Source organism: Muntiacus reevesi, chromosome 19, assembly GCF_963930625.1.
Source record: "Muntiacus reevesi chromosome 19, mMunRee1.1, whole genome shotgun sequence".
Taxonomy (NCBI): Eukaryota; Metazoa; Chordata; class Mammalia; order Artiodactyla; family Cervidae; genus Muntiacus; species Muntiacus reevesi.
The window spans coordinates 35,965,369-36,253,726 of record NC_089267.1 but is presented as its reverse complement, the minus strand read 5'-3'; the positions used below and the strand labels follow the sequence as shown (position 1 = coordinate 36,253,726).

The window sequence follows — 288,358 nt, the reverse complement described above, 5'->3', positions numbered from 1 at the left end:
TCATGTGGATATGCTAACTGAATTGTACACTTAAAAATTATTAAAATGGTACATTTTATGTTACATCTGTTTTGCCACGATTAAAAACAGTGTCCATCCAGACTCCTCATCATGATACACACTGTGCCCCTCCCGCTCTGCACCTTTAGTGGTTCCCTCGTTCCTGTCTAACTCAGCAACAGCACCTCAGCCTGGGGCAAGAGCATCACCCGGGTCTCCCCACAGAAGCCACGCTCCTGTTTACTTCCCTGCCCTTGCCAAGCTGCTCCTGGCCCCACGTGCTCCCACCTCTGCTTGCAACCCACAAGCAGAAAGGTTTAAGCCCCCCTACTCTTCAGCAAGAAGCCTTCTCTGTCTACACCAGTGCTTTGGGCTCTGTCTTTTAGGAATTTCCCTAAGAGCTGGAGTCAGTGCTACAATCTTCATACTGACACACATTGTCTCGTAGCAGTGCCTGTATATGTAAGGACTCTGCAACAACATCTATTAATAGATTCTACTCTGGATCTAGAGTAAAAGACAGACGTGGAAATGCAGCAAATAGTCAAGAAACACTTTGTGACTTGCCTGGAAACAATGATCCTGCTGACTTTTTTGTCCACTCCAGCCTCTGTATTGCCTTTGAGATGGGTCCGGGTGAAATGAACTGCAACTTACAAAGTCAGGACTAAAGAAGGGACAGGTGAACATAATTAGGAAAATTAGGAACGAGTAATAGGAATCAGCCAGTCTGCGATCTGGTTCATGGGTAATGGCCTTAGATTAGAATTGTACCACTCCTTGGGTGGCAGTTCTAGAAATCTCAGCATCAAGAGAGGCTGTAATTGCTTCCAGTGTTATCTGCTTTGTTGTCTTGTCATTTTATTTCTTAGCTGTTTTATATTCTGGGCACAGAACCAGCTGGGGAGGATACCAACCCAGTGGTGTCATTGCTGGTGGCTCGCTGCTGGTACTGTCTGTTTAAACCTTGGCTTTTTATCCAGGTCCTTATTATTGTTCATGGTGGGTCGCTTGGAAGGATGTGGTTCCATTTGGTAAGATGCGGAGGAGAGGGCAAGTGTTTTAAAGGTCACCAATTAGGCAGTACTTTACAATTGGAAGCACCTTTGCTAATTTGCTTTTTTCCTTTGTTATACTTCGGCCTGTGTCAGGAAGAGCGACGCACTTGCAGGCTCCGGCCTCCCGACATACCTGCCCTGGGTGTGACCAAGCAGATCTCCCAGCCGCCCGGAGCCTGCAGGTTCCTCCACTACACGGAGAAGAGAGGCGGCCAGCCCTTCCCCCACCCGCCTTGGAGATGAGGTTGGAGCGTAATGAACAGCGACCTCTAGTGTGCGGTTCAGGGTTTGCGTTTGGCTAAGAGCACAGGATGAAAAGAGCGGAGATGGGAATTCTGAAATTCCCCGCAAACAAAGGCAAGATGGACCGTTTCCTCCCTGTTTTTCCCGGGTAGAGAAGCTCAGGACGGAGGATTTGTTTCACTTGCATCGCACACAACCATCAGGGCTGCAGATGCTACTCAAAGCGCTACCTTTTTATTTCTCCAGCAGATTTCCTCCAAATAGATCACCAGGAATTTTTTTTTTTAAGCCTTCTTGGTTGCTTTTAGAATTCAGTCAGGTTAGCATCAACCTAACGGTGGGGTGTGTATACCTGCTGGAGAGAGCGTTGAGCAGGGGAGGATCGGGGTGGGGGGATGCTCATACAGGGGGGTCAGGCGGGGTCTGCGGGGAAACTCAAGGTCTCCAGCTCGGTCTTCCTCGGTGGCAGCGGCTCTCCGAGGACGGCTGTCTCTCCATTTCTTCATCTAGCTATCGGCTGTGGAAGACTTCCTTCCCCTGACCTGGTCCTTCCAGTAACAGCCAGCGAGGCCGCCTGCCCTCTCTCTCTCCTTTTCTTGTCTCCAGCCCTTCCCACTCTTCTGAAGCCGGGGTTTGAGTGTCAGGGGTGATGTTTAGGCCAAGTTAGCTCACAGGCTGATGGTGTTCGCTGGCTCTGAAGAATGAGGTCAAAGGATGATCTCCAAACTCTGTCAGGAGCCAGGGGGAGAGTGTTCAGAGAAAGGCTAAAATCACAGTGCCTGGTCCATGACTTTGCTGTTTTGCGATGTGAATAGGGGTTTGGGGTTTGGGGAGGGAATATATTTCCCTGTAACTTCAACCCACTGAAGGCTGTTACATTCACAGGATGTTTTTACAATAAGAACTGGGTTTGCCCCCGGTCCCCCACCCCACTGCCTTTTAACAAAACTTCAAAGTAGAAATGCTGCATTTTTATTACTGCTTTTACTTTTTCAGTTATTTGTTTTTTACTGCGTTGGGTCTTAGTTGGTGTGTGTGGGATCTTTTGTTGTTGTGGGCAGGCTCCAGGGCATGTGGGCTCTGTAGTTGCGGCCTGAGGACTTAGTTGATCCAAGGAATCTGTGATCTTAGTTCCCCAACCAGGGATCAATCTGAGTCCCCTGCATTGGAAGGTGGATTCTCAACCACTGGACCACCAGGGGAGCTCCTTGACTGTTGATTTTAAAGCTGTGAGCACATCACGGTGCTGGAGCCTTCCTGGTTTCACGAGCGCCTCCTCCTCCCTGCAGTTTTAGATCACGGACCTAAGCAGGTGCTTCAAGTAGGAGCCATCCTACAGCTGACAAACCAGGTCCTGGACTCAGGCTGTCCCTGGCCCTGTGTGTTCCCTTAACGTCACACTTAGACGCCAGGATCGGGAGTGACAGATGAGGGTGAGCCCGTGAACGAGGTAACAGGAAGAGATAGGGAGTGGTGGGACTCACACATAATCAGGGCCGGGGAGCCTGTGAGAGGACTGGATCGGTTCAGCGAGTTTCCCCAGGTGGCCTGGCTAAGCCGGTGGCACAGCTTAGGAACAGGTTTGGGGCAAGAAGGTCAGGCCAAGGGGGAGGGACATAGCGAAGAAGAAAGGTGGCTAGAGCTCCCTGGCCTTGGAAACAAACGATCAGCACCTTGGCTCTATCTTGGGTGATGGGGAAAGCTGCTAGAATCCCAGCTCAAGAAGGGTAAGAAAAGTAACATAAAAATGATGGTTCAATAAAAGCAATATTACTCAGCCATAAGGAGGAATGAAATCGGGTCATTTGCAGAGGAGTGGATGGACCTGGAGTCTGTCATACAGAGTGAAGTAAGTCAGAAAGAGAAAAACAAATATTCTACATTAACACATGTTTGTGGAATCTAGAAAAATGGTACAGATGAGCCTAGTTTCAGGGCAAGAGTAGAGACGGAGACATAAAGAATGGATGTGTGGACATGGTGGGAAGAGGAGAGTGGGATGAATTGGGAAGTTAGGTTTGGCGTAAATACACCACCTTGTGTGAAACCATAGCTAGTGGAAAGTTGTTGTATAACACAGGGAGCTCAGCTCGGGGCTCTCTGATGCTCTAGATGGGTGGGAGGGAGGTCCATGGGGGGGGGGGCACATGTATATCATAGCTGATTCATTTGTTGTACGGCAGAAACTAACAACATTGTAAATGTTTTTTGTAAATGAGTATAAATAAAATTTTTACTCATTGTAAATGAGTATAAATAAATGTTTTTACTTATACTCCAATAAATAAAAAGAAAAAAACCAAAAATGACCCCAGTAGGGGAAGATCATTCTGGTTGAGGTGGCAAGGGTTGGTGGAGGAGGTTAGCAGATTTAGGGGGAAGAAGCCTGAGGTGGAAGATTGTCCCCATGGGAACTTATCAGTGTCTTTTCTCAGGCTGTGATGGTACAAAAAGAAAGGTAGAATGGCTAAATAGTAAGAGACAAAAGTGGCAGCAGGATTTGCTAATGAGCTGGATTAATGAAGATTAGGAATGAACCAAAGATTTCTCAGAAGTTCTCGGTCATGGAATAGGCAAATGGTAGCGTGGATGAAGGGAGCACTCGGGAAGGGCTGGCTTTTCCTGGAAGGAGACGGTGATCCAGGTAAGGGCTGCACCCTGCAAGCAGAGCCCCGCTTGAGAAAAGCCAAGTTCACTTTCAATTCTCACTGACCCCCTTCCACGCCCCTCTGCCTTTGCCTGACATGGTTGCCATTCATCCAAAATTGCGTGTTGACCCAGCAGATATTAATGGCCTTCTCTCCTTCCTCAAACCTGCAAATCACCTTCTTCATCTCATGCTCCTACCAGTTACCTGTAGGAGCAGGCGCGGGCGCAGGTAGTTTTGGTTCTCCCATGACTTATAACTCTTTGGAGGGGAGTGAACCGTATCTTACGTGTCCTTGATTTCTCATAGTATATGCTCTTCATGTCACTGAACACCTAGTATGTTCTTTACATGCACCTGTCAGTCAGGGCTCTTCAGAGAACACACACACACACAGACTTAATTTAAGAATGGGCTCGCATGATTGTGGGGTTCTGGAAAGTCCTAAATTTGTAGGGCAGGCAGCAGCTAGGAAACTCAGGCGGAAATAGATGTTACAGTCTTGACAGCATTTCTTCTTTGAGAAGCCTGTTCTTGCTCCTAAGGCCTTCAGCTGATCGAACGAGGCTCACTCATATTATTCAGCGTCATCTCTTTAAGGCCAACTATCGTAGATGTTCACCACATCAACCAATTGCCTTCACAGAAACACCTAGATTAGCATTTGATTAAATAACCAGGTACTAAATTGACATATGTTAGAACGAACCATCACGGAGCATTTGCTAATGGAAGCATGTTGAAGCATCCGGACACAGCTTGTTTCTTTGCGCTTTGCTTTATTGCCCTTCGGGCTTCCCTGATAGCTCAGCTGGTAAAGAGTCCGCCTGCAATGCAGCAAACCTGGGTTCGATCCCTGAAGAAGGGAAAGGCTACCCACTCAAGTATTCTGGCCTGGAGAATTCCATGGACTGTACAGTCCATGGTGTTGCAAAGAGTCAGACACGACTGAGTGACTTTCACTTCATTTACTGTGCTTCACGTATACTGTGTTTTTGCTTTTTTACAAGTTGGAGGTTTTGGGTAACCTGTGTCAAGCAACCCTATCGGTGCTATTTTTCCAACAGCACTTACTCACTTTATGTCTCTCTTTCACATTTTGGTAATTCTCACCATATTTCAAACTTTTTCATTATTATTATATTTGTGATAGTAATAATATAATTATACAATAATTATATATCTATAATCTGTGATCAGTGATCTTTGATTATAACTATATAATTTATTTATATTATATATGCTATAATAATATAATTGTATAATAATTATATAGATATGATCTGTGACCAGTGATCTTCGATTCTACTACTACAACTTAGCAATAAAATATTTTTAAATTAAGTATGTACATTTTTTTAGGCATAATGCTATTGCACACTTAAACGACCACAGTATAGTGTAAACTAACTTTTATATTCACTGGAAAACCAAGAAATTCATGTGACTCATTTTATTGAAATATTTGCTTGACTGTGATGGTCTGGAACAAAACCTGCAACATCTTTGAGGTCTGCTTATAATTCATTGTATAGGATTCCACAAAGTGGAATCTTCAGAGTGAGAAGGGAGAAAGATCACCTAGAGAACTTGATAAGATGCAGCAAATCTCGGGTGTGCAGAGTAGGAAGCTACGCCATGCTCCTGGCCAACTGGTTCTCATGAAATTTTATGAATCAGCGGGAACTCACAGATTCTGGCTATTTGAGGATTAAAAGGAAGAGGTGGGGAGATCACTCTTGGAAGGTGCTAGAAACACTTCAATGCAAAAGAGTGGAGTGGGCTTGGGGAGAAATGAGGAGAGAGAGAAGCAAGGGAAGAGAGAGAGAGAGAAGGAGGGTGGGGAGGGAAGGGAGAGAGAAGAGGGGGAGAGAGGAGGAGGAAGAAAGGAGAGACAGGGAGGGAAGAGACAGAGACCCAGAGTGTTAAAGTCCCGAGCTGTTGTTTGTTGTCTGTGGTTAAATGAAACTGAGATTAAATTTAAGTGGCTTCAAAATTAGGAAGAAATTTTGTCTTCTTCTTAAACTAATAGATAGAAACTAGTGAGAGATGCTGGAAATGTGGGAATAAAGTCAGTAGGAATCTAAGAAAGGCAAAACAGATGCTCTCGTGAGGAGAAGGAGCTTTTGACAGATTTTCAGATGACAAAAAGCCAGTTTTTATCTGGAAATTGTTTTTTTCCAAATAAATTTATGTAGATAAGACCTTGTGGGAGTTAAAGGAAAAAAAAACCCCCAAACAATTAGAAAAGCCAAACAAAACCGCTTACAGCAGAAATCCAGATATCTGCTGCAAAACAATTAGTATTAGCATTGCCGGAGCATTCCCGAAATAGATGAGCTTCATCATTAGCCTTCTGTGAATTCAAGCAAAGAGGCATCATTACCCAAATTATATGCCTGGAGACGGGGGCTTCTGCACCAAGATGAACTTGTGAAAAGAACATTTAAACTGAAGGCAATTTTGCCTATCTGTAATCTGCGCTATTCCCCTTGCTGTGGTTGAAGATATTTATGCTTGAGCAAATTTCTCACTCTCAATCTGATTTCTCCTTTTTCTTAATCCAACCATGAAGTCATAAAATCCCCTGTTTGGGACAATATGATTTGGTGTCATGGAAACAATTACAATATCATAAATTTATCTTGCCTGTGATATCAAAGAGAAAAAGCAATGATACTAATATTTTGCCCTTAAGTAGTGCCACTCATTCAGCAGTCACTGGCTGGTAAATATCATCGATTTGCAGATGGGGAAAACTGAAGCTGGGAGCTCTCAGGCTTGGGTCTAAAACTCCTGAATTTTAGACTGTGGCAAGAATGTCGAGCTCTTTATCATTCCCACCCACAGCAGTAGTTAAGGGGCCAGACTCTTGGTCTCCATGCCTCTTTTTGGATGAGGGTGGAAAACCGCCTCCTCTCCCAGTGCCTGTACTTTACCAACTGTTCCCAATTATGAGAATATTGGATGGGACCTAGTTTGATAAAATGTATAAACAAAAAGCCTTTGGCAGTTGCCACAGTAGTGAAAACATTTATATACGTAGGAATAAGAAAGAGGTTAGATGTTCAAGCTGGTTTTAGAAAAGGCAGAGGAACCAGAGATCAAATTGCCAATATCTGCTGGATCATCGAAAAAGCAAGAGAGTTCCAGAAAAACATCTATTTCTGCTTTATTGACTACGCCAAAGCCTTCAACTGTGTGGATCACAAGAAACTGTGGAAAATTCTGAAAGAGATGGGAATACCAGACCACCTGACCTGCCTCTTGAGAAACCTATATGCAGGTCAGGAAGCCCTCAGCAGTTAGAACTCGGCATGGAACAACAGACTGGTTCCAAATAGGAAAAGGAGTATGTCAAGGCTGTATATTGTCACCCTGCTTATTTAACTTATATGCAGAATACATCATGAGAAATGCTTGGCTGAAAGAAGCACAAGCTGGAATCAAGATGGCTGGGAGAAATATCAATAACCTCAAATATGCAGATAACACCACTCTTATGGCAGAAAGTGAAGAGGAACTAAAAAGCCTCTTGATGAAAGTGAAAGAGGAGAGTGAAAAGGTTGGCTTAAAGCTTAACATTCAGAAAACTAAGATCATGGCATCTGGTCCCATCACCTCATGGGAAATAGATGGGGAGACAGTGGAAACAGTGTCAGACTTTATTTTTGGGGGCTCCAAAATCACTGCAGATGGTGACTGCAGCCATGAAATTAAAAGATGCTTACTCCTTGGAAGGAAAGTTATGACCAACCTAGATAGCATATTAAAAAGCAGAGACATTACTTTGCTAACAAAGGTCCGTCTGGTCAAGGCTATGGTTTTTCCAGTGGTCATGTATGGATGTGAGAGTTGGACTGTGAAGAAAGCTGAGTGCCAAAAAATTGATGCTTTTGAACTATGGTGTTGGAGAAGACTCTTGAGAGTCCCTTGGACTGCAAAGGGATCCAACCAGTTCATCCTAAAGGAGATCAGTCCTGGGTGTTCATTGGAAGGACTGATGCTAAAGCTGAAACTCCAGTACTTTGGCCACCTCATGCAAAGAGTTGACTCATTGGAAAAGACCCTGACGCTGACTCATTGGAAAAGACCCTGATGCTGGGAGGGATTGGGCGCAGGAGGAGAAGGGGACGATAGAGGATGAGATGGCTGGATGGCATCACCGACTCGATGGGCATGAGTTTGAGTAAACTCTGGGAGTTGGTGATGGACAGGGAGGCCTGGCATGCTGTGATTCATGGGGTTGCAGAGAGTCGGAAACGATTGAGCGACTGAACTGAATTGAAGAAAGAGGATCTGAAAAGTACATTAAAAAATAAGCATTCATATCCAGCCCAGCCTTGGCCTGACACTCCCCCAGTCTTATCTATATGCTCATTCTCTTGGTTCCTTGCCATCTGTGGATTTACCTAGAAGCTAATGGCACTTGAACTTCAGGACTCCTCACATGTATAGACTCTTTTCAAGGCTCTGGGAAGGGGCCCTAGCATTGTGTTCACTGGATAGACTTTTTAAACAGATCTGCACTCTTACTTCCTCTTGTGTTGGGTGTTGTTGGCCCTTTGGGTTCCTGGTAAAAGGAGGTGAGCTAGGGATGCATTTGTATTAAGTGGTTTGCACTCCTTGTATGGTTAAGTTACGGGTAGCCATTTCCAAGCAGCAGTGGCTTCTGGGAATGGTCTTATTGTCCCATGTGTGGTGTGAAGTATTAATAAGTCTCAGGTACCCATTACTGGAAACAGGCATTCTTGGCCTTTTTTCTTCATGGAGCCAGGCACACGATGTGATAATTTATCCCTTATTTTGGAGAGGACGCCCTGGCATTCCTCAGATCCCTGGGGACCTAAAATTCTTACCGATGTTTCTGAATCTTCATAGGATTTGTTGCCCACCCTCTGGAGTGCATGTTGCTTAACCAGGCCTGCAACATTCTAGCCACTTCTTGTTCATCCAATCCAATTAGCATGATGTCAACTAGCACAACGAACCAGTGTGATATTCTGTGGGATGTCTAACCAGGCCAGGGTTTTATTTTGAACTATGCTATGCTTCCCTGGTTGTTCAGATGGTAAAGAATCTGCCTGCAATGAGGGAGACCCAGGTTCAGTCTCTGGGTCAGGAAGATCTCCTGGAGAAGGGAATGGATACCCACACCAGTATTCTTGCCTGGAGAATTCCATGGCGGGCTTCGGTCATGGGGTCGCAAAGAGTCGGACATGACTGAGCAACTAGCACATATATTGTGACAGCAGGTGGGAGAGTTGATCTAGCCCTCAGACCGGAGTCTGAATATACACTGCTTTCTGTTTCTGATCCTCTTTTTTGTATTTGCCAGTTCAGTGGCTACATTCCATGTACCCCAGGCCATGTTCATCTGGTTCAACAAATATCCCACATCTGGTACAGCAGCTGTGTTTGGGCTTGGTTGAGTGGTACAATCTACAGTCATCCTTTAGGACCTGTCTGGTTTTTGTAGAGACCAGACTGGTGAAGTAAATGGATATGCATCCTTTACATTTTTTCCTCCCATTCCCCTAAGAAACTATATTGCCTTTGATTTATTATTATTTGGAACTGGGTTTGGTAAGAAATGCCATTTCAAAGGTTTCCACTTGGATTTCCCCACAGTCCCAGGCAATAGTGTGGGTATATGTGCATCAAATTGTACATTTAGAGAGTTAGGAATAACCATTGAATGGGTCCTTGGATCCAGTAAGCCAGACCTATGCCAGGGTGCCTCCTGGAACTGATGTGTCCTCACTCAAACAGAAGGGCCATGTTGTTACTTTGAGTCTCCAGTTATCAATTAGGTTCAATAGACCTCAGAATATTTGGGCATTTTCCTTGCCTCAGTGTATGTGTGGCAAATAGTCACACTTTTCTTTGGGAAAGGATTGGAGGAATCATTACTGGGCACACTTGCCGTGATGTTTCAGGGTCCTTCCTCCTGGGGACCTGACCTCTCCTTCAATTATTAGGTCTTCAAAACTTGCTCATATCTGGAAATGGGGCAAGGGATCATGGCTTCTTATTGGTATGGTAGCCCTTAGCTTCCTGGTCATTCATCCTTGATTTATTTTTGTTTCAGATTGAATAGCATCCTTGCTGGGTACCCATTAATTTTGTCCTAGGGATATAGAGAAGTGTGGGGGTGCTTCTGAAGTCTCAGAGAGTTCAGAACAACATAAGAATTCAAGATTTTGAGGGCTCCTCCTTAAATATCCCTGTCTGGAGTATCACTTGTATTACATGGACTCCAAGGTCTATTTTACCCCTGAAACATCTTTCAAGAATGACATTTTAGGGACTTCCTTGGTGGTCCAGTGGTTAAGCACCTGCCTTGAAATGCAAGGGATGTGGGTTCGATCCCTGGTTGGGGAACTAAGATAACACATGCTGCAGACCAACTAAGTCTACATGCTGCAACTACTGACTTCACATCCTCTGGAGCCCATGCCCCATAACTAGAGAGTCCATGCACCACAGTGAAAGATCTCACATGCCGTGACTAAGACCTGATGCAACCAAATAATTATTTAATTAATTTAAAAAGAATGATGTTTTAGATCTAATTCCTTAGGCAGCAAGGCACAGGCTCTGGGAGCAGACCACAAAGGTTCTAACTGTGGCTCTGCATTTAACTAACTGTGGGACCTTGAGCGAGTCCCTTAATATCTCTAAGCCTCAGTTTCTTCATCTCTAAAATGGTAATAGCAAAATACTTCCCTCAGAGGAGGAAATGAGTTGATGTATGTAAATAAAGTATTGATCATGATGCCTAGTACATGTTAGGTAGCTTTGTGTAAATATTTGTTATCCTGGCTCCTGCATTCAACAAGCTCACGCTCATTTTCAGATCTGAACATCAACTTCTGCTGTCCCTGTGTGCTGCAAGCCATGTTTACCTTTAGCACAGTGCTCAGCACACTCATTATGGTGACTTGGGCGTTTCTGATTTTCCTGCCTCAGTTTGAGCTCCTCAAGGGCCCAATATGCCTTGTTTTCTCTCTGCTTCTGACAGAGTGCAGCTGTTTAATAAATAATCCTTTGAGTGAATAAGTGAGCCTGCAGTCCAGAAACTGACCTGCATTAGGCTGGGTCCTAAAGTGATTTTAGCACCCAGCTTTTTCTTAGCCATCTGCAGCTGCATTCTATCAGACCTGCATATCTGCATGCCTTGGTCACAGAGCACTTGCTGCCTGGCTTCTCTGGCCAGTGAACCATCCCCCAGGCACACGTGCATTGATCGTCACTGCAGTCATTCGTTTCCCCTATTTATAATACCTACGCTCTGGCCCCTTGTTTATTCTGGCGATTGAGAACCACCGGTTCCTACCATTTTCCTAGCTTGTAGGTTATCAATTAGCTTCTCAAAATCAGCACCTCAGGTTTTCACATCTCTGCTGTGACCTCCATGCTCCTAAGCTTTTGTTTTGCTCCCTGGGCAAATAATGCAGAATCTCTTGTTTCTGTTCTGGCTTCTTGTACTAAGACCCCTCACCTAGCTTCTGGCTTCTTGTAAAGCTAAAGCACTTTTGATATTTCCCATCTCCAAACCCAGGTATTTGATTGGTACTGCCTGACCTCCTAGAGCAGGGATGACACAGTCATGGCCACTCCCCATCCTGTGCCCAGGGCAGACAGGGCTAATCAGTCATAGCACTCTTTCCTTGTGTCCCCACAAGGCTGCAGGTCATGTTCAACTCCCAGCTGCCACTACCAATCAGAGTTGGCACATGAGTGCAATCTTGTTTGGCCTCCTTGAGCTAGATCATGGCCCTGGCCCACGTGGATCCAGTTTGCTAGTTTCACCTCTGCTTCTCTGGACTTGACCTTTCTCCTGTCCGTTTGACAGATGAAGCCCACCTCCCATTCTTCTTAGTCCTTGGTCCCTACCAGACAGCTGTGGGCTGTAGGACAGCTCAGTCTGGTAGGACTTTAGCTACCAAGACTCTACAGAATCTAGGAGAGTTATGACGCAGGGTCAGATGTGACTCTTAGCCCATGACTTCTCTACCCAAGTGTTTGAAGGAAGCCCAGAGACATCACAGATCTTTTCTGAAATGTCCCGGTTTCTTCTCTGTGCCCATTTATAGGGTATATTTGGGGACAGAGCCAGGTCAGAGTGATTGTGAGAGCTTTCCTGATGAGCACTTGAAATTGGTCTTCTTAGTAGGCTCTGTGAGTACCCAACTCTCCCATTCATCCCTGTGTCCTTCACCAAAAAACCCCTTACTCCATCCCTCTATCCCTGAGGACAATAGTGCTGAAGTGGGTCAGTGAGGTTACTGAACCCTGGTGCTGGGGGTGAGGCTGGTGGTGTGAAAAGCAACAAGTTTAAATACTTTGGCTTCCACATAGTCATTTGTTGAGTTTCCACTTTTCTCTTTGGCTGCTTGTTGTGGGGTGCCATCTCCAGCCCGGGAAAACTCAAGAAGAATCAGGGGCCTGGGGCAGGAGGTTACACCCAGGGCCCTGGCTTTAGGGTACGCTCTTTCTCTTTCCACTCTTTGCTGAGGTTAGTCTTTGCTCAGCCCTCTCACCATTGCAAGGTCAAGGTCAGCATGTTGCTGGGAGGAGAGCCCACAAGGCTGTCCCACGTGCCTTTGGTATCAGCTGCTTAGGATGCCTGGTCTCCAGCATCTCAAGTGGCCATCCCCGCTGCGGGGTGCCAAGGGAAGACAGATGCCTCACTGAAGAGGTCAGAAACTGACGGCCTGGTGGCATCTACAGCCCACATGATGTATTTTTTCCCCCATATAATATTTTTAAGAAAGAAAACCTAGTCGTCTACATTTTGAAATTGAGGATTTCCTGTGAAATTCCAGATTTCTGCTTTCTCCTGAGAAATAAGATGTACCATCCATGTTGGACCCACGTTATGATGGCACACTTTAGCGGAAGTCAAGTACTGGCTCCTCTTTCAGAGGGTGTCATGGGCTAAACTGTGTCCGCCTAAATCATGTGTTGACATCCTAACTTCCAGTACCTCACAGTGTGACTGTATATGGAAATTAGCATCTTTAAAGAGGTATTCTAAAATGAGGTCACTACGGTGGGCCCTAATCCAATATGACTGGTGCCTTGATAAGAAGAGATTGGGACACAGGCAGATACAGAGGAAAGAACGTGTGAGCGCCCAGCAAAAGACAGCCATCGACACAGCGAGAGGAGAGGCGGCAGAAGAAACTTAACCTGCCACCTCCTTGATCTTGGAATTCTAGCCCCCAGAACTAAGAGAAAAGAAATTTCTGCTGTTTAAGCCACCCGGTCTGGGGCGCTTTGTTATGGCAGGCCTAGCAGACTAATACAGACTAACATATAGCATGCTCTCCAGCAGGCCACGGTTCCCACCACTCCGCTTCCTGGTCCCCTTCAGCCATTTCCACCGTCTCTCTGACCCCTGGAGGCATACTGTTTGTGACCCAGTTCTTATCACAACAAAAAGAGTGCTCTTTCCTTTTGAGGGGAGGGCACCTCCATCTACTTCCCTCACATTCTTACAGACTGGCGGGTTGAGAGATTCTGAATCTGGGCCTAAAGTCTATACGTTGCATCTTGATGACCCTTCAAGATACTTCAAATTCATTTATATTCACAGTGGGTTTAGTCACTAAGTCGTGTCCGACCCTTATGACCTCATGGACTGTAGCCCAACAGGCTCCTCTGTCCATGAGATTTCCCAGGCAAGAATACTGGAGTGGGTAGCCATTCCCTTCTCCAGGGGATCCTCCCCACCCAGAGACTGAACCCTGCTCTCCTGCATTGCAGGCAGATTCTTCACCGACTGAGCCGCCAGGGAAGCCAATATTCAGAGTAACCTTGGGTAATCCAGCATTCATGCAGCCCCAGGAAATCCAAAAGAAAGCACCGAGGCGAAGTCTGAAGTGAGGGTCAAGCAGAAACAATACAAGGGGCATTAATCTGAGGAGACAGTAGCGTGCTTGTAAACTAGCGAAGAGGCAGCTGGACAGAGACTGCAGACACGGTGCAGAACAGACGTGCCCAGGGTCAGGGACCAGGGTGGGAGAGCAGGCCTGAGATGGAGAAGAGCCATGAGGTTTTTACAGAGTGCCTATGACTGTGTCCCTGGGGATGTACGGGAGCTTAAACCACCAGAGGAGGGCCATACTGTACTGCATGCTATTAAAAGAAAAAACCTCCTTTAGGCTTCTTGAACAACTTGTATAGGTTCTCAGCCTATACTGGGGAGGCATAAACCAAATTAAAGTGTAAGTTCATAGAGGACAGAGATCCCCACTTGCTCCAGGCCCTGGAGGCCTTACCGATTTACTCACACAAGAATTAGGGAACTGGCATTGCTGGTGACCGCATAAACCTCTCCACTCGACCGCTTTTTCCTAGAATGTGTTAATATTTTTATTTTGATACCTTCTGTCCTTCTGTGTGAGAGGATAAAGAATTGTTTCCTCCTGCTGAGGTTTCTGTGAAGGTAGATTTTGTTTATGCCAGTGGAGGAAAAGCAGAGCTTTGGAGTGATTGTTGTTCAGGCACTCAGGCGTGTTGCCTCTTTGTGACCCCATGGACTGCAGCACACTAGGCTTTCCTGCCCCTAACTATCTCCCAGAGTTTGCTCAGACTCATGTCCATTGAGCTGATGAGGCTATCCAGACATCTCATGCTCTCTTCTCCTCCTGCCCTCAATCTTTCCCAGTATCAGGGTTTTTTGCTGTGAGTCAGTTCTTCACATCAGGTGGCTGAAGTTTTAGAGCTTCAGCTTCAGCATCAGTCCTTCCAATGAATATTCAGGGTTGATTTCCTTTAGTATTGACTGGTTTGATCTCCTTGCAATCCAAGGGACTCTCCAGTGCCTTCTCCAACACCACAGTTCAAAAGCATCAATTCTTTGGCGCTCAGCTTTCTTTATAGTCCAACTCTCACATCCATACGTGACTACTGGAAAAAACCATAGCTTTGACTAGACAGACCTTTGTTGGCAAAGTAATGTCTCTGGTTTTTAATATGCTGTCTAAGTGGTTCATAGTTTTTTTTCCAAGGAATAAGTGTTTTTTAGTTTTATGGCTGCAGTCACAATTTGCAGTGATTTTGGAACCCAAGAAAATAAAGCCTGTCACTGTTTCTGCTTTTTCCCCATCTATTTGCTATAAAGTGATGGGACCTGATGCCATGATCTTAGTTTTTTGAATGCTGAGTTTTAAGCCAGCTTTTCTACTCTTCTGTTTCACCTTCATCAAGAGGCTCTTTAGTTCCTCTTTGCTTTCTGCCATTATAGTGGAATCATCTGCATCTGAGGTTAGTGATATTTCTCCTATCAATCTTGATTCCAGCTTGTGATTCATCTAGCCTGGCATTTTGCATGATGTATTCTGCATAGAATTTAAATAAGCAGGGTGACAATATACAGCCTTGATGTAATTTGAGTAACACGTTGACTAAGGGCCATCTTCTGCCCCAGGTGGAGCAGGCTGCACTAATGTTTGTCTTCATTGCCTATGTCATGCGTTTACTGGTACTCATGAAGCAAAGTCGACACCATGCCTTTATTATTTCAACTCTCCTCTGTATATGGAAGTTTGTGTTAGTTTCTGCTATGCAGCAAAGTGATTCAGTTATAGACATATATATATATGTGTTCTTTTCCATTGTGGTTTATGACAGAATATTGACTATAGTTCCCTGTGCTATAGAGTAGTTCCTTGTTGCTTATCTATGTTATATATTGTAGTTTGTATCTGCTCATCCCATATTCCTAATTTATCCCTCCTCTACCCCCTTTCCTCTTTGGTAACCATAGGTCTGTCCTCTAGGGTCAGTGAGTCTGTTTCTGTTTTGTAGATGAGTTCAGTTGTGTCATATTTTAGAGTCGACATGTAAGTGATCTCATATGGGATTTGTCTTTCTCTTTCTGACTTACTTCCCTTAAGAGAATAAATCAGGACTTCCCTGGTGATCCAGTAGCTAAGACTCCAGACTCCCAGTGCAGGGGGCTCAAGTTCCATCCCTGGTCAGGGAGCTAGCTAGATCCCACACACTGCAACTAAGAGTTCACTTGCTGCAACAAAAGAGTCTGCATGTGCAACCTAAAGATCTCGAATGCCGCAACTAAGATCCAGAGCAGTCAACTAAATAGATATTTTCTAAAAATAAATAATAAATAATCTTATCCTCTTTGTAAAGTAATTTTATGCACCTAAAGATTCATGACTCCCCTTCAGCTGTCTCCTTAAAAACCAAACATAGGCCATCTTTTTTGTATTTTCTCATAAGACTTGTTTTTCGAAACTTTTATCGTTCTCATTTTCCTCAGAAACTTCTTTAGTTGGTTTACATTGATATTGAAATTTGGAACTTGAAGAATACACTTAGTATCCCCACCGGGTTTGTCCTTAATGAAGGCCAAATCAAACATAATGAACTCATGCCTATTTGACCTTAAAGTTCCTGCAGCCCAGCCCAATACATCAGGCTCTGCTGTTGCCTCGGGGCCCTCCATGGACTTCCAAACCATTTATGACTCATGCTCAGCCAGATCAACAGTGCCAATCCTCTGCTTACTTGATATCTGTTCATGTGGAAACCACTTTGTTTTTCTTCGTTGAGTCTAATTTGATTGATCTGAGCCCAGTCCCTAATTTTGACAAGGCACATGTTTTATTATCGTCACTCATGCAGGAAACCATCACTTTTAGTGCTCAGATACTTCATCAACAATGTTTTGGTCTAACAAGAATCACATCCTCTGAAAATTCACATAATAAAATTCCAAATTACAGAATAAATGTACCAAATGTTTTATAATCCCCTGGCCACATCTATTTTAGGAAATGAAGCATTTACTTCATTCGATAGATATTAAAGTACACTATAAAACTCAAAAAAAAAGCACATCTTTTGAGTATATATTAAGTTGGCTAAAGAGGAATATTCACTAATTCATTTATACTTTCAGTAACTGTTGATGTTCCATTCTGTGCAAGTATATGGAGGATATAATGCAGAATGAGACATAACTGCTCTGGCCTTAGGGAGGAGGCTCCTTCTTTCAGTTGACCAAGAACATAATTTGATTGAGTCTGTATTTTCTCCCCTCCTTGGACATCCTTCAAATTCAGAATATTCAATAAAGCTTTATTCTGAGCTTAGTGAATTGACTGCTTTCAATAGTGACCCCCTCCTTCACCTTCTCCCCCAAATACACACCACCACCACATTTGCTTCTAATCTAACACATGGGAATTTTGATTTTGCAACTGGGAGCAAGTAAAGAAGATGAGGTAGAGGAGATCCTGTAACATCTGTCCCCATCCAGTCCAAGGAGCAGCTGACTGCTATGCGTGGGGGTGGAGGATTCTTGTCAGGAGCTGCCTGGAACCACTCAGACTGTGGACATAAACTCAAGTTACAAAGCCTGGCCCAGAGGTGGGGGAGAGGGCCATTCTCCCAGACACATCGGGAGCCTCCCCTAGTCTTTGAGCTCCAAAGATTGGACACGTCATGACCATTAGAAGGTAATACCCTAGATGTGAGCTTTAGGTTGTTGAGTGAAGTGTACCCATTTGGAGTACATGGGAGAGTCTGATTCCTGCTAACTTTGCTCCCCTCCTGAGAATTCCTAATAAAAGCAGGAAATGAGAGCATGACAGTTAGCTTGGGGACTTAATGGGTTGTTATTTGACATGTAAATTGAGGACTTCCCTGGTGGTCCAGTGGCTAAGACTCTACACTCCTAATGCAGGGGGCCCCAGGTTCAATCCTGAGTTGGGGACCTAGATTCTACATTCTGCAGTTGAAGATCCTGCATGCTGCAACTAAGAACTGGCACAGTCAAACAGAATAAATAAATAGAAATAAATATTTTTTTAAGTTGAAAATTTCTAGCTAGAGTGGACATTGAAGGTAGAGAGAAGAAGGAAAAAGGGAAGATGAATATTATTTTGTGTTTATGTAACATACAACACATTGGGTTGTGTGAAAAATACATTGGGTGTTTGAAAAATATTTTGTCTTACCTTATCCACACAAAAACCCTGTGATGCAGAGATCATCTTTATTTTCAGATAAGTAAAACGAGGCTAAGCGAGGTTAGGTAACTTGACCAAATCAGGATTTGACTCTAAAGTCTGTTTGACTCAAATACTATATTCTTCCCATGATATTAATACCACTGAACTGTTATTATGAATGAGATTTCCTTTCACACTCTTTTGTTGTCATGTCATATGACCTAACCACATAAACTTGGTCTGCTTTGGGAGTGAGGCCTCCTCCTCATTATTTTGAGATGATAATGTGAGTCACCATCACACTCCCTATACAGAGGACTTCCAAGGAAACAGTGAGAGAGAGTGATGCTTCAGTGCACTTCTCTTCTGTAACAGAAAATTATTGTTCCAAGTCTGGTTTGGGGTATAATCTTTCTGTGTGATAAAAGACCATAGCTTCCTCCTAGAAAAGAAATGCTTATGCGATTTTTTGCTGAATTTTAATGAGATGAAAATTGGGTCTAGAAAATTTGTTACTTACCCACCCAGCTGACTTCAGCTGGTTGTCAGAAAAGATTTCAGAGACCTTTAATCAGGCATTCTTTTTCTTTTGTATCTGACAATGTGATATGCACCATTCTCTTTGCCGATTGAGTATCTCTGATTTGGGGTACTAGGGCCTTTTTCCCTTGAGAACATGATTGTGGTAATATGTTGATACTCTCTCATAACTAAATTATCTGAAATTTTTTTCTTTAACATATAGATAATAGATATAAACATGATATCTACTAACAGCATTTGTTGAACTCCCACAATATGTTAGGCAAATTTTAAGTATGGAGTTGGTGAAAAATTCATTTGGGTTATGCCTGAATGAATTTTATGAAAAACATCTTACAAAAAACCTAAATGAACTTTTTGGTCAACCCAATTGGTTACATGTATTATCTCATTTTATTGTCAAATGACCTGATAAGGTAGGTACTATTAGCACCCTCATTTCACAGATGAGGAAGCTGAGACTTGGGGAAGTGATTTGTTCAGCATCTCACAGCTAGTTAAAGTGGTAGAGCTGGGGTATAAATCCAGACAATCCTATGTCAGTCCAGTGCTTCTTACTTTATCCCCATGATGCTTCAAGTCTCCTCTCCTTTGTTTTAAAATGTTTGATAGCTTTTGCCTTATGAAACTTTGAGTATCAGTGTACTTGTATTCTCTGCTGGATTTTGCCCTCACCTTTCAACTGCGAAAAAAAAAAGCCAAAATATTGCCCTTTGATTTCATTTTTTTATCTGGTTGAAATGTGTCGTAATCATTCTTTGTTTTTACCCTTTGAACTTTGGCTTTTCCTGGGGGAAACGGAGAGATTTCTAGCCAAGAAGTGACGTGATCTGACTTGTACATTTATTTTTTTTTCATTTAATCACTTATTTGTTTTTTTTTTCAGTTATATTCACAACAAAAGAATAATTTTCAATAGCAACTATAATAATCAGAGATATTGTTCTACAATTATGTACTCATATACAATCAGAACGTTTGAGTTCATACAGTAACATTTAAGTTGATGCCTGTTATTTTAAACATTTTAAAGCTATTATTGGGCTTTCCTGGTGGCTCAGTTGGTAAGGAATCTGCCTGCAATGTGGGAGACCTGGATTTGATCCCTGGGTTGGGAAGATCCCCTGGAGGAGATGCTGGCAAGAATACTGGCAACCCACTCCAGTATTCTTGCTTGTAGAAGCCCCATGGGCAGAGGAGCCTGGTGGGCTATGGTCCATGGGATAGCAAAGAGTTGGACACAACTGAGTGACTAAGCACAAAGCTATTACTACTTTTCCCTTCAGAAAATTACATTAAATAACTAAAAAATACTTATTGATGAATAGGCATATTCAGATGGCCTAGAATATTGGAAATTACTGGTGCATCATGTTTTTTCTTTAACTTAAAAAATTAATATATTCAAAAATAAAAATAAATAATATACAACAAAAAATAACATATTCCAAAAGTAACACATTCACCTATTTTTTTGCTTTGATCTTCCTTAATAAATAGCAAATATGTTTATTTGCTAACCATATATATGTATACTTACAAATATATGTATCGCTGAGTCACTTTGCTGTTTACCTGAAACTATCACAACATTGTTACATTGTTACTCTGCCATACCCCGATACAAAATAAAAAGTTCAAAAAAATATATAGATGGTATTTAGAATTAAGACTGGATGAGAAAGGATCAACGAAGTAAGTTACATAACAAATAACGTTAATATTGCCATGGTTGACTTGTGTTTTTAACGGCTGACTTTGTGGTCTATGGAAGAGATTGTAGGAGGGCAAGGGTGGAAGCAGGGAAACCACCCAGGAGATACAGTAATGGATATGCGAGCCAGTGGTGTCCAGGACACAAGGGGGAGAATAAGCCAGGGTCTACATGTATTTTGAAGGTAAAGTCGAAAGACTTGGGTAGATCAGCTCTGGGTAAGGAGTCACAGAGCCTGACTGGAGGCTGTCTATGCACAGAAAAGGAAAGACACCCCATCTTCTGAGCATGGAAGCCATACTCCTCCCTGTAGACCAGAAGTTTCCTCCTTGTGGGAGTCTTCTTAAACCCTGAGATAAAGGATATTAGGTTTTTCATCGTTCACGTTAGCCATGGTTTCCTTTATGAATGGTCCTGTCTACTGCTTGGAGCAGTTTATAAAAACACTTTTCTCATGCAACTATTTTTAGCAGCATACATTCTTGTAATATCCATGGTTTTGATTTGATTCTCTTGTTTAAATTCACCCCCTTTAAATTGCATTTCCCATATTGTATGAAACCTCTTTTGAGCTGTCTTCCCAGGGTATTGTCCCTCCTTCTGAGAACTGTTCACCCCGATCTCAGGCAATGGCCTTGTCTGCCATGTAATTCTTTATAGACAGCCTGTGTAATCTTTAGTTAATAAATTACTCCCTAATTTATCAATTGATGAACCTGGATTTTCTTACGTAGGTTTCGTCCATCAATGAGATAGACCTTCTTACTATTACCCATAAGAAGACTGCCTTCATGTTAATATAAATAATTATCTATATGTATACCCATATCTGTATATGTTTATGCATATTATACATATTTATGAACACTTACTTATTTAAACTGTCAAAATTTAAGGTTAGGGGTGCGAGCATGCTAAGTCATTTCAGTCGTGTTCAACTTTTTGCAGCCCTGTGGACTGTAGCCCGCTCGGCTTCTCTATCCTTGGGATTCTCCAGGCAAGAATACTGGAGTGAGTTACCATTTCCTCCTCCAAGGGATCTTCCCGACCCAAAGATCGAACCCGCATCTCTTACTGTTAGGGTTAGGGTTGTCATCTCATTGGCAGGCAAATTCTTTACCACTATTCCCACCTGGGAAGCCCAAGGTTATGGGTTCCACGAATAATTCTGTTAGCATCCCAAGTTAGTATCTCAGCTTTAGCAATAGAAATTCTTACTCAAGTCCCTGTGGGAGCTCTAGAGCTGAAAGTGAGACTGGAATCATACCAGAAGGATGAGATGCTGCCCAACCTGGGCCCTGTGATTGCTCAGGCACAGGGTCCTAATCTCCCCATGTTCTTTTTCTCCTAAATTTAAAATCATATTTGTTTCTATTACACAGTTATGTAGGCTATTTGAGCAGGAATCATCAGTCCATCTGGCTGAGTGTTTCACTGAAAGTGACAGAAACCCAGCTGAAACTGACTTCAGCACAAAAATAAATTAATTGGCTTATGTAAAAATGTGGAGGTTAGTCTGGCTTCCCTGGTGGCTCAGATGGTAAAGAATCTGCCTGCAATGCCGGAGACCTGGGTTTGATCCTTGGGTTGGGAAGATTCCCTGGAGAAGGGAAAGGCTACCCACTCAAGTATTCTTGCCTGGAGAATTCCATGGGCAGAGGAGCCTTGCGGGCTACAGTCCATGGGGTTGCAAAGAGTCAGACATGATTGAGCAACTTTCACTTCACTTCACAACTTGGCTTCAGGAATGGCTAGACCCAGGCACACTACACAGTTGGGAGGAATCTGAAGCTTTCTGTTTCTTGGCTCCATTTCCCTGTGCTCTTTATGTATATGTATAAATTATCTTTGGCTGCACTGGATCTTCATTGCTGCACAGAGTCTAATCTTTTGTTGCTTCTCATTGCAGTGGCTTCTGTTGCCGCAGAGCACAGATCCTAATGGGCATGGGATTCAGTAGTTGGGGCTCATGGGCTTAGTTGCTCCAAGGTATATGACATCTTTCCAGACCAGGGATGGACCCCGTGTCCCCTGCATTGGCAGGCGGACTCTTTATCACTGGACCACCAGAGAAGTCCTCCAGTGTTCTCAAGGCAGGATCTCCTGCCCACATGAACACCCGCAGCTCCAGGTTTATGTCTCAGAGGCTGGAAACTTCAGTGAAAGGAAAGCCAAGCCCAGCAACTGGGTGTCAGTGGGACTTGGGTTATATTCCCAACCCTGTTCCCATCATCGTGGATGGTGGGACATAATACCATTTGGCTGTATGACATGGAAGTTGAAAAGGCATAGTTCCCCAAAGAAAATCACTGGAAGCAGGGAGACAGATTCCAGACCTCCCCACCAGCAGGTGCCCTATCTTAGATTGAAGTTCTGTTTCTGCTCCCTTGGGCTATGTTCTTGGTGGATAAGCAGCTTCACCGAGGCGTGAGTTACCAGTGCCCATTGAATTCCCAACTCAAGAGAGAAAGCTCCTTTTGGAAAGTGAAACAATAAGGTTGTTTCTTCAGGAGCTTTAAAAAAATACTTCCTCCCCCACCCCGTACATGAATTTAATCTTTATACTTCCATCAAAAATAATTTCTAGTGTTCTTTCATCCACAAATAAGCCCTGGTGTTGTCTCTGTCTGCATGTATTATTTATCATTCAATTCATGGTCTCTCTGTCGATCAGCCTGTGGGTGTATGTGCCTGAATTTAAATGAAATTTATCTGTGTGGTCAAAGAAGTCCTTTAGGAAATTAAAAAAGAGGCAGGGAGTGGGGATGCAGCAGCTTGACCACGTGCTGCCCAGGGAGCAGGAAGCTGACTTTGCAGCAGCTGCCTCTACAGGGCGGGTGTGGCCCTTCTCAGCTCTAAGGTCACCAGGCAAGTGTATCTAGAAGCCTGGAAGGCAATTCATGGATCTACTGCAAAAGACTCGGTCAGCCCAATGAAGACCTTCGGGTGCCTGATAGCAGGGATACAGCAGAGATGGTTAGCTTGCAACTCACAACTGATGAGAACTCATTGCCCATTCTCCTGCTTTATAATTTCTAATTTCCCTCAAAAAGGACAACTGCAAGGAAAAGAAACTGAAAAGCAATTTATTTGTTCCCTTCTACTCTGAAGTGGTTATAGGTTTTCAGAATTTGCTGGTGGAAATTATAGATGCTATTTGCAAAATAATAGTAATAATACTGGTGTTTTCCTGCATGTAGCCAGCCGCTGGAAACAATAGTTGAAGGGTTTTTATATTCCCATGGCAACAGGATGTACTCCCAGAAATAAGGCTGAGGGGCCAACACCTTGGAGGCCTTTTACTTTCTCTGTGGACCCTGGCTTTGGTTTTGTCCATTCGGCCAGGAAACGTTCACAAGGCAACAACTAATAGTTTTGGTCCCTGGAGCTGCTGTCTAAAGGTGGAACAGCCCAGACTTTATCTTGATGAATTCCCAAGTGCAGATCTCTTCTTTTGATACAGTTTTAAAGAGGTTTTGTTAAAAGATGAGATGCTTTTGAAAAGAATCACAAGTTGGAAAATTTCCTTAGAGTTATTAAAAAGAAAATTTTAGGCGATATCTCCACAAAGGATGTTCTCTTTCCCCTACTCCTTTCCTTGCCCAAGTATCAAATGAGTGAATTAAGTAGGAGACATACATAGAAGCATCCAAACTGGAGAGACAAGGCTTGGGCTTGAATAAATACAGCCAGTGGGAATATACACTAATCACCGCCCCGTGGCACACACAGCAATTCGCAGGGGTCATTGTGGCCTAACAAACCCGGAGGAACGTCAAACAACAAGAATTCCTTTTGTGACTCTCGTTCAAGAAAACATTTCAACATCCTACAGGCCCTTAGACCATTGTGTATTGTGTGTGTTATTGGACAGGCTGTCCCCATAAACGCTGCCAGATCCTGAGCTGCGTGTGAATTACAACTGTAGGACTATTACTCCCTTCCTCCTCCCTGTTTCCTTTTCCCCTTCTGCCCCGCCCTTCTTTCTTTAGCACTTTTTATAGAATGTCTCCTTGGTCCCTAACTTCATGGTGACCTGTGTTCGTTTCTGGTGAGGAACACCCTCCGCTTAAATCTCACAGCACTCTAGAAACTCAGACCTTGACTTGAGATTTGAGAACCACTCCCTTCCAGCGGGCATGCGGAGTTGGTATTCTCCCAGGGGAAGTCTCCTCTAGGCTTGAGAATTGCTTACCCTCTGTTTCCCTTTTGGGGACAGAGTTCACATATAATCTTCTCTCTGCCTGACAACTTTTCCTTGATATAAGATGGGGGTCAACCTGGTGTGCCTTCGAGAAGCCCCCCATCCAATCCATAGAGCTTGGTGTGGTAGACGGTGCGGACCCTGGAGCCCCACTCCTAGGGTTTGAGCGGTGCTCTGCCGTTTCCGTGCTGTGTTGCTTTGGTAAATCACTTAGCTTCTCTGTGCCTTCCTTTGCTCCTCTTTCAAATGGGGACAACAGTACCGACATTGTTGTTATTCAGTTACTCAGTTGCGCCTGACTCTCTGCAACCCCATAGATTGCAGCACGCCAGGCCACCTTGTCCTTCATGATCCCCCTCCTATACATTGTAGGGTTGTGAAAATTAAATGAGTTAACCTATGTTCCAAGCTCCCTTCCTTAGAAGAGTGGTTACCAATGGGTAAACTACGCAATAAGTATAGCTATTATTATTCAAAGAGTGATGGTCCTGGGGCTAACATCTTCTGAAGCCAAGCATGGTACTGAGTTAGCACATCTGATCTGCACAAAGCCCTTTTGGGGCATGAAGTATTACCACCTTGGTCTCGTAGATGAGGAAACATTCCACCTGTCGCCAGTCAGTTATCCGTTAACAAGTAACAGAAACAGGTAACTAACCTGGTCCGTGTGATACTGAAGCACAGACACTGAATTACAATGTTGGGCTGTGTGTATATGACTTTGGCTTTTGTTTTGTGACATGGGGGAAGGTTTGGGTATGAAAAGCAACCTTTTCAGAGTGTAATTTTTGTCTGATTAGTCTCTCACTTGGATTTGAGAAACGAATTCCTATTGAATAATGACCAGATCCATGAAGATCATTTTATTAAAGTAGATCCTCTGCATGCATGTCTTTCTTGGCAGATACCTCTTAGATGCTCAATGGATTATACACGGCATGGGAAAGTATGGCCAATTTCAGAGGTGGGTCCAAAGCTGGTTAAAGGAAGATAAGCCACTGCTATTGACTGTGGCTTCCACTGCACCTAAAAGTGCTTCTCTTCTCTGAACATCACCAGTTTTAATTAGTTTAGTGGTCAACTCAGAGGAAGCGCAAAAAATCGAGTCCAGGACACAAATTCTAGTAAGAGCAAGAAGGGGAAGGACTGGGGCCTCCATAGATGAAGGGCCTGGGTCGCTGGGATTACTTGCAGGTTGTTGTCGATCAGTCACTAAGTTGTGTCCAGCTGTTTGCGACCCATGGACTGCAGCACATCAGTCTTCCCTGTTCTTCACTGTTTCCTGGAGTTTGCTCAAACTCCTGTTCATTGAGTTGGTGATGCCATCCAACCATCCCATCCTCTGTCACCCACTTGTCCTCCTGCCCTCAATCTCCTTGCTGCCCAAGGGACTATCAGGAGTCTTCTCCAACATCACAGTTAGAAAGCATCAATTCTTTGGTGCTCAGCCTTCTTTGTGGTCCAACTTTCACATCTACACATAACTACTGGAAAAGCCATAACTTTGACTATATGGACCTTTGTTGGCAAAGTGATGCTTCTGCTTTTTAATATGCTGTCTAGTTTTGTTATAGCTTTTCTTCCAAGGAGAAAGCATCTTTTAATTTCATGGCTGCAGTCACCATCTGCCATACTTTTGGAGTTGAAGAAAATAAAATCTGTCACTGTTTCCACTTTTTCCCCTTCTACATGCCATGAAGAGATGGAACCAGTTGCCATGATCTTTTTTTTTTTTTGAATGTTGAGTTTTAAGCCAGCCTTTTCACTCTCCTTTTTCACCTTCATCAACAGGTTATTCAGTTTCTCTTCAATTTTAGTGATATCATCTGCATATCTGAGGTTGTTGATATTTTCCTCAGCAATCTTGATTCCAGCTTGTGAGTCATCCAGCCCAGCATTTTGTATGATGCATTCTGCATGGGAGTTAAATAAGTAGGGTAGCAATATATAGCCTTGATGTATTCCTTTCCCAATTTTGAACCAGTTTGTTGTTCCCATGTCTGGTTCTAACTGTTGCTTCTTGACCTGCATATAGGTATCTTAGGAGATAGGTAAGGTGGTCTGGTATTCCCATTTTCTTAAGAATTTTTCACAGTTTGTTGTCATCCACACAGTCAAAGGCTTTCATGTAGTCAATGAAGCAGAAGTAGATGTTTTTCTGGAATTCCCTTGCTTTTTCTACTTGCAGGTAGCAGACACCTGAGGCTGTCTGGGGTTTCCTAAATGAAGAAGGTGTTGATCAAAAGAACTACTGCAGATCACTTTTATTTGACAACTTTTGCCTAGATCTGGCCTTGGGTAAGCCATTAAGTTTCTGGAAACCAGTAGTTCTTCCCTTCATATGCCAAAGTACATGCACAACTTACTCTCTGGGGGTATTTAAACACTGGCGTTGTGTTAAATTTCACCTTATTAAAATAACTGCCATAGGGGGGAAAAATCCTATTGGACACACAGGCTGTAGCACATGGAAGCTACATTCATTCTTTCCCTCTTTAACATGCACAGTCCACTGGGCTGATAACCAAACCCCAGTCTCCCACAATAAACTCAGAGGACTGCTCTGTCTAGAAATGAATATCTGTAATTACAAGGTTTCTTTTACATAAGGAGCACCCCATACCCCATATCTTCTAGGTCACTTGTGTCTCTGTCTCAATTCACAAAGGAAGAATTTCATTTTCTTTCTCCAGAGGAGACTTTTAAAGGATGTTGGGTATCGCCAAAGTATTTTCAGAAGTAGGGCAATGAAGCAGTTTGGTTTTTTCCTGAAGCCCTGGTTCCATCTTCCTTGGCGAGCTACAGGCATTTCACCTCTGTAGACGAGGATCTACCTGCTGTGGTTTTGCATGCACCTGCAGTTCCCATGGGAATGGCCTGAGGCCATGTGACTTCTCTGAACCTCATTTTCCTCCAGCTTTAACATGAGTTTAACAGGAGTAACTGCTTCACAAGACTCTTATGAGGATTAAGCAATAAAGCACACGAAGCATCTGGTGCTATGCCTGTCATAGAATAAGCACTCAATTAACAACGACTAGGATGATCCCTCCAGCCTTGTTGGAGTCTGGTCTTGTTTCCTTAGGTGTCATGGTTCTGAAAAGTACACTATGGTGTCTTCTAGAAACTCATGAGAGAATCGTATAATTTTCCTCAACTAGCTCCTTGCAAGCCTGTGCTAATTTACCCATGCCGTTCTCCGTCAGCATTAAAGGAACGCCTCACACCTTCTCAAATGTGGAATTAAAATCAAAGACTGTAGTCATTGCCCTCAGTTATATGAGGCATAAATAAACTTCTCTGAGAGATTTGGAAAGTTGCCTAGTTCAAGGCTAATTAGCTCTACATCTCCAGAGTGTGTGTACTATGGTGCATGGCTCCCACCAGCTTGGAAATTTTGTTATTTAAAGATCTTTCACTGCCTGGGAGGGGGTTCACAGCACATCTCTAAGAGTCAGGTCCTCCCTGCTTGTGTCTGGGGCTTGGGAGAGAGTGTGATCCCTCTGACCACAGAGACTAAGGGTTTCACCTTCAGGGACAAACCTTTCATGGGGAGTTCTCAGAATGCAGTCAGCCTTCGTGGTAAAGAAGGACTCACGAGGCAGACGTTGGACGAAACAGGTGAAATCTTCAGCATCCACCTGTTTTTTGGATCCTAAAATTTCAGCCAGAACATTTCCCATGGCCGTTCTCACAGTTATTCTGAAAGTGAAGACAGGTAAGGGGATTGTTTTGGGTATGCCTTCCAGGGCAAAGCATCTCGAAAAGTTGTCAGGGCTTGCTATTTCCTGTTCCTTTCTTTAGTGTCTCCTGAGACCTCTCCCATCAAACTTTTGACCCCTTCTCTGCATTCAAACGGCCCTTGCTGGGATTGACAGTGACCTCCATGTTGTTAAACCCAGTACTCTTAGATCTCATGTTACTGGACCCATCAGTGTATTTGATATAGTTGATTACTCTCTGCTGTTTCAGAAGCATCCTGTGGGTGCCTCTCAGAAGCCTCCCAGTTTTCTTCTGGCCTCTCCATCTGCTCCTTCTCGGTCTCCTTTGCTGACTTCTCCCAATATCCCACACTTGTGAACCCTGGAGGGGCCCAGGCCTGGGTTTTGGACATCCTCTTCTTCTACAGGCACTCCCTGGATGGTCCAGTCTCATGGCCGTAAATACTGATGACTTGTAGATTTGTGCCTCCAGCTTGTACCTCTTCCCTGAAATCCAGACTCATATACGGAATTTCTTATGCAACATCTCCACTTGGATGTCTGGTAGGCTGAGTCATGGCCCTCCAAAACACATCCACCTCATAGTCCCTGCCACCTATGTGCGCTACTTTAAATGGCAAAGGGCGGTTGATGATTATGTGATTATGTTAAAGATACTGAAACAGGGAGATGCTCCTGGTTTATCTGGGTGGGTCTGAGATGCGATCACCTGTAACCTTACAAGAGGAAGGGGCGGAGAGACCTAACACACAGGAGACGAGAAGGCCATGTGACCACGGAAGCAGAGGTTGAGGTGCTGCAGCCACAAGCCCAGGGACGCCAGCAGCCAACAGGAGCTGGGAGCTGCAAGGAACAGATTCTTTCCTGAAGCCCTGTGGCGGCCCTGCTGACACCTCCATCTCACCCACTGAAACAAATTTTGGACTTCTGGTCTGTAGAACTGTGAGGGGATACATTTGGTTATTTCAAGCCACCAAGTTTGCAGTAATTCATTAGGCAGTCATAGAAGGAAATCAAATACCATGCAACGGACTTCTCTGGTGGTTCAGTGGTTAAGACTCTGTGCTTCCATTGCAGGGAGCATGGGTTTGATCCCTGGTTGGGGAACTAAGATCCCACATGCCATGTGGTGTGGCCAAAAATAAATAAAAATAATTTTAAAATTGAATACCAGGCTTAATAGGTGTCTAGAACCCAACACTATGGATCCAGAATCACACTCTAGAGGTTGCCTGTAAGCCTGCTATGAAACTTCTATTCTTCCAACTGCTCAGATCAGAAACCCTAGGCTTAGTCATAACTCCGCTGTTTATTTCATATTTCACATCCCATTTAGTGAATCCTGCTTACTCTACCCTCAGAATATACCCAGCTGCTGCCCCTGCCATCCTGTCCAGGCCATTGCCACCTCTTGTCTGAATCATCACAGAGCCTCTAACACGTCTCCCTTCATCCTCTTGCCCCTGACGCAGTCGAGAAGAGACCAAACAGCAGCCAGAGATCCTCAATGTGGCGCCTTGGAGCACCGAGTACACGTCTGCTCCGTCATGAGAGCGGAAGCCAAAACTCTTATGGTGACGTCAAGGCCCTCTATGACTCAGTCCCTGTCACCTCCTTCTCTTCAGTTCCCTCACACACTTCTCACCTCCTCTCATTCTACTCCAGCCACAGGAGTCTGCCTTCTGTTCCCTGAACACTCATGCCCTGAGGCCTTTGCACTTGCTGTCCCTTCTGCCGGTATCTGATAGCTCACTCCCTCACCTCTTTCAGGGCTTTCAAATGCCACCTTCCTCACTGAGGCCTTCCTGGTCATTCTATTTAAAATTTCTCCCCTAATGGAAATCCTTCACCCCACTATGTCCCTGATTTCATTTTCTCTTTAGAATTTATGACAATCTGACATACATATTTATATTATATATTTTATATATTTATTGTGTTGATTGCCTTTTTCCCTCACCAGAATATGAAGTCTATGAAGAAATAGTTTTTTTAAACGTTCTATCTAGGGCTTCCCTGGTGGCCCAGTGGTTAAGAATCTGCCTGCCAATGCAGAGGACACAGGTTTGATCCCTGGTCCGGGAGGATCCCACATGCCACGGGCAACTTAGCCCATGTGCCACAACTGCCAAGGCTGGAGCACCCTAGAGCCTGTGCTCGGCAACAAGAGAAGTCTCTGCAATGAGAAGCCTGCGCATCACAACTAGACAGAGCCCACGTGCAGTGATGAAGACCCCGTGCTCCCAAAAACAAATAAATAAAAACACATTGCCATTAAAAAAAAAAGTTCTTTCCATTGCTGTATGTCCAGTGTCCAAAATAGCACCTAGTACATATTGAAAGTATTAGTCGCTCAGTCATGTCCGACTCTTTGCGACCCCATTGACTGTAGCCCACCAGGCTCCTCAGACCATGGAATCCTCCAGGCAAGAATGCTGGAATGGACTGCAGTTCCCTTCTCCAGGGGATCTTTCTGACACAGGAATTCAACTCAGGTCTTCTGCATTGAAGGCAGATTCTTTACTGTCTGAGCCACCAGGGAAACCCTAACACATATTAAGTGCTCAATAAATACTTGTTGAATGGTTGATAGATGAATGAATGATGAATTAATTCCCTGGCGCTCATTTTGGCCAAGAGAGTAGAGATATTCACACTCCTTTCCCAAAGAAACTGAACAACACTCACACATCGAAATTAAGCTTCAACAAAGGTCCATCCGGTCAAGACTACGGTTTTTCCAGTGCTCACGTATGGATGTGAGAGTTGGACTGTGAAGAAAACTGAGTGCCAAAAAATTAATGCTTTTGAACTATGGTGTTGGAGAAGACTCTTGAGAGTTCCTTGGACTGCAAGGAGATCCAACCAGTCCATCCTAAAGGAGATCAGTCCTGGGTGTTCATTGGAAGGACTGATGCTGAAGCTGAAACTCCAGTACTTTGGCCACCTCATGCGAAGAGTTGACTCATTGGAAAAGACCCTGATGCTGGGAGGGGTTGGGGGCAGGAGGAGAAGGGGATGACAGAGGATGAGATGGTTGGATGGCATCACCGACTTGATGGACATGGGTTTGAGTAAACTCCGGGAGTTGGTGATGAACAGGGAGGCCTGGCGTGCTGCGATTCATGGGGTCACAAAGAGTTGGACACGACTGAGTGACTGAACTGACTGACTGACTGAGTGATGTGAAGTATAAGAGATCCTTTGTTTAGGAAAGAATCCTTTGTTTAAATGAAAAGAGAATAATAATTCATTAATTTTTTTGTCCTCACCCACTCTCCCATTAGCTATTTCAATCCTTCATTCATAGATTCTTTTAAAGTTCTCCTAGTCTCTTGAGTTTCTGGGGTTTTGTAAATTATGAGAAAGTTAGAAATGTAGAGCAGAAACTGATGGAAATATAGGATCATTTTACTTTCAATGTTTCAGTATGAGAAACAGTAAAATAATATAAAACATTCTTCCCTGGAAGGTCACACCTGAACTCATGAGATCCTTAGCTGTCCTCTAGCACAGAGAAGGTACAAAGTTAGTGTCTAGTGAATGAAAGCACAGTCAGGCCTCTGTATTCTTGGATTCCATGCCCTGGAATTCAACCAACCACAGACTGAATTTTCTTGAGATAGAGACCATTACTAATCTTTTCTTTAAAAAAACAATGAAACTCAAGCACAAGGAAATTAATTTGTCAAAAGTCACTGTATTAATTTCCCCATGGCTACCGTATGTAAAAAAGCACTACAACCTGGGTGGCTTAAACAATAGGAATTATTTGTCACAGTTTTGGAAGCCAGCAGTCTGAATCAAGGTGCCGGCAGGGCCACGCCCCCTCTGCTGCAGGCCTCTCTCTAGCCTGTAGTTGTTCCTGGCCCTGTGCGTGTCTTCACATGGCCTTCTCCCTCTGTGTGTCTCTGTGTCCACATTTCTTCTTTTTATTAATATAAGGACACCAGTCGTATTGGACTAGAGGCCCACCCTTCTGTAACATGATCTCGTTTTAACTGATTGCATCTGCCGACAGCCCAGTTTCCAAATAAGGTCACATTCTGAAGTCCCTGGGGAAGTAGGACTTCAACATACAAATTCTGGGAGCATGTAACCACAGTTGCCCACCAGTTAGCAAGGGGCAGAGCCAGGACTTGAAGTCAGTTCTCTGCTGTGGACACCACGATGGTCTATGACCTGTGCCTGGACAGAGTGCCGGGAAAATGGTGGTGCTGCATGGAAGCAGCCTAGATGCCCATCAGCAGATGAATGGATAAGGAAGCTGTGGTACATATACACCATGGAATATTACTCAGCCGTTAAAAACAATTCATTTGAATCAGTTCTAATGAGATGGATGAAACTGGAGCCCATTATACAGAGTGAGGTGAGCCAGAAAGATAAAGAACATTACAGTATACTAACACATATATACGGAATTTAGAAAGATGGTAACGATGGCCCTATATGCAGGGCAGAAGAAGAGACGCAGAAGTACAGAACAGACTTTTGAACTCTGTGGGAGAAGGGGAGGGTGGGATGTTTCGAAAGAACAGCATGTATATTATCTGTGGTGAAACAGACCACCAGCCCAGGTGGGAGGCATGAGTCAAGTGCTCGGGCCTGTTGGGCTGGGAAGATCCAGAGGAATCGGGTGGAGAGGGAGGTGGGATGGGAGGCCGGGATGGGGAATTTGTGTAACTCTATGGCTGATTCACATCAATGTATGACAAAACCCACTGAAAAAAAAAAAAAAAATTAATTAATTAATTAATTTAAAAAAAAAAAAAGAAAAGAAAATGGTGGTGCTGCAGAGCGGGTGGGGACCGGATCCATGGTGCTTGGAGTCACTGCCGTTGCATGATGTTCAGGATGTTCATTTGCCCTCATCTTCTACGTCTATGGAAAAAAAAAAAGAACCATGGCCGATATCTCACAAGTTTTATAGTGAATTTTTGCATACTTTTGACTGTTCTATTGCCTTTCTGACAACTTTGATGGTTTTCCACTGGGATTTAGGATGTTACAGTGAGACATCATGGAGTAAAGGATGGGGGTGAGTGGACATGATTCCCCTATCCTGGGACTAGACTGAGAGCTAATGATTTATCTTTGCATTATTTAATCGGTAAATAATTATTGAGCCCTCCTATCGTGCCAGGCATCATGCTGGGCATGGAGGTAACCTGTGACTGCATCAGACTTCAGACCTGCCCTCTCAGAGACTGCAGTCTCGTAGGAGGTGGGCAGTTATGATAGAGGCTGTGGACTTGGGGGGAAGCACAGGTCCATGAATCAAAAACCATGCAAGGAAAATGGTGGTAAAGAACCAGCTTTTCATATCAGTGAACACCAAGTACAGTTCATGAAAAATCCTGAGGACATTTTCATATTTTAAAGGAAGCAATACCATGGATACACATGCACAGCATTTAGATTGCTTTCCTATTACCGAGCCATGTGGTGAATGGAAAGAGGGTGGAGTGAGGTAAAGTCAAAGTAGCTGGTTTTCTGCACCCCGTGATTGTGATTTTCTATGTCAAGCCTTTCATACTTCCACCCCTACCCAGCCCACATGATTGTTGGTGTCAAAGACCAAGCTGGAAAACCAGCCGCAGGACAGCTAACAGCAGACGACATCAGGAGTCTTATTTCTGCTCCAGGCAGGATGCATTTTTTTCTCTCTCTGAACACTGGAAATTGCTCTTTCCATCACATGCTTCCCTTCCACCATTTTACTCAAAAGCTCAGAGAACACGGGGCAGAGAACACACTCATGACAGCCCAGGGGGCAGAGAGAGGGCATAAGAGAGCCAGTCCCCCAGTGACAGGGAAAGATTCAGCTGGCAGGCAGAGTGGTGCCCAGTGTGTGGGAGGCACGGAGCTGCAACTCAGCCTGGAGAGAGGCCAAGTCAGGTAGCAACCAGCAGAGGAGGGGCGGCCCAGGAGAAGAGGAGCCTGAGCACATCGGCACTCAAGCCAGTTGGCAGCAAACACCTTCTCACTAGTTCCCGAAAGATAAAGAGGTGAAATTATGTCTTGGATCCCAACGCACACCATCATCTGAAGTTGTGTGTGCAGAGATGTCTAAGTGCACTCTGTGTAACATGCATCTAGCTCTCCGTCCAGGGTATTGGTCCAGCTTTTCCCAATAAATGCTTCTAGTATGTCCTTAAAATCCTTGATCCAAGAACCCTCTCGGGTGTCACTTTAGATGGTTGTCTGCATGGAGTGTTCAAATCTTTTCAGTGGCCAGAGGGGGAAAACTTAGAAAATCATACACCTTCCAGAATGGAGCTAAAACGCAGCTTATCTCAGTCTGTTGTACCTTACACCCTCATTACACAACAGGGACTGTGTCTTGATTTTTTACTTCCCATAGCACCAAGTACTATATGTGGCAGGCATTAAATAAATATACATATACATATATATATATGTGTGTGTGTGTGTGTGTGTGTGTGTGTGTGTGTGTGTGTGTATGAACATATGTTGAGCTAAACTCCATGTTCTGACAGTTTCAGTCAACCCTACACATTTCGGGCTGGGGTTTCCAGGCTCTCTATGCCATCCAACCCCACAAGGCTGTTAAGACCTGTGAGTTTTGACTGTCTAACCACATCCTGTTTTGCACAGGTACTTGCCACCAAGCACTTGTCAAAGCAGTTGACTCCACTAGTCTAAAGTGATAAAAGATTACTGATGATGGTGACTTTGGGTAGTTGCCTCCAAGAGTAGTAGACCCACTGCCATTACTGTTTGTTAATCAGATGTGAGCCAAGATGATCTTTCCTGTATGTAGAAGAGGGCAGGGTCTGTAGAAAAAAAAACTCTCAACATTCTGACTGGTCTTGAAACAGGATCTCTCATCTTGTGAGGCAAGATATCTGATGCACAGAGGAAATATGCCCAGCTGAAGGACACAGCTACAAGTTAAGCTGTCCAGTTTAATTCCTGATGAAAGGGTCAAAGGGCAGCCACTCTGCTTGCAGGAGCTTTTAGCATTATGTGTCTGGGTTGTGAATTCCCAAGTGGTGGGGTGACTACTGTCCTCCAGAAGGTACAGACAGAGGAATTTGGCTTCTGTTTTTCCTCTTCTTCCTCATTCCCTCCTCCATTCCACACAGCCCTAGCAACTCATTTTACAGAAGTGTGGGCTTATGAGGTTGATGACCTCTGGGATGTCTACCCGAGTAGCAAAGTCGGTGAAACCTGGACGGAGTAATGGGTTTTGGGTTTGAACTCAATGTGTATACCTAAAAGTCTCTATTGCTAACTTCCTTCTTTTTATTGGCCAAACAAAATGCAAATCAACTGATGCAGCTAAGAAATGTGGCATCCAGAGAAACCCCAGGCTTGTACCAGTGGTAAATGATGGTTCAGTCAAGTGGCACAAGGAAACACAAGAGCAGAGCACCTTCACGGAAGGGCCCAGCTTCTTACTGTTTGGGCCTCATATTGTGGGGAAGAAAAGGACTGTTGAAGAAATGTCTCGCTGTTCTTAATTGCTCTAAGAGCGGTTCAGGCAAATTTAAGGTAAAGAAATCTAAGGGAACTAGTGCAGGAATCATTCTACCCCTGTAGGCTGTAGGCTTCACTCACCACCTCCCTCTAGGACGAGGCCCCCTGCTGGTACTCATCGCGGATTCCTCGTACACTGAGACAATGAACTTGCCCTAATAGACTTTCTCATGTTCAAAGCATTAAGGTAGGGCTAGAATACAAAGCTGTATGGCAGTTGCCCCAAGACTGGTCTGAGGGTCAGATGAACAGGCTGTGATTTGTGTACAGACAGAAGGCAGGAGGAGTGATAAGAGGAAACCAGGAGCCCACAGTTCTATCTCGGGAGGATTCTGATGCGACCAGATCTGTTGACTGGCTTCTGGAGGCATCCTCTGTGGACCAGCACACTCCTCATCTGCAAGACTTTCTGCTTGAGATGCAGGATCCACCTAAAGTCACTCCTCACTATGCAGATTTCTACACATCCTGTCTTTGACACTAACAAGAAACAAGATGTATTAGGAAGGACGGGAGTCAGGAGGGCACAAGGAGTCATGGCACTTAAGACCTGGTGGTCGGAAGGTGTGAACTGTTGTGGAAACTGCTGCTGAGCAGGAATGCAGCAGAGGCGATGGTGAGCCTACTTCTCTGCGTTCTCCCTGTGGCTGGTCTCCTGGGGCCACGCTTGGGCAGGAGAGAATTCGACAACAGCAGTGTCTTCTTTTCTCTTCCACTCATCATCTCTCTGTTATTCAGCAATCTGGAGGGTGCGTTACGTGGCAAGCACTCTTCTCTTTTGGCTTCTTCCCTTTTCCCAAGGGATCATAGATTCAGGGAGTCAAAAGTTACTGTCTTCAGGCAACATGTAGCCCTCCATCCTTCTCTAATCTCAGAATAATTCTACATAGCTGTGCCTATCATATAAGTGTGTTAACACAATTTGACACTCAGGACCCCCTAAATTTAGAGGAAATGGCTGTGTCCTGGGTCTGGGACAAAATGCTCGATTTAAATCATGCAAACAAATAAATAAATCATGCACGCCTGTGTGTATTCAGCATTTCTGGACACCTACCTACTGTGTCACTAGGCTTTAATGAAAGCCTCGGACTTAACCTCCTCCCTCTTTAGGCTTTCTGTGATATGGCCCCATGCCACCTATCTGATCCTACTTCCCACTCATTTGTAGCCTCTTTGGCTGAGTACATACACCCACGAGGGTATACCACAAGCTCACTGCTGGCGTGCGGTGTTGCTGCTGGCCAGCGTGCCATCTGTGATACTGCCCATCCTCATCCCAGCACGCTTCACCGAGAGGAGCCCGCAGCTGGCCTCCAGTAAATACTCCACTCATCGGTTCTTCTGCGAAGCCACTGTCTTTGAACTCATCAGTGAGGGGTATCTGGAGTTGCCTGATGCAACTGAAAAGGGAAATTTTGAGAAACAAAGGAATCTAGGGCAGCTTCTGCTTTGAATTTGGGACTGAAGCTAATTTAAAAGGCTGCCAAAAATCTGGAACCACTTTGCTGGCTGTAAGTTGTTGGTGAAGGCATGCAGAGTGTTTCCTTTTTCCTGAGGTCAGTTTGTAACATTCTGGAAACAGTCCTTGGGTAATAAGTCCCTGTGCTCTAATGCCTTCATTGGGCCCCATGTCCCCTCAGCTAGGTTGTCCTCTCCCCCAGGCTGAAATCAACTTCACCCTCATTAGTTTCCTTTAAGACTTGCCTGTCCTTCCCACCATCCCTCGCTACACACACACAAACACACACACACACACACACATTTGGTTGGACCAGGATTGTTAATCTCCTCCTTTTTTCTGGCTCCTGGAATTCATTACCATCCTTTCCCCCTTCCTCAGATATAACCTGAAATCTCACCAACATCAAAATTGTTTTCATGTAAATGTTTCTTCAGCGACTCTGCATACAGTGCTGCGCTGGGCAAAGCAGCAGATAAATTCAGGGATTGAGCTCTATGCCGCTCGGTTATATTGATTTTCCACCAGCACCAGCTTGAATGGGATGTTTAGGATCTTTGGTCAGTTCATAAATAACTTCTTTTCGTTTCCCTTTACTTTTTCTTTGCATTGTTTCCTTTTCCTGTAAAATGAGAATAAGATCACTTATCTCATGGAGCTATTTAGAGGAGTAAATGAAGTCATCTACCCAAAGCACTTTGACAACTATAAAAACTCATGTACACGCTTGTTGTTATTTTCGATCACCAAGTGGAAAGCCTGGTACTTTAACACTTTTTGGTTGAAAGAAAGAATGAATGAATGAATTAAATAAAAACCATAGTCTGAACCACAGAATCAGGTTGGGAAGAGGCTACACTCACCCATGAAATACCACGAGAACAGTGTCTAACAATACCTCACTAACTGAGACGCCCTTTTTGAGTAGTGGCAATTATCTAGGACATAGTTGAAGACCAGTGTCCCCAGGCCAGCCAGAACAAATAGCCTTGAACACATGCAGCAAAGCACATGCCCTTTACTCATTAAGGAGGTCTTCAAACAGAGCCGATTTGTTCTCATGATTTTGTTTGTTCTTTGAACAAACGTGCTTCTCTGCGCTCCCAGCCTCACAGAAACATTTTGGAGCAAGTGAAAGATGGGAACATCTGGCTAAAGGAAACTTGTCATAGGCCCAGGAGGCATCACAGTGATCCACCCTCATGTCATAACTTGATGTTTTTAATGATGGCCATTTGTAATCAGGCAAAGCCTCAAGTAGATTTAGTACCTTCTGAAATCATTTAAGTTAAATAAACATTTTAGAAATATCAGAAAGAAATTTGCATGTTTAAGTTCAGAAAAGTGCAGGGAAAGTGCAGTATGGCTGTGTCCCCAGATGCGGAAGGACGCGGTCTGGGTTGCACGTGTGAGCGCAGAGAAGGGCAAGCCGAGGCTGGTCACAGCGGGCATCCCTTCCCAGAAGAGAGGATGTGAGGGGTAACAGCTTTCCTGGTACCAGGGGTCTTCATCTGTGCCCGGTATAGCTCTAAGTGCTTTCCCCATGTTAACACTAAATCCGTGAAACAGCTTTATGAGGTAGCCTTGATAGTATCTTCCTTTTATAGATGAGAAACAGAGAGGTTCGGTAACTTCCCCCAGGTCACACAGTCGAGGAGGTTACTCGGGCTTCAGACTCTAGGCTCCTATTGCTCCCCCAGATTTTAAAAGAGGAGAATAAAATTCACCGATAGGAAGAAAAGCCATAGGAGCAATGCATTGAGTGGGGGTGATGAAGGAAAAAGAAATTAAAATAGTACTTTGAAACTGTGGGATCATAAAAAAGCCTGCCCTGTAGCTTTTTGCTGTTGTTAAAGAAAAATTCGTGGGGCTTCCCTGGTGGTCCAGTGGTTAAGACTCCCAGCTTCCATTGCAGGAGGCACCAGTTCAATTCCTAAGAGAATCGAACTAAGGGAGAACTAAGAACATGCTGCCGAATCAGCAAAACAAAACAAAACAAAAAAATGCATGGAAAGAATGTGGTTTAGGGAGTTGTCTGAATGATGCATTAGAAGAGACCATCATTCAAAAACAGGGGTGATGATGATTTTATAAAACTCTTGTTTCAATTGTGTGTGTGTGTGTGTGTGTGTTGGGATGTGATAAACTATTTTTCTTACAAGAGTCACAGTCAAGAGACTCTGACAGCTCTTGCCATCTAGAGTTTGCGGCTCCACCGGGACTAGGCTGGCTGGAGCCGCCAGCGATCAGATCCGGGTTTGCAGTCTCACTGATGCACAGTTGCCTAATAACTCTTCCATACTGCCCAGTCATATTTCCAGAGGCAGAGTTCATCACTGACCGACTTGCCTGGGCAGCATCCAGAGTGTGGGGACGTGGATTCGTTCACAAGGGGTTCTTATCAGAGGCTGTGTCCTTAGGTCAATCGTGAAGTGCAGGAAAGACCAGACCGACAATTAACAAATGTGGATCAAGCGCCTACTATGTGAAGTGGCCTGTGTTAGGCGACTGGCGCTCTGACATTTTTGATTTAACAAATCTAAGTCTGGTGTAAATTTAAGAAACAGCAGAAGGAAAATTTTGTTTTGAAATGAGAGAAAGAAAACCGAGTCCTCCCCCATGCATAGCTCTGTAGCTCGACAAGCTTCAATATAAGGGCTGGCTTTCACTCTGTTTTCACTTCCAGTGGGTATGCTTTGAGTTGGCACACACAGTCAGTGTGTGAATGGCGTGGGAGTTGAGAAAGTTGCATTGCTGTTTCTCTTCTTAAAATTAACAGTGGAATCCTTATGAGAGCAGTGTAGGCCCGGGAATGTGCCTCACACGGTTCTCTAACTGCATAATTAGGGAGTTCTGCTTAAGAAAATAGTCCTCATTCTTGCTGAAATCGGTGCCCCCTCCTCCACGGCCTCCTTTGAGAAGCAGCTGACAGGCGCTCCGCAGCTTTTCCAAGTCCTAGAATCTTGCTGTCTATATAGAGTCCACCCCTCGCCATTAGGCCCTGTCGGGTGAGGTTTGCGGATGTTACAAACTGTCCTGAAGCCTTGTGTTGAGCTTCCCTGCTTTTCTGAATCCGCAGTGGCTGTCTCACCATCTATAGTATGTGTCTAAGTTCCCAGAAGAGGTCAGTCTGCAGTGGCCCAGGGCTGCCTTCATAGCCAAGAGCCTTCCACAAAAAGCGGTCAGCATGGGAGCTTGTTAGCGATGCAGACTGTCAGGGCCCATCTTAGCCCCACCAGATCAGAACCTGCACTTTTAAAAGATGCTCAGGTGATCTGCGCACACAGTGAAGTTAGAGAAGTACTGGGGTTGACACCTAGGAGCAGCTCAGAGGCAGTCTAGATTCCGATTAATATGTGGAGCCTCAACCAACTGCTGACCTAAAATAAATAGACTGCCAGTTATTTCCCCAACAAAAATTGGGTTTATTCCAAGGTCAGCAAAGAATTACAATTGGGGTTTTGCAACCGTGGTGAACTATATGCTAGTCCCCTCACAGCAAAGAGAGGAGAACTCTTCTGAAGATGGGGAGAGGGTGGGGTGGCCATCTGAGGAACTGAGAGTTCAAAGTGTAGTGGTTTTTCATTGGCTGAGTGACAGTTTCTCGTTGGCCAAGCTCTTGCCAGGCAAGAAGAGGAGGCTTTCTTCTTCCTTTTGAGCTCTGCTCTGGTGGGGGGGGGGGGGGGGGTGAGAGTTCCCTCTTCTGGCCTCTTGGCTGTTTTAACTGTGGGTTCTCTTTATTGATTTTTATACACCAACCAACTAACCAGCCAGTCATTGTCTACATTTCTTATAGAACATCAACCATGTTTACCATGATAACCAATACAGAGATCAAAGTAGTAAAGAAGTTCAGTCCTCGTGTTTCCCAAGTAAAAACTTTCATCACAATAATAGCAGGATCAAGGACAATAACTAGGTCCAGGTACGTAGTAGTAAGTGGGAGGCATTTGGTAAGTCTGTGGTGGTCCCGACGGAGGTCGGGGTGCAACTTCGGCTAATCGTGATTCCATCATAGTGAGTGGTCAGCGTGACAAGAGAGAAAAATGTTGGTTTCCGTTTTTGACAAAAAGCAAACTGTTGGGACAGGTGGGAGGGCGTGAAGGCAGGCGCTGTGTCCTGTAGTGGCTGCAAACCTTTTCCAGACAGCCATCAACCAGAGTCTGTAGTTATTCGACGGTTACAATACCACTCCTTAGGAATACACCAGTCACGTACAGTTTTCCCTTGGTATCCGTGAGGAGTTGGTTCCAGAACCTCTTATGGATACCAAAATCCGTAGATGCTCATGTCACTTTCCACCTCGTCCTTTCCTGGGTGTTGATCTCTGTTGAACATTGTGCACCCCAAACTCCCTCTCAGCATCTGCTTGCAAAGAACTTAGCCTGGGACAGTAAGATTCCCACATTAACAAACATTACAGGAAGACACTGACTAGTTCATCTGCATCCTGACCAGTCTGTACATTCAGGTGGGCTACCAATTAAAAATGTCATCTCATTGAAAAATTGGATTTTACCTTATGAGCAAATGTTTTGTTTGCATACCCTCAGCACTCCACCTCCCCGCCAGGAAATGGCAGGCCTCTCCAGTATTCTTGCCTGGAGAATCACATGGACAGAGGAGCCTGGTGGGCTGCAGTCCATGGGGTCACAAAGAGTTGGATATGACTGAAGTGACTTAGCAGCAGCAGCAGCGCCCCCATCACTGTTGTATTCAGGCCTGTCCACTCAGCGTCCTCCACACCGTTCTACTCCCTGTAGATCCCACTCCCCTCATTCCTGCTCTTAGGTTTTGTCTTATGCTGTTCCTGCCACTATAAATGCCCTTCCTTCTGCTCTCTTGCATGTCTGTGTAAATCCTACTCATTCAAGGTCTTCAAGGAAGGTATCACTTCCTCCACGAAGGCCTCCTTCCCTCAAGTAGCTCTCTCTTGTTATTCCTTTATTTTTTAAATTGAATTACATTTCATTGTATTTTAACAAAACAGCTCAATTAAGCACAGTCATTTTTCACTTGTTTCATGTGAAGCAGATACCAAATTCATACTTCCCAGTACCTGACATAGCCCGCAGCATTAGGTTAACACCCCCAAAACACTAGTCAATTGAATAAAAGACATGGGTGATGACATCAATATTGAAAATATTAGGAAATGCATCCAGGAAACTTTTCATTTTAAATCATACCCTGGAGCAGTGTGTTCCAAAGCCTGTTTCTTGAATTTGTTCTTTAAGATAGTTTTGGTGGTCAAATTCATTTGGAAAATTTGGTCTCTAGGGTCTTCCTACTGGAGATGGGCACACTGGCCTATCAAATAATAAAGGATCTGAGAAATCCGAGAGTAAACAAATCTGGTTGACTTTAACTCAAACTACTTTAATATGAAAAATGCATCCATTTTCCATTTTTCATAGCATCTGTTAGTATCCCCCATGGAGTTTGTGTAGAACACACTCTGGGAGCTGTACCCCAGCAGAGGGCAGAGTGGGTGTCCGCGCAGAGAGTGCAGGTAGGCCTGGAGGCAGAGACATCGCAAATGGGCCAATGACCGCCATTCCCAAGTTCAGATGGGGAACAGGCTACCCAGGCAGGGGGACTATGGTAGAAGCACCAGCAGGAGGCAGGGCTGCGGTTCATCCCAATGACTCCCAGACCAGGGCCCACTTTGGGCAGCCAGGCTCAGCTCTGACTGCCAACTGGCATCACCCAGGGGAGCTTGGAAACATCCAGACACCTGGGTCTCACCCTGCGAGATGCTGTTGCCGCTGGTCTGAGGTGAGTCCTAGGCACTGGGAGGTTTCAAGTTCCCCAGGTCATCCCAGTTGCAGCTCAAGTTGAGAGCCCCTGCTTTAGGGGAACAGGAATAGAAATGTTGAAAAGGATCGGTTCTTCTCATGCTGGGGTTCCTTTATTGAACTTGTACCAGAAGTTGCTCTGGGAGACTGTCAACCTCTGCTGCTTAAATAATGGCCGTGCTGCTCACTGTGGACCTGAGCCTCCTGCTTCGGGTAGGGGGTCTAAGGACCACCAGCAAAATTCCAGGTCCTAAACAGTGATCCCTGTAAGATCTGTATTTGGCCCAGAGGCACTGAGCCAGCACAGCAGCTCCACTCAACGTAATGTCACCCAGAGAGGTCGCCTGTGGGCGCTTCATTCACCTTGGGTTGGAAGGCACGTCTCTCCTGGTCCATAGTCACCAGCCTCAGGTCTGCTACCTTGGAGGCCTGACTGCCTGGCTCTTGAGGAACCTCCAGGGTCCCCAGATTAAATATTTCAAAGTCAATATTTTGAGTTAGCCAATCCTAAATTGGTGGAAACCTGTCTAGTTATATTCCCCTGATGTGATCAAAAAACAAAACAAAACCAGAAATGTAGTCAGATTTACAGATACGACAAAGGGTGTCCAAAATGGTTCCTTATGCTTTTGGTTAAATAAAGAATGGTGGAAAATCAGAAATCTAGGCTGTAAGAGATCAGCCAAGCCATCTAAATTAGTCTGAGTCAGAAAAGAAGAGTCTGTTGCCCCAGGAGCTTCAGGGGGCTGAGCTGGGTGGGCAAAGATGGGGAGCTTAGTGGAACCCTGCTCCCCCACCCCGTGACAGAGGCGAACCACTCGTGGCCCCATGAGTGACTGTCCCACAGCCTGAGCCCACATCCCCTGCTCCGTGCACTCGCTACCTTCACAGAAGGATTTAATTGTCAGTTCTCCTTGCAAAGCAAAACAAACAGACCCAAACAGCCTCATACTTCTGTAATGAGTTGATGTTCTGGATCATCTCTTCCTTCTCCATTACCAAGCTCACGGAAGGTCTGTCCTTCCAGGGCCAACACGAATGGCAGGCTCGTCATTCTACTCCTTCCCTCGTGAATTAGCTCCCTTGTTCATTTGTTCAACAAAGGTTTATTATCTAGTGTTTACTGTGAAGAGCAATAGGCTCTGGGTACATATGCTCATGTCTACCCAGAACTCACAGAAAGCATACATGTGGACAGACTGTTGTATGAAAAGTTTCTGGGATGTTAGGTGAAAACTATACAGCAGTTGAAACTATAAACTCTACTCCACCAAAAGAGAATACTAATTTGTTAACCTAAAGGATAAGATCATTATTAGAGGTGTTCTGGCACATACACTTTAAATAAAAGATGGCCATTTGATTTGTGTATACATTCAGTCTTTCTAGGCTTCCCTGGTGGCCCAGACAGTAAAGAAACTGCCTGCCAATGCAGGAGACGTGGATTTGATCTCTGGGTTGGGAAGATCCCCTGGAGAAGAGAATGGCAACCCACACCATTATTCTTGACTAGAGAATTCCAAGGACAGAGGAGCCTGGTGGGCTACAGTCCATCGGGTGGCAACGAGTTGGGCACAATTGAGTGACTTTCACTTCTTTCACTCATTCTGAAGACAACTTTTCCTCTCTCCAGAATATGACGTTAGCCCCCAAACAGATACTGGTAACTTTGGAAGCAGGGCACGGTGTCTGGTACCTCTTCCATCACAGGCTGGGCTGTGATACAATAATCAGGTCAACGTGGCCCAGTGGCAGTCCAAGCACTGTGGGTTTGTGCATGAGTTGACAGAAATGTGCCCACCTCGGGGGCTGGAGCAGGAATGTAGGTTGAAGGTGGTCCAGCAAGAGCCCAGGGAGGAAGCTGTGTTTATTTTTTGGTCACTTAATTACTCAAAGGGGTGAAAGGGAAAAGCAAGGTTCTTGGGTACAGACCAAAGACAGAGGAGTTCATTGGCAACATATTGGGTAGCTCACAGAAGGGACAGGAAGATTGCAGAACTGGACTTGGAAATTGGGGGGCTGGGCAGGGGGAGCCCATGATGCTCAGATCTCAGGAATAATCAGGGCAGCTCATTGGCATCAGCGCCAGCCACTCCGGATCAGAATCTGGATGTCAGCACCACCGTCACCATGACGGCCACAAGTCACGTCTGTGTCGCTCTTTCCAGAGTCCCAGTTTTGAGCATTCAATGATCCCGGCCCAGGTCACGGGTCCACACTGTATCTGCCAGGGGAGGGGAGGAAAGAGTCACTTGGCAACTCCCAGCTCCTGTAGTAGGAAATGGGGCCCTATCTCCTTGCAAGACGCACATGCTGGAAGGCTTATTCCCAAATAAACGGGTGTGGTTACCGGGCAGCCAAAAACATGGTGCAAGTCCATACCTTGAAAGCTGAGTCTATCCGAGCTCTCCCAGTCCTCACACCCTGCCTGTGGTAAGCATCTGAGGAAGGTTAGGTCCGCCCGTCCATCTGCACAGAGAAGATGACAGGTGGCATTCCAAAAGATGGCACCCAAGTAGGAACCCTGCCGGGTGCGCTTACTAGAAACCCAACCCGAATTCTCTGACTTGAAACAGAATATTATTTTAAGAGTACGAGGAGGCATGTGTTTCTCGGAGCCCAAGGGCTGGGCATTGTGAAGACTGTGGCAACGACACAGTCCAGTGACTCGAATGCTGTCAGGATCCTGACCGAAATATTATTATACTTATAATATTTGTGAAGCACTATGTCCTTACATTTATTTATTTTTTTATAACAACTCTGTGAGATCTGAACTAAAATCACTCCCATTTTACAGAAGAGGAAGCCTGGAGAAGTTAGGGCTTGTGGCCGATGTCACACAGCTCGTGGGTAAGAGAGCTGGTAAACCTAGAACCTGGGCACGAGACCCTCACCACACCGTGCCCTCCCGCCTCCTCGGTGCAGACCACTGTGCTCCGCACCTCAGCTCCACAGGCCCCGAGTTTCACACTCGTGTGCACTGGCCCAGGGAGACATTGCACTCTCCCGCGTCCGTGTCCCAGGTCCAGTCTTTCAGATGGACCACTGTGATCGGCCAGTTTAGGTGCCAGAGGGGGAGTCGCCCGGAGTGGCTGTGTCGTAACCAAACAGATGTCCTGGGCGAGGGCTGGGGGCTTCAGAGGCAGGGCAGTCATTCTCAGAAAATAAGGGTTGCTGGCAGACAAGCGCTTGTTAACTACACATTTCCACCTTGCCTCCTGGGTGACTCTGCGTGTTTGCCTCACTTTCCAGCAATTTAGAAATAAATTTAATTTTCAAAGGCAAGGACTAACTCATTCCATGTGTCTGGGAACATCTATTTCTCTCTCTTACAGAATTGCTTTCTTCTTTTATTATTAAATTTTTTTTTCAATTTTTCCATTTCATGCTACACTTGATTTTTCTTTTTTTTTTTGGTAATCCTTTTTGGAACTTTTATGAAAGTAGGTGATGTACATGTCATAGATTAAAAGCGAAAAAGACCACAGCATTGTGCTGTCCAGAAACAAACAACAAAACAGAGCCACGTATGACTATTTAAATTTAATTAACGTAATATTTAAAATTCAGTTTCTCAGTTATATTAAGCCATATTTTAAGTACCTAGTAGCAAGCACACGATTATAGCAAACTCTATGTTACAGAATCTTTCCATCAGAAAGATTTCCTAATGGAGTTCCTTAATGGAAGTGGTCCCTAACAGAGTGGTTCACTGACCCAGGCCAACCCTTCTGTTCCCAGGGGCTGTGAATTCTAGTTTGCTTTCTCATTACTATACTTCCTGCCAATTCCTTTCTGACTTGCTCCCATATTCGTTTTCTCAAAGCCAACACTAGAATCACATAAACGCGAGTTATTTTTTCTTTTCTATAGTAGAATCGGTGTGTAACTATAATAGACATATCCCGGACTGGAGGAACATTGATTGCTGATACTGAAATGTAATGCACTTGCTTAATTAGAGGTGGGATGGAAGTGATGTCTGAGCTGGAGCTGCTGGTTAACAAGATGAAATGTTTGCATCTGGAGATGCTTCCAGAGTGTCCTCCATGGCGGGGAAATTTCCATCCCTCCTCTTTTTATAACTGTTCAGGAAAGACAAGGTATTCTTGATGAAAGCTGCTTTGAATCATTAAAATTGTTTTTTTTCCTCATTAAAAAAGAACTCATTTCCATGCGGTGCCAATCCACAAACTGTTTCTACCACCCTTTGATGCTAAGGGTGGTGTGTGTGTGTGTGTGTCGGGGGGTCACACTTGCTCCTGTTTACAGTAAATTCTGCCCTGGAGGTGTGTCTTTGGAGGCAGCTGTTGAGGGAGAGGTTCCCCCTACGAGTGGTCAGAGCCCTTGGGAGAGTGGGGGCCGCTCACCACACCTTGTCTGCGGGCTGAGAAGGGGTCAGGAGATTCCCAGAGTGTACCTAGCCAGAGAGATAGGACCCCGGGTGCAGGACCTTCCAGGGGCTCTCACGCCCCAAGAGTGGCACACAGACAGCAGTCTTCAGACCCCGAGGAACCGCAAGCACTGGGACGATGTGGCCTGCGGGCTGCAGGAGCCTGCGACCCCGACACAGATCAGGACGGAGCAGGTGTCCAGTGATGGCCACGAGCCAGCTGCCCCTCAGCTGGTGCAAGGGGGACTTGGACTCGCATTTAACTTGATGTAAGGGATCCTAAAAATACGGGATATTTTTCATGCGTCTGAGTCTCAGGACTAAAATTCTTGCTTGCTGCAGTTGGATATACTAAGTTTGGGCATAAAATCTGAGGGGCTGTTAAGAACAGTGTCTGTGTGAGTGGCAGGGGACACAGATGGCCTTCCGGCATCCAGGACTGAAGAGTCGCTGTCCACACGGAAAATCTGACAGGAGACTCACTTTGGGGAGGCCTTTGTGGATGAGCCTCATTGCCTGAAGCCCCGTTGGGGGTGAAAGTGAGCCCCGTCTTGTTCTGCCGGGTCTTAAGTTAGGGTAGCATGTGATTTTGCAATTGACTCAATTATGCTGCGAGTGGATTTGGTGAAGTGGTAGATTAGGATATAGTCTTCACTGGTCTCTTGAAAAACAACAATTCCTTGTCTGAATTTAAGGAGAAGCTCTTTAAATGACTTCCGTGTAACTGATTGGCCAGATTAAGCAGCTCTCCATTTCCTTCGTGAAATGTAGTGACTGTAATGACTGAATGATTCGTATGTTGAAATCCAGCCTCCTTTGTGATGGTATTAGGGAGCCCAGAGGGCTCTCTCCCTGTCTTTTCCCCACATCAGCCTACAGAGAGAAGACTGCTGTTTTTCAACCAGGAAGTGGGCCTGCACCAGAATCTGACCATGTCCTGATCCCAGACTTTCAGTCTCTCGAGCTATGAGAAATAAATTTCTGTCGCGGGTAAGCCACCCAGTCTGTGGTGTTCTATTGCAGTAGCGTGAGCTAAGACGTTGGCTGATGCCCATAGCTCACGGAGGGCTGGTAGTAAGCAGAGGCTGCTGCTTAGGGTCCACAGGGCATTGCTTGCTTCTTTGCTAACCTGTTAATTTCAATTGATTGTTTTCCAAGGATTACACAGTTTGACCAGATACTATTAAAACTAGGGATACCTTGGTACACAAAGAAAGAGGGATGGGTTGGCAGTGAAGATTCAACTTAATGCTTTGGAAAGAGTCAGTGAAGGAAAGTTGATATAAAAAGCATTGTTGAATTACGTTTGATGATCATCAGTTACAGTATCTAGAAGGATTCTTGAGTCCAGATGCTCTGTACTGTCTTTACATTCTCATTTCACTGAGGAAACCCAGGGAAACAATACAGAGGATGGGCTTTGTGTGCGTGTGGTTTGCAAAGAAAGGAAATAACACGGCACTCTAATCAGTAACCCATATTTTAAGAAAAGGCATTGGCTAAATAAAAGGACTAATGAGTGAGTATACATTTAGAGTTCCCTTTTACAATAAAAGGTTGGCTGCATAAATTTATGCCCTTGATCCCTTTTGTCTGAATGGATTATCGCCCTCTACTGGTCATTAGTAAGCGATGCCAACCATGGATCACATGGCGGCCCCACCCACGGTTTAGTAGTTTCAGAGCATCTTTTCAGTTAGAACGTGCAGATTTCCAGTTACAATGCGGAATGAAAACGTCCTCACATCAGTATAACAATATAATGAAATTATTCTCCATCCAAACTATTTTCATCTATTTTCACCCGTTTCATTTATATTATAAAAGAACCTTTTATAATTGGCTGATGAACACCCTCGTCCCACCCCCACGTGATTTTAATGCCTTTTAATTATACTCGATAATATTTAAAAACATGTTAATTTAAAAGGCGGTGGCCTTCAAGAAGTACAGTTGCTATTCTTTGGAGCCGCTGTTCACAACAACGAGAAACAAAAATAATTCTTGACTATTGAAGAGACCCGGTATTCCTATGAATGGGAAAACAGCAACACAGAGCTCTCTCCTCCCACAGCAAGGGACTCGGCAGGGAGGGGAAAGCATCTTGAAGGGCCGTCCCGGATGCTGCGGGAGACCTGGCGAGATGGCGGCGGGCTCCTCCCACCTCTGCGGCAGCCTCGCAATCAATAATGCAGGGCTCTGCGGCAGCGCCGCGCCTTCCTTCTTGCCCGCGTCCCGCAGCGGGGCGGAGGCCGTACGTTGGTCCATTGCGCCATCTAGCGTCCATCAGTGTCCACTGCAGGTTGGACCTGGAAAATCAGAAACTGCAGTCTAAATCGTGCTTGGGACACCACCACTTAACCTTCAAAAAGCTAAGAAAAGGCAAAAAAAAAAAAAAAAAAAAAAAAAAAGACTGTCGTGTTTATTCATTTGCTTGTAAAATGAATAACTTGAGATTAGAAACTCCAGGTGCCAATCATGTAAAGTAAATAAAGATTTTAAGCACTTACCAGTCATTTTGTGCTTACTTAGAAAGAAAAAAGAAAGCAAAGTCGCTCAGCCGTGTCTGACTCCTCGCGACCCCGTGGACTGTAGCCTACTAGGCTCTTGCGTCCATGGGATTTTCCAGGCAAGAATACTAGAGTGGGTTGCCATACGAATACAGTCTCACCAGTCTCCACCCTCATGTGACTCAGTCCAGTAGGGAAAATCCATATAAACACATGTTCAGCTAAATTTGAGGTTCAGGTTAACAATGAATAAATTTTTAGTGTAAGTGTGTCTCATATATATTAAAATTTTACCTGGGCATCCTATCATTATTATTACCATTCTTTTTATTAGCTAAATCTCACAGCCCTCCATGGAAACACATGAATGCAATACAGGTTTTACAAGGCCATTAGTGGTACACGGAGGGCCTGAGGAGCTCAGAGGTGCTGGTTAGGAAGGCTTCTCAGGGGACGTTCTTGAACATAACCAAATGTGGTGAATGGCAAGGAGGGTTCTCCCAGTAGGACCTCACAAACAAAGGCAGGAGGCTGGAGGAACACATAGCATAGCAGTTCTGTGTTGCATAAGTGCAGGGGTGAGGACGGGAGAGGCCCAGGAGAAGGCTGCTGTATCACAGATGGCCATTCGCTGTGCTACCCAGGAGTTGGGTTTTATCCTGGGTGAAAGGGGAGGCGGTGGTGTTGTTTTCAGTCGCTAAGTCGTGTCTGACTCTTTGCCAGCCCATGAACTGCAGCATATCTGGCTCCTCTGTCCTCCACTCTCTCCTGGAATTTGCCCAAATTCATGTCCATTGGCTCAGCGATGATCTCTAACCATCTCATCCTCTGCCGCCTCCTTCTCCTTTTGCCTTCAATCTTTCCCTGCCTTTAATCTTTCCCAGCATCAGGGACTTTTCCAATGAATCAGTTCTTTGCATCAAGTGGTCAAAGTATTGGAGCGTCAGCTTCAACAACAGTCCTTCCAATGAAAATTCAGGGTTGATTTCCTTTAGGATTGACTAGTTTGATCTCCTTGCAGTGCAAGGGACTCTCAGGAGTCTTCTGTAGCACCACAATCTGAAGGCATCAATTCGAAAGAGGGGGTAGAAGAAGGGTTATTGAGTAGGAGGGTGACGTGGTCCAATCTGTGTTGAAGGAAGATAAATCTGCAGCAGCGTCTGGCAGGTTAAGAAGCCCAGAGGTGGGGAGGCGTGGTGGAGGCTGTCCAAGGTCAGCAGGCTGGTACGTGGCAGAACTTGGATTGTGAGCTACAGTCCACTGGCTCCAAGTCTGCTGATGGGCCTGCCCATCTAATTGGGTTATGATTCACACATGCGGTCATTTTCAGGCTCAGGAATGACACCATATTATGCATGTTTTCCTTCCTGAAAGATGAGGTCCACCCACATTGCAAACTACGGGAACTACCTCTCCTCTCCCTTCCAACTTTTCAGGTGGCCCCTCAGCGCCTGCGTCTGGTTACCTCGGTCCTCTTTCCCACACAGGGCTCCTTTTGCAACCCAATCTAACAGAGCCAAGTGACAAAGTGAATTAGATCCTCCGAGCCATTTGGCCTTGTTTTCCTTGGGCCACAGCCTGACTTTCTGATGCCCTGGGAACGAGGGCACCTGCCTCTTTGCAAGGAGCCTCTGCTGTGAGGCCCACGAGGATGCCAGGGCCAGTGATTTATGGCTGCTCCTTCTTGGACCCGGTTCACTAAAAGCTGGACGGGAGGCCAAGCAGAGCCTGGCAACCCTTCCAGCCTGCCCTCCGAGGTGGCGGCATTGAAGCACCTTAGCACACACACCGGAGTCCCTCAGAGCGTGCACAGGTGCTGGTGAACCAGGCTTGTCGGTTAGTGGAGGAAGAAGAGAGGGTAAACCTACCCTTCCAGGCATGTATCATGAAATTCATGTCAGAATCTTAGGGTCAGAGCTTTGCGGGGAAAAAAAATGGGATGCCTTCAACAGAAGATACACACATAGGAAAAATTTGGTGAGACTGGGGTAACTTTCGTTAGAAAAGGGCCCAGAAGGATACGGTGGATAAATTATGCAGGACTAGAGACATGCATAACTATTTCAGTAGTTTCAGGGTGATTTTGACGAGTCCTTTTAAATAACCAACAAGGTGTCCTTGGACATCTGCCATCTGAATGCCCTTCAGCACCATTGGGTCCACAGTAGCAACCGGACTGGAAGAATCTCTGATTAGAGACCTAGCTGCTGACCCAGGCGGAGCTGACAGAGAGTCGGAGGAGATGCTGTGGAGGCTCCTGGCACCGGTTTTGGTTTCAAGGCCTGTGAATTTTCAGGAGAGAGTACGCACTCCAGGAGAATGGCGATTTTGTGAGACTTAACAGTCATTTGTAGCAAGGATGAATGTGAAGTCACAGATCCAGGAGTGTAGGAATATCCGGTTCTTCGTTTTCCTCAAATTAAATTTTTAATTAATTCAATTAATTTTAATTAAAGTTAAAATTTAAATTAACGCTGGCTCCGAACCAACCTCCCCCATCTCCATCTGGAGATAAATGCATTATTCTAAGCCACCATCGGTGGGCTCCTCCCAATTATCCCACCGCCATCACGGCAGGCTCAACAACAATGCAGGAGGCCTAGCTGGTGCCTGGAGAGATGGCCAGGCCATTGGCTTTCTCCTTCTGAGGTTCCTGCCCACACCTTGATGGTCCATGTCTGAACGGGCAGTGAAGGCTCTTGCGTGGACACAGAGGTCCTTGGGGAACTTGTGCAGAATGGCCGAAGCATCGTGTTCTCACCTCCCCACCCCCCAACCCCCACTCAGGGGCTTCCCGAGCTTCCTCATCCCCTTGGCTGCCCCAGACTCCCTCCTCTTTCCGCTCCCAGCATCACCTCTTCTGTGAGATCCAGTTTCCCTAAGAGACAAAGCATTGTAGCAGCTTCCTTCTGCCTGGACAGGTACAAGGACAAGATTAGTCGCTTCAGTCGTGTCCGACTCTTGGGGACCCCATGGGCTATAGCCCGCCAGGCTCCTCTGTCCATGGGATTCTCCAGGCAATAATACTGGAGTGGGTTGCCATGCCCTCCTCCAGGGGATCTTCCCGACCCAGGGATCCAACCCAGGTACCATGCATTGCAGGTGGATTCTTTATCGTCTGAGTTACCAGGGAATCCTTCTGCTTAGAGGGAACTCTAAATGACCTCACTAACTTCTTAAAACTAGAGAGGGAAGTAGGAGGGGGAAAATCATTGAGAATCCAGTGCAGAGTAATGATCTCATGGAATCATCCTGTTACAGGTTGTTCTGTAACATAGAGGCCATGCAGAGCGTAGCAGAGCAGGGGGCTAAATGCTTGGGATCTCGGTCCTACCTCTTGCGAGTCACATGGCCTTGCCTCAGTTTCCTCACAGATGGTAATAACCTTACCTCCCAGCATCGCTGCTGGGAGGAGCAGCTGGGTCCACACAGGTGCAGCACTCGGCACAATGGGGATGGGGCACCTCGAGCACTTGATTATTATTTGCTGTGGTTATTACTATTGTTTGTTGTTGTTGTTTAGTCGCTAAGTCATGTCTGTGTCTGACTGTTTGCAACCCCTTGGATTGTCGCCCACCAGGCTCCTCTGTCCAAGGGATTTCCCAGGCAAGAATACTGGAGTGGGTTATCATTTCCTTCTCCAGGGGATCTACCCCACCCAGGGATCAATGCATTTCCTGCATCTCCTGCATTAGTGGGCACATTCTTTACCTCTGAGCCACCTGGGAAGCTCTAGTTTCCCTGATGCACGCGTTCAGGGCATGATCACACCAACGATGTTGGTCTCTTTTCTGGGACAGACAATGCTTCTCTCTCCGCCACCAGTAGGGGAGGGAGGGACTGTTGAGGGGGTGAGGAAAGGGGACTTCTCCCCTGCTCAGGGCACTGATGGAGGTGTGGGTGCTGATCTCTGCCTGCCTCAGTGGCACCGGGGAAGGGACTGTCCTCGCTGTGATGCCGTTCCTGTGTGTGTCTTGCCAGTGGAGAGAACCCCGCACCAGGAGACTTCCCCACTCTCCCTCTGGCTTCCTGCCTCAACCTTAGTTCCCCCTGCCACCGATTTCACTTAGCTCCTACCTGTTGTTCTCCCCTGTAGCTTTTTGTTCTTTATTATTAGCCTTTAGCCTTTATTCAATTTTTCCTCAGGGATACTTGCATGTTTATTTGTTCAGCATCTTCTCTCCTAGTAGATTATATAGCTCTAGGGAGCAGGGATTAAGTGTGTGTTGTGGACCAAGTACAATCACTTAACCTCAACTTTTTAATCTGCTAAATGAAGATGGTTTTAAATACTGCTTTTGCCTACCTCACTGAGCTGTGAAATTAAAAAAGATAATACATGTGAACTTCCTTGTAAATCATGAAACATGATGTAAATATTAGTTATGCTCAATGTACATGTCTATTTGACAGGACATCACAAAGTGAACACATGTGAAATGGACGCCTAGGCAGATTAGCATTTTGTTAAATGAGATGACAGAGGAATGTGCTCAGAGCAAGACACACGCCATGATGGCTCTTGGTGTCCAAAGTAGAAGATGGCAGAAAAGTTGTGTTCATTCAGTCCATCATCCACAGTGGGCTTGAAGTTGTTAGATAGAAGCACACCCGTGGCTGGAGATGTCTAAACACAAGCCGCAGTGAGTAGCCCAGAGCCCCTCCATCTTGTACAGTGGGGGAGAGGACTCACAAGTTCGTTCTCAACTAAGATTCTCCTTTCCTACCAAGAGCCAAGGATGGGAGTTTGACCCCTGCCCCTGCCCCGTGGCAGAGAGACTGCAGAGGGAGGGAAGTCATTTCCAGAAGAATGGCTACTGCTGCCAGCATTTACAGAGAACGTGTGGAAGGAGCACGAACCTCCTTAAGTGCAAACACTGAACAGATAGGTGCAGTATCACATTCAGAACAGGAGGGATGTTGTTCATGAATATGCTAATCCCGGGCTTAGATTCTTCTGCCTTCGATGAACCAGTGAGGAAATAAGAGATGATCCTTTCTCATGACCACTGTGGGGCATGAATCCCTGAGGCTGGGAACCCAAAGATCAGATGGTGTTAAACCAGAGACATGAAAATAATGGATCATTTTGGACTAACACAGACCCATCTTCCTTAATTAGGCTGTTTTCAGATGTTAGGGAGACCAAGCTTATACTGCTGCTCCCTGTATGACAGGCCAATCAATCAAGAGATGAATTCTTTGGGCAAGGAACATAACTTTATTTGGAAAGTCAGCAAGCCAAGAAGATGGTGGAACCGTGCCCCAAAGAACTATCTTCCCAGAGTTAGAATTCAGGCTTATTTTATAATAAAAGGGAAGGGAGGAAAGTCAAACATTTCCTGATCTGTCAGCCTCCAGAGGGGATGTGTTAATTTCTTCCTTCCTGCGGTTATTCACAGGAGGGTCTGGTTGCGGGTATTTCCTGTGAGCTAAACAAAGGTATTTTATTGATATAACTTTACTTTCATTACCTGGGAGGCAGGGTTCCCAGAGATGAGCCATGATGTTTAATTTTAGCTTATAGGCAACATCCCTTTGGTGATTAACTTGTAATAGAATACGAAGGTTTTTCCCTGTTACACAGATTTTACACTGTTTCTCAGGCAGGAAGGTGAGGAGTTGACATCATACCTAGGCTGGGTATTCCTTGTTTGGTGTGTGTGTGATTATGGTGTAATTGACTACTTAGTAAGCCATGTGGGGTATGTTTGCACATTTTATGGAGTCCCTGGCTCTCTGAGGACCCCAGAGTCCTTGTTGTTGGCAGGAAGCCCAGTTTTTTCCAGGTCTCCAACCTTCCGTCACTGTGTCTTTATACACAGAAAGAGAGGCGAGCAGTGAGCCCAGGAGAGGTGACAAGTAAATCGAAGACAGGTGACAGGTCACAGGGAATAGAAATTGGCCCTAGAATGGGGGCAGGAAGATGGGCCAGACACTGGATCCACAAGAAGACAAAACCCCATTGTAGGTGCACCCCAAGATGCACAGACAGAGACTAGAGTTGAAAGTTGGGTAAAAAAGCCACAAACCACTGGACATGGGAGGAGATGGGCTGGTGACCACACACGCTGGGGAGGTGGGAATTAGAAGGGAAGGGGTGTACAAATCTATAATGACTTTAAAAAAAAATCTTGATTTGTTAAATGAATTGATTGCCACTAGTGTAACTGTTTTGTCTTGGCCCTAAAAGATTGGGGTTAACTTCACTCTTGTCTGTCATGGGGCTGTGGCCGCAAAAAGCGGCTTCTCTTGGGCCCCAGATGGTAGGTGTCCACCTGGGTTCCATCTACAGCATTTCCAAACCTAATCCACCTGCTAGGAGAAACGTGCTGTCACAGAGGTAAGCACCGGGCACTGTGGTAAGAAGCTGCAGAGTGAGGGAAGGTGGGGCGAGCCTGTTACAGCTGGGCAGTGGCGGGCTGTGATGGGGTGGTCAGAGGCCAGACTTGTCTCCTGTGTTTTGAGGCCCGGGGAGAACAAGCAAGTAGCAAATAGATGGCCTGGGGCGGCAAACCCAGAGGACAGGCTGAGGGTTACGGCGGGTAACCCGTCTAATATCACCGTTTTGCTCAAGGCTGCTCCTGGAGCGGGAAGAACAACAGTTCCTTCAAGCAGAAGTCACCCTTGGTCTGCCCCTCTCCGTCCCGGGAGGAGCGCGCTCCAGGCCACCGCGAAGGTAAATATGAGAAGGGTCGCCTGAAAGTAAACAGGCTATTAAAAGGGATCTGGGAAAGCGAAAGCAGAGCCTGAGAGCTGGAGCACAAAGTCGGGAGCTGGGCGGTGGAGGCGTGGGTCCTTCCTCCAGGAGACAGAGCAGAGCTTTGTGCGCGGGCCTCGCAGCATCTCAGCATCTCCGGCCCGAGGCCGGCCCGGGGCCATGCGGGGGCCGCTGCTCTCCACGCTTCTCCTGGCCGCGCTGTGGCAGGTACGTCCCCCCGGGGGCTGCGGGGGCCCTCACTTCCTCAGGTCAGAAATCAAAAAGGAAGAGAAGATGGGGGACGTGGAGGGGTGCGCTCCTTGTGGAAATACCTCCAGACGAGTAGGGAGCCATGATCTTCTAATCAAGTCCTGTTTTAATTCATTAGCTTCGGGGGAGAGTGGAAAACGTCGCTCCCTTTCGGGGTAGGGCACTTAATCCTGCTTCGGATATGTTTGAACAGCTCCCAGGTTTTCATAAAATGTATTTTTTCCCTTCTTTTAACTGGAGTCTGCCGGGAGCTGGCTGCCCTGCGGGCGGGGTGGGTGGCCGTGCCGTCTGCCGGCGCCAGGCGGGCGGACTGCACAGAAGTCCTGGAAAAAGTGACCCTGACGGCTCTCTTCAGCTAAGCCTGTGCTGTTTGAGAACGCTTCGGAGCAAACACTTCATATTTTTAAAACATTCTATTTTTTTTTGTCTTTTCTTAACCCGTGTGTTTTCCACTTTTCATGAGACAGAATCAGTCCACAGGGTTTTTAAATATTTTGAGCAGCAGACCAAAGGGAAGTTTAATTCAATATGAGCGATTCTTTGCTTTAGCATTTTTTTTTTTTTTTAATTGAGACGATTGAATTGGGGTGGCTTATATTATGGATTTATCTACATGGTGGAGGTTTTTGCTAGCTCAGAGGACAGAGCTTTTGAAACCTGGTGTTTTAGAATACAGGGATGTGTGTGTGAGTTAATTTGAGGTAGTTAAGCAGCAGATGTATTTTAGAAAACGGGGCAGGGATGTGTTAGAATTGTTATATATGGAGAGATTTAAGATCTTAAAAGGGTCATGACAAGAATGTCAGTGGTACCATTATGTGGACGGATGGAGAGATGCTTTTCCCCAGTAGGAGTTAGATAGGGCTGTCTATTGCCTCGTCCACTGCCCTTCAGGAAAAAGTCTGCCACTTTTGTAGATTGAGAACTACAGTATATCCCTAAGCAGCAAGTCTTCCAACAGAGAGAGATGTGCTCAAAATAAAAAAACAAGAAGAGGTTATAGATAGAGCAACAAGAAAATATTATGCTTAATGGCAAAGTTAAGGGTCTGAAGTTTTGAAGGGGTTGATAGTACCTACCATGTATAGAAAATCTAATATGTGCCAAGAACTGTGCTTCACACTTTAGTGATTAGATAATAACTCAAAATAACCTTGCAAAGTGGATATTATTGATCCTGTTGTACAGAGGAGGATTGAAGCTCAGAGATCAAATAAATGAATGTTATCTAAGATAAGCGTAGTTCTGTGGTCAAAGCCCTCATTCTTTCTGTTGTATTGTTCTCATGATTCTTTTGTTGTCTTAATATTTTGATTTTGAAAACAATCAAAATATCTGAAGAAGCCTGTGATTATGAATGACTTTATGTTTTGCTTCTTGTGGTTTTTGGTTTCCTATTATGCACATGTTAACTTTTAAGAAATAAATGTTATTTTGAAAGCCTTTAAAAAATATCTGAAGAAAAAGAAAATTATATGTAACTCTTTATATTTATCCACACATTTACCATTTCCAGCATCCTTGATTTCTTCTTGCATTTCTAGCATACTATCTGTTGTAATCTTCTCTTCAGGTGGAAGAGCTTCCTTTACTATTTCTTGTGAGGCAGGCATGCTAGCAACAGTTACTCTCAGCTTTTGTTTATCTAGAAATGTCTTTAATTTCACCTTAATTTTTGAAAGATAGTTCCACTGGAGATAGAATCCCAGGTTGACAGTTTTTTTTCCCCCCTCTTGGCATTGTCTCAGGGTGTCTTGTTCTTATTTTCCTTCTCCTTTTTTAAAGACATAATATTTTGGTGGTGTTTTAGGGTCACACAAATTTGAGAGGAAGGTCTCAGAGATTTCCTCTTTACCACCTGCTGCTGCGCGTGCATAGCCTCCCCCCTCCACTCCCTGATTATCAGTGTCTCCTGAAACAGCAGTACATTTGCTACAACTAATGAACTACATTGTAGGAGTAGTTCTACATGAACCTGATGAACCTACATTGATGCATCATAACCACTCCTTGTCCATTACTTACATTAGCTTTCACCCTTGGTGTTGTACCTTCTATGAGTTTGGGCAAATGCATGCTAATGTGTATCCACTGCTATAGTATCATGCAGAGTATTTTCACTTGCCAAAAAATCCTTTGTGTTCTACCTGTGTATCCCTTCCCTCAACCCCTGACAACCACTGATCTTTTTACTGCCTTCATCATTTTGCCGTTTCCAGAATGGCACGTAGTTGGAATCATACAATATGTAGAATTTTCCAATTGACTTCTTTCACTTAGTGATATTCCTGTCTTTTTGAGACTTGATGGCTCATTTCCTTTTAGCACTGAAATAGTACTCCATTGTCTGGATGTGCCACAGTTTATCCAGTTGCCTACTGAAGGACATCTTGGCTTCCTTCTTTTGATGAGAAGTCAGGTCTCATATTTATTGCTTTTTTTCTTGTATGTAATGCTCTCCCTTTCTTAGACTGATTCCAGGATTTTCTCTTTATCCCTGGTTTTCACGAGTGTTACCTTCTCACCTTGGAGACTATACAGGAATGCTTCAAGACTAGAAAGATAGACATGTGTCCCCAGGTTGGAAGTTTGGGGAGTGGGCACTTCATTAGAGGAAGCAACATGAGGGAAAGCATGGAGGAGAAGCTAGCCTGGTCCCTCTTGTCAAGTGCATGGCATAGGAGGAGAGTGCATTGAGCCATGCAGCTCGAGAGGAAGGCGGGAGTCAGCACACACAGGGTTTAGATACCCTGCTCAGAAGTTTGGACTGTATACTCTTGACAGTAGGGAGCCACTGATGGGTTTTAAGCAAATGAGAAGTAATATCAGATACGTTTTTGTTTGTTTGTTGGTGGAGATGCTGGGGACCTATTTTTTAAAGAGATCCTTAAAAAGTGGGAGATTCATTGAAGTCATTCTTGAGACCAGTTAGGAACTTACTGCAGCAGTACTTGGTAGCAGTGAAAATGAGGGAAGAATGACTAGTTTTAGGGATATGAGGACGGTAAGAAGGATTAGTTGCTAAATGACCGTAGGAGGTGCGGGAGACGAAGATGACCTGGGTAACTACCAACTTCCTACCTCCAGAGTATGGAGACACTGTCTCAGGTGGGGGTGCCAATGATGCATTTGCAATGTGAGTTTCCCTGTAGGACATGCTAGTAGAGATGTCCAGTAGGCAGTCAGCTATGTGGGTCTGAGCTCGGTGGAGTAGTCCTGGATGGAAATTTAGCTTTGAAGCTGCATAGGGTTAAAAACGAAGGCAAGAGGGTGGGTGAGAGCGGGGACAGTGAGATCAGCAATCCATTAAGGTTATAAAGCACCCATGAGCCTAAATCTAAGTCAAATTTAGGGTTACAGGAGCCTGCGAAGGAGATGGACAAAATATGTCCAGAAGTAGGGATAGAATTGGTTTGGGGTTACAGGGAGGGGCTGGTGTCATGAAGGCCAAGGAAGAGTGGAGAATTGAGAGTCCCATGCCTTAGAGAGGGGGGTAGGGTGGGGACAGAGAGTTCAGGAGCATAGCCCAGCTGAGAGGCCACTGACCCTGGCAAGGGATCCCTGGTAACCGCGGCTGAACATGGGCAAGAATGAGAAGCAGGCACTCACTGTTTCTACCCTTGCTATTTCTACTCCTTTCACATTTTGAGTTTCCATTGCCCGCCTCATCCTCCAGAAGCCCAGCACTGTACCCTCCAAGTCTGTTCTCACATTGAACATTCAACTCAAATAGTAGCTGAAAGAGTTGCTCTGGGGAATACATATTTCATCAGTGGTAAGGAAAAAAAAAAAGGCTGAAGATTTAGTGGTGGAATTTCAAACAGATACTTTAAAATGTAGGGTTTTTGAGTTGGAAAGAGGTTTAGATCTCTGGATCAATCTAACTGCCTTCAGTTCTATCAGATAAAAATGGAGATTTACAGAGATTACTTGCCAGGCTCTGTGCTAAGTGCCTGTAGTACACCAGCAAGTGAACCTCAGGTGCCTGTGGTTGGGGAGCTTTATGGCAAGTGCTGAAGACAGGCACTTATTCACAGTTTCAGTGCACAGACAGGTCAAAGGGGGCATGGGGAAGTTACACAAAGCCTTCTGGAAAAGGTGGCAACTCAGGGAGGGAGTGGGGGTGGTGGTGAAGAAGTTTGTAGGAAGACTGAACAGCCTCGGATATGCAGGGAACTGCAGGCATTTTCATTTGCTGGAAGCTAAGGGCTGTAACGGAGAAGGCAATGGCAATCCACTCCAGTACTCTTGCCTGGAAAATCCCATGGACGGAGGACCCTGGTAGGCTGCAGTCCATGGGGTCTCGAAGAGTCGGACACGACTGAGCGACTTCACTTTCACTTTCATGCATTGGAGGAAATGGCAACCCACTCCAGTATTCTTGCCTGGAGAATCCCAGGGACGGCAGAGCCTGGTGCGCTGCCGTCTAAGGGGTCGCACAGAGTCGGACACAGCTGAAGTGACTTAGCAGCAGCAGCAGCAAGGGAATGTAGAGAACTCAAGAGAGGAGGAGGGCCCTGAATGCTGTGCTGAGGAGCTTGGACCTCCCTGCAGGTCCGTGACCTTTAGGCGTGAGGGAGGAAGGAGATGGAGCAGGTAAGGCTGGGGAACTCAGTGGATGGTGTCACACCATTCACTAAAATGAGGACCAGCTGACAGCAGTTTCTTGGGGAGAGAGAGAAGTGAGGTGCTTGTGGGACATCAAAGTGGGAGAAATCCTGCAGAAAGGATTGAGCTAGTTGTGAGCCCATGGGGAGAGTCTGGGCTGAAGAGAACCAGATGCAGAGATTCAGTGATCTGTTCAATATCCAATCTGATTTGTGGCAAGACCCGGCCTAGGGAAGGGAGGTAGGAAGGTTCTGGAAGCTGCCTGCCTGGTTTAAGTCCTTTTTCTTCTACTTACTTGAGGTGTGACCTGGAGTATCTTAAGCAGTCTGAGCCCCATACTCTTCCTTTGTAACACAGAGTGCATCCTTTCCTGTTGCTACTGAAACAAATGGCTACAATCTTAGTGGCTCAAACAGTGCACATTTATTCTTTTGCAGTTCTGGCATCTGTAGTCTAAAATCAGAGCTAAAATCAAAGCAGGGCTGTGTTCCATCTGGGGCATCTAGGGGGAATCTGTCCTTTGCCTTTTCTAGCTTTCATAAGCTGCCTGCATTCCTTGGCCCGTGACCTCCCTTCAGCAGCGGCCTCACGTTCCCTCTGGTTTTAGCATCACATCTCCTCTGATGCACCTGCCTCTCTCTTTCCCTTTTAAGGAAGAGCAGATTGGAGGGGAGAGTTGGGAGGATGTGTCTGGTCTTGTGACGTTTGCTATGCTTATCGCATGTCTAAGTGGAGATCTGTTAAGTAGGCAGTTTGAGCCTGAGCTCAGAAGAGAAGCCTGGGTGGAGATGGGAGATAGAATGAGGATTGTTACTTTGGAGCACTTCCCCACAGGGAGCTCCAGTGCTCAGAGATGAGAAGAAACCAGGAGAGGAGACTGAGGAGCCATCGGTGAGAAAGGAGGAGTAAGAAAGAGTCACATGTTGGAAGCTGAGTGCAGAAACGTTTAAGGAGAGACTCATCATGTCAATCGGACTTCCCAGGTGGTTCAGTGATAAAGAAAGCTACCATCAAAGCAGGCGATGCAGGAGATGCGGATTCGATCACTGGGTTGGGAAGATCCCCTGGAGAAGGAAATGGCAACCTGCTGCAGTAGTCTTGCCTGGGAAATTGCATGGACCCATGGACAGAGGAGCCTGGAGGGCCACAGTCCATGGGGTCACAAAGAGTCTGCCACAACTGAGCACGCATGCATGATCGTGTCAGATACTGATAGATATTATTATTACAACTTGCCACGCTGTATTCTAGTATTGGGTGAAATCTATTTCTAGAAGACCTCTGAAATCGGTTTGAGGAACCGTTTCTAATACCACCTTTTATTGTTTGATGAAGTTCTGCTGCAGGGCTCAGGGCGCTGGGCTGTCAGACACAGCAGTTGAAGGAAGTCCTGGAGAGGTGGCAGAAGTGCACCATCGTAAGCAGTTTTGTCACTGGCCCTGTCAGTGCCCCCGTCGGAAGCCCAGCTGCCCTCCTGGAGTGAGCCTGGTGAGGGATGGCTGCGGATGCTGTAAAATCTGTGCCAGGCAAGCTGGGGACACCTGCAACGAAGCTGACCTCTGTGACCCCCACAAAGGGCTGTACTGTGACTACTCAGCGGACAGGCCTAGGTACGAGACCGGAGTGTGCGCATGTAAGTGTTTCCTTCTGGACTGGCTGGAAAAGGCTGAGTCTAGACAGGACTATTTTCTGCAGTTTTTACTTTGGAATAATCATCTTCATTTGACTAAATCTGAGGTGGGTTGTTTTCATGCACAGTGAGACTGGTCTTGTCATATTGAACACATCTGAACTGAGCAGATGTTACACACACGTTCAGAAACCTGTTGTTTTTATTGCATTGAAATGATCTTGAAGTTCTTCTCAGGTAATTGCTTTTAGTGATAAAAATAGGAGAAATTATGTAAACAGTCTGACTTATTAAAGTGCCAAAAAGGACAGTTTTTGTTATACTATCAGATGCAATCTGAATTCAGCCTTTTGTGTAACTGAAAAATATTCTTTCTTAAAATGTAAGGATGTATCTCTAGTATTCAGACATACTGCTTTAATCTCAGCCTTCCGAACTGACCAAGTTACTGTACTTTTTACTGAGGCAGATTTGTAAGAGGGCTGCTGCTGCTAAGTCGCTTCAGTCGTGTCCGACTCTCTGTGACCCCACAGACGGCAGCCCATTAGGCTCCTCTGTCCCTGGGATTCTCCAGGCAAGAACACTGGAGTGGGTTGTCATGCTGTCCTCCAGAGGACCTTCCTGACCCAGGGATCAAACCCATGTTTCTTATGTCTCCTGCATTGGCAGGCGGTTTCTTAACCACTAATGCCACCTGGGGAGGGTGCTGAAGACCATCTAAACCTATGCCTTGACAATAATCCAGGATGCCAATTTTTTTAGGAATAAAAAGTAAAATTTCTAAGGGAAGGGGAAATATTCATGTCAACTGAGTGGTTAAGTTACTCTGTAAAACAGTCTAAGTGGGAAGACTAATTACTAGCAGAAGGTAGGCTGTGAGTGTGGCGTGAGAGCACATCTCTCAAGCTGGGGTGAATGTGTGAAATCATTCAAGTTCGGCAGCCTGATGGCTCTGTCTGTAGTTTGTTATATTGATTAGCTCTGGGTTCAGATTCTGAACTCTGTCTACTGAGTGACCTTGAACAAGTTGCTTAGCCTCTCTGTGACTCTGCTATATCATATGTATTTTCTATGTTATAGAGTTCTTTTTTTTTTCCATTTATTTTTATTAGTTGAAGGCTAATTACTTTACAATATTGTAGTGGGTTTTGTCATACATTGACATGAATCAGCCATGGATGTTATAGAGTTCTTAGGAAGGTCAAATGATGACACAAAACCCAAAATATCTGGTATCACAATCTCTGGTATGTAATAAAGTCTCAAAAATGTAATTTAATCTACAGTATGATGAGTATTGTAACAGAGCACAGCCATGAGAATGGGGGTGGGAATGATCTATAACTGGGGTCACAAACTGACTCCGGGACCAAATCTGGCCCACAGTCTGTTTCTGTAAATGATGTCTCATCAGAGAACAACCATGCCAGTTCAGTTACATATAACCTGTGGCTTTATAATAGCAGCATCTAGTAGTTGCAACAGAGACCAAATAGTCTAAAAAGGCTATATAACTTTGCAGCGAATGTGCTGATTCATCATATAGAACATTGGTTTTCAAACTTTTTTTTTGGTTCAAGGATCCCTTTAGTCTTATAAATTAATAAGGACCCAAAGAACTTTTGTTTATTAATTATTTCTTGGCCCTTAATGGATTAGAAATTTAAACATATTTACTAATTCATTTGAAGTGGAATGAAAATAACCTGACCATTGCAAATTAATAGAAATAATATATTATTTGTGAAAGAACTTACTTTAAAAACAAAGAAAAATTTAGAGAAGAGTGAAAGTGGGATTGTTTTACATTTTTGCAAATCTCACTAATGTCTAGCTTAACAGAAGATAGATTCTTACATCTGTTTCTGCATTCAGTATATTGCTATATGTTATTTTAGTTTGGAATATATATGAAGGGATTCCAGCCTCACACAGATATATCACTGCAAAAGGAAGGAATATTTTAACTTTTCAAATAATTATATATTTTTTAATATTATAACTTAAGTGGAGTTTCTAAAAGTTAGCTCTATCACTGCTAATCATGTGGACTCTGAAACCACGTTGATGAACTTATCAAACTCTGTGACATTAAAATACATTGGTTTAGTCAAAGATCCACTTGGAACAGGGCTTTTCCTCATGTATAATTTTAAACAATAGCATACACTGGTTATTTGGAAAATACCAGTTTGGAACAATGGGTTATGTAGATTTTTTTTCTTTTTAAAATCACATTATTTAGTACCAAACTCATCAGAAGAGCCTACATCTTGGGTAGCTATAAAGATCTCAGTGGTGGACACAAGTTTTCCAAAATTCTAATTTTTGCTCAAAAGCCTTAAATTCTATCATTGGCAACAAGTACTGTCAGTTGTTTTCCTTGAAGTGATAGGCTCACCTTGTTGATCTTTAAGAAAATATCTGCCAAATACCAAGTCTGAATAACCATGATTTATCTGTCAGTCACTTCTTCAGGGGAAATTAGCACTAAAACAGTGGCTAGTTAGGCCCCAAACTGAAACAATGACATAGTGCTTTTCCTCAAGATAACTATGGTACTTTGGTACAGTATTTACAGGAAAGCCCTATGCATACTTCCTGTTTTTTCACATGGAATATTAAAAAGGTGTTTTGATCATTAAGATTTAATAAAATCTGTGTTGTTAAAGACATTCTTAGTAAAACTAAGAACTCTTTTTTTTTTTTTTTAAAGTAACTTACGTACAAATGCATGGCAAGGAAAAATACGATGGCTAATATGTACTGTCTGATTCATCCTAAGGTGCCAGCAGCCACTTTAGCCACCACTCCTTTTGCACGTTCGGTGCAAATATCAACTCAGTGAAGAAAGTCGGTCACATCTTGGTACTCTGAAAAAGTTTTGACCTTCCAGTTCTGTGAAAGGGCCTCAGGTACTGCCAAGGGGCCCATGGACCACACTTTGTGAGAACTGCTGATCCAGGTCAAGAATACCCCTTAAAGGAAGTGAAAATTTTCTTCCAGTTCTCTTAAAAACAAAATCAGTTACCATGCAGTATTGTAAGCTGATTATGATTTCTTCATCTATTCACTTACCCCAACTTTCTAGGACCATATCCCAGCCTATTATTGGATATCTGGGGATATGTGTCTCACCAGCCATCAGCTCAGCTCTGAGGTTTACAGTCATCCCAGTGCTGTATTCATCCCAGCGCTATATTATGGGGGTTTCCAGATGGAACTAATGGTGAAGAACTGGCCTGCCAATGCAGGAGATGTAAGGGATGCATGTTTGATCCTGGGTTGGGAAGATCCCCTGGAAAAGGAAATGGCAACCCATTCCAGTATTCTTGCCTGGGAAATCCCATGGACAAGAGGAGCCTGGTGGGCTACAGTCCGTGGGGTCGCAGAATCGGACATGACTGAAGTGACTTAGCATGCGGCACGCCACAGCGTTATATTCATTGTGTGTGTGTGTTTTTTTTAACACTGCGGAACAGGGTCTGAATTTTGAAGGTGATCACTTGGGGCGGATTATCTCCAAATCTAATGAAAATGCCTCCTGTTCACTTTTTACAGATGTTCTGGAAAGGAGGTTCCAGATGGGACCAAGGAAATTGAGAACTAGATAAAGGAGAGAGCAGTTTGCGCTAGGGTTTACAGCTGCAGGTCTAGACTAGCAGTTACGGTTCTTTGGTGATTTTGTTCTTTTCTCCTTTCAGATCTCATGGCTGTGGGATGTGAGTTCAACAGGGTGCATTATCAAAACGGCCAGGTGTTTCAGCCCAGTCCCCTCTTCAGCTGCCTGTGCGTCAGCGGGGCCATCGGATGCACACCTCTGTTCATACCAAAGCTGGCCGACAGGCACTGCTCTGGGGCTAGAGGTGGAGAGAAGACGGATCAGTCAAAATGTGGCCTGGGGTCCTCACAGAGACAGCTCTCAACAAGCTACAAAACAATGCCAGGTACTCGTTACACAGAACTATTTCTCACATACGACTGGGCCTGTTTTCCTTCGTGTTCCTTATGTACCAAGGGACTCAGGACGCACTTACTGATCGGTGGTCGCTGTGAGATTTAGTTTGAGTGTGCTGTTGTACTCAGTCTTGGCCTCAGGCAGGTATGCTTTAAGTATCTGAAAAGGGAATTTGATAGTGTTTAGATTTTTTTCCTTTTTTTTTTTTGGGTCATGTGGCTTTGCAGGATCTCAGTTCCCCAACCAGGAATTGAACCCAGGCCATGGCACTGAGAGTACTGAATCTTAACCACTAGAGAACTCCCAAACTATTCCAGTTTTCTACTAGGTCAGGAAACTCTTCTAAATTACCACCTCTGCTTATTTCCATTTAACCTCTGAGGGCTTTCCAGATGGTGCTAGTGGTAAAGAACTCACCTGCCAGTGCAGGAGACGTTAAGAGACGTGGGTTCAACCCCCGGGTCAGGAAGATCCCCTGCTGGAAGGCATGGCAACTCACTCCAGTATTCTTGCCTGGAGAATCCCAGACAGAGGAGCCTGGCGGGCTATAGTCCATAGGGTCGCAGAGAGTCAGACATGACTGAAGTGACTTAGCATGCACATGCATAGGAAAACTGACCAAATATTGTCGACATGTACCCTAGCCTGGAAAAACTTTTATTTGTATTATTATGGGCAAGAAGTATGAACTATCCAGTTCCAATAATTTCCAAAGGCAACTTTTCCATATGGTAAAAGCAGAAATGAAAGGCTACTGATGAAAAATATTAGAGGGTTTGTGTTGAATTTGTAAATATTTCTAAAAATAGATGAAATTACCCTTTCCTTCACTCTGAAAGTGAAGCTTAACAATTACCAGCCTCTCTAAACAAATGTGCACACAGGCATCTTAAGTAGGTTACCCAGGTATGTGAGAAGTCAGAAGCTTATAATGAGATTCTGTATTACTCAGCTGGAGCATCTGGCCATTTATAGTTGGTGTCTCTGTATTCATGACCCTTGTATTTGATCTGCTCTGAGTTAGCACCTTATTTAGGTACTGGGTTTTTTGGGGGGGACAGGGTTTTCAAAATTGCCAGCAGCTGAAGCACAGGTGAAGGACTCAAAAGGGGGCAATACTCATGCCTGGTTATTATTCACATACGTGTTTCCATCCAGAAATCAAGACTGGCTTTTTCTTGAAATTTAAAGCTTAGTAAATGAAAGGTGCCATGGAAATATGGAGTATTTACATATGCTAAAGACTCCTAAATTCACTTGTGTTATTGGAACAGTTAATAAAAGCAACCATAATCAGAGAAATAAGTTTTAGATCTTTAAAACCTAATCCTTAAAGGTGGAACATCCTCTGAGATTCCAATTATGACCGTTAATTCAAAAAAATTTAACAGGCTATGGCAAATTGGCACTTAGCATATGTGGCTTTTCAGCTAACAGCATGATACTGCCGTCGCTGCTGCTAAGTCGCTTCAGTCGTGTCCGACTGTGTGTGACCCCATAGATTGCAGCCCACTAGGCTCCCCCATCCCTGGGATTCTCCAGGCAAGAACACTGGAGTGGGGTGCCATTTCCTTCTCCAATGCCTGAAAGGAAAAGTGAAAGTGAAGTCGCTCAGTTGTGTCCAACTTAGCGACCTCATGGACTGCAGCCCACCAGGCTCCTCCGTCCATGGGATTTTCCAGGCAAGAGTACTGGAGTGGGGTGCCACTGCCTTCTCCAACAGCATGATACTACTAATGCTCTAAAACATTTTAAAATTATAAGCCAAATTATTTTTTTCCAAATGGACAAGGTCAGTTGATTTTCTGCATTTAATCTGTGTGACTTAAGTTCTTAGGACCCATGTGTGAACCTCCCTGATGAGACCACCTTAGAGCACCAGCTGTCCCCAGGTAAAGGCCTTTGGATCAAAGACAAGTTGGTCTCATTTGTGAAGTCAGACTGGCTTCAGTGAGTTCACTTGGAACCTGGTGGAGGACATGGTTAGATGATCATTCTTAGTGGTTAGTGCTTTGCTACAAAAAATTAGACTCTCTCAAGTGCTCTGTTTATTAATACACAGACCTAGATTTGTTTCAGAGGAAGTATACGTTCAGTTTAACATCTCTTGCTTACCTTTAAAAGTGTACTTATGCCTAAACAAGTTCGGCTTTTAAAATGAAGCACAAGGACACACACGTACTTTAAGATTTATTTGTCTAGTAACTTAGTTAATTCCAGAGTCTGTGGTTGGAATCTAGCTTTTGCTTGGACAGCAGGAAGCATGCAATGACTTAATGCCTCTATGCTTTACTCAATGCTCATCAGACACTAAACTTTTACAATTTCTTCTAGTTTTCTTGCCCTTAAATGAATGCTAAGCAAATTTCCTGAACTGCAGCTCTTGGCTTAACTCTGAAGGGGATTATTGGTAATACGATAATCTAAACTACCTTTATTTATTGCAGATGTGCGCCAAGCTTTTAACCTGCTTCCTGCACTGATGTCTTTAAACTGTTGCCTGCCTTCCAGGTATCTCCATTTTTCTGCTTCCTCTCCCTCAGTTCTATGTGCAGTTGCAAGATCCTACTGTAATAAAACTGACAACAGTACAAAGTATCATTGTATTCAAAGATAGCACATATTTCCAAGTGAGATGTTTCCTATCAAGAAGGCATGGGGAACAGTCCTTTTTAAATTGACATTTTAAAGTAATGTAGCCAGAATTTTGCTGTGTTCAATTGCAGACTCAAATCTCTACCTTACTTCTGAAGCACCCACTTTAGGATGTATATTAACCTGAAGGAAATGCTTTCCATTCATTCTGAAGTGGCATGATGTCTAGACAATGGAAGGGTTAGGCCTGATACCACAGGGAATGTAACAATTAAACTGAATAAAAAAAAATAAACTGAATAAAATAGATGGAACATTTTTCATGACTTAGTGTATGATTATTTAGTGTAGAGAATCTTCTAAAAGACTAGATTTTTAAGTAGTGAAAAAAATAACTGGTCTCATTGATAGCTGAATTCTCAGATTTAACTTTTGTATTTTAGATTTCAACATAACCATGAAATTTAATAATAAGATCACATTGTCTGATTAATATCCTGAATTCCCTAATCCTACTCATGTCTGTTTCAACATCTGTTGAAAATAACATCAAGCATAAGCCAAGAACCAGAGAAAAGGTGGCTGTCCATCAAAGCATAAGCTTATTTAGTACTCAGGGGATGGACTAAGCAGAAAGAGATGGGTATATTACTCAGTTTCTCAAAGCTAATGCATTTTTATTCCTAAGGTACTGGACTATAATATTTGGTCAAAAGATAATTTGGGGAGTAGGCAAAATAGAATAATTAATTAGACCATAAGCTTACTTTATTCAGAGTTACATTATATAAAGTTCAGATCTGTAAACTATTAGCTTAAAAATCAGGACTAAAAATTATCTGCATGAGTACATACATATTTAAGTACATGTACTTCCCTTCATTTTAGCATATAGGAATCTCCCACTTATTTGGAAAAGAAAATGTCTTGTGCAAGCAACAAAGTGGACCCCTTGCTCCAGAACATGTGGGATGGGAATATCTAACAGGGTGACCAATGAAAACAGCAACTGTGAAATGAGAAAAGAGAAAAGATTATGTTACATTCAGCCTTGTGACCGTAATATATCAAAGACAGTAAAGGTAAAGTTTAATTATATTTAACTTCATTATAATTCAATTTTGAGACTCCTGAAAAGAGTATGTGTGTCTTGTGGAGGTGTTTGTTCATAAAACCACTTCATGAAACATAGAGTCAACCTATCTTGAAGGAAAGCAAATACTACCTGGTTGCACTTTGTGGGAAAAATTTTCATCAAGCAGAGAGAAAATGTTAACCTGTGGATTCTAGAATATTCTAACAATGTAATAGTTGGGTCTCAATCAGTCCGATTTGTTGTGGTACCCCACCATGTATATTGTTTAGGAGATCTTTTTCAGATTCTTTTTCCTATATTAATTTTCTGTAGTGGAATCAGAGCCATCAATAGAAGATTTTGGTTGCTACACTGTAATTATGAAACAAACATATGAACAGCAGAGCAGTTCTGATCTTAAGTTATGTATCACCAGCTTGGAGAGAGAACCACACCATTTCCAGAATGCTTTGCTTAGCTACTGCTTCCCAAAGGACTGTAATGTCATTAATATACGCTCTAAGGTTGCTTGGTATAACTAGAGCTGGTCCTACTTCTGGAACTAAGCAAGATGACTGTCTTGAGACTAATTTTTAGAAATGCTATAAAACCAGTCTTATCCCCAGGTTATTCCCTATCAGAAAGTTTCAAAGGGATTAAGATGTTTATTCATCTACCCATTTACTCAAAACTGCGTTAGCAAATTCTCTAAGTCTTGGCCCTTGATATTAAACAAAACAGAAAGCTTTTCATTTATTGTGGAACTAAGTCAAAGGTAGACACCAAAAAGCACTGGGGAGTGGGTCCTGTATGATGGAGGATGCACGGGGAGGATCTTCAAAGCCCTCTTGTGGGAGGGGATTTTAAAGGTCGAAAAGGGCTGGGCCTGACTAAATGCAACTATTAATGCCCTAAAAATAACTATATCTGTGTGTCTGTGTAATAGTCTATATTCTATGAAGTACCACTTTTCTGAACTATAATGTTATGTATCTTTTCAGATCCCCAAAGGAAAAACGTGTCAACCTACTTTCCAACCCGTCAAAGCTGAAAAATTTGTGTTTTCTGGATGCTCAAGCACTCAGAGTTATAGACCCACTTTCTGTGGAATATGCTTGGATAAGAGATGCTGTGTGCCTAATAAGTCTAAAATGATTACCATTCAATTTGATTGCCCAAATGAAGGGTCATTTAAATGGAAGATGCTGTGGATTACATCTTGTGTATGTCAGAGAAACTGCAGAGATCCAGGAGATATATTTTCTGAGCTCAAGATTCTATAAAATGAAGCACAATGGGAAGTTAAGGTTGATCATGTCATTACATCAAAATTTAAAATGGTTTTAAGAGGGTGGCAAATTTGCCTTATTAGTTTAAAACAGTAAGAATGCCTGGCTGTTCTGATAATTGTATTTAAGGCATTACAAGCTTTAAAAAAGGTTCTCCTAAAAATATATGTAAAATATGAAAACCTTAAAATTGGAGCTCTTAAAATGTATAATTATGTAATAGTTGGTTCCATCTACATATTCCATGAAATGAAAAATTATACAATTTACAAGAGAACATTTTATTCTATAAGATTTTCTAGATTAAATCTCAAACAGGAGTAAGATTAAGCTATAAATATATTTATTATTTCCATTGCTCTATCCTGAATATCAATTAAGATTTCTTTTGGAAGAAAAAATGGAACTTCTCTGACCACTGTTGACAGTTATTTAAATTTTTATACCAAACTGTAAAAAATTTGATTTCCAAGGTAAAGACCAAGAGCAATATACTTACTTTGAAAAGGAAATAAATTTAAAAAATAACACTAAAGAAAGCACACAACAGATTTTTTTTTGCTTGAAAATAAACTGTTCCTCAAAATTACTTCCTTAAATGGTAAGTCCATCAGTGAATTTGAAATATAAATTAATGCTGAAGACAAACTGGAGATTTATAGTAATTGGAACACTTTCACTAGACTATTACATTTACTGCAAAGTTTCAAAGAAAGTATCAAACTTAGTAATATTCTGTTTGCTATATAAATAGTGACAACCAAAACTGATAACAAGAAAGAGTTTTAAAATGTGGACATTACAAAATCAACTGGTTTAATTAAAAAACCATTTTATAACAACTTAATACAAATACAAGTTAATTGTAAACTGTGATTCTTTTGAGTGCAAACAAGTGGTTACCCAAAGAAGAAATAAAACCTCCTTAAATTGTAATAAAATCTATTCCTGAAGTTAGTGGTTATTACAAAAGAAATATTTATATTATGTTCTACTCCTGTATTTACTTTTAAAGAGTCAGGAGAATTTAAACAGACTATGAAAACAAATTATAAATAAGTATAAAAATATCTATACAAGATTTTTTTTATTGCAGACATGATTATCTCTGTATAAATGACTAAATATGAGACTATAAATAAAGTAAAATGTTGAGCTCTGTTCTCTCAATTTTAGAAAACAAGACTTTTTTGGAAGACAAATGTTTGATGTTAAGGCACTAGTACTTAGCTAATTTCACACAACGGTATCAACAAATTGTAATTAAGTGGAAACCATTCTAAAGACAGTCTTCCCAATATGAAAAACACAGTAGGCCTTCTGAATCACAAAAATTCTGAAACAGAAAGGTAAGGGGGCAAAAATGTGAAATTAAAAAGAAGTTTTATCTTTGGGGTTTCTTTTTCACATAGCTATGTTTAGTCTAGGTAAATCTTCCACAGGCATGCTTTTTGTGGCATCCAGATGGTTATATTCTTGTATAAGTGCTGATAAAGATGACACAGCTTCTGTGAAACAGCTTTCCTCCATCCCTTCAATTTGTAGATAGTGATGAAGATGAGCCTATAAATAAAAAAACCAATGCTGACCAGTTTTAGGAATTTAATACAGACAACTATCCTGTAATGTAAAATATTCTTATTAAAATGATAGTTCACTCAGCTTTACAAGAGAAATGAGAACCCAAATCCTATAAACCCATGAGATTTCTCATTTAGAGTGTGAGTAAGCCTCTCCTCTTCAGTTATAATCAATACACTGATACAGCAAACAGGATCACGCCTGATTTATATTAGTGTAATTCTTGATAGTACCCCTTCTGTGTGCTTAGTCGCTCAGTTGTGTATGAGCGACTCTTTGTGACTCCATGGACTGTAAATAGCCAAAATAAACACACAGCTGAAAGATGCTCTGATGGTTACCTTTTTCTTGTAGAGCCTTATGAATCTCTCTCTCAGGTCTATGAAGGTAGGCTTCACGCATGTGTTGTTTGCTAACGCTAATAATGAATGGGAATGGCCCAAGGGAGGTACTGAACACAAGCTGGTCTTCCAGCCTTCTTGATTCCAGGAGACAAACTGTAGTGAAGGTTTTAATCTGAGATGCAAAAGCTCAAAGGTAAGAATTAAAGTGCTAAAATGTCTGCCATATTATGGCCGCCCACATTAGTTAAACTAGGACATTACTAATGGTACCATTCATTCTAAGTGCTTAGATTATAATGTAGGTTATCTGATTTTTAATACTAGCAGTATCAAGGTATAGTCTGACAGTGAACTAAAGGATGTTAAATTGGCTGTAATGGTGATTCAAGAAGCTAGAAACATTCTTTAACATTAGAAATCTGGGGATGAAAAGAAATAAAGGTATTATAATTTTCCTTGCTTTGAAATTCAATAAAGGAACTTCCCTAAAAAACAGACTGTCAACAAATACTAAAAGAAACTAAGAAGCAGTGTAGTAGTGGTGGTAATAAACACAACAATAGTTAAATTTTCTGAACACTTCCAGAAAATAACATCTCATCATTTAATGTGCATAACATAGTTAACAACTTTGTACTATTATTCTTTTCTAAATTTGAGGAAAAATAAGGCTCAGAATGGCTAAGCAGCTTGCTCAAGGTCCCGCGTCAATTGAAGTTCACAATGCTACTTAACTACACGCTCCACCATTGCAAACAGTACAGGTAACACATTATCTTGAGAAGTATAAAATCGAACCTTTCGATGTTTCTGCGAAGATCAGAAATCTGTACATTCCCTCTAACCATGAGGGCACAGGCGAGGTAGAGATTATGTTTGGGGTCAGCTCGGATTAGCTGGTGGTCTTTACTAAAGGCGTCTGCAAACATCTGATCCAACCTACAACAGTGGAAGAGTCACTGTTTATACAAATATCACATCATCCTTCTCTCTGTAACTACGAGACGAAAAGACAGTCATCTATAGGTAAATAAACCACACACAATTATATTCTGAATCTCAGATATCATTTTCTCAAAGCAATCTGGGTAAATATGAGGAGAGGAAATCAAGCAATTTTGAAGGGGGTGATAAAGCTTCTGCAATATACTGGTGATTTCAGGTAGCTAGAAAATGTTGACTAAATCGTCAGTTAACTCTATGTAGTACTAATGTCTAAAACTTACGTCATTATTAGTTCAATATGCTTATCTACTTCATAATATCAGAACTATCAAAACTAATTAAAAACCTACTAAGACTACTGTCTATAAAATATATCACAAGTTAGGAATAATTAAGAGGAAACTACCAAAGGACAATACTAGCTTCTCTAAAAAAGACACAACTCTCTTACTACTATTCCTGAAAATGGATACTTTTAAGTGAATGAAGTCTTTTAACTTCTTTATTCTTTAAAGAGAGGAAGATAAAAGTGACTGATGAAGTTTATATAATAATACAGGCTCCTAGGCCTTTAATATGGCCCCAGTCTGATTCTTAAATCTAATTTAACTCAATACAAGTATGATTAAGTGCTTTGATAACTCTAGCCAGAACTCTGTGTGTTGAAACTGCAGACTGTCTAGGAAGAGCCACAGAAATTGCACTATGCTGCGATTTCATTCAGTAGATATTTACTAAATGCCAAGCACCATTCTAGGTGCAAGAGACCCAGCAGTGAACAACAAAAATCCCCTACTCTAGTGGAGCCTATATTCTACCCTCATTCTTCTATAGTAAGAAGGACAGAGGACTCTCTTAGTGGATGGTGAGCTTTGGGGGACTTAACGATTCCTCTACTGTGTTCAAAATTTTGGTATGTGCTTTTGGGCATTTAATCCAGAAAAGGTTAAGAACCACTAATCAACAGGCAGGCAACCTCATTCTTGATTTACCATTTGTCAAAAAACTTAACAATTACCTAGGAGCTATTTATTGTTCTTGGGATATTTATATTTATATTAGAAATAAGGAATTTAAAGGAGCATATACACATTCCAATATGTTTTTCTACTCTCATTGATAAAAATGGACTAGATGACATTTACTAATACAAAGCACAACCACAAATCATTCTCAGTTGCTGGAGACCACTTAAAGTTTTAAAACTATGCCTTTTAACAGTATAATTTTAAAACAATTTATTATTTGCTCAAGGATAAATATGTTTCTATGTAGATACGGCGGCCTTTGAAATATCTCTAGTATAGCAGAGGCAGTAAGGAGAATACAAAGCTAGAAAGAACACTGTGATTAGTTTCTTAAGAGTCGAACATTTTTAAAGTTCTCTACAGATTTTCCTAACATGTTTTAATTAAAAACAAACCTTCAACAAATTATAATTATATAAATAAAAATTTTAAATGTTGATATGGTATTTTAATCAAAATATACCAAGCAGGATTATGCTGAACTTAACTAGAAATTACATGTCTTTAGCTTTTAAGGATTAACTTTAAATGTCTGGATAATCACTACTGTACAATAAGTAGTTTGCACCACTTTACATTCTGTGTGTCCACGCTGAAGGTGTATCTTTCACCAGCATACTCATTTTTAATATGCTGGGCTGATAATAAAAGCAAACGTTTATGGTTGACTCCCATGTTCAATAGAACACATTGTGCAAGTTGCTTAAGCTCATCAGCATCTCACACAGAGAGACTGTGCCTACTAGTTGGCATAATTGGCTGTTACTTGTTCAAATAAAATTTAATCAATATGACTGTGACATTCCACAGTACAGAATTAGGTTGGCAAAATCTAAATTTAAACTCTTAAAAAAAGATCTGTAATCTAGTTTTCACTTTATCATTTACAAACTTTCTTCTAAAAGAGTTTGTTTTTTTTTTTTTGGCTGTGCAGTAGGCATGAGGGATCTTAGTTCTCCCAAAGGGGATGGAACCGAGGTTGCCTGCAGTGGAAGCTTGGAGCCCTAACCACTGGACTGCCAGGGATTTCTGACTTTCTTCTAACAGAGTCTGACAAGACCTTTTTCCTCTGTCAACTGTGAATGTCAGTGTGACCTTTTCAAGTTCATCATCACTGTATATACTAAAAGTATTTTTCAACTACATTTTTTGTTAAGTAAATTGATGTAACTTTTATGCTTAAATTATAAAATAAGGTATTCTAGAAATGATACATAACAACTATAATAGAGCAAATCAGGAAAGGAGTATGTCAAGGCTATATATTGTCACCCTGCTTATTTAACTTACATGCAGAGTACATCATGAGAAATGCTGGACTGGATGAAGGACAAGCTGGAATTAAGATTGCTGAGAGAAATGTCAATAATCTCATATATGCAGATGACACCACTCTCATGGCAGAAAGTGAAGAAGAACTAAAGAGCCTCTTGATGAAAATGAAAGAGGAGTGTGAAAGAGTTGGCTTAAAACTCAACATTCAGAAAACTAAGATCATGGCATCTGGTCCCATTACTTCATGGCAAATAGATGGGGAAACAATGAAAACAGTGAGAGACTTTAGACAGTACATTAAAAAGCAGAGACATTACTTTGCCAACAAAGGTCTGTCCAGTCAAAGCTATGGTTTTTCTGGTAGTCATGTATGGATGTTGAGAGTTGGACTATAAAGAAAGCTGAGCATCGCAGAACTGATGCTTTTGAACTGTGGTGTTGGAGAAGACTCTTGAGAATCCCTTGGACTGCAAGGAGAAACAACCAGTCCATTCTAAAGGGAATCAGTCCTAAATACTCATTGGAAGGACTGATGCTGAAGCTGAAACTCCAATCCTTTGGCCACCTGATGCAAAGAACTGACTCATTTGAAAAGACCCTGATCCTTGGAAATATTGAAGGCAGGAGAAGGGGACGACAGAGGATGAGATAGTTGGATGGCATCACAGACTCAATGGACATGAGTTTGAATCAACTCTGGGAGTTGGTGATGGACAGGGAGGCCTGGCGTGCTGAAGTCCATGGGGCTGCAAAGAGGTGGAGACGAATGAGTGACTGAACTGAACTGAATAGAGCAATATCTGTAAGCCTTCTGTGGTGCTAGACTGTGGTAAGAGCTTTAAAAGATACTCTTATTTAATATACCCAAAACACATATGAGGTGGGTACTTTGACTCTCATTTTTAAAGATGAGAAAACTAAAAGTCCATCTCTTGCCCAAGGTCCTGTAATGAGTAAGTGACAGAGTCAGCATTCATACTTAAGTATGTCAGACTTCATAGCCATTACATCTTTTTCAATAAAAATTATATCTTTAAAATTCAGTTATTAGATTTTATTTCAAACAATATTGAGATTTTTATAAAGACTTCTATTTTTTAAATTTTTATTTTTTATTTTAAACAATGACTATTGAAGCAGCATTCACTTAATAGAAAAAGGCTGTCATCAACTATTTTATATACTTTTCACAAAGAAGATGATATGAAGAAACAACTAGAGTTATTATACACTTATCTCTTAAAAATGTGTTTGTTTTTAAAGTAATCTGAATCCTCAAGTAATTGAAATATAGTTACTACATCTTACCTTCGAGGAGGAATGTTAACATCTGCCAGTGTATACAGAGGTGTTAGGCTTGAAACAAGATAATGCAGTTGAGGAAAAGGAACTAAATTCATGATAATTTCATTCAGGTCCATATTAAGGGATCCTTCAAACCTGGCAGAGCTAAAAAATTAACATTAAAACATGAAAAATATTTAAGTTAATGTAGCTTGATTTAGTCAGCAGGCACTTTCTTATTTTTGTACACTGTACTTCAGTAGAGAATATATGCTTTTTCTGTATTAGTGAAATTTAGTATCATGAACATAATGTATAAAGATAATTAAAATATAACACAACATCTACAGCAATTCTTGTTTCTGAATTATCTAAATTATAACCAGACACACGACCACAGTTGTTAATTATATACGTAAAATTTTTACTTAAAACAGACTTCAGATTGAATCAAATACATATAGTTCAATAGTTAGTTCTATAAATCTTACTATTAATAAATTCCCCCAGGGTTTGCTTATATGTGGTATAATTTGGAATAATGCCAAAGCAATCTTTTAGATCAAAGTAAAAGAAATATTTTGGACCAGCTAATAAAGTTACAGATCAGCTGATTTAAAAGGTTAATTTACAGAAAGGAAAAGAAAAAAAAGTTGGCTTTTGTCTAACCAAAGTGTTTCTCAAGTATATCTCCCACAAAACCTTTTATCATTTAATACCTATTAATATTTCATGGACTGGTTGGATCTCCTTGCAGTCCAAGGGACTCTCAAGAGTCTTCCCCAACACCACAGTTCAAAAGCATCAATTTTTCAGTGCTCAGCTTTCTTCACAGTCCAACTCTCACATCCACACATGACCACTGGAAAAACCATAGCCTTGACCAGACGGACCTTTGTTGGCAAAGTAATGTCTCTGCTTTTTAATATGCTATCTAGGTTGGTCATAACTTTCCTTCCAAGGAGTAAGCGTCTTTTAATTGGGAAAAGACCCTGATGCTGGGAGGGATTGGGGACAGGAGGAGAAGGGGACGGCAGAGGATGAGATGACTGGATGGCATCACAGACTCAATGGGCATGAGTCTGAGTAAACTCCAGGAGTTGGTGATGGACAGGGAGGCCTGGCGTGCTGCGATTCATGGGGTCGCAAAGAGTTGGACACGACTGAGCGATGGAACTGAACTGAATATTTCATGGAATGTGCTTGGGGAAAATGCTGCTCCGGAGTCAGTGAAAATAAAATTCTGATCTATCATTCAAAGATCTGAAAATACTAGACAAACTAAAATTTTTTAAATAAAATTTTTAAAAAAGTTTCTACAACTCAGACTAACTAAAAAATGCTACTGCGAAACATCATCAAAAGCACAGTGCAGTTTTTTCGAAACTTCCCACCCTCTCCTTCTCCCACAGAGTCCAAAAGTCTGTTCTGTACATCTGTGTCTCTTTTTCTGTTTTGCATATAGAGTTATCATTACCATCTTTCTAAATTCCATATACATGTGTTAGTATGCTGTAATGTTCTTTATCTTTCTGGCTTACTTCACTCTGTATAATGGGCCCCAGTTTCATCCATCTCATTAGAACTGATTCAAATGAATTCTTTTTAACGGCTGAGTAATATTCCATGGTGTATATGTACCACAGCTTCCTTATCCAACTAATAAAAATAACTGAAAAAAAAATACTAAAAAAAAAAAAAAGCACAGTGCAGTTTTTAAACTGCCCCGAGGCACACTGTGAACAGAATTACCTCGTTAAGTTGAGCAGCAAATTGGCCACAACGTTGTTCATTGCATCGAAAGGTTTCTCCTGCCGCTTTTTGAAAACTCCAGTACTTGAGGTAACCAGACTCTTTGGCTTTATAGCTGCACCCAACTTTCCAGAATTCACCATGAGGTCAATTTTGCTAATGATGTCAAATAAAGACTTTTAAGGGAAAAATATTGGGAAAGAAGCTAATTAAGAAGAGAAGACATAGATGACAATTCTTCTACAAAAAAAAATGAATTTAAATTTATTTTTTCTCTTAGATGGAAAGGCTGAAAAGAGGAGACTGTTTCACATAAACACACAAGCAAGACACAAGACTGAATGTATACACAATATGTCCATAAATTACAATCCCATTTCTTACTTGGTTGTCAATGGGCAAAACACAGTCTGCATGCTCATTAAGTTCCTTCATTGCCAAGATGCTATTGTAAGGTGAGGTTATGACATCATCCTCACCAGAAGGATAAATTGAAGTCACGAATCTATATACTTCTGGGAATTCATCCTCGAGTACCTTTAAAAGAAATGTGCCAAGTCCAGATCCTGTTCCTGAGGATTAAGATTTCAGAAAGAAAACAACATAAATGGTTCAGAATGTAATTGTAAAGAACCTGGATTTCTGTGGGGTATTTTTGGTAAAAATATTTATTAAAGACAATTTTCAACTCATATCTGTGATTATACATATATTAACTAATTAATTTCAGATAAATAAATGACAATACAGGTAGTGAGACTTGAAGTCATGAATTCAATCTCTGGGTCTGGCTATGATGATTAGAGACCTTTCTACTCTTCACACTTTTCTACATTTAAATTATATCTATAGAATGTCAAGAGAACCTATCCAAGAGTAAAAAATTCACCTAAAACAGTATTCAGACTACACTTGATGTTAAGCAACTTAAGAAAACCAAATTATCTTGACATCTTTGGTGTAGCACCTACATAATCTTAATGATGAACTGTATCATGGCACGAAACAACTTAAAACGCAGAGTTAAAATGGTTTAAAGTTAAGCATAACCAACTATAATTTACATAATTTAAAAACAGGAAAGCTTTTTACTATCTGTCTAAAAGCAGAAACTCTAGGAATTCCATCCAGGTTAACTCTCTGACACCCAGAGTTCTATTTACACAAATTCAGATATTTTTAAGAACTTAAAACTTAAAGAGAGAAAACTGGAATCCTTTATCCTGGTGGTTTTCAAAGTATGGCTTGTGAACCGTTAGTGGGTTATAAACCTAATTTATAAGATTATGACTAGTATTCTCTTTTCTTTAATGAAACAAAAGAAATAATAGTAAGTCACATATAGTATGGGTAAATAATCTTCTGTTTTAGTTTGTGCATGTTTGTGTGTGTGTGTGCTGGGCTGTGATATAAAACGTACTTCTTGCTATACTGATGAAAGAAAAGTTTAAAAGCCAATGCTCTAACCCCATGTGAATATTAAAAGGTTATGAAATTAAAAATATTAGATGAAAGTGACAGATTTTTTTGGGTTAAAAAGAGTCCTTAATAAGGACTTTCTAAGCATTATAAAAAACCAAAGCCATTACAGAAAAAGACAGATTTGATTCCATTAAAAATAAAATTTCTCTCCATATATATGAAAAAAAAAGCAAACTAAGAAAAAAATCTTCAAAACATATGATGGAGGACTAAATTTCTTTAATAAAGAGAGTTACAAATCAACAGTAAAAAACATGAATAATGCAATGGAAAAATGAGCTAAGGACAGAAATTGCAATAATTATAATTATTATAATAAACCAAATAATAAAATAAACCAAATTGCAAACAGATGTAAAGATGCTCAACCTTTCATCTAATTAAAAGTGCAAATTAACACATAATAATTTTGAATGTATTAATGTCTCATAATACACAGTGTTGGTGACAGTGTGGGGAAATAAACTCTTTTAAATTGCTGCTAATACAGACTGGTGCAGTATTGTGGGAAGGTTATTTAGTAGTATCAAACAAAACTTAAAAGGTACCAACAAACTTTGGTCCCACTTTCCTATCTAGGAATATTGCTTACAGCTATTGTGGCACAAACGAACAAAGATGCAGATACCAAATGTTCGCTGGGGATTTTTATGTGGTAACTAAAAACCATGAATAATTTGACATCCATCAATGAGGAACTGACTTTAAAAATTATTACATATTTACACAATTGGATATTGTGGGCTAATATTGAAAAATGTTCAGAAACAATTTAAGGTGAAAACATGATAGAGTAATATGTGTTGCATGATCTTGTTTATGTAAAAACACAAAAAATGTGCAAAGAAAATATCTGGAAGGAGAGACATTGGAAACTTGATTATCTGTGAGGAGAGAGATTAAGGATTAGATGTGGGAAAAAACTTCATTTTTAATCTTCAATATTGTTTCAAGTATATTTGTCATTTTCAGTGAACTATGAATAAAGTATAATCTACTGAGGTTCTGAGTAATAAAGGGATACAAAAAGGTACCATAAAGAACTATAAATCAAACTGGTATTTTTTGGAAAACTTACTCAAAATCTGCAGGTTAATTATGTCAGTACAAAGAAAACCAGTTTCTCAATTTAATGATTATGATGGCCTTCTAAAGGCTTGGTTACACTGCAATTTAATTTTCAAATACTATCATATTGAATAATAAAGTCAATTGTACATAACTTCCTGAATATAACAATCTTAATCTCAGCTTGGAGGAAAAAAGTGTGGCAAATTTTTCTTTTAAAATAGGCTAATTCTCTTTTGAAATTAGCAAATTATGATCAGTTTCTACTTCATGGAATAGAGGAGCAAAATACTTCACTTGCAAAGTACAAGTTTCCCTGGGAAAGAAAGCAATGCAGATCATTTATTCTAGGTTAAGGTGGTTAATTACCATGTAAGGAATGATTTAAAGGAATTGCCTAAGAGGATTTCTTTTACTTATTTCTCCTACTGAACACAAGAAAGGACTGAAGGTGGTTAAAGAAAGGGTACTGATATTCTTTTGCAAGCACATCTATGAATATGTACAAATACTTAGCTCTAGTTAGGATGCAGAACCACACAAGAAAACTCTTAGGAGAAAGGCAGCGTTCCCAAAAAGCTTATACTAAAATCTGCTGCTGCTGCTAAGTCGCTTCAGTCATGTCCGACTCTGTGTGACCCCATAGATTGCAGCCCACTAGGCTCCTCCGTCCCCGGGATTCTCCAGGCAAGAACACTGGAGTGGGTTGCCATTTCCTTCTCCAATGCATGAAAGTGAAAAGTGAAAGTGAAGTCGCTCAGTTGTGCCTGACTCTTAGTGACCCCATGGACTGCAGCCCACCAGGCTCCTCCGTCCATGGGATTTTGCAGGCAAGAGTACTGGAGTGGGGTGCCATTGCCTTCTCCATGCTGAAATCTACCTTCCACTAAAGACAGAAGAAGAGTTTTTTCAGATTCAGTTCTATTGGCTCTTTAAATGCGTTTAAGTTTGTAAAAAATGGTCAGAGTGACACAATTTGACAAAAGTTTAAGATAAAAAGCTGTTGTGTACATGCACTCATAAACACACTCTTAATTAACAGTTCTATCTTTTTAAAGTAAAGGCCTGAAAACAAGACTTATGTTGACAAAATGAATACCCACTTGCATTTTCACACTGTAATAGACAAATGATTGAATAATTTTACCTCCTCCCATGGAATGTATTACAAAAAAACACTGCAAACAATCACAGTGCTCTGCTGACTTTCTGAGTTTCTCTAAAATCTTCTCCTGATAAAGACTGCCAAACACTTTGTGACCCACTGCCCTAGAAAAAAGAATACAGATTAAAAAAAAAATTTTGCATTTATTATTTCAAGATTTTATTATTTCTGACTTAAAAGACTATAAACTTGAAAAGGTATTTTTACTGTTTTAAGTAAATTCTATTCCTGTTTAATATCAATAAATCATATTATATAATCTTAAAGATACTTGGTAGAAAATTGAGCAAATACACATACACACACACACACACACACACACACACACACACACACACACACACACATATATATTTATAAATATAATCCACAAGTAACCTGGTAAGATAGTTCACTATCAATGGATATTAAACTACAGTTTTTAAAATTTATCTTCTTTTAAGGTGTAAACACAACAAAATGAGCTTTTAGTTACATAGACTTTCTTCCCTCATCTTTAATCTCTGACTGTGGTGTATGTTATGTATTAAAAAGCAGATTGTGGTCAACTAGAAAGATATGAAAAATAAAAAATTCTAAATGGACCTTAGGCTTAAAATATGAGAAAAACATTGGTCACACCATGTTAGTACTAGATGAAATGCCACACATTTCATCTACTAATATTCATGAGGCTCTGCAAGCCTTTTTGGTTGCCCAGATTCTCAAGTATTATTATGGTGAACTGATATGTAAGAATAACTTTCATACAACATGTGGTCAGGTGTAACTCAAAAGTTACAGAATAAGTTATATATGCTGGGACACTGGTCTGGCTTGCATCTCAGTATCTGTATCACCATTTCCCATTAAATCTGACTGATGGGAAAACTTTGATAGAGTCTTTACTATTACCTATAGTAAGAGGTAAGAGAACAGTTTATACTTGCAACTTTTGTCACTACCTAGCATTTACAAAGAATCAAATTACAAGGAGAAATTTAGTAAATGAATTTTTCATGATTCATCTTTTTCTTTAAAAAAAAAAAAGAGAGAGAGAGAGAGAGACAGACAATTAGGATGCAGATAGCTTCCAAGCATTGTGAAACACTATCATCTATGAAGGAAAAGATGATGGCTGAAAGGCCTAGTGTTAGGTGTGGCAAATTACATCTTGCTTTCATGTCAGTAGGACCCAACAGAATGAAACAAAGATTCCTCATGGTTTTCAGATGACATTTAATTTTTACATTTGGCATAATCTCACCAATTATTCCCTGAGCCAGAAATATCAGTGATGAGCTGCTTACTATCAAATACATCTCTCAAACGTCCCTGAAGAATTTCATTTACTACCCCTTCCTCCATGTCAATCAAGACAGCCTGAGAAAGAGAAATGAAATGTAATCAGCATGTTTTTCTTTAGTCACTCTATAAATAAAAATAATTTTTGAGCTTATAGTTACATTGTTCTTTTTATAATTTAAACCAGATCAAATATTTGACTCTTTTATATAGAATCTGTTACAAAAATTAAAAAATTAATTTCACTCTGCTCCAAAAGTGGAATCCAATGAAAAGATGGATTCTGAAACTTTACCCAAAGAATAAGAAGGAAAAAAGGGAACTGAATGATTCTCTCTGGTTTTCTAACAATTCTTTTATGCATATGCCTAGTGTTAGCTGCTTAGTCGTGTCCGACTCTTTGTGACCCCATGAACTGTAGCCCATCAGGCTCCTCTGTCCATAAAATTTTCCAGGCCAGAATACTGGAGTGGGTTGCCATTTCCTTCTCCAGGGGAAAGTAAGAATAGCTATAGTAAAAGTCACTCAGCCATGTCTGATTTATGTGCCTATGTGACTATACATTTCTTGAGAACAAAGTCTCAGAAGTCTAGATGGTAACATTAACCAGAAAAAATTCTCAATGAATGTAGGGTGCATTAACATATTAGCTTGCTAGGTACAACCATGCTACTCTTGATGAAATCACAGCTGAAAACTGTCCAATTCAAATCAGTAAACTACTTATATGTGCAAAGCCAAGGTACTGGACAGATGTCAAAGACGACGACAGTATCCCTCCCTGCCAGTAATTCACAGTAAAAATTCACAAACTCATAAATGCCACAAGCTTTACTGAGATGGGAGACAACATCTATTACTAAAAAGAAAATGAGAACCTCCTGAAGTCAGTTTTGAAAGAATCACCATTTTCATAGTCACTTAGCCTTAAAGTCTAACAGTCTATAACTTTTTGAATCTTTCCTTTGTCATATCAGACCTTTGTTTCTCCCTTGGAAGTTAATGACAATTGGAAGGAATTATTCTGGATTCCTAACTTAGTCAGCCTAGGTCTGGAGTCACGGCCTCTAAGATTTGATGTTTATTATTTTATTCCAGAGCTACCTGGTGATAACTATCAGGCCTTTCAGCTTTCCCTAATTGTAATACAGGATTTACCAAATTCTGAGTGTTTGCCTGTTAACCTAAGATATTGGACACAATGGAGGAACCCAACTACCAAGTTATCTTTTAAAGTTTAGACTCTTCAGTGATCCACATGATACCAAGACTACTAAGGAGAAATGGAAGAAAACTTTCTAGGAAAAAAGTCAAAGGCTACAGAAGCATGCTGATTTACCGTCTCCCAACAGTGTTTCCTCCATTTCCCAACCCGCTCACTGGTATGGTGGTGGGAAGGAGCTCAAACTGGGAGTGGACTAGGAAAAGTCAACATTTCTTCACTCTGAGTAAGATCTGGTAGGGACTAACATACTCCCTAAGGCATGAACTATACCAAAGGTTAATCAATTATTCTAATTAGGTTAATCAATTATCCTAATAAGCACATGGTCTCCTAAACACAAGGAGATGGTACCCAGGTACCACAACACTACTGTTCTCTACTCTTTTAGCCACTCCTCCAGGTCCGATCCTTATCATCTCAATTATTTCCATATCATCTAAACTACCTTTATTTTTGTCATAATCAAATATTACTGATCAACAGCTGTAAAAAGCAGTTTGTTGTAGAGACACAAACACAGAAGAGAAGTGTTGTTAGAATTAGCTTGAGACTAAACACAAGCTATTGACTAGAAGTATTTTTGTTCAGGAGTTTTTACATGGTTATGGTATGTATTCACGACAATATGGTTGAATCCATGCTTTGTCCTGGGAGCAATATCTATGATGAAAAGAAAATTTTCACCATATTCAAATGAAAATTAACCTCCAGGAGAATGTATTTTGGACAAGGGAATGGCAAACCACTTCAGTATTCTTGCCTTGAGAACCCCATGAAGAGTATGAAAAGGCAAAAAGACACTGAAAGATGAGCTCCCCAGGTAGGCAGGTGCCCAACAGACTACTGGAGAAGAGTGGAGAAACAGCTGCAGAAAGAATGAAGAGGCTGAGCCAAAGTGAAATCAACACCCAGTAGTGGATATATCTGGTGATGGAAGTCACATAGGGGGCTGGAAAGCAAAAGTAGGAAGTCAAGAGATACTTGGAGTAACAGGCAAGTTTGGCCTTGGAGTACAAAAGGAAGCAGGGCAAAGGTTAACAGTTTTGCCAAGAGAACACAGTGTTTACTATGACTAGTAATCACCCTCTTCCACAACATAAGAGATGACTCTACTCATGGACATAACCAGATGGTCAATACTGAGAGCAGATTGATGATATTCTTTGCAGCCAAAGAGGGGGAAGCTCTATACAGTCAGTAAAATCAAGACTGGGGGCTGACTGTGGCTCAGATCATGAACTCCTTATTGCAAACATCAGACTTAACCTGAAAAGTAGGGAAAACCATTAGACCATTCAGGTATGACCTAAACCCCTTACAATTATACAGTGGAAGTGACAAATAGATTCAAGGGATTAGATCTGACAGAGTGCCTGAAGAACCATGGATGGAGGTTTGTAACACTGCACAGGAAGCAGTGATCAAAATCATCCCCAAGAAAAAGAAATGCAAAAACGCAAAATGGTTGTCTGGGGAGGTCTTACAAATAGTTGAGGAAAGAAGAAAAGTGAAAGGCAAGGGAGAAAACGAAAGATATATCCATCTGAATGCAAAGTTCGAAAGAATAGCAAGGAGAGATAAGAAAGCCTTCCTCAGTGATCAGTGCAAAGAAATAGAGGAAAACAATAGAATGGGAAAGACTAGAGATCTCTTCAAGAAAATCAGATACCAAGGGAACATTTCATGCAAAGATGGTCACAATAAAGCACAGAAATGGTATGGACCTACCAGAAGCAGAAGATATTAAGAAGAGGCAACAAAAATACACAGAACTATTCAAAAAAGATCCTAATTATCCAGATAACACGATAGTGTGATCACTCACCTACGGCCAGAGCCAGACATCCTGGAATGTGAAGTCAAGTGGGCCTTAGGAAACATCACTACGAACAAAGCTAGTAGATGGAATTCCAGCTAAGCTATTTCAACTCCTAAAAGATGATGCTCAATATACCAGCAAATTTGGAAAACTCAGCAGTGGCCACAGGACTGGAAAAGGTCAGTTTTCATTCCAATCCCAAAGAAAGGCAATGCCAAAGAATGTTCAAGTTACTGCACAACTGTACTCGTCTCACATGCTAGTAAAGTAATGTTCAAAATTCTCCAAGCCAGGCTTCAACAGTACATGAACTGTGAACTTTCAGATGTTCAAGCTGGATTTAGAAAAGGCAGAGGAACCAAAGATCAAATTGCCAACATCTGCTGGATCATCGAAAAAGCAAGAGAATTCCAGAAAAACATTTATTTCTGCTTCATTGGCTACACTAAAGCCTTTGAATGTGTGGATCACAATAAACTGTGGAAAATTCTGAAAGAGATGGGAATACCAGACCACCTTACCTGCCTCCTGAGAAACCTGTATGCAGGTCAAGAAGCAACAGTTAGAACCAGACATGGAACAATGGACTGGTTCCAAATCAGGAAAGGGGTACGTCAAGGCTGTATATTGTCACCCTACTTATTTAATTTATATGCAGAGTACATCATGCAAAATGCCAGGCTTGATGAAGCACAAGCTGGAATCAAGATTGCTGGGAGAAATATCAGTAACCTCAGATATGCAGATGACACCACCCTTATGACAGAAAGCACAGAGGAACTAAAGAGCCTGTTGATGAAGTTGAAAGAGGAGAGTTAAAAAGCTAGCTTAAAACTCAACATTCAAAAAACGAAGATCATGGCATCAGGTCCCATCACTTCATGGCAAATAGATGGGGAAACAATGGAAACAGTGACAGGCTTTATTTTCTTGGGCTTCAAAATCACTGCATATGGTGACTGTAGCCATGAAATTAAGACACCTGCTCCCTTGGAAGAAAAGCTATGGCCAACCTAGACAGCATATTAAAAAGCAGAGACATTACTTTGCCAACAAAGGCCATCTAGTCAAAGCTGTGGTTTTTCCAGTAGTCATGTATGGATGTGAGAGCTGGACCATAAAGAAAGCTGATTGCTGAAGAATTGATGGTTTTGAACTGTGGTGTTGGAGAATACTCTTGAGAGACCCTTGGACTGCAAGATCAAACCAGTCAATTGTAAAGGAAATCAGTCCTAAGTATTCATTGAAGGACTGATGCTGAAGCTGAAGCTCCACTACTTTGGCCACCTGATGTGAAGAAGGGACTCATTGGAAAAGATCCTGATGCTGGGGCAGACTGGAGGCACTAGAAGGGAACAGCAGGGGATGAGATGGTTGGATGGCATCACCAACTTGATGGACATGAGTTTGAGCAAGCTCCAGGAGTCAGTGATGGACAGGGAAGCCTGGCATGCTGCATGCAGTCCAAGGGGTCGCAAAGAGTCAGACATGACTGAGCAACTGAACTGACTGAGAATGTATTTCAGGCTTAGAGTTAGGGTGGCTTTTATTATTTATCTAGACATATATTTCGCCTAAAATATTAGGCAAAAAATGCTAAATATGCAGCGTTTTTACTTTAAGCACAAAATTTTTCCCCTGAAGTTTCATGGAGACACAAATATCTGCTTAATCATATTTATATTAAATGTGGCTTAGCAAATACTTTTTTAAAAGTTGAGAAGTTAAAGTAAAATTTTATTCTAATGATAGTTACAGATGTACAGTTATTTTAAAAACACATGCAATATAAGAATCCAAGTGTATACAACTTACACGTGCTTTTAAAGAACAAATTTTCCCTTTGGAAATACTGCCACCATCACCAACCACTCTGAAAGATAAAACATGAGAAAAGGTCATAAGATAGCCCATGGGTAATAATCCTATTAGATAATAAGGTTAACTTCCATCTGTAGAGTAAAGCTACTTATAGGTCAAGAGAGGCAGACACAAAAGGCAACAAAGAAGCCATTCTTAACCTGCATCCTCCTTACTCATCTCCCATCAGGCTGAAAGAGCAAGGAAATTATTTCCCTGTTTTTTTCTGCAGTTTGGGCTGGCCACGAAATCTAGTTCTGGGTAGTGAGGTAAAAAGGAGTTATTCTGGGAAGCTTCCTGATAAAAATGACCAGATGTAGCTGGTCCTTTTTCCTATTTTGAACATGAACATGGATGGGATTCCTGGCAGTGGAAACTGTCATTTTATAGTTACAAGCAAAAAAACACGAGGTCAAAAAACCAACACATGAAACAATATGACAGTATCTTGGTCTTTAGGGCAATTCTCCAGACAGAGATCATCCGATTTCCAGTTTTCTTTGAATGTGACATAACTGGATACATCTACTGTTTAAGCCACCATTAGTGAGGCTTCCTGTTGCAGCCAAACACACATCAACTAACTATCAGTTATATACTATTGAGTATCTAAGGCTGTTTCTAGTATATCATGTTGAAGATAAGTCACCAAATAGTTTACAAGACAGAATATACGAAGGAAAGCTGCGTTGAGTATAGATGATGCCAGAGGTCAGGTTTGATAAAATATAGTCCTCAGGCCAGCACTGACCAGCTACTTGTGAAAACAAGTTTTACTGGAATAAAGTCACATCATTTGTTTATGTTCTATCTATACCTGCATTCATGCTATCAGAGCAGACTAAACGAGATGTGGCATGGGCTTTATGGTCTGCAAAACCTAAAATATTTACCATCTGGTCCTTTATAGGAAAGGCTTGGCAACCCTTGGTATAGGTATATTCCTATCATGCTATTAAAAAGGTATGATAATTTCCTCAAATAGATAAAGAAGTATATAAAAAGATGTGGTCCTGTTCTTGAAAAAGAAATTTTGTACTACTTTGTGGAATAGATGCTGCATGTATTCATAGCGCATGGAAAGAAGAGCAAGATGCCAAGGCCCTTTTTTCAAACTTGATACTAGGGAAATAAGAATGCTCTCAGGTTAAACTATAAAACAAACCAAAGAGATGAGACTATAGTTATGTAAAATCACCTTATTAAGAGAGAATGGCTTTGAGGCTGAGTCTCAACTATACAACAATGAAAAGAATACTACAGAGGGAATGGGAGTACGAATTTAGTTAGAATACTACCTACAAGGAAGTACTGCAAAGGCGAAATTTGACTCTTAATAGTATTTAAGGGAGAAGATATTATAGTGTACAAACAAGAGGAAACCTAGTCTATGTGACAGATGTCTCCACATTAATAAAGATAAATAACACCAGTCATTAAGTTAAGTAATATATCTAACTTACTTTGGTCTGATTCCATGGTCATTAAGCAACCTTCTATTACTTAGATTTCCTGATAGATTTCTTACAGAACAGAATGTGCCTTTGAAAGATAATAAGTATCTAGTCTTGAGTTATAGTTCCTGTTGTCCATGACTACATTGACTTTCTGCTTTTTAATCTCCCATCTTAGTTTGGTTTTCTGCCTGTACTGGAGAGCACGGGACCCATTCTCAAGGTGTCAATGAAGTTTCTGAGTTTGCAAGCCTGAGGATCAAAATCTGAAATTCACCAAAAAGTGGGGCCTACCTAGCCTTTTCTGGGAGATAACTGCCTCAGATATACAACCAACTATTTCAAAGTAGAACTGAAATTTTTATTAGGTTAAAACTCACATAAACCATTTATTTTTCAGTTCAAGTCCAGCAGATTTAGTTTCATTAAGCATTTTGAGAATGCATGAACTTCATGACTTAATATTAAATGCTTAGAAAAAATACTCTGAACAAAATATTACTCTTTCAGGTAAAAGATATATACTTACATATTTGTGGTTGTTGTTTAGTCGCTAAGTCGTGTCCAACTCTTTTGCAATCCCATGGACTGTAGCCCACCAGGCTCCTTTGTCCATGGGATTTCCCAGACAAGAATACTGGAGTGGGTTGCCATTTCCAGGGAATCTTCCTGACCCAGGAATACAACCAGCGTCTCCTGCATTGAGTTCTTTACCACTGAGCTACCTGGGAAGCTCTGTATTTACATATACCCTTTATTAAATTAACAAAACTAATCTGACAACATCTGCTTTGTTTCTTTTTAGCACATTCTATTTGTAGAGCAAACACTCCTGGCCACAAGTAATATCACAGGAATGTAAACAGTACAGTTTTCTTTCAAAAGTTAGCCATTATTGAATGCATTAACAAGATACTCTCAGGGAAATTTTCAGCATTCCTTTTAGTGAAATTTTATCTCAAGGTCAAGTTGAATGTACATTAAAGGTTCTTTTTATTTCTTGATATAAAGGAATAGAAGGAAACGTAGTCCTGCTCTGCTGAATAATATGAGAATATTAATGACAAGAGAATACGTTTTCAATAATGAGAAAAACAAACAAAAAGATGGACAACTTCTTTACAGCTATCAACTGTCATTGTCCTTTCAAAAATTTTACCACAAACTGCTGACATAAAAATAATCATTATGCTATGTGATAAACTTTAACCCCATCTTACCTGGTATCCACATTTCTAAAGAAGCTGCTTATTGCCTCATCATAAATCCCTTTCTAAAAAGAAAAAATACATGTATTGGTGTTTGATTACATTTAGCCTCTTTTCCAAATTAAGTCTTTTTAATTTAAGGATTATTAATTTAATTATCCCACCATACTTTAAAGGCTGGCATACAGCTACAATAAAAAAAGCAAATAATCATAAAATGCTTGGATTCATTCTTCCAATCTAGAGAAGAGGAAATGTCGTGAGATCTATGGATTAAATTCAGCTGGTGGTACTGAAGAATGATGTCCTCACAGAATTGTAGAACAGGTGCATCAAATGAAAGCTTTCCTTGGATTCTTGGCAATCATTTAAAAAAACTAACTGGTTAAATTAAGGATTACAGTACCACACACGGTTACCTACTAATGCAGACTGGCCTGCTGCAGTCCATGGGGTCACAGAGTTGGACACGGCTTAGCAACTGAACAACTTTCACATATGCTATATCATTGCTCCTCACAAGAGCCCTGACAAAGAGGTCTCTGGCCAGTGTTCCTTAAGACTGTTGTGTGTCTAACGCCGACTTAAATTTGTCCTTAATGTTTGTCCATAAGTTTGAGTCACTTTGCTGTGCAGAATAAATAACCACGACATTGTAAATCAACCATGTTGTTCTTTTAGTTGCTAAGTCGGGTCCCACTCTTTTGCGACCTCATGGACTGTCGCCCGCCAGACTCGCCTGTCCACGGGATTCCTAGGGTCTCTTACATCTGCATTGGCAGGTGGGTTCTTTACCACTAGCGCCACCTGGGAACCACCAACAATACTGGAGTGTGTTGCCATTTCCTACTCCAAGTAATCTTCCTGACCCAGGAATTTAACCCCCGTCTCCTGCATTGACAGGCGGATTCCTCACCGCAGAGCCACCAAGGAAGCCCCCAAATCAACTGTACTTCAATAAAATTTAAAAACAAAAACAAAAACCAGTTTGCCCTCTACCAAGAAGACCTCATATAAAAATAGTGACCAGACAAGAGCTCACAGAGGGTGATTTTTGCTTATTTTTCGGAAGAGCCTCAGTGACGATCTGGGGTGCGGGTGGGGAGTTAGGGTTAGCAGTACCTTGTTGACGGCGGCGTGCTCTCTTAGCGCCAGATCCCAGAAGCAGCAGCCGATCTGGTTTCCGCACTGGCCCACTGTGCCCAGGAAGGAAAGAGAACAGACATTAGGCGGGAAAAAGGGCCACTCGCCTCGGCGGCGAATGGGTTCCCATCCTCCCAAGGAGGCTCACCCTGTACGACCACCGACTGGGTCATGCTTCGGCACGGCCAGCCCGCAGCACCCGAGCCCGCGCCAGCCTCCGTATTCCGCGCCCACCAACGGGCGCTCTCCAAGGAGGCGGGGCGGCCGTAAGTCACTCCGCTGCCGCAAGTCGCCGCCGTCGCTCCGCTCCTCTCTAGGTTCAGATTAAGATTTTCCGTCAGAAGGCCGCCCAAGTGCACTTGCGCCTCGCCGTTACCATAGCGACTGGGCCTCCGGACCGCGGATCCTCGCTGCCTTGTCAACATCTTTGAGCGTCGGCAGCTCCGGAGGCCGTGGTAACTGGCGGGTAACTAGACTTTGGAGTGGGATTTTAATATACGTGTCTTCAAAGCTGTCTCGATCTGTCAGAGGTTTAGTCTTCGTTCACAGTCTTAATGCTCGAGTCAGTGGCTCGAATTCCGTTTATTCCGATTACTTGAGACGCTGAGTTACTTTATCTATTCAACAAGCCCTTTGTTCTGATAGAAAACAGACTGTGGATGAGCACAAAGAAACCCCAGACCGACAGACGTGTCAGGGTACTGCCGAAACTAGGTGATTATACCCTCTGACTCAAATGGTGCTTTAGAGACCTAAGCTGTGTATGTTGAAGCCCCATGCTCCCAACATTAACTTCTAGGACTTCTGGGAGATTTAAAAGATATTAAAACATAGATCCAGGTCCAAGAAGCTTGCAGTCTAATTATAGATACACATGAAATACTAAAAAAAATTGTGACTGTGTTGTGTAGCGCTGAATATAAGCGTAATAGGATTCAGTGGGTGAGGATATAAACAAGTAAAGAGAAGGTGGAGAGCTGCTGTTCAGATGATCTCAACTTGCTTCTCCTAGGTTTGGTTAGGATTAGCATCCAAGGCCTCCACTTACTGACGTTCTGTCTTCCAACCTCTTCACCTAGCATTCAAGTTCACTAGCAAATCAGCTGCTTTCTAGGTTATCACAGAGTTTTCCAAAGATTTTTTCCAATGGGTTTGCCACAGAATAACTTAGATAACTATCCTTATCCTTAAAGTTTCCAGGAATGATTTTCTTGATACTTGCTGCTTGACTGCTATGCTGGTGACTTACATTTTATGTTTTTATTATGGTAGGACCTAAGTCTGTACAAGTCAGGATAAAACTAGTCACATGGGCTCCAAGTAATCATAAGGAGGGCAGGAATTACACTTTCTGGAAAACAGAAAGCCAAAAATACTTGATGAACAACATTTGGAAGTATACCACAAGCACTCGCAAACATGACACCAAAACACAGTATCTGTGGCAGGCAGGGGAAAAAAAAGGAAAATGACTTTGAATGGGAATGTAGACCTACTCCAAGGGATAAAGAACACGGAAAATAATATATATGTGGGTAGATACAAAATACTTCTCTTGAAAAATTTCTTAAAGAGATGATTGCTTAAAGATAGCAGCAGAAGTATATATAACAACAAAGTAATGCAGAATGTGAGAGGGGAAATAGAATATACTCCTGTAATTTTCTTGCATTAAAAGTGGTATAATGCTATTGAAGGCATGCTGAAATGTTAAGGTGTATACCTTAAACCTGAAAGTAATCCAAAGCAACATTCAAGGTTGTATAGCAATAAACCAATAAAGGAGATAAAATAGATTCATAAAATATATTCAGTTGTTTGTTTCAAAAGTACAGAATAAGAACAAAAGGGGAACAAGAAATAGATGGCACAAATAGAATGTAAATAGCAAGAAGGCAGATTTACGTCAGTCATATCTATCACATTGCAGATACATGCGTGCTCAGTCACAGTCTGTCTGACTCTGCAACCCCATGGGCTGTAGCCCACCAGGCTCCTCCATCCATGTAACTTTCTAGGCAAGAATACTGGAGTGGGTTGCCATTTCCTACTCCAAGATCATATTACATATAAATAATCAAAAGACTCTAATTAAAGTCAGAGATCATCGGGGTAGATTTTTAAAAGCAAGACTTAACTGTATACTGGTTATAAGAAAGCTACACTGGATATAAAGGTTAAAACTAAAACTATAGGAAAAGATAAATTATACTAATACTAATGAGTAGAAAGTAGCTATGTAAATTGTAGAGTAGATTTTAGAGCAAGGGATATTAAAACTAAAACTGTAGGAAAAGATACATTAATACTAATGAGTAGAAAGTAGCTATGTAAATTTTAGAGTAGATTTCAGAGCAGAGAATATTACTAGGGGTAAAGAAAGATAAGAATAAAAATTTATCCAGAGTACATAATACTACTAAAAATTTATGAGCCTAAAGAGTCTGAAAGTATGTGAAGCAAAAATTGGGAGAATAGAAAAGAGAAACATGTTCATAATTATAGTTGGATATTTCAGTATCCTTATTTCAATAATTGATAAACTATAAAAAATAAGAACATAGAAGACTTGAAAAATTGTCAATCATCTAATTACATGTATAGAACATGTCACCCAACAACAGCAGGATACACATTCTTTTCAAATGTACATGGAACATTTACCAGATAGTCCATATGCTGGCCATAAACAGGTCTCAGTAAATTTAAAGGAATTAAAATAATACAAAGAATGTTCTCTGATAACAATGGAATCAAGAAATCAGTAACAGATATTAATAACTAGAATATTCCCAGATATTTGAAAACAAACTATCACTGTTCTAAAGGGCTTCTCTGGTACTTCAGATGGTAAAGAATCTGCCTGCAATGCGGGAGACCCAGGTTTGATCCCTGGGTTGAGAAGATCTCAGGGAAGATCCCCTGGAGAAGGAAATGGCAACCCACTCCAGTATTCTTGCCTGAAGAATTCTATAGACAGAGAAGGCCGGTGGACTATGCTTCATGGGGTTACAAGGAGTCTGACAAGACTAAGTGTCTAACACTAACAAATAACCCGTAGGTGAAAGAAGAAACCAAAAAGAAAAAGTTTAACTGAAGGAAATGAAAATAAAAAATTTCAAAATTTGTGTAATGAAGCTAAAGCAGTGCTTTGATTGAGATTTATAGAATTAAATGCTTATGTTAATAAAATAGGTATCAAATCAATGATCTATGCTTCTATTTTAAGAAACTAGACAAACAAAATCAAACCCAAAGTGAACGGTAAAAAGGAAGTGCCAAAGATTGGAGTTGAACTCAAATAAATAGAAAGCAGAAAATTTAATAGAGAAAAATCGCTGAAACCTAAATATATTTTCCAGGAGATTAAAATTCTTTTGTGGACTCCCTTGCTCATAAGATAAAGTCTAAAATCTCTAACTGGGTTCATGTTCCTGCTTGATTTAACCACTACTTACTCTTTCTGACCTGGTTTCTTTTTTCTGTTTTTTAGATTTTCTGTTTTCCTTGCTGTTGGCACATGACCTTTGTACATGCTGTTTCCTCTGTTTGGCCCCTTCCCAGATGTTTCAGTGTCTTTGCTTCCCACTGTTTCCACCTAGTTAATGCCTGCTCATCCTCTATATTTTGTCTTAGTCTAGTGTACTCTCCCCTAACCTGTAAACTCCACTAGGACAGACACTGTATTTGATTTGCTCATTATTTTATCTTTAGTACTTAACACATGCGTGGCTCGTGGTGGATTATCAGCAAATACATATTTTTTGTATGAATGAGGTAATTCTACTAATGGATCTTTTTGCTTAGGATGTGACCAGTTTAAACATTACTCTTTCTCTGTATCTCATGAATCAATATCCTGAAGATTGAAAGATCACTTATTCTTGGGCTTATGAGAATTGAGAGAGAGTATTTAGAGGTTTCACCATTTTTTCGCTGTTGATAGTTTGCATCCATTTCTCTGTGAATATACTCTGATTTATGTACTCGTGCTGGATAGTTTCATCATTAAGACTACTTTTTGGTTTGTTTGTTGTATCATCCATATTAAAGAAGAAACTTGGCACAACTTGTGCCAAATAAACTAGTTTAAAATGATAAATTGGGGGAATTTAAGAACATTTCACTCGCAAATACCTTATTTTGCAGTTTAAAGGTAGTGTCAATATGTCAGTGATTGAAAAGTGAAATCAATGCCTCAACACTCTGATTTTAAGAATTATGCAAAAAGATAAGAGAACCTGTGCTGATTGAATTTTTGTATCCCAGGCATTAGCTTTTTATTCCTCAAAACAACGCCGTTATGTAGAATTAGTACCATTTTACAAGCTTAGTGATTTGCTCAAAGTCTCAGAGCTAACATGGTGTTCAAATTTAAACCTAATTCTGATGCCAAAAGCCACGAGTTCCACACTGCCACCTCCATAAATAATTCAAACTCTTAAAAAACATTTTGCCATCCTAAGGACCAAATGTTTGGTCCCAGCAATATATCAGCTAATAATGGCTAGCAATTAATCAGTTTATCTGACCATGACAGTTAAATGGTTTCTCTGAGCTAAAATTGTGATCAACTCTTCACAAATAGCACCCTAGTAAGACAGAGAAGGTAGAATTAAGGTTTTGTCTAACGTCAACTTAATTATGTAAAATGCCATTTTCCTACTATATAAAGCATATGAAAACAGAACAGTGGGAACTTAGCATAAAATGTAGGTAGTAAAAAAGACTTTCATTAAATGTGCAAAATGCTCACTAACATTTAATAGTTCAGTCATTGCTAAGAAAACTGAAAAAAATTGATTAGCTGAAAGGTAATTTTCTGGCTTAAGAGTTAAACTTAAGTATTACACTTAGTACGGTAAGCTGTTGATACAGAGATTGGGAGAGAGAGGTTGGTCCAGAAGATAAGTTTCAGCTTGATGCTGGCATTACAAATTGAGACATTTTATTCTCTAGCAGGTAGGAAACTGTATGAAAGAATGTCTGCTGTCATAATTTCTGGGTGTCACTGGGCTCTTTGATCATCATTCATTTGGTAAAGATCGTATGAACAGAGGAGAACCTTGGAGTTCAGGGAACAGGAGAGGACTGTGGAAGATGTGTTCTCCCTTTCTCAGTTATTATTCCTGTCATTTAGGAATTTCAAGGCTCCTTTGAGGAAACAAGAAATAAGAGGTAGCCCAGGCATTAAAGAGAGGTGGTAGAAAGTCCTGCACGGGAAGAACTAGAGAGAAATTTGTGAAAGTGCAGTTTGAGGCCTTTTCAGTGGGATGAGGAATAGGTAGATTGAATTAACCTGGGTTATTAATTAAGGGAAAGCCTGGGAGACAAAGATAATAAGAAAAATAGCATATGAAGTGAGAAGAATCTCATGTGATTTTGTGCAGATTAGATGGTTGATTTAAAATAGAGATGTAGCATTCATAGATTAAAATATTTAATATTACTAGAAAACAAGGCCATGACAGCAAGAATAAAACCTTCATATATACTTTAGAGACAATTTTTCGCTGAGTTTTAGCTTGTGCTGTAGCTGTGAATTGTGATATTTTATTTGTTAGCAGGTAGGAAACTATGTGAAAGAATCTTCTGATGTCACAATTTCTGGGTGTTACTGGAACATTTGATCATCATTCCTTTGGCAGTTCCAGCCTTCCCTGGAAGGTCAGTAGAAGCAATTGATTTATTCACCTCTACAGGAATCAGACTGGGCCTATTTCGGTAAGTCTATGTACCAAATTAGCTGAAACTTAATACTTCCATACAATAGTTAAACTAAGCCATAGATTTTTACTATGGTTTTACTAACTTGTCATTGAATGTGACATTTTTTTCCCTTAATAATTGATACACAGTCTATAAAAACTACTATAATATTCAAATTCCAAAGCTTTCATAATTTAGTTTTATTATTACCGTCATAAATACTTATTAGGCATAGAATACTGCACTAGGCATAAGAAACAGTTATGAGATATTTTTCACTTTTCCTGTCCTTTACTGAAGACATGTGAATTTATACAAGATAGAGCTACTATGCTCAGACAGTAAAGAGTCTGCCTGTAATACAGGAGATGCTGGTTCAGTCCCTCGGTCGGGAAGATCCTCTGGAGAAGGGAATAGCAACCCACTCTAGTACTGTTATCTGGAGCATCCCATAAACAGGGGAGCCTGGGAGGCTACAGTCCATGGGGTCGCAGTGGGTCGGAGATGACTGAGTGACTAACATTTCCACTTTCACTTTCCCAGGCACTGTTCTAGGTATTAAGGATTTAATCCATGGTGACAAAGACATAGAATGAGAGTGGGGGGGGGGACAATAATTAAGGAAAAACATTTACAGAATTTTAGAGCACTGCTTCTTAACAGGTGGAGATTTTTCTCCCCTTTTCTACCAAGAGACGTTTGGCAATGTCTGAAGACATTTTTGATGTCACAACTTTGGGGCTAGGGTGCTATTGGTGTGTAAGTAAATGGAGGCCTTGGATGCTACAGAACTTCCCACAAGGCACAGGACAGCCTCTTCCCTCCTCAACAAAAAATTATATGATCCTAAATGTCAGTAGTGTTGCAGTTGAGAAATCCTGAATCAGAGTGATGATAACTGTTACAAAGTAGTAATAGAGTGCTAAGAAAACATATAATGGAGGGTTATAAAAGGCACCTCTGAGGAAGTGAAATTTAAATTTAGACTTAATGAATGATTTGGCCCTGACAAGTAAAGAGTGGGAGCAGTGAGGTGGGGAAGAATTCCAAGCAGAGACAACAGTGGGCAGGCAGCAAGGAGCTTATTTTGTGTAGCTGTGTGTGTATCATACATATATCATATATACATTGCATTATATTTGTGTATGTATTTAATGATGCTCAGCAACTGCTGAGTAATAATTAACATCTATTGAGCGTATACTATGTCTTAGGTGCTGCATTTTACATGTATTACTTCGTTTAATCCTCATTAGTACCCTGGAGGTGGATACCATTACTAAGCTCAGTTTATTTTTGAAAACATACTTGGTTAAGTATCTTTCCTAAGATTACATAGTTGGGACGTGCCAGAACCAGGATTTGAATCCAGGTCAATCCAAGTCTCCCATGGCACTTTCTTAACTAATGCACTGTAAATGTGGAGGAGCAGGGTTACCGAATGATCACCAGGGATAGAAGGAATAGCTGTAGATATCACGTAGATGTGAAACGGCTGTGTATCAAAGGAAGAGAAGTGCTTAAATAGGCAGAGAGGCAGGGAGGTCAAGCCTGTTGTTGCCATAACCACTCAAAGTCAGATAGTTATTTTTTCATATAACAGAAACGGACTTCAGTTATGTTAACCATAGGGCACAGTTTAATTTTATCATCTAGTGGCGATTTTAATTTTGCTCAAGACTTAACAATTGTATGTAAGGGAGAGTTGTATACATAGAGTGTGTATGGTAGATCTTTAAAAATGTCATTTTTCAGAATGTTTTTATGTGCCTGTAGCAGAATTAATGTTAACAATTCCGAAGAGCTTTTTGAAAACAGTTCACCTCTCATCTCCCTTATTTTAACTTTCTAACCTAGGTTTTCAGTGAATTATGCCTTTTCGGTTTGGGACTCAGCCAAGGAGGTTTCCAGTGGAAGGAGGAGATTCTTCAGTTGGGCTGGAGCCTGGACTGAGCTCCAGTGCTGCCTGTAATGGGAAAGAGATGTCACCAACCAGGTAAAAAGTCTTAACCCTAATAACTGAGGAGACATATAATGGCTATCATCAATACGAGCTTTAGTTAACATTCAATTAGTAAGAAGGCAGCCCCGGAATATTACTGTTATTAAATTGGTATTTTTTATAAAGTCTTTTTTTTTTTGATGTCGACCATTTTTAAAAAAATCTTTATTGAATTTGTCACAATATTGCTTCTGATTTATGTTTCCATTTTTGACTGCCGGGCATGTGGGATCTTAGGTCCCTGACTAGGGATTGAGCCCACACCCCCTGCCTTGGAAGGTGAAGTGTTAACCACCAGACTGCCAGGGAAGTTCCATTAAATCAGTCTTAACACGGCCTAGGTTTTCTTAGCACAGAGTCTGTGTATTATACCTCTGTAAGTCTGAATGGTAGACCATTTTTTTGGGGTAAATATATATCTTGATTTTTTTGTTTATAGTTTCAAGATTATATAACATTCCATCAAATAAGCAAACCTCAGTGTTTTTTATGTGCAGGGCACACTGTTCTAGGCATAAGGCTATAAAAGATGAAAACTCAGACCTCAGATTTAGTGTCGCTTTGGCTTTTACTTGACATTTGGCAGAAGTTAAGTGATATAGAGGTGAAGATTCTATGAAACAAAATCATTTTTGCAAAATTGAAGAAAACTATAATAGGAGTTTTTCTGCTGTTTACCATAGCAAATAGCATATTGTTTGATTTCTCATGGCTTGGAAATTTTCAGAACACGAATTTAAACTTAATAAGGGAGGTACTTTAAACATCAGAGTTGTTCAGGTATAAAACAGATGACTGAGAAATAGTTATCACTAGTCTTTAGAAATGTTTAAACTTGGGTTATTGTTTGGTGGGGATGTTAGAAAGGAAATTCAAGTACTCAGTGTATTTTTGAACTAGATGTCATTTAAAGCTCTTTTAAACTTGAGATCCTATCAGCATTTGAATAGTACATGGAATCATATGTTCAGTTTTATATTTTTCCACAAGTAGTTTAGTTTTTAAATCACTCGACTGGAGTGATTTTAAGATGCATATACATATGAATTGCCACAGTATTATCACTTAGGTTTACAACTATGCACCTCCCCCTCCACTTTTCTTGGCTATTAAGTAATCACTGCATACCTTTCAGAATGAACATATGGAGGGTTATCTTTATATTTATAAATGTCCTTTGATTAAATGTATGGCACACCATTTAGCAACAATTTCTTTGCAATGTAAGTCTAAAACGTTTGCTCCGTTAGTGCTACTGTGTTATAATTATTTTCTGACATTGAGAGATTTCAAAATGACTTAGCTGAATATGCATTCAGACTTTGGTGCTCTGAAAAAAATTTCCTTTTTTATATCTGACTACATGTCATTTGTTGTTTTATTTAGACAACTCCGAAGATGCCCTGGAAGTCATTGCCTGACAATAACCGATGTTCCCATCACTGTCTATGCAACAATGCGAAAGCCACCTGCACAAAGCAGCAAGGACATGCATCCCAAATAGCACCATTAAGTCTCTTGTAGAGGTCTGACTAGGTCAAGGGTAGTGGGCCAGTATCATCTTATGATCTGGTAAACAAATAAAGGCGGTGGCACCTTTGGATGATGACAGTAGTTGAAATATTTACTTTTAGTTGGGAAAGACAGAAATGTAGCCTGTAAAACGTGTGCAGTGAAAAGTCATCAGTTATGTCTGATAGATAAGACAGAATAATATTTCACAGTTAGAAAGGTCCTTTGAGATCATCTTGCTCACAGTGGATCATTAATATCAATAATTCATGGTGAAGCTTAAGTCACCTTGATTATCAGACAGGAAGGGCTCCTCCTCAATGCTTAATGTGTTTTGGGCTGGTTTTCTTTGCTTATATTTGAATTGCTACTTAGCCAAACCCTTTCACTTGAATACCCTAAGCCAGTTTCTGTCTTTTGATAATGTTCTGCTCAGGAATGATTATACTGGGAGAGAAATGGAGCCCTGTGGGTTATGCATTTTGGAACAATACCCAAGACCAAAGGAGATTCTTAGTCTATGGTTAATCTGCAAAGCATATGCACTGCTATCATAAGGGAGGTCAGGTTTTTGGTTAACTTTATTATAATGAGGTCAAGGCTATGATTCTAACCCCAAGGAATAATGATGTCTCCTTGTCACCCTTGACCTCAAGTCCCAGCCAGTCATCTTGAAATTGTCTGTAGTTAGTATTGAGAAACTTCAGATGGATCTTTTTATTTGATTAGACTTAAGGTTCGGTTTTGAGGTCTAGGCCAGCCTTTTCTGTTTTCTTTTTCTTCTTGTAATGGTTCCAAGAAACTCAGCTTGCTTTCTTTTCCTCTTGATGGTTGCCACCCTTCATCCTATAAAATTTTCTTTTCTCCAGGAGACTGACTTTAGTGTCAGATAGTTTCCCCAGTTTCTTGTCTACTTTCCTACATTACATAAGGCTTATACATAAGTCTTCTTAAATGAAAGGTTTATTAGCTATAGTTACATGGACATAGATGCATCTGTGCTACATGAGGTGAAAAGAAAAACTTTTCATCAGGGATTTATAAATGGAGAAATTCTGAGAGCTTACATAGTAGTGAGAGGTGTCTGAATTCCAACCAGCCAGATTGGAAAGCCTTTGTGAACATGTGTGGCATTGAATAGAGACCTCAGAAAGGTCATATATCTTAGTAGGAGGTCTAAACTAGCACTAGACTAAAAACTGATATACATGAACATTAACAAAGCTTAAAAATAAGACTTGAATCAAGGTGATTCATGAGTAACTTAATTATCTGCCAAAAAAAATTTAAGACTCCTTAAAGGAAGAGAACAAAATCCATAAAGGAAATTGACCAAGGCTGAGGAGAGCATGATGGGAACGGAGAAAGAAGTCATGAAAAATTCCTCCGAGCTCATACAAGGCTGGGAGTAATTTGTGTTTCAGCCATAGTGGAAAGATCATTTAATGATATATCAGTTAGATACTGCCTCAGTGTGGGTGGGTCTGGAGTGGAGGATAGCTGTGAACTGAAGCCTGCTCTGAATCTGCCCTAACAAAGCTTAAACTGATTCCAAGTAACTAAACTGCATCCAAGGAGGGGAAATAACCTGCCCATCCCATGATTTGGCAGATTATCAGGCTTTCGCCTCTAAAACTCATCTACAACTCTACCCACACCATCCTGCCCCCAGTAGTATCCTCTGGGAATGGTGTCCTCTGGTGCTATGAAGTTTATAAATTGAGTGACCTTATCCATGGTAGCCAACATTTTCGTCTACTTTTCAAGACTTGAAAGGTTACTGAAGACTTGAGGGGATGCTTGTCGCTCTGACATGATAGGCCATTTTTTCCTTGGTATTCTATGCTAAATCGCTTCAGTCTTGTGTGACTCTTTGCAACCCTTTGGACAGTAGCCCGTCAGGCTCCTCTGTCCACAGGATTCTCCAGTCAGGAATACTGGAGTGGATTGCCATGCCCTCCTCTGGGAATTGTCTCTGTAAATTCAGGCAAATCAGAGATCCCTAGGGCTCAGGGGAACCCAAGTGGAGGAGTCAGTATCACTTTTTCCTTTTTGAAGATTGCCAAGTACTTTATAAGTGATTTCCTTGACAGGCAAGATGAGGGGGTAACTTTTATGGAAACTTTGCTTTCCTGAAATTTATTCAAAGAGTATTTATTGAGCACATACCTACATGTCAGGTATTGTTCTAGGTTTTTACAGCACATCAGTGGATAATAGACAAAATTCATGAAACTTGACACGCAGGACAGTACCGCTACTGTGCCTTTCCTTACACAGACTCTGTGTGTGTGTGTGTGTGTGTGTGTGTGTGGTATGTGGTGTGTTGGGGGCATTGTGGTTTTACTGCTTATACTGAAGTGATCTCTCTGAGCCAGTCCTAAAGAGAAGGGATTGGCTTCATGCCTCAGTGTGGTGAACCTGAACTGTGTATTTACTGCTTTATGGTCTTAGTTGAAGTCTGTATTCACTGAATAAGGTAAGCAAAGACCCTATTTAACACCCTGTACTGCCATGTTATATACAAGGAAATAGGGCCGAGGGAACAGAAATAGCTCAGTGTCTTCTGAGATGCCCCCTTACAAACCGTGAGTGCAGAACTGAGGTGGTTCTTAACAGACAAAAGGTGTGTGTGTGTGGGCTAAGTTGCTTCAGTCATGTCTGGCTCTTTGCGACCCTGTGGACTGTAGGTGGATATATGTTGTATGTTTATAGAATGAGAAGTGTGTGTCTGTAAATGTGTATGGTAAGGACTTAAACCCATACTTCTAGATGAGATCATTCGTGCTTCAGCTTTTATTGCTGTGTGCTTGATACTTTGTGCTTTGCAAGTCAGTTTCATGAGAAAATGTTCAGTTGTTGGGACTCGTCTTTTCACACCACTCGATAATGGGATGTTGCTTCACTGTAAAGCTTTTGGAGGGTGCCCTCTCCCAATCAGCTGTGGCCATGAGATAAGGACGGTAAGGTACAGGCCCGAATAGGGCTGCTCCTTCAAACGGGGGCTATGAGATGCCTCATTTTGAAGGTGCTTTGAACAGGCAGGGGTCATGAATGACAACCAGTCAAAATTGCTCTGAACATTCATCCGTGTTTCTCTATATGAAGTTCCAATATACTATGATTAACTAAAAGAAAGGACAACTTCTCCCTAGATGGAAGTTGAGAGAAGATAGGCTCCCATCTAAGAACTGAATCAAGCTTTTATAAATGGTAAACTCAAAATTAAGTTTCTGAATGTCATTGTGTGGTTGTTAACTGGGTCAGCAGGTAGGGGGTCAGTAGATTTCTTCTTTGCCGAGCATAAGTGTGAAATACTAACTGCAAAGAAGTGGCCTTGTAATTGTAGAGAAGATATTAAATAGAAGAATTTTTGTGGTTCTGGTCTACACACGTGTGAGTCTGTGTACACACCAGCTGGAGCTACTGGAGGTCCAGCCAGTCTGCAGCTTGGCTGGTGGAGTTGACTTTGGGCCACTGCTGAGAATGAAGGGACAGAAGGGCCCTCTAGGATGTCTCAGGAAAATTTTGGGAAAAGAAAATGGCAGGGTGTTTCAGAGCTACTGCCTTCTGCTTGGATTTAGTGTAGGAAATACCGTGAGGGCTTAGTGTGTTTGAAGCATTGGTTCAACCTATACTAGTTAAGGCCCTACTGGATTCAGAGTCTTTAGCCCAGAAACTGCATTAGCTCAGAACCCCTCAGCTCTCAGAAGGTTTTGTTTGGTCTGCCCAGCGTTTTTGTCATTGTAATTGCTGTTGTTTTTAGTTACAAACTGAAAAATCAGGCCATTTCAAGCCCCTCAAATTTCACATTTCCATCTTCTTTTGGAAACTCTGGCCCTTTAAGACTTGTGTTCTTTTATTGGCCGGGTACCTGCTGCCCTTCTACATGAGCCGTGGCAAGCGCCCTTTTGATTTTGTCAGACCCAACCAACTTCACTCTTAGGATATCTTTCTGGCTTGGTAGGTGGTTGAGTTTGTGACTCCGGCTTTGGGGACCAGCTGAGAGCTGGCCCGATGGCAGACAGTCCCCTGGAGGCAAGAAGGAAGGGGACCCTCACGCTGGCTCTGGAGGGAGGCAGCGGTCCTGTTTCCGATTCTGGCTCCTCAGTCTAGCTGTGACAGCTGGCACGTTATTTAACAGTTCTACATCTCAGGTTTCTCATCTGCACATGCTGCCTTGCAGGATGTGTGATGATCAAGTGAAGCCTACTTCAATTTACCTTATTGTGAGGCTGGCACTTAGTAAGTCCTCTATGAGTAGATATTCGCTATTTTCACTGATCATCATCATTATTATTAATGTATCAGAGACATGAGGGTAGTAGGGGAATGTAAATAATTACATATATATATGTAAGAGATTATTTTATTTCCTTAGTAATTCCTCAAAACATTTTATACTTCCTCCCCACACCCCCAGTTACTCCTCTTACATACCTTCAGTCCTGTTGATATAAGGGCCTATTTTCTCATTTTGTCTTCAACGAAGATTTTCTTTCTTTGTATAATTCTTTTATTTCAGTTTCTATATTTTAATAGCCTATCAGCTAGTAAAGCCAATTTTTCCTTTTCAAGATTTTATTAATATATATACCTTAAAATGATTATAACATTTTATAAATAAGACTATTTGTGTTGCAGGTATGTGGGGAAAAACTTTTAATAAAAGGACTTTTATACTTTTAAGTGGATGCATGATTTTGTCTTACTCTTTGCTATATAATGTCCTTCATGATTCCTACAAAATGCACTGTAACAATATCCTACAAGAACCTCTCCTCACAGAATTTTATTTTTCTTTTAAGGAAGTAAGGGGAAAAAAGTAAGCATTTATTCGATTGAGGCATTCTTTTTTTTTTTTCTTATCTGGAAACAAATTACCATTCTGATAATTTGTTAGAAATTTATTTATTAAACCTTGATAAGCCTAAAATATTCTTGCTATCCTGATAGACCAAAGTGGTAAAAGCAAATCTGATCATCTAATTTTAGGCAGTAAATCTTTTCAGGATAAAGGAAGTATACTAAAGACAGTTTGGTTTAAGTTGAATGTTATCATCCCTAAATGAAAGAGGAATCTGAGGATCTACCACACTTTAAAAATATGTGCCAGTGTTTATTTAGAATCCCTTCTATTTTATTAGAAACAGGAACAGGAATTTCACCAGCAGGAAGTTATAAAATACAGGTAAGTTTAATGCTCCTTTGACTGTTATCCATGGCAGACATTTTGGACCCAAGGTAAGAATCCAAGTAAGAAATAATAAACATCCAGTCCCTGATGACTCATTGAAGTCCTGCTCAACTAGATGAAAGCTTCTACTGAGAGGAAGAACCGCCACTCCTCCTGGCTGGCCTTGTATTCTTTCAGTGCTCTAAAGAACTTTGTGTTGGATAGCTCTGCTGTGTCAGGCTGCTGGACAGGAGTTGATGCTCACGGCACCGCTGACCAGGGCTGCCTTACTGAAGCTCACCGGGCGCCCGTCAATCACGAAGTGACGGATGCAGCCTGTGAAGGGCCTGCCAGGGGCCAAGCGTGGTGTCAGCAGAGACTCTGGAAAAAGAAACGAACACCAAGTTTGCAACCAAGGCATCCCAAGCCCAAATACTACTTTGTGGCAAAAATATACATCATAACCACTTATATTATCAAGATGATTTACATGTCAAAGATGGAATATAGTAAATTTTTTTAGGAACATTATCTGCTTTTGAAGTAATATGCACATGTAGTAATTTTAAAGTTTTGAGTATAATTCAGCTGTGTATTTATCACTGAAATTTACCACTAGAAGTAAAATCTCAGCAGTGAATTTTCAGGATTTGCTTATGCTTTTTAGAGTTAATTTCACCTGGGCCTCACTTATTTTGTATGATTTACTCAGACAGAGGAAAGAAAATTCAGCTTCCAAACTCTTCTTGGAATTGGTTAATGTTTCTGTTTAATTCATATCATTACCCTTCATCCTTAATCCTCCACATTTTTGCCAAGCTCATAAAATATAATGAGAAAATAATGAATTCAAATAAACTAAATTTTAATTTTCCTGAGCTCTCAGGGTTTAAGAACTATAAATAGGATAAAGATAACTAGCCTAGTCTTTGTGTGGGTACAGGTGCCCTGGGGTATGCCAGAGGAACTTTCTCCCCTTATCTTAATTAGAGATCTGGAAGAAGCCTTGTGCTTAATTAATTGTACAGACACAATTAAATGTGTTGAAATGATAGAAGCAATATAATTTAAAGCAATTTAGGGAGCTTAGGAATATATCATGAAATTAAAATCCATTTAGTCAAAGTTTATTATGTACAAAACAGCTATGTGAACAGTGGCAGAGAAGAAGATGGAAAACACTCAGAAATCAGTAACTTGGGAAAGAACATAAAAAAGGACAGCAAGTTAAATACCGTCAAGGGGCTGTAATAAGTTTTCTAAGCAATGTAGATTAAGAATATGCAGAAGCTTTGTTTATTGAAAATAAATCATGGAAATAGCATTTCATATTTAGAATGATAAGCATCAAGTTTTAGATTTGGAAGGGGCCTAAGAGATCAATTCCCCTTGTCTCTAGTGTGACTTTTTGAAATACTTTTGTCGTCCTTCAAGACTGTATGTACGTCATCAGAATAAACAGTGAACAGGAAGAATATAAGGGGTAAAACATCTCTTTCTTCTGTTCATTTTAGATACTAGTTTTAGAACATGGATTTTGAATCTACCCAGGCTTACCACTGTTTGGTTCATGGGGGACAAATTCTAGAGGAAACAGTTCATATAGAAATTATGGTTTGCATAATTCACTATACAATTTATTACAGAGGTGGCAAAGTGCCCCAGAACCCTAAGTAATTGATTAATAAAATCACATGATTTTAAGAGCAAACATTCCTCAGGTTGAAAGCTTAACTATATACAGAATAATGCAAGATTTTCAGCAGAGGAATGAATAGTTGTAACTCAAAAACTTCTAATTTTGATTTTTAAATGATCATACAATAAAGTTGAATTTTCTGATACAAAGTTCATGAATTTCAATGCATTAACTCTTTGTTGATAGAAATAGTGTGTTACCAGAGCTCTGCCTGGTATAAGAGAGCTGGTTGGGATTCTAAGATTTCAGTGCATACAGAGGTTTTATTTATGCCTAATTTCCTTTAGTTATTCTTTTTCATGCCCCAGTTTCTGATTGATTTTAGTGGAGCTAATCTTGAACAGCTCAAAAATTATGTAATTAATGATGTTCAGCTTAAATTATCTTTTTTTTGTCCTAGACTTGCTGCATGATCTGTAGATGGAATTAAAAGCTGCAGTGGTGCAGTGGGCTGGAGGGTAGGCCTCACTAGCCTTGCTGGTTCCTATGTGCTGGCTCATTAGCTCAAATTTGCTCTTCAGGATATGTCTCAGGCAGAATTTGGCTTCAGGTATAGCCTGCCCAGCCAGTCTGTGGAGCAAGTCTTGTAGTGAGAGATGATGGCAGTGTGTCATGCTGGAATGAGACTCAAAAATACAGAAATCAGAGAGAGAAATATGTCTGAATGATACAGTAAGCACTTTGGGTGCAAAGTAAAGAACAAATGCTGTAACTTCCGTGAGGGAGGGCCATGCTTGTTGGGTCCATCTCCTGGAGCCTAGCACAGTGCTTAATAGACACTCAGTATCCCAGGCGGAGCAAGAGGTAAAGAACCTGCCTGCAATGCAGGAGACATAAGAGATGCAGGTTTGATCCCTGGGTCAGGAAGATCTTCTGGAGAAGGGAATGGTAACCCACTCCAGTATTCTTGTCTGGAGAATCCTCATGGACAGAGGACCCTGGCGGGCTACAGTCTATTGGGTCGCAAAGAGTTGGACACGACTGAAGTGACAGCATGTACACGTTTGCTGTGTGATGAAGTCATGCTCTCTGGAAGCAAGGAGTATGCTATTTAGCTTCAACAATATTCTGCAGTGAGTGCCATAAAAGTGATATTCAGGGTGGGGTGGGGTGGGGCATGTGTGTAAGAAGTGTGAGCTGAATCCTCAAGGTCAATAGGAGTTAAGTTGGTGGAGAAGTGGGAGAAGCAAGAACATTTTCTAGAAATTGAGGCCTTGTGCTCTTGTGCGAAGGTCTGGAGCAAAGTTCACTACTGAACATTCAGAGAACTGCAAGCCCCAGAAGGTAGGGGGAGGCCCTAGGGGCAAAGGGGCAAAGAGGGGAGAGAGAATCAGGACCTTGCATGCTAGGCTGACTTTGATCCTGTAGGCCTCTGGGAACCTGCAATATTTTAAACTATGTTGTGATCTCCAGGAAGAAAGCAATGTGCAGAAATGGAAGGACTGACAGGATCCATCTTCTGCACTGTACCTGCATGAAGTGCAATGTGGTCTTTGCCAGTATTTCAGAACTGAAGCCTGGAGCAGGAGGAGAAGACTAAGGAATGGAGACAGGAGTGGATAATAGAAGTAAAGGAGAAAGATGGCTTTTGGAGGGTCTCCTGTTTCATCAGTGAGTTGTTACTGTCTATACTGGCATTTTAAAAAATCCACATTACAAAGCAGAGGACTGCTTAGTTGGTGCTATTTTGTGAGTACCTAAGACTGGATGCTTAATGTTTCTCACTCTGTTGGTTAAAGCATTATTTGCCTTTACATGGGTCAGTCTAAAATAGTATAGTTAGGATGCTAGGAAAAACTAAAAAGTTTTTCCTTTAAATCTTCACCAAATTCCAGTTGTAAAAGCTTGGTTTTTCCCTCATGCTACATTTATCATTCAGTTTTCCCAAGTGAATGAAGTGTGTGAAATAAACATTTTCAACAAAAGGTCATGGTCCCTGCTTTAGAGGCTTAAAGTAATTGTGGGGGGTCCATAAGTGCCCCATCACCATCTGGGACTATCCACCATTCTTGGCGGATGACAGCACTGATGTTACTGATGATGTTTACAGAACTGCAGCTGGGAACCTCTCTCAGGGAATGTCACTATGTAGGAACAACAGAACTTATGGTCTGCAGCTGTTTTCACGTTTCACACCAGTCCTGGACAGGAAGAACTGTGTATTCTCTCTTAGTGTGGAAGAGGAGCAATCGTCACCAAACTTTTAGTCTTCTAAGGTTCTCAGATCCTACAGCAGCCATAGCAAATGAGTTTTCTTTGTGTAAGAAAGAAAACAGAGTGTGTTTTGCTGTGTGTATGTGAGAGACGTGTGTAAAGAGAAGAGAAAAAATTAAGCAGATACAGCAGAGGGAGAGTAGTACCTACTGTTTAGAATGCTGCATGTAGTTCTACCTGGTATTTTGTTTTGATCCTTGGATGTGCTGTGTGCTTAGTAATTGTCAGTATACATTTTCCTATGAAAGGATGTGTGTGTGCTCAGTCGCTCAGTCATGTCCGACTCTTTGTGACCCCAGGGACTGTATCCTTCAGGCTCCTCTGTCCCTGGAATTTTCCAGGCAAGAATACTGGAGAAGGTTGCCAATTCCTACTCCAGGAGATCTTCCTGACCCAGGAATTGAACCCACATCTCTTGTATCTCCTGCATTGGCAGGCAAATTATTTACCACTGCACACCTGGAAAAGTCCCCTATGAAAGGATATTGTATATAAAATTCTTGGAGTTACTAGGTGAATTATAAAAACACATAGCTCAACTCTTAATACTGTAATAACATTTATGAGATTTTAAGTGTTCTTTTGGATTTGGAAACTCGTCACTTTAAATAACTCTTACCTGGAACACCTCCAACAAACACAGGCTCCCTGTGATCAACTGGTTTTGGATTTAGGGGTCCAACCACGTGGTTCACTTCAGAGTCTACATCCAACTGAACCACATTTGAATCTCTAATAACTGAAACACAGGGAAAAGAGTGGTCATAAGTGATATTGAGGTGATTAATTTTCACATGAAAGGGAATAATTTATTACAGCAATAGCTTTTATTTATTCCAGAATAAACCATACACTTCCCTCTAATCACTGAAAACATCAATGTCTAACCAATCACTAAAATTTTCCTTTGAAAGGCAGAATATTTAGAATACTCTTTCTGATACTTTTTCTTTGCTTTATAAATAATTCATTATTTAAACAATTCCATAAGACTATTCTGGCAGCATTAATATCTTTAAATCACATGTGGATTCAATATACGCATTTTAGTACATTAACATTTGATTCTCTTTTCTTGACTACTTTTAGACTGTCAGTTATTACATATTCTGTCATATAAGTTATATAGACTAAGTTCTTTCAAGTCAGCATGTCAGAGGTGGGTGTATAGGCTCACTTTATCAGGGAAACCCAGGACACACGGCTTTCCTCACCTGTAATTCTGTGCCATCTGCCATCACAGAGACCCTGCTTGGGTGTCACTGAGGTGGAAAAGTCTCTGATGCCGTTGTTGACTTTCACTATGACCTGCAAAAGACAGGGCACATTGTGGAATTTCATTTCATTTCTCCTCACTGAGATAAGATGAGGTTTCTTACATTTACCACAGGGAAGCAAAACTTTGAACATCCAGATATTAGCTTTGCAATTTGAACACAAGGGGTCACTCTTCAGTAGATTAGCGAAAATGTGTTCCTCAGAAAGAGAACAAAATAGAGACACCAGAGAGAAGAGGGGGCAGAGGAACAGTAAGACAGCAATGAATTCCTTTAAAGGTGGAATGTGATGTACAAGGCAGGCAGAGGTACTGATGAAGAGCATGGACTAGAGCCGACTGCCTGGGCTCATACTCAAGCGCGCCTGCTTCCCTCACTCTGTGCCACGTTTTCTCAAGTGATAACTGTAATACTTACTTCACAGAGTTACTGGGACTAAATAAGTTAATCCATATAAAGCATTTAGTAACTGACACACAGTAAGCACCATATAAGGATCTGTTTTCATTGTTATATGGTTTCATAGAATATACTGGAACTCAAATGAAAATCAATTATGTTACATTAGGGACATTGATGAAAATATGCTTCATATTTATTTGAATACTCTCATGAATGTTCTTTAGTATTATTATTTAAGGATGAAAGTGGTGTTTAATTATAACAATTTTTTTTTTTATTTTTAGCAGCTGAAAAGAATGTATGTATGGTATGCATACATATTACAGACAGATGAAAGTTTGCTGCTTCCATTTGTTGTAAAAAATTCCTCTTCTGATTCTTTTATTAAAACCTTTTAATTATTGATTTTTTGGCTTTGTCACAATTTCATGGCTCTTTGCTCTAATCAAATCAATTCCCAACATATGAATCTGAATCCAAAAATTGCCTGCATTTAAACTTTATGTTATAGCTTCCCTGTAGTTTGTTTTTCCCCTCAGTTAGGAAAGATCGATGAAATATTCTGTGAAATAAAACTGCTTCAGATCTAGAATACAAGGTCAGAGAAGACAGACTTGTTAAAACTATTTTTAACACACTACCTGCCCATTTTTCATGTGAACATTTAGGTATTCCCCATTGACACTGTGGCCGTGAACTAGGGTTCCGGAACTGCTTCTGGGACGGACTTCAAATGCAATCTCAAACTTCAATCCAATATTGAAAGACTCATCTGTGGAGAGAAATACTATTAGTTCTCAAGAACAGCAACCTTAATTTTGTAACCATGGCATGATTTTGTAATTGCATATTTTTGCATCTCTTTTGGAAAATTTGATGCATTTTTCAGTAGATAAGTAGAAAGTGTCATTTTCCATGTCAAACACACTGGAAAGCCCTGAGTGGGTCTGAGATAACTAGTATACCATCCCTGTTGTGGAGGGCGGGGTGGAAACAGCATGCTGAAAATACGTCAGGGCTATGGGAGCTCAGGTGAGGAAAAACTGGTTCCAACTAGCAGGACCATTTATTACTTCAAAAGTGAGAAGCAGGAAAGAGCTAACTAGGAAGAACTGGTCTGAACCCAAGTGCAGAGGCTGGGACGTCTGGAGAGCACTGCAGAGGCCAGTGGGGCTGGACCATGCCCTGCGAGTGAGGGTGAGGAAGGGTGAGCAGGGAAGGCCAGCAGGAGCCACACGGGGAAGGGCTCCAGGGCTCCAGTAGGGAAGACAGACTTTACACTGCAGACACTGAGCAAGGGAGCTGACTTCATCAGATCTGTATTTAAAATAATTCTTAAAAAAGATCACTGGAGCCAGTGCTGTAGAACATTTGGGAGGAAAGAGAAAGAACAGCAAAAGCGGTTAGGAGCAGTTTTTGCAGTGATGCAAGAAAACGAATTCTTAAGAATAGCTGTGTTCACTCCAAGAGACTCACTGCAAAGCTGGGCATCTTAATAATGTTCACTTCACGCATCTTCTTATAGGTCACTTTTTAAAGTTTTCCTGCTATTAATGTTTACTGAGAACATAAACTGTGCAGGTTGCTATGCTTTTCAGGCTGTCTAAATCTTTCAGTTCTTTTCACTGAAATTCAATGAAAGGCAGAGGAATGTGCCTGTCGCTGTTTTCGTAGGGATAAAGGAGGAGGAAGGAAAGTAAAATCGTGAACTAGACAAAGAGGAAATATTGCCTCCGGTTATTCTGTTGGACATGGGGAAGGTTTAAGAAGGGATAACTGGCTGCACTGTAAGGTCTTTATTCAGGGCATGTTGAAAGCAGGAACATTCGCCTGTCTTCTTTCTCAGCACCTGTTCTGGTACCCTCCTCACACCTAATGGTTGCTCTATAGAATGCTGTTGGAATGGACTGGATGGTGATTGTGTGTAGTCTGTTTAGGATTTTATTTCCTTATTTTTAGAACTATTATGTTCCATCACTTGGCACGTGGACTGTCATACCAGAGGCACATAATAAAAACTTTGTTGAGTGAGAGTAAGAGCTGAGAATAAAAATCCAGAAAGAAAATTTTTTAAGGATAGCTTTGTCTGCTGGAGCTGCTGGAGAGGGGAGGAAGTGGAACTTTCCTTAGTAGGAATAATGGGTGCTGCTTAGAAGGAGCAGAGAAAAACCCAGTGTGTGAGGTAGCTGAAAGCCCACAGAGGTTAGACCACGGGTGCAGCACAGAAAGTCTATTGGAGCCAAGATGGTCCATCCCCAGAGGGATGGCAGCTGTGGAAGCACTGGCTGGGGAAAGCAAACAGGGACTGGGATGGTCCCTGTGTCTATTTGGATGGCAGCAGAGGAGAAAGGTGGCCCTTAGGAAAAGTGACCATTTTCAAGGGCTGAGTTTGATATTCTGGTTTTTAATTTTGGGCCCAATATCCCTGTTAGCCATCTCCAGGAAAGAAGTATTTCATGATTTATGTTTTAACATAAGTCATTGTTACCTAGGACCACGTAACCTCCTTCTGTTGAGAAGTATGTTCCTATTTCCATTGGACCTTCGAAACAAGGAGTCACGCTAAATGTCTGAGAAGCGGAGGTGATGGAGGCCCCATTGAGCTGAAGGTTGCTGAGGCAGCCACTGAAGCTGTAGACCGAGTTTATCTGAGAGGAGAAGACATTTCTTAAAATCCATTTTCTCAACACTCACAAACGCACCAGTGAAGGGATTTGTGTCCTGAGAGGAACCCAGTAATTTCTTGCCCTATTGGTTTTAGCTATCTGAATGATCAATCATTTTCTAGGCTGTTGCTTTTTAAGAGCTCTTTGAAGCTAGAATTCTGTATTAGGTAATAACAGCCTACCATAATTAACGTATAAAAATTTCAACATTTTTCACTGAACAAGGTAAATTGCAGCTGTGGTTTTCAAACTGAATTAGAAATATTCTCATTTGTTTTTCTTCAAGAAAGACAGCTGTGCCCTAGATCACCTAATGCTGATGAGGGCTAGCAAAGAACTAAACTTTTAAATCTACCATGGTTAAATAAACAGCGGAGAATTTGCTTTATTGGCTTGTGTTTGAGCATTTATCATACCACAGGATGTGAAACACGGGCCACTTTAGATAACCGATTTCACAGTTTTAGAAATCTTTCTTTTAAAGAAGCTGTCATGGAATTGGGGCTACTCATCTAAAATCAAATTAAATATGAACATTCCCCCCATTTTTGCTTTACACACACATATTAATGGATCTTTGTTGTTGTTATTTAGTCGCTAAGTTGTGTCTGACATTTTTGCGACCCTGTGGTCTGTGGCCTGCTAGACTCCTCTGTCCATGGGGTTTTCCAGGCAAGAATACTGGAGTGGGTTGACATTTCCTTCTCCACGGGATCTTTCTGACCCAAGGATCAAACCTGAATCTCCTGCATTGGCAGGCAGATTCTTTACCACTGAGCCACCAGGGAAGCCATTTAATGGATTTCAGAAGTGTATTCTTTGTGTTAAAGTCAAACCTGTATTTATATTAAAAATAAACTTAGTCCTTTGATGCATTCCTTTATTGCTAAATATTTTTGAAGATCCAATATTTTAAACATTTAAATTACAAAAGTAATGTTGTTTTCTTCTACCATATCCTCATGTCCCCCACATTTCCTTGTACAATTACAAAGTGTGTGTGTGTGTGTGTGCATGTGTAGGAAATGAAAATGAGGTCATAGTTCACATAATGGCCTGAAAGTTTTTTTTTTCACCCAACTATATATAATATAATGACTTCCTTTTTTTTGGGTAATTTTTTCGGGCTGTGCCTTGCAGCTTGCAGGATCTTCGTTCCCCGAGCAGGGACTGAACCCAGGCCTGGGCAGTGAAAGCAGAGTCCTCGCCACTGGAGCACCTGGGAATGCTCTTTTGGGTGTTCTTTAAGACTAAAAGCATGGGTACTTGCTGAACAAGCAAGCATCCCCTTGAGACATGACTTTGTATGACAGTTTATACCTTCATCTCACCTCTACCTTAGCATCAAAAGATCACTCTGGGCTTTGTGACGTCACAGGGTGGACAGACAACCATAAAGCAGTACCCACTCATGTATCCCATCTCCAGCCAAAGTACAGTTTTACTTTTGCCAGTTTTCTAACCATAAAGCGAGGGCTAGATTAAATAATCTTCCAGCTCTAAAGGTCGATGGCTCTACCTGATCACACTTGGCTTACCTGGACATTTTTCACAGCCCTTCCAGGAGCCACACCTCCCAAATAAATAGGACCCCTGATTTTCCAGTCAGCTCCTGTAGGGGGAAGACTTTCTTCTAAGACTCGAAGTCCATCAATTATCATTCGGCCGCTGCTCTTTTCCCGAATAAATATCACCTTGATGGAGAGAAGGACAAAAGCGTATCTTTAGTACATCCAAAGCTTAGTGGGAAGGCTGTGTTGCTTCTCCTCTCAACTGTGCTATCATTTGCAGTGCTGCAGAAGTTCTTTAAAGAGTAGTCCTTTCACTGAAGGTCAGGAATTTGTCTCTTCTTTTAAACCCTGATTTAAAGTTACAGGCTTAATCTCTGAATACAGTTTATGATTAGCAGAGTTCTCTGTCCCAGCTGGCAGCCCACATGCTCTTGCTCCTAAATTTAACTATAATTAATTGTAATGCAGCTGACATTGCTTATTTTCCCCACTATACACACACTGAATTGTTTTGATATTTGGGTTATTCTACCTGCTGTATCCTTTCTTCCTAGTAATCCAGCTGACATTGCTTACTTTTCCCACTATACACACACTGAATTGCTTTGATGTTTAGGTTATTCTACCTGTTGTATCCTTTCTTCCTAACAGATTTACTCTATTTTCTACCTTCCATAGCTTAGTCTATGAGACACTCAGCAATCATAGAAAATTTAGAATATTATAGGCAGTGGAAAAAAACCCAGTCAAGTGAAAAATCCTTAGAAACCAAACTTCAGCTTATACTGGCCACCGATATTTTGTTTAAAATAACTGCACTAAAAATATTTGATCTGTCAAAAAATTATACTCAGTTATATTTCTTTTAAAATAATAAGCTTCAAGATTTTTATAATAAACTAAAGAAAGTTTCTGAAACTGAACTCTGAACATATAGCAACAGAATTTGTAAATGGATGTTTCTAGAGAAACCACTAGTGGGGTATTAGAATGGTGGACATTTGCTGATAATAATATTCTCTGCCTTCAACTTACATCATGCCACAATCCATCATTGTATTTCTCCTGGCTTCTAATCTTCAGTTTCTTGTGGCCAACATTAAACATGAAAACCAAGCGGCCATGGGCTAAGAACAGGGTCATGAAGTCATTCTCTTCTTGATCTGAGACATAGAAAATCATCCCATGGGAGGAACGTGTTTTCAGACGAATGGAAAACTGGGATCTGGAAAATGAGAAGGAAAAGCTTACCACTTATCAAAGAAGACTGTGATCTCTAACTTCCCAAGACAATACAGCGTACGGAAGAATAAAGCCATCTGATCTAGTCCCAAGCAACGTTACTTCTAATTACACCTTGTTATTATTAGTGAATATTGGGTAAGCACTGCTAATTCAAAAATGTAAATCCTTCTCCATTTCCTCATACGACAGGGATAAATCCCACATTTAAGAAAGTGTTCTTTTAGTAAATGCTGGAGAAAATGTGGAGAAAAGGGAACCCTCTGGCACTGCTGGTGGGAATGTAAACTGATACAGCCACTATGGAGAACAGTGTGGCGATTTCTTAAAAAACTAGGAATAAAACTACCATATGCATGAGTGCTAAGTCACTTCAGCAGTGTCTGACTCTTTGCGACGCCATGGACTATACCCCACGAGGCTCCTCTGTCTGTGGGATTCTCCAGGCATGAATACTGGCGTGCACTGACATGCCCTCCTCCAGGGGATCTTCCTGACCTGGGGATCAAACCCACACCTCTTCCATCTCCTGCACTGGCAGGTGGGTTCTTTATCACTAGCGCCACCTCAGAGGCCCAAAACTACCATATGACCCAGCAATTCCACTGCTGAGCATATGCCCTGAGAAAATCATAACTGAAAAAGACACCAGTACCCCAATGTTTATCGCAGCATTATTTACAATAGCCAGGACATGGAAGCAGCCTAGACGTCCACTGACAGGTGAATAAAGAAGTTGTGGTACATATGTATAATTGAGTATTCCTCAGGCATAAAAAGAAAAGAGTTTGAGTCAGTTCTAGTGAGGTGGATGAACCTAGAGCCTGTTACTACAGAATGAAGAAGTCAGAGAAAAACAGGTTTCATAAAATCACACATACATATGGAATACTAGAAAAATGGTTTTGATGAACCTATTTGCAGGGCAGGAATAGAGACGCAGACACAGAGAACAGACTTGTGGACACAGTGAGGGAAGGAGAGGGTGGGACCAACTGGGAGGGTACCATGGAAATGTATACCTTATCACATGTAAAACAGATAGCTAGTGGGAAGCTGCCATATAACACAGGGAGCTCAAACCAGAGATACCTAGAGGATTGCGATGGGGTGGGGGTGGGAGGGAGGTTCAAGGAGGGGACATATATATAATTATGGCTGATTCACATTGTCGTATGGCAGAAACCGACACAACATTGTAAAGCAATTATCCTCCAATTAAAATTTTTTTTAAAAAAGTGTTGCTTCAGTAAAGGATAATATCATGTCTTGCTTTGAAAAAATGATTGCACTTAATGTAGTAAAAATCTTTATGCTAAGGAAGCTTCATGTAGACAAAATACTATACAGCAATTAATATGCATACAAAAATTTGCATAGAAACAATAGGATTTATGTACTATCTAAAATACAGATTCAGTTTTCTCCCCATAAAAATTAATCAATAGATATCACATGCTAAATACAGCTACCAGAATGTGTAGAACTCATATAAACTTTCTAGAAATTCAGCTTTAGGCCACAGGTAAGATACATTTATTAAGCTAATTTCCAGTTTGATTAACTCTGTATTTTTCCAGAAGAATACAAAATACTGATTCTGCCTATTAGGAAAATAGGAAATTAGGAGTTTCTTATTGAATCCACTGGTGGTATGAATGTCTGAAAGAGCTAGATAAGAGTATCTGGGTGCTACATACTTTAAAAGAAATCTTAAATAATCCTAAATAACTTGGAGAGCTGTGAAACAACAGGAAGAGGCGATGAACTTTAGAGATAGCTTGAGGGTCAACAGAGACACAGTGCATTTGTATTTTTAGTGTCTTTCCTTATTAACCTTCCAGCAGTTCAGATGCATTCCCACTTACAGTCTGAAATCAATTTGTGTCAGAAAGGGAAGGTGACAGTAAGGTTAGATGATAAGTCATTTAAAATTTCCCCCATTTTCCTTTCTTTGATTGTCTTTTCTTTTTCATTAAGTACAGCAAACTCCTAGGACAATGCTGTTATATGCACCTTACTTTTGGGAAGAAAGTCACTGAGAATGTTATTTATTGGGCAGTATGAATCATGTGCTATTTAGTATTTGTTTTGATGAAAAAAAGAACAAGATTAAAGCAGCACAGAAAAATTATAGGGAAACGAAGAAAATATGGTAAGTAAGGATGAAGCCCAGCCATGGCATCGAGTTTCTAAACGAATAGTGTGTTACTTTACTTTTCACCAAAATCTCCTTTTAGGTGTTCAAACTCTTGACGGCTGTTGGCTGTCCCTCCGTACTGATAGGCGTGCTCTATCGCTCTAGGGCTGTTGGAAAGCTGGCAGTGTGAGTCTCTCGGAACACTCCTCTCCAGGAATTTCAGGCCAACAGGATCCCACGAAGGAGCATCTTTACTTTTCTCTCCCTGTAAGCATAGGAAATGACTCATTTAAGGGATAAAACTGACATAGTAGTAGCAAAAATTCACTTTTAATTTTTTATCATTAACAATGATCATTAAATAATTAAAGTGTATATTCTTTGTACATATTACACTCGTAAAATATCAGACCTCTCCATTCCTCTACTACCATAGCAAATGCCAGCAGTAGCTGCAGCAGTAACAGATGACAACAGAGTATGTTAACAAACCCCAAATTCCCATTCACAGTCTGAAAACAATTTGAATACTGAACCCATAGAGACAAGTGTTCTGAGATTAAATTAAACGCACATTTTAATCAATGGTGGAAAATGAAAAAATTGGCAATAAAGACCCCTGAGAGACTCAATAAATAAAATCCTCATATCATACGTAACAATACCACTTGAATACACATATTATTATTTATATATCCTGCATAAAAAGTTAAAAGCTTAGTAACATCTTCAAAATATTTTTTTAAGAATGTTTTGGGTGGTAAGATATGTAGCAAACTTAGGTGACAGGATATAGAACAATTTTAAAAAATTAGTTTGTGCTCTTAAAATTGCACTATTGATTTTAAAATTTACAGTTCTGAAACTACAGACTAATATTTAATGGTTATTTAGTCAAGTTTCTGAAGCAAAAGTAAATGCAAGTAAATCTGAACGTTCAGTCATTTACTCATTTATTCAAGCAAATGTTTACTGAGTACCTAATAGGAGTGAAGAAGAAAAAGAAAACCAATGTTTCTGCGTGCCTTCAGCAGGTAGTGTGTGGTGGGGAACAGAAAGGTGAGTGAGACATGGTTCCTGTTTTTTAAGGACTGATAATTGATTTGGTTTTTAAACAACAAATTGGAAGACAGGCTGGAGCTGGATAGGAAGGGCCTTAGATGACTTGGTAAAGGATGGGGTTTTATATTTTAGGTGATGAGAAGCACCACAGGTCTGAAAAGCAGGGAGTGGCCTGATCTGATCCACTTGGGAAGAAATCTTGCAATAAAGTAAGGATGGAGAGAGAGGAAATATTTGGAGCTAGGGAGAGCTGGAGAACACAGCGAGTCAGGTTGAGACGCAGGATCAGAGGAGAGAGGACAATTTCTGATTCAGGATTGCAGAATGAACGCACATAGCTTTCCCCCTCCCTAATTCCCATCGAAATGTCAGAAGAACTATACACATAAAAATAAATCCACCGTAGTCCTGGAAGTATAGGGGGAATTCTACTAGTCAAACAAAGCAGTGTGGAATTTCCATAAAACAATATTGTAATACAGACTGGAACAGACTGACTATGTATATATATGTCTTGGTTGTGCTGGGTCTTCGTGGCTGTGCACGGGCTTTCTCTACTTGGGGCAAGCGAAGAGCGTGTAGGATCTTCCTAGACCAGGGATTGAACCCGCATCCCCTGTGTGAGCAGGTGGATTCTTAACCACTAGACCACGAGGGAGCCCAAAACTCTTAATCTCATATGGAAAAAGATAAGACCCCCCCCAAAAGTCTGTGTTCCAGGCAAATCCAAGAAATTAAGGAAATGCACATCAAACCCACAGTGAGATATCACCTCACACTTGTCAGAATGGCTATCATCGAAAAGAACATGAATTGGTGAGATGTGGAGGAAAAGGTATCCTCTTACACTGTTGGGGGGAATGCAGACTGGTGCAGCCACTGTGGAAAGTAGTATGAAGGTATCTCAAAAAACTAAAAATATAACAGAACTACCATATGACCCAGCAATTCCACTCCTGTGTATATATCCAAAAATAACACAAAAACTCTAATTTGAAGAGACACATATACCCAATGTTCACAGCAGCATTGTTTACAACTGCCAAGATATGGTATCAAACTAAAAGACCATCAAGAGATGAATAAAGAAGATACATACATTATACACATACACACACACGCTGGACACTACTCAGTCACAGAAAGAACAGAATTTTGCCATTTGCAGCAACATAGGTGGACTTGCAGAGCATTATGTTAAGTGAATAAGTCAGAGAAAGACAAATACTGTGGAGTATCTTTTATATGTGGAATCTAAAAAAGACAACAAACTAGTGAATATAACAAAAAGAAGCAGACTCAGAGAGAGAACAAACTAGTGGTCACCAGTGGCGAGGGGCAATACAAGGGTGGAGAGTAAGAAGTACAAACTATTAGGTATAAAAGAAGCTACAAGGATATATTGTACAACATGGGGATTATGGCCAAAATTTTACATTAACTATAAATGGAGTACAACCTTTAAAAATCGTGAATCATTATATACTGTATACCCGTAACTTATGTAACATTATACAACTATATTTCAATTAAAAAAACAAATAAAATAAAATAGGGATTAAGGCTGGCCTCACTGATCAGATGAGAGTTGGGCAATCCTTGAGGAGAAGCTGTCAATGCAGATATTTGGGGGAAGCATGGTCTAGGTAAGAGAAAAGCTCAAGGGAGGATCTTGAGGCAGGAGTGTACCTGGCTTGTTCTAGAAACAGCCGGTAGATCAATAGGAGGAGAAGAGCGAGTGAGAACAAGGGCCTCTTATGACACTGTAGGAACTTCAGCGTTTACTCTGAGTGCAGTGGGAGGGCCATTTTGAACACAGAAGTAACATGATGAGGCATGTTTAAAAGGATCTGGTTGTGTGCTGAAAATATACTATCGGGGAACAGGGTAAAACAGGGCGGTCTGCTGGGAGGCTGTTACAGTAATTCAGATGAGAGGCGACAAAGGCTGGGACCAGGATGGGAGCACTTGATGGCATTGTTTACATTGGGCCAGGACGGAGTAGGGAGGGTCAGACTGAAAGAATGAGAAGGAACTGGACTTTCATTTGTAATGAAGGCAAATAATGTACATGCTAGGTGTAAAACGAATGAGAGAATAGTCATCAGTGACTGCAATTTAAGACTCAAGATTTTGAATGCAAAGTCACTCTAGGTGATGGCACAGATCAATTGTGGATGTGAGTGGTTAAAAGGAAGGTCAAGGAAGGAGGGAAAAACAAGGTAAGATCAGAAACCAATGATTTCTAGGATTGTGACAGAAACTAGAGGCTGTTATGCAACAACAAATGATACTAGAGAATGATCACAGTAAATAGTATATATTTTTATATAAAATACAGAGCAATTTTAACCACTGTAATGAAAAGCAGTTGGAAGTAAGAGCAAAAGCTTATTCAAACTGTTTCTTTGGGAATAAGAACTGATACAACAAATCTGGTAAACTGCAATATCAGATACTACAGAAATCATATCTTTCATACAAACACAGTTGCAAATGAGTAAATTCAATAAAGCACCAGTGACTAGAATGTATGTGTGGAATACAAGGGCGATCTAGAAGTTGGCGCAGCATTATCTTTTACCTTTTTATTCTGATTTGTTTTAGGCTTTGAGGAATTTCTTCCTTTTTTGTGAAGGAGAAGCAATGGTGAAGACTCAATGGGACACTCATAAAGAGAAGTGTGGACCTTTTCAGAATACCGCTGGAAATCTTCGACGTCTACATCTCTATCCAACCTGTGTTTGTAACAGAGGAAAGAAAAATCTTAAGAATGTTGTTGAGAATTACATGATGAAGCTGTGGAAGTCAAAGAACTTTAGCAATTAATGTGTGTGTGTGTGTGTGTGTGTGTGTGTGTGTGTGTGTATGTATGTGATGGGTCTTTATCCATCAACCACTATCTTAACTAGAACCCTTTAAATGATCATTTAACCAATTAACCAACAACTCTGTGCCTGGCACCAGCACACTGACAGAGGAACATGCCTTCCCTGACCATGTCCTGGATAATGAGGACCTCATCGGTGTTATTTAATCTGTATTAAATTCCTCCCTTGCATGTTTCTGAACTCAGGGGGTTCTCATCGTCTTTGTTAAGGATAAAACAACATGGTACTCTACCGAATGGGAGAAGATACTTGCAAACAATATATCTGATAAGGGTTTAATATAAAAAATACACGAAGAACTCACACAAATCAACATAAAAACCAAACAACTTGATTGAAAAAGGGGGCACAGGACCTAAACAGACATTTCTCCAAAGAAGACATAAAGACAGAAAATTGACACGTGAAAAGATGCTTAACATCACTGATCATCAGGGAAATGCCAATCAAAACCACAAAGAGATACCACTCACCTGTCATGATGCCTATCATAAAAAAGACAAGATACAATAAGTGTTAGTGAGGATGTGGAGAAAAGGGAACCCTCACGTTTTGTTGGTAGGAATGTAACTTAGTGCAGCCACGATGGAAAATAGGCTTCTCAAAACATTAAAAAAAAACTACCATATGATCCAGCAATTCCATTGGTGGGTATTTACCAGAAGAAAACAAAAAGACTGATTTGAAAAAGATACATGCACCCCTAGTCTCACTGCAGCATTATTTACAACAGCCACAATATGGAAGCAACTCAAGTGTTGACTGATAGATGAATGGATAAAGATGGAGTATGTATATATATATGAAATATTATTTAGCCATGAAAATTAAATCTTGCCATTTGTGACATGGATGGATTTAGAGGGTATTATGTTAAATGAAATAAGTCAGATGGAGAAAGACAAGACTATATGATTTCACTTAAAAGTGGAATCTAAAAAACAAAACAAACAACAAAACAGAGTCACAGATACAGAGAGCAAATGGGTGGATGCAGAAGGGGAGGTGTGAGTCCAAAATTAGTGAAAAGGATTAAGAAGTAAAAACCTCCACTTATAAATAAGCCATGGGCATGTAATAAACAACATAAGGAATATAGTTGATAATATTATAATAACAGTATGGAGACAGATGGTTAATAGACTTATCTTGGTGAGTACTTCATATATGCAAATGTCTCCTGAGAAACCTGTATGTGGGTCAAGAAGCAACAGTTAGAACTGGACATGGAACAATGGACTAGTTCCAAATTGGGGAAGGAGTACATCAAGGCTGTATAATGTCACGCTGCTTATTTAACTTATATGCAGAGTACATCATAAGAAATGCCAGGCTAGATGAATCACAAACTGGAATCAAGATTGCTGGGAGAAATAGAAACAACCTCAGATATGCAGATGATACCACTCTAATGTCAGAAAGTAAAGAGTAACTAGAGAACTTCTTGATGAGGACAAAAGAGAAGAGTGAAAAAGCTGGCTTAAAGCTCAATAGCCAAAAAACTAAGATCATGGCATCCAGTTCCATCACTTCATGGCAAATATATGGGGAAAAAGTGAAAGCAGTGACAGATTTTATTTTCCTGGGCTCCAAAATCACTGCAGATGGTGACTGCAGCCATGAAATTAAAAGAGGCTTGCTCCTTGGAAGAAAAGCTATGACAAACCTAGAGAGCATATTAAAAAGCAGAGACATCACTTTGCTGACAAAGGTCTGTATAGTCAAAGCTATGGTTTTTCCAGTAGTCATGTATGGATGTGACAGTTGAACACATAAAGAAGGCTGAGCACTGAAGAATTGATGCTTTTGAATTGTGGAGCTAGAGAAGACTCTTGAGAGTCCCTTTGACTGCAAGGAGACCAAGCCAGTCAATCCTAAAGGAAATCAACCCTGAATATTCATTGGAAGGACTGATGCTGCAGCTGAAGCTCCAATACTTTGGCCACCTGATGTGAAGAGCCGACTCATTAGAAAAGACCCTGATGCTGGGGAAGATTGAAGGCAGGAGGAGAAGCAGGTAGCAGAGGATGAGACGGTTAGATAGCAACACCAACTCCAAGGACATGAGTATGAGCAAACTCAAGGAGATAATAGAGGACAGAGGAGCCTGGTGTGCTGTAGTCCATGGGGCTGAAAACAGCCAGACCTGACTTAGAGACTGAACAACAATCAGATGTCAAATCACTATGTAGTATACCTGAAACTAACATAATATTGTACATCAACGAAATTTCAACAAGAGAAAATTAATGAAAAAATAGTCATGCATTAAATTAATATAAAAAAGACTTCCTTAAACTGGTGAGGATGATTTGGATATGTTGCTCTGTATTGTACCACTGACAGTAAGTACAGAAATAACCACATTTAATATTCACAGTTGCTGTATGCTATGTGCTTTATGTACATTATCTCAATTAATCCTCATAACAAGTTTACCAAGTGGGCCCTATTATTATCTGCATTTTGCAGCTGAAGAAACAAAGGCATACTTAGCCGATGCCATACAAAAATTAAAAGGCAAAAAACTTACACACAAACCGTGTGTCAGTTTTTCAAGCACATGCAAGCATTTAATGACTACCCTCTTATGCCCCCAATATTTCATAGTTCTTTCATAGTTTTAATAAGGTAAATGTTTTAATTATCAACTTGAACGTCTTTACTGATCATGCAGATTTATGAATACTAAAAATACTGTACCTGGTGAAGTAGGCATTACTTATACATCCGGTGAAATTAGCATACTGGGGAGTGATGGGTGAGCCGCCGAAGTAGAACTTCTTTTCACCTGCTTGGGTCTGCTCCACTTTCCCTCTGGTAGGGTTCTTACTCCCAAGTCTGCTCTTATCTACTATCAACTCATATCTGTAAGGGAAAAAGCTTTTTTAAGCACTACAAGGCTAACGTATTGCTTGAGTTTCGTTCTAGGGTATATGCTTTCTCATGGAATTGGGAAATGAAACATTTGGTTAATGACAAGATAACAAGTTGCCAGAATCTTTGTGAGGCTCAGGATAAAACGGATGAATATTTCTATATGCAGAAAAGGCTCTCCAAATCATGGCTGTAATTTAAACTCATAGAAGCAGGTTCGAATGACTAGTCATCAGAAACTTCTTTTATTTTTGGTGTGGAAAAATCAGAACATAAATCGTGGTGATCATTTAATCTTATTTGTGGGAAGCTATTTTCATTCTAAAGCACATTGACAGTGATTGGAAATGGTATCTTGAAACGACCTATTAACATTTTCTTTTAACGGGAGGGCTCCCCAGGAATGGACGCAGAATAGGAGCAGTCTGCAACAGAAAATTCATTGCTTTTACAGAAAGAATTTTCCTTTTATGAAAGAGAAATACAGTATCACACACTTTAAAGATAAAGTTAAGACTTTTTAAAGTGAAGTTAAACTGTTAGTCACTCAGTCATGTCTGACTCTTTGTGACCCCATGGACTGTACCCACCAGGCTCCTCTGTCCATGGAATTCTCCAGGCAAGAATACTGGAGTGGGTTGCCATTTCCTTCTCCAAAGACACTTTAAAATGTGACCATAAATGTAACTTTCTCAATTGTTTAATTAAAACCTAATGAAACCTGTTGCTTGTTAAGTTATTCTATGTACAAAACACTGCACTCCATTTAGTTTCAGTGGTATGTACTGGTACTTCCCTCAAGGAAATAATAGCTTATGGTTTCACTGGGAAAATTTTTATATACTTGTTAATTAATTTTATAGTAATTTATTTGGCATGTTTTAAAAATTAACAGCAATTTTTTAAAAAAGTAAGTTGTTCCTTCTACCGTTTTTTTAAACACTAGAAAGGTAATAAGAGATAGTCTATTATTAGTAGTGGTCACTGGACGAATTCATGTCCTACAGGTAAAGCCACCTGGTGGAAAGAACATAAAGTGAGGAGCGATACCTTGCTGGGGAGACGGAGGTAATGATGAAGTGGGACAGCCCATCGTTGTACTGCTTATCTGCGGACTGCACCTTGATGCCCTTCACATCCATGATCACGGTGCCATTATTCAATGAGATGGAGAACACGTCTGGCTGAAATGCAAGCACAGGTGTTTTAACAATACCACAAGGTGGGTATGTTTTCAACGTTTACTTATGGGACTGCTTAGAGGAACACACAACACATGAGAGGTTTGCTTGAAAAACTATTTCTATGAACAGCCAAGAAAATACTCTATTGCCTGGATTGTTATGTTACTTGTAAACTTAGACACATTTCAGTGGAAAGAGGAATTTCCTGTATCTGAACTGAAAATTTCAGGTGATGTTGTCATGCTAAGGAGCTGCTATCCCAGTGTCAGTTACTTTCTTTACTCAAGCATTGCTCTTCTGTCATCAGCCTCACTTTTGAAAAACCAGTATTTTAATTTCCTTGGGGATGTAGTGAGATGACTAGGCAAGAGTTATTTTGCTATTGTGGCTTTTAAAAATGTTTCACTTTCCAGCTGTGGTATATATACACAATGGAATATTACTCAGCTATTAAAAAGAATGCATTTGAATCAGTTCTAATGAGGTGGATGAACCTGGAGCCTATTATACAGAGCAAAGTATGTCAGAAAGAAAAACACCAATACAGTATACTAACACATATATATGGAATTTAGAAAGATGGTAACGATGACTCTATATGCAAGACAGCAAAAGAGACACAGATGTAAAGAACAGATTTTTGGACTCTGTGGGAGAAGGCGAGGGTGGGATGATTTGAGAGAATAGCACTGAAACATGTATATTATCATATGTGAAACAGATCATCAGTCCAGGTTCGATGCATGAGGCAGGGTGCTCAGGGCTGGTACACTGGGATGACCCTGAGGGATGGGATGGGGAGGAAGGTGAGAGGGGGGTTCAGGATGGGGAACACATGTACACCCATGGCTGATTCATGTCAATATATGGCAAAACCACTACAATACTGTAAAGTAATTACCCTCCAATTAAAAAAAAAAAGAATAGAAAAAAAGAAAAAAAAGTTTCACTTTCCATCTACAGAGGCAGAAAAATTAAAAAATAGCAGAAGTTAATATCTATTTTTCTGAATTTCTTTATTGTCTGGCAATATTCCTTAAAATATTGGCAAAATGATAGTCTTCCTTTTCTTCTCCGATATGGGCCTCAATCTCTCTCTACAGTTAGATCTCAACATAAATAAGGTCACCAAACTTTTATAAATGTTACTTTATTGTTCACATAGTATTAGTGTATCTTTGTTCAGTTCAGTTCAGTAGCTCAGTTGTGTCTGACTCTTTGCGACCCCAAGGACTGCTACCCATGGACTGTAGCTAAAGTTCTACAGCAAATTCAAAAACTATTTCATAAATAGTTTGAGTCACACATATGTTAGTACTGTATATATACACTGAGGTTCTTAACATATTTTGTGCTGTGACTTTTTTGGTAGTTTGGTGACACATATGGGCTCCTTCATAAAATATTTTAAAATCGCTCAACAAAATATGTAGGAATACAAAGGAAACCAATTATATTGAAATACAGTTTCAAAATACTGAAATAATAAATATGTGATATATATGTACTTCTACATTAAGGTGCTAAATAATCAAATCTAGTAGCAGATCTAAAAACTACTTTAATTTAGAAGTAGCAATAAACAAAAATGGTATTTTTAGATATATATGACAACTATAACATGAAATGAAAAATACCTTTAATTTCTACTAAAGACAAAATCATAGGTACTGCTAATATTACTGTGGTTTGTTGCTGACATTCACAATTGAAGAAAATGCTAAATTTTAGTTAGAGAAAATATTTAATTTTTTCTCACCTAGTTCACAGATCCACTGAATTCTCTCATGAACTCCTTAGGGAGGTTTATGAAGCCCAGGTTAAAAACTCCCATATGATATATTTACAATATTTTACAAACTGTTTGAAATGAGACATTCCATGTGTGTACAGGAGTCAAAATTAATCTGAATTGAAAATTACTTTTAATGTGCTTAGAAGGATTTTTAATAGGCAAAACAATTACCACAAAGAAGTTTCCACCACAAAAAACAAATACTTACCCCTGATGCATAATAGAACAGTAATCCATTTGGCTGTAACGTTCGGAAATTAAAACCTCCTTCAAAGCCATCAAAAAAAGATATTTTCTGACTTGAAGCAATGTAACTCTGTCCATTGAAATATGCTCTGCGAGATATCTGTGTGCCAAAGAAAGTATGAATATAGAGTTTGTGATAATTATCAAATGCCTAAAATGTCCATTTCCTACATACCAAAGACCTTATCTGCTAGCTCCTATATTAATAGTTATGTTTTAATTTCTGGCTTATGCTAGAATTCAGGCCTGTTAACCTTCCTTCTGTATGCTATTAACAGATGGGGTTTCAGCTTGCCTACTTCCTCCATTGTGAGTGAGTGAAGATGCTCATGTAGCCTCTCTGGGCTTTGGAGCCCCAGCCATTGAAGGGTGAAGCAACTGGACAAGTCCAGAGGATTCCCATAAGCCTTTTTAACCTAATGATCCTTCTGTCTGCTGGTGGCAGAAAGGAACCCAAGGGGTACACAGGATCACAGAGAAAAGAGTTTTTTCAGCTTTTAAGAGAGGTAAGTTTCTTGTCTATTTATTAAAAACCTTTCAATTGTGTACTTACGAGAGAGTCTTCTGGGCATCCATAGCCAACTCCCAGGGTTTCTGTCTGTTCTAATAAATTGAAATCCTTCTTTTGGAACTGGAAGCCCTTCATGCATCCTCTGAAGTTGATATCTAGGGGAAGGTGTGCTCTTAAGGTCCTGGAAAAGAAAATCAATCTTTACTGATACAGCTATGATGATGATGATGGTGGTGGAGGTGATGATGATGTCACCCTACATATGCAGAATGTAAAATTAGATTTTATTTACAGTTATTTTTAATAGCTTTACAGTTATTCCCATTTTCATGCTTTCTTTCATAAGCACACAGTAATTTCTAATCTTTGCATACAGAACAGCTTTATTCTGCATACAGAACAGCTTTATTTATGGGGTCAATTTGTTTACTTCTTTATAGTTTTCAAGATCTTTTAACTTAAATCAGCTCATTTTATCTTTATAACAATTCAGTAAGTTAGCTGGTGATGCTATTCTTTCCCTTTTATAGCTGATTAATAAGTTGAACGATAATGAACTGACATATGTATAGGTCAAAAACTGTGAACTCTTGGCAGTTTCACATGGTTTATCTGTAAAATGAAACTAAGAAATATTAAGTCTTTTTTTTTTCCTATGTCACAAGCAGAAAGTTAGGATTCGAACCCAGGTCTTCAGTTGTCCACTAATCCTACTTGAGTCATGAACCCACTTACATGTCTTATTTGCAACACAATAATCAACCAAGGATAGAGAAGTTTTCAATGAATGTTCGGATTTTGGAGCAATAGGAAAGTGAGAAATCCTTTATCTTTAAGATCAAAGACGACATTTTGCTCAAAACAGTACCCATCACTATGTCTAATAGATAGGAAGTCCCCAAGAACATAATTTTGGATACTGAATGAATATGAAGTTAATTCTGAGTAAGTTACAATGACTTCAATGTATTTTAGATGAACACTGACCAAACTAAGGGGTAACAGTCCCACTGTATTCTGCTCTCACAAGATCATGTCTGGATGACATGCTAATTGATAGATTAAGGTGCACATATAGCAACCACAATGGTTAAAGATCCCAAGTGACATGGCTGAAGGAATTGAGGATATCTAGTTTGGAAAATAAGCTTAAAGTTGGAGGTCTTATCCCAGAAAAATTAGCATTTCTGGAGAATGACTGTGGGTAGTGACGTTTATAAACAGTCTCCAGGTCATTCTAATGGGAACCAGGGTTGAGAGTGACTAATGCTGTCTCTCAGTTCAGGATCTCTCATGCTATGAACTGATTGTAATAAGAGATAGCTGAATTTTTGAATATATCAGAATAATATTTCATTATACTTAATTTGGGTTTCCCAGGCAGTGCTAGTGGTAAAGAATGTGCCTGCCAAAGCAGGAGACATAGGTTTGATCCCTGAATCGGGAAGATCCCCTCGCGGAGGGCAGGACAACTCACTCCAGCATTCATGCCTGGGAAACCCCATGGACAGAGCAACCTGGTGAGCTACTGTCCATAGGGTTGCAAAGAGTTCACACAACTGAAGAGACTCAGCATGCACACATACTTAATTCATGAGGCTTCCCTGGTGACTCAACAGTAAAGAATCTGCCTGCAAATGCAGGAGACATAAGTTCGATTTCTGGGTGGAGAAGATCTCCTCGTGGAGGAAATGGCAGCTCCCTCCAGTATTCTTGCCTGGGAAATCTGATGGACAGAAAAGCCTGGCAGGCTACCGTCCATGGAGTCACAAAAGAGTCAGACACAACTTATCGACGAAACAACAACGACAACATACTTAATTCATATCTCCTGGGGCAGGCTTAAAATTTTGGTTTACTCTCAGATACTATTTGAGAGTTCAAATAACTCTAAACTAATACTAAAACAAAAGTAAATGGACACAACACCTCTTTGCTTTCACACATGCTCCACCTCTCCTTTGTGGATGAGAAATACTGCATGGGACTACGTTCTAAGAGTAGTAAATACAGACTTTTGTAGATCATGTTTGCCTGATGCTAATTTAAGGGGGTCACAGGGACTGGCTGCACGGGGCACACAGGTATATGACTCTGTGTGTACTCCTGTACGTGTGCACAGAAGTATTAGGTGGGAAGGTCAAACATTTACTACACCGCTCCTGCATGCTGAGTCCTCAGCCCAGTGCATTAGGAACAGACAGCTCAACAAGAATAGAAGAGCTTACCTTGACTGTAAGATTTCTGGGGGAGCTCCTCCAATGTATATATCTGTAAAAGGTATTTTCATCTTTTCATTATCCATGCTCTTGACATGTCGTCTGTCAACTACCAAAATCATTTTCTTATCATTGTGGTAAATGATTGAGATCTGGGAGAAATAATACATAATAAGTTCTGATCATTGCTTAACAATCAGCTTTTTGAAGACTGCTATGTATTTTAATTATTTAATAATAATTTAATTATTATTCATAATTATTTAATTATGTTGTAGCAGCTGGGCCTCCATGATCTTACACTTATTTGTTTACAAAATGGGCAATAGCTCTTCCTTCGTTACTCACAGACATGAAAACTGTTAGTCATATTACCATAAGTTCCCATTTGCTAGAGAAGGATTCCATATGGATTCACAGCTAGCCCAAGAAAAATTCTGAGACCAACTTTTTAATTAATATTTTTCTCCTTTGAGGGGATTCAGGAAAAAAGTGCAAACAGGTGCCTTCTGGACCCTGGTCTGCATGTTGCCAGGTGTCATTTTTTGGTGACATAATAAGCTTTAATGAATGTGGGAAAATTCTAGTCAGAGAAATAGTTTACATATTCTTCTATTGTAAACCACCTTCATGAAGGCTATGGACTCTGAACTGAAAAGAGAAATATAGCCCCTACTCTGCATTTTAGTTCAACTTAGATGATACTATGACTTTTATATATTGTATTAAAGTACAGATTTAAAGTAGTTGTTAGTAAAAACAGATGAAATATTAGTATACTGCATATCTGTGTCAAGACAGATGAGCATTCTTTGTGGGTTCTCATTTTATAAGAAAATCTGTGTTACTATTTTCTAAGTTTTGGAGAAAGGTTTAAAAAGGAAATTCTTCATTTATATCTACTCTTTTTATATTTAATGGGACTCAAGGAAAAAGCAAAAACAAAATAGCTGTGTATCTTTATTATCATTTTCAACAAATGTACAGAAGTGCCATCATAATCAATATATTGAATATCAACAGGAATCTTTTGATCAATGAAGCAATTAAAATGTATCTTCACTGAATCTTTTATTGGAAACTCCAATGTGACAAAAATGTCCACTCTTTTGAAGCAAATGTTATCCTGGAGTTGAGTATATGAGGGCCCTTCATTGGTTTTTATATGTGAAAGTGGTCAGTTTAATTACTTTCTCACCTATCTCATTTGATCATGTGATTAGATCAATAGATCCAAATACAAATAAAACAAAGCATTAAAACTGCAATGATCAGTACCTCATGGTATTTTGCATCATTAATTTGAGCTTTCTTTAATGTGTCTTCAAGATGCACAGGGCCATTGCTAAACCCAAAGTCATAGAACACATGTAGGTAACCATTGCGCATTTCCAGGCTGAAAAACATAGTCTGTGGAGAAGAAAAAAAGTTGTAGACATGAGAGTATGCTATTATGAAAGAGCAGGTTTAGTTGAATTTGAGAAATAACACTATATTCTTTACTATTGAAACTGAAGACTACGGAAGTCTCATGAAATTTTTATTATGAAATAAAAATCAAAACTACATCCAGATCAGCAGTTACATCTCATATACCAAAGTTTTAATATTCACACACAATTTAAAACAATTATCTTCTAATGTTGTGACTTGTGAATTAATGAAATTTTAAATTTACCTTATTGATTTTTAACAATCTTGAAAACAGATTACTATAGGCCATATGTATTCAACGGCCCTATTTTAAGGCAATGTTTGAAAGTTGTGACAGGCCAACAGATGTGACTACATTTCATTTTAAAAGCAAAATTGGTACCACTTAAAAATAGTTCCAAGGTATGCTGAAAAGAATCTTGGAAAATTATCAGTAAATATGGATAAAAGGAAAAGAAGGCCCACTTCTGTAACACTGGAATTTATTTATGTTTACATAAATAAACATGGAATTATGATGTACTTAGACCACATGATATTCAACAACCAAAGTAATTCTATGACACTCAAGTAATTTGCTGGTCAGGCTTGCTTGTTTTAGAAGATAGTTCATAGACACAAGAATTCAGTGGATATGAAGAATAAAGTATTATGGCTGTTGTTCAGTCGCTAAGTCGTGTCCGACTTTTTGCAACCCCATGGACTGCATGTAGCACGCCAGGCTCCCCAAGCCTAACTATCTCCTGGAGTTTGTTCAGATTTATGTCCATTGAATTGGTGACGGTAAAGTCCATATTTCGCTGAAAGTGATCTCTTGGACAGAGTTTATATACTCCTAAGAATGTGGTACACAATCCACTGGGGGATAGAAAGAAAACATTTTAACTTCTATTTATACTCATTTTGAAACTCTAAAATAGAGAAGCCAACTTTCAATATTTAATACATATTTAATACTTAATACATATTCTGGGCCTTCATTTTGTCATTTGAGTGGGTTTTCACAGGATTCAGATTCACACTTTGAGAATGAAGTTCCACACTTCAAGGTGGGCCTCGACCCTTGACCCGTTCTGCACTGATTTCTTTGTGTTTAGCCTATTGCAGTTACTGCAGTTTATGGGTGCCTGGTTACATGGGTTTATGAATAAGGCCACTTAATAATAGAATATTTATAATGATTTTCTATTGAAATATTGTGATGTGAAAACATTCTGACACACATAGATATTTTCAGATTACTTCCTACAAATTACTAAAAATGTGGTCAAATTTCAAGAGCATTACACATTTGCTTTGTAAAATGAATTATTCTAAACTTATTGACCTTTATTTGTGATAACAAATGTCTTTTAGTAGTATGAAACCCACTAGCTACTGAAAAAATATACTTGATCTGTTGTTTCAAGGTAGGGGCATTTTAACAATGAAAGAGAAACTATTTTGGTGGGGAAGAAAGTTGCACTCTGGAGAGATGTTTTTTTAAAAAAAATCTGAAAAATTTTCTACTGTTATGTAAATTTGCTGATGAAAACAATGTAAGTTTTCATGTTTTTATGTACTACCATAAAAACTCTCATATCTACACTACTAAAGCTTTTTTGGAATTTTTTTTTTTTAAAGTTTAAAAGTTTTTCAAATGAAGATTTTTAATGGTCTTGAATTCTTTTGTTAAAGTTTACAAAATGATACACTATCTGATTAACTTCCAAGAACTGATGTCAGGGAAGATGAAAATGTGCCAGCTATTTTCAAAGACAACTTCTGCCAATTAGTGAATGAAATAATAACGATATCATGATTTACTAAGCATAGCCAATGATATACTTCCTACATTTTTATTTATATGAGGTATCTTGTCTAGTTATGATAGCCAGTAACACTTAGTACTGAAATAAACTGAACTCATGATAAGACTTTAGTATCACAAAGAATTTAATGTGACTTTAAAAAATACTTAAAACATATTTAATTACATGGTTCTCACTAACACTACCATTAATAATTTTTGTGTCACTAGCAAAATAAAAATAATTTTTTAAACTTCTTTGTATTATTGCCTGGAGAATCTCATGAACAGAGGAGCCTGGAGGGCTACAATCCATGGGGTCGCCAGAGTTGGACACGACTTAGCGACTGAACCACTACCACCATTTTAAACTTGCATTTATTTCAACATTTTATATTTATATAAATTATATTTCTCCTAGTTTTGAATATTATATTCATATATAGTACCTGTATATCATTAATAAAGAAATGCATATATATATATATACACACACACATATGTTAAGCATGCAAACTCTTTTTTAACTGATTAGGGCATATGATTTAAAAAGTTAAGTGCTAAATTTCTGTAGACATATGCAAAGAGTTGGACATGACTGAGTGACTGAACTGATGCTGATTTAGATCTTGGTGCTGATTTTCATCAAAGTTTTCTTAGTTTATTGAATGTATTATATTTAATATACATCTAAAAATATAGTGCAAGGAAATGCCATTTCATGGCTGCTTTTACTTACTGCTGACATCACGTCCCTACAGGAAAAGAAAACCAATTTTGCTGTATAAACTAAACCTTCAGTTTTATAACATGACACACTCAACTTGGGAAGGTGCCTAGAAACATGCATGGAGGAAAGTAAAGGCAATAAGGGAGAAGATTTGGGACTTTTCACTCACTCCATTGACCATGAGGAGCACGAGGCCATTGTCAGCTGGTGTTCTAACTTCGATGTCAAAGCGAGTCACCTGACCAAACTTCCCTCTCCTTGTGATATCCCTCACTATGGCATAACTAGAGCCATCGAAGAAATAGCTGGCAGCCCGACTCTGCGTAAAGGCCAGTTTGTCTCTGAAATAAAAATGCAGGGATCATATAAACATGACAGTATCTGTTATGCTTTCAAGTGAGGTTCTTTTCAGCCCATTCTCATGACATTTTCCACTGATCTTACAGCATTTAAATGAAGTCCTGATGTCTGCATGTGAGACATAAAGAAGCATTAAAAAAAAAACTGTGATGGATTTTTTTTTCTTAGTACCCTGTGTGCTAAGATAACAGAAGGTTCTAGTGAGACCCTAGTCTCTGTTATCCAAAACCAAAGCTGCAATTTAGGAGTTTAACTTTTTAATAATTGTGCATGCTCATTATGATAGAGAGGAATTGAAAAGTTGTTTACATGAATGACTATTAAGCAGTTTCAAAATTTCTTTTCCCCAAGAAAAGACTGAAAAACTGAATAATGACCCACACTTGTCCTATCTGCAGCTCTTGCATAGCCATCAAATTTTTAGTGCTCTTAGCATGCTCTTACCTGGCACAGGGCACTGATTTGGAGGGGTCCATATTATAGATGTGCTTAAAGTTGTACAAGCTGATCACATCATTATTCAAAGTGGCCAATTCCAGGCAGCCAACAAAGCCAGGCAGGTTTAAGCTAGCAGGGAGCTGTGAAACAAAGTGAAGTCAGTTCTCCCATGACTACATTTCATCCAGTCCACACAGATCAGGCTGGGAGACAAAGGTCAAGGGGACCATCCCATTGACAGAAATATCATTCTAGACCCGAGTTTGTGTCTATTCTATGCCAAACCATTCAGATTAAGAATGACTGTTCAGTTGTTCACATCTTAGCAGAGAGGGTGTGGGTTTACTGAGCATACACTATGTGCCAGTCACTCACCTGACAGTGGATTCATGACCAAAGTCAATCCTCACACTAACTCCATGAGGTAGGTATTCCTGTCCTCACATAAAATGAGATAAAGTAACTCTCAGAAAAATTCAATAATGTGCCTCTAACTAGTGAGTACCTAGTTACTGAAATCGTGCACCTGAAATCGTAGATCAACTCCTTATCTTCTTGCGCCCTTCCTGAATCTGCCCTTCATCAGGTCTCAACTGTCTCCCTAGATCCTACCCCCCCGCATCCCAGGTATTTCATTTCCTGCTTGTGTATCAGCTAAAATAACTAAGTTTTTGAAACTGTCATCTGTGAACCTAAAGACTAGCTATAAACCTACAAGGCACAGGCATTATTACAGTAGGTGGGGTAATATTAATTATAAATGCATGTATCAGGATGAAACACATTTGATATTCAAGTTTTAGCTATGGCATGAAAGTATTTGACACTGTGAAAATATGTGTAGCAGAGATCAGATTTACACAGCATATTTACAGACCCTGATTCAGAATTCTACCACCCACTGACCTAAACTCTATTTTTAAGGTATCAAGGTTTCCAATCAACCCAGAGTCACTGTAGGTGTTATGGACTTCTAAAAACAATCATTGTAGATTTGCAATTAAGTTGAAATATGGCTGGATAGCTCACCTTGAAATTTGATGGCACGCCCCCAACATAAAACACAGTGTCTTCGGGATCCAGATCCAACAAGGAGTCATCTCCAGCAAATTCCCCCTTTTTAATAAACTTTTCCTCTGCGGTGCTACTTAGACTTGGAACTGTTAAAAACACCTTTCCGTGTTTTCCTACCCTGTTCAGATAAAGAATTTTCACTCCTTAGTAGCCAGATAATTTGTATAAAAGACTTATTTTTTAAATGTCAAAATGTGAAAACCCCTTCATCACAGACTTGGTGACTTGATTTTGTCATTTTCATAAGCATTTATAGAATGTCAACAACCATGGGAAGGGGAAAAACCACATTCCACCTTGGAACTGGATTTGTGGATTGGCCAGGTTTTTTTTAAAAAAAATGACTAATAATCAGATTTCTATTTAGAAGTGATGACTATTTTTTCTAACTTTTTGTTTCCTACCAAGGCACTTGTGAAGAAATATGTAAATAATGGAAGAAAGAGGAGCAACATCCACAGAAAGACTGTGTGTATGTATCTGTGTGTGCCTGAGCGCATTCAGTAGATTTCTTATGAAATGTGCAGATCAGCCCTGCGTCATGGATTCACTTTACCTTTCAATCTTGACAATGCTGAAGTAAGCAGGCCAGGTACTGACAGGCTTGGAGTCCAGGGGAATCTCTACATCCTTAGTTCCCAAATTATAAACGTACACCAGGTTGTCATTTTTGATTGCAAGGCCCATGTACTCTTTTTTGGCCTGAAATGTTAAGAAGTCTCATAAATAAAATTCATATGAATGAATATCAACTTTTGTTCTCATTTCTTTAAAGGACAATTAGCAAACTAAATGTTTGGCTGTATATAAGGCACTCTGGCTTGAATTATTACCAAAGTGCCTGTTAGACTGGGTAGTGCCTCCTCCTTTCCGGCCTCCCTATGGCTGCATCAGTGTGAGGCCCCTGCCCACTACCCACCCCCGCCCACCCCTCTGTGCCTGTCCAAGTATACCCTGGACAGGAAGCCAAGCAACTTCAGGCTTGTGGACATTTGATGGCTGCGCGGAGGGTGCTAACCTTGCTTCATTAATCTGGGAATATAACGCCGCCTGCCAATACTGACTGCTTTATATCTTCAAGCAGGGTTCAGCATTAAATATAGTTAAGTCTCTGTACTCTGGATGTCTTTGAGATGCAGCATTCAGACTCCTGAGTTTGCAGTGTGAGGGTGATATGAGGAAACCACAGAAATATCCCCCACAGAGGAAGAATTACCTGTCCCACACAAAGAAGGAATTGCCACTTTAGTCTTGGCCTTCTGATCTACACCTTCTGAGGTGCTAGAATGGGAATTTTGTTTGTTTGCACAGGTAGTTTTGTTTTGAGGCAAGAGAAAAACACTTATGTTTCCTTTTAATGTAATTCCATCTTTTAAAACCACTTGCTCTTACGTTTTTGCTTCCGAGGTACAGGATGAACTGATCTGCAGTCCCAGCCAGTTCTGGTTGCTTCACAGGAGGAGGCTTCATGTACAGGCTCAGAGATGTAAAGGTCTTTAAGTCATCCATGCTGGCTCTGGGGTGCACTTCGACTGCCGACTGGCCATCAAACATCATGGAGACTTGGATCTTAGGTTAGAAAATTATTTCATTAAAATGCAGAAGTACAGAAATGGGCATAGTGTTTTCCCATGGTTCTCAGTGGGCTTCCCTCATTTCTTACGAGGTCTCTGAGCTCTACTCATGACCTCCAAGCCGTTGTTTACTTATGTCCTCATCTTGTTGGAGAAAGGATTTAAAGAACATAATACAGCTTAAATTTAAAGCTAGGTGAAAGAAAGCAAAACAAAAAGGCAACAAAGTAGGTCTAAGAATGAGGGTAAATATGAAGTCCACAATGAGCTAGGTATTTGGTTAAAGTGAACTAAACAGCTTGAAAGGATACTTTGTTATCCAATTCACAAGGCCCATATATTTAACAACTAATTGGTCAGGAGAATAATAACTAATCTTGGGTTCTAATACAGCTAGGACCTTCTCCCTAGGGTCTTCAAAAGAGAAGCACTGGTGGGGCTGTGAGTAGTATCCTAGACCATGTTTAGGCAGTTGGGAGGGGTCTAGACCTAGCTTCGAAGTGTTATATGGGGTCTTGAAACCTGGCTCTACCACTTATTAGCTATGGAACCATGAGTACATCACTTAACCTGCAGTTTCCTCATTGTTAAACGAGGAGAAAAGATTTGTTAAGAGGATGAAACAAGGTAACTATAAAGTATTTTCCAGTGTCTGGCTCTATCATAATAACTGTAATGATGACTTCATTAAGATATTCCTTGTAATGATCCTTAGAAAGGCATCACAATGAAGCACAATTCAGAAAATGCATTTCTAAGAGACCCAATATAACATGCTGACCTGGTCTGATTCAAAGTGATTTTCAGAATATTCAGAAGTGGATGGACTGTGTATATTCACGCCATTATGCAAATATTTATGAATTAGATATATTATATCAATTGACTAACATTTAGTTAATATTGATAGCCAGTGAGTTCAAGATTATATTTCCAAGTGCCTGAAGTGCAGCTGTCCTATGTTGCCAGTTGAGAAGAATGCAATACATCTTAGTAAATAATCAAGTAGTATATGGGGTTAAAGTCTGTAAAAATTGAGAGTTTGAAAAAGATATCTATCTGTATTAGAAAGCATCTCCCTTTGGGGAGCTGTGTGGGTTCCCAAAGGCACTGCCAGGACTTTCTTCAGAAAACGGTTTTAGGTGATTAAGGCTCCTAAATTCCACTCCATAGAAATAAAAGTACAAGAAGGTATTCACAGAAACCTAGCTTTGGATATGCCATTTACTGATAATAAATCTTTTTTGAAATGTTCTCCAAGGTATCTAAAGGGTGATTTGTGGCTTACAGCTAATTACCATATATCATTTAAAAGTTGGGTATATTTAGCAATAATAATTTCCTTCATTACAAAACAGTTGATTTCCAATTCTTAATTCTGTCAGTAATTAGGGCCAATAGTCTGTTCAGGTTGACTCGCAATTGAGAAAATAAAACCATATAGTTTGGTTGTTAAAAAAATCATGCTGGTCTATAAATGAATAAAAAACAAATTAGAAAATTGGCCAAGAATAAGCCCTGCTGATTCACAGTGAAAATGTTAATTGTTGTGTTAGGATATTTCCTATCAATGCTAGCACAAGTTATGGTGTTGTGTTGCTTCTGTATAGCATGTCAGAATGGGGACTTTGTTGAAATTGTTCAGTTTAGCTGCTATATGTTAAGCCTGTGGAGAGGTCAGTAAAACTTTCGTTATCATCTATGCTGTGCCAGAGAATTCTTTGCAGAGGCAAATGAGCAAGAATATTCCATTTAGTAATTACACAAAGATAGCTGTTAGGATAATAAATAGTAATAATAAAATTGAGTCTTTAACTGGGGTTGGCCTTCTTTTATTCCTTTTGCTCTATGAGCTATGTTGCCTAGGCTAAATGTATACCTCTGAATCTTGGCTACACATTAGAATCATTGAGGAGCTTCAAAAAAAAGCACAGGTTTTGAGCCCTCATTTAGAGAGTCTGATTATTGCTTTATGGTTGGGACCAGGAATTAGTTTGGTTTTCAAATCTCCTTGCTGAGTGCAATGAACAGATGGAGCTGAGAACTATCAAGCTGGATAATAGAGTAGAAAGTTTCCAGCTCTGGAAGCTGCCCAAGGATCTAAGCTCAGCCTCCTGCTGTCCTTATCACCGAGTGACTGATAATGACTCTTTTCACTGGTTACCTTGCTGGCAACACTTCTGGTCTGAGCAATGAGCTCTCGGATCCTTTGGATGCTGGCGGAAACATTGCTTGCAGGCCGCTTCTGTTCTACTGTACGAAGCTGATCCAGGAGCTGAGGGACAACCTCTGTCAGGTTTCCAACTGTGGTTAACAAAAATGAATCATATGAGTAGATACATCAGTAGTTAAGTCTACTTCAGCAATCAGGTGAAGAGACAACAAGTGCATGGTTACTTCTGGTAGAACTATAAGAAGCTATATTTAATTCTAAAAAATTAATAGTTTAGTCCAAAACATAATCAGTTCCTATGCCTCGATGTTTACAATACATATTGATTGATAAATTGTATGCAGAGCAAGCTGACATACAATGTACATTTCTAAAAGGCAGGACCTATGACAAACACACAGATGTTTCACTAAAGAGCACAAGTTCTGCTCACATTTCTGATATAACAGGTCAAAAGAAATGCTGGGCAAGGCAGGGTGGGTGGGAAGGCTTTTTCCTAAGATGCCTGTTCATACATCACAATGCCACTGCAGTGGTCCCAGCAGAAGCAGAGCTGGATGGAAGAAATAAGGGAGCGTGCCCAGAAAAGTGGCAGTTATGCGAAGGCTGGGGGTTGGGGAGTCATGATCTATGATCCTAGACAAAGGTGATAGTATGAGCAAACCATACTGATTTTTAAAGTTACTTTCTTTTTGTATGTCAGGGGGGAAGGGGAGGAGGGGATATATAATTTACAGAGAGAAAAGAGCACAAATCACGAGGATACAACTTGATGAAAAAAACCCAGAACAGAGAATAGCACAGCTTTCTTAAAAGTTTCAAGGACTGAAGCAGTGGTTCTCAATGTGTGGTCCCCAGACCAGCAATATGGGGATGGGGTCCAGGTGGTTCTGAGGCACACTCGTGTTTGAGAACCACTGGAGTAGAAAACAAATACCTTTGGGCAAACTCCTGGCTAAGGGCAGGGCATGGTCACTGAGCATGAACAGTTGAGCAAAAGCAACCCTATTCCTGGAGCCAAGTTAAACTCAGATTCAGGAAAACAGGGCTTCCCAAGGGGCTCAGCCAGAGAAGGCACTGGCGCCCACTCCAGGACTCTCGCCTGGGAAGTCCCAGGGACAGAGGAGCCTGGTGGGCTGCAGTCCATGGGGTCTCGAAGAGTTGGACATGACTGAGTGACTTCATTTTCACTTTCACTTTCATGCACTGGAGGAGGAAATGGCAGCCCACTCCAGTGTTCTTGCCTGGAGAATCCCAGGGACGGGGGAGCATGGTGGGCTGCCGTCTATGGGGTCGCATAGAGTCGGACACAACTGTCTCGACTTAGCAGCAGCAGCAGCAGCAGCAGCAGAGGCTAGCTGGTAAAGAATCCGCCTGTAATGCAGGAGACCTGGGTTCGATCCCTGGGTTGGGAAGATCCCCTGGAGAAGGAAACGGATACCCACTCCAGTATCCTGGCCTGGACAATTCCATGGACTGTACAGTTCATGGGGTCATAAAGAGTCGGACACGACTGAGCTACTTTCACTTTCCTACTTCAGGAGAATATTTCAGTGAGAACCTAGGAAACATCTCTTTTCTGTACTTAGGAAAAAAACTGCTTCTCCAACAAAAGGAAAGATATTAGGTAAATAATAAGCTACTATCAGTTTAGTGTGTTTATTAATATAGATGTATATATATGTTATTTGGATCACTAACCACAAGAGCCATACTATAAAATGACTATTGTTATATAGTCATTTAACATTTAACATAGTATTTAATATTAAAAGCAGTAGAGTATATTTAAAGTATTACATTAAATGTTGGTTATGAAAATGTGTACAAAACAGGGTTTCTCTCCCATCAGTTCTCTCAGAGAAATGGAGCCACTTTAGAGTCTTTATGAACTCTCATATTACAATATGCTTTTTTATTTACTTGTTTTGTATGGCAACCCACTCCAGTATTCTTGCCTGGACAGAGGAGCCTGGTGGACTACAGTCCATGGGGTCACAAAGAGTCAGACAAGGCTGAGCGACTAAGCACACAAGCTAACTTCTACAACATTCTAATCTAAAACTCAAACGAAAAAAAAACTGCTTCTTAAGGAAAGACATGCAGGGTTTAATAAATGACCAGTTCCCCAATTGGATGCAAGTTGTGAAGTTGCTAGGTGATACCTGCATCTCTGGCAGAGTCCACGGCAGTGTTGTAAGCAGAAGAGTCAAAACTTTGAAGATTCTGTGACCAGTTGGTTAGATTGGTAGCCATCGGGGCGGTTGCCTCCTGGACTTCCATTGTGGTCTTGTTAGCTTCCGCGGTGATCAGCTGGGACTGACCCAGGCGCTGCTGAGCATCACCTTCACACAGAGCACAAGGACATTTATTTTGCAAAGAAGTAGGGCCTTTGATGGGATCATAAATATTCATTTAATCACTGGGATGAAACAGACCTCAAATTCAGGCTTTTCAGTCAAACTGAGAACTTTACACATATGTTAATCATGGTGTAAGTTAGGCGAATAAGAATACTGTAAACAGTATTGACAAGTGAGACTGAAAGACTCTAAAGTCTCAATAAAATCATGTAGTTCATTTAAAACATTTCCAAATTAGAGGTAGTTTTTAATATTACTTCAGGTTAGAGACCTGGTGAGAAAACTATACAAAATGTGCATGAGATACTAACTCATAAAATGTTTGCCTGAAATTCACTGTAAATATCACTTTCATCTCTGTAGGACACTTTCTGCCATAAAAATGATGCTCTAGTACAGACATAAACTGGTAAGAAAAGGTATTTTTGAATAAGAAAAGTAAGTTTCAAAAGAGATCTACAGTGCAATTTTTAAGTCATATATTTAAAATAAAAACAAGTTTACAACAAAATGTTTGTTTCCTAGATAATGAGATTATAACAGATTTCTCTTGTTTTTTCTCTTTTGTTATCTATATTTTCTAATTTTTCTACAATGGGCATGCATTACTTCCATAGTAAAAACAACTAAAAATCCCTTAGATGAGGTTTAGCTTCATTTTTTTTTAACCAGAGAAATATTTAACTCAACCTCTCAGGCTCTGAACTCTTGACGGTGTGGTTTTGAATTCTGGGTCATCATCTTTGTGTTGCTGCACCTTTCAGAGCAAGCTCCCCAAACTTGACAAGCCTCGGGGTTCACATCAGCCTAAAAGCAATGCTTTCCCACATGAGATGATGTTTGTAAAATGCAGCCCAGTGCTTAGCATGTAGTAGCTCTGATGCTGCCGACGAGACCCATCTGGCCAGGGCTGCGGTGTCCTGTGGTACTGCTGCTGGATCTGCTCCGTGCAGTGAAACACCACATCCAGCAGTAATGTGCTAACTTTCACCATGCCGGGAAAGGCCCATCTGCTTCCCATCAGATCTTTCTGAGATACCCCCAGAGTTTCAGATTAGGCAACATGAGTGCTCTTGTATCCCTCTCCGGCTAGGGGGTCTCTCTGCTTGCACTAGAAGAAAGACAAGCCATGTAACAGACAGCAGCTGTACTGCTGGGGCCAGAGAAACCCAATAACCAAATTAGGGCTTATTTGTTAGTAAAAAAGGATGTTCACAAGAAAGTAGGTTACCCAACAGTATAAACATCCTGATCTCATTCACACACACACATACACACACACAACTGGAGGATAATGCTCTTAAATTTAATTGTCATCCCTAGGTGATGTAGCTACAGCTTTTATTATCTTCCAGGACTGTGTGTGTGTGTGTGTGTGTGTGTGTGTGTGTGTGTGTGTGTGTGTGTGTGTGTGTGTGTGACAAAGTTTCTTTTGTCATCAGAAAGCAATATTATTTATAAAAAGATTAATAAGCAGGGAATCACTCTTTCCTCAGAGGTTTACCTTAATATTAGTGAACAAATGGATGAGCTTAAGTTTTGTTTGAGATCCTCACCTCTCTCTGCGGCTTGTAGTCTTTTAATGGCATCATTTAATCTGTTTTTGAGAGCACTCTTCCTTGCTAGGGCTCCACCCACGCGCCTGCTGGTGTCCACCACTGCCTCATCACTGCCTGTGGCGAAGAAACCAAAAGAAGTACAAGTAGGGCAAAGAAGCCGGGGGGGGGGGGGGGTGGGTGTGTGTGTGGTCAAATCTATTCCAGCAAAAAAAATTCTGGTTTGTACCATGGAAATGAAGTGAAGTGGAAGTCGTTCAGTCATGTCCGACTCTTTGCGACTCCATGCACTAGATAGTCCATGGAATTCTCCAGGCTAGGATACTGGAGTGGGTTGCCTATCCCTTCTCCAGCGGATCTTCCTGGCTCAGGAATCAAACTGGGGTCTCCTGCATTGCAGGGGGATTCTTTATCAACTGAGCTATCAGAGAAGCCCCTTGTACAATGCTGTCATCTGCAATATCCTGAATATGATATAAACATAGAATGCCAATTCTGGAAAGTGGCACTTCAGTTAAGACATAAAGGACTGCAGAAAACCTGTAACACTGCTTGGGAGTGAGATAGGATGTCATAAAGCAACTCAAAAAGGGTACAGAGATAATGGCTAATTTTTTGATTGAAAAATATAGTACTGCTGTGACTAATAACACCTAGTAGTACAACTGATTAAGATCGGACTTGTTAGATAAGAATAGTTCTTTTTTTCTTACTTGTTTTAATAAAATTTTAATTGATACACAACACGCATCTAGAAAATGGTACACAATTACAAGTGCATGGCTTGATGAATTTTCCCAAACTGAAAGCCAAATATAACCAGTACCCAGGGCAACAAAAAGAGCATTATTAGCCCTTTAAGGCTTCCTGGGACCTTCATGCTTACCTGAAGGTAGTCCTACCTCTGTTCCTTAGCTGTGTCTATCTTTAAGGTTTATTCAAAAGAAATGATAGAATATTATAATTTTTTATATCTTTTGTATCATTGTCTTAATTTCTGTACAGTTAAAAGTCTTGACTGGTTTAAATCTTCCAACTTTTTTTTTTATTCTTTAAGACTGTGCTGGCTATTCTTGCCTACCCTATTCACGCCCATTTCCAGAGAAATTCTAGAAACATCCCGTATGCATATATATAGTCCTGGTACTTTAATTGCAATTATATTGAATCTACAGATATATTCTGGCAGAACTCTTATTTTTACAAATTCAAATCTTCCACTTAATGTAAGTTATTATATAAAAATCTATATTTATATATACAATGTTAATATATATATAAATAATACATTACACTCATAAATAAACAATTGCACTCCTTTTACATGCTAGCAAGGTAATGCTCAAAATCCTTCAAGCTAGGCTTCAACAGTTCATGAACCAAGAACTTCTAGATGTACAAGAGGATTTAGAAAAGACAGAGGAACCAGAGATCAAACTGCCAACATCCACTGGATCATAGAAAAAGCAAGAGAGTTCCAGAAAAACATCTACTTCTGCTTCATTGACTATGCTAAAGCCTTTGACTGTGTGGATCACAATAAACTGTGGAAAATTCTTCAAAAGATGGGAATTACAGACCACCTTACCTGCCACCTAACCTGTATGCAGGCCAAGAAGCAACAGTTAGAACCAGACAAGAAACAATGGACTGGTTCAAAATTGGAAAAGGAGTATGTCAAGGCTGTATATTGCTACCCTGCTATTTAACTTATATGCAGAGTACATCATGAGAAATGCTGGACTGGATGAAGCACAAGCTGGAATCAAGATTGCCGGGAGAAATATCAATATCCTCAGATATGCAGATGACACCACCCTTATGGCAGAAAGTGAAGAAGAACTAGAGAGCCACTTGATGAAGGCAAAAGAGGAGAGTGAAAAAGCTGGCTTAAAACTCAACATTCAGAAAACTAAGATCATGGCATCTGGTCCCATTGCTTCATGGCAAATAGACAGGGAAACAATGGAAACAGTGACAGACTGTTTTCTTGGGCTTCAAAATCACTGTGGATGGTGACTGCAGCCATGAAATTAAAAAATGTTTGCTCCTTGGAAGAAAAGCTATGACAAACCTAGACAGCATATTAAAAAAGGGAGGCATTACTTTGCTATGATTGTTCCAGTAGTCATTATGGATGTGAGAGTTGGAGCATAAAGAAGGCTGAGTACTGAAGAATTGATGCTTTCAAACTGTGGTATTGGAGAAGACTCTTGAGAGTCCCTTGGATTGTAAGGAGCTCAAACCAGTAAATTCTAAAGGAAATCAACCCTGAATATTCATCAGAAGGACAGATGCTGAAGCTGAAGTGCCAATACTCTGGCTACCTGTTTCGATGAGCCGACTCATTGGAAAAGACCCTGATGCTGGGAAAGGTTGAAGGCAGAAGGAGAAGGAGATGACAGAGGATGAAATGGTTGTATGACCTTACGGACTCAATGGACATGAGTTTGAGCAAACTTTGGAAGATGATGAATGACAGGGAAACATGGCCTGCTGCAGTCCATGGGGCTGCAAAGAGTCAGACATGACTGAGTAACTGAACAAAAACATATATAAATAATGCAACTTATAGAGTTTTTAATAAAAACTTTCATTTAATGGAAGTTTTTATTATATAAAATGTATTTGTATTTATATATATTAAATATATATAAATACAATTTTTATTTATTCTTCCTTAGATCTAAATTCTCATTTTGATCTCTATTTATTTATATCATCTTTTAATTTCTTCAGTAGTGTACTATAGTTTGATGTGTAAAGACCTTAGCATCTTTCATCAGATTTATTCCTAGGTATTTTATGTTACAGCAAACAGTGTTATTTTCAAAGTTAATTTATAATTGTTTTACACAGAATTAACCTAGGTACTTACACAATGAATTGATAATGTGGGGCATCCTTGTCTTATTTCTAATCCTAATGGGGAAGCTTTCAATATTTCAGTATGAATATATGTTTGCTGAATATTATTTTATTATTCCTTGTTAGATTATGGAGGTTTCCTTCTACTCCTAGTTTGCTATGAGTTTTTTTTTAAAACATGAGTGGATACTGAATTTTGTTAAATGATCTTCCTGCACGTAGTGAGATAAGCATATGAGTATTCTCCTATGTTCGTAAATGTGAATTGCTACTAATGTTTTAAGTGTTAAAATACTGAAATTCTGGAATAGACCTAACTTTTTTATTACCAATTTTATGTAGGCTAGATTTGATTGGCTAATTTTATGATAGGATTTTCACATCTTTGTTCCTGAGAGAATTCGGCTTATATTTTTCCTTGTTTATAATGTCCTTAGGATTTGATGTCTAAGTTTTGTTGACTTCATGGAAAAACAAGAGTATTTCCAATTTTTCTATTTTCTGGAAGAATTTATATACTAACAGTTATTTATTCAAGTGTTTTGGAGAATTCACCAGTGGAGCCATCTGAGCCTTGAGATTTTCTTATGGGAGGGCTTAATTACTGATTAGGTTTATTATACATATGCACATACATACAGTTCTCCAGATTACATACATCAGATTTCCATTCATTCTAGTACCTGTTTTGATTATGTCTTTTCCTTAAAAAATTATTCTTGAAAATATGCTTGTAGCATAGACCCTAATTGCAGCTGTTTTGGCACAAATCTAAACAAGTCACCATGTAAAATCTCGTCACCTAAACTGAAGGATCAACTTCCCAAGAATTGTTTTGAGCTTTGTTTACTTCCAAAGCATCAAGAAATGTATGTTTCTTGACAGATAAGTAATTTCTTCACTTCCCATTCTTCTTTTTCTTCTCTCTAATGGGCTTACAGATAAATACTCTCCCATGGTATACTGTCTCTTTTCAATTATACAGTACTGGTGTGCTGGGCTTTATTGTACAGTTATCTTTTTTCCCATACATGTGTACAACAGGTATACATAGGTGATGCCTAGTTGATTCTGTCAATGTACTTGTACCAAGTACAACATAACTAAAGTACAAGCCTTTCTTTCTTGTTTCCTCTGGTTAGTGTCAATAATTCCCCAGAATTCAAGGAGGGTCTTAAACATCTTTTGCAGTTGTTTTGCACGTTTTCTCCTTTTAGTTTCAACTTTTTAGTACTGTGATACAAGCAGTCTATTCACTCTTTCTTTTGGGTCTTGTTACTGCAAAAAACACTGGCTGATATACTGAGGCTGAATATATTTAAGTATATTTGGAGTCTGATAAAAATAGAAGAAAGAAAATCTATTTGGGGCTGATGTTTAAAAGAAGAAATGCTTCATAAAAAGTCTGTCCTATTTGGAACTTACTGTCTTACATAAACATTTTCCATTTTACAAACGAATTCAGTAGAAGATTTTTAAAAACAGTAGCTTCCTGAGTTTATTACAGATTGCTAACTATTTGACATAGATAATGAAGAAAAGGAAACCTGGTAAATAAAGATTACTGATCATTGAAACTTATTTGGAAATGAATTAACAGTAATCTGAAATTACAATATAACTCAAGAGATGAATATGATTCTATTTGAAAATGTGAATCACCATACACAAAAATAAACTCAAAATGGATTAAAGATCTAAATGTAAGACCAGAAACTATAAAACTCCTAGAGGAGAACATAGGCAAAACACTCTCCGACATAAATCACAGCAAGATCTTCTATGACCCACCTCCCAGAATATTGGAAATAAAAGCAAAAATAAACAAATGGGACCTAATGAAAATTAAAAGCTTTTGCACTACAAAGGAAACTATAAGTAAGGTGAAAAGACAGCCCTCAGATTGGGAGAAAATAATAGCAAATGAAGAAACAGACAAAGGATTAATCTCAAAAATATACAAGCAACACCTGAAGCTCAATTCCAGAAAAATAAATGACCCAATCAAAAAATGGGCCAAAGAACTAAACAGACATTTCTCCAAAGAAGACATACAGATGGCTAACAAACACATGAAAAGATGCTCAACATCACTCATTACCAGAGAAATGCAAATCAAAACCACAATGAGGTACCATTACACGCCAGTCAGGATGGCTGCTATCCAAAAGTCTACAAGCAATAAATGCTGGAGAGGGTGTGGAGAAAAGGGAACCCTCTTACACTGTTGGTGGGAATGCAAACTAGTACAGCCACTATGGAAAACAGTGTGGAGATTTCTTAAAAAACTGGAAATAGAACTGCCATATGACCCAGCAATACCACTTCTGGGCATACACACTGAGGAATCCAGATCTGAAAGAGACACGTGCACCCCAATGTTCATCGCAGCACTGTTTATAATAGCCAGGACATGGAAGCAACCTAGATGCCCATCAGCAGATGAATGGATCAGGAAGCTGTGGTACATATACACCATGGAATATTACTCAGCTGTTAAAAAGAATTCATTTGAATCAGTTCTAATGAGATGGATGAAACTGGAGCCCATTATACAGAGTGAAGCAAGCCAGAAAGATAAAGAACATTACAGTATACTAACACATATATACGGAATTTAGAAAGATGGTATCGATGGCCCTATGTGCAGGGCAGAAGAAGAGACGCAGAAATACAGAACAGACTTTTGAACTCTGTGGGAGAAGGTGAGGGTGGGATGTTTCGAAAGAACCGCATGTATATTATCTGTGGTGAAACAGACCACCAGCCCAGGTGGGATGCATGAATCAAGTGCTCGGGCCTGGTGGGCTGGGAAGACCCAGAGGAATCGGGTGGAGAGGGAGGTGGGATGGGGAACCGGGATGGGGAACACGTGTAACTCTATGGCTGATTCATATCAATGTATGACAAAACCCACTGAAAAATTAAAAAAAAAAAAAAGAAAATGTGAATCTATATTACAAACACTCATATTTTCTAAAGGGAAGCAAGTTCTGAGTCACACAGTCCTAAGTCCCCATTGGTGTCTCTTTTGCAAATAAACATATGAAGGGATTTAACCAAACAAGATCATGAAATAGGTGACCAGATCTGCAAAATATTCTGAGACCAAACCAGAGAGACTAATCTGCACATAAAATATGCAACTTTGAAGAGACAGCATTATTAGAAAAACTGCTTTCACGAGGTTCAACAACTCAATAATGACAAGACTGAGAAAATACACTGCAAATTATCAAAGAGAATGAAATACTTTGTCATTGCATCACAAAGACCCACATATTTTGGTCTTCACAAACAAAAGCAATACACAGATATGACAAGATTTGCCCAAAAATATTTTACTATTGCTATTCTAATAACTGCTAATATTCTAATTCTTTTCTAAAGAGCATGTGTAAGACTAGACTTGTGTAATAAATTAATTAGAATGAAGAAACAGAATTTTTAATGCCTTTGTTTACCCACAAAAGATAATAGCTATTTTATGTAATTAAACAGTTAAACAGTCTGCATATAAAAACAAATGCATTTATTTTCTCTGGAAATAAAAGAGAAAATGAACATTTAGACTTGGGATTAATTATTCTGATAAAATCACATGAAATCTTCAGTTTCAAACTTGGTCTTTGTTTTTAGGTGGCAGAAGTTAGCTGGATAATGGATTTCCGACCTCATTAGTCAAGGCTTGAATATCCTTAGGAATGAGCTCATTATCCCAGAGATGAGTAAGTTTTAGTAAAAATTTTCAGTTTGATTGTTTTTAAGAGTAACTAACAAGATTCAAAGCTAACTAAAATCATTCCAGTTTTGTTTTTTCTTCCCTCTCCCAACCTTAGATGTGCTTGATTTAGCAGCTGCAGGCCTCAGCCTTTGGAAGTGCTTCTTTCCATGTGGTCATCAGGGTTGTCCTAAATGCAGCAACTGGGTAGAATACAAACTACAAAAAAGTGCAAAATACCAGAGGGCTCTGCGGCACCCTGTCCTCCCGACAGTGCGGACCCATCTCTTCACGGTAAGATCTGAATATTTATTTCTATTCTTTATTTGGCAGCACCAGGTCTTTGTGGCAGCATTCAGGATCTTTTAGTTGTGGCATGTGGGATCTAGTTCCCAGACCAAGGATCAAACCCGCCTCCCTTCCCCCAGCACTGGGGGCACAGTCTTAGCCACTGGACCACCAGCGAGGACACCCTTCACGGTAAAGTTTTAAAGGGCCTCTGAATTCTTCAAGAAAGGTTACATTATGTATAAGATATAATTTTAGGGTGAAGTGTATTTTATGGTAATAACTCCCTGAAAATTGGTATTTATAGCAAATTTCTACTAATTAGCCTTTTTGATTAGCAAGAATATCCACTATATGTTGGATAACTATATGTTTCCATGTAATTTTACTACATGGAAATTTTTTAAAACCACATTTTAAAATATCTAATAGCTGCTTTCTTTATACCTTGACTATGAGCAGGAACTATTAAGGCAATATTCAAATGAAACAGAATTTCTTCTTTCTGTTTCTAGAATTTTGAAACCTCTGTTTACATGCAGAAACACCGTGTGAAAGGAGGGAAGCAGCTACAAATCAGAAGGCAGACAGTAAAATGAAGTTATTTACTAGAATCTGCCCTTGCTTGCAGCTCTCTGGCTTGATTGAGGAGGTTCTCGCTCTCATCTTTATGGTAAATGATCTGCGTATCAATCCCACTCACAGCCTACAAAGAAATCGGAGAGAGAAAGTAAGAATGACAGCAAAAGAAATCAAATTTTCATCGTTCTAGGATTTAAATGCTTTACACTTTATCTGCTAAACACCAAGCAAAATTCATACGGCTTCATTTTCATAGTTCGAAATTAAGGTCAAATGTAAACTGAGAAAATAATATCCTTGATATTTACAAGGTAAATGGTTTTTGAAGAAAATTCAGTGAACTCAGAACAGTGCCTGGCCAAGGCCCCACCAAAGTGCTTGTCACGAAGAAGCTGTTGAATAAACAATGTTTTTGAGTTGAAGAAATCTGAATATATGCATAAAGTATCTTCTCTAGTGGCGTGCTGCAGTCCATGGCGTCACAAAGAGTCGGACACGACTGAGCAACTGAACAACAACCTTCTATATCAGCAGGAACTAGTCTTCGATATTTTTTATTCAGGGACTTTGGTTTAAAAAAGCTTATGTTAAAGGAACAGGCATTCAGTGACTGGAATATGACACATCTTGAAGAATCTGTACTACTACTGAAGCATTCATAACATAAATAAAATGGTCTTTTCTCAGTTCTACTGCTCTTTCTGCCATTTGCATTACATTGTAAGCTCAAGAGATGACATTAGGAAACAAAGTCATAAGCCAGGAAAAGGCAACATATTGATATAAAAATGAATGTTAAAATAAGGGAATACTCACATCATAAATTCGATCAGTGATGTTCAAAGCCTGTTCTGCTGTTTCATTGGCTTCACTAACATAATTGGCAATATTTTCATAGACATTTGAAGCATCCAAAGCCTTCTGTACCAATCCATTCATATCTGAACTGTGCAAATTCCTGTTAATGAACAAACCTGGCATTATTGCCCCTTTTTACCTCCTTGGGAAATAGGGCCATTTTTAGAGTCTGATTAGAATACTTCCAGGACTATAAGCACTTCCTTTTTGTTTTTTTAAAGTTACCTGACTGGGCAGTGTTCACACACGCCCCCCCTCCTCACCCCTCCACTGCCCCCCTCCCACCTCGTGGCCTTTTCTAGGGGCGCATCATCTTCCCATTCCTCTGCTTATAGTTCTTTCAAGACTTCACCTTGTTTTCGCTTCTTGGCAATTGCCTGCCTGGCAGCAGCCTCAAGGAAAGGAAACGCTGATTTTAAAACAGCATCTGCACCTCTTCAAGCAAGAGCTTGTTTATGTGGTGGCGTCAGCCAGAGGAATGAACCCACATTCATCCCCACCTACTGCTTACCCGAATCAGCACTGTTATTCCCTTCCTGTCAAAGAAAGTAAGGCTCTCAGAGAGGGTGCATAACCTCAGCAGGGTGTTATTAATAAATATTAGCTGGTTTTACTCTATTTATTCAATCTTATTTCTTTCTTTTATATAACAGATCACATATTTCTTGAAGAAGGGTTATAGCATGTATTGAGCATCCCATGCAGATACTGGGTCAGCCCCATTCCATATGCTATATCACTACATCTTACCACACCTGTGAAGCTGACATTGTTATTCCTTTCCCATGGAAGTTGCTGAGGCTCTGAGGAAGGGTGCACCACTTGCCCAGGGCAAACGTGGTTAACATCTGTCTCACTCCTGAGGCCTAGCTACTCCCCTTAAGTGCACAGCCCTACCTCACAACCAGCCTGATTTCTCTGCCTTTGTCTCCTCTGACTCCTGTAAGGTTCCTCTAATATTTACTGATACCCATCATGCACTGGGGGGCTTCCCTGGTAGCTCAGCTGGTAAACAATCTGCCTACAATGCAGAAGACCCTGGTTCAATTCCTGGGTCAGGAAGTTCCCTTGCAGAAGGGATAGGCTACCCACCCCAGTATTCCTGGGCTTCCCTGGTGACTCAGATGGTAAAGAATCTACCTGCAAAGAGGGAGACCTGGGCTCGATTCCTGGGTTGGGAAGATCTCCTGGAGGAGGACACGGCAACCCACTGCAGTATTCTTGCCTGGAGAATCCTCATGGACAGAGGAGCCTGGAGGGCTACAGTCCATGGGGTCACAAAGAGTCAGATAGGACGGAGCGACTAGGTACAGCATAGCACATCATGCACTAGACACCCCCATGCAGAGGTTGATAACAGTATGTGCCTCAAAGGATTGAAGTGAGGTCCAACAGGGATAAAACACGTTTAGTGCTTCGTACCATGTCTGGCATCTAGCAAATCTCAGGGCTTATTATTACACTTAAACTATTTCCTAAATGAAAATTTCAAGCTGTATGGGTATCCACATAGTAATTCATATTACTGACAAACTCTTCTTCTTCCTCTATACTAAGAACTCCACCCTCATTTTTGCAGCCCATCCTAAACCCTCTGTCTTAATTTTATTCAGTCTTAAACCCACCAGTTCCATCCTTCCCCCCCAACTCTGGATACTGATGATTAGTGTCACTTTATTCATCAGTAACTTCTCACAAGAGTCACTGTGATGTGACCTACATGACACTGCAGCTCCTACCTGGCTCCTCTCTTCACACCACCTGGACCTACTGAACTCAGCTAATCGTTTCTCAGCCTCCTTCATCCAGTTTCAGTCTCTGTGCATCGGCTTAGGCTCAGAGAGACTTCCTTTGTATTTCCTTGGCAACTCCCTTCTCTTTTGTCCAAGTTCACCATCATTCTGGCTCCTCTACAATAGGGCTGATATCTGTTAGGCACACTAAGGGCCCACAAAGATGCTTTCATGTTAAATTTTTTTTTTTAATCAGAAGAAAAATGAGGATAACAGTAATTCTTACATTAGACTTTATATCAAGGTAGTTATGACATATAATTAATTCTTTTTTACAGCCCATGAAAATTATAATGCAGCCCTGCTCTGCAGAGGTAATTCTGATCCAAATGCTTGCTACTTATATCTCCCTATAACTCCCTGTTCAGAAATGGAAAAGAGTAAAATCTGAGAAGGTTTGAAAAGAAATGGACAAAAGGTATAAAATGTTACCAATAATTTAAACACACAAAAATTCTGCTGGCTAGAGTTGGTGAGCAGATATACCTAAGAACTTGAAACAAAAAGCCTTTATTTCTTTGTTTTCATTACTAGGCACAAAACGGGTACTAAATCGATATACAAAATAAAAATGTGCTTTTGAAATGGAAGCTTCTTGATGAATTATATGTATTTCTATTTGAGACAATATGCAAATCTACTGGGTATACCAGATAGATGTCAAAGACTATTCACATTTTGAAGAGAAGACATCTATAAATTTGGATGTTTTCCTGAATATATGTAGAAAATATACTAAACATAAAAAGGAGACTTAAGGTGATTGATATTTCTGATTATGTTTCATGTACAGCTTGGGGTTACTTCCTTAGAAGTTCTAGCTAGAACTCTAGTTTGCTGCAGGGTGACATTTAGAGAAGGTTTGTGTTGCTATCCCATTCAATGAGCTGTTAGTTGCTCAGTGGTGTCTGACTCTTTGTAACCCCATGAACTGTAGCCTGCCAGGCTTCTCTGTCCATGGGATTTCCCAAGCAAGAATACTGGATTGGGTTGCCAGTCCCTTCTTCAGGGGTTCTTCCCAACCCAGGGACGGAATCCAGGTCTCCTGCATTGCTGGCAGATTCTTTACCATTTGAGGCACCAGGGAACTCCCAGACAGCTGTAGTTACTAAATGACAAAAGAACGATGAAGACAGCCATAAAATTAATCTCAAAAACAATAACCTAACAATACAGTTATTACCAAAGCTAGCATTTTCTCCAAGTTCCATTTGACTGGTTTGATAAAAAGCCCATTTCCTGGGAACATGACACTCAGCTGTATACAACACCATCTCACACACCAAGATTTTACCCATGATCTATCCATCCCCACTCCAACCCTGCCCTCTCTTCTTGGGAGACTTGGAAGGATATTTGAAAATTTTGGCAATCAGAAAAAAAAGATGATTTAGTTTTGAACAGAAGTGAATACTGGTTCTTATTTAATTCATGACCTTTGCCAATTCTTGTTTCTAACTGCCAGATTTGCAATCTTTCTATTCAATGATCTCGTTATTTACCCTTTTTTTTTTTTTAGGATCATGAGTTAAAAGTCCAATCTTTTAGTACATTTCAATTAACGTTAAATGAGTGCTTATGACTCTTTTCTAGGTACTGTGAGGAAAACCATCAACCAATGTTCTCTTAACAGGTGATGAAATAAAATAGTTCCTGCCGGGCACTGTGGAGCAGCTAGAGGATTTGACACAAGTCCCTTATGTTGTCGACTTCCTACCAGCTTTACTTAAGACACCTGGATATGAAAAGCTCATGCTGTCTCTGAAATGACGGCAGAATTAGACCTTGCAGAAGGATCTGATTACCTGATAAAATTTTGTGCAGCAGTTATAGCCCTAAATAAAATGTGTTAGGTTATCCTATTAATTGTGGAACAGAGCTATCTTGCCTACAATTTCAGTAAACAACTGGTTCTCAAACGGGCTAACCAACAAACAAACAAACATGCAAACCCAACCCTAAAAACAAACTACTAACACTGTATCCCAGCAACCCTGTCATGTGAAAGTGAACAAAAATAAGTTACTCAGCCTGGAGATGTCTGCATTCTTAAAACCAAGGTATTACCTGCTCAACTCATCAGCCTCTTGCTGAAGGTTCCGTGCATGGTCAACAGCTTCCTGAACTAAATCATGACTGAGGTTGCTCAGGTTGGATAGTTTTCTTTGAAGCTCGTTTTTGGCTCCATCTATTTCGGCATAAATCCCTGATGCATTCTAAAGAAAACATTGAGAAAAATTGAATTTAGAGGGACTTAAAATATTTTTTGTAGGGAGCACCAAAGATAATCTCTATTCCTCCTTACTGTGAAGTTCAGTAAGCTTCAGGCCAGATTCAGAAGAGTCTAAAAGGCTATGCATGCGTGTTTAGTCGATTTAATTGTGTCCGACTCTTTGTGACCCTATGGACTGTAGTCCACAGGGCTCCTCTGTCCATGGGATTCTCCAGGCAAGAATACTGGAGTGGGTTGCCATGCCCTCCTCCAGGGGATCTTCCCAACCCAAGGATCAAACCTGCACTGCCTGCAATGAAGGTGAATTCTTTATGATTGAGCCACCAGGGAAGTCTAAAAGACTATATACATAGATATTTACCTATTTGCATCTTCAACTCTTCTACTGATTCAGACATGCTCTGCCATTTCTCATCTAAAAAGAAAACTAAACTAAATAGAAATGCTCCACTGTTCTCACTTCTCCCTAATTTTAATCCTTTCATAGCAAAATAGAATCCCTCTGCAAATAAAGTGTCTATACATGCTATCTCTATTTCATCATTTTAAAATTAACACTTTTGACTTACTCCAGTCTGGTTTTTACCTCACTGTTCCACCAACACAGAAATTTACTTAATAATTTCTGAGCTACTAAGTCTCATGGTTCTCACTCAGTTCTCATCTTATTTGACCTCTCACCTGCATTTCCTGTGCTGACTACTCTCACTGACACTCACCTTGCGATGTGACCTCTCTTAATTTTCAGTTCAACTGTGGACCTATGATCTTGGCTAAAGGTCACACATAGGATGCTGCTACAAACCTATTACTTCCAGGCTTGGCTGGGCCCTCAACACTGAAAAGAAATTTGCTCTCCTGGCCATTCAACATAGTGATTCTAAACACTGTCACTGTTCCAAAGCCAATACGAATTCCTCCCATCACCTCTACCTGATTCTCAGCAGGTCACTTTTCTTTTTATCTAGAAGACATAAGCCAACTGTTAGTGGGGAGCACTTTTTTTGAGCTCATGACGTGACATTCCATCTCTATGAAGGGAGCTCAGTTAGTGACCTTTGCACCTTTTCCTTACTTTGCTCTGAGAGGAGAAGTGGTTTATTTAATTGGTAAATTTAGGGGTATAACTATATAGACTCTGCTCAACTCCAGACAGCTGCCTCTGGGGAGCAAGCTGCCAGCAGAAAGCTGAGTTTTTCTGTGCTCCTCCATACAGTGCAAGCTGCCCTGGGCACCCCCATAAACTCTGCAGTGTTGGCAGTTTCAGTGGGCAGACCTGCTAATTCTGGAACTGGGTATCAGCCATCCCATTTGGCTAAGAGATCTTTTAAAAAGCCACACCTCAATTTAGCTGAAATAAAGGTGATATTCTTGATTTTCATATTTACTATTTTTCAACATTTTAAGAACTTAGGTCCTAAAGGTAGGTAGCATTTACTGATAGCTCTCCTCAGAGATTCCAACACTGACAACCAGTAATTTCTCCAAATGGGCTGAGTACAGTAGACAGTGGGGGGCTGGAAGGTGGAAATGGCAACTATTTATAACTCTTGAGATGTTTTTTGTGAAGCAGAGTAATGGTGCAGAGATAAGAGGGGATGTGAGAGTTTTTAATTTTTTTTAAAGATATCAGATACTAGAGTATGTTTCTATATTGGCAGGAATGATTCAGAAGAGTAAGAACTGGGCAAAATAGAAGAGAGAGGGCACAAGTTGAAGGACTGAAACCCAGCAACCCTACTGTTGAGCAGAGGAAGTGTGGGATTCAGAACACAGGTCGGGGGCCTGAACTCTGACAGGGGAAGGGACATTTCACTAATTAGAACAGAAAGGAAGGGAGAAGCAGGATACACAGGCAAGCAGACTGGTAGATTTGGGGAGTGAAAATGAAGGGAGTTATCTTCTCATTGTTCCTAATTTTCACTGAAGCATGAAGCAAGTTCACCAGTCAGACTGATAGGAGGTGGGTTTCCCACCAGTCATACTGGTTTCTCTGGTGTGGCCACGATGCTGAGGGTACTTGGGTTTACTGGGTTATGGGATTGGAATTCTCAGGTAAGTATAATAGAGAAAGAAGTACGTATGGAAGTAAAGGGTGTTTGCAAAGAATGATTATACTGATAATTTTAACTGCTCGTGCTGCAGTCCACAGGGTCACAAAGAATCGGACACAACTGAGCAGATGAACTGAAGGAAGGAAGACTATGAAAGGTGTAGGGCGAATGAGATGGAGGAGGTTTTGGAGTGGCTGGAGAGTTTCTGGAGTGCACATCTACAGTAAGGGCAATAAGAGATGGTGCTTAGGGTGCTCAGTTGCAACCGACTCTTTGCAACCCCATGAACTGCAGCCTGCCAGACTCCCCTGGTCCATGGAATTTTCCAGGCAAGAATAGTGGAATGGGTTGCCATTTCCTTCTCCAAGCTTAGGGAGGGAAGTGCTTGATACTGGGATTTGGGAGAGGCACTCTTATTGATGACAAGATCTGGGTCTGTTCATACGAGGGATTACAGAGGTGGATGGGGAGGAAAAGCTTGTTGGACAGGAGAAGTTGAAGGAACTGGAGGTCTGAGAGCTGGTAGACTCATTCATCTGGGTTTTGATGTCACTGAGGAACCAGATGGGAGTAGGGATAGAAAGGAAGCTAAAACTGTCAAAGAATAGGATGGTGATCAGATGACTTTAAGATAATATCCTTTTAAAGGTAATAAAAATGAGCCAAGAGTACTTCAGTGATAGTTTGGTTCACTGCATTTATTGGAAAATTTCTACTTTAAAAAATGTGACTTTCATTGACTTTGAATTCCAGCTTTATTGAACATACAACTTATGTGTAAAGAGTGAGTAGGATGCATCTACATTTGCACTTTCAACAGAACTTTCTGCCTGGCTGTGCTGCCCAAAATGGCAGCCACCAACCACATGTTGTGCTACTGAGCATATGATACCTGGCTAATGTGACTGAGGAATATTTTTTTTTTACTTTTGGCTTCCTTGTTACAAGAGGGAGCAAATCTCTAGTTGCAAGGCGAGCACTTCTCACTGTGGTGGCTTCTTCGGTTGTAGGACACAGGCTCTAGGGTGAGCAGGCTTGCAGCAGCAGTTGCAGCATGAAGGCTCAGAGCAATTGTGGCGCTTGGGCTAAGCTGCTCTGAGGCACGTGGAATCTTCCCAGATTAGGGATTGAATCTCTGTCCTCTGCATTAGCAGGTGGATTCTTAATCACTGAACCACCAGGGAAGTCCTAAATTTTATTTCGTTTTAAGTAATTTAAAATTTAAGTAGCCATATGTGGCTAGTGGCAACTGAACAATGAAAGAAACTGAAAAATGCAGTCACCTGATCTTAGTTTAACAATGCCACCGAACTTCATAGAATGGAGTCAATTACTCCTCTGTGACACTGCTAATGTTCTAACCTATTATGAATACTAACCTGAACAAGTCACATGTGTCCTTACCTTTATTATGCTATCAAGTTCTGAAAGGGTCAGCCGTGGCATCATCAGTGAGTCGGAAGACGTCCTCAGAGACGCGTTCACCCCTTCCGTCTGTTCCCTTACTCTCTCATGCTGTTTCTGCAGGAGGAAAAGCAAGGGAGAGAGAGAGAAGGTCACTTTAGATAAGGAAGGCATTAGGGAGGGTGCTGTCAGCCTGCTGTCACTGCATTCAGACAGATCCTATCTCAGACCCACCACTGAATTGCTGTGCCATGCTGGGGAATTCCACCCAGCCCAGGCTCAGCTTTTTCATTTATAAAATGGAGAAAGCTCCTCAGGAGCTTCGAAGAACTTAGTTATGATTATTACTTACAGTGCCATCACATCAAAGAGGACTGACACTCCAAAGAGGGCCCCTGCTTCTTTCTCCATAAATGTGAAGTGGGGCCAAGGCTATGGGACTGAACACAGGCTCCATATTTGCAGTCACTGAAAAGTGACCTAATTCCAGAAAGCATTTATCATGTGCTAACTTTGGGCCAGGCACAAATAGTGCATCTGGACAGGAATAAAGTATATACAAAAGAATCTTAAAGTCCTTTCAGAAATTTAAAGTGACCCTAATATCAAAGCATAAAATTCTGATCTCGCTTCTTCCTACTCTTTATGTTAGATGATCAGGTGTTTTGAAGAGGTAAATTGCCCAAGTGTGGATATATTTTGTCCCTCTTTGAAAAAAAAAATTAAAAATTTTATTTATTTATTTTTGGCTGTGCTGGGTCTTCGTTGCCGCATGGGCTTTTCTCTAGTTGCAGCAAGTGGGGTCAACTCTCTAGCTGTGGTGCACCGGCTTCTCATTGAGGGGTCTTCTCTTGTGGAGTGCACGGGCTTCAGTAGTTGTGGCACATGGGCTCGGGAGTTGCAGCTCTTGGGCTCTAGAGCACAGGTTCAGTAGTTGTAGCACACAGGCTTAGCTGCTCTGCAGCATGTGGGATCTTCCTGGACCAGGGATAGAACCCATGTTTCTTGCACTGGCAGATTCTTTACCACTGAGCTACCAGGGGAGCTCTTTCTTCCTTTTTTTCCCTCAAAAAATTTTAAATTGAAGTATACTTGATTTACAATGCTGTGCTACCTCTGCTGGACAGCAAAGTGACTCAGTTATATACACATTGCTTTTTTATATTCTTTTTCCATTATGTTTTATCACAGGATATTGAATATAGTTCCCTGTGCTATACATTAGAACTTGCTGTCTATCCATTCTAAACGTAATAGTCTGTATCTACCAACCCCAAACTCTCAGTTCATTCCTCTCCCTTGCCACATCCCTCCTTGGCAACCAGAAGTCTGCTTCCCTGTCTACAAGTCTGTCTCTGTTTCTGTTTTGGAGATGGGTTCATTTGTGCCATATTTAGATTCCACACATAAGTGATATCATATGGTAGTTGTCTTTCTCTTTCTGACTTACTTCACTTGGGAAGACAATCTCTAGTTGCATCCATGTTGCTGCAAATGGCATTATTTGGTTCTTTTTTATGGCTGAGTAGCATTCCATTGCAGAAAGAAACAGCAACCCACTCCAGTAATTTTGCTTGGAAAATTCCATGGATAGAGGAGCCCAGTAGGCTATAGTCCATGGTGTCGCAAAGAGTCAGATACTACTGAGCACACATACACAGTATTCCACTGTGTATATATACCACATCCATTCATCTGTCAATGGACATTTAGTTTTTTTCCATGTTTTCACTATTGTGAAATATAGAGAAATTCAATATTGTGAATAGTGTTGCTATGAATATTGGGGTGCATGAATCTTTTTGAATTGTGATTTTCTCCAGGTATATGCCAAGGAGTGGGATTGCTGAGTCATATGGTAGTTCTGCTGCTAGTTTTTTTAAGGCATCTTCATATTTCTTTCCATAGTGGCTGCACTAGTTTATATTTCCACCAACACTGGGGGAGGGTTCCCTTTTCTCCACACCCTCTCCAGCATTTGTAATCTGTAAACTTTTTAATAATGGCCATTCTGACCAGGGTAAACTGATAGCTCATGGCAGTTTTTATTTGCATTTCTCTAATAATTAGTGGTGCTGAGTATCTTTATCATGTGTCTCTTGGCCTTTTGTATTTCTTCTTTGGAGAAATTTCCATTTTTCCATTGGGTTGTTCCAAGTGTGGATATACTTTCTGATGAACACTTTCATTTATACTTGTCACTCTGGAGTTTCACAGTCAGGGATGCTGTGATTCTGAAGAAACATTGTGGCACTTCCGAGATGCAAAGGAGCACAGAATGAAACTTTAGGAGGGGAAAAAGTAAAAGCCTCATTTTGTAATCTGAGTAAAAAATGAGCTGAAGTTACTTAAGAAATGGTAATTTAAATTGGAATTGAAATTTTTGTTATGTTATGGTATCACAGAAATCATTACAAAAGCCTACACTTGAATGACATATTTTAAAACTTTTTAAGTTCATCTTAACGTCCTGTCTCACTCCCTGGACTCTTTTCTAATTTAGTGGAAGAGAAGAATGAAACCCATTTTCTCCACATACCTTGCTACAGGGGAAGACATAGGTCTAGCGACAGAAGAGCATCTCATTTGAACATCCTCTTAAAGTATGAACTTTAAAACAAAATCAATTTCCCTTCAAAATCCATCAACTTTAATACAGTATGACTATCTGGGGTTAACCGTTCTTGTCTTCACAAGGACAGGTGGTTATACAGCTCTGCACAAAAGCAATATTTTAAAGTACGTAAAGAAGAAGGGTGAAAAAGATTGGTATTACCTAGATCTCTCAGAGCAGTTTTTCCGTTACAGAATCTGAGATAGGACCCCTTCTGGAAGCTCGTCTATCTGAGCTGCCTTATGGGAACACAGCTAACACCCTGAAGTAACAACCAAGCTTCAAAACCGTGTGCAAACAGCACTGCCTGATAAGCTCATCGGTAGTAGCTGGAAACAATATGCTTCAAGTTAAAGGGTTTCTGTCACGCGCCAAATATAGAATTAGAAAGAAATGAATAAAATTAGCTTTGAAACAGATATTCTCACAGAGAGATGGACAATTTGAACAGAAGAATATTTAGAAACTAATAATTAGTGAAAAATGACATAATTAGCATTTTTCAGCATGCTTCAGTATCCACTTCACATATGCACAAAATAAAAGTCTCTTCATACTTAAAAAAAAGAGAGAAAGTCTTGGGAAGGTGGAACTTTGGTTTATCAGAGACTCTAAACAGAGAGAATCTCATATTCATCTGATAAAGATTTTTATTATTGTTATCCTTTCACATTGGGAGTAGGAAGACAAATAATGTAATCACTAGTTGTGTGAGGCGAGCAGAAGTAACGTAACTTAGATTAGGAGTAGGCCTTCCTACTATCAGGTAGCTTTCGCTTAACAATGACCACTATTTGCCAATTAGGACCAATTAGCTTTCACCGATGTTTGCCAATTAGGAAATTAGGAACAGGGTGGAAACCCCCAGGAAAGTCCCGCCCGCGCAAAAGTATTGACCAATGAAATTGTTTTGCAAACGTGTAACCAATCCGATTCCCACTCTATAAATTTGTGTAACAGGTTGGGCTCGGGGCTCTCTGACCCACACCACTGCGTTGGTTGCGGCAGGGAGTCGTGACTCGAGTCAGTAATAAAACTTCCCTTCCTGCGAGTTGCATTGTTTTGGAAGCCTTCTCTCTTCCCGCTCGGGGATTCGGACATCGGGCATAACATTTGGGGGCTCGTCCGGGATCCCTTTACCGGGGGAAGAGAACACTTCCAGGACAGAGGGGAAGGATAGATAATAGCACCAGTGCTCAGGAAAACTCAGGGGGCCCGAAAACCCAGCACTGTGTTGCCAGCTGTCCGTGTGTTTGTCTTCGGTGTGTGTGCCGGCATTGTCTCAGGACAGGAAGCCCAGAGTAATTCCGGGGCCCTGCTGTAAAGCAGGGGAGGTATCTGGCACAGGGAAAGTCCAGAGTAATTCCGGGGCCCTGCTGTAAAGCAAGGGGAGGTATCTGGCACAGGAGAAAGCTTTCTCTAGCCGGCATAAGGCCGAGGCCAGCGAGCGCGCTGGAAGGCAGCCGGCTCTGTGGGAAGGAGAGTTCCTCTCCTGATCCCGAGTCTGGTCTGGTCAGGGGGCCCGAAACTGTGTTGTTGGCCGACGTTTGTCTGTCTGTGTGTTTGTCTTTGGCTCTCCGTGTTTGTCCGTGTTTGTGTGTGTGCCGGCATTGTCTCTGGTTTTTAATTAGACTCTTTTCAGGCAGGAGTTTCAGTGAACAGGCGAATGGTTGTGGGGCAATTGATGAGTCCTGGTCAGGAAAACACTCTGGCGGACTCTGAAGGCCCTACAATAAGTGCGCCTCAGTAACTAGAGCCCAACCAGGTGAAACTCTCCTTTCACTACGATTGTCAGCAGCTGTTGCAGGAGCGAATTCTGGCAGAAGCGCGGAAACGCGTCCCAGGGGTCAACGGGAGGCCAACCGACCAGCCTCATCTCGTGGACGAGGGGTTTCTTCTGTTGCCGTCTAACTGGGATTTTGAGCGAGCGGAAGGTAGGGAGCATCTCCGAGTGTACCGCCAGACTCTGATGGCACGCCTGCGGGCCACAGCAAGAAAGCTGACAAATTTGGCAAAGGTTCCACTGAGAGCCCGGCAGCCTTCCTAGAGAAGCTAATGGAAGCTTTCAGGCAATATACACCTATGGACCCCCAGGCTGAGGAGTCACGTGCTGCAGTTCTGTTAGCGTTTGTAAATCAGGCAGCACAAAAGATAGAGGGATTGGGAGAACAGACGATACAGGATTTATTGAAAGCAGCTTAAAAGGTATTTAATAATAGGGAGACCCCAGAAGAAAGGGAAGAACGAATTCGACGGGAGGAAAGGGAATTAGCTGAGAAGATCAGGAAGGAAGATAGAGAATATAGAACAAGGGAAAAGAGGAAGGACCAGAGGGAGCTAGCCCAGATTCTCTTTGCGGGGATAAAAGCCGGAACAGAATTGAGGGAACCTCGAGACCCCTGGACGGGAGAAAAACAGAAACCAAAAAGGCAGGCCCTAAAGAAAGATCAGTGCGCCTACTGCAGAGAACAGGGGCACTGGAAAAACAAGTGCCCTAAGAGGGACCTAAGGAGAGGTACGACCCAGAGAGAGAGAATCTCCCCTGGAACTCGAGTTCTATATGAGGGGGAAGACAGTGACTAGGGGAGTCAAGACTCAGCACCCCTCCCCAAGTCCTGGGTAACGAAAAGTAGATCTGGGGACCCACCAGGTGTCCCATTCGTTTTTGGTGATACCAGAATGCCCAGAGACTTGTTGTGGCCGATGGCATTCCCTGTGGATGCAGTCATGGGGAACTGGAAAATTCTGCTGAAGATTACATGTTAGATCTGAGGTACGGGGACCCTGAAAATCTGGAATTAGCGTACCTCTCTATGGTGGAGATCAGACCCAGAAAGTTACTCACTCACAGCTGTGGCACTTTACTTTGCTGATCAGTGGTGGGCTATTGAAAACATCTGTCTCTTCTAGAGAGAGGCTTAAGCAGGTGAGAACTCTTGGGGAGAGAATGGTTAACTCCTGTGAGGGTGAGATAGTACCCCATGAACCAGGAAGCTCGGCGGGGGATCACTCCCCACATTCGACGTCTCATGGATGCTGGAATTCTCAAGCGGTGTCAATCCCCTTGAAACACCCCCTTACTGCCAGTGAAGAAGCCAGGGGGGACAGATTACCTGCGAGAAGTCAACATACGGGTGAGTGACATACACCCCACTGTCTCTAACCCATACACCCTCCTGAGCAGTTTGCTGCCTGAGTGAAGATGCCTTTTTCAGCCTACCCCGGCGGCTCAGAGCCAGGAGGTATTTGCCTTTGAGTGGACTGAGGAGGAAGGCCAACTGGTAATCCCACAGAGGCTCAAGAGGCTCTGAGTGAGGACCTCTACGAATATCGGACTTGGCACCCAGAGGTCCTTCTGCTACACAATTAATAGCCCGGCAAGAGGTCACCTGTTTGGGGTATAAGATCCGGCAGGGGCAAAGGTGGCTAACCCAGGCCATGAAGGAAACAATATTGCAGATAACAGAGCCCAAGACCCCCCGCCAGGTGAGAGAGTTTCTGGGGACTGTTGGATATTGCAGACTGTGGATCATGGGGTTTGCTGAGAAGGCCCGGCCCTTGTATGAGGGAAGTAAAGAGACCCCAAACTGGACTTGGGCTGAGCCAATGAAACAGGCTTTCCAGACACTCAGACGGGCCCTACTAGAAGCCCCAGCCCTTGCCCTGCCTAACCCAAATAAGCCGTTCCAGCTGTTTGTAGCTCCATGATTGCAGCGAGATACTGGCGGAGGCCCTGGCGGCACGAAAAGACTTAACTGATGTACCCCTAGACAACAGTGAGCTAGTATGGTTCACCGATGGAAGCAGCTATGTAAAAGATGGGCAAAGGAAAGTGGGAGCCGCTGCGGTAGAATATGGCTCTGTGAAGTTTTATGCACTGTGTGGCTTTGGTGGGGTCTTAAGTTGTGGTCTGACACACACTGCTGTTCCTCTGGATTTGGCGAAATGCCGTATGCAGGCGGACCCACAGAAGTACAAGGGCTTTCTTAATGGATTTTCAGTTACACTCAAAGAGGATGGTTTCCGTGGTTTGTCCAAAGGATGGGCCCCGACCCTCATTGGCTACTCCCTGCAGGGGCTCTGCAAGTTTGGCTTTTATGAAGTCTTCAAGGTTTTGTACAGCAACATGCTTGGAGAGGAAAATGCCTATCTGTGGCGCACATCACTGTATTTGGCTGCCTCTGCCAGTGCTGAACATTGCTCTGGCTCCTATGGAAGCTAAGGTTCGAATTCAAACAACCAGGTTACACTCTGAGGGATGCAGCTCCCAAAATGTATACAAGGGGGTTGCTCCTCTTTGCATGAGACAGATACCATAAAGTTTGCCTGCTTTGAACGTACTGTTGCCGATTCTGTGGTGTCTGTGTTGAATAAAGAGAAGGGTAGCAGTGCCTCTCAGGTCCTCAAGAGACTTGGATTTAGAGGTGTATGGAAGGGTATCATCATGATCGGCACTCTGACTGCACTACAGTGGTTTATCTATGATTCTGTGAAGGTCTACTTCAGGCTCCCTCACCCTCCTCCCCCTGAGATGCCAGAGTCTCTGAAGAAGCAGCTTGGGTATGGACTGAATCTGCGTGTTGATAAAATACAACTGAACGAGAGATAATCCAGGCTTGCAAAGCGTGACAGCTGATGAGGACAGGAGAAAAAAGCAGCACACGGGAACGAGGTATCGAGGGGAAGAGCCAGGGCAACACTGGGAGATTTCACTGAGGTAAGGCCAGGCAAGTACAGGTATCACTATCTGTTGGTTCTGGTAGATACCTTCTCGGGGTGGGTGGAAGCCTTCCCCGCTAAGGGAGAGACAGCAATAGTGGTTGCTAAAAAGATCTTAGAGGAGATAGTGCCTAGGTATGGGCTGCTGGTGACTATGGGCTCTGATAACGGACCTGCCTTTGTGAGCCAGATTGTACAAGGGCTGGCCTAAGCTCTGGGGACGAAATGGAAGTTATATTGTGAATATAATCCCCAGAGCTCAGGACAGGTTGAGAAAATGAATCAGAACGAAGTTGGCAATAGAGACTGGCGGGGACTGGGTGACCCTCCTTCTCTTTGCACTCTTTCAGGCACGTAGCACCCCTTATAAGCTGCCCTTTTGAGATTCTGTATGGAAGACCCCTCCTGTGTGTATTAGAACCTAGATGGAAAGGCCCTTATGTTGTTCTCCTTACCACTCCTACTGCTGTAAAGGTCGACGGGATTGGACTCTGGGTTCACTGCAATCACGTGCGGCAAGCCACACCGGAAGAACAGGAGTAGAATGGAAGGCAAGACCTCACCCGTACTTGTCTGCTGGGAGGTCTCCTAATTCTCCTGCTGATCAGCGACGGGAAGACTCATGAGCTGCTCAACGAGACCTCAGGAATCCACCCTCCTGGGTCCACTTATAGTGTCAGTGGCCCAAAATGGAGAAGAGGAAGATTCCTCTACTTGAACAACAGACAGGGGGGAATGTGAGGCGAGCAGAAGTAACGTAACTTAGATTAGGAGTAGGCCTTCCTACTATCAGGTAGCTTTCGCTTAACAATGACCACTATTTGCCAATTAGGACCAATTAGCTTTCACCGATGTTTGCCAATTAGGAAATTAGGAACAGGGTGGAAACCCCCAGGAAAGTCCCGCCCGCGCAAAAGTATTGACCAATGAAATTGTTTTGCAAACGTGTAACCAATTCGATTCCCACTCTATAAATTTGTGTAACAGGTTGGGCTCGGGGCTCTCTGACCCACACCACTGCGTTGGTTGCGGCAGGGAGTCCTGACTCGAGTCAGTAATAAACTTCCCTTCCTGCGAGTTGCATTGTCTTGGAAGCCTTCTCTCTTCCCGCTCGGGGATTCGGACATCGGGCATAACAGTTGTATGGCTATTATTTGCACACATCAAAATGATTAAACTTTGTGGTTATTTTTGGTTTTGTATAAGGATTGAAATTTTGGTGGTTTTTTTTTTTTAAAAGCCATACTGTAGTTCTTACAGTGAAATGTGATACTAAAACACTTATGGTGAGTGGGGGGAGACATCTACGAGCAGATGATCACAATACAGACACAAGAATGGAGAGGAGCGGAGGAGGCTATTTTAGTTGAGAAATAACAAAGGCCCACACTGAAGAAGTTGTAGAGGAACGGAAAAGGAGGAAGATAGTTAAAAATATCCCAAAGGTAAAATGGGCCAGATCCTGTGGCAGATGAGATGTGAGGGTGGGAAAAATTCAAGGATAAGGATGAGTCCCAATAACTTTCTTAAATTCTGCTTAAAGAATTTATTTTGTGTTACACTCATAATTTTGTTATGCCAGATAATCATGTTTCTGTTTTTAAACAAAAATGCTACCCTGACCACTATTATTCTAAAAAAGATTGGCTAAGAGATTGCTCCAATGGTGCAAAATGGTGTTAATAAGTATAATTCACTTTTATTTAGGAAATTTGATGACAACTTACTGAAAGGTAGCAATGACTGAAAATCAGGATGGAGAACCTAATTTAAGTTGGGTTTGCTGATAACATAACAGAAGTAATGAATTTGCTCATAGCTGCTTCCTGTTTCTGACACTGCTTTTAGAGGCACATGTCTTCCTATCAGAAAAGGACCATTCATAGTGATGGTGTAGGCGCATGTGTCCCTCAGGGTAGAAGTGTGAGCACCACCAGTTCTAAATCTGGAGGTGTGGGCATGCACAAATCCTGGCCCCGTAAGGTGTCCTCTTTGGCAAGCTCTGACCAAGCCTGGGAAATTTTTTCACCTCTTTGTAATTTTAAGACCTTAGCTTGAATTAGACTCCCTATCTCTGCAGCTGCTGACCAGTCAGGCTGTGAGATTTGCTAATCAGGCCCTTCCAAAATCACACATATCCTTACAGGAAACACAGTTCTGTGTTGCTTTGGGATTTTTAGTACTCTCGGTATAAAAGAAGTTATACACAAGAATCATGCCTTGTTTGCTCAGTTGCAAGAGAGATACATCCAACACAGGCGGACAGAAGCACGAAGAACAACTGCGTTCTTCTTAGTCAATACACAAACTAAACAGCTGCAACACTTTCAACTTGATTTTAGTTGTACACACTTATATTAGCAAATGACAGTGGCAAAAAATGTGCAGATAATTTTAAAAATAAATATTTAAATGTACCAATATTTTTAAAACTGTTTACCAACTGTCTCTTCTTCATGTTGTGTTAATATATGCCCCAAATGCATTTGCATTTGCATTTAGTGTCCACTGTACCTCGTGGTCCCGCTGCCTGGCTGCTGTGGCTCTGTTCATGTCTTCAGCATCCCTGACATGGTTAAGGGCCTGGTCAAGTGATTCCTGGAGGTCTGACAACTTGGCGTTATAGTCGTCCAGCTGCTCCAGGACCACAGGAAACAGAGAGCGAGTGTCATTGTACTGCCTCTGCAAACTCTCAGCCTGGCTCAGCACTGGGAAGAAAGGCACACAGAAACTCAATCTGGGCTCCTCCCTTCTCCTCCCACCCCAGCCCACAGAAGCAAAGATGCAAATTCGGCAGGTGATATCTTTAGCAACAGCGACTGAAGCTGTTGGGTCACAAAAATGGCCCCATTATTTGAAGCTTTAAATATTATTTTGTAGGATTTGGACCATCCTAGACCACCATCAGCTAAAATGGGAGTTGATTAGTTTTCCTGTCAAGACAATGCTTTATGTGGAAATGATGTCATTCAACTGGGTTTATTATTACCCAGATTATTAATAGTTTTACCATACAAACAAAACTTGGATATACTACAGTTTTACTATTAGAGATATCTCCAATTATTTTGTCTATTATTGGCAAATGTACAACCACTCATCTTCTGTATTCTCTCCAGGCAGCTACTTTTAGTTGGCTCCTTTATTTAGGTCAAACTTAATCATTATTCTGGAATCATTACTCCAGAATCATTATTCTGGAAGATTAAATGGCAATGAAATATTCTTAAACTTTGCCTATGTCTTAATTCTCTAATCAAAGTTACATGCATTGCTTCTGTACCTTGATTCTATTTTTTCTCCAGGGACTATCAGTCTGTCTTACTGAGGTTTTGAATTTACTTTCATCATCATGAGCAGAAGATACAAGTTCATGGCTGAGTAGAGAAAGTGGCTGAAAAAATGCCTTTACTTGGTGAAAGGCTGCTAAGTGGGAGATGTATTTGGTTCCATTTCCCCAGAGCAGTCTTGTTAAATCCCCAGAGAGGCAAAGCATCTGGCTGTGACATGAGAGCTCCAGTCTTCCTGACAGCTGACTTCATCTGGACTCAGAAACAGGCCTGAGACTGCCTTATTTCTTACTATTTCTAAGACCTTGTAAGTCTGGTATCACAATATACCTTTATGCCAAAAATACTCCTCTATTAAAATATTCATAATAAGTTTAACAGAAGCTAATAGTGACAATTGTAGGGAAGTGATCTAATGTAGGTGTTCTTAACCCTTTCTGTATCATGGGCCCCTTTACAACCTGGCAAAGCCTTCAGATCCCTTCTTATATGTTTTTAAATGTACAAGATAAAATATGTAGAACTAAAAAGATGTATAAAAATTGGTAATATAATAATACATGTGCTTTCTTATCAGTGTGTTAACTAATAAGATTTAGAGGTGAAACCAATAACTACTAAAATTCTTGAATTATTGATGAATTTAACACTGTGAAATAACAGTGACAACTAAAATATGATACACAAACCTGTAGCTGCTTTTGTTGACTGTGTAGATTAAAATGGACACAATTTTTTGTAACTCTTCCTATTAAGAGTGGAGTCTTTTTCCTCACCCTTGAATCTGGGCTGGTTTTGACCAACAGAGGGCTTCCCTCATATCCCAGTTGGTAAAGAATCCACCTGCAATGCAGGAGAGCCCAGTTCAATTCCTGGGTCGGGAAGATACCCTGGAGAAGGGAAAGGCTACCCACTCCAGTATTCTGGCTATTGTATACTATACAGTCCATGGACTTGCAAAGAGTTTGACATGACTGATCGACTTTCACTTTCACTTTGACCAACGGAATGAATATGACATTGCTGAGTTCCAAGGACAGGCCTTGAGAGACCTTGTACTTTCCATTCCTGCCCTACCGGAAGGCTTCTGCCATATGAACAAGCTCAGTGAGCTTCCCAGAGAATAAAACCCCACATGGAGGGAGATGCCCGGCCATCCCAGCTAAGACCCCAGACATGTGAGTGAACTCCACCACACGGAGCAGAGATGACCTGTCTAGGTTGAGTCCAAACCAAATTGCCAACCTATGAAATCATGGAAAAATAAATGCTTATTTTTTTCATGTTTGGGGTAGACTGTGAGATAGTAATTGATAACTGATATAGTGACCAAGTCATAAATTCACTAATACTACTGTGGCTTGTTATTTACATTAATCACTAAAGGAAATGTTAAATTTCCAGTGAGGTTTCAAAGTCATTAAAAGTCATTCACGGACGTCAGAACATGAATGTTGCTGGGCTTCCTTACATTTTTACTGCTTTCTCAATGAGACTTCTCTTATTGAAGTTCTGGGAATTGCTTCCCTTAGTTTTCCTTCCCCCGTTTTTTCACCAGCTGCTATATTCCTATTTTTTCTCTTTAGGAGTAAAATCTTGTAGATTCCTTGTAGAACTTCAGCAGTTTCTCAAACGCTGAAGGTTGGCTCTGGGTTTAAAATTCCTGGTCTATATATAGACAGTCAAGTTGTCCTGAAGAACTCCCTGAGGCCACTTTAAATGCTCAGTGACTGAATATCGGGAATTGGTTGCTTTGACCAAATGCTGCCCTGTGACTGGGCGTCCTCTCCTGGCCCCACAAGGGAAGCAGACGTGTGCTGGCCTCTAGAAGTTGAATATACCTACATTCATGGGCTTCATCTGCCTCCTCGTCCACAAGTTCCCGCTGGGTGAGGAACGGCTGACGGCGTCGGATCTCCTCCAGCATCTTCTGTGCCAACACCAGCTTCTCAGAGATTTCCTCAGAGCTAAGTTCTTGCTCTTCCCCATAATACAGCATCTTGCTGCTGATCTCTGAAAGGAAGGGCACAGTGACAGAAGGTAGGAGGGAGAGGTGATGGGGAGTCTGACAGTGACGTCACTGAAAACAGGAACCGCGAGGGCAACGGGCAGGGCTGATCCTAAAACGGAGACAGAGACCCTATGCAAAGACAGCGTGGTGATGGTCATGCTGTGGATACCGGTGTCGGCCCTGGAGTTCATCATATACTCCAGGGAGAGATTAAACCAAAGGAAGTCACTCTTCTTTGCTTTTCATTTGGTGACTTCAGAACAGGAGTGGAATTAATACAAAGTTTGCTCTGATTTCAGTTGAGTCTGATTTTACCGTGATTCAAAAATGTTAATATGTAAGAAACACAAATTTAGGGTCTTTGATCAATCTTTTATACAATAAAATACATAATTTTGAGAAATGTTCTGATGTATCACCTGTCACACATAGGAGGCACTGGTGATATTCACTGTAATTTAGCCAAGGATTTTACCTAAGCTCTAAGCCAAAATGAGTGTATACTGATGGCTGTTCAAGTGAGACTTTCAGATTGTTGTACAGACTAGATATAATACAGAGGTTTCTTATAGCAGGATGTGAGCTTTTACTCATTAATATATACATTTTTTTTTGCAACTGCTGTTTGCCTTCTGTGGTATGACTGCCTGGCAAGACTGTTCTGTTCTGACTCTGGGTCATTCTCAGCCTACATCGAAAAGTAGCATTCATTTCAGAACCAGAGGGACTGCTGAGGCTTAGAGGCATTAGATGGGTTGTCTGAATACTGGCAGAGCTGAGCAGGCCTCTGGCTCCCTCTTCCTACTATATATGATCAGATGAAAGTTATGTAATTGCCACCTTGTCCTACGGTAGCTCCAGGAGGAAGCATTTTATCTTCCTGGCATAAATGAAATTGTCTGTCTGTGGTTTACTATGATCTATGTGGTTGGCCAGACAAGATGGGTAAGCAACACTGGTCTCAAATAAATCACACCAGGATAAGGGCTTGTATTTTACGTGGATAATAGCTTGAAGGTCACCGGTAGTTACTTTAGAGATGGCTGGCACACCGTTGGTGTTGGGCAGCATCCCTGAATTCTGAAGCAAGGAGATAAATGGGGGAGAGGCTTTCAGTGCTGTAAATATCACTGATAGGAGTTTTAGAGAAACTAAGGTATGCTCAAACAAAACTCAAGCAGGAATTAAATACTGATTTCTCAAGTAAAGTCTAAAATACTAACCCTTGAAATAAACTAAACATATATTTTTTCCTTAGATCTAGCATTGGCAATGCTGAATTTCTTGGCATTTTGATGCAGATGTTATATTAACAATCTGGCTTATTTTATTTTAGCCATGTCTGGTCTAGATTAGAAAAAGGAAATACAGAGAATAACATTTATGCTTTTGGTCTTTGAAGGCTGTTCATACATTATTTAAAAAAGGTAGAAACTGATGGAAATGACTGGTTTTTCTATTTACATTTCTTTTGTAATTTTTCCTTCTTATCCTATGTCTTAAGGGTCAAATAAGAAGGCTTAGATTCCTTCCAAATGAAATACCCTAGAATCAAAATTTGAGTTAGACAGCAAAGGTGAACTGTTTTATTTTCCTGAATGGCTAAGATCTAGGATGCTGGCTTTATCTGCTGCCGAGAGGGACATTTATTTCTTAATTAGATGAGATCAGCTAATCTAGGTTTAATCTTACTTTTTGAACAAATCAATTTTAACTATAAAATATTATAGGGAAAGAACACTTTATTGGTAGATGCAAAAGCATGAAACAGTAAGGATGGGAGCAGGGGATGCTTGAAATGCACACCATTTGTTTTTATTATGTATTATGGGCACCGAAGGAAATACAGCGAATGATTAATCTTGGCTCAATACATCCCTTGTCCTGGAACACGCTCCCTCTACCTCAGTGTAAAGATACGAATCTTCCACTGTGGGACCCTTCACTGTCACTGTGCCCTTGAGATGTACTTGTAGTTGTCATCCAGCTCTTAATATGTAGGATAATAAAAACTATGGAAATACACAAATACTGTATCTTAGCAGACTGTGACCCAAGTAAATTCCCTTTATCTTAGAACCAAAGCAATAGCCTGTTTTTTGTTGGTAAGCCAAAGGTTTGCTTTCAGCGTGCTATTAAGATAGTCTTCAAAGTGCAGCCTGCATTTATGAGAAGCTGGAATATAAGTAAGTAAACCCTCAAGAAGAAAGGTAAAATCTGTCAATTTTATGTTTTAAGGCAAAGAACTCTCCCACACCCCCTGTTGGTTTTTCTTCTGGACTGGGGACCAGAACATGCACCTGTCTGGTTCTAAGGACGGCATCAGAGAGACGGCGCAGGATGACCTGGATTAGTGGACAGTTTACGCCACTCTAAAGGCAGAGTTTCCACTGTGAATAACTGAGAAAAATGTGACTCCTACTCAACTCTTGCATTTTAGAGACAACATAGCATGTAATTTCCTCTACTGGAAAGGTATATTGGCATTTCACTTCTGTGAAATGCGTGGAAAGGGAATGATTTTTTACATACAATCTTTTTTTTTTTCTTTTGGTTGTGCTGCCTGAGTCCTAACCACTGGACAGTCAGGAAATTTCCTACTCTCCACATTTATTATCGAAAATGGTAGTGGAGATGAGTGCTCAAAGTCCCAGACAAACAAATGTGAAAGAAGATTTTATATGAGCTTGAAATGGTAACACTCTAACAACAGGTTCTGGCACACAATAAACACTAACAGTAGCCATTACTTTTATTGCTGTTAATAACAACAGTGATTCCTTGACATGGAGCTGAGCCAGTAGAGAGTATATTTACCTTGGATTTTATCCCTCATATTGTGGGCTTGCTCTGCAAGCTGAGTTGCGTGGTTAATGGTATCCATGCTTTCCTTCTGAGCCAACTGGACCTTTCTTGAAGCTTGGCTTTCCTATAAATAATCCGTATAAACACCAGATTAATTTTACGAGAAGGAAAGGCTGTGTATGCACATGTGGGGGTGGGTGAGCATAATGTATTCTATAAACATAAATTTCCCTGACATGAGAAAGTTCTGTAACATATAAAATGGACTCATGCAAGAAGACGGATGTGATGACCAGCTTTAGAATTACAGATGCTATTTCTATTCCTAAGCCATCAGTCACAGTTCAGTCCAAACCACCCATCTTTCATAAGTAATCTACCCTTTGAATTTTTACTGTATCTCAAGATGCCAGACTAGGGAATTATCCATGTCTGCTGATCAGTTTGACATTGTGCTGACTGAAATGCTTAAGGGTTCAAAGGGAAACATGTTGAGAAAGCAGGCAGATCTCAAAATGTTCCATGCATCCAGTGACTTCTGGGTGGTCCAGCCACTGCTGCAACTAAATTACCACAGAGATTGAAAGAATTATGCTCACCAGGCTAACGCTATTTTCAGTGCTGCTTCCAAATTCCCATCAACACTGGAGGCACTTGTGTACAAATAATTACTTAAGCAGCTTTGGCTCAGAGTGAATGAAGTTCTTCTCTGAGAAGCTGATTTCATTCTTTCAACTCTGTTTCAGAACTCACACATAGGATCTGTCAAGTTGAAATCCCAACTCAAATGTGGCTCCTGAGGAAAGGATGTGTGGGCGTGCATGTGTACATGTGTATTTCTCTCTGAGTGTATAAAGACAGAAGAGAAAGTAAAGTGAAAGTGTAGTCACTTGGCTGTGTCCAAGTCGCTCTTTGCGACCCCATGGACTATAGCCCACCAGGCACCTCTGTCCATCGAATTCTCTAGGCAAGTATACTGGAATTCTCTAGGCAAGAATACTGGAGTGGAACGCCATTTCCTTCGCCAAGGGGTTTTCCCGACTCAGCGATCGAACTTGGGTCTCACGCATTGCAGTCAGATTCTTGACTGTCTGAGCCACAAGGGAAGCACATCTTAAAAAATGGTTCAAGGCCAGGACACCAGCCTGGATGCACAGCATGGGGATGGGGACTTATTCTGGCATCAGAAAGACGGATTCAAGGGTTATATTTAGGCGGTGGGACATCTCCTCAGTCTGGCATTTGACCAAGCGCCCACTTGCCCTGCCCAGTGTCTCTCTGGCTCCGCTCTGTGACAGACGCGCTGTACCTGACTGGACTGCCAAGTGACCTGCTACACGGAGTGCTGGCTGGCAGGCCCCCAGAACAGGAGAGCGGCTGTTTCAAATCTCTCTCCTTTCATCTCTTGTTCCAGCAGGAGGATCAGGCCATGATTTTACCTGGAATGCTTTTATGCAACCCACTCCAGTAGTCTCGTCTGGGAAATCCCAGGGACAGAGGAGCCCAGCACTTCAGGCCATGGGGTCACAGAGAGCTGGATGCAACTGAGTGACTAAACCACCACCACAAAGCGAAACCCAAGCCACTGGCCCTTCAAGGAGGAGAATGCAGAAATGGCATCCCAGCAAACACATACCCCAGGAGCTTTTCATTGGCATTGTATCCCAAACCCCTCCAAACAAAGCTCCCTGTGCTGCAGACTGCAGCTCCTGCGCTGAAATGCACGCTCTCTGAATGGACACAGCAATCTGAGTCACATGTTCTTTCCCCACAATTTCAATCTCCCTCCTGCCCTGTTCTAATGCTTTCTGGAAACACAAGCTTTGTGGTCACTTTAAAATTATATGATGCAGAAAATAAGATGAATCTTATTCTTGATATCATCCCTCCCTGTTAAAAAATAGGGGCACAGACCTATAAAACATCTAAAATTTTTTTAAGAAGTTGATTTTTGGTCCAGTTTAAATTCAGTTATATTTACAAAGTACAACATGCATATTTTTGACTTTGGCTTCATCCTTCAAGGGAAAGGTTTATTGTTATTACTGTGTTCATTTATTTCTTGATATGGAAACTCTGAATTCACTGAAGTAATGAAAGACAGCTAGAGGATAACTCAAAGACAAGCTCTTTTGACCAACACCAGAGGGCGCTTAGATATACATATTTAAAAAAAGACAGCAGCAAAGAGGAACATCTGTTTCTTTAAACTGCAAAATTACTGGATATAATATATAGTGATTCCTTATTCGAAAGTTCTACGGTTTTCTATAACTTTGATTATGGGAGGAAAATAGCGACATGGGCACATGGTAAAACAGGTGCATCCTGGTCTAAGGAAAACTGTATTAAAAAGTTAGCTCACAACTGTAAGCTGCTTGATGTTTAGCATTACAAATGGATTAATCATTTACTCACTTCAGCAGTGAATTCTGACACACATTTGATGTAAAAGGCGGCAAGAATTTCATTTACTATACAGGGCATAAAGTATAGTATACCTAGAATACTATTCTAATAAGTGGGAATGATAATCATTATCTAGGATGATAATCATTTATTTAAACATGACACTTTTGAGAGTGAAAGGGGATCTTTTAATAATAACTCTAAGAGAAACATTAAAGAGAGGCAGTGCTGGACAAAATGGCAGTAGGAATACTGGTGTGCCACTTCACAATCTGTACGGTGATGTCTACTTGTGTGAGTTTAACTATCTCCTAAACACTGAGATACTTTTCCAGCCTTGATCTCTTCTCTTGAGCTACAGACTCAAATTTCTGGCATCCACTGGTACTTCACCTGAAGAGGTCCAGAGAATCCATTCTGAATTATCGGTCTTGGTCATCTATCTTAACAAGTCTAATAGCTTACATCTTTGCAACTCTTCATATTCAACTGGTCGGTCACTGGATCACTTTTATTCCACTTGCCATTCTGGCCTCTCTTCTTGTTCCCCACCACGGGTTTCAGTTTATCCTGGTTCACTGCAATCTCCTTTCCAGTGAATACAAGGTAGCAGCTGACTGCTCTTGTTTGGATTACTGTGACAATCTACTAACTGGTGTCCCTGTCTTCAGTCTTAAACTCACCAATTTATCATCCCCACTGCAGAGGAATGTTTCTGAAACTTCGCACCTAATCAGCTCATGGTTGTAGGTAAATGCTCCAATATCTTCCAAAGTCCACAGGATGAGCATGGTGGGCAAGGTTCTTCACAATTTGGCCTCTGAGAACCTCTTCAGCATTGTCTTCTGCTCCTTGCTTTACAGTTAATCTTTTGCAATGCCAAGGCTGAAGTTCTACAGTCTTGTGGTCAACTGTAATTGAAACATACTCTGACTTTTTGTCCTGTCTTTTTATCAAGATTGGAGATGAGGTTTTTGATGTATGGAAGTGACCTACTTTCCTGCCAATCCTAAAGGTCTTCATACATGCTGCTGTAGCTGAAGGAGTAAGGATGAGACGGAGGAGATGGAGAACTGTAGGGGACAGTGTGGCACCCTCCTGACCCAGCTCTTGGGAGACTGGGCTCTAGATCCAGATGGCAAAGGGCAGCACTGAGACTGGGAGAGGGTCACTATCTTCACTTCTGCTTGTAGCCTAGTCCACTCTGGCTCTGAGCACGGTGCCTTTGGGAACATGGGAGAGTGGAATCTTGGCAGAGGCTTTGGTATTTCATTACAGACATGATCAGCAGTGGCAAAATCGAGGCTTTTTTGAGCAGCAGCTCTTTGGGAACACAAATGCATGGGCATCCTTTAGGGGTTTCCCAAAAGTTGCTGTTTTCCAGTCACTCAGTCATGTCTGACTCTTTGCAACCCCATGGACTGCATCACGCCAGGTTTCCTTGTCCTTCACCATCTCCTGAAGCTTGCTCAAACTCATGTCCATCGAGTTGGTGATGCCATCCAACTATCTCATCCTCTGTAGTCCCCTTCTTCTCCCGCCTTGAATCCTTCCCAGCATCAGGGTCTTTTCTAATGAGTCAGTTCTTCACATCCGGTGGCTAAAGGATTGGCACTTCAGCTTCAGGATCAGTCCTTCCAATGAATATTCAGGGTTGATTTCCTTTAGGATTGCCTGGTTTGATCTCCTTGCTGTCCAAGGGACTCTCAAGAGTCTTCTCCAACACCATAATTCAAAAGCATCAATTCTTCAGTGCTCAGCCTTCTTTATGGTCCAACTCTCACATCCATACATGACTACTGGAAAAATCATAGCTTTGACTCTATGGTCCTCTGTTGGCAAAATCTGCACTTTATTATTACGCGGTCTAGGTTGGTCATAGCTTTTCCTCCAAGGAGCAAGTGTCTTTTAACTTCATGGCTGTAGTCACCATCTGCAGTGATTTTGGAGCCCAAGAAAATAAAGTCTCTCACTGTTTCCACATCTATTTGCTATGAAGTGATGGGACTGGATGCCATGATCTTCATTTTTTGAATGTTGAGTTTTAAGTCAGCTTTTTCACTCTCCTCTTTCACCTTCATCAAAAGACTCTAGTTTCTCTTTGCTTTCTGCCATAAGGGTGGTGTCATCGGCATATCTGAGGTTATTGATATTTCTCCTGGCAATCTTGATTCCAGCTTGTGCTTCATCCAGCCCGGCATTTTGCATGATGTACTCTGCATATAAGTTAAATAAGCAGGGTGACAATATACAGCCTTGACGTACTCCTTTTCCAATTTGGAACCAGTCTATTGTTTCATGTCCAGTTCTAACTATTGCTTCTTGACTTGCATACAGGTTTCTCAGGAGGGAGGTAAATTTCCCTAAGTATAGGGTGGGAAAAGGCAGTAGGATTTATCAAAAGAGGGCTAGAGGACTTACATATGGAAGTTGAGGGAAAAAACCAGTAACTTTAAGTTAATATAAACTGTGAGATTTGGGTTACATTAGATTCATGTAACAGCTACTTTGCATACAGAGGGTACAGTTGTCCCCTGAACAATGCAGGGGTTTGGGGCACTGATACAGTTGAAAATCCATGTATAACTTAACAGTTGGCCCTCCATATCTGAGGTTCTATATCCTTGGACTCAACCAGCTGTGAATCATGTAATACCATTGTACCATAGTACCAAAAAACACCTGTGTGTAAGTAGACCCTTGAAGTTTAAACCCGTGTTGTTCAAGGATCAACCACATTTTCAATTTTAAGAGGCAACATTACTGTGATTTTTACCACACTGTGGGAATCTACAGTGAAGTTCTTCATTTTAGTTAAAGCTAAATATTGTTAACTTTTCTTGATAGAAGGCTTTCTAAGACAAAGCTTTTATTACACCCTTGTAAGAATCAATTATGAACTTTTCTACACCAAGGGCTTAAAGGATGCTTGAGAAGTCATTAAGACTAGCTCTGGGTGTTTGTTTCAAAATGTTTCAGCAGGTTCTTGTACCATCAGGACTGCTGATGTCACAACAAGAAGGATGTTATTTTCAGTAAAAATCAATGGAAACAACTGGGTGAATGTTCTAGTAGCTTTATCATCAACTTCCTGCTTTGGTGGTCTGTTCTTGTTGTTTAGGAACCGTTTCTACTGTGATGTTCCTTTGAAGCATACATTATTTCCTCCCCATGAAAACCTGCATTTAATTAATATTGGAAGTAGGAAAACTGTACAAGAAAAGAATCAGTAACTCTGTGTCTAAGCTATGGGAGGAACTAATCTTGGTGAAAACATTTCCTCAAGAATTTGAGACACTTCCAGCAAGTTCCAGCCATGACATAGAAATGAAATTACAATGAGTTTTCACAAAGATTTCTTTCATGGTATTTTCCTTTGAAATTTAAGAGATCTCAATGCTCCTCAAATGTTGATGGTTGGGTTAATATGCTCTATTGCATGGAGAAAGGGGGACACAATTTTTATATGCATTTAAAAGCAGCTGAATCTTCCAAGGATTCAATTAGAGTAATTCACATATTTAGAAGCATAATCTCTTAGTTTAAGAGGTCCAAGGTCAAGAGATTATCAGAGTCATTTAAACCATTATTTTTGTAGAAAATGAGAATTGTTTCTGAAAAGAACAACAGTTTGTGTCAAATACTAGTATCAGAAAGCAGAAATTCCAGGGTACTCTGGGCAGAACTGGTGGAACATAATCAGGGGAAAAAATGTGTTAAAGATCTTAGTATATTAAACATGGTGCCTTGGAGCGTAGTTGCATTTTCTTTTTTTTTTTTATTAGAACAGAGGATGGATATTTTTCCATTAGACCCTTGGGCAATGACTTTGCTCGTGTTTTGATGTTTTTGTTAATTTGTGAGAGCTTTCACAAGCCACATTTCCCTCAACATTTTTCTTAGTCTCACTGACTTTTTTCATTTATTTAGTTGTTTTACTGAGTATTTGCAGTTTTACCTTGTCAAATCTATTCTTTCATTTACTATAATTCTTCACACTATGTTTAGTTGTATTTTTATTTCAAGATTTAATAATTATCTAGTTCAAAGGTTTTCTTGAAAATTTTAGATTTAAACTAAAGTCTTTAATCTGTTTGAAGTTTATTTTATTAATAGTATATGGTAAAAAATGAGGGTCCGAAGTGTTCTTTTCCCCCTGCCAAACTGCAAAATTGCTTTCTCAACACAATTTCTCCTCTTTCCTTTTATTATTTAATGCAGCCTGTAGCAAATACTTAAAGTTTATATTCTATGTAATAAAGTTTACTTCTGGACACTATAGCTCTTAGCCATAAAATGTTAAGGCAAACAGCTGAATGAATATCCAAATGAAATATATATCAATGATATTTACCAGCAGCAAACACAACGAAAGTTCCCCATAAACATGGTTTTTCAAGGAAAACAATCAAAATGCGAAGATATAGTAGAGACTTTATCCTCAGGTCTTGCCTTGATTTATTTTAAGGCACCTGGGTCCCTGTATTTTTTCTGGGCTGTGTTAAGCCTCAATCATTTGTGACTAGCCAGTCTCACACTAGCTAAATCCCTCCTTGAAGTTAGTCTCAGAAACCGAATACATACCCTTTCAGCTAATTCCTCCATGTCAGACTGAAGGCTTTTCATTGTGTTTTCAGCATTGTTGATTTGTATCTTTCTTAGGACATACTGATTTTCTCTTTCTGACAATTTTGTCTGTGGATTAAAAAAAAAACAACAAAACACGCATTTTTCTATAGTCAGTAGATGTGCACACCAGGTTTATAAAAATACACAGAAAACCCTTTCAGTGTAAGAGGACTACAGTAGAGAGTCAGCCTTTATTCTCAAAATAGTGGGGTCTACAGGCTACTGCAAGCTGGCATGAAATCTGAGGTCTGCCCGAGGGGACTGAGGGCTCTGGGGACAGAAATTGTGAGCTCCCCTCAGCAGGCTGGAGATTCTGGTGTGGTTCTGGGAAAAGGGTACCTTTTGCAAATTTGCAAACAGGCTCAATATAGACGGGCAGTGGCTTTGCGTGTCTGAGCTTTAAAACTTCAGTTCTGGCAGGTCTTCAAGGAAATGATAATCCACCTTGATCAATGAAAATGGAGTTCTAGAAATTCAGTTTCCTCTTTTTAGTGTAACGAGAACAATTATTTTTATTTCAAACCATTTGCCTGTTTCATTCCCATTTTTGAGGAGTTTGCACCAGGTGTAGCTTCCCTTCAATTACTTTGGAGTAAGTCCTCCAATCTGGGCACTGACTTCCTGTCAGCTACAATATTATTATATCTGATATAATAGCTATTTCTACCTTGAAGCTGTCCTTTTGGGGAAAGAGGATTCAAGCAGTATCAAGAGGACCTAGTCTGGGTGACTCCTCTGAGAATTACTGCCTTCATGTGTCCAAACAGATGAGTCTGGACAAAAACAATTCCTAAACTGGGAATAGAGTGCTTACTAAGACTTCATCCAGCTTTACAACTTTGTGATTTTTGTTTTGTTCTACACTTTGTCATTTGGGGCAATTGCTGTGGATATTATTTGTACCTCCTAAAAGCAGAGAATTGAGCACTTTCTATGTTAGATACTATTCTGACTGCTCTCTATATAACAACTCACTGAATTCTCTTAACAACCCATGAGATAAGTGTAATAATTATCCTCAATTTCAGATGAGGGAAATGAAAACTAAAGAGGTTAAACAATTTACTCAAGGTCACAAAGCTAGTAAGTGTCAGAGCTGGGATTTCAATCTAAGCATTCTGGTGTCAAAATTTATGCTCTTAACCACTACGCTAATTTGACTAACAAAATAAAAAAGTATGCTGGTATTAGTTCTATTAACCTTTTAGCTGATTATCATTGTTTTAAAAAGTATCTGTTGGTTGTGATAGAAGCCTATAATTAAGAGAGGGAAAAAACACCTCTTAAAGCTTAGAGATATAAGCACTGTTACAGTTTTTGACTACTGTCTGCCTTTAACTTGCTTATCAGATTTAACCACTAGATCAAGGAAGAGAAACAGAGCATATGAGCATGCTTCTGTGTTTGAGTGTGTGTGTCAGTTTGGAAAACTGAGAAAAAAATGTGTGTCAGTGAGATGGAATGGTAAGGGCAGGAGAAAGAGGGAGGAAAGAAGGAAAAAGAGAGAGCAAGAGTGTATGTATTAGTTTTCAGAGAAACCCACGAAAACATAGCAAACTAAGGTAATAGTATGTTTGTTATGTTGACTTAAGTAACCAATGTATAGCTCAAGAAAATAAGACTGTTTCTTCTCTATAATGTATAGAGGAGACATGTATAGCTTTATACATAGATACTAGTTTTTCAGTCATTTCATTTTCCATTAACCTTTTTCACAGATGACAGCTCTTGGTTTAGGATGGAGCACATTAGTATAATCAACTTTTCATAATTTCTGAGGTCTGGCAATATGTAATATAACTACTGGACTCAGATAACAAAAGGGTAGGAGGTACTAGGAGTGACCCTGTGAAACCAGAGTGAAAATACACAGAAAGTACACCATTCCTGCATACTTTGAGGAGGTAGATGGTGGAGTTGATTTCGTTCACGTGCCTATGAGCTGCGGCACCAGATGATACACTCAACAGGCCAGATTTGCTTTCTTCAATTGAGAGCGCTGCTAACCGAAGGTCATCAGTCAGATCCCAGATGCATTTATCGCAGCCTGGTGGTACAACGGGCATGTCATTTCCTCAAAATCAAAGGTCAGCTGTGAAGCATGCTGCTCTAAGTTGGTCATTATATGCCCTCCCTTGGTTAATACTATTTGTATTTTTGTTTCCTGAGGAGCTATTCTGAACCACGGAACTAGTCCTTATACTCAGAGCCTCAGATGACCAAAGGGTACGCTGGCACTATCCCTGCTTAAAACATAAAAAGCAAACACGCAGCTGAAAAGCAGGTTACCATGAACACTAGTGGCTGAACTGAGGAGGAAAGAAGTCCAAAGGGCAAGGCATCTGAGAGACGGTGGGGGCTGAAGAGAACCTTCTCCCCACTTTTCTCTGGTCAGGGGAAAGCCGTCTGGGAGGACGCCCTCCACATCAGGCTGTGGGTTTCCGCTTGGCGCCGGCCAGTGAAGCTGGAACTCGCCTGCCACTTCTCTCCTAGCAGCTTTCCTGACTGACTTCAGGTTCCAGGGCTTTCTCCTCACTCCACGGATGGCCCGGTGCCTCCCCACGGCCTGACCTCCTGCCTGAACAGGTCGGCAGGACCTCACTGTTTGCTAATATTACTCTCTAACGGCTGACGACCCTGCACGTGTGGTGCTGCTTCCTGCATTTCACATTCGAGTTCCCTGACCACTGTCATCACCCCCACGATCCAATGCCCTCCTGGGACACAGTCACTAAGGACACTCTTTGAAAATTTTCTGTTTCGAACCTCTTCCGCCAGATGTACTCTTGTCTAGGGAACTGATAAATGGAGACTACAGGGTTAATGGTTGTTAATATGTTAATTTGTTACTTGAAGTTAAATGTGGTCTTCCTCATATGCTCTAAGGAATGACTCCCCAGCCAGTACATCAGGCTGGTGGAGGAGACACATAGAGGCCAAGCAGGCACTGATGTCCTTAAAGCGACTGTGCACAGGGGATCACCTATGCTGTCAGTATGCAAACTTTGCCCAGCCTCTGCCTTCCATCCTATGTCACCATCTAATATGGGATTCATCGTGATATTAATCTCTTGTGCCCAGAGAGACTGAGAGGCCAAGATGTTTTTGTTTGGGGGAAGGGATATCTAATATTAAAGTAGTCTTTAAAACACTCTACTTAAAGCCAAATATTAGTTACTTTCTTGATAGAAGGTTTTCTAAGGCAAAACTTTCCTTAGAATTCTTCTAAGATTCAATCATGGGCTTTTCTAGGCTACTGGCTTAAAGAGTGCTTGAGAAGTCATTAAGACTGGCTCTGGGAGTTTGTTTTGAAATGTTTCAGCAGGTTCTTGGACCATTAGGACTACTCATGATTTGAATTGGGCTTCCCTGATAGCTCAGTTGGTAAAGAATCTGCCTACAAGGCAGGAGACTCCGGTTCAATTCCTGGGTCGGGAAGATCCACTGGAGAACGGATAGACTACCCTCTCCAGTATTCTTGGCTTCCCTTGTGGCTCAGCTGGTAAAGAATCCACCTGCAAAGTGGGAGACCCGGGTTTGACCCCTGGGCTGGGAAGATCCCCTTGGGAAGGGAAAGACTACCCACTCCAGTATTCTGGTCTGGAGAATTCCATGGACAATATAATCCATGGGATCCCAAAGAGTCGAACACGACTGAGCAACATTCACTTTCACTTTCATGATCTGAATGACAGGACAGACAGGAAAGAGAGAAGGCAGCTCCTTTTCATAAGGACTGAGTATTATATTACTGGTACCACTTCAGATTTGGAGTGATCTGGGGAAAAGCCACTTAAATCTCTTGTTGGTACATGAGTTTACCGAATGTTGTAAAGCATTGTCTATGGATTACATTATCTGAGGACCTGAAGAGATAATATACAAAAAGGACCTAAAATGAACTCAGTCATTGGGAACTGTATTTCCAACTTTACCTACTAAGTAAGACCTTGAACTTAAAGACTTGACAAAAATAATTTTTCTAAAATAGAGCTGTTTAAATGCAACCTGCTATTTGTCAATTGGAATTAAGTGGACTGAATGTCTTTAGCTTGGGGTCCATTTGGTTGAGGCACAGACAGGGTTACAGCCAATGGTGGAACTCAGGACAGTTTCTAGAGAGGGTGGGATTGCATAGCTCTTCTTAATCCTACACCTGCAGCGCATTAGAGAAAGTGGGGTTAGTCAATCATGTACTGTTATTTTTACTTATGGTTGGGCAGTCCGTGCCTGTAGGGGACTCAAAACCTTCTTCCAAGCACTCTCCGGTTATGCTGTCACATGGGCCTCCCCCACAATTGCACGCTATGGGAAAAAAAACAAGAGATTAGGGATTCATTTTCTTAATGCCTAAAATATCACAGTGTTTTGTGGTTTGCAGAAATCCTTGCTATCAGTATATAATTCTTCAGTGGGGATTAATTTATATTCTTTCTTGAGATCATGAGAAATACATGATTTAGTGATTACTCCTCTTACCCAATTAAGCCCCAGCTTGGTGAGACTTTCAAAGGTGACCCTGGGCTAAAAGTAGATAAATCTCCATGTTCTAGGATTCCTTTCCCAACTTTTTGAGATTCTGACATGACTCTGCAACTGCTTCAGTCCAAAGAGATCCGGGTCAGTTTCACAAGGTAAAAATGATCACAGAGTCCATCATTCAGCTGGAATCCAAGTCATCCTTTTATCGCAGTCAGATTCTCCAGTTTAATCCAAGTCTAGGTTTGATTACTGCCAGGTGTGAGGGAGGAGTTGCCCACTAGGAATGAGTGAGGGGACCCAAGGGCGATTCTTGGCTCCTTACAGGGCTTGACCCTTGGCAAGACTGACTCCAAACCTCCCAATGATGGCTACCAGTGGGATAGCAGGGAACAATGTTGTGAAAAGAATTAGGACCATATTTACATGAATTTAGAAGACTTGAGGGCCCATTATTAATCTTTGATGATTTTTAAGAATGCTTTTTGGGGAAAAAACAAAAACAAAACCTCAATCTCACCAGACTGTTCATTTTCCAGTGCATTTTGGAGTGGAGATTAATTTTTAATATTTATAAAGGATTTCTTCAGTTATGTGGGCTAGCAGTAAGCTGGAATAGAATTGTGAATTTCCTCCCACCTCTTAACTGTCTTTACAGAATAATCATAAAAAATTGGCTTTAAGGATAACATACATTTATTACATTTTGGCTGTTAAATGTTCCACAAAATACAGATTTATGAAACAGTTCAGCAAGGTCATGCGTTATTGCTTCCAACATGAGTTTCTTTTCTAAGAGTGATCTGCATCCGTGTCATGAGTTTAGTCAATATTTTGATGCCAGTGTTCAAGTCTTTGGCTTTGCCAGCCCTCTTTCTGACGCCCACCTCCTCTCTGTCCCTAGTCTGACTGGACACAGTGCTCCTCTCCTCCCTCTGTTATCCTCGGGGTTATGCTTCTGTGCACACAGCTTTCCTGGAGGCATGGTTACTTTTCTGTGACTTTGGCAGATCATATTTGTTTTCTTCTCAATTTCAAACTCTTCACTTCTTAAAAATCTCTTTAAGTGGAAACCTGTTTCAGTGAGAGCATCTCCAATGAAGCAAGCCACAAGAGCACAATACCTCGTCCTCAGTCTTCTTCGTCTCAAAGGCACATAAAAGGAGGGATACTCAGTCTCAGCCTCCCTTTAATCCTGCAGGAAGGCAATTTAACTTTACTTCTGAAGAGCTTCACTCTCTGAGGTAAATGGATTGGAGAAATCCCAAATAAAATTGGTACTTTTCAGTCTAACTGAAGTCTAACCAGGAAGATACTATCCCTGAAATATTTTCTCTGATAATTTGAGGTAATAGGGGATGAAACTGCTCCTGGATTTGCTATTTCACTGAAATGCTAATTTTTACCAAATATAACTGTAAAGAAAGACATAGTTTGCAGAATAAGAAAATTGATGTGAACCATGCAAGCTTTCATCCAGTCCTCTGGTCAATGATAGGTTATCTGCGGAAGTTTGATTTACTTCTTTGGTCAAAACTGGAAGGACATAAAGATGCTAAGACAAAAAGTCACGGGTGTTAAGTGTCTCATGGTCCATCCTACCCACTAGCTAAGTTACATTAGTCTTGATAAGAATATCTACCCCTATGAATGTGGGATGCATACCCTGAGACTCCATGTTACCCTGGAAAGTGTCAAGGGGTAACTGCAGTATGCCCCCAAGAGAAATTCACCTAAACCTGGCGCTGACAGAGCACCTCTCCCACCGCACGGGCAGCAGCCGGGCGGCCGCGGAAGTGTGCACGGCACTGTACCTGCACAGTTCTTGGCTCTCCTCGCATCTCCATAGTACCCAGGTGCGCACCGTTCACACTTGAATCCAGTGGTGTTGCGTAAGCAATTCCTACACTGGCCAGTGACCTCATCACAGTCTTCAAAGATCAGGTTAGGATCTGAATTCCCACTGCAGTCACATTTCTTACAAGTGCTTCCAATCAGCAAGGGGTTTCCATAGTAACCAGGAGCGCATCTGAAGGGGAATCACACGTTAAAAATTGAGCATCCATAGTTTTCTTCCTTTTTGTCTTCTTCCCTTCCTAGAAGGAAGTATAATGAATCTCTCTGGACTGTTCTCCCAGAATTAATCCCCCCTCTCCCACCTTCCTGTAGAACCGGACTTTGTTTTTAAGAAACTACCCTTCTCCGTTGTGTTTCAGCCCATTCAGTTCAGCAAGATCTTCAGGTGCAGGAGTGTCTGGCTATAACCAGTTTGTGGGTATTTGTGGTTACACCCCAATGACTGGGAGGCACTGCTGCCATAGGATGGTGGTACTAGATATGCTAAATGTGGCCATGAGATTTGCCACTAGGGCACAGCTAAGAATTGTTCTGGACAAAATTTTAATAATACCGTTACTGAGAATCACTGGTATATGTTCCACCTTGCCAGAGTGATTGTTCTGATAAACTAAACCTGAGCCAATCAGTGCCTGGCACTGTCCCAGTCAAAATGGTTTGGCACAGGAGTGATTCAATTGGAGTGGAGCTCCGGCTCCTGTTTGAGGGCTCTGTGAGGGCATTCTCTCCATCCGCAGGTGAGTAAAGAGGCAGGCAGCACTACTGGCCCTAGCAGCCATCCTGTGACTGAAAGAAGACAGTATGGAGATGAAGCAGAGGGCAGAGCTGAGGGAGTCCCACAGAGAGGTGGAGTTGCAGCCAGATGGCCATTACTCTGTAGGTTTTAGATATATAAGCCTACAGAGGCCAGATACCTAGCTGCATTTGTTGTGGGGGCAGAGCTGATGCCTATGGTCATGCCAGCTGGCCCTTAATGAAGAGAATCCAGCCCAGTTGGAGAGCAGAGACTGAAATCTTTCCAGCCTTTGCTGGCTTTGCCAAGTTGCGTGCTCTGGGTGGGGCTGCCTCTGCCTGGAGGAAAAATGCCTTTCTTTACTGTTTCCAAAAGATAACCTGTAGGCCAGCAGAAGCCCTGCTGAGCGTGACGGGACCACAGCTCTCATCTGAGGGGGCAGGTGCTTCTCAGATCCTATCAACTGTTTCCACAATGTACCTGTGAGGGAATGATCTGTCCTGTAAATCTGTTTTTAAAGGAAATGTTGAAATTTGGATTTGTATGTGAAATCTGTTTTTAAAGGTTGCTTCAAACTTTGTAAGAATACTGTTTGAGCCAACATACACATTTTCTGGCTGGCTGTTGTCCCTGTTTTGCTGTGGACCCTAAATCATTATTGAAGACTGGCTAAGGTGGGTTGAATAAGCTTTGGGAGTGGCTGGAAAAAATGTGCAGGCACACCATCAAGGGACTAAAGGTTGGGCACAGGAGTTAGTTTTGATGAGAGAGAAAAAGGAAGAGAGCCAGTGAAGGTTTTCATGTGTGATAAAAGTGATGGTGAGTGAAGCCAGTGTTGGCGTTAAGAGTTCAGGGTGGACTGTGGGCTGGAATAGGAGACTGGGGTTGGGTGGGGAGGGCCTTGGGTGGAACCCTGGCCTTGGGAGTGGAAAGGAAGACTTTCCAAGGAAACCAGTAAGACCCAGCCAGTAATAATAAGACACCACATTTTTGAAGGCCTCCATTTAAAGCAAAAGAATTATGATTCAGAACATTTGAAAAACAGAGAAATTAAAAAAAAAATCACACCTGTAATCCCAAGACCTTAACAAAATCACTGTTCAACATTTTGCATATGTTTTCCCAGGCTCTATTCCTGTCTCAGTTTTTTGATGTAATCGTAATGATGGTGTATGTTCAGTCACTTGCATTGCATCTCATGGCTTCAACTAGGTAAGTTTATTTAGTTACCACAGACACCCAGGAGGGAGGGCACCCAGGTCTGGCATTCTGAGGTTGAGAGGCTAGTTTGATTTCCCAGTCTCACACAGCCAGGAAGTGACAGCATATGACCCAGACTCTCTGACCCTGATGTTCTTTTCTTCACTCCACCCTGGACCACACTGCTGCTGCTTTACATGAATGACTGAATTCAACCAACAGAAGGACAATTCATGTCTATTTTGTGTAAGGCGTGGAGAGACAGGAAGAGGAAGAACACACAGCCTATGCACTGAAAGAACAGGAAAGGAATTAGGCATAATTATACAAACTCTAGATACCGAAGACCTATGAAAAAGATAAGATCGAATGTTAAGTGCCACACAACCCACAAAGAGGAAACGTTTGATACATTTTGTTATTCATATTCATGTCTCTGTACCTCAAGTGTACAGGCCCTCTGGTTCCCAAGTCAGCATACATCATTCCTCTGTGGAACTCACGGCTGGATTGAATTTCTATCCTGGGTTGCTGTCTACCAAACAGAATATTGGGATTCTTAGGCTCACTAAAATGGGATGTGGATCTGCCACCTCAGTGTGCAACTGGGAGCCTGAGGTCCGGGAGTGAACGGACCTGTCCAAGCTCACAGAAGCCAGATGCCAGTTACTTTCTTTTCTCTGTTTGATTCCACTGTATTTGATCTCCATAGGCGGTCTCCTGGTTTTCTACAAGAGAAAAACCAAACTTTCTCTTCTCTAAGTTAGAATCTCAACCACAGTAGATATCTACTTTGAGTTACTTTGAATTTCAAGAACATCTTTTGGTGGCAGTCTCAGAGGCAACTCTGAAGTCACAGTCCCAACTTCAACCCTACAGATGTTATAGCCTGAGAACGCAAAGGTTTTGTACTAAGCCCCCTCTGACTCCAACTTTACAGATGAGGAAACCAGACGATGAAGAAGCAGGATGACTGGCTCACCACTACAGGGCTCAAGCATTGAGTGGGACTCCCAAGTTTATACTCTTTCCACTCCACAAGTATGGCATTAATGAGTCAACTAATTAACCCATTAATGATATAACAGGTGAGTAATCAAATGCTATCTATTAATATGCCTAATTGCTGCCCTCCAAGAGTAAATTACAAAGAATACAAAAGGACCAGGAATTGGATTCAGAGTCAGCACTGGAGTCCAAGTACCCAGGACTGGTGCACTTTTATGTGCTTCTGTAATTTCACTTCTAGTTGTATTAATGACTTGATTCACTCAGAGAAAATAGAGCTGATAAATATACAATGTAAATGAAAGAATAGTGACATATGAACTTTGTCATTTCAGTCAGTGATCATATCATTTGGCAAAATGGGGGGGAAAAAAGATGTGCTTTTTGGAAAAAACATTTTGGTTAAAAAAACATTTTTGACCAAAAACTATTATCTGGGGAGTTTTTGTAGTGCTTTCCCTGTCCTCTGCTCTTCCTCCTTTGCTTCTCTTCCCAGGGCTGCATTCTAGTCCTCACTGAATGCCTTTATCAAAGGCGCCAAAATTCCCAGTCCAGGCGGCACAGAAGCTTTTCTGAGGAGGACGAGGCTCTATAGTCATTTGGGTTAAGTTAAACAAAGAAAAAAAGTATTTGTTACACAGCAGGTGCCAGATAAATGCTCTCCACTTCTCTATGAAAGACTGGGAACTAAAGCTAGGGAAATATAAATAACCCATTCCAGGTCACAGGGCAAGAATCCAGAAGTGGAGCAGGCAAGAGTAGGCTTAATAAGATTTTTGTATAGAAAACAGGTCTGACAGCTTAAGTTTGAAAAATATGATGACTGCAGAATCAGACTAAATCACCAAATCATAATATGGTGCATGTTCAGTCACGTCTTACTCTTTGTGAGCCCATGGGTTGTAGCCCTCCAGGCTCCTCTGTCCATGGGATATTCCCGGCAAGAATACATTTCCTACCCTAGGGGATCTTCCCAACCCACAGATCGAACCTGAGTCTCCTGCCCTGGCACGCAGATTCTTTACCACTGCGCCATCTCAGAAGCCTGAATCATAATATAATCCTCAATAAATGTTAGCTTCCTCTTCCTCTTCATTACTTTTTTCTAACTTCAAGGTCATTATCAAAATCATTATCACTGTCATCATCATAGTCTCTGATGATATTATGTTCGTCTTTTCCTGTTAGGATTTTCAGATTCCCTTAAATTTAATTTGCCCCATTCTTCTTTCCTGATCCTTAAGCAACGAGAGCCACCTAATAAAGGCCCCTCCATCTTTAAATAAAATGTACTACTGAGGAGCAGAGGGAAGGTCACTCTGAATGAGAATGAGATTCAAAACTCCTGTCCATATGATTGTTCATTTTATAATTATTTGCGTCAGAAGATAACTTACTTTTGCAACCCCTAATCAATTCTGGGTCTTTGATTTTCCAGGCTTGGGGTGAGAAGTAGGGGGTCAAATGGTGCCAGAAATGTCTGACTCTTTTCACTGCATCGAATCTTTTTAAAGGAATAATAAACGTTTTGGGGTTTTTTAGTAAAAAAAACGTTTTAAAGAACCATTACTGAAACAAATGTAACTCAGTGCCTATAATATTCTAGATATTGTAATGGGGGAAGAATGAAGAGAGACAGAAATAAGACACTACTGTTGAGAAGCTCACAGTTCAAAGAGATTTTTAAAAATTGTTTGACTTTGAACAAGCGGCTTAACCTCTCTGTGTCTCACTTTCTTTCTCTGTAAATAAGGATGAAAATGGTATCTCATAGGATTTTTCTTTGAGGTTTAAATATATCATTGCCTATAAAGAAAGTGCTGACAATAGTAACTAGCATACAGTAAGCACTTATTATTTTTACCATTATCACTATCATCATCATCTAAATTGCAACAATATGTGGTAAGCTCTACAGCTGACCCAGTGGGTGTTAAGAGCAGCAGGTCCAGTATGGGAAGTTTAAATTACGAGGTGAGACAGGGCTTTGGGAAGAGACAGGCAAGGCCCAGAGTAGGCTAAATAACTCGGACCTTACTGGGAAGACCAGCATGTTTGAACTATTTTGCACAGTACTAAAGAAAGAGGCTCATGTCTTTCCTATTTTAGACCAGTGTTGCTCAAACATGTATGTTGTATGGATCCTTGTGAAAAGGAAAACATTTACATAGACTATCTCTTCCAGTGTTCACTTAAATCATCCTTAAATACTTCAAACAGAAAACTAAGTAGTAACTCTTTATGTCTATGACTTTTATGTATCTTGAAAAACCAGGATAAATTTTCCAAATAAAACACAACAAAACTATAAAATGAATCGAATTCAAATTAACAGCATCATTCAGGAAACAGATGATGTTGTCGCAACTGAATGACCATTCGTAATGTGACATGGTAGAGGCCTGTTTGACTTCAGCATGCATGGCCTGCCCGGTGCTGTGTGATGACTCAGTTCAGTTCAGTTCAGTTGCTTAGTCGTGTCCAACTCTTTATGACCCCATGGACTGCAGTTTTCCAGGCATCCCTGTCCATCACAAACCTCTGGAGCTTGCTCAAACTCATGTGCATCAAGTCGGTGATGCCATCCAGCTATCTTGTCCTCTGTCATCTCCTTCTCCTCCCGCCTTCAATCTTTCCCAGCATCAGGGTCTTTTCAAATGAGTCAGTTCTTCGCATCAGGTGGCCAAAGTATTGGAGTTTCAGCTTCAGCATCAGTCCTTCCAATGAATATTTAGGACTGATTTCCTTTAGGATTGACTGGCTTGCTCTCCTTGCAGTCTAAGGGACTCTCAAGAGTCTTCTCCAACACCACAGTGCAAAAGCATCAATTCTTTGGTGCTCAGTCTTCTTTATCGTCCAACTCTCACATCCATACATGACTATTGGAAAAACCATAGTTTTGACTATATGGACCTCTGTTGTCAAAGTAATGTCCCTGCTTTTTACTACACTGTCTAGGTTGGTCATACCTTTTCTTTTAAGGAGCAAGCATCTTTTAATTTCATGGCAGCAGTCACCATCTGCAGTGATTTTGGAGCCCTCCAAAAGAAAGTCTGTCACTGTTTTCATTGTTTCCCCATCTATTTGCTATGAAGTGATGGGACTAGATGCCATGATCTTAATTTTCTGAATGTTGAGTTTTAAGCCAACTTTTTCATCCTCCTCTTCCATTTTCATCAAGACGCTCTTTAGTTCTTCTTTGTTTTCTGTCATCAGGGTGGTGTCATCTGTGTATCTGAGGTTATTGATATTTCTTCTAGCAATCTTGATTCCAGCTTGTACTTCATCCAGCCTGGCATTTTGCATGATGTACTCTGCATATAAGTTAAATAAGCATGGTGATAATATATAGCCTTGACATATTCCTTTCCTGATTTGGAACCAGTCTACTGTTCCATGTCCAGTTCTAACTGTTGCTTCTTATCCTGTATACAGATTTCTCAGGAGGCAGGTAAGGTGGTCTGGTATTCCCATCTCTTGAAGAATTTTCCACAGTTTGTTGTGATCCACACAGTCAAAGGTTTTGGCATAGTCAATAAAGAAGTAGATGTTTTCTGGAACTCTTTTGCTTTTTCTATGATCCAACGGATGCTGGCAATTTGATCTCTGGTTCCTCTGCCTTTTCTAAATCCAGCTTGAACATCTGGAAGTTCATGGTTCACATACTGTTGAAGCCTGGCTTGGAGAATTTTAAGCATTACTTTGCTAGCGTGTGAGATGAGTGTAATTGTATGGTAGTTTGAACATTTTTTGGCATTGCCTTTCTTTTGGGACTGGAATGAAAACTGACCTTTTCCGGTCCTGTGGCCACTGCTGAGTTTTCCAAACTTGCTGGCATATTGAGTGCAGCACTTTCACAGCATCATCTTTTAGGATTTGAAATAGCTCAACTGGAATTCCATTACCTCCACTAGCTTTGTTTGTAGTGATGTTTCGTAAAGCCCACTTGACTTCGCATTCCAGGATGTCTGGCTCTAGGTGACTGATCACGCCATCATGGTTATCTGGGTCATTAAGATTTTTTTGTATAGTTCTTCTGTGTATTCTTGGCAACTCTTCTTATTACCTTCTGCTGTATGATGACTCAGTTTGCCTCAATGTCGTCTTTGGGCCTCCAGCTGTCTGTAATGTCTCACTGACACACCATCAACCATTTATTTTCTCCTTAGCTCTGAGGCAGATAGATCCTCCTCTATTATAACATGGTACTACAGAATGTATAGAACATGTTTCAGTGAACTTTTTTACCCTCGGGATTATCACTGAAATAAAACACAAAATTAAGAAAAAACTCGCTGAGAACCCATGAACCTCCACAGATATTTCCGAGGACACCTGTGGCTCTTGAGTCCCAGTTTGGGAAACAATATTTTACAGTTTGTGGGTGTGGTATCAAAGATTGAAACGGAGCAGTAGTTCACAAGCCAGTGAGAGGATTGCTGTGAGAATCCAACAGGGAGTCAAAATATGGGTCCCCCAGCTTCACCTGAGAGGTCTCTTCTCAGTGGGGCATGGAGGGGTTTAGGCAGGGCCCGGGAATCCAAAGGTTTCCAGGAGATACATACACAAAGTCAGACTTGAAAACCACCTTTGATTAAATGATCTCTAAGTACAGAAACACCCAGCGCGTTCTTGTTTGGACGAATGAGATAGACATCCATACAAACCAGCTACATATTTTGAAAAGATCTTGTGGGCAAATTTGAGTTTACAAATTAACTGAAAACATATTAGATGAAATTTAACTGGAAAAACTTAATCTGATGATTAAACTCAAAACAGAGCCCCCCCCCCCCACCCCCCTTCAGTTCCAGAGTCAAACAAATCACAAGCAGTTGAGGCCACCTCCTGTGAGATGACCCAGCCCCTCCACGGGAAGGAAATCTCTCCTTCCACTACAGTTGTGAAGAGCCTCTGTTAGCCTTCTCTTTGGCATTTCCTTTTTTCTGTCTGGCAATCAATGCTTTTGAGGTTTGTCTCCTGCCCTAGCTTTGACTTCATTGAGGACAAGAGACCACATCTTACATGTATCACATCCCTACCCGCTCCACCACAATCTGTTTCTGTAGTCATTTCTATTTTGAGGAAGAGTTCCCTGGATTATCAAGTCAAGTTTCAATGTAAAAGACCTCAGTACATTCTCTTTAAAAGAGCAGGGTGTGAGGAAGGGTGGACAGGAAATATGGAGAAATTCGCTCTAAGTGATCCTCCCCCAAAGCAGATGAGAGGCCTTAGAAGAGATGCATACTTCCAGCGCCCCTGTAGATGTAGCCTCCTGTCAAACAGAATCTAGTCAACAGATTAACCATTTTTCTCCTCCATATCAAAAGTTCATCTAGCTCATTAATCATCAACGTTTAAAATAGGAGACTCTTAGGAAGACATTTGGGAAAAGCAGAATGGGAGAATACAAATGTTTAGCCCAAACTTTTCAAATCCTGGTTCTCCCACTTAGCAAGTGATGTGACTTTAGACAAGTAGCTTCTTCACCTGCAAAATGATAAAATATGAGCACCTCTAGGGGTACTTATGAGGCTGAGAGAGGACACAGGAGACAGTCATAGTAAAGGCACCATTTCTAGTTAAGGAAACAGATTCAGGGAAACAAGCCAACACATAATGTGTCCCAAGCACTCATTATGCCAGTGGTGGAACAGGACAACAGGCTCCATGACTCACACTGTCTCCAGTTAATTATCATTGAGCATTTATCAAGTGCCAGGTGCCATACTAAGAACTTCTCTTATGAGGTGGGTATTTTTCATTTTTTTCCTTTCTAGAGATGTGGAAACTGCCACATAGAGATCAAATAACTTACCCAGGAGGATCACAAAGGGATCACAAAGGAATCCAAAGCTGAGAGACGGACTCAGCCAGGCTGACGCTACATCTCAGCACCTTACTTCCACCTCCCAAACTGGTGCTCTCCCCTGCATCCTATCAATCCAGGTCCAGCTAAGCAGCAGATCTCACTGAGCCTTGCTGATTAATGCCAGGTTCCAGGAGCCTCCAGTGTGTGCCGGGGGATTTATCACCCACAGCTCCACGTCTGAGGGTACACGCTGTCTTGTGCCAGGCCCCCCGCCGTCGCTGACAGAACCCCATCCACGCCCCTGTGTGACTGTGTAGAACTGAGCCCTTGGGGCCCAGATTACGTCACTTCTGGGGGAATGTGTGTTCGGTCAGCAGGACTCTAAGACTATTAATTCCCTTCTCAGGAGCCATCCAGCACCCATTAGCCAGTAATATTGCTTAATCTTTATCAGACTAAACTGAGTTTAACCTCAGACACTGATGAGAAAAAAAGCTCCATCCCTGGCTGTTGAACAACCTCTCACACCCTGGGGAGCCAGACAATGAGTAGATCAGATGGTTCATGTCCCTGGGCCCCCACATAAAGAAATACAGAATAAGTGTGTCACCAGCATTCATCAGCCGAACGTCGTCTGATCATCTCTAGCAGTTCCCCTAAAGGATGACATTCACATGGTCTCTTAGCTTTCATGTTCCTCTTCCCTTACAGTAAAAAGGGGGGAAATCCCACAACTCTTCAGCAAAAGAATTATCCATATTTTGCATATATAATAATTACAATAACAATCTCCTCAAAATATAGAGATTTTCTATGTTCCATAGACACTGTGGTTTTTTCAAAAGAGTTCCAGAGCTACACTTTGAGAGATGGAGGGTGTTTTCTTTGAGAGATGGAGGATGTGGAATGGTAATTAAGGTTTACCTTTTGAACTCTAGGCTGAGTTTCTGAGCCCCACCCAGGGCAGCAGGCAGTGTGCTGTGTGAAGTGAGCACCCCACGGCCGTGGGGATATGGGACTAGATGTCTGACTGGTTCTTTCTGGCCCTTCCTTCCCTGTCTTGAGGACACCACACATCATTTTGCTGCCTAAATACATGGGGAGGCCGACGTTAATGGCATTTCTGTTAAAAATAAGAAGGCCTCTCTGTGAGACTCTTTTAGTGAAAGCCCTTTTATCTTAGAAACCTGTGAGCAGCTGAGGGAGGATGGGAAATATCTTGCCAGAAATCATTTGGTGGGAAGCCGTGCACTCTTGCTTGCCAAGTCCTTTCCTGTTTGAGCAAAGCCCAAAGCAACTTAAAAAAGTGTTAGGTATAAATACCAAAAAAGGGATTCAGAAAATCCAAACTCATGGAATTACTTTTCAGGAGAGGAAATGGTATAAAAAATAGGTTAAATAATAGGTTTGTGCCTTTTTCAATGTATCACTGTAAACTGACCAGTTAATAGAAAAAGGAATGCCTGAAGAAGTCTTTCTCCTTTCTCCCTCTCTTTTGGACATTAATTATTGTACTACTAGTTCTCAGTGAGAGAGAGAGAGAAAGGACTGTTTCCCAAACCATCTCTTCAAAATACAGACATTCATTTTCCTCTTTCCTTACCCATTTATCCTGTGATGTAGCCATGGACGCCTATGGAGCATTCTTTTTTTTTAAAATTAATTAACTTACTTTTGACTGCACTGAGTCTTCGCTGCTGCTTTCTCTGGCTGTGGTGAGCGGAGGCTACTCTCTAGCTGCGGTGCACAGGCTTCTCACTGCAGTGGCTTCTCCTGTCGTGGAGCACAGGCTCTAGATGGCCCAGGTTTCCGTAGCTGTTGCGCACGGATTTAGTTGCCCTGTGGCATGTGGGATCTTCCCTACCCAGGGACTGAACCTGTGTCCCCTGCATTGGCAGGCAGATTCTTACCCACTGGACCACCAGGGAAGCCCCTAGGGAGCATTCTTATAGTTGTATCTGAGGCATGGGGTTTGGGAAAGTTCCCCCAAAAGGTTCTGAAATGCTATCCCTCATTCCTTCTTAAGACCTATTGAACGAGAGAGAGCATGGCAGAACTGATGAATGTGGGAAACAGGAAGTTTCCTTTTACCCTCACAGAGCACAGGGGTGTTCAGGAGCCTACCTTTCGCAATTAGGTCCAGCATAGTTTTCTTTACAAATACACCGAACAGCTCCGTTTTTCCTATAGCAGGACTCTGCAAAACTAGAATTGAAAGAGAATATTAGAAGTCAGTTCATACATCACTGAAGAGGCTGTCTTAATTTTGATTAGATCATCTCTACCTTGGTCCCCCTCAAATTCAAATGGGTGTGATCACTTGCTTCATTTAAATTAAATCTCCCTCCTTTTAGGAAAGCTTAGAATATCAGGCTCAGACAGAAAGTGACACCACTGGTGACACCATTTCCATCTACCTCATTTATTTTTCCATAGAGGCACTTCATTATTTTGACTTGAAACAGTGGGAATTTGCAGAACATCACGTATATTGTGTGTGTGTGTGTGTGTGTGTGTGTGTGTGTGTGTGTGTGTGTATTTAATGCAAGTCTAAACCACATATTCCAAAGCTGGATATAAAATAAGCAAATTTTACCTGTGATTTTAGATTCATATGAGAATTTTCTCTTTTTTTCCCATCACTTTCTGTGTATTCACTTGAAAGTTTTCCTCTTTTTTTCCTGCATTAGCTCTCTTTCACTCTTCAACATCATGAACCAGATGTTGCTTTATAATCTTTATAAAGATTATATGCTTTATAATCTTTACAGAACTTTAATTTCTTTCTTGTGTACCTTAAGGGATGGGAATAAAGGGTGCAGGGACTGGCTCAACTGACCAAAGTCACAAAGCAAGTACTCAAGCAAAAAATAGGACCCACAGTAAAAGGGTTCTAGTCCATGAAACCCTCTCTTTTGATTCTTCTTCTTTTTTTTGATAATAAAAAGTAGGACACAGAACAGAAAACAAACACACACTGTTTCAGCAGAATAAATAATTATCAAGGCAGGGAAATGGAATATTACTCTATATGTTTTGAAAATTCTACATTGACAGGAATCTATCCCTATGAGGATGGTATACAAAATTTTAAAGACTTTTAAATTAGGTTTGGCTTAGGTACTGTACAATCCATGGAGTGTGACCTGCTGTTCTCACATTTCTGCATGTATCAGCAAAGACCTAATGGTCTTTGGAGGAAAGCAAATGGATATGTTTGCTTTGTGTGAATACATTTATAAAATCAATCAGAAAACAACATGTGCTTCTCAGTAAAAGGCACTACACACAACTTATTTTCCCTAGTGGTTTGGTTAAAAACACTCCAATGAATTACATTTCTTTGGCATTTATCCTTTATTTTTCTTGTTCTTATTCCTCAGCCTTCTTGAAGAAACACCATCAGTTAGGCGTCCAGAACATGCATATTTCTTTGAAGATGTTCCACCCAGTGGCCCGCCCATGGCTTGAAGGAATGAAAGATTTGCCTGGAAAGATTTGCCTGCAGTTATCTTCTTTGAGCTAAGGTCCTACTGTTTCGAACAGATGACATTTTCCTTACTTGATGCAATTATTAGTAGACATGGAAGATGTCTGGCCAAACCCCAAATAAATAACTAAGCTCTGTGCAAATGGACCCTGGAAACAGCTATGTGATCACTGGTCTTGGTGGAGGGAGACACAGGAGCAGTAGGGCCATCGAGAGCTCCTTTTTTTGTTTTTCATCAACATTAACTGTTTACATTTTGCTTATGCTAAAGTCTGTTTGGAGCTAGGGAAATGAAATCACTGTGCCTTTCTCAGCCCACACTAACAACCACAGTGCCCTCTCCAAGTGGAAGGGAGTCTTACGCTTTTGAAAAACCCTCAGGGAACTTAAAGGAAACAGACTCAGCACTGTTTGTTTGCAAAACTCCCTTAAGCATCACTCTCTTGCTTTCAAATGTGGCTCTTGTAACTGGGGATCCAAATCCTGGGTCTGTAGGCTCAACTAGTGTATCTTTCTAGCGGAACTGAGATTCCACACATGGTGCCTTTCTGAAAGCTCAAATAAAAGTCCTGGCACTTTGATTTTTATAGAAAGCAGCAATATGAATTTTAAGAAAAGCTGAAAGAGGCAATGGGGAGTCTGATTTTATATGATATTTGATTTGTATTTGAGATTAGTTAACTCAGTCAATAATAAGGCCAGATCAAAGACTAGCACTTTATAGGATCCAGGCCAATTTGTCCTATTCTATGACTGCAGACTACTCCCGGCTTTTTGGAGCCAGTTTTCTCCCCGAAGGGATTCAGGAAATAGAACTATTGCCACTACAGAGAAAGCAGATCTCTCCTACCCTCCCCCATTCCTCCATACTCTCACGTATGTTCTTTACTTATAGGTTGTATATTTTTGCTTTTGTGTTAACTTTCAACAGGTTTTTTCATCTCAAATCTGTCCTCTAGAAACTTCAGCTTTTATATCTGTGAATATGTACCTAACTGCACAATCCATTCCCTAAGTCCCTCAACTGCTCTTCTGAACTCAGATCTACACACACAAGCAGAGAAAGAATATGGGTGGAAATGGTATTTCTTGGTGCCTATGGAACTACCTGTGTTTTCTCTTTCAAGACAAGAACTTCATTACCCAACTGGCAAGTTTCTGTTTATTTTATTTAAAAGCATTAACAGTCTTCAAAAGAACTTTTTGATGAACTAAGACATTGGATAATCTGTCTCGTAGATAAAAAGGTCATTTGCTTTAGAAGTGTCAAAATACTGTTGTAATCTGATCTATTTTAAGGAAGGCAGGAGTTTTTGACCATTCTCTTCACAACTGTGACCAACAACCAGTACATGATTGGCATGTAATAAGTGATTAATATTTATTGATTTTACGTAGATAAGACTTCTCAGCCAATGAGGTTCCAGAAGCCTCGCATCTCAAAGCATTAATGTCACATAATTTAGATAAGTAATTGTCATATGTATGGTGCAAAAAAGTACAAAAGTCAGACAACATAATGAAGAATTTGGGATTACCTTTCTAATTCCTCTGTTAATTTCTAAAGAAACTGCAGCTCTAAGCTTACAAACCTGCTTTGAGCAGATGATGCTATATAACAACTTTGTTCATGTGGGAGAATGAGTGAAACCCGTTATTAGAAAGTTGGAGGTAAATATATTTAACAAAATAACTACACCACGGTAAGGGAAGAGCACACTGAACACGCCGTCAGATGTGGTTAAGACTCATGCTTGAGAGCAGAATATTAATGAACAATTAAATAATATATCTAGGTGGAGCAAAGGGAGCTCATAAATCAGGACAAGCTTGAATAAAAAGAACAGAACACAGTGTTTGAGTTTCCAGCCTCACTCTCAGTACCATCCATTTTGTGCACACTATTAACACCACTGAACATGAAAAATCACAAAGCAAGGGCTAAGGCAGTTTAAGGGTTTCTAAAGAAAGATGGGACTGTAAAACTTTAACTTCTTCACTGCCTGTCAGACTCATCAGAGGATCTGAACAAATCACAAACTATTAGGTGAAATGTTAGGTGATATTGGTGTTCAATAAAAACAGTTAGGGGGAAACTTGGTTGTCATCTCTTTTCTCTTTATAAGAAAGCGTGTGTGATGATATTACTTATATATGGAATCTAACATATAACACAGATGAACTTATCTATGGAAGAGAAACTGATTCACAGACATAGAGAACAGACTGGGGGTTGTCAGGTGGCCTGAGAGGGGTGGGAGAGGGATGGATTGGGAGTTCGGGATTAGTCGACGCAAATTATTATATGTAGGGTCGATAAACAACAAGATCCTATTATATAGCACAGGGAACTATATTCAATATCTTGTATTAAGCCATAATAAAAAAGAAAACAAGAAAGAGAGAGAGAGAGAGAGAGAGAGAGTGTGTGTGTGTGTGTGTGAGAGAGAGAGAGACAGAGAGTGAGAGAGAGAGAGAGTGTATGTAAGGCATTCAGGATTTTTTCTAGTTATTTTATATGCATTATTTAATCTTTACAACTATCAAGGAAATATTACATCCAAACAATTAGAAGAGCACCTGATAGTATGCAAAATGCTGGAAAACTAAATACCATTACATCATTTTAATTCTACATTACATTCTACACTTTTAAGTCAATAAAATGGCTAGTCCTGACTTGACTGCTGGATTTATACATATATGTGCCTGAAAAGAGTTCCATTATTTCCACTAAGATGTATGTGCACTGTCTTTTTTAAAATTAATTAATTAATTAATTTTACTTTACAACATCGTATTGGTTTTGCCATACTATGCATATTGTCTTTAATTTCTCATTCAGGAAACACAGCCAGAAGCGAAAATTCATTTTCTCAGAAATCTTCTATGTGCTGACCGGTCTAAAGCACTCTGTTTATCTATGCTCTATTTCTAACTGAAAATCCACTTAGCTGCCACATGTAGAAAAGGTCTGCTCTGCGGGAGTCAGAAGAAACCAGTACTACTGAAAACACTGAATTATGACGTCTGTGGGCATCACCATTTGCAATCTCTCTAGGTCAAGGGACAGTCGAGAAAAAATGGGAATAGCCTTGCTTATAAAGCTTGGGAAACTTCACTGTGTCTGGGATGAGTCCTGCAACCCACCCCCAATATAGGGAACAGAGTCACCACCTATACTGTAAGTGTTTACATTTTCCTGAAAGTGGATTCGGGCTAGAAAACTTTCCTGTATCTTTTCCAGTCTCGTTGCAACAGGAGATACTCAATTTTGATGGTACAAAAACCCTAGAACTCTGTATAGGGAGAAAAAAGAAAAGAAAAACAAAGGGGATAAGCAGTAGAAAGGCTATTTTCCTTTAAGACTTACTTGGCAACATGAGGCAGGGGGCAGGGGCATGGCTGGCAGAACCGGGGGGGTCCCCTGATGGCATCTCCAATATAACCATCTAGACATTTCTCACAGTGCTCGCCTGTTGTGTTCCGCTGGCAGTGCTATGAGACAAAAAGATAAGAAAATTGACAAGGGCACACAAAAAATTTTATACACAGCAAATGTGGGAATCAAGCAGTATTTCAAGCAAAAGGGATATCGGGCCTGACAAAGCAGATGGTATGTAATGATGCTTACTGGTCAGCACAGAGGAGCTATGCTGGCCCCGGTGGATGCTACAAAGTGTGAACCATGGGGAAGACTTCTGCATGTGCACTGGCAGCCTGGGGGCTCTCTTCAGAGTTGGTGTGAAGAGCAGATTATTAGTCATTCATTTCAATTCAGAATGATAATCAGAATAATCAAGCTCTGAATATCCTAGAAGCATCAGTTTACTGACTAGGAATAAATATGAAATGAAAAAAAAATCCCCTCCTGGTAAACACTAGGGGGAACATTTTAAGAACTTATGGGCTCAGAAGAATAAAATGTGTCCAAGTAAAGTATAAATGGACTAGAAGGTAGATAAAGAATATTCAGCTAATGGGCTGGTATCTTGCATAACGGTATACGAGAAATAGTAAGCTGGTTTATTGTGTGATTCTTCCATTTATGGTAGGGATATTTGGAAGAAAAGCTCACAACAGTTGATTCTTCTGCCTAGAATGCCTGTTTATCATTCAAGATCTGTACCAGGCCTTTGAGAGCTTCAGGATTCCTTCCTGATGACTCCTCGATCCTTCCCTCCTTTCCTACGCACATTATCATCAGCTCCCAGCCTCAGGTGGCAGAATGGTAAAGAACCCGCCTGCCAATACAGGAGACGTTAAGAGACTCGGGTTCAATTACTGGGTGGGAAAGATCCCCTGGAGTAGGAAACAGTAACCTGCTCCAGTATTCTTGCCTGGGAAATCCCATGGACAAAGGAGCCTGAAGGACTACAGTGCATAGGGCTGCAAGGAGTCGGAGGCAACTGAGCACACACAGCCAGCCAGCCTCAGCAGTGCCTCCCCCTGAACTGTCTCTCAGCACTGCACTGCCATCAACTGAAATGGAGCGGTACTCAGCAGCTGTTTGTTGAACTGCTGGATTAATTTCTCACTAGTCCTCTGTAAGAGGCAGTGATGCAGGTCTACTGGTATTTTCTCCAACTGGACTAGACTAGATCGCACAGGGCAACGCCAGTAGCATGACGATGTTTTCATCTGTATCGTCACCAGAGTGTATGTAAAGTTTGATTGGCTTTTCAGTGAAAAATTGTGCTACTAGAATTAGAACACCACTGAAGAGACACCCCACTGTTTGAGCAATTCCCTTGGTAACACCTCTGCACCAGAACTGTAACAGTTAACTTTTTCAAACAGGGCTCTGTGGTGGAATCTTGGGGAAGGCAAGACTGTGAACTTAACTTTGAGCTCTTTATTTTGTCTCTACATTCTATGTTGAGGTTCAAAATAAAATAATAGTGAAGTCCTGCTCTAAACATTTTATGTGGATTAACTAATTTAATTTTCATAATAATTCTAAGGTCCCATTTGTTTTTCACACTTTACAAAATGAATAGAGATATAAGGAGGTTAAGCAAATTGCCCAGTGTTACACAGACGGTAGGTATGTCTCAAAAGTGAGATTTCAGCTCAGGCAATCTGGTTCCAGAAGTTAGACTGGAAATTCCCATATTATACTGCTTCTCCAGTGTGTTGGAGAAAAGGTTCCTTTTCCAAAACAGTCATAAAATGACTGCATTGGAAACTGTCATACTGTTTCACTAACAGTTTGAACTTCAAATCAAGTGCAACACACTAGACAGTGGGCCACACCTATCATGGTTGAATGGTCTTTAGCCAATTGATAGCCATCAGACGTGGACCACCTTTGACTCCTGATTAGAAATATGTTAACAGAATAGGATTAAGAGGCTAGTTCAGGACACCTGACAGATGAGAAACTGAAAAATAGAGCGTGATGTGCAGACAAGATGTTAACATATTTCCCTCACTGTTCGTAGTGCTGCGTCATGTGATGAGTGAATCTTCAGCAAATATTCGTTGAAAAGAAAGAGGAAGGCCGAAGTGGGAAAGGGTGAATTAGTATCTGGAGCAAGTAAAGGAAATTCACACACACTCAGAGCCAGCTCAAAACTGGTGGCAGTCTCCTATCCCAGGGAAAACCAATGAGCCCTGTCCAACCACCCAGAATTTAAGCCATAAGCAGGGCTTCCCACGGGGCACTAGTGGTAGAGAACCCACCTGCCAATGCAGGAAATGTAAGAGCCATGGGTTCAAAACCTGGGTTGGGAAGGTCCCCCTGGAGGGGGCCATGGCAACACATTCCAGTATTCTTGCTGGGACAATCTCAAGGACAGAGGAGCCTGGCAGGCTATAGTCCATGGGATCACAAAGAACTGGGCTTGACTGAAGGGACCTAGCATGCAGCACAAGCCATAAGCAATCTGGCAGGGCTGCTCTAGAGTGGGGTCAAACTAGTCTGAGTCCTTGTTGGACAGATGAAACCCATCTGTGCAGAAGAAAACAGGACTGTTGTCAGATGTCAGACCATTCTTTGCGACTCCATGGGTGCTTTGGCTTCGCGGTCAGGGCCCTATTTCTGCCATGGCAGCCACAGAGAGCAATTACCCTCAAGGGCAAAGCCTCCAAATCACTATGACCTCTAAGTGCTCAGAGTGCAAACACTGACTTTAATCATCTGCCTTCTTTTAAAGAGCTTGCTATGAAATTTCCTAAAAGGTAAATGAAGTACATTCTGTGAGATTGGCAGGGACAGTGCCGGCAGCAGGGAGAATTCCCTAGCTCGTCCGGTTTCTAGATGGTTGAATTTGAACAAGTCAGTTGACTTTTCTAGGTCTCTATTCTCTGTCTGTAAAACAAAGATCTAGCTGAGACAGTATACAATGTCTCTTAAATCTTTTACTCTGAGACTGCGAATATCCTTTATCTTCATTGTTCTGCCATTTAAAAATCAGAAACGAAAAAAATGACAACAATAAATAGTATGTTGTTGTTGGGGAAATTAAAATTAAATTAATTAAATTAATTTTTAAATAAAACTGACCTCACTTAAAAATGAAAAAAGCATTCTGAATCTTTGGCCAATGGTTAAGAAAGCCATGTCTGGACAATCAATCGCAGATTAGGTGTCAGGAATGACATCTGGGCACCCGCTATGTCTCCTTCATGTGAGAAATGGAGGCTCTAGACACCTGGGCCACAGCACCAATATAAGGTGAGAAGAAAGCCTAAAAGCATCAGATTAGAGGCTGGTCAGATGCTTCATGGGTCACTGTAGTCTGTCTAGACTTGTGGTACTCAAAATATGTCCAGGGAGATGGCAGTGAGAAGCTCACCGAGGCTGGAATAGAAATCATTGAAGGATTTTAAAAAGGGGATGCCTTGATATAAGTTGTTTTTAAAAAACTCCATTGCTAGTGACGAAGACAGATTAGGGAAGGAGAGTCTGGAGCAGGGCATCATGAGGAGTTGGGAAAGTGTACTAGTCGTCAGGGAGGGATGCTGTGGGCATGAATTAAGACAGCAGGATGGCACAGAACAGAGGAGGCTCTCTCCTAGGTTGAACTAGTAGGATTTGGTGTCCAGCTAAACATCGGTGAAAAGAAAAAGGAAGCTGACGAAGCACACAGGCATCTAAGTATGGAGGATTGGCAGAATGGTGCTGTCGTTAACTGAGGTGGGGAATACGAAAGGAGAGGCATGATCAGGGTTGGGAGAAGAAGGAAAAACAACTTATAGAGAACTTATTACCTGTATTGGTTCTCATCATATTATTATGCTAGGGGCATAAAGCACCAGGGGACTCCACTGGGCTAGCCATCCTTAGAATCCTTTGCACATGCAATTTTATGACTTGATTTCAAAACTTTAGCTAGCATGGAAATGAATCACTATTTGCAAAATTTGGGCTTTTCCAAGCTTGCAACAGATTGGAAAATTGTCAAGATTTTAATGTAAGAATTATGCTCTTGATTTAGATACTAATTTTATAGCTGCATGTAAAACATGAAAAAAAATTCCCTTTTTCTCAGTTTCTTCTTTCTCTTTGACACCTAATGAGGGTGTTGGTTTACCGATCACATGTGTAGTCTTAAAGGGACTTAGATTGGTTGATTTTGGCTTTGCACACATAAAGGAGAGTCTGAAAGTCACAAGAAAAATGCTACAGAAATTAGAGATGTAAAATCTTTGCTTTCCTCAATTAGGTTTTAATTAGGTTTTGAGAGTAATAAAAAATTCATTAGCCTTAAATATGCTGAATTACTTCCCTTTCTCCATTGTGCTTAGGGTGAGGTAGTAGTTCATCTGAACATCAATCTTTTTAATTATAAAATTATTACAGACAGTTGTAGAACACTTGGGCAGGTATACTATAAAGTGAAAAGACGAAAATAAAAATCCATTCACATTTCCACCAGCCAGATGTGAACATTTAACAGCTTGATAGTTTTTCCTCTAGGTTTCAATTATGTTTTTGTGGTTGAGTGGTTTCAAATCTATTTTCATTCAGATTTAGCTTTTTTTTTTCCCCTGAAATTCTGGCACAGACCTCAAAATCTCTTTATCTTTTTTTTTTTTTTTTTGATTGTTACTGAGCAAGTGGGGGTTTCTGCATAGATTTCTGAAGCTCTCATGGTCCTCGTGCTTTGAAGTTCATTACATTGGTCACATCTACAGGCATTTTCAACTAGTGTTCTGCCCTACAACCCTTTAGTCCACACAGTGGAAGCCACTTAACCCAGATCCTAGAATAGTATCAGGCAGATAAGTGGTACTCAAAAAATGCTTATTTGTTAAGTGGATAAATGAAATCAACAAATCAATCCTTAGTCAAAAGAATCTAAGGAACCCTGTGTAAGTGGTGAATTTCAAGGTAGATTTTCTCCACCCTAGTTCTGGTCAGTGGGCCCCATGCTTTCTGCTAATGATGAAGCACCAGTTCTTTAGATGGTAACTGGCCTTAGTCATGACCTCTTCTTGGTTCTCTGTACCTAGCCTCTAGAACTGGGATAAAGTATGGGTTATCAGTGACCAGGCATTCCCATCACTAGCCATCTGTCTGCTCTATTTCTACACCTTAATTCCTTTCTCATGCCTCTTTCAGGTGCTTTCCTAGAGAATCTACCATGCCCACTGGAGCTGCCTGGCCTCTGGGGCTCTGCCTAGCTGATTCTGCTGAAAACTCTGCCCAATGCACCAAAATTCTGATAAGATGCAAGGCAGCCCTTTGAAAAGACCATCAATACATATTGGATTTCATTAGTTAAGCTACTTGTCATTTGGCCACCTTTCTGCATTTGAAGAATTGGCAATCCTCTTGTAAAGAAATCTCTAAGTTTTTTGGTATGTCTAAAATGGTAACATAATTTTGTCTACTCTCTGCATTTTATCGTCAAATGACTTAGTTTCTTAAATTCAGTTTGTAAAATACAAGGTTAAATTGAAACTGAATATGGGAATGGAGGGAGAATTAAAAACAAACAGGGGAAGACAAGACAGAGGAATTACAAGCCTTCAAAATAAAATGAAACAAAAGAAGGTTGTTTATTTTTGGTTTCTTATGCAACCAAGGTGGGAGAAATGAGTTAGGTCAGGCAAACTCTAAGAGCTGACTGAAACCCTGGTGCCCAGAGTGAGCTGCCAGGTGTTAGGTGGAGCTGAGAACGAGCCAGGGTTACAGCTCCTAAGGGCAGGAGCTGAGAAGCTGGCCTTGCTTGACCAGCAAACTGGAACAAGGATGACAAAGGAAACAGAAAAATATGAGTTTGATTCCAATGTGCCACCACAGACAATGTATTTGTCAACTAGGTAACAACATATTCTTTTCATATTGGCAAGTCTCTTCTGTTTCCTCACTTACATTTAATGTTAGTCACTCAGTCGTGTCTGACTCTTTGCAACCCCATGGTCTGCAGCCCGCCAGGCTCCTGTTCATGAAATTCTCCAGCAAGAATATTGGAGTGGGTCGCCATTTCCTTCTCCAGGGGATCTTCCTGACCCAGGAATTGAACCTGGTCTCCTGCATTGCGGGCAGATTCTTTACAGTCTCAGTCACCAGGGAAGCCCATCATCTAGTCTTACTTACCTAAATTAAATTTACAGGAATATAGACACATGTTTAGCTCTTGGAGATAAGATTGTGTGTGACTTTTCACTCTGAATTCCATGTATAGTATATATCTGTGTTTTTTTGTTTGTTTGTTTTTTTACTTTGAGCATATATTACTTTAATCGGGGAAAAGACACTTCCCTCTAGGTAGGGTGAGGTGAAGGGACCACTTTTAGGATAAGTAAGATGGCTTTTTTTTTATGTTCTGTCTTGGAACAAAGTAATTACAGGAAGACTGGCAACTGACCTGAGTGTGTTTAGAAATGTTTATACCCCAGTCCATTCCCAAACTTTTATCAGAACCTTGTATGCCCCAGGAACTATGAAGGAATCACATGACGACCACCCCCTTTGGAAGCTCAAATCCAGGTCAAAGATAAAACCATGATAGCTCCTTTTTTGACAAGGTCATTGTAAGGAAGAGTAGTTTTCCATAGCTCTCCATAGGCATAACAGGAGGGATTTTTTTCCCCCCTTTAATTTATTTCAGTCTTCCATCTTACTGACTGCCTAAAAGCAGCTGATGGGCTGGCCAGTCCCTATTGTCTTACACTTAAATAAACCAGATAAAGAAGAGCCCTTAATTGGTCAAATTATCAGAGATGTACATTATTAGTTCAAGTGCATTCATGGGATTCTCTTTTCAAATGTCACTGGGATTAAAATAACAGGAAACCGGAGATGGAAGCATTAGAAAGGGGTCGATTTGGCAGCTGCGTGTGCCTACACTGCTACAGAGGACATCCTGGATGTAATGGTTATTTAAGAAGATGGGGGAAGGGGAAAATAGAAACACCAGGACTAAACAAACACTACAATGCATTAGCAACCTTTAGTGTTTGCCACTTACTTCTGTCCCTAGAAAAATGTGAATTGTTAAGTTTAAAATAAATGGAAATGTTCTAATTTGCATCTTAATGGCATGCATGAGTAAAATAACACCTTCCTGTACACACCATGAAGACCACTTACAATCAAAACCATCTGCCTAATGCCATCAATTATGCTAATTTTGAGGTAGATAGGTGTATTTAAGTATTCTTGCAGTTTCCAGTTCATGCAAAAATATTCTTGAGTTTTGGAAAGCTTCTTTTGCCTCGTGGGAACTAGAAGAATCCACTTCTGCTATGTAGTATAGCTCATGAAGGAAAACATGATCTTAGGGTATAAGTCTTTAAAAATGCCTCCTACGACTTCTACTGAAGTCACTTCTGGTAAATATTTCAATCCCCATTTTCACTAGGTTTTCAATACATTCAGTGAAAATGGGAAATATGTAGCAAGCACTTTTGCTAAAAGGTTTCTCAGTCTCCTTCATAAACCTCTATCATGTTTCACTGTCTACTAGAAAATTCATTCCAATTAAGGGGGAAGAAGTCTCTGGGGGCTTGATTACCGAGTTACAAAGACCACAAAGCCAAAGTTTTCATTTTTATTAGCTATTGGGTTCAAATTTTTTTTTTTTAAGGAAATTTTGATCTATAGACCTGACAATCTTAAGTTATAAAATAGGCTATGAAACAACTGTTTTATTCTCCTGGTTAATGTGGAGTGAAGCCAAACATATGGCAAACTATACTATTACAGAGGAATTTGGATGGATGGTTTCCTCCTCTGTGTATTATTTTTCAGGCCTATCCCCAATGGCCGATACCTGGAAACCAGCTGCTGAAGGTGGTGGGGTAGTTACCACCAGCGACAGGGGCACATTCACAGATACACCTTGGTGGCCACTTACAATCATAAGCAGTTTATATGAGGTGTTTTACAGGAAAAGCTGAAGGGTAAAGAGAAAGCATGATTAGCAGTTTGCTCCTCCGTAGCTCAAACGTCCAGGAAGAATATTTCATCTCCACCAGAGATGCAAAGGCTCCGTGAAATATATGAAAAGTGACAGATGCCTCCGACCTACCACACAGAGTCCTGAGCCGTCCAAGCACTCGTTGGAATTACCATTGCAGTCACAGGGCAAACATTCTTCCGAGTAGGCAAAGAAGAATCCAGCGTCACATTTCTGAAACAGACACAACAAAAGCATCTTCATGATTGAAAAGGTCAATTTGGGGGACCATTTTCTGGGAGGAGCAAGAGATGATTAGTAAACGATCTACATATTTCTTTACAGCACACATACGGAAATGAACTATTTATACTCCCATTCAGTTGTCTTTGTTATATATCTTTCTTTCCTCTTTTCCCACTCTTTGCGGTTTTGGGGGGCTGCGGGGGAGCGCTCCTGACGCAGTCGGGACACCGCGAGAACCAATGGCGCCCAATTCTCGCGATGTGCAGCTGCCTGCGCGCACCGTGACCTCGTCTGCGCTGCGCGAACTCCCGTCACTTTCTGAGGACAGCAGAAACACCTTTAACACCGTCCGACGTTGTTAGGAAGAATGACAAGATTTTAGGTAACAATGAAGGAGAAATTTTTTAATGTTTCCTTTCATTCCAAAATAAGACAAAACAAAACCACATCAGGGTGAAGAACTACATCGTGCTCCCTGTGACTACTTAACGGGTTCAGAAATTATTGGCTGTGGCCAATAACTACTTAAAAGATGTGCCTCATAAAGTTGTACCCTTAAAAAAAATCCTCTTTTCAGATCCTAAAGTTTTGAACGGAGGGGTTAGGAAGTTAATGAATCCTTACACATGTCGTGGGTTGTGTTGGTGCCGTCCCTGTAATTTGTTTATCCGCATGACAGTGAGATATACATTGTTTTCCTTCCTTCTAGTGGTGAGATAATTAAACCTGGAGATGCTGTGGGTTGTGATGGTAAACTGCCTTGCATTTGCTGAATGGGCCTCCCCAAATGTCACTAGGAGTCAGGTTGAGAAACTATGAGATTGTTCCTCGTTTATGCCATGGTTCCTGGCTTACAGATATGTATTTTGCACTTCTTTGGAATGTTTCCGCGCTGCAAGGCAGAAATGCCATGCCGTCACAGGTCTGGAAGTTCAGTCCTTGCCTATCAGGCAGATTTACATCTAAAGAATTCCAGACAGATAAGAATCTGGGTTGTTTCCACAAACTTAGAAAGTAAGAGGGTTCCCATCACACCCTCCATTGACTCACTGTAGTTTGTACTGTCCTTTGACCAGGAAACTTTTCATTGTATCTGGCTGAGGTCCCTGACTGTTACACAAAGCCATTTCCTCTTGCATGTTTCTCTCTAGAGAAAGACTCACTAGATACCATTCACAGTATAAAAACACTGTAGTCCTAAAACTAAAATTTAATATATTCCATTTGAAAGAAGTTTCATAGAGCACAATGACTTTTTTTTTTTTTTAATAAAGAAAAGGTGAAGAAATTCTAAGTGAAAAGGCCGAGAGGGGACCAATTTATAATGGAGACTTTGTAGTTGATGGTAAGACTTTTTTTTCAGGTTCCACTAGGGAACAAAAGAGAGGAAAAGGTGCTAAAATTGCTGTAGGAAGCATTTAATTCAGACCACCTAATTTCACATTCGGTGAAATTTTTAATTATAATAGGAATGGATAACAGTAGTGAAGGGCTTAGTATTAGTTATCTCAGGAGCCTCCAAACCAGTGGTTTCTGTTTTCTTACTGCCCAAGTTAAGGATATTTGATTTGGGGAGTTTCTGATTCAGTAGGTCTGATGGTGAAGCAAAAAATCTACATTTTTTAATAAAATAAATATTGTATTTTAAAAATTGTTTAACTCTTTCCCCCAGTCTCATTGAGATATAACTGACATATAACATTGTATAAGTTTAAGATAAACAACATGCTGATTTGAGAGTATGGATTGCAAAATGGTTACCACCATAGCATTAGCTAACAGCTCCATCTTGTCACATAATTACCATTTCTTTTTTGTGATGAAAACATGTAAGATTTGCTCTCTTAGCAACTCTCAAATGTATAATACCTTTATTACTAACTGTACATTAGATAACCAGAATTTGTTAGCTTTTTAACCGGAAGTTATGCTCTGACCAACCTCTCTCAGTTTGCCTGTCTCCCATCCCAGTCCCTGTAACCACCATTCTGGCCTCTGTTTCTATGCCTTCCAAGGAGTGGCGCAGAGATCGGAGGTGTATTTGAAACAGAAGAACACACTGGTGGTGGCAGAGAGTCTGGAAGCAGTAGATGAAAAGCAGTACATGATGCCTGGAAGCAGTACATGAAAAGCTCCACTTGTACCATCAACTATAGTAAAGACCTTCCTCTGGCCCAAGGAATCAAATTTCTGTAAGGGTGTTTTAAATTGATAGTAGCTCAAGTCTTTTAGGCATTCTTGCAGCTCTTTCTTCTGAAGCAGACAAAGAAAATTAAGATTTGCCCTGAATGAATGCATCATTTTAAATATGACAGTGACTAATCTCTTATATCCCTAAAGCCCTAGCTAAATTAAGAGACTCATTTTTAAAAAACTAAAATTATCACAACATAGGAAAAAACCCAAAAAGCAACAAAAAAGGGGGAAGATTTTGTACTTTAGAATAATTTTAGATTTACTGAAAAAATTTGAGGGATATGTATATTTAAAAGACCCCATGAAATTTCTTTGTGAGACCAGGTTTAAAAAGATTATTTCAAAGAGGCACTCACAGTGATTTGTACACGGTCATTGCTCAGTGAATGCTTGTGATTTGAATGGTTTGGACTAGGCTAGGACATCTGAGGCATGCATGCTGTTGGAAACCAGTGGTTGATCCTGCTAATCCACTCACTGCTCTCTACTGGGGCTGCATTGGGTCTGTAGTCTTTCTCATCACAGTTCAGGCAACCACTACCTAGACTGGACTGTGTACTAGATGAAATCTTTACTTTATGTCAGGTTTAGGAGGTGACTTCACTCTGTCATTATCCACCCACCCACCCACTAGGCAAAGGCTCTGACCTTATGTGAAAGGTGTCCTGGCTCAGGTCTCATACTGTGGGAGGTGGGTAGAGAAGGGAGGCAGGGACAAGGTTGTGTGGGACAGTCATTTGGCCCCCTGCTGAGAGGGCAACAAAAAAGTTGAAAGCCTGGCCAGCTTCTTCCTTGCTGGGTTTTGCACACCTGGAAGGATTGTATTTTCTAACTCATCTATCCAGAAGGGAGGCAACATTTTAAAATTCACATGAAGGCACCACTATCGGATAATAAAAATCCTGGATGTGGGGAGCTTCTCATGCCACTAATAGACCCCATATACTTGATACCTTAGACCTTGTATAGTAGAACTTTAGAGAATTTCTTGGAATGGTAGATTGTTAAGTGGTTTGAGAGAAGCTAGAGTATCCTTAGGAAGAGTGTTTAAGGCTGATTCTTTCATGTAAAAATATTTCATCATTTTCCCCCTAGAAAGTTCTGCTAATTTTTACTAAATCTCTTCTTGAAATTCTATAGAAACTGAAAAAATTGACCTCTGTGATATTTTTAAGAATGAAAATGTGGCTCTTTTTTTTAGTTTTGTTCCTGCTTAACAATCTTTTAAGTAATCCAAGACCTGTGATGTTTAGAGGCCTGTGAAGACTCTTGAGAGTCCCTTGGACTGCAAGGAGATCCAGCCAGTCCATCCTAAAGGAGATCATTCCTGGGTGTTCATTGGTAGGACTGATGTTGAAGCTGAAACTCCAATACTTTGGCCACCTGATGCGAAGAGCTGACTCATTTGAAACGACCCTGATGCTGGGAAAGATTGGGGCAGGAGGAGAAGGGGATGACAGAGGATGAGATGGTTGGATGGCATCACCAACTCAGTGGACATGGGTTTGGGTGGACTCCGGGAGCTGGTGATGGACAGGGAGGCCTGGCGTGCTGCAGTTCATGGGGTTGCAAAGAGTCGGACATGACTGAGAGACTGAACTGAACTGAACTGAAAGCCAAATAGTCTTCTTACAAAGAAAATATTACCTGTCTGCTTTCCTTGAAAGTATTCTCCAGAATTTACTAAACAAAGATGTGTTTGTGTATAAAGATGTGTGTGTAAGCAAGAGAAAAAGTCTTACAATCTTTCAGTGCCACCCTGAATCCTCTCGCCTTTCTAAGATTGACCTACAGACAACTGTATACCACATGGGTGGGTGATTTAGAGAGCACTGGGGGGATTTGTACCTTCTGGCATGGTGCCACAACCTTTAAAAAATTGATGATAATAACAAGGATGATAATTGCAATAATGATGATAATCATAATATAATTACTATTTACTGAAAGTCTATGGACCAAGTATCGTGATGAGTATTTTATCCATGTTATAGTATTTACTTTTCACAGCAACTCTGTGAATTGGATGTAAGTATCTGCATTTTGGGCTTCCCAGGTAGCTCAGCTAGTGAAGAATCCGCCTGCAATGAAGGAGACCCTGGTTCAATTCCTGGTTGGGAAGATCCCCTGCGGGAAGGCATGGCAACCCACTTCCCATGGAGAGAGGAGCCTGGTGGGCCACAACCCATGGGGTTGCAAAGCGTCTGACACGTCTGAGCGACCAAGCATAGCGCAGCAGAGCACTTGGGCTTTGGCGTGAACAGACTGTGAGGGGAGATTAGCAGTGTGACCAGTATCACACGGACTTGTGAGAGGTCCAGACTGACCCGAGTCTTGTTTCTCTACTATACCGTGATGCCCCTCGTAAATAAGTACATTTTAAAAATGTATTTAATTTACTTTTTAAATTAATTGAGCATAAATATCTGCCATGCTTAAGTCACTGCTTTGGTCATGTTATATAGGTCTTTTGTTTTTACCCCACCATAGCCCTGTGAGGTAGCTTCTATTACCTTCATTTGGCTGATCAGATCTGTGTGGCTTACAGTAATTGTTACCCAGATCAAATAACACAGATAAGAAATGGTGGACCCAGAAATTAGATCCATTGTTTGACTATCCATTTGAGCTGTTAACCATCTGGTGTACCATTAATATATGCTAATCAAACCTTTTTTGTTGGGCATTCAGGTTATTTCCAATGTTTTACTATTATAAACAGCAAATCCAAAGCAGGCTAAAATGAATAAAAATGTAAAATCTCTCATTTAAGCCCCAGAAAAATAAAAAAAAAATAGGTACATGCTTAAAAATATATCCAATTATTAATATATAAAAGCCACTGAATCAGAATATTTACTTTCTAAACAAGTTACTTCAGCCACATTGTTGTTTTGACCAATTACTTTCCACTAAATCACTTGTAGACCTTTTACAGCTCTCCACTATTAAGCCACTCTGTTACTACAGCTTGCCTCCTGCTCCTGCCTCTTGAGATTGGATTAATTAATAACATTTACTTCTGCCTTTGAAGAATAAGAGTTAAAATTGTCATTTGCTTACTTTGTTATGATTAGTGTGATGTCTGACTTGGAGTACAAATCAATGTATGTGTACTTGACTAATTTTATATTTATAGAAATTAGAACTAGATGGTCCTTAGGAGGATATTAGTATGGTATATGCATGTGCCACTTATATTTAAAAGAACTCAAAATGACAGTATATATATATATATGTTGATATCCCTGCAGAAGGCATTATTTCCAGAGGTTCATCACATAATCACAATGTTAATTATTTCACTATATATAGTTGTAATTAAGATTGTTTCTTAACAAAGAGGATAACATTTATACAGCTGATCATTTTTGTCCTCATTGAAAGAAATCCCCTTGAAAACACTAGACTTAAACCAACAACACTGTCATCATATGTTTTGAATTTTCTTAAAAGTTCTTAAATTGTAGTCTTTTGAAGTACAGTTCAGTCTGCATTCTTTGGTTGTGACAAACTCCTAAAAATCTCTTGGAGTTATCAAATAAAGTGAGTACCAAGCAAAGTAATACTGTTTCAAGTTAAAAACTCACAAAAATCTCACTGTGTTTTCCAAATATTATCACAGAGGAGCCAATTAATTGGAATTGGCTACAAGCCATTGCTTTCACATAGATACTGAATCTCTAGGACCTTCAGATAGCATCACTGACTTGATGGATGAGAGTCTGAGCAAGCTCCAGGAGTTGGTGATGGACAGGGAAACCTGGCGTGTTGAGGTTCATGGGGTCGCAGAGTCAGATATGACTGAGGGACTGAACTGAACTGAGGACCTTCAGAATTACTGTTGAAAATCCCAGTTGACTAAACAGCTTAAATGGTCTAATAACTTCTTTAGGAATCTGAGGTCTCCAGTCACTCATTAAAAAACTAACAAAGGCAAAATTGACCAGACTTAGGAGAAGCCTGAAGTTGTCATCTGAGAGAGTGAGACATATCTTGAGATCTCTGAGTAGGTACTTGATGTCCCAGAGAGAAACAGACTCTCCAGTTCCAACAAATAATGAATTAATGATAATAAAATTCCATTACCGAGAGCATACTCCACAGCCCTGTGCCTATTTTAATAGGATTTGACCTATTATTGGAATTTTTGTATTGTGTCTTCAACCAAGGATCTACAAACATTTTACAAATGTTTCAACTCATCTTGCTTTCTGAATTGGACTCCTAAAATTCTGATTCATTAGTTTTTGCTTTAATTTACTAAGACTGAATGTGGAAAGCTTTAAAAAAACTTTTTCTCTAAATTCATTCACTTGCATACAGAGTCACTGCTATCTTCTGATTTAGTATTCTTAAAATTTAACAGCCCACATTCAGTTACCTTCCTGATTCAATTTTTGTATAGGCATAATGAATCCACTTTTCTCTTGTTTCCAGGTGACAATGATTTTAGCTTTAGTTTTAGTGAGTTCCATTTTTTTTTTCGTTTTTAATGTGTGAGTCACCTTAAAATTTAGTCACCGTAAGATTGAATGTTATGCTAATTTAGTATCTAAAGCTTTGTGCCTTTACTCAAGAGTCTCTGGATCTTACATAGTGCTGACTTCCATCTGTTTAAAACTTGAGCAGAATTAAAATCAGATAGTATCTAGGGACCTAATAGCAACCAGTAGTTTAGTCTATTTAAAAATGTCAATTTAGGGACTTCCTCTGTCGTCCAGTGGCTAAGGCTCTGGGCTGTTAGTGCAAGGGGCCTGGATTTGATCCTCGGTCAGGGAACTAGATCCCATGTGCTGCAACTGAAAAAGATCCTGCGTGCCTTAACTAAATATCTTATATGCTGCAATTAAAAGATCCCCCATGCGCAATGAAGATCGAAGATCCCACGTGCCATCACTGAGACCCAGTACAACCAGATACATAGATAAAAATAAATATTAAAAAGTAAAAATAAATCAATTTAGCCTTTGCTGGGGAAGAGTGACTTCTAAGAACATATTAATTTATTACATGGGTAGGCATCTCACGAGCTTCCCAGGTGGCATTAGTGGTAAAGAACCCACTTGCCAATGCAGGAGACACAAGAGATGTGGGTTTGATCCCTGGGTTGGGAAGATCCCCTGGAGGAGGGCATGGCACCCACTCCAGTATTCTTGCCTGGAGAATCTCTATGGATAGAGGAGTCTGGCGGGCTGCATATTGTCCATAGGATCACAAAGAATCAGACACGACTGAAGTGACTTAGCATTCATGCATGCATGCAGGCATCTCACAGGCTATTTTTTTTTTATATCTATAAAAACAAAAGATAAAGTATCTGTCATGGAAGGCAGTCCTTAATTAAGCTATTGATTACTTTGCCTCTATTTTTTTTTGATAGGACGTAACATGTTCTGATTATTCATATACAAAACTGTAATGGAATTGCCAAAATAAGTTAAATGCATTATGCAATGGGTTACAGTTAGCAAGAAATTGCCTTTTTGATTGACTTTACTTGAATATGGAGAGAATTACCCATGTATCCTCCCTTGGGTCTCTTTAAGCTCTTGTTTGCGTAATTGAAATTCCCTACATTTCAAGAGGCGAAGTTAATTTTTAGATTTTGACAGTGATTTCACCATAGCTTGATTAGGAGAGTGGTTTCAACATTCCTCAGGGGTTTATCCAATTCAAAGATATTTCTTCTTAGGATTGGCATCATAAAGCTAGGGTATCAGCTGAACACAAACCATGGTGCTGGTTTCTCCTAGTTGGCTCTTAGAACTACCTTTGTGCTTATTGCTTAGGAGCTCTATCTGCCGTTCCTTGGCAAGTTTATAAAACTCTCCAGTCCTCAGTGTAATCATCAAATGAACTAGAGACACTGATTTAGGTCTTGAGGAATTCTGAGGAACAAAACACTGCTATCTTGTCCACAGTTAAGTCAGTTTGTTTGATTTTGTAGAGTGGAGAGGTATTTATCATGTCATTTACTTTGTATTTCTGTGGCTATTCCTCAGCACACTTTGTAGGTCTTGGCATTCTCTTGGGCATGGAAACCAGTACTCCCCTCAAAGATCTCAAATAACTGTTCTCAAGCCCCATACTTGGTCAAATGCTTATTTGGACTTGTAGATAACACCAGACTCAGGCTGTGATGAAATACTTACCATGCATGCTAATAAATAGCTCTCTTTAGTTGTAAAACCAAGAGGATCAAACAAGAAAAATTTAGAGCCCCAGAGCCATAAAATTTTTCCTTTTGAAGAGTTGGATTGGAGCATGATTATGTTCATTAATGTTGATGAAAATTTCTTTAATTTCCTCCTTGAAAAGTTACTTAAAACATTTTTAAGTTGCTCATTTATAGTAGTGATTACCAATTATAGAACATAATGGGGCTTTAGCAATGCCTTATTTCCCTTAGATTTTTCTTAAAAAAAAAAAAAAGGAAAGAAAAGAAATCTCCTGCTAGCATCTGCCTTTCTGCTCCAGGTCCTCCTTACATTGCCTCATGTTGCTGGCTTGTGCATTTCACTCCTTGCCTTCCAAGTTATGGTTACACAACATAGCCTCTGCCAAATTTTTTTTTTTAATATCTGAAAACTGACTCAGTTTTATTTAATTTACTGGGGCAAATGCCATGGACACATTTCCAAGAAAGGAAGAGATGTGAACCACAAGGGCTAGTCTTACGAGCAAGGAGAGAGGAATAACTTCAGAGTTACAAGGTTTAGGGGATTTTGATATGACTCCTTAACCACTTAGTGGGAATCAGTGTTGTAAGATGCAGACATCTCTATCCTCTTCAACTGCTTTTTGTGAATAATAACAGCTAATGTTTATTGACAGACTCTAGGCACTGAGCTAAGTGTTCTTTATAGATATTCCAATTTGATCATTACCCACAGGATTGCAAATGTCTGCCTCAATTACCATTATTTTTTACACGAAATTGAGAAGTTTAATTGTCTGTAGACTGATGATGGCTCCTATTTAGTGTGTCCTGGGTAGGTAGCAGTGCTTCCTTGAATGAGTCCTCTGTTTGGGGTATTTCATCAATTTCCATTGCTAGTAGATGTACCTGTCTCTGTCTTGAGGTATCTGGTGTAGTTCATTGCTGCCTTCACACCAGACCACTCAGGATGCAAAGCAGAATGTGACTGGCAGTACCTGTCATTCTCTATGCTCTTCCTCATGGGTTTATGCATCACAGAAGAAATACTATGGTGAATTAGTAGGAAAGGAGAAATGCATGCCAAATCTCTACTCTATCCTTTTAATCTCAGGAGATAATCATTCCTCTTTTAAGAGAAGATGGAGGTCACTGGTTGCAAAATCTCATACTACCTCTCTTCTCTTTCTCAAAACTCACCTTTATTGTGATTCCTCCTAATGTCCTCTGCCCACCTCAGAGGAGTTCGTGTTCCTCTTCTTAGGAAAGACTCACCCTCTATCCATGTTCTGGGGCTCGCACATCTGTGGCCAGCAGGCTCTGTTCCAACACTTAGCCTCCCTCCCTAACATGCCACCTATCTCTGTACCCACAGGGAAGAGGAGAAGTAGAGTACAGTTAGGTACTGGGTCCTGTATTGGATGAGCCCTGACTTCTTCCCTCAGGTTCAAATTGTAAGAACACCTTCCCTCAGCTCTGCCCCTTCTTCATTTTCCTCCATTCTTGCCCAGTCAAGCTTGGTGAGTGAGAACTCAGTCACACTGGCTCTGCTTCCTTCTACGCCAATCTCAGCCTCTGTCTCCATTGTGGTACTGAAACTGCCCTGACAAAGCTGTCAGGTGATGTCTTCGTGGCTTTGCTTTTCCAATGTTACTTGTTCTTATCCAGTACTTAATATTTTTGAGATTTCCGCCTCCCCGCACCCCCTTGCCTTGAAATTCTCTCTTCTCCCTGCAGGAAAACTCCCTCTTTGGGTTTTGCTCCTGCCTGTCTTTTTCAGTATTTGGGGTCAGGGAGCATTTGAAGGGACAGAAGGTAGGTTATTCTTCTTTCTCTGTTGCTCCTACTTGGTTGGTGTTCCCCAAGATAACCTTTGTATCCTTCTTTTCTATCTACATACTTTCGTTTGGTGAGGTCAACCTCTCCCACAATTTCAGCCTCCATCTATATTCCGGTGGCCCCCAAAACTCTCTACATAATCCCGATCTCACTCTTCCGTGCCACACTTTTGTTTCCAAGTGCTTGTTAGACAAGTCTTTTTCCATTTCTGTAAGCACATGGAGTTAAATCTATCCCACAGTGACCTTATTATATTCTCTCCCTAATCTATTTTTCTTCTTATATTATCAGTTAATGATAAAGATTATGGAACATAAAAGGAAAAAGTAATGATTTAATGCTTTTAAATCACATGAATATATTTTTCATTAATGTAGTTTTTGGAAATGCTTCCAAAAGAGTGAACTCTGCAAGAATCAGGGAATTGTTTGCATATAGAATGACAAAGTTTAGGTACTCACATTTTATTTCTTTTTTACAAGCACTATGCTATCTTTGTTTATTTCAAATATATGGTTTAAATGGAGGTAAATGAAGTATCACAGAATTTAGAGTCTCAAGTTAGAAACTATTTTACACAATTCTGAATTGTTATAAATTTACTCTCTAAATGAATATTACGATAGTGTGATTACTCACCTAAAGCCAGACATCCTGGAATGTGAAGTCAAGTGGGCCTTAGGAAGCATCACTACGAACAAAGCTAGTGGAGGTGATGGAATTCCAGTTGAGCTATTTCAAATCCTGAAAGATGATGCTGTGAAAGTGCTGCACTCAATATGCCAGCAAATTTGGAAAACGCAGCAGTGGCCACAGGACTGGAAAAGGTCAGTTTTCATTCCAGTCCCAAAGAAAGGCAATCCCAAACAATGCTCAAACTACCACACAATTGCACTCATCTCACATGCTAGTAAAGTAATGCTCAAAATTCTCCAAGCCAGGCTTCAGCAATACATGAACCATGAACTTCCAGATGTTCAAGCTGGTTTTTGAAAAGGCAGAGGAACCAGAGATCAAATTGCCAACATCTGCTGGATCACTGAAAAATCAAGAGAGTTCCAGAAAAACATCTATTTCTGCTTTATTGACTATGCCAAAGTCTTTGACTGTGTGGATCACAATAAACTGTGGAAAATTCTGAAAGAGATGAGCATACCAGACAACCTGACCTGCCTCTTGAGAAACCCGTATGCAGGTCAGGAAGCAACAGTTAGAACAGGGAATGGAACAACAGACTGGTTCCAAATAGGAAAAGGAGTACGTCAAGGCTGTATATTGTCACCCTGCTTATTTAACTTATATGCAGAGTACATCATGAGAAACGCTGGGCTGGAAGAAGAGCAAGCTGGAATCAAGATTGCTGGGAGAAATATCAATAACCTCAGATATGCAGATGACGCTACCGTTATGGCAGAAAGTGAAGAGGAACTAAAAAGCCTCTTGATGAAAGTGAAAGAGGAGAGTGAAAAAGTTGACTTAAAGCTCAACATTCAGATCATGGCATCTGGTCCCATCACTTCATGGGAAATAGATGGGGAAACAATGGAAACAGTGTCAGACTTTATTTTTTTGGACTCCAAAATAAATCACTGCAGATGGTGATTGCAGCCATGAAATTAAAAGATGCTTACTCCTTGGAAGGAAAGTTATGACCAACCTAGATAGCATATTAAAAAGCAGAGACATTACTTTGCCAACAAAGGTCCATCTAGTCAAGGCTATGGTTTTTCCAGTGGTCATGTATGGATGTGAGAGTTGGACAATAAAGAAAGCTGAGCACTGAAGAATTGATGCTTTTGAACTGTGGTGTTGGAGAAGACTCTTGAGAGTTCCTTGGACTGCAAGGAGATTCAACCAGTCCATCCTAAAGGAGATCAGTCCTGGGTGTTCATTGGAAGGACTGATGCTGAAGCTGAAACTCCAGTACTTTGGCCACCTCATGCGAAGAGTTGACTCATTGGAAAAGACCCTGATGCTGGGAGGAATTGGGGGCAGGAGGAGAAGGGATGACAGTGGATGAGATGCCTGAATGGCATCACTGACTCAACGGACATGAGTTTGAGTAAACTCTGGGAGTTGGTGATGGACAGGGAGGCCTGGCGTGCTGCGATTCATGGGGTCGCAAAGAGTCGGGACATGACTGAGCAACAGAGCTGAACTGAACTGAAATGAAATGAATATCTCTATCTGTTTGGACAGTAGGACTGGATGTTCTCCAAATTAATTTCTGTGTAGGATACAATGTTTATCAAGGTTAAGTTAACTGGAATGTGCTAATTTGAAGCTTACGTATTTGTTATATTGTTAAAACTTAACAGTTACCACAGCGACTGGTTAGAACTTAGACAACAGAAGATTTTTTACAGAAGAGAATTTTGTCATGGGCATTATTTAGAATTGCTGGCACACAGTGCTAATAAAAAGCAGATTGTGGTTTAGTAAGTTTTATTACTGTTTTAAAATTCTCTGTACACAATGCGCCTCTTATTGCCTCCACCTGGGTAAGACTGATCCCACCTCCTGTCACCCTTTGTATACTATTATTTCATAGAGTTTGCACTCTTCCTTTGAAATATTTAGCAAAATAACTTTTCCTCCTTGTTCCTAATACCAGTGTTTAGTTCAGAATCTTGGCATTTCTCTCCTGGATTATCATAATTACTTTCACTCTCTTCTCTTGCTCATCAGTTTTTCTGCCTTTGGTCCATTCTTTATTACCAGAGGTAATTTTTAATAACTTCACCATACTACTTTTCTGCCTCAGACCTCCCAATGGCTCTTTATTCATTGCATACATGAGTAAGTAAAATTCCTTAGCATGACATACAAGGCTCCTATTTCACAATACAATTTCTAACGATCTCTTCACGTTCAACCTCAGCTCCCTCTGCTCTAATTTAACTACATATTTCCTCCACCCCACAACATACTATTCTCTTGACCACCTTGACTTTGCATGTACTGTGCAACAGGGTCTTGGGGTGCCTTTTTCATCTCCATCACCTATGAATCCTTTCTCAGTCTCAGACTCAGTTGCTTCTCCTCTGTGTTCACATGGCACTCTGTACACACCTCATTAGAGCACATGGAACATGCTTTATTGAATTTGTTACAACATTGCTTCTGTTTTTTGGCCATGAGGCTTGTGGAATCTTAGATCCCTGACCTGGGTCAAACCTGTACCCCCTGCATTGGAAGACAAAGTCTTAACCACTGAACTGCCAGGGCAGTCCCGACTGCAAGTTTTAATCTACACTCGACCCCAGCCCCCCTGAAATCACCATGAGCTCCTTGAGAACAGGGATAGTGTCTTATTCATCTTTGTATCCTTATTATCTATTAATATTAGAGTGATTACCAAATAGCCAGTAGATGCTGAAAATATCTTAGTTGAAAAAGTGGATTTGAACTTGTAAAGAAGGAACGAAGAGAGGGAAAAATCATGTAAAACTTTGAAGAGCAACTTGACAAATCTCACAAATGAAAACCTCCAATCATGAATGAGTCTTTAAAAAATATTAAAGAAAAAGGCAAGCCGTAGGATAGAAACAGCACACTATTTACATTGTATTTTAAAACATGCAAAATAATTTTATATAACATGTAGGGATGCATGTATATAAGGAAAAGTGTAAGAAATAAATTGAAGCCTACCAAATCAGGCAATTTAAGAGTAAAGGAGAGGAGTGAGATTGAAGATATACGGGCTTAACTATATGGGCAATATTTTATTTCTTAAGATACATGTAGGGGATACAAATGCTCACGAAAAAGAAAGAAAGGAAGAGAAAGAACAAAAGGAAGGAAGAAAAACACAAAGTCCCACTTATATTGGCTGGCTATTGGATTTCCATGTCTAGACCTGGTGAGGTCTCTAAAATACCATCTCTAGGAAGTGACTAATGTGGTCATGACAATAGATTCAGCTGCCTGTGTATATTAACTTCCTTGTTATTCATCTTATGTACCATTATCATTACACACAGTTAAAAAAATAAGCAGAAGAACATTCCTTAATTTGTTCTTCCTTTGTTTTCTATCATACAGCTAATAGCTCCCTCATCTTATGTGGAAGCCTTTCACAAGTCTGTAGGTCTGTCTAAGTTAAAACATACACCAACTTTTAGATTCTTCTAAAATGTTTAAATGACAATTTGATTTACACTTATTAATTTATTCTGTCAGTAAAACTATGTGTCCTAGGCTACCTGTGCAATATGGAGGACTTTAAGGGTGCCTATTTATTCTAGTTGGGACTTACCTCTGAAAACAGGCAAAACCATAACCACACCCATGATCTCCTCCAACATTCTGAACCCAGTTTTACATTTCATATACATTTCATCAGTTCTTGGAAAATAACTATTCTTTGTTGAAGTGAAAAGGTCTTTTTTAAGTGGTAATCATCCTAAATATTAATTTGGGGTGACAACAGATTTTTTAAGTGGTTCTATTAGGGACCACAGTCAGGAAAGTATATGGATATGAGTATCTCTAACAAAGCATATTTTTGGAATAGCCAGTTATAGACTGAAAATAACTAGCAAAGTGACTTCTATCCATCTGGAGACTGAAACTGCACCATCTAAAGATGGATTGCACTTCACATATTTGGACCCTCCTTTCATAATTTATAACAATCTGGGAGAAGTGACAGATTTCCCCTGTTCAGTTGATAAAACATATTTTCAAGGAATCCAAATAGATAAGAGATTGTATTCAAAGGAAGGATCCCTTTCAAGTATCAATTTTGATAGATTTCTCAATGAATTGCAGTCAGTTGTTAAATTAAGAGCATTTCGTAGGTAGGGCAATTTTCTTTTCAAATGTGTTCTCTCTGTTTCTTTTTTCCCCTTATTCTTCAAACAGCTAATAGATCCTCTACTCCTCCTGTAACATATATCTGTAGGTAATTTTTCTTTAGAATTTGCACCCCATGTTGTCAGTATAAGTTGAAAATCTACTCTTTGGCATTTTAAGAAGTGTACACATGTATATCCATGTTTCAAGTCCCCAGTTGTCAACCATGCATCTGGCAGTGATTCAGCTCAGTAAATATTTGTTGAATGAATTTCTCCTCCAAATATGTTTGCACTGAGGATACCCCCAGATTTTAGACCTCACCATTTTATCTCCTATGTGTATTGATGTGGTGTACTACAATCTGTTCCTTAGAGAAGCCATAATTCACTGTAGTTAAGTCCCCTGGAGACAAACTGGAGCAGTGGAAAGCATGAGATCTGATTCCAATTCCAGTTTTACTAACCTTGCCTGGCTTATTTAACACGAGGTCTCAGGTTGTTTTTTTTTTTTTTTTTTTTTTTTCCTGGGGAAAAAAATGGGAGTGATCACCATTTTATCTCCCAGAGTGGTTGTGAGGATCAACTAATATTGTGCATTTAAAGCCCAATGGAAGGGGTTCAATAGCTATTAGTTTTCGCCCTTCCTTTTGGTTGCGTCTGTGCCAGGGTTGTCTGTTTTAACTGATTGCTCTTCATTAAGCTCTAAGTCTTTCTTTATGGGACATAGCTCAGCAGTGACACCTGGTTCCCTGGCTTTCTTCCTCAGAAGACTTAACTCCCTGAGAACAGAATCTGGATTTTTCTGGTTTCTCACTGTAGCCTCAGTGCCTTGCATAGCAGGCGCTTAATGAATATGTAGTGAATGTATCTTGGCATTACGGAATCACAGGATTCCAGAGCTGCCAAGGATGTTAGTGGTTCCTTCATCTAACCTCTCATTTAAAGTTTGGAAAATTGCAACCTAGAAAAGTGAGGGACTTATCTAAAGTCAGTTACATAGAGCAAGTTAATGCCACCTTTAGTGCACCTTCCACTAAACCACACTTCTTTTTGATGATGATGGTAAGTGATGTTAAGAATTGTGCAGGGTTGTGGGACTTTCCTGGCAGTCAAGTGGTTAAGACTCCGCCTTCCAGTGCCCAGGTCACTGGTTGGAGAACTAACATGCCACATGCCACATGATATGGCCAAAGGAGAAAGGAAAAAAAAAAAGTGAGGGTTGTGCTAAAGCTCACACCTCGTCTGGGCCTGCAGACAGGCCCACACTGTCTATCTCTGCCTTTCCCAGGCATATCTGGGGTAAAAATTAACTTTGCTTCTGGTTATTAAACTTATGAAGAATCTCATTAAAGTTATTCCATTAGTACCATCTTCTGAATTTCAAAACTGAGTGCTATCAGTCATCAAAGGGTCTGAATACCACTCCCCAGGCATGAGGGTGAGGGAGTGGGGTGAGATGGGATGGAAAAGTTGGGCAGATGAGGGAGGAGAACACTTTAAACCTTGCTTAGGTTTGCTCCGAGTGTGCGGCTCAGTTCAGATAGGAAACATTGTCCATCAGCCCTCTGTATTACTAGATTTGGCATATGGCAATTTTTTGTAATTGAACTATAATAATTTATAGCTGTTAACGGTTTCTATTTAGTGCAGATAGAAATAGACTGTGAAGCAAATAATGTGATTACTCATTAAAGAAGTCAACTCTTGTTAGAAGCTGGTTAAGTGACATCCAGCTGCATCCCTGACACCTCCCTTGCTTCATTTGAGGGATCTAACAATGGGCCTTGGGAAAGGATGCCCCCTTCATGTAATATATGCAGGTGTTTCCCCTTATGAGTCAGAAGCAGATGTCTGGTTAGGCAGAAAGTGTGACAGCTTGACACACATCTGGCCCCACCTAACAGGAAAACTATGACCTGTAAATTGTACTAATAAAATACCATCACTCCCATTTTGACTGGGCCATGAAACCAACACCTTCGTCCGTCAACACTGAAGGAGGCTAGATCCCACACAGAGGGTTTGTGAGTGGCTCAAAGTTTAGGATTGTAAGCTGAATCTACATGCTGCCTTTGATGTATTTTACAAGACAAATTTTATGAGGCAAATGACAATGTGATCTAACCCCAAGTGTTCTTATTTGCAGAATGGGAGCAGTAGAATTCATTAAGCTAACATTTTATATTTCTACGTGTCAAGCACTTAGAAGGCTCAGGAGATGGAATCTTTAGGCCACGACTGAAGTATTTCAGAGTGGTGGTCTATTCAGAGACTCTGATGACAGGACTGTTTTCAAACAGCTCATAATAAACAAATAATCAAACACTAACCACTTACAGAAGTCAAGGCAAATGAGTTACCGTCCTGAACATTTAGCTCCTCAATTTGGGGAGCTAATTAAAACAAAACAACAACAGAAAACTTTTCCAACAAGTTGTAAATCTGTACTCACAAAATGTTAACTACAATATCATAAACTGTTTATAAGTTCTATTATTTTTAGAACATGAATGATATTCAAAGTTGGTACAGAATTTCCATTCTTTTCATCTTATTTGGGATTATTTCCCACAAGTTTTCTCCCTGACTTCCCTCCTCTAAAATTTTATTTTGTGATTTTGGTAAAATACCATTTAATTTAAATCTTTATTTCATTCCATTTTACATTGATAAATACCATAAATAACCTGCACATTACAATCTGGTATCTTTACAATCTGGTATCATCTGTTTGTAGCTTTTAAATTTTGTCCCCAAATTACTATTTTGATCCAGATAGTTATTCTGCTAAAACATGTTTACAAAAGTGAATGTAAAGTACACAAAGTGAAAAGAAAATGACTGTAGAGATGACAATTCCTCAAGTGTCATAGATCTGTTCTCTGCACTGCCGTTTTAATGACACCTAAATAATACACATTTATGAAAGGAAATGGATGAGGAAGGCTGAGAGTGTTTGATTTAAAGTAATTTTGTTATCTGTCATATAAGGGGGGGAAACTGTACTGATTTTAAAGCGATCATTTAGTTACAGATGTTTCCAGACCCCTTCCCTGATCCAAGGAAACAAAATACCATTCAACAACAAGCCCAGATTTAGAGATGGGGCTTGTTCCAATATAAACATTTCTTAGCTAGACCTTCTTCATGAAAGTGCATAGTCAATTTTTCCATATACAGTGGGAAAGACAAAGCTTTTAGCTTAAAAGGCGCTCTTGCCTGTGGCACAGAGCTCCTGGAATGAACAGCCTAGGGACGCCATGGTTCACCGAATGCTGATTTGCTCATCAGGAGTATAGGACAGGATTGTGTCAGAATGCACATGTGCCACAAATAGAAAACTCAGCACCATTTTGGCTTTCAGTGTTTGGCATGGTCATTTATTCCCTCTGTGCCTCTCTTTGATGTAGCGCTGTTTACCCAGGGTCTGGGTTAGTGTGTGGCACAAAGCAGGTATTCAACAAATAAGGAAAGTGTGAACTCTTTTCTTGAGCAACTATTATCCTGAAGGCACTTGGTCAGGCAATTTGCGGAACCAGACGGTGAATTATGGATACTTCTGGCCACCAGGAGTTTAGCTGGGGCATTTAAGGTATATGTGTAACTTACTGTAATATGTAGTAGAAAGTGCTAAGAGTCATAATATAGGAGAAGTACAGAGAAACACTGAGAGAGTGACTGCTGCTGCTGCTAAGTCGCTTCAGTCGTGTCCGCCTCTGTGCGACCCCATAGACGGCAGCCCACCAGGTTCCCCCATCCCTGGGATTCTCCAGGCAAGAACACTGGAGTGGGTTGCCATTTCTTTCTCCGCTGAGACAGTGAAGAGGAAGGGAAGTTTACTTTTAACCTGGGGGTGGGTAGTGTATCAAGAATGATTCTTCAGAGGAGGTAGCATCTGTGCAGGGTTTTCTTGAAAGAGAACACTGAAGCCGAAAGGCTGGAAAACACAGGACGGTTTTTAGTCACTTCCCATAAGGCAGAGAGGCTAGTACTCATATTCCTCTCATTGTTTTATTGCTTCAAGTAGACATCCTCCCTGCTCCCTTCCTCCCAGCCCCTAGTAACCTGCAATAAAAGGCACCAGATGGAATGACTTTTTTTCTACTTTCTGGGATCTTCTTTGGAAGGATTAGTTTAATATTAGTGATTAAACTCATGTGACATCTTCAGCAACCTTCTGGCTTATAGTATACTCACACAGAGATACCACTTTCTGTCTACACCACCTTCTGTTTTCATAGACAACACTGGAGGCATGGCCTAAACCCTGAACTAAGAGTTAGGTATGCCTAGAAGCCTCATTAATTCCTTGTGGTCGTCAGGATCCCATAAAGAACTGTTATGTAGCTAGGAGTTAGGAGTTTGGAACTGACAAGTCAGAATTTGTGCATAGGGATAATGCCATTCAACTATAAGAAAAGAATATTCTTATTTTATCCTCTTTCATTCTGCTATCTAATGCATTTTACACAAAAGTGAGATGAGCCAGAGCATGATAATAGAAATACTTGGTTGTATGGCCCCCTCTGCATTGTCGAAGGAAATGGCAACCCACTTCAGTGTTCTTGCGTGGAGAATCCCAAGGATGGGGTCGCACAAAGTCGGATGCGACTGAAGTGACTTAGCAGCAGCAGCATGGCCCTCTCAGTAGCTATAAGATTGATTTAATTGATTGAGAATCTATTAACAATTAAAGCAAGAACCTTGTGCACTTGGTTTTTATTACTCTACTGTCAACAGCCCAGTCACTGAACGGTTGGAACAGAGCAAAACTCTATCCTCATTTAAAGCTTTGACTGCTATTTCAGTTTTTTTCTCCTTTTTTAAAAGTTTGTAAATTTCTTAGATGATGTGAGCTAAGTTCCAAGGAAATCCATGCTGACTCATGACTTTGAGGAGAGAGCACATTTTCTAGATCAATTTATGTTAGCAGATCTAAAAAAGAGAGACTGTAATCAAAGGAAAATCAAAACAGTTTAGATAATCAGAGATGAAGATACAGTGTCTTAAAATCAAAACAAGGGTATAACACTTGTTAGCTTTCAAAACAACTGAATGGGAGAACAGACAAAAAGATGTTCTGCAGAAAGAAAACAACAAAATGCTTATTTCCACTGAACATTTTGATATATTGCAGGTCCAAAAACACAGGTCACAGGAAAAATGTGCTTCACCTGCCAAAATAATCACAGATAGTCTTTGAGAGTAGGAAGAGCCCAGCCCTTTAATAAAGCCCAGAGATTTTAAGCACCTTACAAAGAGTATTATCCTTCCCCCATAAAGATAATTACTCGATCTTACAAAGATATTTGTGTTTTCTTAAATACAGTATTACTTTCACCATACTGAGGACCACAACAAAGATCAGGAGGATAACAAGGGATGATGGTGCCCACTATTTTGAAAGTGAACCATTGAGTGCGCAGCAGGTTAGAGCTGTTCTGCCTCCCAGAGACCTTCTTATTTTGCTGACTACATGGGGGCTGCCCTAACCCCCTGAAGTCTTTCTTATTTCTCATTCCCTATTAGACTCAGGGCACATCTAAGCAGTGCTATTTCTGGGGCAGTCCCTTGATTTTGTGTGTGGAGGTTGGGGGTACTTCCCTGGTGGTTCAGTGGTAAAGAATCCACGTGTCAATGCAGGAAATGCAGGTTTAATCCCTGGGTGGGGAAGATCCACTGGAGAAGGAAATGGCTACCCACTCCAGTATTCTTGCCTGGGAAATCCCATGGACAGAGGAGCCTAGCAGGCTGGATTTCAGGGGCAGTCCCTGGATTTTACTAACTATAGTCCTGTTGGGAATTGGTAGATTGTCTCTGAGAAACTTTTTGTTAGAAGAGTAGGGTGACTTGGCTTTGAGATCAGCAGTGAAAAAGCTCCACAGATAAAAACGGAGATGCTGAAACTCAGAACTGTTACAAAGCAGTTTGGGACAGTCACAGTGGGGTACAACTACCAGAGGAGACCACTTTGGTGCCAGCACACATTTAATTTTCTTCATTAATTTCTCAGCTTGTAATTGTTTTGCATCATGATAGGGAAGTTTCTTAAAGTCATGTGGAAACCTGAATGATGACTGTGTGCAGCAGGAAAGGCAGACATAATGTGGTCTGGGAATTTTTAAACTTAGTTCTTCAATTGTTTTAAAACAAAAGGGTCATTGTTCGTTTTTGAAGTAGATCTTTTTTCTTTCCTCCTTTTGAGATCCAGGATGTGTTGTTTATTTTTATATGACCACCAGAAAAACTCTAGCCAGAAATTCTGAAATCTTACTGCACTTGAAAGCTTTCTTTTTAAGTATAGGTGCTGAAGGCATAATTGAAGGCATCAGTAGCCATATGGGCCTAAGCAAAAATTCTTGAAATGAAAGAAGCTACAAGTAGTGTGGTTATAAATTAAATTCAAAATTTGGATAAATATACTGATCAAAAGCCAAGGGAATTTCTAATATCTTAGTAGTTAAATTATTTAGGAATAAGGCATCAATGGTGATATGTCACAACAAGAAAGTGAACATGAATACACTCTTGTCTGATCCAACTTTTTTAATATCCCAACACAGAGATCACCAGATGTTCCTCACCCCTATTATTTGCCCTGGTTATGGTGCCCATGCTGCAATTCAGTAGGACAAAAGGACAGCTCTAAAAGTCAGGAAACTTGGGTTGGTTCCAGTTCCGGAAACCTGTGTGGGACCTTGAGGAAGTGACTTAGCTTCAAGCTCCAGTTTCCTCCTCTTTCAGTGATATTTGTGGCATGATGCTTTCTAGACTCTTCCCATCCAAATAATCTAGAATTCTCTAAACCTTCCTGCTGTTTCATATTTGTTCCATGCTATGAAACTTTAGGCAAACTATTTAACATGTCCACATTTTGGCAAGTGAACATGTTAGTAGCTCAGTCATGTCCAACTCTTTGTAACCCATGGACTATAGCTTCTGTCCATGGGATTTCCCAGGCAAGAATACTGGAGTGGGTATCCATTCCCTTCTTCAGGGGATCTTCCTGACCCAGGGATGGAACCCCGGTCTCTGGCATTGCAGGCAGATTCTTTTTTGTCTGAGCCAACAGGGAAGCCTAACACTAACATATTTATATAAATTAGACTAATAACAGCTAGCCTGCCTGGTTTGTAAAATGGTTGCAAGGAATAAAGTTGGAAATATATATGAATATATCTTATAAATCACAGAAGCTTTATAAGTATTAACATTGTTTTTGATTAAGTTAGTCATTGGAAATTCCATTATTTTTCATTTGTAAATAACATTTGTCCAATATCAGTAGCTTTTTGAAAGCTGTGCTCTTTAAACTTGGGTTGAGATATATAGGGAGTTTTCCTAATTTATCAGAAGATCAGTTCTGTCTCAGTATTCTGAATATATTGTCATAAAGCAAAATAAAATATCTGGCAGCTTGCCTTAATGACACTGTGAAAAGCTTACGGTGTCACTTTTTTATTCAAATAAAGAAAGATAAAGTTTAAAGTATTTATTTTTTCCCTTTTAGTAGACATAGCATGCATAGTGGAAGCATTTTGGCCTTTGAAGATGAAGGACTACAGATGGGTGTAATCCTGTGTTGAGGGAGGGGAAAGTAAGACCAAGAGTTATCTTTTTAGGTCAGAGTGCAGGTGAGAAAGGATGGTTAGATTTTAAGATAAGATGATGTTAATAATGATAAAATAAGTGGTTTAGAAAAATAAGAACCATGCAAACGTCTGACTGTTCCTATGAGGACTGAAAGATACACCATCATCTGCTCTGCCCAATACCAACCTCCAAAACTTTCCAAAACTCATTTGCTGTTTTGCTCAGCATTCCCAGGTAATAACTGAGACAAAAGTGGAATTTCCTAATTTCCTAGGAAAGGGCCAGAAATATCTTCTGACAGGAACAGGAAGCATAAAAATATCTCTCAGGAGAGCACCAATTGTTTAGAGATTCTAGCTTGTGTTTGGAGCTGCAGCAGAGGTGCTCAGGGCACCAGAAACTCTGTGCAATCAGCAGTACACACTGACTCTGATGCAGTGTGTGTAACACCGAGATACTTCCCAGGAAGCACTGATTTGAATGAGATTTTGGACAACATTTTGGGGATCTGTCGTGATCTAGAATATCAGCTTGGAAGCCTCCCAGTATCATGATTCTCAAACATTGTGGAGCAAAGAACTCCCTTTCTATATGAGGGAAATCTCATATAGAATTTACCTATGAAACCAATTAAAAAGATACACTGGTTAAAAGAAGCAGAGCCCCTGCCTCTTGCTGCTCACGCTCCCACACCCCAAGTTGTACCTGAGGCAGGGCATTTCCATGAAGCCTCAGTTTGAAAGCTACTGATTTAGTAGGTCTTGTGTTAAAAGGTCTCTAAAGAGATTTTTTTTTTCCTATGAAGCATTACAGTTCTACAATTGTATTGCAATAATACAATACAATTCTACAGTAGCACCTCTGACTCCTCTGTCATCCTTGCTCTCCAAAACATTGCAAGTCATCTAATAAAATCTCTGCAATGACCCCAGCATCTGTTTTCTCTGTTGGAGACCATGGCCACCATCTAAATCCAGACCCTTCTTACTTTCTCCTGGACAATTACCAATACATGATATAAGTTACCCCAGTTCCAGGCTCTCTGTTGCCTACTGCCTTATCCACCCAATAGTCCCTTTCCAGATCAATGCTGATGAAGACGTCTCCTTGAACTTCTTTATGCTTTGAAATCTTCAGTGACTCCTTGTTGTCCAGTCCCACCAATTTGGACTATCTCCCTTTTCAGAAGAACCTTGTGTCTTTGATCTTTATTTATCTGATCCCCTCAACTTGAATTTTCCTCAGTCTTAAAGATTCAACTTAAATGTCACCTATTTCATGAAGTCACCTATGAACTTCCCACTGGAAGTGAATATTCCTTCTAAACTCTCCTAAATAAGAGTTTTGATAACATACCAATTTAGTTGTTGTACACTATTAGTTACTTGTTTTATCTTTTTGACTGTGTTCTATGCATCCTTGTAGCATATAAAGCAGCTTGCTGAGGTAGTAGGTACCCTTTGAAAATAAGAAAACAAAAAATTTGATGCTGATCAATCAAGTGTCTCTGGACACCTAAGGAAGACAAAGTGGCAATATAGGGCTGACTATACTGTTCTCCATATTTCAAAATATCTAATAAAATTAATTGTGACATGCTCATAGAAACATACAACTGAACTGAAATGCTGAATTTTTGTGTTTGTTTTTGCTTTTGGCTGAAGTTAATACCGAGTGATAACACGTTATTTTATCAGAAGCTCTCTTTTGCTGTTATAAATTACTTTGCCTCATTAAAAACTGAGATACTGCTTAACATACTTCCCTTGGTAGGTGTTACTGACTCAATTATGTGTACCGCTCCCTGCCCTACCCCCATTCAATTCATATGTTAAAGTTCTGCACATGATATGAGTATGTTTGGAGGTAGTGCATATAGAGAGGTAATAAAGGTTGAGTGAGATCATAAGGGTAAGTCCTTAATCTGATGGAACTGGTGTTTTTATGAAAGAGGATGATCTCTCTCTTTCTCTCTCTCTGCATGTGCACAGAATAAAGGCCATGTGAGGACTCAGAGAGAGGATGGTCATTTACAAGTCAGGAAGACAGCTCTCACCAGAAACCAATCCTGACCACATGATTCCAGACTGCTAGGCTCCAGAAAGGTGAGAAAATAAATTTCTATTGTTTAAATCTCCCAGTCTGTGCTATAACATCATGGCAGCTCAAGCAAACTACTACAGTAAGCAGAACAGTTTCAAACCAGAGCTTAGAGGAACAGGAGAAGCAGTAGAGATTCTTGGGCATGACAATCTGGGGAAGCGCTGCTGTAACACCTTCCTTTCTTCAAGGTTAACAACAGACTTCACAGGTGACTGCCAGCAGAGCTGTCCTCCTAGTTCAGGAGGGCAGAGGCTACCTGGGTTTGTTCCAGATGGAATCACTGATGCCTTGCCTGGTTCCTCTCAGCTCTTAGCCACTTTGAGCTGAGTGAATAACTCACTTATTTCAGACATGTTAATTTATTAATATATAGTGCTTGACAATTTCTAGGAAAGAAGTTAACAGCCTATATGTCTTTTAGGTATGACTTGAAACCTGCAGTTTCTAAGCTCCCTTTCTTTCCATATTGTCATTTATAAGATAAACAGTTACTAAGCCTTCACTCTGTGTTTTAATAGTGGACATACTTTGTCTAATAATTTCCCCTGAGACTCTGCCTTTACTACAGTTCAAGTTCTTTCTTTAGCTTTCTATCAAGTTCTTTTAAGTTATAGGATCCTAATGTAAACTCAGGATTCCACTGAAGTGACTAATGTTTAACTTAGGTGGAGATAAATAAATACATACACATTCAGATATTATGCCAATCTTTAATGCTCTTCTGCCCAAAGAAGAATCCCCCATTGTTACTGAGATGATAGAGTGAGTTTACTCTGGAACTTGAAAAACAAGTCAAAGTATAAACATACCACTAATTTAATGTTCTTTAAATAAACTCATCAGCTACTAAGACCACTCTGGCATTCCTGGATGATACTGGGGACCCTTGTTAGCTGAGCAACTGTAAGACACTCTGAGATTTAGAAACAGATGTTAGAGGATATTTACAAGACAGAGATTAAGAACTTGGAGCCAGATTCCCCGAGTTGTGACCTTGAGTGAGTTACTCAATTTTTTATTCAACTTCTATATGACTCAGTTTCCTCATCTGTAGACTAGTGCTAATAGTAGTGCCTTCCTCATTATGTTGTGAGCAAAACTAATAATAGAGTGCCTCAAACAATGCCTAGGACACAGCGAGTGCTAAGCAGGTGCTTAGGCATTAAAAGAATGACAGCTGTCCTGTAAGGTTGTTATAAAATAACAAGGGGCCCTCTCAGGGCTGAGGCTACATCAGGGAGACCTGGAATCATCCAGGAGGATGGGGGCTACTCCACTGATGCAGGAAGAGACAGAGACTCTGTCTCAAGAGCACTTTCCTACAAATCTCAGCCCCGTCTAGAAAAGCACTAGCTTGAGGACTAGCCTTGGCAATTTTCATTTTGGGGAACTAGCTCTTCCAAATCTCTTGTCAGTATCTTTCTAGTTTATATCTTTCTAGTTTATATCAGAGACCATACTCCTCCCTCCCCAAAGTCACATCATCCTCCCTATAGAAAGCCTCCCTTATTAGCAAAAGAAACATTATAATCCTGCTATTTCCTAAGAGTCTGGTAACACGTCTATATTCAAGAAGATTCCATGAGTAAATTCTCCCCATTTCCACTCCCTTCCTCTGAAGGACACAGAGTCTCCAGTGGTCTTGTTGCTAGGTTGCGTGTGCTGGGAGAAGGAGAGAGTAGAAACCTTCCCTATCATTTCATGCTTTTCTTGAAATCCCCGTCCTGCACACGTACTATGTGCTCGCCAGGCTTTCAGGAAGTGATGTGACCTTCTCAGCTCCTCCAGATGCCTCGAAGCAGCAGTTTTCTTTGAAGCTTGAATTTTATTCTAAAGTGCACCTTTCCAGGCCAGGCACTAGTACTGGAGTGAACCCGTGCGCTCTCTCACTAGCCTCTCGCAGCCATGATTTAGTTTTATATTTTAGGCCTCTTTGTAATTACGTCAAAAACACTTCCTTTTCTGGATTCTCAATTTCCTGAAGTCCATTAAAGTCTAAGCCCAGCTGCATTTTTGAGACTAGCGGTTCTCATACTTTAATGTGCCTGTGAACAACCTGGGCATCTGGTAGAAAATGAAGATTCTGATTCTGGAGTGGGACCTGGGAGTTTGCATGCCCAACACTGGCCCATGTGTTGCTGGCTGCTGTCCTTGGGTCACGCTCGGAGTCTCCATGACGTCGACTCCTCCTCCCCACAGTCATTCATGCTCCTGGGCAATTCTGATACACTGACAATTCTGACTTACAGAAAGGCCCTTTCAAAAAATACTGCTTCCAAATGTTGAGTTCTGATTTCTGCCCAGGCTAGAAAAGGCTATCGAGTTAGGCTTCCTCTTTACCTTATCACACAGGCTCAGTTGGCAGCAATGATGCTGTGTCTATCATAATACAGTGATTTCAATTGATGTTTATGATGAATCAGTAATCTCTCACTGGCTCTTCCTTCCTTTTGCAGAGTGAAAAGACAGTTTCCTCTCTGGACCTTCTGTCACAGGTCACTTAAGTGTTAGAAGACGCATGGACACCAGTCCCCATGTCCCTCATCTTGTCTACTGTCATACTTCCTGTTTTCCCATGTGGAGCTTAATGCTTAGAGTCACCCTGAAGGGTGTGGAGGGGGCAGACAGCAGTATCCAGGAAGCCCGATGTGGGAGACTGTAAATGTTCGTTGGATACACTTAGGTCTCTGTCCTGGATACTGGCTGGGAACCTCCTGGGTGAGTCACCTTGGAAAGGCTCATGTCCATGGCTGGGCCAGTGCTCAGTTCTGCATTCCATCCTCAGCCCTGCCCCTGGGGTTCTGAGGAAGCAGGAACAAGGACTCTGTTAAACCATTCCCATCCACCCTCTTCACCAGATCAGGACCCCATGTTTCCCTCAGGCTCGGATACTAAATCTCTGGGTTCTAACTAGGACAGCAGCAGGACTCTGAGTGATTCTGTTCCTTAAGTTGGCTTCTCTTTAACAGTTTATAATTTGATCTATTTATTAGACAATTATAGAACTTTGTTGCTTGCATTAACCTTGACTTTGTTTTATTCTTTTCAAGTCATCCCAGGAGGCGAAGGGACTTGTTCAGGTTCCTTTAACTGATAAGGGTGATATGATTGTTAGTGGCATGGCCAAGAACCAGAATAGTTAGTTCCAGACTCACAGTTCAGTGCTTTTCCCCACTCTACTCAATTCTGGGAGACTTTCCTATTGATAATTCAACTTAAGGTTAACTAGAAACAGTGAAGAGTGAAGTGATAGTATATTGCATGCATGCCTGCTTAGTCATGTCTGACTCTTTGCAGCCCTATGGACTGTAGCCCACTAGGCTTTTCTGTCCATGGGATTCTTCAGGCAAAAATACTGGAGTGGGTTGCCATTTCCTCCTCCAGGGAGAAGTAAACAGTTTTTTTCTTAAAGATATCTATATCTATCTATCTATCTATGTGTATATATGTTGTTGTTGTTGTTTAGTCACTAAATCATGTCTGAGTCTTTTGTGACCCCATGGACCATAGCCCTCCAGGCTCCCCTGTTCATGGGATTTCCCAGACATGAATATTGGCGTGAATTGCCATTTCCTTCTCCAGGGGCTTCGTGACCCAGGGATCAAACCTGTGTCTCCTGCATTGGTGGCAGATTCTTTACCACTAGGGCTCAGCGGTAAAGAATCTGCCTGCAATGTGGGAGACCTGGGTTCGATCCCTGGGTCGGGAAGATCCCTTGGAGGAGGGCATGGCAACCCACTCCAGTATTCTTGACTGGAAAATCCCCACAGAGGAACTTGGCTGGCTATAGTCCATGGGGTTGCAAAGAGTCAGACATGAGTGGGTGACTAAGCACAGCACTAAAGTTCTAAAGCTAAGGATGATTAAGTCCCTTGAAACAATTTTAAAGAAAATAAGGCTGGAAGTCAGAAGACATGGTTCCTGGCACTGCTGCTTGTGAGCTTTGCGTCCTTGAGTGAAGCACCTCAACCCCTCTAAGATTCAACTTTCTTACCTTAAAATGAGAGAGTTTGAATCCCTAAACTCCCCTTCCAGATCAAATATCCTGTGATCCGTTTGATTTTACGGTTCCCACTGCAAGGTCCCATAGAGTTACACATCCAGTGATAACCACCCACTGGCTGGCATTCAAACAGGTCTCCTCTATGCCGAATTCTGTGCTGCAGTAGAGGCTTCAGGGCTTGTCTCTGGTTTAAGTCACATTTCAAGGTGTCTGCTGGCATTAATCACAACAGACAATAATTCCAAGGAAACAATACAGAATGAGGCAATCATTCATGCACCACAAAGAAACACTGGCCGGTCTCCAGGGATTCAGACTCAGTTCAGCCTCCAAATAACAGGCACTTGGCACCTCACCTGTGACCTGGGGATTGACAGAATCACAGGTGACAGAACTGCTCTGCTGTTCCCAGGACTAATAGCATACCGACAGGAAGAGAGGTTACACTTGGGGCATACTTAGCTTGTCAAATTATAGCACTGTTTATCAAAGGGTAGCACACACACTGTGACTGTGAACCTTGAAAGGCACTATAGAATAATTCTGCTATGGAAGAAGAAGCCAGCCATGATTTTAAACCCTGATTCTGCTCTGGCTCTTGTTGTGATTTTAGATGGTTCTACAGCCCTGGCATCCCACAATACAGGGGTTTGCTAGACATTTGTCTTGCCTTCTGCTGGTGTCTATATAATGCATTCCTTTGCTCCTACATTTGGCTTTTTAGAGCTGCTTAGTGCAGAGTGCCATGCTGTAGTTCACTTTGTAAATAGACAACAGTATAGCATGTAACGGTCACATCCTCGGTGAATTTAAGTGAAGACATCTTTGATCTCTAGACATCCCGATTTCCTTTAAAGCAGCCATGCCACTCCATGTAATGGAGGGCACAGTTTCAAAATAAATATTAATATACAGAGTCTGCACTGTGCTCGAGAGTCCTGTTAGCTGTAGAAGGCAGCACGGATCACTGCTCTAGTCTCCAAGAGACTTGGGCTAACGGAGCTTTTAATGTTATGGGATTTCTCCTACTCATTGGTTCCCATGGAGTCATAAACGCTGATACTTGACTCCATTTAGGTAAACACTAGAATCTCTAGCTTCCAACAAAACATGACACACAAACTAGGAAATTCCTGGAAGGGAGAAGAGGGCCACATTGCATGTTACTCAAGCACAGCTGACCACTCGTTTCTTTTCTTTTTTTTTTTTAAGAGCATTTGTTTCTTCATGTATTTTTTTTCCTTTATGTACAGGATTTGGGCTTTAATATGGACATTTTCCCACTACCATTCATCTTCGGAATGCTGTTTTCCCTAAGTTTCTCAGGATAAAAAGACTCAGATTCAGAGCTGAACTGCTGGCAGCTGAATTTCATTAAGACTTTGATGGGAAACTTAAGTTGGAATTACAAACATCTGTGGTTAAACTTCCCTTTAGTAAACCATTTCCCAGAATTTAACTTTACCACACTAGGAGCAAAAAGAAAAACAGCTGAAAAAAAGAATGCTGCTCTTTGGCAAATGCTGGAGTAGATACTTAAATATTCTTCTATGTGATGACTATATCTCAATCAAGTAGCAGATTACTTGCTTTAGAAAACACGTTAAGTAATTGTTTGGAAATGCTGTTTTGGAACTCAGAGCATGTGCTGATGATCTGATTTTAATGGCTTCTAATCAATCAAATGTCTCAGAATTATGTGTGGCCATCATTATATGGTTGCTTTGAGCAAGGAAAAACTCCATTCCTAAAAGAGAGGAGTATTTTGGCATTACATGTTTAAGGAAATTATAACAAGTCAGATTTGAGAATTTAATTGTGAATGGGGGAAAAAAGTTATAGTCCTTGTCATATCAAATTTACTGCGGTTTTTCTTTTTGTTTAACTTTTTTGAGATTTTGAAAAACTCATTCATTTCTCTTAACTACTCAGATTCCTGGGGAAAGGTTATGTTTAAAGAATTAAGCTAGTTTCCTTCTCCAATGTTGAATAATCAACAAATCTGTAAGCAAAAGTTGAGAGTAATCAAATTTACAGAATAAATAAAAATTTAGATGAAAATAAGCAAATACTACAAACTTAAATTTGCAGGTAGATAAAAACAGATAGTCGAAGAAGGAGGGTGAGTAGGGAAGGAGAAAAGAAAGAATGAGGGCAAACTTTGAGTTAGGCAACTTATATACATAATTTCACTTAAATTTCACAAATAAGGCAAATACATTTGTACTCATTTTAAACCAAACAACCAAGCCTCTGAGTTAACCTGCCTAAAAGTCAAACAGCTAGAAAGTAGGGGAGCTGGATTCCTACCACATCTGTCTGGCCAGATGCGCATATCCCGCCTTTGATGAAAGGTGAATTTCAAATGTAAAGCAGAGGACTGCAAATAAACAGCCTTCAGGCTGAACTGGACCATCAGATGTGCTTCCCTCAGGGTGTTAAAAAAAATTGAGTCAGCAATTTCACTGAAGAATCCAGATTCTATCGTCTCGTTAAATACAGAGGTGGGTGCCCCCAGAAGAGGCACGCTTCCTCTGCTGTTTCTTGGGCCCCATCACTCACAGGACGTGTTCCTTTCACTGCCCAGTTGTTTTCTACTTGGCCTCTATAAAAATCTGAGCTTCAAAACTTTCTCTGTTCCATAGGATCAGCAATTCTGTTTCTAGGTATATACCCAAAAGAACTGAAAGAAAAAACTCAAATGGATAATTGTAGACCAATGCTCATAGCAACACTTTTCATAGCAGCCAAAAGGTAGAAACAACTCAATGTCCACCAACAGGTAAATGGATAAACAAAATGCGATATATACGTAGAATAGAATATCATTCAGCCTGAAAAAGGAATGAAATTTGGACACATGCTACAAAATGGATGAACCTTGAACACGTTATAGTGAGTGCAGTAAGGCAGATAAGAAAAGACAAGTAGATTCCACTTATATGAGATACCTAGAATAGAATGGTGGCTGCCAGGGCCTGGGGAAAAGGCTAATGGGAATTATTGTTTAATGTATACAGTATTAAGTTTCAGTTGGGAAGATGAAAAAGCTTTGGAGATGGATGGTAGTAATCAAGATGGATGGCAATGGATGATGATGAATGGTGAATGTACCTAATGGCATTTAAAAATGGTTAAAATAGTAAATTTTGTGTCTATTTTACCACAATTAAAATTTTTTCTTCTGGTTAAATCTGAGAACTCTAGAATCACAGCAAATGGAATTCTCTATTTTTCAGCAATCTTATAATAAATTGTATAATATAGGCCACGTAATTTATGCTACTCATCTAGGAGGTTAGGTGTTAGTTGCCCAGTCATGTCTGACTCTTTGTGACCCCATGGACTGTAGCCTACCAGGCTCTTCTGTCCATGGGATTCTCCAGGCAAGAATACTGGAGTGGGTTGCCATTTCCTTCTCCAGGGGATCTTCTGACCCAGGGATTGAACCCAGGTCTCCTGTATTGCAAGCTGATTCTTTACCGTCTGAGAGCTACCAGGGAAGCCCTGCATAAATGGTCTTTGAATGGTATTTTATATATCTTCATTTTATTCCCAAACTTTGACGAAAATTATTTGCACATATAGTTCTATTTACCTAGCCACATTTTCCTAGATACTCTTGCAAGTTGAATTACTTGCATAAACTCCTTCCTAGCTGTGCCACTTAGTAGGCAGGATGCCTGGGCAAATGCTCTGTGCCTCAGTTTCCACGTTTGTAAAATGAAATGATAACTATGCCAGTCTATTGAATTGTTATGAGGGTTAAAGGAAATAACTCACGGCAAGTGCTTAGACCAGTGTCTGACACATGGTAAATACTAATGAATGTCATCTATAGGCCATGGTATTACCATTATTATTGTTGTTGTTGTTGTTGTTGTTACTATATTCCAATTCTTCTAAAATAATGTTTCCTACAAGCCTTGTTCAGAGTTTGATGAGTGGCTGTGCTCTGCTCTCCTACCCCAGGAGTAGTACTTTTTCTATATTACCCCCATGGCATTTGTGATAATCATTCTTACAGAGCATTAATTCATTCTGCTTTATATAGTGGCTATGTATATATCTTTCTATCTTAGATTGCTTACTCCTTGAGGGTTGGAATGTGACTGCTTTTTTGTGTGTCCCTCCTGGCCCTTGCTTTATTGCTGTTTACATGGCAGAACTCAAAACCTCCTCTTTGGAGGATATTGAATGAAATAGGCTTCCCAGGTGGCACAGTGGTAGTGAATCTGCCTGCCAAATGCAGGAGATGCAAGAGGCGCAGGTTTGATCCCTGGGTTGGGAAAGTCCTCTGGAGTAGGAAACAGCAACCCATTCCAGTATTCATGCCTGGGAAATTCCATGGACAGAGGAACCTGGTAGGCTACAGTCCATGGGGGTCACAGAGAGTTGGACGGAGTCAGACCGACAGAGCGCACACACACAAGTGAATGAAATAACGACTGCATGCCAAGGTGGATGTGAGGGTGTCAAATTACCAACCACACTGTTGAAGAGCAGTACAGAATGATGGCCCAGGCCAGTGACTGGAAGCCTTAGTGTGATTCTACAGAGCCTCTTTCAAAGTCTGGGAGCAAGATAAGGAAAAGGAAAGCAGATAGTGAAAGAGATCTAAGCTGTCTTTTAATAAACATACTGCAGTCCTTTAGTGGCCAGGCACTTAACTATGTGTTGGAGTATGGGATCACAAATAGACAATGAACGGAGTCTAGAAGAAAAGTCCATCAGAATGAGTCTACTTCATAGTGCTTGTTTTTTAGCAAGCAGGTTGGTGGCTCAGACGGTGAAGTGTCTGCCTATGATGAGGGAGACCCAGGTTCAATCCCTGGGTTGGGAAGATCTCCTGGAGAAGGAAATGGCAACCCACTCCAGTATTCTTGCCTGGAAAATCCTATGGATGGAGGAACCTGGTAGGCTACAGTCCATGGGGTCGCAGAGAGTCGGACATGACTGAGCGACTTCACTTCGCTTCACTTCTTGTCTCATGCAAGGTATACTTGTACATGCAGTTCATGGGGGACTAATTTTCTTGTAGGGAGCTAAGAGCAGCAGCAGCAAAACCCAGACAGATTATTAGGAGATATACTCCTGTTTGGCCCTCTCAGAGAAGTTTGCTCAACATTGTCAGTGATTTCCCTTATTTTCTCAATAATCTACCAAAGGCAGTAGCAGCACTGTGGCCCTCCACCACTTCACACTTTGCCCCTCCAGCAGAGTACCCATCTCCTCCTGAGTCTCTGGGTGGCTTCCGTCCAGCCACAAAGGATATAGACAACAAACAAACGGCGATATTAAGTAAAACAGCACCATAAAATAAAGTCCTGAGAAATATGCCCAACTAATGGTTTCTTTTAGTCAACCTCTAACCTAGTGTTTGTGACCTTGTTTATCTCCTGCTTCTTTCTGATAGACAAGAATGTCACTCTTTCCAAGGACACTTTGATACCCTCCCCTGGGGATATTACTCTCTCTGTCCCTGCATCCCCGCCCATTCTTTTGCGTCTCCATATTGGCCATGAAGATTTGTGCCTAGTTTCACTTGCTATTGGAGAAGGCAATGGCACCCCACTCCAGTACTCTTGCCTGGAAAATCCCATGGACGGAGGAACCTGGTAGGCTGCAGTCCACAGGGTCTTAAAGAGTCGGACATAGCTGAGCGACTTCACTTTCCCTTTTCACTTTTATGCATTGGCAACCCACTCCAGTGTTCCTGCCTGGAGAATCCCAGGGATGGTGTTGCACAGAGTCTGACATGACTGAAGTGACAGCAGCAGTAGTAGTCACTTGCTATAATGTGTACAATAAAATTAAGACTTTGTTTTCTTAAATGTGGAATATTAGGATACTAAATCTACTCTATGACACTACCTAGTTTCCCCTTTCCCCACCCCTACCTACTGAAAATCATTGTTCTCACCATACACTCAGGAATAACGGACTCAGTAAATTATCTGCTTATATAAAAAAACAAAGCAGATAGTGAGGAAGTCCTGCCAACTAGCACAGAGTTACCCATAGGTACTCCTCTTTTCACATTCTCTGCATCCTGGGGGAAGCTTGTGCTTATTTTAGATGGTAAGGAGGGGCCTTCCTTCTTGGTCAGCCAGTGCATTCTCTCCTTTTCCTCATTGCGCTTTTAATGCATCTGTTCTCCAACTCACACTGTGCACCAGTGTGCCTTCCTCTGTGCTGAGGGTGAAGGGCTCAGGTGGAGAGGATGTCAGTCCTGCTATGGAGGAGCATGGGGGAGCCTTAGAAAGACTGCCAGCCTAGCACCTCCCACTGCTCCACGCTTGCCTTAATATTTTTCTTCCTTTCCTTTGAAGGCAAACTGAGGAATAACCATTTATATATACATACATACATACATATATATATATATATATATATATGATTATATCCTATTCAAATAAAATGAATGTATTTTTAGAATATCCTTCCATCCACTTCTCGAACCTCCCACGAATAATGTTCTGTATGAACCCATGTTCTCTTTCTATAGATGAAAATACAGCCTCCTGAACCAATTCATCAGAGTGGTTGTACCATGTTATTAAATCTCCAGAATGTATTTGATTTCAGGTCTCCTTCCTGGCTATAAAGAGCATGGGAAACCCGACTGGTGGGGCATTGGGATCGCTGTGGGACCGCAGGCTGACTGGAGGCATTATGTGAAACTATGCAGTGGGAACATAATTATCCCAGTTCCACCCTTTCTACATCATATACTTTGAGTGACTAATAGCTTCTTTCTGTTTCCCTAAACCAAAACCTCAATGGGCATTCTGAACCTATTAGTCTCTGACAGTATTACAAATTTAGCTCACTGCAGGACATTTTTTTGATTGAAAAGATACAGACAAGCAATATTAAGTAAAATAGCAGCATAAAAATAAACTTCTGAGAAATATTCCCAAATAAGGGTCTCTTTCAGTCCAATAGTCCATGTATTCTTCATAATAATAATAAAGACAACACTTAGGATGTATAAAGCATTTACACTGTCAGTAACTGTGTTAAGCCTTCTATGTATTTTATCAAATTTCATCACAGTTAGTATATGAAGTGTGATGTAGACATCAGTAACTTCTCTAAGCCTCAGTTTCTTTATCTGCAAGTTGGGCATCTGTAGTTTGCCCAAGGTAAGGGGCACATAAGCTAAAATTTGAGCTTGGGACCACCAGACTGCAAAGCCTGCAATCTGAAACTCTGATGTGCCGACTTCTTCTTGTTTCACTGGGTATGTGAGTGCCTAAGAAATTGTTTGGGGTTTCAGCAATAAATTTAAGGTTCCCTAAAAATAAAATAATTATTTTCTTACTTTTTGTGAGAGGAGAATTACAAAAAGTTATGTGTGCCTGTCTTTTTAGAATTAGCAGGTAAAAACACAGAATGCCCAGATAAACTGAATTTCAGATCAACAATGAAAAATCTTTTTAGCATAAATACATCTCATGAAATATTTGAGACATAACTAAAAATCTATTTGTTGTTTTTCTGAAATTCAAATTTAATTGGGTGTCCTGTATTCTATCTGGCATTCCTACTCTTAAGTCAAGCATTTCATCCTGGAACTTTCCACACTCAAAGCAACAGGTGGAGATAATGCTTCCTGAGGGGTTGATTCCAAGCCTGTAGAGAAGTGAAGCCTTCCCACTGTGTGGAGTGTCTCCTGATCTGGCGTCTCTCCGCATCTGAGTACAAAGTTGACTAGAAGGCATGCCCCTCTTTCTCATGGGGATTACATTTCACACCACAATAGGGGTTGGTATGCTCTGGCCCTACCCATCCTCCCCTCATTTTAGGGCGTGGGTAGAGCTCACTCCTGGAGGACCATCTTCACGCAGCATATCTTATCAGTAGTAATTAATAAAGCTACAGTTATACTAACAATTAGTAGGACTAGTAGCAATAATCCAGACTTCAGTGCTGTAAGAAATAGTCTCGGTCCACATAATAGCTTTGGTTCTACAGTTGCTGTAACCATAGCTGTAGGGTGTGTGTATGTGTGTCTTCTTAGGTCAACTGCTCTTTCTTTTCCCATGAACTTAGGTGACTTCATTTTCCTCCTACTTAGCATCCCCCACGCACTGGACATGCTATTATCTGTTTTGGCTCAAGGGGCTCTTAAATCACTTACTCTGGATCCATCTTCCTTTACCCAATTTCTACACTTTGGTTATGTTTTCAATGTAAATGCTACTGCAAGGAATTCAAAGGACAGCTCTTTGAATATATCAATATTCAAATAGCATCAATAGCATATATTCATCATTTTTACATTTGGTTTGGGGCTTGGCTTTCATCATGACCTCTTGTTTCTGGAATATAATGGCTCCTGTCTGTTTAAGGTATTTCCTCTGCAGTTTGCTAACAGCTTCTTTAGTGCCCTCACCCACCCCTCACCCGCCCCTGTTGCAGAGGACCTTCTGCTAATTTGCAACCAAAAGATTGGCTCCGCACTGTTGTTCCCACTGTCCTAACATCACCGAGAGGAGGAGCAGGAAGCCAGTGACAGGGCACACACATTATGCGGTGTGACTTGACAAAAACGACTCTACTGGACTATACAAGTGGCATAAAGTCACAGAAGTGCCACTGTGGCCCTAGGTGACAGTCTAGCCTACTGACTCAGAGGGTTCAGGACACATGCCCTTTTTGCCAGCTCGAACAAGGACATGTTCCAAAGTCTCCACTCTCAACTTACAAAGTCCAAATCTAAAGTACAAAGTAAAACTCTTTATTTCAAGTTTCTGAACTGACCTAGTCCAGGTGAAACTCTCAAGGCCGGTGGAAAAGGGAAGGCGGGGGAGGGGAACAACGAGTGTGGCACACGCCGCACGGGGCGCAGGTGCCCCAGTAGGGTGACAACGGCAGGGGCACTGTACCTTGGCCGCAGGCGGCGGGCTTCCGGGAGCCACGCGGGGCTCGCTGGTCTCAGGCGGGTCTAGTCGGCCGAACGCTGAGCTCCCTTCACTGTCAAAAGGAAAGGCGCTGCCGTCCCCAGACGCGGCGCGGGAGCAGGCAGCGCCCCAGAGGAGCCACAGGGGCAGGACTGCGCACCAGGCTGAGCTCAAAGCCATCTCTCCGCTGACATCCGACAGGGCTCGTCCAGGGGCTCGGCCACTGTTAGTCCTCGCCAGTCCCCGCGGTGATGCGGTGGTGCCTCGCTTATAGTACCTTCTTTGCGTCTGCGGTATCCAGATGTGGGAACTCAGGGCAGCCCCGGGAGCAACTTAGTAGAAAAAGGGAGAGTGAGAGAGGAAGCTAGAGCCTGCCTCCCTCCCTGCTTCCCTCTCTCTTCTTTCTCTCTCCCCTCTGTTTCCCTCTCTCACTTTCTCTCTCTCTCCCCAGAGACACTGGCTAAAGAATGTACAGATGGATGCAGCTTAAAACTCAGCATCAAGCGGCGGATGCGTTTGGGACGAGACCGGGAGCGCAGGCCGCCTCCTGTCCCCGGCGGTCCGGTGGGGACTGAGGGTTGCGCTGCCCTGGCTTCCTTCCCACACCCATTCTTACCACTCCCTTTTTACCTTCTCTTCCAGGACCTCCCCCTCCAAGCTGGTCTTTCAGGCACTCTGGCTGGGCCTTTCCTGGCGTCCTCCCCTCCCCTCTCAGTTTGGAGCCCCTCCAAGTGCCCCAGATGAATATTCAGCTTTTGTAATTGCTTCCTCACTTCTCTTATTTATTTAGCTAAGGTGCCGGATGTCTTATCTATATTTATGCAGATCTTTTATGTGGCCCCGCTGGTTTGCAGGAAAGTGGGTGGGAAAGGGATTTGGGCTGGAGCCAGAGGTGGATGCTCCCAGATGGCAGGGGAGAGGGCACCCACTTCCTTGGGCAGCTTTCTCCTTTTCTAGAGATATGCTGCTGCGGTCTTTGTGCTCATACCTTCCCTGGAGACTGGCTGGCCACCCTCTTCCTCCCAACAGTCCTCACCCAGAGGGCTTGGGAAAAGAATATCTTTCACTCCAGCGCTGGAAAATGACTTCATTACTCAAATGCATGAACTTTTATTTACAAAGAACATCTTGTTTTCCTCCTAAAGCGGTGCTTTGTAACGGACCCGAAACAAGGCTTGCTGTGTATGAGCCTGTCAAATATACTGCCTACAGCCCGACCTCTTCCTCTTGGCCTGTAATCTCATGCCTACTACATCTGTCTGTCTTGTAACCTTTCCAAGACTTTGGGGTAAAGTTAAACTACAATTATGTTGGGGTACCCATGTAGATGGGTCAGTGGCCACTACAGCTGAGATACCTTTGCATTCATGGGCTTTATAAGGAGCTTTAAACATTCCTATGAGACCCAAACATGTCTTAAAAAGGATTATATAAGACATTCATACAATGACACTTAAGTAAGTTCTGAGGTGTTTGAAATCACTCACAGTCGTGCAATAAAACATTTCAATAAAACCTGTTAGCTCTATTTATAGGACAAAAATCATTTTATCTAAGAATATACAAAGCAGCCATTTATTTTGTACCTATCATATGCCAGACACTTTGCATGTGTTATTTGTAAACCTCACAGCATTTTTGCAAAATAGGACTATTATTTCTTTTTTATAGAATTAAAAAAGGAGGTTCTGAAAGACTAGGACATTTGCCCATCTCACAGCTGGTAGAAAGCTGGACTCAGTAATCACTGATTCTAAAACTACCTTTCACATTTATACCATACTGAAACTTGCAAAATAAAGGCCACAAATTCAGAGACAGAAGAGATGATGTGCCCATTTTTTTGGAGTACGTTCTAGGTGTCAAAAAGTTTGCATTATCTAATTTATTTCCATCTTCACTATAATGAGGTAAGTATTGTTATATACATTTGGTAATAGGTATGTGCTAAAAGTACTACTGGAACAGGTAAATCTGATGCTAAGGTCATTGATTTTTCAACGACAAAATGGTATAGCGCAAAAGTACCAAAGCTGGAAGAAGCAAAAAGCTTTCATGTCCCAAAGTATCTGTAACATTTTCACTTTAAGATGTAAAAATAGTATTGTAATGAATCATTAAGCTAATTTACTATCGTCTTCTTCCACATAAGCTGGTTAACTTGCTAAATTAAGTAAAAGAACTTAAGAATATATATTTGGTTTGGTTGGTTCTTTAAGAAACTTATATTGGGAGACAAGAAGACCAGATTCTAAAGAAGAAAAACTTGTTGCTCAAATATCCTGTCCCACTCTCACTTTTAAAAAAACTTTCAATAATAATAATTATTATTGTTGTTACTATTATTTATGTACATATAATATTCTGACTTCAGACATAGACCTCATCAGTACACAGAAGCTGTTCACATTTGTTTCCTGAAGGATTATGTCCTGTCCTTCATTTAATGTCAATTAACTGCACACTTTTTATTTTATTCAGAGTCTCTTTTTCCTGTTTGCTAGGTAGTCTTCAGATTCTCTGAGAGGCCTGAGCAGTGGGGGTAGAAATACACTTATTCAAGACATATGAGCTTTTAATTTTTTATTAAATGTGTGCTTCTAACTCTTCCTCCTCCTCTTCTTTCTACAGATACTACTAGTATTTTTGAGACAAAGCAAGTAATACACAGGAACATGAGTTTTGTATGAAAGAAAATAGGCTTCAAATCCTAGGTTTGTTTACAGTGGTTCTGGGAGCTTGACAGAGCTTGATCTCTCTGAATGTCCATTTCCTCATCTGTAAAATGGGATCATGATGCCACGTTCATTGAGTAATAAATGAAATAATATGACTAAAGCATTAACACAGACTGGCATATAGTCAGTGCTCAATATTTACTATTTAACTACACTGTATTTTAAAGTCTTAAAAAAGAATAGAATCTTTATTTTTAAAGAGAAAAAATAACTATGTTTATTTATCCTGTGACTTGAGTAACCTTCCATTTGCTGAAAATAGCTGTTCACATTTCTGGTTGCTGCTTGGACTTCCCTGTATAACCATGAATGAGGCAGTCATGGATCTTAGAGTGACAGGGCAGGCAGGAGAGGAGGGAGACTGGCTAACTATTTTATGGCAAATTGGAAGGCACTAGAACAAAGGTAATCACCACCAAAGGCCCACCTCAAGACCATCAAAGGCCTGAATGAGGCAGAATTTTATTTCTGCTAACACTACAACTGGGAAGTGTCTCCAGAGTGACTGCTCTCTTATCACGACTTTCTCTCTCTCTCCCTCTCCAGGCATTCAGCAAGTACCTTTATGTCCACTCTCCTTCTGGGACTCCCACCTATCCCGCAGTGGAAGGGGAGTTGCTCTGTCGTTCCCAATGCACAGAGGAGAGCACAACACTGCAATAGGCTAAGAGGTTAAATGGGGCTTCCCTGGTGGCTCAGATGATGAAGAATCTGACTGCAATGCAGGAGACCTTGGTTCAATCCCTGGATTGGGGAGATCCCCTGGAGAAGGGAATGGCTACCCACTCCAGTATTCTTGCCTGGAGAATTCCATGAACAGAGGAGCCTGGCAGGCTACAGTCCATGGGGTTGAAAAGAGTCAGACCCAACTGAGCGACTAACACTTTCACTAGATGGTGTTAAATGGCAAGGACATTAGGCTGGTAGTGTAGGATGAGGATCCCATGCTTTCTGATTCCTAGGCCAATCCTTTCCCAACCAGACCAAGCTATTTTTAATTCTGGCAGCAGCAGATCTGGTGGTTTGGAGGCTTTATCAACATAGGGTCTGGAATTCTCTTCTGAGTTCCCTGCTACCGTTATCAACAGATAAATATCAGGGCTGCTTACTGCCTTCAGCACTTGGTGGTTGGGCCTGTCCTTAGCGTCCAAGGGTCTAGCGAGGGTGTTGTTAATGTATCCCATGTGCCCTTCTGCAAATAGAAAGTCATGTCAGATGCTATTTTGGATTTTTAAGTGCTAATCTTGGCCATAGTTAGACAGAGGGTTGTTGTGGGGACTGTGTACTAGTGACAGTTTTGTGATGAGATCGGTTAGAGAAGCGAGTACGAACTTCTCCTGCCGTGTGCTCTCTAATGGAGAGTCAGGTGGCAGGAACGTAAGGGGGGGGGGGGGTGTCTCCTTTCCTGTTCACACTTATCTCCTCTCTGGTCACGAGTCTCTTCTGTGAGCAACTCTGGTGGGAATTTAGGCCACCTGAGGAGAAGAAACGGCAAGAGATCTGGGAGAAGATGGGACTTCTAGAGTGGTTCTTTATGCATCAGTTTATTTAAGCTTTTGATCAGGATGTGGATAATATATGCTCTCTCTGCTTAGTCTCCTGACTCTGACAGTTGTCACAGCCCCATCTGGCCTTAGCATGTGCATCCGTTCCACCCATCATCTATTTACTGTATTCATTAATTTGCTTATTTATTTAATCAGCATTTATCAAACACTTCTATGTGGCATGTGAGATGCTGAGGGTAAAATAATAAAAACATGATCCTGTCTCCCAAGGAAGTCAGAGTCTGGTGGGACAGACTGCACATAGACCCTTGTAAGGGATAAAAAGTGATTACCAAAAATGGAAAACAGAAGTCCAGATATCCTGATAATTAAGTATCTATATGGGCTTCCCTAGTGGCTCAGTAGTAGAGAATCCACTTGCCAGGTAGGAGACACGGGTTCGATCCCTGGGTTGGAAAGATACCCCAGAGAAGGAAATGACAACCCACTCCAGTATTTTTGCTTGGGGAATCCCATGGACAGAGGAGCCTGCAGGGCTGCAGTCCATGGGGTCGCAAAAGAGTTGGACACAACTGAGTGACTGAACAACATCAGAGTATCTAATAGAACAAGCCCTTTACTGGGATGTGGCTAGGGAGGGTGGGCAAAGGCTGCAGAAGGGGGCAACAGTGCATCTTAACTGGAGAGGAGGGGAAGAATGGTGGTCCAAGGGGAGAACTATATTTGTAGAGGACAAACGCATCAGAGCCCCAATGCCGCAGGAGGGTGAGAAGACCATGGGATATCCAAAGGCTCTTTGAGTTCCCATCTTCACAATGCATAGTTGTGCATGGCCTTCAGGGACGTGAGAGGGAGCCCTGTAAGGAGAAACGGCTTCCCAGCCTCCTACTCCCTTCTTGGTGCAACAGAAGGATCCTTCCCAAATGCAGATCTGAAGACTGGGGAGCTGTTCTCAGTTACACCGACGTCCTGCTCAATACCTTGAGAAAACTTTTGGGAGGAAGAAAAACTTTGAAAAGAAAAAAAAAAATTTTTTTTTTTTTTTTTTTAAATTTAATTGTGGTGAGAACACGGAGACCTACCCTCTTAACCAGTTCTGAAGAGTACAGCCGTGGCGTTTTATCTACAGGGAAGAACCACTTGTAAAAGCTCCATCCTCTCCCAGCACTCTTGCTGTTGTTTCTCCTCAGGTGGCCTGAACTCCCACCGGAATCATTCGCAGAGGAGATGCGTGACTGGAGAGGAGAGTGAGCGGAAGAGCCCCTCTTGAACCTTAACTTCCTGCCACTTGATGGTCAGCTGGAAATCTCATAGTAGGGGAGAGCTCATACTTGCTTCTCTGACCAATCCCATCATAAAATTGTGATCATTTTCTCAAGAATTTAAGCCTGGAAATGACTTGCTCATGTTGGCATTTAAAGAATTTTTAAAGTACCAAGTATATTCAGTTCAGTTCAGTCGCTCAGTCGTGTCTGACTCTTTGCAACTTCATGAACCGCAGCACGCCAGGCCTCCCTGTCCATCACCAACTGCCAGAGTCTACCCATACCCATATCCATTGAGTCGGTGATGCCATCCAACCATCTCATCTTCTGTTGTCCCCTTCTCCTCCTGCTCTCAATCTTTCCCAGCATCAGGGTCTTTTCAAATGAGTCAGCTCTTTGCATCAGGTGGCCAAAGTATTGGAGTTTCAGCTTCAAAAACCAAATATATTAAGTATAGTAAAATACAGTATAATTGCAGTAGAATAGGAAATTACAGATATCCAGCAAGAAGTAAGTGAGGGGCAACCAGGAATCATACCACTCTGGGGCAATGACTGACAACACTGAAAATGCATATGCCTTCAGGCTTCTGTTGCATTTATATTAATGAATTCCACCGTCCTTATGTTTTATGTATTCCATTATATATATTTTTGTGTAAAATATATTTTAATATATGTTCATTTTAAAGATTCCATCTACTTTTTTCTTATAGAAATGGATCAAACTGTATATATTTTCCCTCCATGTCCTATCACCTAACTCCAGTGTTACTGTGAATAGCTCACAGTGTTCAGATTGGCATTTTAGGAAGGTTGGCTAGTGTGGATAAGTGCCGTGCTGAGAGACCAGTAGGAGGCCGGGAAGTCCTTTCTTCTCACAGTGGCTCCATCAGCCTCAAGGGCAGGGACTGTACCCATGAAGAAGGGGCTCAGAGAGTATTTGCGAATGATAATAGCAATGAGGATGTCCTGATCCAAGGCTGATGGAGAAAGGGGGGAAACCAACAGATGAGAGAGAACGGTCTTAATGAGGACTATCGATCGCCTCTGCTGTGGCCTTCCTTTAGGTCTGCTGGAATAATTACTTCGTCAGGCTAAAGGGAAGTGACGGATGCTCTGTGGTGATGTAGTCAACCAACCGAGTAGGGAGGCATCAGCATCCATTAGCTCAGGGATGCGATCAATAGAAAGCAGGAGCACGCAAGACTTGACCATGAAATGATGCAATTGAGGAGAATTGGGCAGCATTCAAAAGAGAAGATCTGAGAAAAGGGCTTTATGTGTCCTTGCACATACCCCACCCCAGCACCACAAAGGAAAGAGAAGACTGTCTAGGAGGAGACTTGCTGTCTGATGGTGTATGAGCAGGGCAGAGGGCTAGGATGTGTTCTAACCTGCCTTGTGTGAGCAGCTGCAGGCTAGGCTGTAAGATGCTAACTCAAATGTTCTATAGCCTTGCTCTGCGTCCCTTGCATTATGCTCCAGAAAACACATGCTGGATACGCTCACCTTGGGAAATCAACAGACTTCGGAAAACAAATTTCAAATAGGGAGCACATAACCGTAACAATGCCTTTTATTTCCACAGTGTTTTATAGTCTGAATTGAAGTACAGTTATTGCTCCTCTAACAAATGAGAAACTGATCTGGTTCTAAAAGTTCAAATGTGCAGATTCTGACATTTAGAAGAAAGATTCTCAAGTCACTGTCCACTATATCCGTTGGGTGACCTACAGCCTTTGAAAATTTAACACTCTAAATAAGATTATTCATCACCTATTTATTCAACAAATATTTTTGAGTGTCTACTTCGAAAACGGCACTTTTATAAGCTCTGGAATAGAGTAAATGAGAATCAGATCAAAATTTCTGCCTTCGTGAAGTTTATATTCTTACTGAGGCAAGGTTAGGAGAAAGAAATAAACAAGCAAGAGAAATACATATATGTATGGAATACATTATGTCAAGTAGTAACTGCTATGGATAAGAAGAAAATGCTGTGGGATAGAGAATGAAGGCTGCAGAGTACGGAAAGTGTGGGCCTTGTTGAGGAAGAGGCTAAAATAAAATGATTGAGGTCAAGAGTAGTTGGAGATAAAATCAGAAGGGCATGTGGGGTAGATTATGCAGGACCTTTGAGATCATTATAAAGACTCTGGCTTCTGCCTTGAGTGAGATGGGAATTATCTGGGGGTTCTGCACACAAGTGGTGTGATTTGACGAAAGAGATGAGGGAAGGAGTAGGGAGACTATTCAGAGGCTTTTGCAATAGCACAGGTGAGAGATGATGGTGGCTTGGTCCACAGTATTAGCATTAGATGTAAAGAGTCATCAGATTCTGGATTTGTTTGAATGTAGAACTAATGAAATTTGCTGGATTTGAGAAATGAGAGTAAGAAAGGACTCAAGGCTAAGGTCCATACTTTCAGCCTGAGCAGACTTAAATGATTGATTTGCCATTACTAACATGGAAAGAAAAATTGAAGGTTTAAGTTGGTAACAGAGATGATGAAAAGTTCAGTTTTGGACAAGTTTTTTTTTTTTTTTGAAATGCCTCTTATATAAGATTCTTACACTGTATTCCTTCCTGTTTTAAATGGCTTGCCTGGTGGCTCAGCTGGTAAAGCATCTGCTCGCATTGCGGGAGACCTGGGTTTGATCCCTGGGTTGGGAAGATCCTCTGGAGAAGGAAATGGCAACCCACTCTAGTACTCTTGCTTGGAAAATTCCATGGATGGAGGAGCCTGGTAGGCTCCAGTCCAGGGGTTGCAAAAGAGTTGGACACAACTGAGCGATTTTCCTTTCTTTTTAAAACATTATAAATTCGTAATACATATGCACAAACTGTGTTTTTACTTGGGATCTACAAGCCATTGTGGGTCATACTGTGGATAATACTAGGAACAACCTTATAGTCTAGTAAGGGAGATTTGTAGCTTGTAGGTAACAGTAGCTGGTCAAGATGGGCGCACATCCATTGTTTTAAGCAGGAAGGGAGCCCTTTGAGCTCAGTTAATAGAAGGCATTATAGATTTGTGCCAGATCTCCACAAAGACGTAGGAATTGGGTATGGGAAGACTGGTGGGGGAAGGACATGGAGAAGGAAATGTCAGGCAAATGGAACAGTATAGACATAGGAATAGAAAAGTGAACACATGCATGTTCATGCAAGGGCAAGGACAAAAGCAGACTGGCTGAGTCATTGTGAGAAGTTCATTTGGGTGGATAATGGGAGATAGCATGGAATGGATACGTATGGACCTGAGAGTTAGTTTACTACTAGGAGAGGGAGAGGCTCACAGGCGAGTTAATCATGTGGAGAGAGCGCTGAAGTGGAGACTGGAGCCTGGGGGACGAGTTGGGAGATTGTTGCAATAACAGTCTAGGTTTCCGGTGACACATAGAATAATGTTTATGAACTGTCACTGTGTCTCCCAAACGTAACTCCCCATCCCTGGGTCAATCCAGTTGCATCACAGCCATCTCAATATGCAAAACCAATATTTCCTTGAAACTGAGGTGAATTTCAAGTCAGCCCCCCATACCCTTCCCCCCACACTTCACCCTTGAAGGGAATGGATAGGCTGGGAAAGAAAACAATGTTTGATAGTTGCCAACACACACCATCATGAGCCTGCCAGGCAACAACACGTTCTTCTCTGCCAGCGGAAGGTGATGCTTGACAGTAATTCCTTAAGATAGCTTCTATCCATCATATACTTCATACTTAAGTAGTTGATTAATTACTGACCCTGGTTTACTTTGACTATTTCAACTACTTCCAAATAACCACTAATAGTTTTCTCCCTTCCTCTCTTTCATTCTTGCTTTCTTTTCTTCTTCTTCTTTTTTTGGTCTTCATTTGTTTTCTCAAAAGTCCCACACTGTCTTTAATTATATTTACCTGGAGTTTAGTACATATTGGGACTTCCCAGGTGGTGCAGTGTTAAAGAATCCACCTGCCAATTCAGGAGACACAAGAGATCCCTGGGTCAGGAAGACCCCCCTGGAGTAAGAAATGGCAATGCACTCCCGTATTCTTGCCTGGAAAATTCCATGGACAGAGGAGCCTGACAGGCTACATACAGTTCATGGGATTGCAAAGAGTCAGGCAAGACTGAGTGAGCACACACACACAAGCACACATTTCCTTTAATAAAAAGATAATCTTTCCTATTAAATCAGCTCCCAAGGCTTCTGATACAAAGAAAAGGATTCTGATTTTAAAAAGTAGGAATTTAAGAAATGTGATTTTTGAAAGAGACTGTAATGAGTGTATTAGTGAGAAATAGATCACTAGCAGAGCAGCCGTGTTATTCTAGAAGGAGTCAACAGAAAAGCAAACAAGGTATATATTGGTTTTCCATAAGTTTGTCAGTTTGGAGACATTTATTAGAAGAGAATTTAGATGTATTTGTTAAAAACCCAGCCTGTAGATTCAAATTGTCTATTTTCTTCAATTTTCCTACTTGCCAGCTGTGTGATCTTGGGAAATTATTTCATTCTCTAAACCTCCGCTGCCACATCTGTAAAATGGGGAGTGTACCTATTTCATGGAGTTCTTGTGAGGGTAAAAATAAGATAATGTGTATAAATTGCCCAGAATGATGCCTGGCAATAGTGAGCACTCAATAAATTCTAGCTGCTATTATTACTACTAATTTAGTATTGTTACTATGGTTATATGAATAATGTGTTCTGGAGAAAACTAGAAAACAGAGAGATAGGTTGATGATGATAAAGTTAATAGATTTCTCTATTATCAATAGCGATTCAGTAACTATTTTTCACTTTTAGTCATTTTAATATTCAGAAGCTATAGCTTAATTATAGATGCTTTGTTATCAATATGGTATCTAATATTTGTTAACACTTTTTGTGGAGCCTGCTACTCAGTCCATCACATGGCTGTGGTCACACTATCAATCTAAGATAACATCTAGCTCTTCATTGTAGGTCTCATCTAACTCCTTGGCACCATCCAGATAGTTCATTGCTCCAACTACTTCACTCTTAATTACTTGGCTCTTTCAGTCCAAAATGATTTTATTATGAATCATGTCTTTAACAGACTCAGTTCTCTATTTGAATTTTCACTTGTTGACTCAGATATAGTAAAAATCCATATGAATAAGTTCCTAGAAGTAAACAGGCTTTTCTAGGGGACTAAGCAACCCGCTCCAGTACTCTTGCCTAGAGAATCCGATGGACAGAGGAGCCTGGCAGGCTACAATCCATAGGGTCACAAAGAGTTGGACACAACTGAAATGACTTAGCATAACACAGCACACAGACCATAATTTAAGGGACGGTTTCCTGTCTAGTATTCTCAGGCACTCAAATTCAGACTCTATAATTATAAAATGTTTTAGAATTATGACATTTTACATAGGACTTCATTTCTCTTCATTTTGAGTAAGCAGAATGCTGACACTTACACTATCCCAAGTAACTTTCCTGACAACTCTGTGGAGTCAGCACCATTATCCAACTTGAAATTGAGAGAAAGGAAGACATCAGGTAATAGCAGCCCAGGACGCAGAGGCTGCTTTTCAGGTTCTCTGCCTGGCGTGATCTCTTCCCATGGTCTTGGAGAGAAGGAATGTATGTATGTATGGAAGGAGACATATTTCATCATTAAACAACTGAACAAAAATGAAGTCTTATTCTCTTTCTTTGTGAACTGGGCTATCTGAGCACAATTTAAAGACTAGGTTTATCATGGCCCAGGCTTGTATTCTAAGGGAAGAAATCTGGGTGAAAGTGATTGTATACTAAAGACCTTGAAACAAGCAGTTCTTCCAGCTATCTGGGGGCTTCCATGGTGACTCAGATGGTAAAGAATCTGCCTACAATACAGGGAGACCCAGGTTCTATCCCTGGGTCGGGAAGATCCCCTGAAGAAGGGAGTGGCTACACACTCCAGTACTCTTGTCTTCGAAGTCCCATGGACAGAGGATCCTGGCAGGCTACAGTCCATGGGGTGGCAAAGAGTCAGTCATGACTGAGTGACTAACACTTTGACTTTACAGCTAGCTACTGAAGATGAACCTGTGACATTTCTGTGCTTAATTCAGTGGGATTGCCTCTGGAAAAGGTCTAGTTTGGTTTTTAACCTGGTGTTATGATGAGTGCTGACAAGCAGATCCCTAAAGGGCCTAGAGAAGACCACAGCGGGGAGAAGGGGCCCTGGCCTGGGCACTGGAGACCTGATGTTTCCACCCCAGGTTTGCTCCTCTCAGTCACAGCCTTGAGCTCGTCTCAAGCTCCCTGGCCTTCAGTTTTTCCCTCTGTAAGATAAAAAGTGAGACAGGACGAGCCTGGGGTTCCACTCAGCTTTACAGCTCTCATTTTCTAGAAAAGGGCCCATCCCCAGACACCATGACAATTCTGGCCGTGGCCAGGAGCGAATGGATGGTTTAGAAAGCAAGATTGAGAGCACTGTTCTGTGACCATCCCCGATAGAATAATGAAACCCAGGATCTGGTCCTTTCTGCCTGAAGATAGGTGCCTCAGGAAAGCCTGTGGACAATTCATGGAATAAATCAAATGTAGTAAAGGGAAGAGAAAGACGAGTTATCATTTTAAACTCTGCCAGATTCAGACCTGTAGATCAGACAAGAAATAAGGCCACTGCTGACCAAAAAAGGAAAAGAATTTAAGAATGTTTCTCTTGTCCTTAAGTCACCCCTCTGTTAAGTCACAGTCAGACACAACTGCTATTACGTTTAGCCTTAATCAGTCACTGTCTTCATGAAGGGCTGAACTGCTTGTTAAACTTGTTCAAAATGGTAGCTCAGCCTTCACCAACAGACTTTTCATTCACTGGCATGTTTTCATATTTTATTAGGCAAGTGAATATTGCCTTTACAATTGAAGCAGCACCTCCGTCCACTTACCTATCCACATGATGCTAGCATAGACATGATTCTTCAGATGAAAGTGGAACAACCCAGTGACCTATTCCTCATTTGAGCCTGTCGATCTTAAACTCCAATCTGTCAGTCACTGTTGCAAGTGTCTCCAATTTTGACACTGTTTTCCTGAACTTAGAATTTTTTTCATTAGCTCACAAGTTCCAGCTCCTCATTCCATTTCTTTATGTATTTATTGTTTGAAACATTTTTTTTTTTGTTAATCTGCCAGGACTCATCACCATCTTCCCTTACCAGCTTGCCCGTTCTTCACTGCTTCTTGCCTCTGCTCCAGCTTCTCTCTCTGGCCTTGACACAGAATGCCATGTATAACATAGATTCTACATTACAATTCCTTCCTCTTAACTATTTCAGAGTTCTCACAAATGCCTGGCAAGCCATGTATTCATCAGTTTTGAATTATTTTTTTCATATCTCTAGAGGCTATTGTACTGAACTGGCATTGTTGCTCACAAAAACATGTGTTCTTTGACAAGTCTTTGTGAAAATGGGTGGTTAGATTGAATCATTTCCAATGCCTCCCCAGCTCTAAAACAGAGTCCATGTTCTGAACCTTCACGATCTTTCTCAGATGCCAGTTACCACCACCCTCACTCTTAGGGGTGACACTGGCTCCTACTTTACTGATAAAAATTATGGGGCTCCTCAGTTTCTCCTCCTTTCTGTAACATTGGCTTTGCTTACTACCTTCTTTCAGGGAGGGAGGTTGACCCTGTTCAAGGTTAGTTCATTCTATTACACTCTTCTTTCCTTTTCACGGTGATTTTTGTGTCTTTTATTGACATAGTGAAATTATGAAAGAAATCCATGTTTGAATTTAAGAATTTGAAAATACAGAAGTGATTAAAATAATAGTGTAGGGCCTTTCCTAGTGATCCAGTGGCTAAGACTCCGCATTCCCAAAGCAGGGTGCCCAGGTTCAATCCTTGATTGAGGAACTAGATCCCACATGCTGCAACTAAGAGCTTGCATGCTGAAACTAAAGATCCCACATACTGCAACAAAGAATGAAGATCCTGTATGCCTAAACTAAGACACAGCATAGCCAAATGAATATTAATAAATAAATAAAAATTTAAAATACTTAGATAAAAGTCACAATAAAGTAAGTATATGTACTTATTTCTCTTGCTCTACTTCCCATCCAACCCTACTTCCCAAAGATAACTAATTTGCTGAATAGTCTTCCAGAACTTTTTCCTATGCACATGCCAACCTACACATATATATTTTAAGCATGTATATTTTTGCATTTTACATGTTATTCTGCAACATGTTTCTAAAATCAGCATTCCATTTAGCAAGTATTTATTGAGCACCTGCTCTGGGTCAAGCTCTATGCTAGGGTATGGGTATACAAGCCAAGAAAACAGACCTGTTCTTGCTCCAGGAGAGCTATGCAGTCCACTCCACAGTACAGTGGCAAGGTACTGAACTTCATTCCTTTTCAGCTTCATTCCATATGTGTGTGTGTGTGTGTGTGTGTGTGTGTGTGTGTGTGTGTGTGTGTGGTAAATAATTGTTTCTAATGCTTGTGTGTTATCCTGTAGAAGAGGTCTACCATGATTTATTTAGATGTTTCTTTATTGAAAGACATTTAGGTTCTCCATTTCTTGCTATTACAATTCATATTATGATGAATATCCTTGCACACCTGCTATAGTTTATCTGTGGGGCAGAATTGTTTTAGTGAAATTGCTAGATCAAAGGGTACTCACAATTTTGATAGATATTATCACATTGCTCTCTAAAAAGGCTTTATCAATTTGTCTTACATCAATAGCAACCAGGCACCTGACCTCAGTCCCCCACTTCTTTGAAATGTTACTTTATCAACTATTTCCCTTTTTGCTTGCATCTGGAATCACTTGCTTTGCCTACAGAAAAGCTTAGGCCATCCTATATTTTAAAAATGTGAGTTTTCCCCCTATTCTCTTGCTTAAATTACCAACCTATCTTTCTCATTCCTTTCATCAATGACATACTAAGACAGTGCTCATTGGCCATTCATTGTTCCCCTGCACTCCTTCAATTCTTAGCCTTTTCCATAAAGCTTAGGTTCTTACCATCAGTTCAGTTCAGTTAAGTCACTCAGTCATATCCAGCTCTTTGTGACCGATGAACTGCAGCACGCCAGGCCTCCCTGTTCATCACCAGCTCCCAGAGTTTACTCAAACTCATGTCCATTGAGTTGGTGATGCCATCCAACCATCTCATCCTCTGTTGTCTCCTTCTCCTGCCTTCAATCTTTCCCACCATCATGGTCTTTTCTAATGAGTTGGCTCTTCACATCAGGTGGCCAAAGGTTTGGAGTTTCAGCTTCAGCATCAGTCCTTCCAATGAATATTCAGGGCTGATTTCCTTTAGGATGAACTGGTTTGATCTCCTTGCAGTCCGAGGGACTCTCAAGAGTCTTCTCCAACACCACAGTTCAAAAACGCCAATTCTTTATGGTCCAACTCTCACATCCATACGTGACTACTGGGAAAACAATAGCTTTGAGTAGACTAACCTTTTTTGGTGAAGTAATGTCTCTGCTTTTTAATATAATATCTAGGTTGGTCATAGTTTTTCTTCCAAGGAGCAAGCATGTTTTAATTTCATGGCTGCAGTCACCATCTGCAGTGATTTTGGAGTGCAAGAAAATAAAGTCTCTCTGTTTCCATTGTTTCCCCATCTATTTGCCATGAAGTGATGGGCCTGGATGTCATGATCTTAGTTTTCTAAATGTTGAGCTTTAAGCCAACCTCTTCACTCTCCTCTTTCACTTTCATCAAGAGGCTCTTTAGATCTTCTTTGCTTTCTGCCATAATGGTGGTGTCATCTGTGTATCTGAGGTTACTGATATTTCTCCTGGAAACCTTGTTTCCAGTTTGTGCTTCATCCAGCCCAGTATTTTGCATGATGTACTCTGCATATAAATTAAATAAGCAGGGTGACAATATATAGCCTTGAAGTACTCCTTTCCCAATTTGGTACCAGTCTGTTGTTCCATGTCCAGTTCTAACTGTTGTGTCTTGATCTGCATACAGATTTCTCCGGAGGCAGGTCAGGTGGTCTGGTATTCCCATTCTTGACTGGAATGCAAAGTAGGAAGTCAAGGAATACTTAGAGTAAGAGGCAAATTTGGCCTTGGAGTACGGAAGGAAGCAGGGCAAAGGCTAACAGAGTTTTGCCAAGAGAACACACTGGTTATAACCAACACCCTCTTCCAACAACACAAGAGAAGACTCCACACATGGACATCACCAAATGGTCAATACTGAAATCAGATTGATTATATTCTTTGCAGCCATAGATGAAGAAGCTCTATACAGTCAGCAGAAATAAGACTGGGAGCTGACTATGGCTCAGATAATGAACTCCTTATTTCCAAATTCAGACTTAAATTGAAGAAAGTAGGGGAAACTACTAGACCATTCAGGTATGACCTAAATCAAATCCCTTATGATTATACAGTGGAAGTGACAAATAGATTCCAGGGATCAGATCCGATAGAGTGCCTGAAGAACTATGGATGGAAGTTTGTGACATTGTACAGGAGGCAGTGATCAAGACAATCCCCAAGAAAAAGAAATGCAAAAAGGCAAAATGGTTGTCTGAGGAGGCCTTACAAATAGCTGTGAAAAGAAGAGAAGCTAAAGGCAAAGGAGAAAAGGAAAGATATACTCCTTTGAATGCAGAGTTCCAAAGAATAGCAAGGAGAGATAAGAAAGCCTTCCTCAGTGATCAATGCAAAGAAATAGAGGAAAATAAAAGATTGGGGAAGACTAGAGATCTTTTCAAGAAAATTAGAGATACCAAGGGAACAATTCTTGCAAAGATGGGCACAATAAAGGACAGAAATGATATGGACTCTCTGATCAGACTCCCTAAATACAATGAGATGTTTTGCCTTTGGCATGCTTTCTTCTCTTTTCATAAGCTCCTCCCCAAATTTAATCTATTGCCCTGGCTTTAATTGTTACTTCTGTATGTGACTATGAAACCTTAATCTCTGATAAGGATCATTCTAGTAAGCTTTGTGTGTATTAGTCACTCAGTCGTTTCCAACACTTGCAACCCCATGGTCTGTCCATGGAATTCTCAAGACGAGAATACTTGAGTGGGTTGCCATTCTCTTCTCCAGGGGTGTCTTCTCAACCCAGGGAATTGAACCAAGGTCTTTTGCATTGTAGACAGATTTTTTTTTACCATCTGAGCTACCAGGGAAACCTTGTTTAGTAAGCTCTAGTCCTAAATTTCCAGCTAATGAACACTTATAGCCCAAAAGGGGTCTTCACATCAAACTCAATATGCTCAGAGTAGAACTCATCATTTCCCCACACCTGAAACCTTCTTCATCTTCCTTTCATGTTAAAATAACCACTGTTTTCCCAATTATCCAGCCTCAACATATCTACACAATTTTTACTACTGTGTCCTTTTTGAACCTCATTGCCTATCAATATTGCCAAGTCAATAGATTATATTAAAGTGGCATTTCACAAAGTCTCATCTTAACAGATAACAGGATAGACAAAGTTAACAATAACAACAACAAAAAAAACCCAGCAATACTTCTCAGAGCCTTGTATTGGGTCCCATGCATTTCTCCACTAATTAGACCAAGGAGCTCTTCAAGAGAAACCTATTGAGGAATCTCTGAAAGTAAAGGAATGCATTTTGGCAAATGCATGCAGAGGAAAAAAATCATCCTCTAAAAAAGACATCTGATGTGTCATTTCACTGAATTCATTCAGGAGTAAGCTATATGCAGAGTGGATGCGGACTCTTGCTTAACATTATTTTTGATTCCAGAAATGAACATTTGGCAGTTTGTTGCACTTAAGTTCTGTATCAATGTGGAGGTAATCACAGATGCACAGACTTTTAAAAATGGATAAAAACAATTTCATACTTACTCAGTGTTCCTTAGCTCAAAATTCTTTTAAGTGGTCAGCAGACATTTTATGGAGAAAGAAATGGCAACCCACTCAGAAGGAAATGGCAACTCCTGGAAAATCCCATGGACAGAGGAGCCTGGTAGGTTACAGTCCATGGGGTCTCGAAGAGTCAGACATGACTGATCAACTTCACTTTCACTTTTCACTTTCATGCATTGGAGAAGGAAATGACAACCCACTCCAGTATTCTTGCCTGGAGAATCCCAGGGACAGAGGAGCCTGGTGGGCTGCCGTCTATGGGGTCGCACAGAGTCGGACACGACTGAAGCGACTTAGCAGCAGCAGCAGACATCTTACTCTGTCTCTCATTTGGTCTTGCTTGGGTTTACAAAGGGCTGTCTTTTACATAGTATTTACTAATTTCTATTGAAAGTTACTTCCATCCACAAGTAGAAAAACTATGCTCCAAGATTATTATAGTTAGCACTTTATAAAGGCCAAATTTACCAGTTTATTTGATAACAGATGAATAAATACGTTTTTCTTTAGGTCTCAGAACTGACTTTGGTTATAACTACCCAAGCCTATATGTAGCTCTGAAATTATGTACCCAAAACTGTATTCACTGCTACACCAGCATAATTTTGTTTCTTTTTACATCAAAGAATATTTCCAGAATGTAATAAAATCAAAGTGTGTGGAAACATGAAAAATAAATATTTTGTTTGTTAATGTGTTTCTATTTTTAAAAGGTAAACATTTTTATGCAGTAGCTGTAAAATGTTTATTTCGAGTGACATTTCTAGCTGTTAGCTGGCATGTCCTGCTGTACAGGGAGTGAGTATTCAAGGAGGGCGAGAAACAAAACCCCTACTCAAACTGACACAGGCGGTAGAGAAATCCAGGTTCTCCCATCACTAGAGGCCCAGAAGCAGGGGCCACAGTCACAGGATGTGAGAGCTCGAGCGCTGCTTTAAGGCGAGTCTCTTGGTTTTTCTTCTCTCTGTATCTTGATTATCCTTGGGCCGTAGCAATTCCAGGTCCCAGAGCCATACATGATAGTATTTAGAAGTGGAAAAAGATCCAGCCTCCTAACAGATTGCCCCCCTCAGATTTCATTATTCATCAGTCAATAGCAATAGATCATTTGCAACTTGTAGATATCAATGGCATAGACAATAAACTGTAAATGGCAAGATAGTAGATCAATGGTCTAGATCAATCAAGACTCATTCTTAGAGGAGGGGATTAGGTCACCATCCTCTAAATCACTTGACTGATTTGAAGTCTGACAGCAAGAAAGAAGGAGAAATAAACATTCAATGTAGCAACGGTTTATTATGGAGTAGCAAGCCACCTCAAAACTTAGTGCTTAAAATAATCACTATTTACTCAGTGTATGATTTTGGGCTTAGCAATTTAGGCTAGGCTTATCTGGATGGTTCTTTGCATTTGTTTTTGAATTTCAGACTCATGTGTCTGAAGTCGGCTATGGGTTGCTCTACTTTGAGGGGGTTGGGTGGCTGTCAGCTGGGGAACTTGCTTCTCCTTTAAAAGTTCTTGTGTTCTCTAGCAGGCTAGTCTAGGCTTCTTTACATGGTAGAGGCAGGTTATCAGAACAATAAGAAGGCATGTTCCAGTGTGCAAGAGTCTGCTTCTGCTCGTGTCCACTTTGCTAATGTCCTACTGGCCAAAAGTGACAAGTTTGTGGTCATGTTTGCAATATACCACACTGAGCTTGCTGTTATCTGCTTTGGCATATTTTAGTAAAAGATAATTAGAAGAATAAATGTACCATTCTCCTTGACTTTTTCTTTCACTTGATCCACTTGCGTACACTACTTTATTATAATGATTTAAGACAAACTTTGATTTCTAGATATCCAATATTCTGGGTTTTTTCTCCTCAACTATGTAAAATAGTTGCCTTCAGGCCTGGTATGATGTTTCTGTACCAGTTGGAATATCTGTTGGGAAAGCTCAGCTACTTGGCTCTTTGCCTAATGAAAGGCTTAGAAACTTGGGACTTTCCTAGAGGTTTCTAACCAGGGATCAACACGCTCTAAGTAATCTTAATTCACTAGGATAATGCTTATGCTGTGGTAAGGTTATCCAGCTGAAGAAATAGGTACATGATGATAATTAAGCCTTTTCTCTACCTTAGGAGAGGTGGCCATTTTCATTTTCTAGTTCCATAAACTGAGAGAGGGTAGGATGATTAAGTTTCTTACTTAATCACATAGAAATCAATCTTCAGGATTGAAATAGAATCTGAATTGTGATCTGAATCCTTTGCTCAATTATCTTAAATAGATTGAATTTTGGCATTTAGTTTCTTCTTTCTTCTCCCACTGAAAACACAACTGAGAACAAGCAAGTGAGCAAAAAAGGTCTTTAACCCTTAGAAGTTAAGTCTGTGAGATTCATTTTACTTGGAAGAAAGCCTCTCCAGACTCTCTCGGACCTCGTTTACTCTTCTATTACCTACAATGATAGCAGGTTTGACTAGTGGTTTCTAAGCCTACAGTGGATTATAAAACTATTTCATAAGGGGAAAAGCAAGCACAATTATAAAAGAAAGTGAAATGATGTCTAATAATTTGGCAGGAAGGAGAAGAGAGAAAACTTAAAAAAAATTAAAATCAGAGATTAAAAAATACATAATTTGGATTCTTTCTTGAAAAGGAAAACAGTTCTGTGTAACTGGCATGGAGAAGCATCTCTACAATGGTGGCTTAATGTAGCATACCCACACAAGCCAGTAAGGCAATATCTGCAAACAGTATCTGACTTACCTGATTGCTCCCTGCAGATACTAGAATCTTGCTATATTTGTTAGTGCACTTACATCACTCCCCCACATCAGGGAGTAGCAATAACAATATTTGGAGAAGCTCCTTAATTTGAATATTTGCAACAAACCAGTAAAAGAATTTATTGAGAATGACTGAGCCCCCACAGTATGAAAGTAATTACCCATAGTTTGCTAAACTCTTAACTCGATCATAAAAAGACATCATAAAAACACAGATCTTCCTAACGTGGTTCTAATGTTAGCTCACAGCCCTTCTACACTGCCGTAAGTAAAGTCCTTAGCTATCTGTGGCCTAAGGCTCGTCACTATGCTATTTTCCACAATCTAGAGTCTGCAGGGCTCCTGACTCACATCTTTGGAGGAACTACTTTCCTGTGGAATGAGGTCCCCATTTGAACCTAAACTAGGAATTACACTTGCCAGGGAACTGTAAAGTAAATGTAAAGTCCATCCTCATGCCTGTGACCCAGCTTTTCCGCATCTCCCTGAATTCCTAGGAGAAACCCACACATGTGCAATAGGGCATGATCTTGAGAAGGTTCACAGCAGTGCTGTTCATGACAAGGAAAACACAAAAGAGTCCAATCACCCACTGATGGGAGACTGGGAGATAAAACTGTGGTCTACAGATATATGCCTTGCCCTTAGAAAGAACAGTTATGGCAGGACTGAAGGATGGTTTTCATGAAGTTTAAAAAACGAGAACCCATATAGGAATGAGTGGGTGGTCATGGCTTTCTTCCTGCCTCTGCTTAGATTATAGCTGTCCATGGCCTGTAGAAGGACCCTCCCCACCCTGCTCACTCCCCACTCTGGGAGCACTGGGCATAAGCACCCTTGGCAGGATATCAGGACTCATGTAGCATGTCCAGCAGTAGAGTTTAAGGTGAAATGCTCCATAGTTTAGAGGTCAAGAGCAAGGGCTGAAGAGACTGCCTCCTTTTAGATGCTATCTCTCTACTTGTACTTACTGACACTCTTTGAGACTCATTCTTCCCATTTGTAAAATGGAAATAATATTAGTACATACCTCATGGATTATCATGAAGACTTAGTGATTAAAATCTAATAGGGTAGTATTTGTAGTGCTCAGCCAGGAGATTTTAAGGCACCCTCTTAATAGTTTCGTGGACCAAGGATGTTGAACAGTTACATCTGTTCTCTAGAAGGACCATAAGAAATGCAAGTGAGCTGGGGTCTACTGATGAAGATTGACCCTGCTTCCTAGTGAATTGTCATCCAGCCAATGTCTTACAATTTGCTGGATCAGTTTGACAAGGCCTTCCCCTTGAGAAAGAGTTAGAAAGGAAGTGAGATGACAAAGGGAAAGAGGTGGGTCAGATGGATTTTAATTAAAAAAAAAAAGACCCCCAGTCATCAAACAATTAAATAATTTGAATATCCTCTCATTATGAGGACAGAAATAAATGTGAGGTTTCCAAGATTTCCATCCAAAAGTATTAATAGAGACACTAATAAAATAGGTATTTAAAGAAGTTCATAGCTGTTCCCAAATCTGAGCCCCCCAGAGGCGGGATTGAGGAGCCAGCTTCCCCCACTGCATGTAGGAAACCCACCAGCATCCATTTTGGGTGTGATCATGAACTGAAAACCCAGACCACTTTAATACATTCTGCATCTCCTCCTCTCTGAAGCGTGCTGGAGATAAAGCATGACAGGATGAGCAAGAGTCAGTGAGAGTAAGCACATGCCTTGCAATATTTCCCCCCCTAAGGATTAACTGTTCTTTTCTGGTTTGGGATGGAATCTTAAATCCAAGTTTTTAAAAGCATCTTACTTTTCAAAACTATTTCTAGGTTAGTTTTCAGAGTGAGAACATTATGCAACAATCTAAGAAATAGACATTTTGTGCAATCCAAGGTAGAGAAGATTAGTAATCTTTTCACTTTCCTTGCAGTTTGTGAGAGAGAAGTTATGACTGCCAGCAGAGCACTCTAGATGTCTGGAGAGCACTGCTCCTGCTCAAATAGAGAGGGAAAGGATGGTAGGATCGAGAGAATTGTGAACATGGAGCCAAGGTGCAAGTCTTGGTTCTGTCTCTTCCCTGTCCCCACCCTGCACTGCTCTCTCCCTTCGGCATCTGCTTTAGCAAGGCTCTGCCACTTAAGGAGACTCAGCTGGTGGCTTGGCAGGCAGCTGTTTTTCTTACACAGCACATTTGACTTCCAAGGTTTGGGACTAAAGCTCTATCTTTTTCCTTCTCTACCCTAATGAAATAATTTCCTTTTACCATCCTGCAGCTTAGTTCCTATAGAAGAGAAGAGAAAGGGTTATAAAAGAGACAGGAGAGGGAAGGGCAAGAAAGGAGCAGCCAGCTTAGAAGCATGCCAGGGTCTCTTATGTGAGCTGGAAAGTGCACACTTGCAGAAAGACAATGGTGCCTAGAGGCTTGAACTTCCCAATGTGTGAGGATCACCTTTCTCATCTTTTCTGGGCCAGACTCCGGAAATGTACCATGTCATTCTTTGAAAGGAACCTTTGTTTCCTTGTTAATTAACTATATTTTGCTTTTGCTTTTTAAAGATTGTTCAGGCTTTACAATATCAAGATTTCATTGGGAGTTAACGGGCAATTTTCAAAGTCGTGTTAAATCTTGGGATGGAAAAAAATACTCCTTAATCCTCATAATCTTGCAAAAATGAAAAATGGCAAGCTTTGCTTTTTTTTCCACAGCACATGAAATTTTAAAAAATAGCATGAAGACTGCATCCAAATCCTCTCTGTGTCCTAAAATGGCATAGCAATCTAAAGAATGAGTGCATGCACTAACATATGTAGTCAGCTGTCTTAATAAAAAGTTGTTTCCATAATATGAGGTTATTTCTTTAAGCCACAGTCAATATTCTTGGCTGCCAGATGACAAGAGGGAAAAAAACAAAACACTTATAGGGCAGAGGACAAAGACTCAAGGAAGGAGTCGGGGGTGGGGAGGAAAGGAGGAAAAAGTTATTTTGAAATTTGCTGCTCTTCTGCCTGTCCATCCCAGGGGATGGGTGGGAAAGAGACACACAATGTAGGAGTTTGGGGAAGATCAATCGCCATAACACTGGCAGTGATTTGGAGGAGTTTTATTTATTTTCATATTGAATGCTCCATTAACCAAAGGGCCAAAGTTGGGTGAACATGGATTCAAGGCAGGAGAGAAAGACCCTGCTAGTCTCAGGCTGTCCTTAGGGAAGTATCAAGGGCTGTTGATATTCTAAGGGGTGGCCTGTCTCACTCAGAGTTACCTTTTGAAGAGGGCAGTCACAAATGCAATGATATTGGCTTAAGATATTTAATAATGACATGGGTAGAATCTCTTTAGTGTTATATTCAAGCTCTGACCTGTCCCAACACACAAACACACACCCCTCCCTAGCTTCAGTTCTGGTTAAGAGAGTGTGTTGTTTTTACTTTTATTACATAAAGTGGCAAAGATGAGTAGCTTGAGAAGTTGGCTAGTGGGGCTTTTTGATGTCCCCTTCCATTATAGCGTTTTCAGCCTTCAAAGGATTTGATAACTGCTGACAGTGAAAAAATATAACTGGTTGAGAATATGTATTCTTAACCATATTTATCACATGTTCTTATTTCTTTGGTTTGGTCTTCATCCATGTCAACAGGGTTAATATGGTAAGTCAATTGAGGGTAGGAACAGTGCTGACATGGCTTAGATTTTCTAAGATAGCCCTGATTTCAGATGTTCTGCTCTGGGGGCTCTTGAAATACTCTCAAATTTATCAGAAGATCTGCTCCATAGGTAGTCTCTCTACATGGCCTCATGTTCAGAAAGGTTCTTAATTAAGACTTTGTTGTGATGGCAGCGGCAAGTCCTCATTCATAGTTGGTCGGTGAAGACATCCAGGTCAGAGTCTTCTGATGCAGAATTGCTCCCACAAGTAGACACCATGACTTTATTCTTCTCAGAATTCCAGAAGAAGAAGAAAAGTCCTCTGTAGCATCCGGGGTAAATTTTTTCTTTTTAAAAATTGTGAGCCTGAATAATTTTGCTTGATAAAATGAAACTTATTTCAGTGTTGGCAGTGACAGTATTTCTTTTTTTTTCTTGTTTTCAGGAAATGATATGCAGCTCATAAATTTTGCCAAAACATAAATAAAACTAAAATATCCCTGAGTGAACTTAAAGCCATTCTGGAATAGCAAAGATCCCCAGTGAGACGAGACTTGCTTTTTTTTTTTTTTTTTAAGTTAACCTTTGAAAATGAAACTTTGCTTCCTTCCTTTTCCTTTTCAGTTTTCTTGGTAACTTTTTCAACAGTTCAGTTGAAGAATTCATCACCTTTTGGTTCCGATGGAGTACTGCAGCAATTTTGGCAATGTAAATTGCTTCAGTTGGGATCTTCTATTTTAATCCCCTCAGCCTCTCCAAACACACACACACTGTGGGAAGGGCAGCTTCTCTGAGTGGCCGACTCAGGCAGCAGAATGACATATGCTGTAGTTGTTCAGCAACGCAGCTGACATGCATTTGAGAAGTGAAGTGTTAGTGTCATTTAGAGAACAGAGCAATTTCCTTCAGCAGAGATGAACGCTTGGATTAAGAGAGAGTACTTAGTTCCCATAAAATCTTGGGTCTGAAATAAGTGCCTGAAGCAAATCTCTTGACCCTGAAGTTGAGGTCAATGATTCTTGGGCAGGGTTAGAAGCTTAAAAAAAAAATGCTGTTAATAGAGTTTAATGAGGTGAAGATTATTTCCAAGTGAATCTTCAAAAGTCCTTCAGGCTGCAATTAGCAATTACTATTTGCTTAAGAAAAATGACTTCACCCTTTCATAGCCATTGATTCTTATTTATTGATATTACTTTATTAGAGACATTAAAGTAATGTGATTAAAATATTTGAGCATTTATATGTTTATGTTTATTCCTTTTCCTTCTTCCTCCAGCCATACCAAAGATCTTAAAATTTTCTGAACAAGGCATGTCTTTCTATTGTTAACCTTTAAACATGCTCTTTTCTCTATTTCTTGCCTCTGTCCCTCTTTGCCTGGCTAATTCTACTCATCCTTCAAGTCTCAAACTACATCTACTATCATTGGGTGGGGTGCCACACTTGTAATTTCCTTAAAACCCTGTGCTTACCCACCCTGGTACTTGTTACATTTTTTAATTTTCTGCCAGGATTTTCCAACACTGAACCTTAAGTTATTCTCTTCAGTGCCTTCTACATATAAGGTCCTCAATTAATACTTTTTGGATGAATGTATAGATGAAGAATAGAGTAATAAAAAACAATTAAATCACTTTGCAATTAGTGGAAGTATAGTGTCTTTCAAATATTATTGTGCCTCCGGATCATTTAGAATTTTTGCTTTAAAAAAAGTAAATCCTCAGGTTCTAACTGCATGGCAAGCTACAAATAATTTGTTACTACCAGAGCATAAAATGTGGAGAGAAAGTGGAGGTTATTAGGGCTGGAGATAATGTAGGGAGCAAGATTTGGAGAGGCTGGTCAGTGAGCTTGGGTTTTATCTGCACATAGCTTATGAGAAAGTCAGCAAAGAGCTTTAATTATGATTATATTTCTGGTGTTTGTGTAAAAATTAGATTCAACATTAGTTCTCAACCTTGGTTGCATATTATAATTATCTGGATAATTTTAACAAATAAGGAACGATACCTGGGTTTGCCCTGAGAGATTCAAATTTAATTGGTCTGAGGTATAGTCTGGACTTGGGCTTCCCAGGTGGCACTGGTAGTAAAGAACTTTGCTGCCAGTGCAGGAGACATAAGAGACATGGGTTCGATCCTTGGGTTGGCAGGATCCCCTGGAGGAGGGCATGGCAACCCATACTCCAGTATTCTTGCCTGGAGAATCCCATGGACAGAGGAGCCTGGTGGGCTACAGTTCATAGGATCACAAAGAGTCAGACATGACTGAACAGTCCAAAGCATTGCACAGAGTCAAACATGACCAAAGTGACTTAGCAGGCATGTATGTAAAGTCTGGACTTGGAGATGGTTTTAAAGCTTCCCAGGTGATTCTAACATAAAGTCAATACTAAAAAATCACCAAAATGGAAGAGAAAAATAGTTCATACAATTTGGCCATCAATTAACTCTCATATGACATCTCTTTAATTGTTGTGTATTGAGCCTGGTGGCTCAGTGGCAAAGAATCTGCCCTCAATGCAGGAGACCTGAGTTTGATCCCTGGGTCAGGAAGATCCCCTGGAGAAGGAAATGGCAACCCACCCTAATATTCTTGCCTGGGAAAACCCATGGACAGAGGAGCCTGGTGGGCTACAGTCCATGGGATCACAAAGGAGTTGGACATGACTTAGCAACTGAACAACAGCAACATTTAGGAAAAGCAAATTATTGGTAAAAAAAAAACCACAATGAGATATCACTACACCATACAAGGATGATTAAAATGAAAAACAGTAGTAAAACAATACTGGAGAGCGTGTGGAACAGCCGAATCTCTCATACATGCGGGTGGGGATGTAGGAGAGTTTCTTCAAAGCTAACAATGCAACTACTGTACCACCCAGTATTTGTACTTCTGGGCATTCATCCCAGAGAAATGGAAACTTAGACTGACAAAAGTATTTATACATGAATGTTCATAGCGGCTTTAATTGTAGTAGCCGTAACTTGGGAACAACCCAAATGTCCTTTATTGGGTGAATGCCTAAACACTCACTGGTATGTCCATATCATGGAATACTACTCAACCATAAAAACAAACAAACAATTGACATAATGAACCAACTTAGATGGATTTCAAGGGCATTATGCTTAATGGAAAAAGGTAGTCTCTGAAGGTTACATACTATATGATTCTACTTATATAACATTCTCAGAATGGCAAAGCAATAAAAACGGAGAACAGATTAGTGACTGTGGTAGAAGGTAGGTGTGATTACAATGGGGTATACGGAAAGAGTCGCTTTGTGGTGAGGGAATGGTTCTGTGTCCTGACTTGGTAGTGGTTACACAGTTCTATACAGGGGGTTAAATTTCATAGAATTACACATGCTTATAAGCACATATACACACACACACGTACACACACAATTGAGTAGCAGGCAAAAAGTGAATGTCAAATGAAGTCTGTAGTCTAGTTATCAGTATGGTACCAATCCCATCCCCTGGTTTTGATATAATACTATAGTCACATAAGGTGGCACCATGGAAGCTGTGTAAAAGATCCATGGGATTCTGTGTGCCATTTTCGCAACTTTCTGTGTGTCTATCATTATTTATTTATATTTATCTAAGGTGACCAACCTAGATAGCATATTAAAAAGCAGAGACATTACTTTGCCAACAAAGGTCCATCTAGTCAAATCTATGGTTTTTCCAGTAGTCATGTATGGATGTGAGAGTGGGACTATAAAGAAGAATTTATTTCATGTGTATATTTGTCTCTTCACCATTTCCATTTGTCATACCACCCCTATACCTATGCCCTATGATAACATTTCATGTGTACTTAAAACCAAGCAAAGGGTGGTTTTCCTTGTTTAAAAACTAAACTAGGCACTTTGGACAACACACTCTTGGCAATGGAACCTGGGCAGCATTTATCAGACATGGTAGGGAAGGTTCTCTTCTTCATTATGAAAAGGATTGCCAGAGGTCAATTGTTACAGAAATGAAATTAGATGGAAAATTTTAATAAACCATTTAAACTTTTTTTTTTAAAGAGACTTCTTCCACTTCCACTGCCAGAGAGCTTGAATAGACTCCTTCCTGATCAGTCATCTGGAAATAATCCTTCACATAGTTGATGAAGTTGGCTTCCACTCTGGGAAACAGTCTTTTTCTATACTTGCTTGTATTTTTGCTTTAATGTCTTCTACAAAACTAGGTTCTTCCCTTGTTTTAGGAGTTCTCTCCTATTTTTTTTAAGAATTCTTGACCTTTGCTCTTGGTGTTGAAGTTTTCGAGGTTTTTTCCATTCTGGTTTGTTTTTTGTGCATTTTTGGCTGGAGTGTCTTATATGGATTTCTTTACTGGAGCTTTTTTTCTTTAACTTTCTTATTACCAAAATCAACATCGTAGTCATCTTCAGCAGCAGCAAACTTTACTTTTCTTCTGTTAATTTTATATCACTTCTGGGAGAAGGAAGGTTTTCCAGATATACTTAAAGAGTTTCACATCCTCCTTCTCTTCATCTTCTGAATCTGTATCTTCCTTTACAGCTACTGAGTGTGTGCACTAATATGCACAAGCACTGAACCACACTTCAATCGTAAGATCACAGGTGGTGTTATTTCAAAGCTCTCACAGGAAACTGTTGGCTGAATAGACATTTTCAACGTTGCCAGTGCTAATTTAATTGGACTGCTTACATAATTCACTGCCTCTGCTTCAATAGTGTGCAATTCATCCTTTGCACTAGCCCCTGAGCTGACTGTTCTTAAGATAACTGTAGCTCATTTTCATCATAATCTTCATTGGCCTTTAGTTCACAACCAAAAAGATAGTTCTGGAACCTCAGGGTCCATCCCCACATTCACTGAATTTTCCATGAGGTTGATGGCACATGTTTGGTTGCAGAGAAGGTGGACAGTGATAAACAACTACTGTTCTGGAGAACAGTCATTTAAAAATATATTTATAGTCATGTATTGTTATTCATAGTTGTATTATTCAAAATTTCATGCATTTATATTTTAATTCTTTAGTTAGATTGGAGGTTTAAGTATAGTGGCAGTGACTTATAATTGTCCTGATTCAAGTCAATATAATTCAGTTCAATAAAGTTAAAGTCATTTCAATAAATATTTGAGGGCCTATTAGTCACAAAATTAATGAGGCTTAATTCTTCTCACCCTTAATACTATATTGATCATCCAGCATAGTACAGTAATATATATGCAACAAGATTTCAAAAAATGGTATCATTTGACTGGCTTTATTAATTTTTATGGTGATGCATCCATCTTTTATTTACAGAAATGCTTCATTTTCTTTACTTTGTTTTCTTTCTCTGATAAGATGAAACATACATGTAAGGAAAATATGTTTTCAAATTAATTTCTGTTGTTTAGATTTTTAAACCATAAGGACTTAGGAAAACATTTATATGCCCCATACATTTATTTCAGGTGTTAAGTTGCAAGTATGCTTTAGTTTATTATTTTACAACAGAGGAAATAATGTATATTTCTATTCTTACACTGAAAGCAGAACAAAAACAGCTTAGGCTACCAAATGAAATTCTTGGTCTTTTCTTTTTTTTCTTCAGTGATCACCAAGCTTAAATTTGTGGGGAGGAGGACAATTTTCTTAATGTTTTCTACCTGGTTCAACATTCCCAGACAGCAATTACAAGCCAAATATAATTTCAGTAAATGAGAAATTCTTGTTTTCATGTACTGATTGGCTTTATTACACATGAAGTTTAATTGGGAGGCTTTTTCAGCTTATCTGGGTAATGATGAACAGCTGCAGTAGATTGCACTCCCTCCCGCACTCCACCCCTACATAATTTTGATAGAACAGCACCCAAACAAAACTTTGTACAACTGTGCGATAGGAACATCATTTAACTGCACTTCAAACCCTGACTGCATTTGAGCCCAGCAAGCAGTTTCACAAGAAGCCAGAGGGAAACAAAAAACCTGAGAGGAAATGTTCAAATTAGCAGTACACCCTCACCCCCGACCCCAGACCACTGCAGCTATAAGATTTGACTACTGGAGTTCCAATGTATCGTGCTTAACTAGATCTCTATCCCACATAAGTGGTACCACCCAAAGCACAAATGTGCTTGTCTAATTCAGAGATGCTAAATGGTAGATTTTTATATCCTCAACAGAAGAATATCATGGGTAATTTCAGTAGCAAAAGAAAGGATGCCTCTGATTGCCTTGAAGGGCTAATAAAGAGCTTTACCTATCTTTTAACATCTTTTATAATAACAGCTAATATGTTAGAGCAGGTTTCCCCAGTGGCTCCTCTGTAAAGAATCCACCTGCAGTGCAGGAGATGTGGTTCAATGACTGGGTCAGGAAGATCCCCTGGAGGAGGCAATGGCTCCAGTATTCTTGCTGGAGAATCCCATGAACAGAGGAAGCTTGTGGGCTATAGTCCTTGGGGTTCCAAAGAGTTGGACATGACTGCACACTTGCACTTGCAATATATTTGAGCACTTACTATGGGGTAAGCATTGTATTCATACTAGGTGTTTCACATGTATCATCTCAGTTAGTCCTCTCCATAACTCTAGGATAGATCTACTAGGCATATGTTAGAGATGATGCCTACAGCTCTTATGAAGCTTGTCTAGGGTCCAAAGCCAGTGAGACTTGAGTTCAGGTCCATCCTTCCGAGACATTCTCTCTTACTCTAATGGGTAGGTTAACAGAGAAAGCTGTACAAGGAACTCATTCAGAGAAGGTAACTTGATGGAGTAGTTGTTAGGGCAGCAGATAGTTTTCCACTTCATTTACCAATCGACCATGTCATCAAATATTTAACCAGTATTCTCTCTATGGTTATCTACGCGCATGTTTGGAATGACCTGCTCTTTACTATGTGGTATTGTGATGCTGCAGTGTTTGTTAGGGAGTTTAAGTTTTCAGGTAAAAACAATTTGCTTAGTAATAAAGGAAGAGTTTGTCTGTAATGCTTTAGATGGTAGATAAATGTATGCCATGAAGCCCCTCTGGCTGGCTCTTCCTCACCCAAAACTCCTCTTCCCATATCCTCCTCCTCTTTTCTGCACAGTTAGGTCCTGTCATAATCTTCATTTGGGGCTTTAAGAGGATTAGTTAACAGCCTGTCACCCCACTATCTGCTTTAAAATTAATCACTTTTACCTCTCATCTTTTCAGTTCATGTCAGCAAGCATGTGGAATAATAACTTAAGAGGAAGTTTTTTGTTGTTGTTGTTAATTTATTTATTTTAATTGGAGGCTAATTACTTTACAGTATTGTGGTGGTTTTCGCCATACATTGACATGAATCACCCACAGGTGTACATGTGTACCCCCATCCCATCTCCTTCCCCATCCCATCCCTCTGCCCTCTGGGTTGTCTCAGTGTACTGGGAGTTTTAAAATCAGACAGACCCAGGTTCAGATGCCAGTACTGGCACTCACTGACACTTAGCAATGAAGGTGCTGAATTTTCCAGAGTTTCAGTTTCCTCATCTGTGAAATGTGAAGTAACAAGGACACAACCTTTTTGGATTGTTGAGAGATTCATTTAAAGCCTTATTCTTGGTTCACTGTGTGTGTTAGTTGCTCAGTTGTGTCCGACTCTTTGTGACCCCATGGTCTGTAGCCTGCCAGGCTCCTCTGTCCATGGAATTCTCCAGGTAAGAATCCTGAAGTGGGTTGCCATTTGCTTCTCCAGGGGACCTTCATGACCTAGGAATCCAACCTGGGTCTCCTGCATTGCAGGCAGATTCTTTACCATTTGAGCCGCAAGGGAAGCCCTTCTTGGGATATTGGAAATGCTTAAATATCAATCATGAATGGTTGTCAACAGCAGTTCTGCCCCATTCATTTCAAATCCATTGTGCTTGCTCTCCCCCAAATTTGTTGTTGTTGTTGTTCAGTCACTCAGTCACATCCAGCTCTTTGTGACCCCATGGACTGCAGCACGCCAGGCTTCCCTGTCCTTCACCATCTCCCGGAGCATGCTCAAACTCATGTCTATTGAACTGGTGATGCAATCCAACCATCTCATCCTCTGTCGTCCCCTTCTCCTGCCTTTAATCTTTCCTACCATCACAGTCTTTTCTAATGAGTTGGCTCTTCACATCAGGTGGCCAAAGTATTGGAGTTTCAGCTTCAGCATCAGTCCTTCCAATGAATATTCAGGGCTGATTTCCTTTAGGATTGACTGGTTTGATCTCCTTGCAGTCTAAGCGACTCTCAAGAGTCTTTTCCAACACCACAGTTCAAAAACATCAATTCTTCGGTGCTCAGCCTTCTTTATGGTCCAACTCTCACAACCATACATGACTACTGGAAAAACAATAGCTTTGACCATATAGACCTTTGTTGGCAAAGTAATGTCTCTGGTTTTTAATATGCTGTCTAGGTTTGTCATAGCTTTTCTTCCAAGGAGCAAGCGTCTTTAAATTACATGGCTGCAATCACCATCTGCAGTGATTTTGGAGCCCCGAAAATAGAAGTCTGTCATTGTTTTCTTTGTTTCTCCATCTATTTCCCATGAAGTGATGGGACCAGATGCCATGATCTTCATTTTTTGAATGTTGAGTTTTAAGCCAGATTTTTCACTCTCCTCTTTCACTTTCATCAAGAGGTTCTTTAGTTCTTCTTTGCTTTCTGTCATAAGGGTGGTGTCACCTGCATATCTGGGGTTATTGATATTTCTCCCAGCAATCTTGATTCCAGTTTGTGCTTCATCCACCCCAGCATTTCTCATGATGTACTCTGCATATAAGTTAAATAAGCAGGGTGACAATATACAGCCTTGATGTACTCCTTTCCCAGTTTGGAACTATTCTGTTTTTCTATGTGCAGTTCTAACTGTTGCTTCTTAACCTGCATACAGGTTTTCAGGAGGCAGGTAAGGTGGTCTGGTATTCCCATCTCTTGAAGAATTTTCCACAGTTTGTTGTGATCCACGTAATCAAAGGCTTTAGCATAGTCAATGAAGCAGAAGTAGATATTTTTCTGGAATTCTCTTGCTTTTTCTATGATCCAGCAGATGTTGGCAATTTAATCTCTGGTTCCTCTGCCTTTTCTAAATCCAGCTTGAAAATCTGGAAGTTCTCAATTCACATACTGTTGAAGTCTAGCTTGGAGAATTTTGTGCATTACTTTGCTAGTTTGTGAAATAAGTGTAATTTTGCGGTAGCTTGAGCATTGTTTGGCATTGAAATGAAAACTGACCTTTTCCAGTTCTGTGGCCACTGCTGAGTTTTCCAAATTTGTTGGCATATTGAGTGCAGCACTTTAAGAGCATCATCTTTTAGGATTTGAAGTAGCTCAGCTGGAATTCCATCACCTCCACTAGCTTTGTTTGTAGTGATGCTTCCTAAGGCCCACTTGATTTTGCATTCCAGGATGTCTGTCCCTAGGTGAGTGATCACACCATTGTGGTTATCTGGGTCATGAAGATCTTTTTTGTATAGTTTTTCTGTGTATTCTTGCCACCTCTTCTTAATATTTTCTGCTTCTGTTAGGTCCCTACCATTTCTGTCCTTTATTGAGCCCATCTTTGCATGAAATGTTCCCTTGGTGGCTCTAATTTTCTTGAAAAGATCCTCAGTCTTACCCATTCTATTGTTTTCCTCTATTTCTTTGCATTGATCACTTAGGAAGGCTATCTTATCTCTCCTTGGTATTCATTGGAACTCTGCATTCAGATGGGTATATCTTTCCTTTTTTCCTCTGCCTTTCACTTCCCCAAATTTGGAAATCCTTGATTCTTCATTAATCTCTGAGCTTCTTTAGGCTCCACATATTTTTAGCAACTATGAATTCCATGTGTATGTTGTTCTATGCAGTTTCAAAACTTACATTGCTCTGTATGCTAGTTGCCAAGTTCTATAATAACCATTTAAAAATATTTTCCCTGATATATTATTTTGCACCTGTGTAAACCTAAGCAGCTGTGCTCAGCTATGTATAAATGTTTGCTTATGTGCTTCTGTTACATTTATTTATGTGATTCTGTCTACAGCCAGTTGCTCTATTAAATGATAAACTTCTCAGGGCCAAGGACCTCACTCTACTTCTGCAACAGATCTGAGTATCCTCCCAAGAATAGATTTCAGGCGTTAACAGGACATTAATGACAGGTTTCCAAACATCATGTTCTCATCTGAGAGCACTGTTTCTTAAAGCAGTTTCAGCCATAGCTGGTGTTCTATAGAAATGTTCAACTTGGAGGCCTTCAGTTAGTGATTTTTCACATTTTAAAAATTAAAAGCACAAAGCTGTAATTTGGGGAACAGCAAGTTAACAATCAAGAAAAAGAAAAAAAAGTTTAGTAATTGTTGTGACTTCTCTGGTGGCTCAATGGTAAATAGTCTGTCTGCCAAATAGGAGACATGGGTTTGATCCCTGGGTGGGAAGATTCCCTGAAGGAGGAAATGGCAACAACCCACTCCAGTATCTTTCCTGGGAAATTCCATGGACAGAGGAGCCTGATGGGCTACAGTCCATGGGATTGCAAAGAGCTGGACATGATTGAGTGACTAAGCAATAACTTTTAAGAAAGCTTCAGATTATATTTGCTTTGACTAGTGAAGTGATTGATGTGTTGGATGAAGAAAGTATCAAGCCACACCCAATAGTCCGATGCTCATACTGCACTTTTAGAGCACTTAATAGGTGCCTTTCTAGGAGCTTGGTTTGTCTCGTCTCATTCAGCCTCCCTAGCACTCCAATGAGACAGGCGCCTTGTTCCTCCCTGTTTCACATTCTAGGAGACCAAAGTTAAGGAAGGTTTATCCAGGATGCAGCTGAGAAGAAATGCAGCCAAGCCATGTTAATCACTGAGCTGTACTGCTTTCTTCAAAAGG

General features: G+C 40.9%; 4 protein-coding genes and 1 pseudogene across 11 annotated transcripts; 2 read left to right on the top strand and 3 right to left on the bottom strand.

Moving 5' to 3' along the window:
- The first annotated feature begins 56,671 nt into the window (after window positions 1-56,671).
- CCN6 (cellular communication network factor 6) lies at window positions 56,672-71,910 on the top strand. The gene is made up of 5 exons (XM_065911518.1): window positions 56,672-56,719; window positions 62,705-63,002; window positions 66,704-66,946; window positions 70,441-70,634; window positions 71,629-71,910. Exons 1-5 carry the CDS (start codon window positions 56,672-56,674, stop codon window positions 71,908-71,910), a joined length of 1,065 nt encoding a protein of 354 aa, XP_065767590.1.
- TUBE1 (tubulin epsilon 1) lies at window positions 70,282-94,087 on the bottom strand. 2 transcript variants are annotated; one of them, XM_065911516.1, is made up of 13 exons: window positions 93,982-94,087; window positions 93,813-93,886; window positions 92,703-92,755; window positions 89,984-90,041; window positions 85,087-85,202; window positions 83,823-83,944; window positions 80,510-80,697; window positions 80,126-80,301; window positions 78,398-78,538; window positions 74,640-74,780; window positions 73,839-74,013; window positions 71,787-73,479; window positions 70,282-70,561 (listed from the first exon to the last, which is right to left on the bottom strand). In XM_065911516.1, the coding sequence occupies exons 1-12, from the start codon at window positions 94,004-94,006 to the stop codon at window positions 73,321-73,323; spliced, it is 1,428 nt and encodes a 475-aa protein (XP_065767588.1). In that variant the 5' UTR covers window positions 94,007-94,087; the 3' UTR covers window positions 70,282-70,561; window positions 71,787-73,320. The 2 variants fall into 2 exon arrangements, with proteins under 2 accessions (XP_065767588.1, XP_065767589.1); XM_065911517.1 differs by lacking the exon at window positions 73,839-74,013.
- Window positions 94,088-94,155: 68 nt separating this feature from the next.
- Window positions 94,156-103,153, top strand: FAM229B (family with sequence similarity 229 member B). 6 transcript variants are annotated; one of them, XM_065911807.1, is made up of 4 exons: window positions 94,156-94,288; window positions 99,401-99,557; window positions 101,400-101,538; window positions 102,931-103,153. In XM_065911807.1, the coding sequence occupies exons 3-4, from the start codon at window positions 101,414-101,416 to the stop codon at window positions 103,046-103,048; spliced, it is 243 nt and encodes an 80-aa protein (XP_065767879.1). In that variant the 5' UTR covers window positions 94,156-94,288; window positions 99,401-99,557; window positions 101,400-101,413; the 3' UTR covers window positions 103,049-103,153. The 6 variants fall into 6 exon arrangements, with proteins under 6 accessions (XP_065767879.1, XP_065767877.1, XP_065767878.1 ...); XM_065911805.1 differs by having other exon boundaries at window positions 94,164-94,288; window positions 99,398-99,557; XM_065911806.1 differs by having other exon boundaries at window positions 94,173-94,299; window positions 99,398-99,557.
- A 5,021-nt stretch (window positions 103,154-108,174) lies between these two features.
- On the bottom strand, window positions 108,175-254,329 carry LAMA4 (laminin subunit alpha 4). 2 transcript variants are annotated; one of them, XM_065911803.1, is made up of 38 exons: window positions 253,707-254,329; window positions 216,003-216,104; window positions 207,890-208,014; window positions 203,151-203,231; window positions 192,231-192,445; window positions 190,147-190,242; window positions 187,833-187,984; window positions 185,893-186,003; window positions 178,912-179,023; window positions 175,929-176,096; window positions 173,308-173,501; window positions 163,461-163,577; window positions 159,837-159,985; window positions 155,935-156,076; window positions 155,146-155,242; window positions 147,660-147,776; window positions 145,906-146,085; window positions 143,732-143,871; window positions 141,386-141,562; window positions 140,550-140,695; window positions 139,949-140,111; window positions 138,926-139,059; window positions 138,291-138,462; window positions 135,447-135,578; window positions 134,178-134,320; window positions 131,992-132,130; window positions 131,401-131,538; window positions 129,264-129,397; window positions 128,040-128,204; window positions 125,030-125,183; window positions 121,461-121,648; window positions 119,037-119,226; window positions 118,029-118,184; window positions 116,313-116,472; window positions 114,466-114,596; window positions 113,360-113,453; window positions 112,765-112,884; window positions 108,175-108,613 (listed from the first exon to the last, which is right to left on the bottom strand). In XM_065911803.1, exons 1-38 carry the CDS (start codon window positions 253,899-253,901, stop codon window positions 108,468-108,470), a joined length of 5,475 nt encoding a protein of 1,824 aa, XP_065767875.1. In that variant the 5' UTR covers window positions 253,902-254,329; the 3' UTR covers window positions 108,175-108,467. The 2 variants fall into 2 exon arrangements, with proteins under 2 accessions (XP_065767875.1, XP_065767876.1); XM_065911804.1 differs by having other exon boundaries at window positions 190,168-190,242.
- Window positions 254,330-281,543: 27,214 nt separating this feature from the next.
- Window positions 281,544-282,361, bottom strand: LOC136150704 (nucleophosmin-like; annotated as a pseudogene).
- Window positions 282,362-288,358: the final 5,997 nt, after the last annotated feature.

What these genes read in the sequence shown, in the direction of transcription:
- CCN6 (XM_065911518.1), top strand. Translation starts at nt 56,672, where the DNA reads ATGCGGGGGCCGCTGCTCTCCACGCTTCTCCTGGCCGCGCTGTGGCAG. An exon ending in CGAGACCGGAGTGTGCGCAT is followed by an intron (nt 63,003 to 66,703) that starts GTAAGTGTTTCC and finishes TTCTCCTTTCAG; the next exon opens with ATCTCATGGCTGTGGGATGT. An exon ending in ATATATCAAAGACAGTAAAG is followed by an intron (nt 70,635 to 71,628) that starts GTAAAGTTTAAT and finishes GTATCTTTTCAG; the next exon opens with ATCCCCAAAGGAAAAACGTG.
- TUBE1 (XM_065911516.1), bottom strand. Translation starts at nt 94,006, where the DNA reads ATGACCCAGTCGGTGGTCGTACAGG. An exon ending in TCTGGCTCAGGGAATAATTG is followed by an intron (nt 83,945 to 85,086) that starts GTGAGATTATGC and finishes TCTTTTTTCTAG; the next exon opens with GGCAGTGGGTCACAAAGTGT. An exon ending in TTGCTGCTCAACTTAACGAG is followed by an intron (nt 78,539 to 80,125) that starts GTAATTCTGTTC and finishes TTAATTTTTTAG; the next exon opens with CTCTGCCAGGTTTGAAGGAT.
- FAM229B (XM_065911807.1), top strand. Translation starts at nt 101,414, where the DNA reads ATGCCTTTTCGGTTTGGGACTCAGCCAAGGAGGTTTCCAGTGGAAGGA. An exon ending in AAAGAGATGTCACCAACCAG is followed by an intron (nt 101,539 to 102,930) that starts GTAAAAAGTCTT and finishes TGTTTTATTTAG; the next exon opens with ACAACTCCGAAGATGCCCTG.
- LAMA4 (XM_065911803.1), bottom strand. Translation starts at nt 253,901, where the DNA reads ATGGCTTTGAGCTCAGCCTGGTGCGCAGTCCTGCCCCTGTGGCTCCTC. An exon ending in CCACCATCTACCTCCTCAAA is followed by an intron (nt 186,004 to 187,832) that starts GTATGCAGGAAT and finishes TTTAATCCACAG; the next exon opens with ACAAAATTGTCAGAAAGAGA. An exon ending in ACCTCCGTCTCCCCAGCAAG is followed by an intron (nt 128,205 to 129,263) that starts GTATCGCTCCTC and finishes TTTCCCTTACAG; the next exon opens with ATATGAGTTGATAGTAGATA.